Source organism: Neoarius graeffei, chromosome 14 (genome assembly GCF_027579695.1).
Source record: "Neoarius graeffei isolate fNeoGra1 chromosome 14, fNeoGra1.pri, whole genome shotgun sequence".
NCBI classification, from domain to species: domain Eukaryota; kingdom Metazoa; phylum Chordata; class Actinopteri; order Siluriformes; family Ariidae; genus Neoarius; species Neoarius graeffei.
The window spans coordinates 12287460-12523377 of record NC_083582.1 but is presented as its reverse complement, the minus strand read 5'-3'; the positions used below and the strand labels follow the sequence as shown (position 1 = coordinate 12523377).

The 235918-nt window shown below is 42.2% G+C and overlaps 3 protein-coding genes across 6 annotated transcripts; 1 reads left to right on the top strand and 2 right to left on the bottom strand.

Annotated features, from left to right (window-relative positions):
* Positions 1–20707: 20707 nt before the first annotated feature.
* On the bottom strand, positions 20708–29031 carry LOC132897549 (butyrophilin-like protein 8). The gene is made up of 7 exons (XM_060938811.1): positions 29022–29031; positions 24972–25316; positions 24867–24885; positions 24647–24651; positions 22481–22793; positions 21024–21130; positions 20708–20718 (listed from the first exon to the last, which is right to left on the bottom strand). Exons 1-7 carry the CDS (start codon positions 29029–29031, stop codon positions 20708–20710), a joined length of 810 nt encoding a protein of 269 aa, XP_060794794.1.
* Positions 29032–33735: 4704 nt separating this feature from the next.
* LOC132897975 (uncharacterized) lies at positions 33736–160260 on the bottom strand. Of its 2 annotated transcripts, XM_060939290.1 has the most exons (20): positions 160173–160260; positions 151534–151878; positions 151083–151427; positions 150603–150707; positions 150405–150500; positions 128406–128498; positions 127209–127283; positions 121854–121961; positions 110028–110135; positions 98219–98293; positions 84202–84291; positions 72372–72455; positions 48148–48180; positions 47482–47514; positions 47220–47312; positions 46943–47038; positions 35055–35073; positions 34920–34968; positions 34690–34764; positions 33736–34436 (listed from the first exon to the last, which is right to left on the bottom strand). In XM_060939290.1, the coding sequence occupies exons 1-19, from the start codon at positions 160228–160230 to the stop codon at positions 34693–34695; spliced, it is 1977 nt and encodes a 658-aa protein (XP_060795273.1). In that variant the 5' UTR covers positions 160231–160260; the 3' UTR covers positions 33736–34436; positions 34690–34692. The 2 variants fall into 2 exon arrangements, with proteins under 2 accessions (XP_060795273.1, XP_060795274.1); XM_060939291.1 differs by lacking the exon at positions 48148–48180.
* Positions 160261–178805: 18545 nt separating this feature from the next.
* On the top strand, positions 178806–194007 carry LOC132897977 (7-methylguanosine phosphate-specific 5'-nucleotidase-like). 3 transcript variants are annotated; one of them, XR_009656431.1, is made up of 10 exons: positions 178808–178960; positions 182966–183064; positions 183366–183435; positions 183515–183561; positions 184080–184165; positions 184250–184339; positions 184430–184592; positions 184681–184875; positions 192857–193002; positions 193199–193276. XR_009656431.1 is itself a non-coding variant. In XM_060939295.1 (9 exons), exons 1-9 carry the CDS (start codon positions 178958–178960, stop codon positions 193307–193309), a joined length of 864 nt encoding a protein of 287 aa, XP_060795278.1. In that variant the 5' UTR covers positions 178808–178957; the 3' UTR covers positions 193310–194007. The 3 variants fall into 3 exon arrangements, 1 of the variants encoding a protein (XP_060795278.1); XR_009656430.1 differs by having other exon boundaries at positions 178806–178960; positions 184681–193002; XM_060939295.1 differs by lacking the exon at positions 192857–193002 and having other exon boundaries at positions 193199–194007.
* The last annotated feature ends 41911 nt before the right edge of the window (positions 194008–235918 follow it).

The following is a 235918-nucleotide window of genomic DNA, read 5'->3' as shown; positions in this document are numbered from 1 at the left end:
CACTCACTTTGCGAAGTATTGCATTGTTGACACTTTTCCGAGCCTTATTTTCCTGATTGTTCTCCTGGTTTCCTGATCCCTGCTTTCCTGTTTCCTTGTTCTGATCCTGTCTAGTCTATGATAGTCTGTTTGTGCCTCGCTGAACCAACTGCCTGTTTCACCATTCCTCGATTTATGCTCATCGATTTGGATTGTTTCCCTGATTGTCTTTTCCTACAATAAATATCTTCTGCATTTACATCCTTCTCCAACCATCCCCGACACCAAGCCGTAGCTATAGTTACAAATGATGCATAATCAATCAATCATCTAATAATCATAATAAAATTAAACAAGTCCTAAAATTAATCACAATTTACTGCATAATTATAACAAAACAATAAATTATTCTAATACTCCATTTATTAGAAAAAATGTTTTCATATAAATTAATATGTCCAAAACATTAATAATTTTTACATAAATTTTAAGGAAACCTAGATAACATCAGACAATATCTATTTATAACTATATCAAACAAAACTAAGATCAATATAACAATTCAATAGGATAAAAAAGCTAATGTGTATTGAAGAAAATGAGATGTGAGATATTAGTGCGAGCACTGAGGAATAAGCTATGTTATTGAACTCTATCAGGATCAATTAATGTGTGAATTATGTGACCAATAAATACTGTTAAGACATGACCATGAGAATGAAGTGAAAATGACAAAGAACATGATAAAATAATCCTGTTTCAACAACTGTCCTAAATAGAAAGGAAGAAGAAATATATGAAAGAGAAAGATACACTTTATAAGAGAGAAACTGAAATAATCTCTGTAAAAATAATTATAGTGGTAAAAGAGCCGTTCAAAAAATTATCAGAGACTGAACTGGAAAAGGAAAAAATAGTAACGGTGAAGAAGAGTGCTATAAAGGTATGTAAGGAATGTGGGTAAAGGTGAGAAAATAAGAGGAGGTAATGAAAGAGAAAAAAGTCAGAAAATACTTTTCTTGGGGCAAATTTGATCAGATACGACACTTTAACATGTAAACCAAATACACACAATGTGTGTGGTAAAATGGCCACTTGGACACTTCACTCGTCTGTACAGCTTGTATTGGCCAATCAGCTATCCAGATTTTTTGCGCAGAGATCAGTGGTAACCACAAACAGAAGTAGAATATTCAGAACTGGTTGGAAGATGACTTCAAAAAAAAAAACAATCCACTATTGTTTGATTTTTCAAGATGAAAACAGATGGTAAGTCATCGACAATGGGTCTATAGAATCTATCAACAGTGCAACCTACAGTATCGAATTATGTTGATGCACAGAAACTGCTCTGTGTAGCCTGGTTATGTTGAATTTACAGCGTAGGGTCTGTATGATTAGTGTGCAGCCTTGCTGAAAAGTTTGAGTGGTTTAATGAATATCCACAGTGGTGGTCTATTTGCCCTGACTAAGTTTATGTAACAGGTCACCAACAATTTGTGTTCATGTAGACACCAATAGTTGCCCTGACATAATTTAATCATATGTTTTAATGCTACATGTAGCACCAGCCAGCCGACCATCCCATAGCCAGCCTTTGGCATATTAGTCACATATAGGAATAAAATAGTTTATTTGTTTTGCCATGCAATATTAATGTTAACATAAATTTGTGTTGTCCAGATACTACAAATAAACTGCTGCAGTCAACTGAGCCTGGAAGCATTGTAGAAAATGGTATTTGTGTGTGTGTGTGTGTGTGTGTGTGTGTGTGTGTGTGTGTGTGTGTGTGTGTGTGTGTGTGAGAGCGAGAGAGAGAGAAACTTGGAAGACATGTTTATATGATAATCGTCTTGTGAGATGGGATGTTATCTGGGATTTTGAATGTTGGAATATAATAATGTAACTTAGAATTTGGCTTTGTGGTTCTAAAGGAGAGATACATGTGAGTATGTGAGTGAGAAATGATATATTTTTTTATTAAACTGATGATAAATTTTACTAGTGATATTTAAGTCAATTGACACATGGCTCAGTTTTCTGAGACATTATGGGTGTTGATAACTTAATAATAAGGAGACAGAAACTGAAGTGAACTGCATACATTTAAAAAAAGTAGTGCAAAAATCACTAATAAAGATGACAACCTTTGAATGTGTGTGAGTGATAACAGACCAATCAAAAAACATAAACAATGCACCGCTCGTCTGAATTCAACATTGATTTGTCTGTACGTGTGTCAGTCAATCATTGGCTGTTGCTATGACGCTTGTGCAGAGCCGGCCCGTGGCATAGGCAGTATAGGCAAATGCTAAGGGCGCTGCGTCCATGCAGGGGCGCAGAAACGGGGGGAGAAAAATTATGACTTCCACTATTCTGAAAACGAGTCAGCATTATAATGTCTTAGCTTAATTTAATTGTACAGCAAAGCATGTAGTCAGGGTGCGATTTGTCAAAAAAAGCGGGGTGGGGTGGGGTGGTGGTTGTTAATCATGAAACAATAAGCGCTCAACAGTGGTTCGCCTTGTCTATAGTGTGTCTTCGGGCGCGCAAGTGCGCATCCGCGGCTATGCTCTGTTTTGGCCATGTAATCCTAGCCAGCGATTGCTATAGGCGACCTAGGCAATTGCCTAGAGCGCAAAGTGTGCCCAGGGGCACCAAGGGCGACCAAAACCCCACCAAAAAGGAAGGATGGAGTTATTGAATGGAGATGTTACCAAGTGCATCAGTGGTGTACAGTGTTTTCAACCACTGTGCTGCTGAACTCTAGTACCGCGGAACACTAGTGTGCCGTGAGAGATCACCAAGTGTACCGTGGAAAATTATAGAATGACTGTATATTGTAAATATTGGCAACAGCGTTTTAGTTTCAGTCAACATTTTCTATTGGTGATGTGCCTTGAGATTTTTTCATTGAAAAAAGTGCGCCCTGGCTCAAAAAGGTTGAAAAACAAGTGTAGCCTACGCAGTAGTGGTCGGTGATTTCCTTATGCCTACTAAAAATGCACAATGATAGGTTATAAGGGGGGCGGGAGGAGCGGTGTTTATCGGGGAATGAGAATGGCTATCCACTGCAAAAAGTAGCCCAGACTACAAGTGCTTAAATGAAGAAATCCAAACTCTCGGGTGCGCAAGGGCGCAAACGAAGGCTACAGGAAGAAACAAATAGAGCCAAGTATAGAGGTAAGTCTGATCTAATCTCTCATATCAACCATTATAGTGGCAAATTAATATTTTAGACGCCTGAATCAATGTCTGCCTAGCTAACTAGATGCAAACAGCAATAGACTTCAATAACAAAGTACCCATAATAGCACTTTTGTTTGAAAATACAGCCCATTGATGTCCTAACAGGATGCTTAAGTTTGCACAATTTAGAATTGTAAAATTTTTTATTCATTTAATTTGTTAATTCTTCAGAGATGACTTAACTTTTAATAGCAAAAAAGAAACTAAAAATAATTTCTTGTTTATTGTCCATGCACTACACTTTGAACAGGGTGCGGAAGAGTTTTTGCCCATTATATGGAGATATGTATTGAATTTGTGTGGCTATTTTACTTTGTGGCGGCACGGTGGTGTAGTGGTTAGCGCTGTCGCCTCACAGCAAGAAGGTCCTGGGTTCGAGCCCCGGGGCCGGTGAGGGCCTTTCTGTGTGGAGTTTGCATGTTCTCCCCGTGTCCGCGTGGGTTTCCTCCGGGTGCTCCGGTTTCCCCCACAGTCCAAAGACATGCAGGTTAGGTTGACTGGTGACTCTAAATTGACCGTAGGTGTGAATGTGAGTGTGAATGGTTGTCTGTGTCTATGTGTCAGCCCTGTGATGACCTGGCGACTTGTCCAGGGTGTACCCCGCCTTTCGCCTGTAGTCAGCTGGGATAGGCTCCAGCTTGCCTGTGACCCTGTAGAAGGATAAAGCGGCTAGAGATAATGAGATGAGATGAGATTTTACTTTGTGATACTTTATGTTAATAATGATATGGTTGTCTGTGTCTATGTGTCAGCCCTGTGATGACCTGGCGACTTGTCCAGGGTGTACCCCGCCTTTCGCCCGTAGTCAGTTGGGATAGGCTCCAGCTTGCCTGCGACCCTGTAGAACAGGATAAAGAGGCCAGAGATAATGAGATGAGATTATTGTGTTACTTTTCTGCACGCTGTGGAGTATTTCACTCTTCTGTGGATATCTCTTATTGGGACTGTGAGCGCATTGTTTTCCCAACGCAGAAGCGCTTTGAACTTTTAAACTTCTGAACTGTGTTCTTTGAACTGAGAGCTCTTTCCCATTGCGGGGCTGTGTTTCTGGACTTGATCTTGCTTTTTTCAACCCACGATTGGTTGCTCAAGCATTGCACGACCGTCTGCATCTACATGCGTCAACCTGCTATTTACACTAATTGGAAGCAAATCACAGCTGAAATGCCAACAGATCGTGATCCACTTGCGTCAACCTGCCTCTACTAAAGACCCTCTACAACACTCTGCCATTATCTGCATCGTCGTGCATCGACACAAGACCAGTCTTGCGTGTACCAGTACCTGAGATTTTGTTATCGCAGGTAGACGCAAGTAGTTGAAAACTAGTTGCAGCCTGCCGTCTGACCTGGGCATTACAAATAAACCTACTTATGTTTTGAAAGGTATATAAGTATCAATAAATGTTATATTACACCAATGCAATCCTTGTTTTTTGTGTTTACTATAGTGTTATATAGTGCTGTATGCGGTGTGAGTAATGCCTTTTATTGCTTTCCCTCTTTGCTTTTTCAAAGTATTGTGGACAATGACGAGGGTATAGAGAGCGTGCACGTGACGTCACGAGGTCACGTGATATTCATTATCCGTCATTTTGGACGGCAAGGTCGCGCATAGAACTTATGGCTGATTCGCACGGGATAAGTATTACCCATGGACCTCTGGTAATTTGCAATTACCCCCGCACCTCTGTGTTATTGTGTGGCGCATTTGGACGGGATAAGCAAAAGTCTGTAATTCACTGAATTTACAGACATTGTGACCTCCCAGAAGATGTTGCATGCTGTGCTGGTCCCAATGGCAAACAAGTTGGCAACATCGTGGAATTCCACATTACTTGCAAGCCTGTAGATTGTGAGTGCCACCCTCTTCTCAACAGGTATTGGTGCCAGCATGTTGGTGGTTTGGGGCTTAATGTGTGGGCGCAGGTGGTCACACAGCTTCTCAAAGGCCTCTTTGGGCATTCGGAAGTTTTGGTACCAGTCTTTCTCCCGAAAGTTCTCCAGCACCTCCACTTCCCAGAAGGACACGCCTCTCTCCCTGGGTCTTCTATCAGGGTACCAGATATCAGCTATAAACAAGGTTGGGTAGGTGGTTAGAATAAAGGCGCATTTGGCAACAATCAATACAGTTGTAGCATGTTGGAAGTGCCAACATATTACTGTAGTACATTAATGGTGCATTAATAAGGTAGGATGAAAACACAGTAAGCATAAGAATAGCACTGTATCCAAATTAAGAGAGGGGAAACGCATATGATAGGGATGCAGTATGTTTGCTCCACGCTCTCAAAATGAGAAGGCGGGGTCACTGCAAATGAAAACAGTCTCGAGATGACAATGTAAGTGAACAGGCAGTTTATGGCGCTGTTTACACATAGCCGGGTATTTTGCTAAAGGAACATTTGTCTTCCCTCCGTTAACCAAAATATCTTTGTATTGCTGTGTCATGGGGGTTAGCGTGGCTCCTTACCATATGCTGCCACACAAGCCATCCAGGTGAAGATTCTTCATGCTTTCTTCTTGGAGTTCTTCTTGGAGCTGTTTCTGCTTATCTGGTTCAAATATGGGATAGGCCTACTACCACTTGCCCCTGAAATGCTGTTTATCAAAATTTCGCCTGTATCCTCCATTATTCACTCCAGAAAAGTACAACAGACGCGCGTTTAATAATTACAAACACAGACATGCGCATTCACACGGGACTTGTATTACCACTGGACGTCTGTGTTTTGCCGAAACACAGTAGGTAATTCGCGGCGGAATTATTACTTGGCAAATTACGGACATGGCGCACTCGCACGGGACTAAGAACTCAGACATTCTCTGTAATTATTCCGAATTACCAGAGGTCCACAGGTAATACTTATCCCGTGCAAATAGGGCTTTAGACAAACCCGTTCTAATTATCAAGTGTGTGGGAGTAGATCTTTTGAGAATGGTTATATCTTGTTCAGCATTTGGTTGTACCAATAGACAGGGCCAAAAGGAGGGCCTGTCATTTTATAGATTCCCCGCAGACGAGGAGAGACGGACAAAATGGGTGTCCGCTGTGCGAAGAGAAAACTGGTACCCCAGCTCTACCAGCCGAATTTGTAGTGAACACTTCATATCAGGTAGGTGTAATCTTCTAATTCAATACTCCTAGTTAAGTTGATTTTCGGATTGAATGATAGCTGCATACTTAGAAACTAGACAGTCTCTAATGTTTAAAATGGCTATGCCTAGCCCTACTACCCTGGCCTAGTCTATGACAATGTTTTATCTTTTTGGCTCATATATGCCTTTGAAAGGCCAATCCATAGTAGGGATGGCAAAAACTAAAAAAAATCTTGACCGACCACCGAGCCTCATTAGCCGGTTAAAGTCGGTTAACCTATGAGTTTAAACAGGGATGCAAATGGCGGATGCGCCTTTTTCATGGCTGAATCGCGCAGACCCGATTTTTTTTTTTTAGGGGGGGCGTTGGAGTGTCTGAATAATTTCATCAGAGTAAATTCTGTGTTAAAATTACTAAATAAGCAAATGCCGTTACAGTCCATGAAAAATAGGAAGTATGAGAAGAAAACAGTAAATCAGAAAGCTGCCCACATTTTCGCGGAAGCTGCGCAAATGTGCGCAGCTTTTTGATTTACTGTTTTTCAGACAAAAACATACATATTTACAACCCTGTCATTATCTGGAACTGAGTTTAAATTTCGAACATTCTTAAGATAAAACGTCCTGCATAGTCTCTTTATGATAAACGTCTTAATGCCACTTACCCGTGAAGTTATCAAGTAGACATTCTTCTTCGGTATCTTCCAGAGGTGTAGTTGGGATACCCATCCCGCAACAAAATATTTATAAGCTTCCAGGCTCTTGTAAGCTTTGAGGGCTTTGCCAGTGTAACACGATTAACGAGAAAATTGTAAATGTCGTGATCGGGCAAATCGCCGGCACCGCAGCTCCTGATTTTCCCTGAACAAGGATTGCGGCAAGTTGTACGGATCTGCAATCCCCAACCTGGAACACTTTTCCACGTAACGCTGCTTCACGTCACCTTCAAGATGCTGAACAAACTTAGACAAGTTATCGCGCGATGTAGATGGGGTATTTTCTGAATTTTCTTGGGGATTACTGCCTGGATCCATTACACTCACGCAAGGTAAACTATCCTGATGCCATCCAATGTGGCGGAGTGGGCGGAGTACACACGTCCGGGTCACGTGACTGCACATCCTCTATTGGACCTTAAACACCTTTCTGAAAAGTGCAAATGGCATGAAAATAGCCACAGTCATCCTGACAACTGTTTGAAGCTAAGTTTCTTTGGCAGGCTTAGCAGTGCTGAACAGTTAGAAGCAGGAGAGGCTGAATGCATTGACCATGCTATCAATAGAAAAGAGACTGGTTACTGAGATGACTGACTTTAACCAGAAAGTCATTGAGAAATTTGCAAGCCAGAAAAAAGGAGGGCAAAATTTATGTTCAAGTAGTGCTTGTTTTTAAACCTAAATATTGGCAGCTTCTCTGTACTTCCTCTGGGGTGGGTTTCCCGAAAGACTCTTAAGGCCAAGAGTGTCTTTAATTACCTCCTAAGATCCATCGTCAAGCTAACATGGTTTTCCCAAACAAGACTGTAGCCCAAGTAGTCCATTAGTTTGCTCTGAATTTATGAGGGACCCGGACCACTCTTTCAAAACCAAGAGCATCTCCTCACAGCCGAATAGACAGACTGTGCATGCGCCTCGGAGGGACTCTCACAGCTAACGGAGGAAACTGGTGTTGAATCTGCTGCCGGGGTTCAATTATTTTTCTTGTACATTGCAAGTATATCAAGCTAATTATTAAATATACTTATTTAATACTTATAATATTATTTAATATATTAAATGTAATTATTAAATATACGAAAAACATTAGGAATATATTTCAATATGGTATGGAGTTATGTATGGATATCGTAATGTCACATTATCACCACATTTTAATCAAATTTAACTCAATTAGGCAAGTGATTCTCATTTAGTGTCATAAATGAGACACATTTCTGCACCTCTAATATTGTGTGTGTGTGTGTGTAACCTCCTCTTATATATATATATATATATATATATATATATATATATATATATATATATATATATATATAAGATCAAAAACTTTCTTTCTCTCCAAACATTACCAAATTGGCATTCTGGATAACAGTTGAAATAATCCTGACTGCATGCATGTAACAGTGAAATGAGCGGGCACGGGGAACACCTTTACTTAATTATTTCACTTATTTGCTCATTCTTTCATGTGAACATTTGTTCATTTTGTAGGGACAGCCACAGTCCCGTCTAGAACTACAAATTCCATCAACTAACTTCCACGATGACCTACGTCACGTCACGTGACCGACTCTATAAGTGACCTCGTCACACTCAACACTGCCTCTCTCATCGTGGAACGTCGCGTCATACAGACATAAAGAGACACCCACTCACAGAACATCCAAAATCAAGACGTCTGCCTTGCAAGAAAAAAAAGACTCAGCACGCTTTCGTATATACCACTGGCCACAGTAAAAGTACCTAAGTTGCGCCGTCTCACTCAATTGAGTTACAACCGGTTTATTTGTTTATTATAAGTAACGTTACTACTGCAGCCCAAGCAGTTAATTAAAAGTTAGAAGTGACCGGATTCCTTCTGACTTAATCACTGTGCACATTGTTTGATCAGAGACTTTTCCTCACGAACGACGAAGTTCAGATCAAGGAATTCTCTGTGCCTCCACAGGAGCGACCCACCCCGCGAAACTTCGGGACATCTTTGCATCCCTACATAGGAGCAAAATACTGGAAGTAAGACTGGCATTTGGGCAAACTAGTCTTAGGAATTAGCTTTATGAAGTAGTGTGAATTTAAACTCAGAAACTGTTTAATTGTGCACACTGTAGATACTTAGAGTGTCTAGTTGATCATTATTGTTCTACATTGTTCTCTCCATTGGTTTTAATAGATAGGTTGTTGCATGCTCTTCTCTATTCTTTCTAACACCCTTTAATTTCATTATTACACACTTTGACCTCATCAAGATTTCAGTGGATTTGGTAATGTTATAAGTTAGTGGGCTTAGCAACCACGACATATTCCTTTGTCTCAAGAGACCACAAGGTGATTCTCCCTTCCCCCCAACACCTCAGATAACATTCCAAACTTTACAGCCCCCCCCACACACAGTACTACCTCACCGTTTATGCTTGTATATATATATATATATATATATATATATATATATATATATATATATATATCACGGGCGATTGCTCTAAGACAATGAGGGAGGCCCAGCCTCCTCTAAAAATGACAAACATCGTGTAGGATGAATTGCGCTAGGCTTATGTTATAGCCGACCTTATAACATTGCTATTTCAGATCCAGAATCATAGAAATATATGTGCTCAACCCACTACAGTGCGAAACCATTCCATTATAACTTTCCCCAGTTCGCCTAATGTGTGCGTGAGTTTTTCCCCCTCGTGACAGCGCGATGCAGCCCAGCCTCAGTGGATTGGGAGCTATGTGCTTGTCAATCTCAAAATGCAAGACGATTATTGGACAAATACTGCGAAAATGCCCGCCCATGGAGTCTCATGGACTCCCAGCCTCAGTGGACTTCAATGGCATTTGGGAGCTATGCGCTTTTCAATATCAAAATGCAAGACAGTTATTGGACAAATACTGCGAAAACGCCCGCCCACCAGACTCCGAGCCTCACATGGGAGGGACATGGCAGTTTCCGCGAGGAGACTGGTGATTGGTGAAAGCGGCCGGATATTTTCTTTGATTGACAGCTCGTTTCAACCAGGGACGTCACTAGGTTTGAGAGACAGGGGTAGCTTAGCACCCAGAGGAGAAAAGGTATTGTGCGCGCGCAGCGCGCGCCGAACATTTTTCAGAGCACCTACTAAGGCTGTCAATCAATTCATTATTTCAAGAGCATCACACCTTGGGGACACACTTCCCACCATTTCTATTCTATTTTAAAATTGCTTTCATCATTTAATTGCTTGCTGAAGCAACTTCACCAGACTCCCTTTCTTAAAAAATCTTCGTATATCCATCTAGCCAAAGGATAGACAGACAGATGATCTTTTCCCATGCCAAAACTAATGCTAGTAGGCTACAACCCACACAGCTTAGTAAGTTTGTTCACCATGCTAACGTGCCAGATTTACAGTTGAAAGAGAAAAGCTACAATATCATCTTTCCTCACTACCCATTGCTCAATATAGCCTAGGTAAAGTTAAGCAAATGCGAACCACTGACATCAAATTACAATCTCACCGTGTGTGTCTGCAAATGAAAGCATAGAATTCTGACTCTCTGCAAACCCAACTCAATGGAAGCCCGCACCGCGCCTGCTGCAGAATGCCCGCGTAGTTTTTTAAGTCCTACTAGCCTACCACTCGACGTGACGCTTGACACAGAGCCAATGAGGAGGAATCATAATGATATTAATAATATTGCATTAAACAATAAATAAGCAAGCAGAAACTGTTGTTCAGATTAACTTGCGTTCTTGATGGCTCATGTTCAGTGCTTTACTGCCTTTGCTTTTTTTGGGGGGGGAAAAAAATAAAAATAATTTAAAAAAGGGCAAAAAAAATATAGGGTGGCTTTGCCATAAGATAGGGTGGCTGGAGCTACCCTAAAATGGGTCTGGCGACGTCTATGGTTTCAACTATAGACAGGCAGCGGTACAGTGTTGCCAGATTGGGCGGTTTTAAGTGCATTTTGGCGGGTTTTGAACATATTTTGGGCTAGATAACGTCAGCAGTATCTGGCAACATCAGTTCAGTCCCATGCAGATTCACAAGTGGTGTGCTGTATTGTAAGAGATCGGCTTACATTTCGATTTCATTCATTACATACGGTTTCTACCAGCTTTTTTAGTTTGTATATATTTTCATTGTAAATAAAGTGTAAATATAGTGTTGTCAAGTTTGCTATCTTAGTTCCAGAAATTTCGTTTGAGTGACTGAAGTTGAACTTGAGGGGGCTAGTCAGCTAGCAAGAAAGCTGTGCACAGATGCCAAGCATTGCTGATTTAATTTTGGCGAAGCCATTTGCCAGTCTTCCTTTCAAGGAAAAAATTAAAATTAAAGAGCAGGGTAGACCAACGCCTCAAATTGACTTGGTGAAAAAGGTAGGGAATAATACTTGTTCCTTTCAGCTCTCCTGGTACAAGAAAGTGAATTGGCTAACAGCAAGTGACCCACATCAACAACAGTAAATAGGCTACTTTAGTAATATGTCATGGATGGACCAAAAATATAGAATCTATTTAAAATGTTTATGCTGAGTATATTATATTGGAATATATGTTTTTCTGGATATGAATTAAACACAGCTACAATTTGGAAAACATTTTTAAACAAAAACACAGCTGAGGTCAATTTTTAAACAACATGCCACAATTTTAACATATAAAATGTTAAAATATACCCCCCCTCAACACCACCATCATGTATATTGGACAGTAGGCTAATGGGCCAAAAGAACCTGTTATTTCACAGTTTGTGACCCTGCCAACAATCAGCCAGATCAGAGGCAAGAGTATGGGCAAAATTGATGTGTTTTTTCTTTTAAAATCCGGAAATATCATAACCGACCAGCCTCCCCTGTTTGAAAGACTTCCAGCCGCCACTGATATATATATATATATATATATATATATATATATATATATATATATATATATATATATATATATATATATATCACTGATGACCATATTGAATGTATTCAACTGCTATTACTCATTTAGTATCGTTGTTATAATAAATTCATTTATTCTGTTAAGCTGTGCTTGTCTGTTTTTTGTTGCTGCTGTATCCTTGAAGTCACACAATCTCAAAGAACTCCAAATTGCCTTCACCCAAGTGTATATGAATGCTATTGGCTGTAGTGTCTATGTAATACGGTAAGTAATACATTATTGCTGCATCGGTAGTGATCATAATAATTTGGAATATACCATAATTTAGCTGTTTGGTAATCTATTATTAAACACCAAAATTAATGGTATTATTAATGAGACTGATTTAATGAGACTGATCACTTAAGACCAATTGCACCCACAATTTAATTAAAAAGACACTTGGAATAAAAAATAGTGCCCAAACATGTAAAATAGTTTCAATTATTAATTACCATATTATATATGTAATGCTTAATTAAGATACTATATATTAACCTATTTTAAACACTTTATATTTCCATTGTTTTTTAGTAAAAAATGAACACCATGTGACCTCATCGACTGGATTTAGCAGCTACTAATGCCTATATCGGGGATGCGCATTGCAAAGAAGCTCTTCGCAATGTTGCTCTTAAGGCTCCTTCTTACAAGTGAGTTTGGAAAAACCACCTACAGAGACAACGTTCGTTGCTTCAGGCCCTGTCCACACGGCAACGGATTTAGGTGAATCTGATAAAATTGTTTATCATTTCGGCCTGGCGTCCACACGGCACCAGCGTTTTGGGTGCCCCAAAATGAAATCTTTTGAGAACGGGTTCCAGAGTGGAAAAATCTGGCAACGGCGCCGTTGCGAAGTCATCTGGATGAGTAGAACGGATTTGTTTATGATGACGTCACAACCACATGACTGTGAGTGCTTCACGCCGGGTAGAAGTGTAATGAACTCGATGCGAGTTGTCAACAAATAAAAAGGAAAAAAAGGGAAAAAAAGGAGCGATCTCACCTCTTCAGATGTTGGTTTAAGTCCGACAATACATTCCTCAAAAAGGGTGTAGAAGAACAAAGTAATCCATCAACGTGTAGCATTCAATTTATTCCAGACCATTAAAGAATTCTGGAGGATATCAGAATGTTGGCAGCTTCCATCTATCCCCATTCATTCCTCTCTCTCTCCATCCACCCCCATTCATTCTTCTTTCAGCGTCTCCATTCAAAAAACGAGCAGAAGGTGTGTGTGTGTGTGTGTGTGTGTGTGTGTGTGTGTGTGTGTGTGTGTGTGTGAGACAGTGACAGGGTGAGTGACACGGAAGAAGCTAGGCTCATGCTCGCCCTGAATTTCTCTTAAAGTGAAGGCAGAAGAACGTTCAGCGCCTGGCCAGGCTTTCTATGTATTAATTTACATAGCCGTTTTAATATGAAATATAAATAAGTGTATTAGACAATAGATACTATTTTACGCTACTGATTAATAATCAAAACTTTATGTGGCTGATGCTACAGAAGAAGGGGTTTATGCGCATGCGTAAACCCCTTCTTCAATTGTTCTGGTGTCTCCGACGGGACCGTCTTACAGCGCACCTAGAGGTGTGGCATGTGTATTGCATCGTTTTCAGCAAGCGTTGCGTTGCCATATGTACCTGAAAGTTTAGTGATCCGTTGCCCATGTGGACGCGATATTTAAAAAAAAAAATCTCGTTGCCGTTGTCGTGTGGATGTAGCCTCAGAGAGTCTCTCAACTCGCTCTTTAGCCCTAAAGGGCAACGTTATTGGGGAAACCTATCCCTGATCAGTAAGCAGTACTCAAACAAGAATTTACTTGGACGATGTTCTCAACACTTCACTCTTTGTTACTTTAATTTGTGCGTTTACACTTAACGTCTTTCACACTGTTAACTGCTTGTTTGCTGTAGAATGGGACTCTATGCATTCTGTATGCTGCTGCTGCAGTGTTTCTAGACAGTGCTTGCGCAACATTAGTGTCTTGTTTTTTGATTGGTTTGAAGGTGTATAATATGGGACCTTTTAATAAACACTGTTTTTTAGATCATATATAATGCCATGCACTCTTTCATCCTCCCTTTTTTGGTTTCTTTAAATAAAGGCTTTCCTCATGATGTGAATATCTCTTAACACAAACTAAATAAAAACTCAACTAAAACTAGCTCTTCATTCCTCAAAAATAAAAACCACACTAAAACTACTTATGCACTCAAACTAGACTCAGTTAAAAAAAAACTAATTGAAAGACTCAGTAATAAAAACTAATCAAGATTCCAAAACTTCAATAACTCTGCGCCCTGCGCCTCCACCCCCAATTTTTTTTTTTTACCATCAGCCGCCACTGTTTAAACCATGTAATAACATTTTTGGAATGCATCAGTGGATCTGTTCTATAATTTATTATGAAGAATCACAGAAGGTTTTCTAAAAGTAATATTATGTTAGAAGTAAACAATCTCAAACATGCAGTCTCCTCTGGCAGATCGTAATTAACTAGTTTATTTATTAGTTTCTCATGGTTGACTGTATTGAAAGCCTTGCAAAGATCAAGGAAGACTGCTCCCACCACCCCTCCTTGATCAAGATAATTTTTTATTTTCTCAATGAAATAGCAACAGGCAGTTTCTGTGGAGTGCTTTTTCCTGAAGCCAAATTGCATTGGATGTAAAAGGCTATTATAATCAAGATGGTCTGTTAATTGTTCAACAACTACCCTTTCAAATATTTTTGAAAGGGCTGGGAGAATACTAATAGGTCGATAGTTGCATACTTCTTGTGCATTACCTGCTTTAAACACAGGTGTCACTATGGCATTTTTAAATACACTAGGGACACTACAGTGGTGTGTTCTCTATTATAATGCTGATGGTGATGGGGGAGACAACAACGGGTTGAATATCTTTAGGTTACAACCATAACCCCAGTTCTCTGGGGGCACAAGTGAGGCATCTTCAGATTGTCGCTCAGAAGCACTATTTCATTACACCAGCCAGGACTGATTGGCAGATGTGTGCATCCCAGATGCTGAATTTATTCCTGCTTTAGAATCCTTGGTGCAATGTCACCTAGACTGTCTACATACAGTATACACAGACTACAGAATGCACCAGAGTGGGTTTAATTAAAATTATGTCAAATCTATGAAACCTCAAGTCCAGGATGTGGCCATTCCCCTAGTAGAGTGGGCGTGCAAGCCTGTGGGAGGCTGTAGCTTCTATGATCCAGTGTGAGAAGTTGTGTTTCGTGATCAGTCTGACCAACTGACGCCCATGGCACACACAGCTTGTCAGATTTCCTGATCCCCACTTTCATGTCAACAAAAGGCCACAGCATGTGGAATGGGCAAAGAGCATTTGAATGTTCTTGCCTTTGAGAAACAAATAGAGGGAGATAGAAGGCCAATAATATAATCACCTGGCATGTAAATGATATGATGTTAACTTTGGGGATGAATATAGGATTAGGTTCCAGTAAGACTTGAATCTCACTCTGTAGAAACTGCAAACAAGATGGATTTACTAAGATAGTTACAAGCATGGATTTTACCAATGCACTTTGCTCAAGCCAGTGTCAGCAACATCACCATTTTCAAAGAAAGTGTGTGTAGTGATTTCCCTGTGGGTGGATGGAGCACAGAGGACGGCAGGACAGAGATCAGGTGAAAACACGGCTTTTATTGCCACACTTTTCAGCGTACTAATCATGCGCACTTTTCAGACACACACGTCAGTGTCCCGTCCAGGGATGAGCTCCTCTGCTCTCGCTCTCCCTCCTGATATAGGGCGCGGTCACTGGGAAGACACACAAACACAGGTTAATTGCTCTCAGGTGTAGTGATTTTGCCACTTACCTTCCCTGACTCCGCCCTCCTGTCACAGACCGGCGCTTGACCACGCCCCCGCTGCCACATACCCCCACCGCCCGACTCAGGCCGGGCGGCCATCCGGCCTGCAGCCGACTCCCCCCCCCCCCTTGACGGGAGAGGAAGTCCGCCACGACCATCTGCGCCCCCAGCCTGTGGACCACCTTGAAATTAAAGGGTTGGAGTGCCAGATACCAACGGGTGATCCGCGCATTGGCATCTTTCATGCGGTGGAGCCACTGGAGGGGCGCGTGGTCTGAACAGAGGGTGAAAGGGCGCCCCAGCAGGTAGTACCGGAGGGCGAGAACCGCCCACTTGATGGCCAGACACTCTTTCTCTATGGTGCTGTAGCGCCCCTCACGCACTGACAGCTTCCTGCTGATATACAGGACAGGGTGGTCCTCCCCCTCCACCTCCTGGGACAAAACCGCCCCCAGCCCTCTGTCTGACACATCGGTCTGCAACATAAAGGGGAGAGAAAAGTCAGGGGAGTGTAGAAGTGGCCCCCCACACAGTGCAGCCTTTACCTCTGAGAAAGCCCGCTGGCACTGCTCCGTCCACTGGACTGGATCTGGTGCCCCCTTTTTAGTGAGATCAGTCAGCGGGCTGGTGACGTCCGAATAATTAGGTATAAACCTACGATAATAGCCAGCCAGCCCCAGGAACTGTCTCACCCCCTTTTTGGTCTTGGGCCTCGGGCAGGCCGCAATTGCTGCCGTCTTATTAATTTGGGGACGCACCTGCCCGTTGCCCAAGTGGAAGCCCAGATACCGTACTTCCACCCACCCAATCGCACACTTCTTTGGGTTGGCCGTGAGCCCCGCTCGCCTCAGCGACCTAAGGACAGCCCTCAGATGTTCGAGGTGCCACTGCCAGTCATTGCTATAGATGATTATGTCATCTAAATACGCCGCCGCATACGTGGCGTGACTGCGGAGGACTCTGTCCATCAGCCGCTGAAACGTCGCGGGTGCCCCAAACAGCCCAAATGGAAGGGTGACGAATTGGTGTAAACCAAACGGTGTGGAAAAGGCCGTTTTTTCTCGGGATAGTGGAGTCAAGGGGATCTGCCAATATCCCTTCGTCAAATCCAGTGTCGAATAAAAGCGAGCGGTGCCGAGTCGATCGAGCAACTCATCAATATGAGGCATTGGGTACACGTCGAATTTAGACACTGCGTTGACTTTTCTATAGTCCACACAGAACCGGACCGACCCGTCGGCCTTGGGTACCAAGACCACCGGGCTGCTCCAGTCACTGTGGGACTCCTCGACGATGCCCATTTCGAGCATGGCCTGAAGTTCTTCCCGAACCACCTTTTTTTTGTGTTTGGGTAGCCTGTAAGGGCGGCTACGCACTACCACCCCCGGGGGCGTCTCTATGTGGTGCTCTATGAGGTTAGTGCGACCGGGCAGGGGCGAGAACACATCCAAAAACTCGGTCTGCAACTGGGCAACCTCCATGAGTTGGGTCGGGGAGAGGTGGTCTCCACAGGGGACCGGAGAGGTACGTGATGCCAATGTTCCTTTTTGAACCTCCGGCCCCAGCTCCTCCTTCTCCGGAACTACCGACACCAACGCCACGGGGACCTCCTCGTTCCAGAGTTTAAGTAGATTGAGGTGGTAAATCTGTAGCGCCCCACCCCTGTCCGTTCGCCTCACCTCATAGTCGACATCCCCAACTTGCCGTGTGACCTCAAAGGGTCCTTGCCACTTGGCGATCAATTTGGAGCTCAACGTGGGCAACAGTACGAGTACCTTATCTCCCGGAGTGAACTCTCTAAGGCGCATACCCTTGTTGTACAGGCGGGCTTGCCGTTCCTGGGCCTGCCGCAAATTCTCCTGAGTTAGGTGGGTGAGCGTGTGGAGTTTTGCGCGCAGGTCCATAACGTACTGAATTTCATTCTTACTTTGTGAAGGTCCCTCCTCCCAATTTTCCTGCAGCACGTCCAGGATGCCGCGCAGCTTACGCCCATATAATAATTAGAACGGGGAGAACCCCGTGGAGGCTTGGGGGACCTCTCGCACTGAGAACAGCAAGGGTTCGAGTCACTTATCCCAATTACGTGAGTCCTCACTTATGAATTTCTTAATAATATTTTTGAGGGTGCGGTTGAATCGTTCTACTAAACCATCCGTTTGTGGGTGATACACGCTGGTGCGGATCGGCTTAATCCCCAATAACCCATACAGTTAGCGCAGTGTTCGTGACATAAATGTAGTGCCTTGATCAGTCAGAATCTCTTTCGGGATTCCAACTCGGGAGATGATGCAGAAGAGTGCCTCTGCAATACTGCGTGCTGAGATATTGCGCAGAGGCACTGCTTCCGGGTATCGCGTTGCATAGTCCACCAGAACTAATATAAAGCGGTACCCTCGTGCTGACCGATCTAATGGCCCGACGAGATCCATCCCAATTCTCTCAAATGGGGTCTCGATTAACGGTAGAGGGCGCAAAGGCGCTTTTGGAATGGCCGCTGGGTTTACTAACTGGCATTCGCGGCATGCCGTACACCACCTACGGACATCGCCGCGAATCCCTGGCCAATAGAATCGGGCCATTATTCGGGCTAGTGTTTTATCCTGCCCCAAGTGTCCAGCCATGGGATTAAAGTGAGCTGCCTGGAATACCAATTCCCGGCGGCTTTTCGGAATTAAAAGCTGCGTGACTCGCTCTTTAGTCTGAGTGTCCTGCGTCACTCGGTATAATCTATCCTTCATAATCGCGAAGTAGGGGAAGGACGGGGTGGCGTTCGGCTGGAGCGTTTGACCATCGACTACTCTCACTTGGTCAAACACATGCCGCAGAGTCTCGTCTCGCGACTGCTCTAATGGGAAATCCGCGAGGGATTCCCCAATAGAGAGAGGAGGAGCCGGCGGCTCCTCACTCTGACGCGGAGATGACGTAGGCGGCTCTGTGACAGCTGCTCCTGCCAAAGCGACACCGGAACCTCCCCCTGTCAAATGGCAGGACCCACTCTCTACTAGGCGTGTCATTAAACCCCGAAATCCTGGCCAATCAGTCCCCAAAATTAACGAGTGGGTAAGGCGAGGATTAACCGCCGCCTTCACTATAAATTTTTCCCCTCTGAAAATAATGTGGACCGACACCAAAGGGTAGCGGTGAACATCCCCGTGCACACACAACACCTTGACCCCTTGTGCTCCCCCCAATGCCTCGTTTTGAACCAGGCTTTGGTGAATTGAGGTCTGATTGCAACCAGAATCCACCAATGCCTGATATGTAGCCCCTTGGATACTCACCGGTATGCGATACGCTCCGGCCCAATCGAGGGCGGCCTCTGGCGCGTCGGGGATCCGAACCACCGCGCCCACTTCCATTGCTGTGCACTGCTGCTGAAGGTGGCCCGGCTCCCCGCAGCGCCAGCAAACCGGCCCGTGCTTTCCCTCTGCACCGGTGATCTGGGGCTCACTCACCTGAGGTGGGGGAGAGACAGACACAGAAGGGAGAAACAGGAGGGCACCGCGGGTGCGGCGGGCCGGCTGGGGTGGTGCCGGCTCCCGCCTCCGTGGTGGGGGAATGGGGCGAGGACGGGACACAGGAGGAAGGGGAGAGAGAGAGAGAGAGAGAGAGAGAGAGAGAGAAGAGGAGAGAAGAGACGATGCCATCTGCTGTCCTGCCACCGGGACAGCCGCCAGATGATCCTCCGCCAGCTCGACTGCCTGATCCAGCGACGCCGGGCGGTGGCACTGGACCCACTCCGCGGTTCCGGCTGGTAAGCGGGCGATGAACTGTTCCAGTACCACCTGGTCGACGATTCCCTAGGCGTCACGATTGTTGGCCCTCAGCCACCGCCAGCAGGCGTCCCGGAGCTGCTGGCCGAACGCGAACGGCTGGCCGACTTCCTCCAGTCACAGCGCACGGAAGCGCTGGCGCTGTTGCTCCGGTGTGCGCCCCACGCGCTGGAGGACGGCCCGGCGGAGGTCCGCGTAGGCCAGCCGGCGGTCGGCGGGGAGCTGTAGCGCGGCCAGCTGTGCCTCTCCCGTGAGCAGGGGGAGGAGGCGCGCCGCGCGCTGCTCCATCGGCCACCCCGAGGCTTCGGCGACCTGTTCAAACAACGTGATGAATGCCTCGGGGTCGTCCTGCGGGCCCATCTTGGTCACGGTGAGGGGAGACGGGCCCGCGGCCGGAGCGCTGGTGGACCCCGCCGACGCGAGGAGATGCCGGAACGCCTCGCGATCTTCCTGCTGGGCCAGCACCAGGGCTTCGAAGCGCCGCTCCTGCTCCTTTTGGAGCGTGACGAGCGCCTGGTGCTGGCTTTGCTGAGCCGTGGCGAGGGCGTGGACCAGATCGGCGAACGGGGAGGATTCCATGGGGCTGCTGGTTTGGTGCTCCACTTTCCCGGGTTTCGGCACCACTGTAGTGATTTCCCTGTGGGTGGGTGGAGCACAGAGGACGGCAGGACAGAGATCAGGTGAAAACACGGCTTTTATTGCCACACTTTTCAGCGTACTAATCATGCGCACTTTTCAGACACACACGTCAGCGTCCCGTCCAGGGATGAGCTCCTCTGCTCTCGCTCTCCCTCCTGATATAGGGCGCGGTCACTGGGAAGACACACAAACACAGGTTAATTGCTCTCATGTGTAGTGATTTTGCCACTTACCTTTCCTGACTCCGCCCTCCTGTCACAGACCGGCGCTTGACCACGCCCCCGCTGCCACAGTGTGTTAAGATCTAACTGATCCAGAGGCTCGAAAAAAGGTTCTGATAATACTTCCAGCACCACAGCCAAATTCTTTGTAGTGATCAAAGGTGGGGTAGGGTCAAGGAGCCCTTTTCATGAATCAGCAAATAAGAGGCATTTTCAGACCTGCGCACTTTGGCACTTGCACCTGAAGGACTACGCGCACCGAACAAACTCTCACATGCGTGCTGTTAATGAGGCTTACATGCACATAATCAAGACACATCAGCGTTCCTATATAAAGACTGAAAACACACACTCGTGGGAAATATTGAGTTCGTTGTGACACTTTACCAAGTCTTGTTTCCGTAGTAGATTTCCTGGTTTTCTGATTCCTGTGCCTGTTCTTCGTTTCCGTTTTTCTCTGTGCCTGTGTTAGTCTGTTTGTGCCTCGCCTGACCTTTTGCTCATTTCCTGTTCATGTGATTGCCTACCGGTGTGGATTGTTTGCCTGTTTGTCACTCATTATTAATTAAAAAAATTCTGTACTTACATCCGTCTGCTACCAATCTCTGACAGGCCACTGTTGCATTCCCAAAACCTACATGACAAGCTGAAATGGCAGCGAGATATACCTTAATGGAAGAGAAGACTTTGCCCCTATCTAGCAGTTCCTGTAGGAATGGAACACTGGAAGATAACTGACCGTGAAGCCATGCACCCCTTTTCAAAAAGGTTTCATTTGCAATTATAGACTGATCTCATAGATGGTGCTCTTGCAATGATAACGCTATCAGGTAGTCAGCCTGTGGTCAGATTGAACATCTCACAGAGCAGGCCCAGAGTGCCAGGCCTTCCAGATAAGGGTGAAATAGTCCCCACAAGCCTGAGATAGTAGAGCTCAGCACATAGGGAGGGGGCACTGGCAGCCACAAAGCAGTTGAAGAATGTCAGCCAGCCAGTGTTTCCCTGGACAGCAAGGGGGACTACCAAGAATTGACAGCATAAATATTGACCTAACTTGTAAACTTGTCAAGTCTGAATATGACCTTTGCTGATTAACTGATGAATGCATTTTTACAATTAAAAAAATACTCGGACAATTCCAGTCCACTCCAGAATTATTGGCACCCTTCAGGAGAGACATGCTTTTATTAAACCTATATATAAGGAATAAACATGACACACAGTAACATTTTGGAAGACAAATATTTAGATTGCTGTCAGTTTTTAAGTGCTCTTTAAGTGCTCAAGGGTGTAGTTCTGGGGTTTACTGAGATATAGTTGTAAACATTGTCACTGGAAAGCAATACTTACCCTCAGTAACACCCCAGAGGATGAAGACTATGAACATAGTAATATTAGGACAAAGGACATGTGCACACTCTATAGCAAGGGCTCTTCTGCTGTCATCTACAAATGAACAAAAAAGAATGTTTGTATTAAGTTTACTTTTTATTAAGTTGAAATGTAACCTTACCAAACTCCTGAAGTGATAAAATGAAGAGCAGACTTACCATTGTTTTTAAAATATGTATAAGATCGGTAGCCTAGGATAAGTGATCCAATTACAAATCCAAGTATACATAAAAGAAAAATTCCAATATGCATAGAGGAAAAACCTGCATGGCACAAACACCAGAGTTATTAAATATTATAACACTGTAATATTTTTGATGAAGTAAAAAGCAACTGGTGATATTTTGAAATAGTTCATCACATCAGCTTCTAAATGGACATGCGTCCATAATAAATGCAATTTCATTTGACAATTAAAATGCTTTCAAGAAAAAAAAAAGCCTTGGCGAATATGTTGTATGCTGTGACTGACAAGGAACAGAGAGTATGCCCTCCTACCCAATGAGCATGGCCAATTTTGCTCTCTTAAGGGCTGCACACCCCACATGGTTTTAGCCCAGATAATCCACTTCTGACTTATTTAAGCACCCATTTCTACTACATGTTTATATATTTTGTTCATTAAAAAACAGTGACTTCCCCAGCGTCTGCACTTCCACTGTTGTGTTATCTGACAATTCCCCAGAGAATGCTAAACACATATACCGCCCTTTGTCCTCAGTTCGGACATCCTTCAGTCTCAATGAGAAGTTTCCTTTGTTTCTTTTTTCAGCAAATTCTACTCTGTCTTTGTATCTCTCATGGGACGAATCTATCAGGACCTCACCCTCTTGATAGAGCAGCACTAAGATATCTTCATCCATTTTCTTCCATGACACTTCTTCTATATTTTCTAGTGGGATATGTGAGTCTACAGAGCAATTCAGAGTGATATCTTCACCCACATACGCAGATATAACGTGGGCTCCAGACCAGAGGTGGAAAGTAACGAATTACATTTACTCACGTTACTGTAATTAAGTAGATTTTTGTGTAATTTGTAATTTTTTAAGTAGTTTTTGAAATGGGTAATTTTACTTTTACTGAAGTACATTTTGAACCAAGTATTTTACTTCGCTACATTCGAAAACCACCCATTACTGAGTAAAAAAATTAAATGCAGGGAAAAAAAACAATTGGCCTGAACTGAAAGGAAACTGGCACAGGCGCACGCACGGAATATCCATATTAGCCTACATGTATGGTTGGATGATGGCTGGTGCCGAGGGAGCCAAGCAAGAGACAGAGGAGGTCATGGAGGAGGTTGAGGATTGCCAAGAAGAGAATTCCCGTGGAACAGATGTGCCGGACAGCGAGGGAAATCCTTGGCCATATCTCAGCCAGTACTTTGCATTCAAACGCAAATGAGGCAATAACATAATAATGCAACGCAAAATGTGCCTGCCCTGCCGTATAGAGCTATCAGTCTACAAAACTTCCACATCAAATCTGCGGAAGCATGTGGTGGTAAGTAGATATGTGCATTTACCGTACCTGTGTATCCCAAACGTTATATTTACTGTTTGGTTAAATCCTTCCACTGTTGAGTAAAATGTGCCTTCATTATCAATTCTTTTGGCCGCCTAGCATCCATACTGATCACTAACGTTTCAAGTGAAGTAGGCTAAATGAAATGAATCAGCTCACGTTTACAAATTTGTTTTATCAGAACGACAGTCAGAAATAATACGAGTGCATGGTTTTAGTTGCAATTGGTCTCTTATGAAAAAATCCTAATTCATGTATAGACTAGCTCCTGGGTTGTTAGCTGTAGCCTAGACTAGAGCTTTGGGAGGTCACTGATAGGCCATCAAAACATTTTCACTGTCTTGGATACTTTATTTGATTTTGGTTTTCTTTTCTTTTTTTATTGTGGTGTTTGAGTTGGACCATACAATTCAGAGTTTGGCACTTTGCTTAAAAATGTTTTATGGGGTGGTCTCAAAATAGTTTGCACATTACCTCTCGACAGGTTGTAAACATTATGCAGTTAATTTGTCAATTATATTTTCTATATAAGGAAGAGCACAGTGTTACTAAGGAATTGCTTAGCTGTCTTTAAATCGTGAGAGCCCTAGACACTTTGAGTTTGGTTGGTTTACGTTTCATATGTGTCATTTAGTAAGTCTGCTTTAGTGGCTTTAATAGATTAGATTAGATTAGATTAGATTAGATTAGATTAGATTAGATTAGATTAGATTAGATTAGATTCACTTTATTCATCCCACATCGGGGAAATTCATGTGTTACAGTAGCAAGAAAATGTCAAACAGATAAATAAAACTGAAATACAAATTAGACAAACGAAGGATTAAATACAGAGGGCTATTTGCATTATCTACCATGAAAAAGAAAGATTGCCTTATTGAGAGGCTCGGAAAAATTGCACATTACAGGTAGACTCTGTATATACACACATATATACATATATATATATATATATATATATATATATATATATATATATATATATATATATATACATATATACGTATATATATATATATATATATATATATATATATATATATACATAAATTATATATATATATATATATATATATATATATATATATATATATATATATATATATATATATGCATAAAAATAGCAGGCGTTTGTCAGTAAAGAAAAAAATGGATCATAGAATTTACAAGTTATGCCACTTGTACTTGAAAATGTTTTATGGGGTAGTCCAAACAAAGCTTTATACATTATACTGCCTGAAAGGTTATTATGTGGACTAAAAGTTCATTAAAAACAATTTGATTTATGACTTGTACTTTCTTTTTTTACATCAAATAATTGAAAGTAACTAAGTAACTTTTGCTCAAAGTACATTTTAAATTGAGTACTTTTTTTACTTTTACTCGAGTAGATTTTTAGATTTGTACTTTTACTTTTACTTGAGTAGAATTTAAGCAAAGTAAAGATACTTTTACTTAATTACAAATTTTCAGTACTTTTTCCACCTCTGCTCCAGACACAATCAAGCACTCTGAAATGAGAATTGTTTCTTAAAGTAAAAGACTTCAACTATTCCTTTTTAAATCAAGTATTTTTACAGAACATTATTTCAATTAAGTGAAAAAAAATACCCACCAATCTCCTTGATTTCAATCAGAATTTCACTGGAGTCCATGTTTGTGTAAACAACACACTTATAAACTCCTACATCTTCCCGGGTCAAACTTGTAAGGAAGAGAGAGAAGTTTCCATGAATGATCTCCTCAGTGAAGAAATGAGCTCTTTCCTGATAACGCTGGTTCTGAGACTCTGGTTGACTCTCTCCATCCTGCCACAAGTGCACTAGAGTTTCATAGTCATTTCTTTTCGACTCTACTTCCAGTCCTTCCATTGGTAGAGGAGTGTCTACAAAGCACGGCAGCATCACTGAGCCTCCCATCTGGACAGTGAAAGGATCAGACGGACCATGGACACTGAACCCTAAATTAAATAGAAAACACTGTTAAAAGATGTTGAAAACACATTTGTGTAGGTTTCCTCCATGGAGGTTACACCAGTTTCCTTTAAGGTTCCTTTATCAAACTACACAATATTTTTGTCTTTCACAATGGTCACCATGTCGGATTAGGAAATCATCTAGTACCATAAATTCTTGCCGTGACTTGCTTGAAAGACTGGCAATCCTACAAGTTGGACCCTGACTAATAATCAGGGTTAGGACCGATAATCAAGGCTTTTATTTCTGTTCGCCATATTTGTGTCTGTACGCCAGAGAGTATGGCATTGTTTTTGTGCCTCATTCCGGGGTGCACAGTGGGACATCCCCAGGCATGTAAATTTCACAGTGTCTTGCAAAAGTTTTCATCCCCCTTGATGTTTGTCCTGTTTTCTCGCATTACAAGCTGAAATTAAAATGGATTTTTGGGGGGTTAGCACCATTTGACTTAGACAACATGCCTACAGCTTTAAAGGTGAAAATTGTTGTTTTATTGTGACAAACAATAATTAAGATGAAAAACAGAAATCTGGAGTGTGCATAGGTACTCACTCCCTCAAAGTCAATACTTTGTAGAGCCACCTTTTGCTGCAATTACAGCTTCAAGTCTATTGGGGTATGTCTCTATTATCTTAACGCATCTAGCCACTGGGATATTTACCCATTCCTTAAGGCAAAACTGCTCCAACTCCTTCAAGTTAGATGGGTTGCGTTGGTGTACAGCAATCTTCAAATTATGCCACAGATTTTCAATTGGATTGAGGTCTGGGTTTTGATTAGGCCATTCCAGGACATTTAAATGTTTCCCTTTAAAACACTCCGGTGTAGCTTTAGCAGTATATTTAGGGTCATTGTCCTGCTGGAATGTGAACCTTCGTTCCAGTCTCAAACCTCTGGCTGACTCAAACAGGTTTTCCTCCAGAATTGCCCTGCATTTGGTGCAATCCATCTTTCCTTCAGTTCTGACCAGCTTTCCTGTCCTTGCAGATGAAAAATATCCTCACAGCATGATGCTGCCACCACCATGCTTCACTGTAGGAATGGCATTCTCAGGATGTTGGGTTTTCGGTTGAGAGTACGTCGTGCGCATTCTGGCTGCCACTTCTCACCGGAGATTTTTATTTTTATTTTATTTCTCTCCTTTTTTTTCTTTTTGTGTGTGTTTGTGTAGTTTGATGTTTGTTTGAGTGTTTTATCCGCCGGTTGTAGTGTAACTCCGGACCCAGTTTTGGGCGTCGGTTCCCTCCAGGCCTTGGTTCGCTGTGGGTGATGCCTGCGCTCCCAGCTGTGGACTGCAGTGAGCTCACTGCACATTTTATATCATGGTTGTCCAGCGCTCTGCGCTTTAACGCTTGGCGTGATGTTCCGAGCGATGTTGCTCGGTGGTGTCACGGCGGCTGTGCAGGCGATTTGGGACACACCAGCGCTCTGTGTGGCGGAGCTTCTTTGCTCGCTTTGTGGATCCATGGTGTGGTGTTCGAGCGATGTTGCTGATGGCGTCACGGCGGCGGTGCTGGAGATGTGGGACTTGTTTTCGTGCACCTATTGGTGGGACTGTGGCTGCTACACCACGGGAATTACATCCTGACCCTTACTTGGTGGACTTTTTATTATTCATTCATTTTTTTTTTTTAAATTTGGTTAGTTTTTCTTTCCTTGTCTATAATTATCCGTTACCTGTGTGTGTGTGTTTGAACCTTCTGTAAAGCGTCTTTGAGTATCATGAAAAGTGCTATATAAAACTGATGTATTATTATTATTATTATTATTATTTGTGCCACACATGGCATTTCCCATGATGGCCAAAAAGATCAATTTTAGTCTCATTTGACCAGAGAATATTCTTCCATATGTTTTGGGAGTCTGCCACATGCTGTTGGGCAAACTCCAAACATGTTTTCTTAAGCAGTTGCTTTTTTCTGGCCACTCTTCCATAAAGTGCCACTCTGTGGAGTGTATGGCTGAAAGTGGTATGATGGACAGATACTCCCATCTCCGCTGTGGATCTTTGCAGCTCCTTCAGTGTTATCTTTGGTGTCTTTGTTGCATCTCTGATTAATGCCCTCCTTGCCTGGTCTGTGAGTTTTGATGGGCGGCCTTCTCTTGTCAGGTTTGTAGTGGTGCCATATTCTTTCTATTTTGCTATAATGGATTTAATGGTGCTCCCTGGGATATTCAAAGTTTGGGATATTGTTGTATAACCCAACACTGATCTATACTTCTCCACAACTTTGTCTCTGATCTATCTCGAGTGCTCCTTGGGTTTCATGTTGCTTGCTTAGTAGTGTTGCAGAGTCAGGGTCCTTCCAGAACAGGTTAATTTATACAGACATCATGTGACAGATCATGTGACACTTTGATTGCACACAGGTGGATCTAATTCCAATAATTATCTGACTTATGAACTGAATTGGTTGGAGCAGCTCTCATTTAGGGGTTTTATATGAAAGGGGGTGAATACCTATGCACACTCCAGAGTTCTGTTTTCATCTTAATTATTGTTTGTGTCACAGTAAAAAACAATTTGCTCCTTTAACATGGTAGGCATGTTGAGTATATCAAATGGTGGTAACCCTCCAAAAATCCTTTTATTCCATCCTGTAATGGAAGAAAACAGGACAAACACCAAGGGGGATGAATACTTTTTGCAAGACACTGTATTTGGGGAGAGAATGTTTTTCTGGGTAGGTGTGTATCTTCAAATATCACAAAAATGTTTTTATGCTCACCTGAGGTGGCATTTCAGACAATTCAATCAAGAAATATTTCCCAAAAGTAAAATGGAAATACATTTTTTCAAATTTAAATCACATGACATTGCATGAAGAGCAAATGGAAAAGCTACCTTTCTGAAAAAAAGAGTGCTCTATAAGAGTGGTGCTTAAAAGTTTGTGAATTCTTTAGAGTCTTCTATTTACTATTTCTATCTACTTTTGCCACTCATTCATGTGTAATATTAGATAATTTCTTCAATAAATAAATGAACAAGTATAATATTTTGTGTCATTTGTTTAATTGGGTTCTCTTTATCTATTTTTAGGACTTGTGTGAAAATCTGTTTTAAGTCATAGTGATGCAGAAATATAGAAAGTTCTAAAGCATTCACAATCAGGCAGAGTTGAGTGTATGCAGAGCAGAGATTGCGCAAGAGTACAGACAGGGTTGAGCAGGCATGTTTGCTCAGATTGGTATTTTGTCTTTGGAATGTGGTTTGCGTGCTTGGTTAGAAATAAGGCATAAAAGAATGTCATAAGAACATTCTGTGATTCCTTTTGGTCAAAGTCAAGGAACGCCTCGTACGAGTTGTCAAATTTGGTGAGAAAATACAAAAATTCAGGGGTGTTGTGGACATCACATCACTGTTTTTCAATTATGTCACCCTACTACACTGTTCTTTCTCTGACATAAACATAGTCCACATATTTTAATAGGGTTGAGGTCAAGACCTCTGGAAGGCCATTCCAAAAGCTTAATGTTAACCTGCTTTATCCTCCACAACCAGCTTTGATGTGTGTTTGGGATCATTGTCCTGTTGGAACACCCAATTGTGTCTAAACTTCAACCGTTTAACTGATGATTTGAAATTATACTGAAAAATTCTGAGGTAGTCCGCCTTCTTCATTATTCCATCCACTTTGTTTAACCATGCTTAACAGTTGCTAAACAATAGGAACAGTGTTCCTCTGTACCTCTGGTCATTGTGGCCAAACAATTCAATCTTTGTTTTATATGATTATAAAACTTTCCTTCAGAAGGCTTTTTCTTTGTTCATGTGGTCAGTTTTAGTCAAGCTTGAAGGTTTGGATTTTGAAGCAGGAGCTTCTTTTTTGAGCAGCAGACTCTGTCCATGGAGATATAAAATTCACTTGATGTACACAGTAACACTGGTGTTCCAGCAACTTCCAGTTCATGGCAGGCCTGTGCCTTAGTGGTTTTTGGGTTATTCTGAACTATCCAAACCAATTTCCTCCCAGGTGAGGAGGGCAGTTTGGGTCTTCTTCAAAGTGGCTACACTTCACAATAACTTGTACTTGTCAAACAAACCCTTCTTATGCCGTCACAGAGAAGCTACCAGCTATAGTCAATAATTATCACTAACAGCAAATTAAGAGGTCTTGGACAGTGAGATATTTTGGAACGTTCAGCACCACTGAATTAATAATCTAAGTGGGTGTATGTATATTGTTGACTTTGTATTGATTTAAAAAAAAAAAAACAATGACCAATCACTTATCACCATTATTCCTAAAGACAATTTACTGACCATCAATGTTTATTGAAAACAAATCACTGATCACATTTTCCCAAAAACCAGTTACTCATACTTTGTGGTACAATCCCGATTCCAAAAAAGTTGGGACAAAGTACAAATTGTAAATAAAAACGGAATGCAATGATGTGGAAGTTTCAAAATTTCATATTTTATTCAGAATAGAACATAGATGACATAGCAAATGTTTAAACTGAGAAAATGTATCATTTAAAGAGAAAAATTAGGTGATTTTAAATTTCATGACAACAACACATCTCAAAAAAGTTGGGACAAGGCCACTGAGAGACATCCCCTTTTCTCTTTACAACAGTCTGTAAACATCTGGGGACTGAGGAGACAAGTTGCTCAAGTTTAGGGATAGGAATGTTAACCCATTCTTGTCTAATGTAGGATTCTAGTTGCTCAACTGTCTTAGGTCTTTTTTGTCGTATCTTCCATTTTATGATGCGCCAAATGTTTTCTATGGGTGAAAGATCTGGACTACAGGCTGGCCAGTTCAGTACCCGGACGGGAGTATGTGCGCCTTGAAACTAATGGATGCGACAAAGACGAACAGATACACACTGTTTTAAAACACAAAAAAAACCACGAAAACACCGTTCTGTCGGGACAGAGAGGAGCCGCTGCGTGTGCGCGCCGCCATCTTGGAAGTCTCAATACTCATACTCATCTCAATACTCATACTCTCCATACTCATTTGTGATGTGTCTAGTTCATAATTTTCCTTGTAAAAGGCCGTGATGATCAACCTTTTGAGTTTACACAGAGCTGTTTTTTAAAGACCAGCACTTCTACAAATCCAGTATCGCAGTACAGTATGCAAAACCAGCTCATTTCATAATGAATGATGAGCTCAGAAGCAATGGTGGGCTTTTTTTTCTTGCAGAATTTGCAGAAATGCCAGCTGTGTGTGATTTATTACATTTTTGAACATTGATGTTTATAACATTGCTGTACTTTGCTTTGGCCTCAAACTCCATGTCCTCATTCGCTTGTTCTAGTAAATCACGGCTTTGGTATAACTACCTTGTTTCCACAATATAATTATCTCCAATGAATTAAGTCATGGCTACGCATTAGCAACTTATGTGCCTTAATAAGTTTTATTGTTGTTTATTAAGAACCAGGGATTAGAAATAATACAGGGAATGAGAACAAAAACTGAAAACCAGAAAACAAATTTTGATGCAAATAAAATCGCTCAAAATTATTCAAGTAAATTTTTTAAAGGTTCTCAAGTGTTTAATAACATTATTTTTCCTTTCCAGTGTGATTTCAAGAAAGTATCACCTAAACCAAAATATTTTCCCAACAGGCCAAACTTCCAAAACTAATTACTTCTGGCATGTCTTGCTACAGGAAGACATGAAGTTAGATATCCATTATAACCATTTTTTAAGACAGAAGGAAGATCTGTGTAGAAAGTGTTTTTTCTGTGAGCAACAAATCACACTGTAAAGCAGAACAATGCTCTGATGTTAAAAATAAATAGATAGATTTCTTTTAAAATGCAGTGTTTGGTTTTATTTATGCTCAAGGCTTCCGATGAGCCGAGTCAGCTCTCATACATAAAGATTATTAAGCTTTCTTTTATTTTGTTTGAACTGGTTTCTGAATAAAGAGGGGCATCATGGAATGCTGGAGCAAGAATATAAAAATATCCTTTCTGTTCAGAACAAAGCAAAATGAACATGGTTTTTTGAATCCCTGTTCAGAACAGACATCACTGATTCAAGATGGCGTTCATGTGGAGTTTACATGGTTTTATTCAGATAAATTGTAAAACAACAATCAACACCAACATGTGTTCAGAAATAATAATAATAATAATAATAATAATAATAATAATAATAATAATAATAATAAAACAGAGATAAAGCAGAATAATCATGAATTTTATATTCAAATGCAAAAAAACCTAAAAAAAAACCATATATACAGAAACTGTCCTGCTGATATCAATGTATTTTACACACACACACACACACACACACACACACACACACACACACCTACTTTTAAAGGTATACAAAATGATTTTTATACACACTAACTTTTCCTGTGTAACTTTTTCTGTATTGTTTTACAGAACAATATACACAAATACAGGAATATTTTTTTACTTATAGTACCTTTCAAATGAAATACTTATTATGTAATAATAATGTCATCATACTAATACTTAATATTTTAATATGTACCTAATTTATGTGTACTGTATATAGATGCAATAAATGAAGACAACTTTGTTATCCCTGGATAATAATAATAATAATAATAATAATAATAATAATAATAACAACATATTATTGCATCATAAATTCAGGTGACATTTGCAGATGATTAAACAATAAAATACATATCAAACTTTAATATCAGAGAGAGTTTAAATCCTAATTAGGATGCAGTGCTGCAGCACAGCAACCTATGGGCTCCCCTAGGGGAGCCCATAGGTTGCAGTGCAAAGCACTGCAACTATTGTTCTTCTACGTATTTCTCTTCTTCTACGTATTTCTCTTCTTCTTCTTCTTCTTCCTCCTACGCAAATTTTGATTTCGAATAACTCAATAACCGTACGTCGCACACAGACAAACAATATATCAAAATGTGCGGCTCGATCGGACTCGCTATGCTATTACTTTTCTCTACAGAATACGATTTTTTCGCGACGTAGTCGCGAAAAAATCGTCCAAAAAAACCCCATTCATTTCTATGGAATTAATTGGAAAAAAAGCACTTTTTCAACGTTTTTCAAACGTCCGCTGCTCTGGCATGCTTTAACCTAGAGACGTGATTCAAACTCTAAAACGTAGGAAAACTTCTCCTCTGTGGTTCTGACATTCAACTTTTCTGCTAGGTTCTACACTTTCGGATCAGTCCCGGCTCAACCGACATGTGGGTTCTGGGAGAAAATCCGGCTTTTGAATGGGTGTCTATTGCGTTACACACCAGTGAAGGTCGTTAACTCAGAGTGTAGGCGGCTTCAAAAAAAAGCTCAAACTTTCTCGCTTAAACTGTGTTTTCAGCCACAAATTTCACTCTACAGACATGATTTTCTCAAAAGTAGTAGGAAAACTTGTCCTGATTCACACAATGTGTCTACCTAAACGATAGGATTTACGGTTTTTGAATGACAAGCGTCAAACTGAGGACAGGGCAGCTGACACGGCCTCATTGACACACATTATAAACGTGAGAGAAAAGTCACTCGTTTTTAAATCGCTCTAGTGTCGTTATTTTTAAGACGACAGACAAAAAAATACATCATTTAATTCAGGAGACCCTTCTAGCGCTCACTGTGAAAGAATTTTGTGAATAGCTGCTTCCGTTGTCGAGTTATTTGTCATTGTTCGAGGCCTGCCCCTTCATAAAAAACAGTAGAAAACTCCAGCCCTTGTGTGTCTTAGCTCATTGACACGCATTATAAACGTGAGAGAAAAGTCACTCGTTTTTAAATCGCTCTAGTGTCGTTATTTTTAAGACTACAGACAAAAAAATACATCATTTTATTCAGGAGACCCTTCTAGCGCTCACTGTGAAAGAATTTTGTGAATAGCTGCTTCCGTTGTCGAGTTATTTGTCATTGTTCGAGGCCTGCTCCTTCATAAAAATCAGTAGAAAACTCCAGCCCTTGTGTGTCTTAGCTCATTGACACGCATTATATACGTGAGAGAAAAGTCACTCGTTTTTAAATCGCTCTAGTGTCGTTATTTTTAAGAGTACAGACAAAAAAATACATCATTTTATTCAGGAGACCCTTCTAGCACTCACTGTGAAAGAATTTTGTGAATAGCTGCTTCCGTTGTCGAGTTATTTGTCATTGTTCGAGGCCTGGTCCTTCGTAAAACACAGCACAAAATTCAAGACCTTGTGTGTCTTAGCTCATTGACACGCATTATAAACGTGAGAGAAAAGTCACTCGTTTTTAAATCGCTCTAGTGTCGTTATTTTTAAGACTACAGACAAAAAAATACATCATTTTATTCAGGAGACCCTTCTAGCACTCACTGTGAAAGAATTTTGTGAATTTCTTTTTACTGTGAAAAAAAAAAACAGCCTCGGTCGGCATGACACTTCACCTTAGCCGTCCACTTTATTAGGAACACTTCTGTTCGTACATACAAACACTCTTCTTAGAGTTTAGAGTTTATTTTATTTTTAAAAGGGACAGTGCACAAATTAAACATTATCCTTGTGGTAAGGACAGATGTCTGTCCCAGCTTATAGCAGTACATGCTAATTTCCACCTGTAGTCACTTTGGTTATACTCTTGAAAAGCTCTTCTTCATGATGGCTGCTGTCTCAAGCACACACACAATCATTGCATTGAAACATCATTGCAGGTCACACATTCACGGCCAGCGAACATGCGTGACCGAATTGCTTCGCGCACTGCGTCCTCACACAATTTCCCCCGGGGAATTGTCCGGTCTAGTCTGTATTTATTCTGCAATTTGTCTCAAAATAGGTAATGAATTAATAAATCCAGTCAGAATACCAGGCAGTTGGATAATAAAACTATTCTACAGGAAGGGCATCACACAAAGAATTATATAAATAAATAAACAAATGTAAAAATATAACACATTTCAAGTATCTTTACAACAAATCTTAAGGTGATCTAACCCTATTCAGTCTATTCAGGTTGAAGCTGGTGTTTTCTCTTCTTAGCATGATATAGACACACACCTGAATGATCCAGGACACCAAGCTGCCAAAAGTTCTGCTATTATTGAGGCAGTCACACTTCCTGATGATTAACTTTCCAAATCTTGTGCATTTCATTACTCACATCTGGCACAATCTTGTGGGTATTTGTTGTTGTTGTCACCTGAGGTTTGTTTGTAGACATTGGAGAGAACAACACAATTATTATTTAGTTGCTGATTTAAGAAAAAAAAAAGGCTGAAGGTGGGTGCACTTTGTTTTTCCCCCCATCACTCTCTATCACAGCCAGAAGTCAGATTTTTTTATGCTCGGGGTTGTATTAACTAATCAACTAATAACTAACTTTATTTGTAGACATTAAAAGTAGTTATATAAATAATTATTGTAAAATGAAAGACCATGGGGTACCATCTTACCTGCTAAGACCCTGAGGGCTGAGATTCAGGAGCCAGATCCTCGAGTTCACATTCATGATTGTGTGAAGGTGAGTTCTGTGTTTAGAGTGAGATGTTACTTTAGGAATTGTTCTGCACGTTCGTGTCATGATGTACAATGTAAAAATTGCACAAAAGTTAATGATGTTAATCAGTTTTTGATGAAAGCCTGTATTTATTCCATGTTTAATATCACACAGTGATATACTCACCCTCTGTGTCTGTTTACACCCACACAGCCTGTCTATGTCTTTTCTAAATCTGCAACAACGAGAGCAAAAATGATCATGTCTCCTGTCCAAACAAAATCTTTCTATATATTTGCATCCTCAACAATACACACGTACCTTTCTCTGTTCTCCTTCCCTGTGTAATGAGGGGAAAAACATAGTATTTTAGAATAGAGACTGATCGTGTTTAGAGCATGCACAAGTATTAAACAGATCCAGCTAAAAAAGTGAGTGTAGTGTTTCACATAAGCATATTTACATGGTAAACATTAGTATTTTTATTCTTATAGGAATCCCATATATCAGTGCATGAATAGTCCAAGTCTACAGTAACTTATAATCAAATAATAAATGTATTGTAAAGAGATCTGTAAAAGGGTTACAGTGAAAATGTACTGTTGTATACTTGTGGGTTGTTTTTTTTTTCACAAGACTCATTTTCATATTGATTTATTCTACTAACACCATTTCCAAAAAAGTTGCCATATTTTCCAAAATGCATTAAAAACAAAAATCTGTGATTTGTTAATTCATGTGAACCTTTATTTAACTGCAAAAGTGCAAAGAAAAGATTTTCAATAGTTTTACTTAGGGCTGAACGATCTATCGTTTTCGACCGAAAATCGCGATCTCGGCCAACATGATTTTGGGATCGTCAAAGCCGCGTTTTTTCTCAGTGCTCCTAAACTGACCCATGTTTTGTTTCGTCAATAATTTCACACATGTATGCTCTGCGTATTGCCCCAGCATGGTGTAAAAACACTCTGTGTCAGCTACCAATCAAGAAGCTGCATGCTGCGCGTGGACAGGTCACGTGTTATCCACTCCAATCAGTGTAGCTGGTCATTCAATTTCAGACATGGCTGAAGCGGGAGCTGAAGCAGAGTCAGGGGATTTGATCCCAAAGAAAAGCAGCACGTCGGCCATTTGGCAGTATTTTGGATTTGAAGCCTCAGACGAACATCAGAAACAGGTGCTGTGCAAAACATGTCGTGCAAAAGTGGCTACATCTGGTGGAAACGCTACTGATTTATACCGCCACTTGAAAGTTCACCACGCGAATTTGCATGAAGAGTGCATGACGAAAAAGACCTATGAGACGTCTAGTAGTAGTGAAAGTACTTCGGCCAAACAGACAACAATTACAACTCCTTTTGCCAGTGTAACTCCGTATGACAGAAGTAACCGAAGACACAAGGAGATAACTGCTGCAGTAACAAACTACATTACGAAGGACATGGTGCCTGTAAACATGGTCACCAAAGACTCATTTAAAAGTTTACTCCGCACAATGGATAAGAGGTATGTTCTGCCCTCCCGCACATACTTCAATCAGGTTGCCATCCCACAGCTCTACGCCAATTTTAAATGTTTGACATCTTTTGTAGATGGGGAAAATGCAGGGTCATTTGTACGTTTTTTTATTATTATGTTTTATTTTTACTACCATTACATTTCATTTCCTCTTGCCACTTTGTGTGAAAAAGAATCACAGGATTCTGAGTACAGGGGTTGCATTTCTGTAACTGCTGCTGATGTTGTTAATGTTCATAAGCTAGCTCCCTTGAGCCATTCTTGCACTACTTTTAAGGTAAGACTTTTTTGCTATACTTTGTTGTTTATTATAATTTATAATGCTTATGTACATTCTTTTACAAAAGTGCAATATTTTGATGCTGCTGAGCCATTGATCAACCTTTTTTTATGTCTGATATGTTGTAGCAGCGGTCTCAAAAGTAGCCGGTCACCGGCGGCAAATCGCCGTCTGTGGCTTGTTATGCCGCCGGCTATTGTCAGTCAAGTCACAAAATTTAATATTAAATATTTCTGACGGCAAAAAAAGTTGTGAACGTAAATTACATCCACTATGTCATGTATGTCCGTTGCCGCGTCAGCTTTGTTTACATCCTCAACATGAGTGCAGCCATTACTGCCTGTGTTGCTAGATTGGGCGGTTTTAAGTGCATTTTGGCGGGTTTTGAACATATTTTGGGCTGTAAAACGTCAGCAGTATCTGGCAACATATTTTTTTACTTAATACAAGAAATTAATGGATGCCAACGTTTTTGCCAAAATGGTATTTTATTTTACATTGTTTAGGCAGCTTCAGCATCATACTGTGAGATTCTGTTCAAATTGGTTTTTTTTTTCTTCTATGAAGCCTGAGCCATTTATTTTATTAGTTTATAATTATTGTTTAATTTAATCTTCAGGAGAGACAGTACTAGTATTAATAGTTTTTTTTCTTACATGAAAGTTGAGGCATTTATATTATATTTTAAGGTAACTTCATGTTGTGCTGTGAGGTTCTATGCACTTTAACTTTTGAACCAACAGGTGCATTTGGATAAGTAAAGCCTATTTTTCTGCATTTTTGTAGTCCTGGTAATCTTTTATATTGGTAAAGTTGTTTATAGGACCATTTCTCTTTGTTTTTTTAATCAATAGTTTTTCAGTAATAACTTAATATTTAACATATCACTCAATTTTAAACAACCCCGCGCCCCATGGGCTGCCCCCATAGTTTCCAAAATTTCTGTGGGAAACACTGGCATGCGTAACAATGCTAATCAAGCTTAAGCTAGACGACCCGCCTCAAATACCTGTCCCGGGTAAATGTTATCCCAATTTTAGATGACCTGTTCCAAACCATCCCGCCCCATGAAAAATTCGTACTTGCATCTCTCTCTCTCTCTCTCTCTCTCTCTCTCTCATATATATATATATATATATATATATATCCCTGCACGCTTTGCGTGCATTATGTCTGCCACTGGCAGACATTTTGCCATTTTGCACCCTGCTGTAAATTATTTGTACCCTGCTATTCTCCCAAACTTTGAAGCCCCTGTTGTAGATGGGAAAAATACAAGAAGCAAAAGTTTACTTAAGAAAGATGGCTTTCTTTTTATTTTAAGTTATTATAACTTGTTCCTCAGGATGTTGTTCCTCAGGATTAATTTGCACTGAAACTCGATTTAAAGAAAAAAAAAATCGTGGTTGAAATCGAAATCGCAATATCTGCCAGAAAAATCGCAATTCATTGTTTTCTTAAAATCGTTCAGCCCTAGTTTTACTGACCAACTTCACTGTATTTTGTAAATATAAACAAAGTTAGAAATTGATGCTTGCAACACACTAAAAAAAAAAGTTGGGACAGAGACAAAATAAGACTGAAAAGTTTATAGGATATTCAAATAACACCATTTTGGAAGATTCCACAATAAGCAGGTTCCTTGGTATCATGATTGGGTATTAAAAGGAGCCACACCAAAAGCTCAGACTTTACAAGCAAGGATGGGGCATGGCTCACTGCTTTGTGCCAAAATTCATGAGAGAATTGTTTGTCAATTCAAAAAGAACATTTCTCAATGCAAGATTTTAGGTCTTTCAAAATCTGCAGTACATAATATTGTGAAAAGATTCAGGGAATTCGAAGACATCTCAGTGTGCAAAGGGTGAGGTCAGAAACTACTGTTGAATATGTGTGACCTTCGAACCCTCAGGCAGCACTGCCTGAGAAACCATCATGCTAATGTGACAAATGGGCTCAGGAGTACTTCGGAAAACTGTTGTCACTTAACACAGTCTGCCACTGCATCCAGAAATGCAACCTGAAACTGTATTATGCAAGGAGGAAGCCATTCATCAATTCTATGCAGAAATGCTCCCGATTTCTCTGGGCCCGAACTTATCTCGGATGGACAGAAAGAGAGTAGAAGCGTGTGCTGTGATCAGATGAGTCCACATTTCAGCTTGTTTTCAGGAAAACTGGACGTCAAGTTCTCAGTGACCATCCAGTTTGTTATCAGGAAAGGTGTAAGAGCCAGCATTTGTGATGGTATGGGGGGCACCAGTGCCCACGGCATGGGGGAGTTGCATGTGTGTGAAGGTACCATTGATGTGGAGGTGTATATTTGGATTTTAGAGCGCCGTATTCATCAAGGCGACGCCAATTCCTAGGAAGTCCATGTTTATTTGAGCAGGGCAATGCCAGGCCTCATTGTGCATGGGCTACAACAGCATGGCTTTGTAGACACAGAGTGCATGTGCTTGACTGGCCTGCTGCCAGTCCAGATCTGTCTCCTATTGAGAATGTATGGCACATCATGAAGAGGAGAATCAGACAACGGCGACCACGGACTGTTGAGCAGCTGAAGTCTTGTATCAAGCAAAATGGACAAAAATTCCAAATGCAAAACTGCAACAATTAGTATGCTCAGATCCCATATGATTAAAAAGTATTATTAAAGGAAAGGTGATGTAATACAATGATAATAATGGATCTGTCCCAACTTTTTTTTTTGAGTGTGTTGCAGGCATCAAATTCTAACTTGGTTTATATTTACAAAATACAATTATGTTGGTCAGTAAAACTACTGAAAATATTTCTTTGTCCTTTTGTCAGTTAAATAAAGGTTCATGTGAATTAACAAATCACAGAGTTTTGTTTTTATTTCATTTTGGAAAATATCCCAACTTTTTTGGAAATGGGGTTAGTAATTTTTAATTGCCAATAAAATTTATACCACATGATTGTCACAAGGAAAAATATTTTTGTTAAGGAGTATTAGAAGATTTTGTGCATGTGGTTTAAATCATCTCAACATTGCACATATATAGAGGCATTATCTCCAATCATTTTGTCCAACTTGGTTTTAAATGTGAGCAAAACAAAAGAAATCATCTTTGACCCCAGATCCATAGCTAACCATAATTTGGTGACACTACATGGAGGGGCAGTGGAGCAGGTATCCACATATAAATATTTAGGTGTTTTATTTGATTCTCAATTAAAATGGTGCCAGCATGTTGACTTTTTATGTTCAAGGATCAGTCAGCATCTTCATTTTCTGAGGAGGTTGAGAGTGTTTGGCGTTGAGAAAGATAATATGATGGCCTTCTATAGGGCTTCCATTGAATCCATCATTAGATACGGCATCATAAAATGGTTTGGGAACCTGTCTGTTAAACTGAAAGCTCAATTGCATACCCTTATTAAGAGAGCTGGGAAAATAATAAGCATGCCCCCTCCTACATTATTGCAAGCTTTATTTGATGAAGCAGTAAGGAGACAGGGACTGAAAATCTCAGGGGATGAGGAACATATTTTGCATGGCGAATATGAAATGCTACCCTCAGGAAGGAGATATAGGCTACCAAACTGTAAAAAAAATAGGTTCAAACTCTCAATGGTTCCTTGGTCAATTAAATTACTTAATAGTAGGCTTTAGTGTGGTGTGGGTGATATTGTGTGTGTGTGTGGGGGGGATTGATTGGGGGGGGTAGTATTTTTAGGTTGTGGTGTAATTTTATGCAATCATTTTGTTTTATGTGTAATATTTATTATTATAATATCTTTCTGAGCAATGTCTGTGCTAAATAGCTCAGGGAAATGGCTGTGTGCAATACCTATGGACTGCAATTGAGATTTTTCACCCACGTGACCAAGTCATGTGATGCATCGTTAGGCTGCCATTTTGGACATCACGGCTCGAATCAGTTTGAACGCGAGGAAGGCGACAAACGAAAAACATAAAAGAAAAAGGAGCGAGATGCAGAAAACACCTTCACTATCCAGCAACGTAGGGCATTTACAGGGCGAGCAGAGGGAGAGGTATTTGCAAAAATTGAGGTTAGCAGGCTTAGAGAACGACGTTTACCTGCTTCCACCAGGATTGTTCACTGACGTACAGAAGTACACGAAGCCCTCGTCTTTATCTGACTTCGGCCCACATGATCTGTACACCTATGTCGTTAAAAACCCATCGCCATACACAGGTATTGATCTGAAAGCGTATAAGAGTTTGGATGCCTACAAATATTTTGTGTCAGGCTGGGTAACATGCCTACATCAGTGGGTCGTCCCTGGAGCCGGTGGTCGCCATCTTATTACAGCTAAGGTTTGTTCACATTTTCATTTACTTTCGGTCCTCAGGATAAACAAAATGTTATTAAATGTCATTGAAATAACTTCTTAGTCTGTTGAGACATGGCCCGTTATAAATTTGCTGTTACCAGGCAATGACCAAGAACTGTATTATTAGGGTCGGTGTCTGTGTTGTAGCAGTGTACTAGCAGCTAGCTGTTAGCACTAGCTAATGTCAACAACATAGTAGCTAGTATGTTACTGTAGCAATGTTTACGTTCAGTCATTTGGATGACTGTTAAAACCTTTCAGTCTCAAGTTTTTCCTTTACTGTATTTACTAGTTTACTGTAATTATGATCCGGCAGCTATTTACACCAGATCCAGTGTAAATAGCTGCCGGAGCGCGCTCCGGAACCTCGGCCGGAGCACTCCGGGAGTAAGCCGGAGCGTGCTGCTTAATTTGAGGGGGAGCAAGCCGGTGCGCGCTCCGGAAGCTCGGCCGGAGCACTCCGGGAGCAAGCCGGAGCGCGCTGCTTAATTTGAGGGGGAGCAAGCCGGAGTGCGCTCCGGCAGCTATTTACACTGGATCCGGTGTAAATAGCTGCCGGATCATAATTACAGTAAACTAGTAAATACAGTAAAGGAAAAACTTGAGACTGAAAGGTTTTAACGGTCATCCAAATGACTGAACGTAAACATTGCTACAGTAACATACTAGCTACTATGTTGTTGACATTAGCTAGCTTGACCTTCAAAATGGCAGACACCGGGGCATCACGTGACCCTGTGACGTCAGGTGAAATACCTCAATACAAGGGGCTGTCTGTTTGGGGGGGTGTGGAGGCAGATGAACTAGGCTGTATCTATGTTTGCATGTTACTTGTTTAGTATGCTACATTTACACGGATTAAAGTTTTCTGTCGCTACGACGGATTTCCGTCAACTGGGAGCGCTAAAGGTCAATAATGAGATTGATGCAGATCCGAAGGGAAAAAAATGGAGTGGGGGGTTGGCCCATAGGTCTGAGACCGATGTGATTTAGAACTTCACCAAGCTGCTATGATTGCCTGTTGCTGAACCCTTTCTTGTGCTATGTTTGAGTATATGTAAAGGAATAAGTTGTTGCGATAGATAGGCATAAATAAATAAATACAGCCTCCGCTACTGTCTAGTCCCGGGGAGGCTCGGCATGGGCCACTGATGAAACTATTTGGCTGTCCTACTACTAGGCAACTAGGTTACTTGTCTACTACTAATACTAGGCCTTTTGTAGTAGTAGTAATAATGATATTTGCCTACTGAAAGGTGATCAGGTGAAAAAGTTGAAGCCGCAGCAAGACCTTTGCCATTAAGCCTTTTGTAGGTTAAACAGGCTTCGGCAGACAATGCTCTGGAAAGGCTGTATTTTTCTTTGGTTTGATTAGCCTACGATTTAATCTTTAAACATTATGGTTTCAGCAGTTCGCTTAAACATTGGAGGCTGCAGAGTCGGGCTGCAAGATTTCCCGACACTTGTTTAAGATGACAAACTTCATAGTAAGGAGAAAATAATTCCACAGTATTTAGTGCCTCGTCAGTCTCAAAAATTAATAGTGAAGGACCAACGCGAATTAAGTGCCAAAAAAACATCTCGTAGGCCTATATTTTACATTTTCAAAAAAGTCCGGAATTGGAAGTCGGTCAGTGGAGTGTAATGAAGTGTCTCATTCACTAAGCACAAAAGGTCAAACAGTGGAGAAAACAGCTATTGCTTAAATAGGCTACTAATGTTTTACATTAGTAATTTAATGTATGTGACAAATAAATTCATTGATTAAATAGATAAAGAAGCCAATACTCCGAAGCTCAAAATTCAGGAAAGTGGCTCCGGTGTCGCAAGTGCACAAGAACAGTTATTTGAAAGTTAACCTAATGAATTTGTGCGCGCACGTGCGATTTCATGAAGAACCGGGACAATTGGCATTCGGTGAAAGATTCACACCTCTGACTCATTATATTCACGCGCGCCCTCTCGCCCACTGTTGCTTCGTTTTCCCGATTTACACGAGTGTCTGAAGATGGAGTTTTCAGAAATCTCCACTCTGCCCAGTTTGCGAAAGTAGCTGTTTTCAGTGACTGAAACCTCTGTATAGGTGTGAATGAGAGGTGCAACCGAATAAATAAATATGCGTCTTTTTTATCCGGCTACATGTAGGCTATCACTGTGCAAAGCCTCTAATGTTGAAATGGTAGTAATATTTGTTAAAATAATCGTAGGCTAATTTCCACATTAATTGGTAAAATGGCACAAGGGATGTGATGGGGGGATGGCCGTTTTATAAGGGGGATGATTTGAGATTTTTGTTTCAGAAGGGGGATGCCTCCCCCCACATCCCCCCCTCAACTCGAGTACTGCGTATAAGGCCATATTTCACCGGATATAGGCCCTTCGATTTCCATCACTAGAGCGCGTCAAATTACTTTCGGTTTTGCCAGCATGGACGCGCTTCTTTTAAATGAAGGCACAGATGTGTCAGACATCGGCAAAACGGTAAAGAATAAGTGGAGATGGGCTTGGCTAAATGAAATGGGTGATAATGGCAAGCCATTTAGTTCATGGTGCAAAAAGATGAAAATGGCAGGTGTGTGCTTTTGTGTAGTTTGCCATAAAAAAAAGTCTATGGAAGCAATGGCAAAAAACTAGATGCCTTTGGCTTCACTGCAAAGAAGCAGAAAAAGCGAACTTTCACTTTACTTTTCTTGTTTCCTGGTTTTATGTCAACAGATTTTCTTATTTTTCTTTCTGTTCCACTCTTTTGAAAGCATGGTTCAAGTTCGACTGCACTTGCACTTTTCTCTTAACCACTGCTGTGCATTACTAAAGTATTGTTGAAATAAATTTGCACTTTGCGCTGAAAACTTGATGTTTCATCATTTATAGACAGTAATGACAATGGTAAAGTCATGCCTTAGCTTTAGTCATTGTTAAAATTATGTAAATGTACTATAAGTAGGGGCCGAGGGGATAATGGACAACACGGCGTTTAAAATTTGACGCATCGCTGATGTGGTAGGGGCCAACGACATGGAGCTTTTTTTTTCAGTCAGATGATTTTTTTTTGCTTTAATCCATGCATTTATATGTTTCTGTAAAATCACACTCTCTCGTTTGCCCAAAACAAATTTCTCTCAAGTAGAGATAATAAAGGCTCATCATCATCATATTTCCCGACACGCCTATAGTTATTTTTTGAGGTTCCAAAGCTGTATCTAAAGCTAGTTAAGGAGGCATACTGGCCAGGCATGACTTAATGATTTCCAGTCCCATCAACAACCATAAAAGTTTTTAAATAAATAAATAAACAAACAAGTCATTTTTGTGTGTTAGTTCATTTACCACATTCGACCTAATTAGTGCACCTGCCCCTATAAGCATACCCCACTTTTCTGACAGCACAAACTGAGTCAAGTCACTGACGTAAAAAAACAAGGTACTGTATCTTACCTGATTGACCATTAAATACGTTTTTCAGCCTTTTTACAAGTAGTTCTTTGCCAATAAATCATAAGAAGCATTTTACTTCTAATCCACCAACTAATGTTGAGTGGTTATATTTGTCAGAAGTAATGACATAATTTTCTCACTGTTTTTCAGAAAGAAATATGCAATATTGCTCAGTTCTCTTGGAATGTGGCCTATGGTTATATCATTGTTCACAACAGCCACTGCATATTTATCATGAGGGTTATTATATTCAATATATATCTCCAAATTCTAGCCAATTTCTGGGGTCCAAACACTTCTATAGACATGATAGCCACTTTGAAAATCTCCATTGCAAGACTGGCTCCCACTTGACATCATGTGACCAGCTTCCCTGTTGCTAGTGATTTAGCCATTCCAAGTTGTAAAACGGGGGAAAAGGCCTCATGAATGTTATATGTTTCCATCAGAAATAATAGGAATAGTTTTCTTGAAATTATTGCAATTATACACTGAATTGTCTGAAGACCTCCACCTATCAATTTTTTGAAGAGAAAAAGTGTTAAAAGAAAAACTTTCAAATGACGCACTCCCTCTCAACTTCTGACATGGAATAATCCAATCAGACTGATTCTGCATCTCTCCTTATCCTTTGCCTCATGACAACTGAAGATGGTCAATCCTTGTTCCATAAAGGCCAGAAGATTCGATCCGATGAAATATCTTTCAAATTGAAAGTAGTTACATATGCGGAAGAACATGGCAATCGGGCTGCTACCAGATGTTACGATATTGACAGAAAGTGAGTGATCAAATGAGGAAAAAAGAATGAATTGAATTCAACAAAATGTAAGAGTTGGTGAAAGCAGTGTGGAAGGGCTGGAAGGAAGATCAGATTTGTTGAGATAGAGGAGAAATTGCTGGAGTGGCGACAGAGCCATTGTGAAAAGTGGGTTCAAGTGACACAAATGCAAATCAAATGAGAAGCACTTCGTTTGCACAAGCTCCAAGGGAATCAATCATTCAAACTGAGTTGTGGTTGGTTACGCAGATTTATGAAGTGGCATAACATTTCCTTCAGAAAAGGCAAATGTTGTACAAAAAATGAGGATGTTTTGAATGACAAAGCTCAGAATTTTCTGAAATATGTTATCCACATGCAGAAGTGCAAAGGATACAACTTATCCATGATTGGCAAAATGGATGAAACGGCCATGTGGCTTGATATGCCAGGTGAATATAGCCTTGAAACAGTGGGAAATAAAACTGTGACTATGAACACCACAGGCCATGAGAAGATGAGGGTTAGGGTTTGTCTGACGGCTATGGCAAACAGCACAAAGCTACCCCGTCTTGTTTTACTCAAAGGTGTAAAACCACCCAAAGACATCCCAACTGGACTCCATGGCAAAATGACTCCTGGTGCATGGGCAAATGGAGAAGTCATCAGGTTCCGGATCAAAATGATATGGAGAAAAGTTTGTAAAGCAAATCGTAGACTGCTAGTCTGGGACTCATTTTCTGGCCACAGAACCGCAGAGGTAAAGAAAATGTTATGTAAATACAGCACTGACTTTGCTGTGATTCCAGGATGGTATACTTCAAAACACCAACCATGTGATGTTAATTTGAACAAATATTGAGAACTGCATGATGACTGGCTATTCAACGGTTTTGTGTCATTGACAAAAGCGGGAAACTGCAGACCACCAGAAAAAAAAAACCCTTATTAAAATGGATAAAGGAATGGTGGGCAGCTGTAACCCCAGAGATAATCCATCAGTCCTTCCTAAAAACTGGGATAGTAATTGCACTGGATGGAACCCAAGATGATTTGCTATTTGCCGAGAGTGACAATCAAGATCCATTTGAAGGGTTTGACAAAGCTTCAGTGGGGGAAATAGAAGCAAATCACCAACTTTGGAGAACATCGCGATGGAGTTGGAGACAGTCAATGAATGGAGTGAACCAGATGAGGAATCCAACTCATCTTCTGACTCTGACTATGATTGCCCTGATTTGCCTGGTCACTAAACTTTTAATAACCATTGAGATTCATAGACTCATATGAGGGTGCCTAGTCATAAGCTTCCTTTGACTACCAAATGTGACTGGATCTTTGAATTTGAGATTTCTAACTTTGAATGTATTCCCTGAAATTTAAATGTTTTGTTCACTGCAAATTTGAATAATATTTCTAGTTTGGATAGTGATTTACATATTAGGGAAACAGAACACATCTACAACATGATGGATCTCAAGGTTTGTGGTTTTCATTTATTCATAAGCTGGTAGTGCTGCAGTTTGTAATCACAGATTCAGAATTTAAACAGATCTAGATCTCCAATACACATATTAGTATCAATGAATAATAAGATATTATCAATACTATTTGTAAGTTTGAATGCCTAAAGCAGTTCTCTCAGAGTCCCTATTTAGCACATCCATATGATGGCCATATGATGTTTTCTAGGCGCCCCGTACGCTAATTAGATCGAATATGGTACAGTTTTTTTTTATTTACAAAGAAGGAACAAAATAAACACGTCTTAAATGTTGTTTCTGCCATTTCTGCCTTTCTGTTACTGATACAATAACAGAATGACCAAAAGTACACAGACCAGCTCTGCATCAGATCATATAGCGTGTTGGGCTTGTAGATTATACTTACAGAAAACAGAAATTTGTAAAGCAAGGCAGCACATGGCAAAGACACATTCAGCTGGTAGGAGAATAACTCGCAGATCCACTGTACGCTGACCATTTCCTATTTATAAATGAAAAAGAAATTGTAGTTTCATATGTATATGTTCAGTGGACTGATTTTAATAAAAAATTGTCACTAGTCTAATATTTATGTCAGTAAAATTTCACGCTCACATTTTTAGAGTTTCATTTTGTAATATTGTTATTTTTATTAAAATCACAATAATATAGAGCTCACTCACGTGCTTTTAGGATCAGCTCTACTAATAACGCAACAACGTTTACAAAAACAACCAACGCTGTACCAAAAATGTACACAACCAAATAGGATAAAGCTGGAAAACAAAGACATGACAATTAGAGAAAACATGAACTTTTCCCTTTCAACTGAGCTTGTTGTTTTGTAAATATAGAATAAAGGCATTTCATGGCCTGATTTTAACTCAGATATGTCTTGATTGAGACATGGCAGTGTACTTCGACAGAAAATAATTTTGTACTTACGTCGCTGTGTACTCGTGTTTGTGGAGTTGGATTCTGGAAATGTAAAGGCAAAATCAGTGAATTTATATGGTGGTAACAAGCCTGTTCATTGTTTTTTTAGGTAAAAATGAATGCTATGTGAGCTCATCAACTAGATTTAGCAACTATTAATGCCTTTAGTGAGGGTACACATTGCAAAGATGCTCTTAGTAAAGTTGCTCTTAAGAGTCCTTCTTATGAAAGCCACGACCAGAGACAAGGTTCATTGGTTAAGAGCATCTTTAAACTCATTCTTTAGCCCTAAAGTGCAATGTTATCAGGAGACCCACCCCTGACCTTTGACTGAATTTGTTAGGATGCCAACTCCTGGGAAGGCCGCTCCATTTTTAAACAGTCCTTCTCACTATAGAATGGTGAACTTCAAATTGTTTGGAGATGGCCTTATAACCCTTCTCAGATTAATGACCAACAATAATTGCTCCTCTGAGGTCATGGTTAATGTCTTATATTTTGGCATGATATAGACACACACCTGAGTGTTCCAGAACACCCAAACTACCAAATGTTCTTTAAAAATATTCTATTTGTAAATATAAAATAAAGGTATTTATGGCCCGATTTTACTTCTGATATATTTTTGATTGAGACATGGCTGTGTACTTCAACAGAAAATAATTTTGTATTTACGTCGTTGTGTCCTAGTGTTTCTGGAGCCCGATTCTGGAAGTGTAAAAGCAAAATCAGTGAATTTATATCAATGGTAAGAAGTCTGCGATAATAGAAAAAAAATCTGCTCCCTTCTATACAATCCATTGCACATTTTCCAATTTTATATAAATAATAATACGCTAGTGCCACCTCCAAACCTGCACACCAATAATAATCTGATTGCATTCATGACATATATGAAAGATTTTTGAGCCAATTGATACTGGTCAAAATCAGACCCTGTCAGCATGACATTCACACCAGTGCACATGGACACCAAATTTCTAGCTGTCTAACCCATTAAAGTTCTCAAAACTACTCATGAATGATAAAACCACTCTAAATGATTAGATACAAGCAGTGCAATGAACATTCAAGATGCAAATGTTTGGCCAAAGAAAGCAGCATTTTACAGAACGGAAACTCTATGTACAACCCCGATTCCAAAAAAGTTGGGACAAAGTACAAATTGTAAATAAAAACGGAATGCAATAATTTACAAATCTTAAAAACTGATATTGTATTTACAATAGAACATAGACAACATATCAAATGCCGAAAGTGAGACATTTTGAAATTTCATGCCAAATATTGGCTCATTTGAAATTTCATGACAGCAACACATCTCTAAAAAGTTGGGACAGGGGCAATAAGAGGCTGGAAAAGTTAAAGGTACAAAAAAGGAACAGCTGGAGGACCAAATTGCAACTCATTAGATCAATTGGCAATAGGTCATTAACATGACTTGGTATAAAAAGAGCATCTTGGAGTGGCAGCGGCTCTCAGAAGTAAAGATGGGAAGAGGATCACCAATCCCCCTAATTCTGCGCCGACAAATAGTGGAGCAATATCAGAAAGGAGTTCGACAGTGTAAAATTGCAAAGAGTTTGAACATATCATCATCTACAGTGCATAATATCATCAAACAATTCAGACAATCTGGAAGAACCTCTGTGCATAAGGGTCAAGGCCGGAAAACCATACTGGGTGCCCGTGATCTTCGGGCCCTTAGACGGCACTGCATCACATACAGGCATGCTTCTGTATTGGAAATCACAAAATGGGCTCAGGAATATTTCCAGAGAACATTATCTGTGAACACAATTCACCATGCCATCCGCCGTTGCCAGCTAAAACTCTATAGTTCAAAGAAGAAGCCGTATCTAAACATGATCCAGAAGCGCAGATGTCTTCTCTGGGCCAAGGCTCATTTAAAATGGACTGTGGCAAAGTGGAAAACTGTTCTGTGGTCAGACGAATCAAAATTTGAAGTTCTTTATGGAAATCAGGGATGCCGTGTCATTCGGACTAAAGAGGAGAAGGACGACCCAAGTTGTTATCAGCGCTCAGTTCAGAAGCCTGCATCTCTGATGGTATGGGGTTGCATTAGTGCGTGTGGCATTGGCAGCTTACACATCTGGAAAGACACCATCAATGCTGAAAGGTATATCCAGGTTCTAGAGCAACATATGCTCCCATCCAGACGACGTCTCTTTCAGGGAAGACCTTGCATTTTCCAACATGACAATGCCAAACCACATACTGCATCAATTACAGCATCATGGCTGCGTAGAAGAAGGGTCCGGGTACTGAACTGGCCAGCCTGCAGTCCAGATCTCTCACCCATAGAAAACATTTGGCGCATCATAAAATGGAAGATACGACAAAAAAGACCTAAGACAGTTGAGCAACTAGAATCCTACATTAGACAAGAATGGGTTAACATTCCTATCCCTAAACTTGAGCAACTTGTCTCCTCAGTCCCCAGACGTTTACAGACTGTTGTAAAGAGAAAAGGGGATGTCTCACAGTGGTAAACATGGCCTTGTCCCAACTTTTTTGAGATGTGTTGTTGCCATGAAATTTAAAATCACCTAATTTTTCTCTTTAAATTATACATTTTCTCAGTTTAAACATTTGATATGTCATCTATGTTCTATTCTGAATAAAATATGGAATTTTGAAACTTCCACATCATTGCATTCCGTTTTTATTTACAATTTGTACTTTGTCCCAACTTTTTTGGAATTGGGGTTGTAGAACATAAATAATTCTAACTGTTATCATGTCAGTGTAGGAGAAGAGGCATTTGTAACCACAACACACTGTCTTGTCCGGCACCTGTAATGAATATTCAGATGTTCAAGCTCCCCTCACCAGTATGCCAAGCTTGCTGGACTTTCCTTACTGAGATATCAATCACATTGTTTAGGCTTGTGAGTCTTTCACTAGACAGCCTTGAATTTTGACTTTTCCTGCCTCGTGTATGACGCATACTCAGACCTGTAATTATCTTTCAATATTTCCAGATCATAAAATAAGTGTGTCCTGTCACAAATTATAATGCTCAATATTAAAATTAAAGACTTACAAGGTCAAATTAATTAATACTTTCTTTAGAAGTCTGGGTTTGATTCTGAGTCCAGTTGGATGGATAATTCTCACACCATGTCATACGCAAGTGTGAAACTAGCGTGTTATTACATATGTATAATAGAAAAAGATCTTGATATTCAAATTGATATTAAGGAGCACATCACTTGAGCAAACCATCCTAATATGCTCAAAAATTCTGGAATTCTGTTCACTCCAAGAGAGGTTTTTCAGTAGAGTCTAGTGTTTAGACCACTTCCTTTAAACACAAACATTTACCTTAAAAAACAAAGAATGTAGACTAAAGAAATGTGAATAAATACATCTTTAATATGTCAGTAAAATGATGTCAGTAAATATGATTTTAAAGTTGAATAAGGAAAACATCTAGAAAAATGTTTTAAAATGTTATATTTGTTGTATTATAATCTCATTATGAGAATTTCAGGTATTGGATATAGAGGTTCCTTGAGAACTTCTAAGGGGACAGAGATGCTTTTGCAAGCCAGTCAATCTCTCCAGCGTGTCCTGGGTCTGCCACAGTGCCTCCTCCTGTTTGGATAAGCCCAGAGCACCTCACCTAGGAGGTATTCAAGAGGCATCCTAGACAGATGCCTGAATCACCTCAGCTGGTTCCTTTTGATGTGGAAGAGCAGCGACACTACTCTGAGCCCCTTCTGAATGTCCGAGTTCCTCACCTTGTCTCTAAGGCCCAGACACTCTTCAGAGAAAGCTCATTTCTGTCACTTATGTCCGCGATCTTGTTATTTTGGTCATTACCCACAGTTTGTTGCCACAGGTGAGGACAGGATTTAGGAATACCTTTTGACTCTGTTCTCTCTTCACCAAAACAGACAGTTACAGCTTCTGCGTCACTTCAGAAATTGCACTGATTCATCTGTCGATCTCTCACTCCATTCTGCATTGAGTGTTCCTCAACCCTAAACTACCAAATGTTATGCTTTTTATAGAGGTATTTACACTTCTTGATGATTAACTAATCTTGTGAATTTCATTAATAACTCCTGGCTGCTAATTACTCTCTTACTGATTGTGGAAGTAGAAAGGGTATACTTATTTTTTTCTACCTGTATGGTTTCTATCTGGACCACTGGTCACCACGTGGTGCTCAAGTCCCATCAGTGCCTCCTAGTAGCTACTTGGGCACAGCAGCGGGCACACCCCGGGCAACGGCCTTGGCTGGCCAGCTAAACCTGGTGGGGCGGACTGGCTGGCGGATGCCTCTGGCTGGGGGACACCTACCCCCGGGGGACGCCTACCCCCTGTCGCAGATTGCCCGAAGAGGAGACGACTTGTGGTTCAGCTCACAACTTGTGGGGCGGCTACCTCTCTTTTGTGTCCCTGGGCCGAGCAGCGGAGGCTCAGTAGAGGAGTGCGGCGAGGATGGCGCGTCTCTATCGGTGCGGTTTCTCATGACGATTGGGCGCAGTAGCTCAACTATGAGTGAACCGGCTAACCGTCACCCTCCACAGTTAGAGTGGAACCGCGGCAGCGGAAAGGAAGTTGGGATCCCTACCGCTTGCTATACTTTCCCAGACAACTCTTCGCACAATATGGTTACAACCCAAGGAAACAACACTATGGCGGTGGCTGGTGAGTCCCCCAGGCTGGTTCCCATCGTCCGAATTGCAACTGGGGAAGAGGCAAGTAGCCCGGGCCAAAGGAGTGCCATCCATGACACAGCTGGGCCAAACCCACCTACACGTGGAAGCCCTCCTGTCGAAGCCGCCTCTCAAGGCCGGGGTGTGAGCCTGCGGAAACGGCTTTTCATGGAAACTTGGAACTTGCGCAGTTTGTATGTAGCGGGGAAACTAGCTACAGTGTGTTCTGAGATGGACCGGCTTGGTATCAACATTCTCGGGCTGTCGGAGACACGATGGAGAGGCAGTGGAAGTTTCGACCATGATGGTATGAAGGTGATCTACAGTGGTAAAGACGCTGGAAGAGAATACAATCATGGTCTCGGCTTTGTGCTCGATCCTGTCACGCGGAAGTCCCTGCTTGGATACAACCCTATTAACGATCGGCTGGTCAGTGTTCGTTTAAAAGCGCACCCATACAACATAACGGTGATCCAGTTCTATGCTCCTACAAGCAATAATGGAAAGGCCGATGAGGAAGCCCATGACAACTCCTATGATGCTCTGCAAGACGCCATCGAGAAAGTCCCTCAGCGCGATGTACTGACCCTGATGGGCGATGCAAACGGTTGGAAAGCTTTCCTTAACATCCGCGGTGCATGGAAAATTTGGACTCGGGGAGCCGAATGAGGCTGGCAAACGGCTTGTAGACTTCTGCGATTCAAATGCGCTGGCAATTACCAACACCATGTTTGAACAACCACCCAGAAGGCTGTACACCTGGACTTCGCCGGACGGCTCTACGTGCAATCAGATCGATTTCATTCTGGTACAGCAGCGTTGGCGCAGTAGCATGGTCCAGACACGGACGTACCCAGGCGCCGACTGTGGGACGGATCACGAGATGTTGACCATGAAATTCAAGCTGCGATTGAAGTGGATCACACAACCGCCTCCACCGAAACGCTTTGACCTGTCTGACCTGGGAAGGTACTCTGTCGAGGTATCCAACGGGTTTGTGGCACTTGGAGAGCATCCTCCAGACCAAACTCCCGAGGAACTGTGGACGGACATGCGGGACACCATTCTTGACGTGGCCAAGAGGACCATTCCTACAGCGTGTCGCAAGAAAAATTACTGGATTTCCATGGAGATGCCGAATAAGATCGAGGAGAGACGAAACATCAAGGCGGCAGGTCTGACCACTGATGTACAATGAGAACGGTATCAGGATCGTCATTGTGAGGTCCGACGGCTCATGCGACGGGACAAAAAGCGAAATATCAAGGCCCAGTGTGCAGCGATCGAAAACCACGCTACCACTGCAGCCTCGCACGACATGTACAAGGGAGTGAAGAATATCACAAAGAAATTCAGACCCCGAGTGGATGCTGTGAAGGACCAAAGTGGATGTGTCATTTCTGAGGGACAAGGCATCAAGGACCGTTGGGCTGAATACTGTTTCAACCTGTACAAAAAGACTGACGACCCTACTGTCACGGAGGTCCCGGATCAACCCGATGAGCCGCCTCCACTCCTCAGCGAGGTCGAACAGGCGTTGAAGCACCTAAAGTCTGGCAAACGCCCCGGAATAGATGACATACCCGCCGTATTGCTGAAAGCTGGTGGAGATAGCGTTGCCCACGCCATGCATGAGCTGTGCGTGCGCATCTGGAACACACAGACATGGCCAGAAGACTGGACCAAGTCAGTGTTCGTGGTGCTGCCAAAAAAGGGCGACATGCTGAAGTGTGAAAACAACAGGACAATTGTCTTGATACCACATGCAAGTAAGGTTCTGCTGAGGATAGTGGTGGCGCGACTGATGCAGAAGATGGAAAGCGAGATGTCCAAAGAACAAGTGGGCTTTAGACCTGGGAGGGGCATGCGGGATCAAATAGCGAGTCTAAAGTTATTGATCGAGAAACATCGTGAGCGTCGACGAAAGCTCTACATCTGTTACAGTGTAGTTTCTGTTTGGGAAAGTCTGGACGCCCTAGGTGGAGTTAGTAATCCCCCAACTCCGGTATTAGAGCTCTTACAGTGGGGCGAATGGGTGACGGCTCGGCGGCATAAGCGTAGAGCCAAAGCTACCGCTGAGACTCGCCCACGGGAGCACCACTCCTCTCCGCGTCACGTGTCGAGCAGGTTTGCTCTCCTTAGTGGTGCACCCACTGAGAAACCTGAAAGAGCTCTGGTTATAGGGGACTCTATCATACGGCACGTGAAATTAGCTCAGCCATTAGGGGCACCAGCAGCTTTAGTCAGGTGTATACCGGGAGCCAGGGCGCCGGACATAGCAGGTAATCTTAGGGTCCTAGGCAAGCACAGGTTCTCAAAGATAGTTATCCATGCAGGAGCTAATGATATACGCCTTCATCAGTCTGAGGTTACTAAGAGTAACTTTGTAGAGGTGTTTAAATTAGCGAAGGCGATGTCCGATGCTGTAGTATGCTCTGGCCCCATCCCAATGCGGTGTGGCGATGTAGCTTACAGCAGGTTATGGTCGCTAAACTGCTGGCTGTCCAGGTGGTGCTCTGAAAACAGTGTGGGCTTTATAGATAATTGGGCTAATTTTGAGGGCACTGCTGGCCTGTTAGGGCGGGACGGTATCCATCCCACTCGGGAAGGTGCTGCTCTCATTTCCTGCAGCATAGGTCATAGTCTCAGAACAGGCCTAGTTAATTTATGACAATCCAGAGCCAAGGCCAGGGAGCAGACGAACAGGCTAAACCGACTGTCTGCTAGCTGCACAGAGTCGTCACTCAGGGTCCACTACATCGAGACTGTGTCTGTTCCCCGAGCTCAACAAAAAGGTAGAAATTTTCAGAGAGTTTGTTCCAGTAACCTAATCAATATAAAATTAGATCATACTGACTGTACAGCTGCTGCCAGCACCTTTGATCTAAAGGTGGGGCTATTAAATATTAGATCTCTTACATCTAAAGCGCTAATGGTTAATGAACTCATTACTGATCAGGAGTTTAATGTACTGTGTTTAACAGAAACATGGATTAAGCCAAATGAATATATAGCATTAAATGAAGCGAGTCCTCCTGGATACAGTTATATACACCAGCCTCGTCTAACTGGCAGAGGAGGAGGCGTCGCGGTTATTTATAACGATTATCTAGGTGTAACACCAAAACCTGGTTATAAATTTAATACATTTGAAGTTCTTCATACTCATATAATGTATGTAGCCTCGAAAAATAAGTCTACCCAGTTAATTCCATTGCTTATTATTTACAGGCCCCCGGGGCCATATTCTGAGTTTCTTTCTGAATTTGCAGATTTTATCTCAGATCTGGTTATTTCCTTAGACAAAGCTTTAGTTGTCGGAGATTTTAATATTCACTTCGATAACCCAGAAGACCCTTTAAAAACAGCGTTTGTGTCCATCTTAGATTCAGTCGGGATTAAGCAGAATGTCATAGGACCGACCCATAGTGGTGGTCACACCCTTGATCTAATACTAACATTCAGATTAAACGTAGACAATATAGTCATACTTCCACAGTCTGAAGTTATCTCAGATCATTGTCTCATCTCATTCAAAATATGTCTGAGTAATAATATATGCACCTCACCACGCTACTGTATTAAACATACTTTCACGTCAACTACTGCACAGAGCTTTATAAATGATCTCCCAGAGCTGTCAACTTTGATTGGGTCACTGTCAGCCCCTGCAGAACTTGATCAGGAAAATGGTCAGAGACAAAAAATTAGCACCCTGGTATAATGATGACACTCGCACATTAAAACAGACCACTCGAAAATTGGAACGTAAATGGCGTCAAACAAAATTGGTAGTGTTCAAATTAGCTTGGAAGGAGAGCTTCCTGAAGTATAGAAAAGCTCTTAGTGCTGCGAGATCAACATATTTCTCCTCCCTAATAGAAGATAACAAAAATAATCCTAGATTCCTATTTAATACTGTAGCAAAATTAACCAGGAATAAGTCCACTATCAACATATGCACACCTGCAGTATGTAGTAGCAACGACTTCATGAATTTTTTTTAATGACAAAATTGAGAATATCTGACAAAAAATTCAAACTACTAATTTAAGGTTAGACAATGAAAGTGACCTTGTAGTTAACAATATAACTGTATCAGATCATCAGTTAGAATGTTTTATTCCCCTAAAAGAAACTGAATTACTTTCATTAATCTCTACATCAAAAGCCTCAACTTGCGTACTAGATCCCTTACCGACACATCTATTCAAACAGATAATGCCTAGAGTAATTGAACCGCTTCTAAAAATAATAAATTCTTCTCTTATGATTGGCTATGTACCCAAATCCTTTAAACTAGCAGTTATCAAACCCCGATTAAAAAACCTGACCTTGATCCCTGTCAGCTGTCCAATTATCGGCCAATATCAAACCTCCCCTTTATCTCCAAGATCCTTGAAAAAGCTGTGGCACAGCAGTTATGCTCATATTTACATAGGAATAACATCCATGAAATGTATCAGTCAGGATTTAGACCTCATAATAGCACAGAGACAGCACTGGTTAAAGTAGTAAACGACCTACTGTTGGGGTCTGATCAGGGCTGTGTCTCGCTATTTGTGTTGCTTGACCTTAGTGCAGCATTTGATACCATTGATCATTCCATTCTTCTGGATAGACTAGAAAATGTTGTGGGAGTTAAGGGAATGGCCCTCTCCTGGCTCAGGTCTTATCTAACTGATCGTTATCAGTATGTTGATATAAATGGTGATATTTCTAGACGTACTGAGGTAAAGTTTGGTGTTCCACAAGGTTCTGTCTTGGGTCCACTGCTTTTTTCTCTCTATATGTTACCTCTGGGCGATATTATTCATAAACATTGTATTAGTTTCCACTGTTATGCTGATGACACACAGTTGTATGTCTCTGCAAAACCTGATGAGAGACACCAGCTTAATAGAATTGAGGAATGTGTTAAGGACATTAGACACTGGATGCTTATTAATTTCCTTCTGCTTAACTCTGACAAGACTGAAGTACTTGTGCTAGGACCACATACAGCTAGAAGTAAGTTTTCTGATTACACAGTGACTCTGGATGGCCTTTCTGTTTCTTCACGTGCAGCAGTAAAAGACCTCGGAGTGATTATTGACCCCAGTCTTTCATTCGAAACTCACATTGATAACATCACCCAGATAGCTTTCTTTCATCTCAGAAATATTGCAAAGATAAGACATTTAATGTCATTGCATGATGCAGAAAAACTAGTCCATGCTTTCGTTACCTCCAGGTTGGATTATTGTAATGCCTTACTGTCTGGATGTTCCAATAAGTGCATAAACAAGCTCCAGTTAGTTCAAAATGCAGCAGCAAGAGTCCTTACTAGAACTAGAAAATATGACCACATCACCCCTGTCTTATCCACACTGCATTGGCTCCCAATCAAATTTCGTATTGATTATAAAATACTACTATTGACCTTTAAAGCACTAAATGGTCTCGTGCCACAGTACCTGAGTGAACTTCTGCTCCTCTATGACCCGCCACGCCTACTTAGATCAAAAGGTGCAGGCTATCTGCTGGTACCTCATATAGTGAAGGCTACATCAGGGGGCAGAGCCTTTTCTTACAAAGCCCCACAGTTATGGAACAGCCTTCCAAGTAATGTTCAGGAATCAGACACAGTCTCAGCATTTAAGTCTAGGCTGAAAACATATCTGTTTAGTCAAGCCTTTTGTTAATGGTGTTTATGAGGTAAAGGAGTAGATCTGGAGGGTCCTCAGACATAGACTGTTTTGGTAAACTGGGATGTATGGATGCTGTCAGTCCCCACTCGCTTGCTCACTCGAGTTTGTTGACGGTGTAGTGGCTGGCTGCTTTATGTCCCGGGGCTCCCTCATGCCTGTGTTACCTTCTGGCTCTCTCCTTTTAGTTATGCTGTCATAGTTAGTTGCCGGAGTCCCTGCTTGTACTCAGTGCAATATGTATACTGCTCCTACTTATTCAGGTGACATTGGGCATACCTAACAACCTGTGTTTTCTTTCCCTCCCACCCACCCCAAATCTGTCCCTCTGAGTTACATGGAGTCAACAGGAAATCTTTTGGTGGAGAGGGTGGAGACCTCGACTGGCTATCGTAGCCTGCAGGGAATCGGCCGTCAGACATTCTGTCGCATGTCCCAGACCCGGTGAAATGTAACTGAATTGTCTTGGCCAGCCCTAAGGGTCCCATCTGCATCTCATCATTGCTGAGGAGTGTGCTCCCATCACCCAATCAAGCATCCAGCCAGAGCAGGTCATGATATTTTTTACCATATTAACATGCCATTGTTGTGTGTTATGCCTCATGTAAAGACTCATCTCTGCGAGCCTACCACACAGATTTAATACTTGTCATTTTTAGGGCATACCTAACAACCTGTGTTTTCTTTCTCTCTCTCTTCCCCCCCCAATCTGTTCCTCTGAGTTACATGTTGATCCTGGGATTGAGATGCTGGCCTCTTCTGCCCCTCGGACCTGCTTGATCCATCCTGGTGCCCTGTGTCTGGTCGAGTTTTATCGCACCGCTCCTGTGAAGGACGGCCCCATGAGGACAGTTGAGGGTTATACCTGTTAAAACTGTTAATATTATAGTCAGGCTGTCTGTTGTTGCCCAAATGAGGATGGGTTCCCTTTTGAGTCTGGTTCCTCTCGAGGTTTCTTCCTCATGTCGTCTGAGGGAGTTTTTCCTTGCCACCATCGCCACAGGCTTGCTCATTGGGGATAGATTAGGGATAAAATTAGCTCATGTTTTAAGTCGTTCAAATTCTGTAAAGCTGCTTTGTGACAATGTTTATTGTTAAAAGTGCTATACAAATAAACTTGATTTGATTTGTTTTATTGACTACAAAAAAGGCGTTCGATATGGTCGAACACGAGCGGCTATGGGCCGGAATGTGTGAGATGGGATTCCCTAGCCATGTGATACAATTGCTACACTCACTGTACAAAAACCAGCTGGCTGCAGTTCGGACGAGCTATGGTCTCTCAGACTGGTTCTCCATAGGAAAGGGCGTTCGACAAGGCTGTGTGGCGTTGCCCGGCCTTTTTAACCTGTACTCAGAGCAACTCATGCGCGAAGCATTGCAGGATTTCACCGGCGAGATCTATGTGGGAGGCAGGTGTATCACCAACTTACGCTATGCGGATGACGTGGCTCTGGTGGCGAACTCTATGCGCGAACTGGAACAACTACTGGGACGTGTAAAGGAAGCCAGTGAAAAAGCTGGTCTGTTCTTGAACGTGCAGAAGATGAAATTGATGGTGGTCGGCAAGGATGTGAGCACTGACGATGATGACAGTTTTGTACTGGAGACACTGGTGGTTGATGGCGAGGTAGTGGAAGAGATCAAGGCTTTTAACTACCTAGGAGCGATGATCAACCCAGACAGCAATGAGACAACCGAGATACGGCAGCGACTTGCGATTGCGAAGACGGCAGTTATCAGCCTGGCCCCTGTATGGACGGATAGGAACATCCATCAACGCACAAAGCTACGCCTCCTCCGGTCACTGGTGTTTCCGATTGCCACCTATGGGGCCGAGTCTTGGGCGCTGAAAAAGTCTGATCGGAAGAGAATCGAAGCGTTCGAGAACTGGTCTTACCACAGAATGTTAAGGATTAGCTGGACTGAGAACATCTACATGAGGCAACAGATTGGAGGCAGCTGGAATCTGATGAAGTATTGTGACAAGCTGAAGTTGCGGTATTTTGGCCATGTTATAAGAGCGGAGGGAACAGTGGCCGATTTCATCACTGGCATGGTCTTCGGAACGCGACAAAGAGGCCGGCAAAAGACGCGTGTGATGGACGGAGTAGTGGCCTTGACCGGGATGGGGCTTTCGACTGCTGCCCGCGCGACGAAAGACAGAGAGGGCTGGAGGGATATTGTGTGACAGGCCATGGACGCTCAGCCCCAGAGTCATCCCGCACCACGATGACGACGACGATGGTTTCTGAATGTTGCTTTACATTTAGGGGGAAAAATTACTACAAAATGAAATCTATTGTGCTTTTCTGTTGTCACCTGAGGTTATTTATTTGCTTATAGAAGTTGGTGAAGACCACACAATTTGTATATAAATTAAAACATAGAATTGGTTGAGGGTGTGCTCACTTTTTCACATGACTGTGGTTAAAGTCACTGTTATGAAAAATTCATGAGAATCATCTCCAGAATAGAGGAGTTTCCAATTTCTGGCGGGGGGGGGGGGGGGGGGGGGGGGGGGGGGGGGGGTCTTCTCTTTTTTTCCCTTTTTTACATTACTTTTTTTTTCCTCATCAATTTCAAGGTAGGAGAAAAGAAACTGGTAAGGGAATGACTATGTATAGCTCATATAGCATTATGTTTGCCTCCTATATCATTACTGAAAATTTAGTGACCGTTACAAAGCACCTACTCGAGTCTCCTTCCATGAATATTAAAGAAATGTCTCCTCACAGAAAACCATATCGACAAATGATATGCTTTTCTTTGTTAAATGACACTGGAGCTTCCACTTCTGAATGAGCTGTTACTATAGAAAAAATAACTTTCAGTATTACAATGAGTGCATCAATATAAACATTTATATTACAGCCATAAATACTCAGGTCTGTACTGAAATAGAAAATCAATCAACATCATCTGATTTGAGAATTTACTTGAGCAGTGGTGAAATTATTGTAATTTCTGATAAAAAATAAAATTATTTTACAATTATTCAGGACTGATGTCATATACAGCATGCCATCTATATGCTGCTTAATATTCCAGCATCTCACAAGTACTTCAAATAGTTCTTGGCCTCACCCAGAAATAAGGGGCATAACTCCCATTTTAGGGCATAACTGTATACTGTAAACCCTTATCTCACTGTCCACAAAAACTCAAATGAAAGACGCAATCAAAAAGAAAAGGAGTGTGTCGGTGCAATTTGTGATTAAGTGATCAATCTCATTAAATTAGTCTCATTAAATATTAAATCAGTCTCATTAAATAATACCATTAATTTTGGTGCTTAATAATAAATTACCAAACAGCCAAATTATGGTATATTCCAAATTATTATGATCACTTACCGTATTACACAACTCATATGCACCTTGGAATTCTTTGAGGTTGGGTACTTCAAAAATATTGGTACAAACAATAAATACACAGTTTCAACAATAATTGAATTTATTATAACAAAGAAAAAATGAATAATGGCAGTTCAAATCTTCAAATAGTCAGCAGCAAACAGTGAGATGTGTGTGTCCATAGGATGTGTGTGTGTGTGTGTGTGTGTGTGTGTGAGTGTGTGTGTGTGTGTGAGTGATAAAAAATTAAATATTAGCAATTGAAATACATTCAAATGGTCATCCATGATATATGTGGATTTGAATGTGGGCACGGGGGAATGCGCTATAAAGGTTGAATTGAATCAGGGCTTGGAATATTATCTAAAGTTGAGACAAAGGACCTCGTGATAAAGAACGGAGGGGGGAAGGGTCACCACGTGTTCCTTTATAGAACAAGAGTTAGCTTCGGTTTGCTAGCTAAGGTGTGTTGTGAGGCCTATGGCCTAACCAAAAGGGCTAGCGTGAGATGCTAACTGAGGTGTTTTTTTTTTTTTTTTGTGTGTGTGTGTGTGTGTGTGTGTGTGTGTGTGTGTGTGTGTGTGTGTGTGACCACGTGGTGAGGCCTTATAGTCCCTGGAGACAATACAATTAGCCCTGGATGCTAATGAAACAAAAGAATTAGCCGTAGCAGCTAATTCCACTGAAATCTTGATGAGGTCAAAATATGTGTAAGAATGAAATTAAGAGTGTTAGGAAGGGATAGTAGAAGCATGCAAAACCTATCTATTAAACACAACTGAGAGATCAAACAGAACAATGATTAATTCAATGGAGCACTTGCATGTGACGTCACATCCGCTCCAGATTGTAGACAAATGCCATCTTGTCGGTTAAACGCCATATTTCCGCTGTCTTTCCGACACTGACTTTCATTATTTTTCGCCAAAATATTCAAATATTACCATGCCACAATGCCGGAGAGTTGCATGGCATATAAACAGGGCTTTGAACCGGAATTTTTTTCCTATTGGTTCGTTCCGAACAGAAACGGAATTTTAACGTTTCCGGTTTTGGGTTCCACCATTAAATAGACGTTCCCGAACCGGTTAGAACAAAAAAATTTCGTTCCCGGAACGGTTAATTACGTTCCCTGTTAGCGGTTTAACAAATGGCTATAAAATTATGTCTCTGTCTCATCCAGCTTAAGCCAAATGTAGGCTAATTCTATTACAACCTTCATTAAATAAGACAAGAAATAATTCAAAACAATTATTATTTCAAATGTTGGCGATTTGGATTCTCAGTATGTCTTCCCATCTACACAAACAGAAAAAGTGCCAAAAATGAAAGATAATTCGTTTAGTGTGTTACCAAAGGCTAGTCAGGCCCTATAGAGGGCTACCGCATGACGTCACTGCGCCGCGCGATTTTGTTAGGCGCCATATTGGAAGTACACATCTATGCAAGTACATACATTCATAAACTACAGCTGAAATGTAGCCAGGGCCGGTTCTGCCCTAATCTGGACCCGGGTGCAACATCGTGCACCCCCCCCAAAAAAAAACCAAAAAAAAAAACAGTCTAAATCAGGACAACCATCACATAACTATAACTATAAACATTTTATATCAACTATTTTAACTAAATGGGCTATAATAAATAAGCCTGCAGGCAGCCACGGCGGGCTGCCTCAGAAAAGTAACCATTCAATGACACAACTGAAAGCCTGCAGCCACGGCGGGCTGCCTCAGAAAAGTAACCATTTGTCCTACCTTAAAACTCGTTTTGCATTTTCTGCCTCCTTTTTTGTATTTTCAACCCTCCGTTTATTTTCTTTCCTTTTCTGAAAACCCGATTTGTGTCCAGACATTTTGTTCTGCTACCAACGAACTAACTCGTCAGGTCTCGTCTCTCGAGCCCGCGATGATTCCCGTGGGAAGGGCAACAATTGATACATTTTTACAAACAACCAATAGGGAGGTTGCATCGTTCAGGCTCTTCTTTGCTCAGACACTCAGTAATGCACTTACTCACTAGCAGTCCACCTTCCCGCTCTCTCCATTCAATCAGCGAACGTCACACAGGAAGTGAACCCCAGCGGGTCATAGAAACTTGCGCAGGAGAAGAATGACTATTTGTAGGCTACATAAACTTTGAGGAACGAAATAAAAACCAGTATTAACCGGTTACCATTATTTTTAATAAGCGTTTCTGTTCCGGAACATAAAAAATAATAAAGTTTCTGGTTTCGTTTCTGTTCCATGTGAAATAAAAAAAGTTCCCGGTTTTCGTTTTCGTTCCTTGAACCGGTTCAAAGCCCTGCATATAAATGCCACAACAGGAGAGGTCAGAAAACGGGAAGTTATGGCCCTTTTCCACTACCCTTTTTCAGCTCACTTCAGCTCGCTTCAGCTCACTTCAGCCCGACACGGCTCGCGTTTCGACTACCAAAAACCAGCATGACTCAGCTCGTTTCAGCCCTGCTTAGCCCCTAAAACTCGCACCGTTTTGGAGTGGGGCTGAAGCGAGCCAAGCCGTGCCGACTGAGGTTGGGGGCGTGAGCAGACACTCCCCTGTGCACTGATTGGTGAGGAGGAGTGTCCTCACATGCCCACACACGCCCCGCGAGCGCGCTGGGATCTGTAAACACCGCAAACCCGGAAGAAGAAGAATTACGAATTACGAGAATTTCTGAAGCCTTATGCGCCTCGCCTCATCTATACGCTCTTGCCAGTATCTGTCCGCGTTGTCGGTGACAACAAGCCACAGCACCAAGACCAGCAACACTAACGACTCCATGTCCTCCATGTTTATTGTTTACTATTCGGGTCGTGAGACTACCGCTTAAAAGCTCACTGAATCAGTGACATACAGAGCATCGTGGACGAGTTCGCGGAGCGCAAGGCTCGTCGTATGCCCTTCAAATAATGCGCGCAGTAGGCTATTGATGTTTTATTATGAGCCATGTACAGTATGTCGCCTAATGTTTTTTTGTTTGAGTTACATGTTCGTTTGAAGGACTTAATGTACAAAATAACATAGTTGCACCCCGGAGTGTTGAAATTGGTAAACACAGTGCATTCAGTGAGGTTTGCACCGCCCTCCTTTTATTTCTGACTCTTCCTGTCACCGTTGCAACCTCTGCGCGCTCATTCGTATGCCCTTCAAATAATGTGCGCAGTATAGGCTATTGATGTTTTATTATGAGCCATGTACAGTATCCTAATGTTTTTTGTTTCTGAGTTACATGTTCGTTTGAAGGACTTGATGTACTAAATAACATAGTTGCACCCGGTAGTGTTGAAATTGGTAAACACCGCAGTTGCGGACATTTTGTAGCCTAAAATGATGTTATGATAAGCTTTAATAAAGGGCCCGGTCATTTGCCCCGCCCCCGGCCCGGCTCTGACTTGTTCCGCCACTGTCACTGATGTCACTGTTTGCGCTGCTTAACGACATCACGTGACGTCCACCCACTTTCGCTAACTCCACCCAATGTGTCCACCCACTTCCAGCCAGCACGGTTCAGCGCGGTTGTAGTCGAAATGCAACTTCAATAGCCCCGCTCAGCTCGACTCAGCACGGCACGGCTCAGCCGCGTTTGTAGTGGAAAAGCGGCATTAGTTTCATAGGCTGCCACGGGACCCTGACAGGCGCGCAAAATGGATTGCTGCTATCGGCCGGGCTGATCCAAACAACAAGAACAAGGCATGGGTACCGACTGGAAGGAACGATCACTGGCGCCTGTGCAGTAACCATTTCATCTCAGGTTTGTCATGTATTTATTTCAGTATATCCATGTGGTTATTTGCAGCATAAGTTTATGACTTGCTCTAATAAAAAATTCCGGGAAGTGGGAGCCTGAGAAAAGGGTTGGGGCAAGGTGGATTGGGTCTTTAGCGGTGTGGTACGAAAAAAAACAGTAAAGAACTTATAAGAATTTACCACTGTCTTAGTAGTAAATCCTTATAAATATAAGGATAAATCCTTATAAGGATTTATAAATAAATATATATGCCATGTATGATTCAACCATAATCGGCTGGTCAGTGCTATGCTAGATACTACTGATATATCTAGCATCAGTTCTAGTGCTCAATACTTAAGTGACTTACCCCTCCAATGAGGATTGTTATTTTCTTCTTTCCAAGATGCCACATCTTAGGGGGGCTGACAAATCCTGAATTTCTGTAGAGATAACTGTCCAAAGATTTATAAGCACGCAGTGCTTCACCACTGAACAGCGAGGGAAAGTTGATGAGGTAATTATACACGTCCGGGTATTCCACCTCTGGCAGTTCAATATCCACTGACACGGTTGTGAAAACTACATCCGGTAAGCCATAAGGGTCAGTAATCTGTAGATCGTTTATTTTAGACATATATCTAGTTATCTGTTCATTAGAAAAATGAGCCGTGTAATCCATCGGTTGAAATTGATCCATTCTGTACACGAATGCAGCAGTGTTCAGCTGTGTTGTTTGCTGACAAGATGGTGGCTGTTAACTTTCCGGTCATGTGACTGCAAGATCTCTATACCCTGAGGGTCTACAGTGTACACATTTAAACCGTTCCTGAGTTTAAATTCACACTTCTTCATAAAAGCTAATTCCTAAGACTAGTTTTTGCCCAAAAATGCCAATCTTACTTCAGTATCTCGCCTCTACGCGAGATTATGAGTAGATGTTCCAAGACTTTTGGAGTTTCACCGTTGTGGAGCACGTGAGTCACTTCCGTGGAAAGCAGAGGATTTCTTGGTCCAACGCGTGGTTGCTCGTGATGAAAAGAAAGTCTCTGATCAAAATAATGTGCATAGCACTTTAATTAGGAGGAATCTGATCGCTCCTAACTTTAAATTAAACTGTTTTGGGCGGCAGTTCGGTAACGTTACTGATAGACAAACAAAACCGGCTGTAGCTCAACCGAGAGAGAGATAGCACGATTTAAGTAGTTCTAACGTGGCCAAGGGTAAACAAAAACCATGTTGAATCATTTTTCTCGGGAGAAAAGACGTCTTTATCTTTGGTGCTCGGTAGAGCAAATCTCTTTGTGTCCATGTGATGAACTCACGAGGCGCCGAAAGAGAAAGAAGGAAGCATTGTTCAGTTACTTATGGCTTCCTGGAGGATGTGACGTAGGTGATCCCGCCCAGGCGTGACGTGCGTCAACGCGGAAGTTGGCTGATGGGAAATGTAGTTTCTTAAAGGGACTGTACCTACAAGAGGAACGCTTTGAACTGGCATGCCATTGCTCAAGGACAATGCGCCTGTCCACACAGCACAGGTAGCAGGGGCAGAAGCAGCCAAATGTGGCTTTGCTTGTTGCCCCATGCACCTTGCTCACCCGACCTGGCACTGTCTGAATTCTATCTGTTTCCCAAACTGAAATCGTAATTGTGGGGTCACCATTTTCAGAGCGATGATGAAGTTATCCATGCTGTTGAAGAGGCTCTGGAGGCTCAAGATGTGACCTTCTTCCATGAAGGGATAGCGAAGCTTGAACACTGGTGGACCAAGTGCATTGAAGTAAAAGGACACTGTTCTTGCATTGCATTTCAACATAATCTTCTTCTGTTTTCTGGGTGAGGCCAAGAACTTTTTGAAGTACCCTAGTGTGGCAGTGGGGGCATGGTCAAGCGTCGGTCTGTGACTGGAGGGCAGAGTCAGGGAAGGTAAGTGGCAGAGTCACTACACCTGATGTGAATTAACCTGTGTTTGTGTGTCTTCCCAGCAACCATGCCCTATACAAGGACAGAGAGAGAGCAGAGGAAGTGAGCTTTCTCCCGCACCAGATGACTTGTGTGTGTGTGGCTGGGAGAGTGAATGTTAGTACTGAAAAGTGCAAATAAAAAGAGAGTTTTTGGAACTCAGTTCTGGCCTGCTGTCCTTCTGTGCTCCACCCACCCGCTCTGACTTCTACAGTGGTGCCGAAACCCGGGATCGAGCACAGAAGAGAACAGCCCCATGGAGTCCTCCCCCTTCACAGACCTGATCCACGCCCTCATCACGGCCCAACAGAGCCAGCACCAGGTGCTGCTCGCCCTCCGAAAGGAGCAAGAACAATGGTTCGAGGCCCTGGTAACAGCGCAACAGGAAGATCATCAGGCATTCCGGCACCTCCTCGCGTCGGCGGGGTCAACCATCTCCACCGCTGCGGGGTCAACCATCTCCACCTCACCCCAACGAAGATGGGCCCGCACGACGACCCCCAGGCCTTCCTCACGCTATTTGAACAAGCAGCAGAGGCCTCGGGGTGGCCGGTGGAACAGCGCGTGGTGCGCCTCCTCCCTCTGCTAACGGGCGAGGTGCAGCTGGCCACACTACAGCTCCCCACTGACAGCTGGCTGGTCTACGCGGACTGGCGCCGGGCCGTCCTCCAGCGTGTGGGGCGCACCCCCGAACAACATCATCAGTGCTTCCGCGCTCTGCGCCTAGAGGAGGTCGGCTGCCCGTTCGCGTTTGGCCAGCAACTCCGGGACGCCTGCAGGCGATGGCTGAGGGCTGACAACCGCGACGCCAAGGGAGTCGTCGACCCGGTGGCACTGGAGCAGTTCATCGCGCAACTTCCCCAAGGAACGGCGGAGTGGGTCCAGTGCCATCGCCCGGCGTCGCTGGATCAGGCCATTGAGTTGGCAGAGGATCATTTGGCGGCTGTTCCGGCAGCAGGATCACAGATCCCCTCTTCGCTTCTCTCCTCTATCTCTCTCCCCCCTCCCCTTCTCTGTCTCATCCTCGCCCCGTTCCCCCACCGCAGAGGCGGGGGCCGGTTCCCCCACCGCAGAGGCGGGGGCCGGCTCCCTCACAGCCGGTCTTCCACACCCGAGGTGTCCTCCCGTTTCCCACTTCCGTGTCTGTCTCTCCCCCCCTCAGCTGAGTGAGCCCCAGAGTACCGGTGCAGAGAGAAAGCCCGGGCCGGTTTGCTGGCACTGCGGGGAGCCGGGGCATCTTCAGCATCAATGCTCGGCAAAGGAGGTGGGTGCGGTGGTCAGGATCCCCGACGCGCCAGGAGCCGCCCTCGATCGGGCTGGAGTGTATCGCATACCGGTGAGTATCCAAGGGGATACATATCAGGCGTTGGTGGACTCTGGCTGTAATCAGACCTCAATCCACCAAAGCCTGGTGCAAGACGAGGCATTGGGGGGAGCACAGGGGGTGAAGGTGTTGTGTGTGCACGGGGATGTTCACAGCTACCCTTTAGTGTCGGTCCACATTTTTTTCAGAGGGGAAAAATTTAAAGGCGGCAGTTAATCCTTGCCTCACCCACTCGATAATTTTGGGGACTGATTGGCCAGGATTCGGGGAATTAATGAGTCATTTAGTAAAGAGTGGGTCCTGCCGTATTTCAGCAAGTGGAGGTCCCGGTGTCGCATTGGCGGGAGCAGCTGTCACAGAGCCAGCGTCAGAGTGAGGAGCCGCCAGCTCCTCCTCCCTCTCTCGGGGAATCCTTTGCGGATTTCCCATTACAGCAGTCGTGAGACAAGACTCTGCAGCATGCATTTGACCAAGTAAGAGTAATCGATGGTCAAACGCTCCAGCCAAACGCCACCCTGTCCTTCCCCTATTTTTCTATTATGAAGGATAGATTATACCGAGTGACGCAGGACACTCAAACTAAAGAACAAATCACGCAGCTCTTGATTCCAAAAAGCCGCCGGGAATTGGTATTCCAGGCGGCTCACTTTAATCCCATGGCTGGACACTTAGGGCAGGATAAAACACTAGCCCGAATAATGGCCCGGTTCTATTGGCCAGGGATTCGCGGCGATGTCCGTAGGTGGTGTACGGCATGCCGCGAATGCCAGTTAGTAAATCCAGTGGCCATTCCAAAAGTGCCTTTGCGCCCTCTCCCATTAATCGAAACCCCGTTCGAAAGAATTGGGATGGATCTCGTCGGGCCATTAGATCGGTCAACACGAGGGTACCACTTTATATTAGTTCTAGTGGACTATGCAACGCGATACCCGGAAGCAGTGCCTCTGCGCAATATCTCAGCACACAGTATTGCGGAAGTGCTCTTCCGCATTATCTCCCAAGTTGGAATCCTGAAAGAGATTCTGACTGATCAAGGCACCTCATTTATGTCACGAACACTGAACGAACTTTATGGGTTATTAGGTATTAAGCCGATCCGCACCAGCATGTATCACCCACAAACATACGGTTTAGTCGAAAGATTCAATCGCACCCTCAAAAATATAATTAAGAAATTCGTAAGCGAGGACGTACGTAATTGGGATAAATGGCTCGAACCCTTGTTGTTTGCAGTGCGAGAGGTCCCACAAGCCTGCACGGGGTTCTCCCCATTCGAATTGTTATATGGGCGTAAGCTGCGCGGTATGCTGCGAGAAAATTGGGAGGAGGGACCTTCACCAAGTAAAAATGAAATTCAATACGTTATTGACTCCACACACTCACACACCTAACCCAGGAGAATTTGCGGCAGGCCCAAGAACAGCAAACCCGCCTGTACGACAAGGGTATGCACCTTAGGGAGTTCACACCGGGAGATAAAGTACTCATACTGTTGCCAACATCGAGCTCCAAATTAATCGCCAAGTGGCAAGGACCCTTTGAGGTCACACGGTGAGTCGGGGACGTCGACTACGAGGTGAGGCGAATGGACAGGGGTAGGGCGCTACAGATTTACCACCTCAATCTGCTCAAACTCTGGAACGAGGAGGGCCCCGTGGCATTGGTGTCGGTGGTTCCGGAGAAGGCGGAGCTGGGGCCGGAGGTTCAAAAGGGAGCATTGGCATCGCGTACCTCTCCGGTCCCCTGTGGAGACCACCTCTCCCCGACACAACTCGCGGAGGTTGCCCAGTTGCAGACCGAATTTTTGGACGTGTTCTCGCCCCTGCCTGGCCGCACCGACCTCATAGAGCACCACACTGAGACGCCCCCGGGGGTGGTAGTGCGTAGCCGTCCTTACAGGCTACCAGAACACAAGAAAAAAGTGGTTCGGGAAGAACTTGAGGCCATGCTCGAAATGGGCATCGTCGAGGAGTCCCACAGTGACCGGAGCAGCCCGGTGGTCTTGGTACCCAAGGCCGACGGGTCGGTCCGGTTCTGTGTAGACTATAGAAAAAAGTCAACGCGGTGTCTAAATTTGACGCATACCCAATACCTCGTATTGATGAGTTGCTCAATCGACTAGGCACGGCTCGCTTTTACTCGACACTGGATTTGACAAAGGGTTTTTGGCAGATCCCCTTGACTCCATTATCCCGAGAAAAAACGGCCTTTTCCACACCGTTTGGCTTACACCAGTTTGTCACACTTCCTTTTGGGCTGTTTGGGGTGCCCGCTACGTTTCAGCGGCTGATGGATAGGGTCCTCCGCCCCCACGCCACCTATGCGGCCCCATACCTTGACGACATCATTATTTATAATAATGACTGGCCGCGGCACCTACAACACCTGGGGGCCGTCCTTAGGTCACTGAGGCAGGCAGGTCTCACAGCCAACCCAAAGAAGTGTGCGATTGGGCGGGTGGAAGTACGGTATCTGGGCTTCCACTTGGGCAATGGGCAGGTGTGTCCCCAAATTAACAAGACAGCAGCGATTGCGGCCTGCCCAAGGCCCAAGACCAAAAAGGGGGTGAGACAGTTCCTGGGGCTGGCTGGCTATTATCGTAGGTTTATACCTAATTATTCGGATGTCACCAGCCCGCTGACTGATGTCACTAAAAAGGGGGCACCAGATCCGGTCCAGTGGACGGAGCAATGCCAGCGGGCTTTTTCTGAGGTAAAGGCTGCACTGTGTGGGGGGCCACTGTTACACTCCCCTGACTTTTCTCTCCCTTTTATATTGCAGACGGACGCGTCGGACAGAGGGCTGGGGGCTGTTTTGTCCCAGGAGGTGGAGGGGAAGGATCGCCCAGTGCTGTACATAAGTCGGAAGCTGTCAGTGCGTGAGGGGCGCTACAGCACCATAGAGAAGGAGTGCCTGGCCATCAAGTGGGCGGTCCTCGCCCTCCATTACTACCTGCTGGGATGCCCTTTCACCCTCTGTTCGGACCACGTGCCCCTCCAGTGGCTCCACCGCATGAAGGATGCCAACGTGCGGATCACCCATTGGTATCTGGCACTCCAACCCTTTAACTTCAAGGTGGTCCACAGGCCGGGGGCGCAGATGGTTGTGGTGGGCTTCCTCTCCCGTTGGGGGGGGTGGGGTGGGGGGGGAGTCGGCTGCAGGCCGGACGGCTGCCCAGCCTGAGTCGGGCAGTGGGGGTATGTGGCAGTGGGGGCGTGGTCAAGCACCGGTCTGTGACCGGAGAGCGGAGTCAGGGAAGGTAAGTGGCAGAATCACTACACCTGATGTGAATTAACCTGTGTTTGTGTGTCTTCCCAGCAACCACGCCCTATATAAGGAGAGAGAGAGCAGAGAAAGTGAGCTCTCTCCCGCACCAGATGACTTGTGTGTACGTGTGTGGCTGGGAGAGTGAATGTTAGTACTGAAAAGTGCAAATAAAAAGAGTTTTTGGAACTCAGTTCTGGCCTGCCGTCCTTCTGTGCTCCACCCACCCGCTCTGACTTCTACACCTAGTAAAACGCTTTTCTGCATTCGTGCTACAAACGGTTCTGGATCCTTCTGTGTAATTGACAAAATCAGACGCTTCACAACACCATATTCTTTCAGCTTAAATTGTACTACGAGGAAGCAAATGCTAATTATATTTGACCTGTTACAGAGGGGAGATGCCCTGGAGGATTTACAATTTAATATATTGCAAAGTAGTGAATATACATATATTTTTGTGCATGTTAATTAAGAGCACTGCTGAGTGAAATTCATTCGCTGTCACATTGAGGCTGTGTGTTTAAACAGGAAAATTGGAACTTGTCAAATGAATATGAAATTCTGTTTTGTTTTTTTGAAATCTGCAATCAGATGTTCCCCATTAACCAAGGACATACTGTACATTTATTTACATAACACTGATTTTGTTGACGATCATTGGAAACAGATACCAACAGTGATGTTTATGAATGTGTTTACAGTTACCTTTTAAAAGCATCTGTGAAAATCCGGTGATATAAACTACTGTAACTCATTTTCTTATGTTGTAAAACATATTAAAACATTTTAATTTGGCTTTAACCATTTCCTTTCAATGGATTTGATTTTTAAATCATGCTGTCAAAATAAAAAAGATGTGAAAAAGATCAGAAATGTCATGAATACCTGTTAGACCCTTTAGACTCGCAAACAGTGTCATCACAGTCAAGATGTGGAGGAATGCAATCACACACGTCAATGCGTCATGTTCTAAAAAATGAGAAAAACACACAAACATTTTTACACAAGTGTAATCATGACACTGCTGTTACCTGAAATTTCAGTGAACAAATAATTCACCACAAAACTACAGTAAAAACACATTTAATGCTAAAACACATGGTCATGCTTTTGTACTGTCTGATTGTTTGCTTCTTCCTCTGAGCTTGCTGATCAACTATGTTACATTCAGCTTTAAATAAAACAATTATAGCGGAGCTCCATACTAAAGAAAATCTGGAAACCCATTGAGTTGATTCTTCATGGACACACAGGGATCCGTCCCCGCCCCTCACGATTCTGATTGGCTGTTTGATTTTGGCCGGAACAAGAAGGCAAGGCAAGTTTATTTATATAGCGCATTTCATACACAGTGGCAGTTGAAAGTGCTTTACAGAGGTAAAGGCAAAACAGTAAACAATAGAAAATAAAATTACATAAAATAAAGGGGGAAGAAGAGAGAAAAAATAAGAATTAAACAATAGTAGAAATAAAATAATAAAATGAAGTAAAAGTTCAGTAAAAAACAGCAGAATAAAATAGAATAAAAGTTAAGTAAAGTTTAAAACATGCAAAGACTGTAAAAGTTAAGTAAAGTTTAAAACATGTAAAGATGATGATATTTATCAGTTAGCAGAAAGCATCTGAAAACAGCTTGGTCTTTAGTCTAGATTTGAAGCTGCCAACAGCAGGAGCATTTTTGATGTCCTCTGGGAGTTTGTTCCATAGCTGTACTGCATAGTAGCTAAAAGCTGCTTCACCACACTTTGTTTTAACAACAGGTTTTACCAGTAAATTTTACTGCTGCGATCTGGTAGATCTGATTGGGTTAGGCCGCTGCAACATATCGGAGAGGTAATTGGGCCTTGTACCATTTAGAGATTTGTACACCAGCAGCAATGCTTTAAAGTCAATTCTGTAGTTTACTGGAAGCCAGTGAAGGGACCTTAGAATTGGAGTAATGTGCTCTGTTCTTTTTGTTCGTGTGAGAACCCTAGCCGCTGCATTTTGAACCAGCCGAAGTCGTTTGATGGTCTTTTTTGGCAGGCCTGTGAAAAGCCCATTGCAGTAATCAACCCTACTAGAGATGAAGGCATGTATTTTTTCCAGATCATTTTTTGACATAATTCCTCTTAGTTTGGAAATGTTTTTTAGGTGATAAAATGCCGATTTAGTGATTGCTTTTATGTGACTGTCAAAGCGCACCTACATAACTTATTTTTATCTCCAGATAATTTCATATTTATTGGGTTTTTCCACCGAGAACAACTCAAACAGTGCAACACAATAATCATCACTTTACACACTTTAATACAAACTTTAAAAAGATGTCAGAACAAGTGAACCAAGGAGAGAAAGATGAAGTGAAACCCAGGAAGAGAAAGAGAGTTTTGCCAGAGGAAGAAAAGGAAAGAAGCGGTGAAAGAGCGAGAGAAAGGCCAAGAAATCTTTCACAAGAAAAGCCACAAGCTGAAAGAGAAAGAAAACGGGTAAAAAAATGAATTAATAGAAATGAGTTGTAGGAATTTAATTCTAAAGAGTGATGTTGATTTTGAAATCACTGCGAAATCCTTCGGGATCTGACAAGTTGACCTGAATCCACTCAGTGTTTTCATGAATCCTCTATCTTTTGTTTTCAAAACATTTTGCTATAAATCCCACCCCTGTCAAAATGGTTCAACCCACCATCCACCCACGAAACCCCTCTATCTGACCCAAGTGGTACAGTCTTTCGGGTCCCCACGGAAACCCGGAAGTAGCGGAGTTTGAATGCCGGTGAGTAAAGTGAATACGGAATTGTCATCACAAAGTTTTACCCAATAAATGAGTGTTTTTCACAGCCTGTGTGTACATTTGCATTTCTTGATATTAGACAAAGTTAACACAGATGAGAGATGTAAATGACAATGAGCATTTTGAACGAGACATGATAAACATTTGGTATCCAAAAATGGCGCTGGGCCTTTCCCCGCTCTCCCCACAGCACAGTTAAATGCATGATGATGATAGATTATTTCGAACATGTAAACAAACAATGAATAAATAAGCAGATAAGAAAAGCAATACAGCATTTGCGACAAGAACACGTAAAAAGCCACTAAATTAGAAAATAAACCTTAAATAATATAGGTAATAATATCAAAAGAAAACAAGACAAAAATACAAACAATGACACACTAAGCAGTTTTGAGTTTGCATGTCCGAAAAGGAGTGGGCTGAAGTAAAAACTTAGATAATCCCACCCCTCTACTAAATGCTATATAAAATGCATGAAATGCTATATAAATGCATGAAAATGAAGTGATGGCAAACAGTGATTAATGCCGAGCATGGCTTATGAAACCAGTTATACTGATCAATTCAAACGGTCTGGACAAGGAAAGAAAACAGCAATACACTAGCGACAGGGCAGCTGATGATCAAGTGGTGGCAAAAGGCTGCCTGTGCACTGCGCATGCTCCGTTAGCTTAGCTTTAATATTGCCTGCACGGTTTGGCTCCTGTTGCAACTTGGCCCACGAGGGTAAAAAATTTCAACCAAAGACCTTGAAATCTTTATATATTTCCCTTATTTTTCGGCGAAATTTGCCATTCTGTGTTCAAAATAAGAAAGTATGTCCCCTATGATTTTGGTGTGTGGGGGAGGGGCGGTTTCTGTCCCGCTCAATCCACAGAAATGACGTCAGAGAGCAAATGATCTCGCGAGCGCAGTGAGTTTCTAAGATAGAACCAGAGCCGAAGATTAAAATGACAAACTCCCGATGTGTCGTGTTCTGGGCCAAACGGCTGACTAGCTGTATTGGAGCTGTTAGAGAGCAGCAACTGCAAGTCGTGCGGATTCGTCATTCTAGATGAGCTGCTTTAGAACATCCCCACACCAAAACGAGCTCTATCAGTATTTACTCACCACGGAAACCAGTTTAACCTTTAACTGAACCACATTCCGATCTGTAATTCAATTTTAAATCTTCATATTAGTGGGGCCCCATAGGCACAGAGTGTGGAGACATAAAGAAACCCATCGAGTTGTTTTCTGATGGTTTCGGTCCTGTGTGCACGTGCCTGCCACCACAGGAAACCCAGCACCAGTAGAGTAGTAGTCGGGACAGTATAGTACAGGCAGGGGTGTAGTGGTAAAAAAAAGAGGTGGGTAAACTATAAATTTTGGGATCGGGGGACCACGACGTTGTAAGGGCCAATTCATAGTCGACGCAAGCATGACGCAAGGATGCTACGATGCGTATTGTATGAAACAACTTTTCTGACACATAGGAGTGTGTGTGTGCGTGCGTGCATGACAGTGCATGTGTGTGTGTGTATATGACAGAGTGTTTGTGAATGTGCATGTGTGTGTACTTGTGTGAGTGCATGTATGTATGTGTGTGACAAGGGTTCCCTGGTCTCTACTCTATATCATTCATAAAACAAGATACACAATAAGTATGTTTGAGGTTTATTAAATCTTAATAAAGAGAAATATAATGTCAGTGTGGGCGGCACGGTGGTGTAGTGGTTAGCGCTGTCGCCTCACAGCAAGAAGGTCCTGGGTTCGAACCCCGGGTCCGGCGAGGGCCTTTCTGTGTGGAGTTTGCATGTTCTCCCCGTGTCCGCGTGGGTTTCCTCCGGGTGCTCCGGTTTCCCCCACAGTCCAAAGACATGCAGGTTAGGTTAACTGGTGGCTCTAAATTGACCGTAGGTGTGAATGTGAGTGCGAATGGTTGTCTGTGTCTATGTGTCAGCCCTGTGATGACCTGGCGACTTGTCCAGGGTGTACCCCGCCTTTCGCCCGTAGTCAGCTGGGATAGGCTCCAGCTTGCCTGCGACCCTGTAGAAGGATAAAGCGGCTACAGATAATGAGATGAGATGAGATGAGATAATGTCAGTGTGAAAGAATGGCAAATTACACATACCAACAGTAGGCCATATGAAATCCATAAGCTGACAGATATATCACAGCAGCAGACCTTGCACTAGAAGAATGTTAACTTTTGTGTGTGTATGAAAGTGTGTGTGTGTGTGTGTGTGAGAGAGAGTGAATGTGCATGTGTGTTTACTTGTGTGCATGTGTGTTTACTTGTGTGCATGTGTGAGTGAGTCCAAGCATTTGTGTGTGTGCGCGCGTGTGTGACACACCAAGTAGAGTGGTGTTTATGAAATCTAAATAATCAATAAAGAGAGAAAAATAAAGACTGTGTGTAAGAATGGCAAATTACACATACTTTCAGTCCAGATGTGTGGATGGCATCTGATGCTTTCTGATACTATCTCAGTTTCCTCTGCCTCCATTTCGTCTGTCTCTGCATCTTCTCTGTCTGATTCTCCTCCCTCATTTTCTCTTCCTTCTGTTCCGTCTATTTCTGTTTTTCTTCCCTCATTTTCTCCTCTCTCTGTTTCTCCCTCAGTTTCCTCTATCAAAGTTTCTCTTAAAGGCCTATCTGATTCTCCATCCATTTGCCTTCTCTCTTTTCCTCCCTTTTCTCCTCTTGTAGTTGATCCTGTTTCATCCTCTCTTTGCCCTATTTTCCTCCTCTCACTCTCTCCTCCTTCTGTCTCTCCTCCTGCTGTTTCTCCTGGCCCCGCAACACTTTCTGTCTCTCCACCACTATCTGTAAAATTAAATTAAAACGGCTAAGTACACCAATCATGTGGACAAGTATTTCTGCCCAATCTGAATGCTATAGCCTTCTTTAAAAAATAAACACACACACCCACACACCGAGAAGGGCGGGGAGGAGTGACTTGCCTAACGTTACTTTAGGCTGTTCTCTATATTATGTCCGTGACATGAAGCTAGCATGCTGTCATCATGACTTCGAGATTAACATGAAATGACAACTATTTGTCTTACAATGCGCTACAAATACTGAATTTATGTTGATATAATAATTACCAAAAACTTTAGACTGCACTAACAACATCATTTGTCTGCCAGAAAGGTAGGCTAATTTGTTGCCACAAGTTAACAACCTAACGTTAGTTAGTGGCATGGTTCACAAACCAAAACGATGGGGAGTTTATCCTAAAAACGTGAAGTTCAGGATTCTTTTTGGACTCACTGTGTCGAGACGTTTTGCTGGTATCAGCTGGAAGGGTGATGCTCCGACGCTTCAGAAATCGCCTAATACCCATTTCTTCACACACGTAATCAGTGACTAATGAATCTCGCAGTCTGCTGGCTCCCGCAAGAGGGTGAGCGGTAGACAGACAATTACTACGCGTAGGCTACGCAGTGTTGATAAAACCCACAAGAACTTGTGCAGGATCTACTAGGTGTAGGCAATTGAAAAATAACGGAAAAACTGTTTTAATATCTGTATAAAACAAGAGACATACGTGCGTAAACTGTATTTAGAGGTGGGTAAACTATGCTTGGACGTGCGTAAACTATATTTAGAGGTTCATAAACGCTATTTCCTAAAATCTGGAGGTGGGTAAACGGCGTTTATGTGCATTTACGCACCACTACATCCCAGAGGGGTTCCCAAACTTTTCCATGCCAAGGCCCCCAGAGTGCGAATTACCCCACCATAATTGGGGGGTACCATCATGGTCCACTATCATATCAATCCCCCCCCGCGGTCCTGTCCCGTCTCATCTGTGGAAGTCGGTGTCAGTAACTCAACACAATAACTCTGAACAATAATTTTTAATGTCATTAAGAAGCATGACAAACCATACAGTACTACCACAGAAGAAAAACAGCAGTACAACCTGATAACCTTCTTTGTCAGAACAAACTGGGTATCAACACTACAAGTGAGTCACATACACACATGCAGAACAGTCCTGCTGAATGTCTTGCTCTCTTTCGTCCTGCTGTGCCTCTCCTGTCTGCTGGGAACCCATTTTCTTTATTCACATGAACAGTGTATAAAACCTAACTGCACCTACACTTGTACTGTAATTGTCTGTAGATCTTAGTGCTAATATTTACTACTTACTCTTTTAGCACCAAAAAAATGCCTGATGTCTGGCCCTTTTCTTTTCCTCATGTTTGGCCTACTGTCTCTGTGAATAAACTCAAACAGGGTACTCAGATGAAACTATGAATATCTTAAAAATAATACAAAAGGAATGTAAGTAAAAACAATAGAAAACATCCATGTACTAGGCTATTTTGCCTAGGCTAGCCTACTACCTGGCTCTTTTTATGTTGCCTCCAGAGGTTCTGATTGTAATTTTACATAGGCTTAGCTAGGCCTACATCAGAACTTCTTGTGCCTAATCACACACACAGGATGGGCCTACAGTATGTGCCAAATGAATTTCAGAAGGGCACAATTTATTCATGATAAAATGAGAATGGAAACATATGGAGTTCTTCTCCTTTGAAATGAGAATCGTTTCTATATCACACTGTAATAAGCTTGATTTAAATAGAGACTTAGCTTATCTTGCTAACTAACGTTGGTAACTAACATTAACGTCCGTCCACTGTAGCCTTCTGGCCTCAGTGGGTAAGTAATTCAACATATAAAGATGTGACATGAGCTGAAAGAACAAATCACTTTAATAAATGAAAGTTGTAAAATAACACATTTTCAACAGGCTAAAAACTGGTTAGCAACTAACATTACCAATGCACGTCTTCTGCTGCAAACCACAGACTGTATAAATTGCTGCAAACCCATGGACTGTATCTGATGAATCAACTGAATACGGTGTGGACTAGAAGCTATTGCTTCTAGCGCAGGGCTTTTCAAAGTGTGGGGCGCGTCTCCCCTAGGGGGCGCCAGAGTTCTTCAGGGGGGGCACAACGTGAGGAAAAATAAACCAGAATAAGTTACTATTGCGGACATTTAGCGAACTTCAGCTAGCCTTTGCCAGAGACAAAATGGATCGATTTTTAGTACCTAAAGCTACAGTGAGTGAGGAGACAGAGTCTGGGCCAAGCAAAAAAAGAAGGAAGTATGACCACGATTATTTAAAGTTTGGATTTTCATGGACTGGATCTGAAGATGCTCCACTGCCACAGTGTGTTGTCTGCCAAGAGGTGCTAGCTAACGATGCTATGAGATGTTTAAAATGTGTAAAACAAGATGTTTAAAATGTGTAAAAAAAAAAAGAGGTTTTCAAAAAGCACAGATGTTTAAAATGTGTAAAAAAAAAAAGATGTTTTAATAAAGCTCATATGTTTTAAATGTGTAAAAAAAAAGATGCTTTCAAAAAGCACAGATGTTTAAAATGTGTAAAATAAAAATGTGTACAACAACCATTTTTTTTTTAAATACGAATGGAACATTAAGTATAGCAACAACAAAAATTGTGTGTGTGTGTGTGGGGGGGGGGGGGGGGGGGGGTTGTTTATTTGCTCTCTGCGGGGGGGGCTGGCTCTCCCACACTTTGAGAACCCCTGTTCTAGCGCGTTCGAGCACTGCGGTCACTAAAAATGGTACGGTCCACAATATGGGTGTCTGTCTGAAATCGATTTACATTAAAATGTTCCTACAATAAGAATGCCGAATGGGAGTTGGTTTGAATTATATATTCCTTTTCACAATATCAGAAAAAATATCGGACCCCCCAAAAACTTATATTTTTGTCTCTTTGGGGGGTACTGGGTCTTCATTGGGGGGTATAGTACCCCTCAGTACCCCCCGTAATTCGAACTATGAAGGCCCCCCAAACAGCATTAGCTTCTGGCCGGGGACCCCTTTGCAAACCCACAGGCAATGCTAAAAAATATGTAAAGAAACATCAACTTTTAGAATGTTTTCTCTTTTATTCAATATTTGTTTAGCATAAGAATATTATTAACTAACATGTTTTCAACACAAATATTTTCGCACTGAACAATAAACTTTTCAACAAACTGTTGATAAGAACAGCACAAAAGAAATCAAACCACTCTCAATTGTGTTTGTGTGTGTGCCTGGGAGTGACAGACGGTTTACACTAGTGGGAGGGATGGGCTTGGTGGCTCCTACATAGTTTGTCAACCCTGGGCTTAATCTCCGTCAGTGCCATACGCATGTCATTGTCCACATGTAGACGTGCTCTATGTTTGGTTTTGAGTACCTTTAAAGTTGAAAAGCCAGACTCACACAAGTAGGTTGTTGCAAAAGGGAGAAGGCATTTCAATGCCCTGTCAGCCAAGCTGGGATAGTCCTTTCTTACATGTAGCCAGTAATTAGACGGGGAAGAGCCTCAAAGTCCATTTTTAAATCCCCCGAGTTTGTCATCTCAATCAGCTCCTCCTGTGACTTTAAGTCCAGACTAGAACCGACACTGGGGGCAAAGGGGTTCCTAACCCAGTTTAAATGTGTGTTTTTGAGGTCAGGGAAATAGTCTTTGAAATATCCTTGGAGCTGCTCCAGGTGAGACTGGATCAATGGAGAGACGGAGTCCAAATCATCACATGACAGCAGCTCCTGGTGAAGTAGTGGGAACATTTCTGTAACTCCCTCCTGGAGCTTGTTTGACCACAGCATGATCTTTTTGGAAAAAACACGCACTTTGTCTTGCACCTGGAGTATGTACGTGTCACATCCTTGCATGCTTTGATTCAGTACATTTAGATGCTGGAAAATGTCTGACATGTATGCAAGTTTGCGGATCCAGGTTGCATCGGTGAACCGATCTGCCAGCTGATGCTTTTCAGATGAGAGGAACTCTGCAACCTCCCTCCACAGCTCATAGACATGGTTCAAAACTGCGCCCTGTGACAGCCAGCGCACGTTCGAATGAAGCAGCAGCCCCTCAAAATGAGCACCCATCTCATTACAAAGCAGAGTAAACAGTCTGTGTTTCATGGGACGGGCTTTAATAAAATTCACTACTTGTATAACCTCCTGTAGTACCTGATTCAACTAATTATCCATCCTTTTTGCGACCAGTGCCTCGCGATGGAGCATGCAGCGTGTGGCCACTACATGCGGAGCCTTCTGCTTAATGAGCGAGGTCACTCCACTGATCTTCCCGGTCATTGCCGCGGCTCCGTCCGAACACACCCCCACACAACGGGTCCAGTCCAATCCGTTAGACTCGATGTAATCATCCAAAACTTGAAAAATGTCTTTCCCAGTAGTTCTTCTTTCAAGTGCTTTACAAAATAGTATTTCCTCCACAAATCTTTCCTGTGAAATAAATCTGATGTACACAAGCAGTTGGGCCTCATTAGATAAATCTGTGCTCTCATCCAGCTGAAGTGCGAAGTATTCGCTGGCTCTCACCTGCTCCAACAGCTGAGCAGATACGTCTTGAGCCATGTCACCAATCTGTCGGCTCACGGTGTTCTCAGAGAATGGGACAGCATCGATTTTTTTTTGACAGCATCCTCACCAAGCAATTCTCGGACAATGTCTTTGGTGGCTGGTAAAATCAAATCTTCTCCAACTGAATGAGTTTTTTTAGCACGAGCAATGTGGTACGAGGCTAAAAATGATGCCTTCAGGGCCTGCTCGGGGACAGTAGCTTGCTGGGTGAATGCAGCAGATTGCCTGACCAAATGCTCTTCTTTGCGTCTGAAGAAATCTACTGGGTTTTTTTCGGCATCTGTCGGATGTTTTTGTACCAAGTGGCGCTGAAGTTTCGAAGGTTTTAAGCACTCGTTTGACAGGGTCTCCAGACATAGGACGCATTTTGGGCAATCACGGCCATTTTTCTGTATGGCTGTAAAGCCATACTTAATGTATGCTGCCTCATATTTTCGGATTTTAGTTAGCCAGGACTTCTTGGTTTTTTTTGCAGCAGTGTCCTCCACAGCAGGGCTGTTGGTTTGTTCCTTCGGTCTCTTCTTCAAAAACCTGTCCATTTTGCGCTAGCAATACGCTAGTTTGAGGAGCAAAGCAGCTTGATAAATGGCGCATACCGCAATGTCACAGGCAATCGGAGAGATGAGCATGGCAAACAATGTTTCGATATGATGTATTATTATTAATAATTATATTTTATAATAATGATTAAAAAACTAATTGCAATATATTTAATAATAATTATTTTTTTAAAAATTCGCAATTTTTTTATCATCCCTCCAACTTTCTGAGGCCCCCCTAGCACCCCCTGACGGCCCCCCAGGGGGCCGCGGCCCCCACTTTGAAAACCACTGGTATAGACCCTTTTCAGTCACGTGACCTTCGTAAACACGACCACCATTTTGGACATGTAGCGGACTTCGGCTCGAATTGGTTTGAATGCGAGGAAGGCGACAAACAGAGAACATACAAGAAAAAGGAGCGAGATGCAGAAAACACCTTCGCTATCCAGCGACGTAGGGCATTTACAGGGCGAGCAGAGGGAGAAATAACAACAGTAACGACACATTAGCAACGCCGTACAGAAATAACGGTTTATGGCACAGACCCTTTCGGTTCTCGCTCATCTAGCTGCTACAATGACTGCTTAGACTGCAACAATAATACCTAACACACATTTAAGTATCCGTCGTAAAGACGTGAAACTCGTCGAGTGACGAGTGTGTTCATTGATAAGCTAACACAATCTAAAAGTAGGCATACCATCACTCTGCCCTGGCGCTGTGTACAGTTTACCTTCTATGGTTTGTGCACTCACTATTTGCCATTACTTTCTCCAACCATTGTTACAGATTACAGGGAACGGCCTGGATTTAAGAGACAAATACATGTTCCTTTTGTTTTGAACACTTATTTGTAGGCAGTGCTTAATTTGTAAAGTGGGAGGTCCCGGAGCGCAGAGGATGAGCGGCTCCGGTGCGGAAAAAAAGAGGGGGGGGCGCGGCGCTGTGCTTCTGGGCATGTTTTGTAATAACACAGCAAATTAAGTTCATCTGCAGATATTTTGTGGATGTCGTTTCATGAGAGAAATCACCAACAAGACAGATATCAAAATCAGACATTAACACTAAATAAACTTGCATTTTTTTATTTAATTATTTGGGTTTTTTTTTTTTTTGGTTACATAGTCAAAAGAGGTGTCGGATTACCGGATCCAGTGTAAATAGCTGCCGGAGCCAACGCCCGAGGTTCCGGAGCGCGCTCCAGCTTGCTCCCCCTCAAATTAAGCGCTGTTTGTAGGACACTGCCTCTGATCTGTCCTACAGTCTACCAACAGCAAAGGAACACAACGTTAGCTAATGTTGTTAGCTAATAGCTACTACAGAAGAACAAAGAGGTTACAATGGGTTATTTTAGCCTATTTGGTTACACACTCGCCGCCACAGAATGTTAACAGCAATGTAATGCCTTTTCTGGCTAATTTTATTCATCTTACCTCCAACAAAGTGGTCACTGCACAAGCGTTGGTATGCCGCTATCCATCTTCTCCGTCGGTCAGCATCTACCGGGATCCGATAAAATGATAACCCTTGCCTTGTTTGTTGATGGTTACTACATCCAGGTGCACAACAATATAGTGGCATGATGGAAGTCTTGCTGAAAATAAACACTTTCTTTGCTGCTGTTCCTCAATGCTGGCTGTGGTAAACTACTGGTAGTACATGTCCAAAATGGCGGCCGCGTTTGTCGTGACGTCACGTGAAAAGGGTCCATAGTAGTGAGTAACTTCTCACTGTTGTCGCTCGACATTTTGTGCAACATAAGGAAACAGTATAGTAACTATAATGGTAGAAAAATAAAACAAAAGAGGCTGGCTATGATGTAAGAAAATTCTACAACTCAGAAACAGATGGGAGCTCCGCTTTTAGGCAGGGCCTCAATCTATATATTAAATTCTTTCCTATGTGAAACCATGTGAGGGTCATCCAGTGGAAAAGCATCTCCATTACCAATAAAAAGTAATAAAGCAGTACTGGTACTTACCTTTCATATTATTCAAGTTATAATGGATGTAGATCGACCCTGATGCACTTAGAACCTCCAGGATCATCAGCACTGATATACAGATTAAAACTGCAAAAACAAACAAATGTTTTTACACACTTCACCTGACACACATTTCACTGGTCTTACTGAGGTTGTTAAATCTACTGCACTCTCCGTACCTGAATCTATGACACTTGGGACGTTCTTATCAAAATTATAAATACAGCCAACTCCAGAATTATTGAACTCCTTCATTTAAAAAAATAAAATAAAATAAGGGGTTTGGTCTAAAGTATCCTGGCCCAAGATATCATTCATCTGAAAGTAATCCATGATCCACCTCCATGTTTTGCAGTGGGATTGGGGGCTAACATGCCAATAGTGTTCATGGGCAACATTTTTATCTCATCTGACCACCAGTGAGATTCCAATCAGGTCTGACATTCAGAAGCTTTTGTCTTTTATATAATAGGATATGAATGAATGAATGAATGAATGAATGAACCCTTTATTATCACTAGTGACAAGTATCAGCGAAATTCACCATCAACCTGTCCTTACATACACACACACACACAATTGACAGAGGTGGAGCAGACAGGATAGGAAGACGAATGAAAAGAAAAAATACAGAGTAACATTAGGAGAGGGGAGGAGAAAAAAGCAACCCCCACACTATGCTCCTATGAGGAGTACAGTGTGGGAACATTAAAAAAAACACCTCAGCACATAAGCACAAAATAACACAAGTAGCTACACTTTACAACATGAAAACTTGGGACTTGAGGAGAGGAGGAGGTAGAGGTAACCCAGTGCAAGCAAGCAGCCGTCCGCTCCTGCAGCCATGATGGCGCTGGTCACGCACCCGCTTGTCACACTGGGGGTAAAATCGGTGACCGCGGGAACTGGGGGAAGGAATACGAGAGCATCTCACATCAGTGACCTTCATGGGGAGATGTTGTCCCAGCAATGGCTTTGGCCGAGGCCAGTGCTGTCTGAGGGAGCCAAAAGCAGATAAGATTGGGATTGTTTGGCCTTGGGGCGAGCAGCCGCATTCTTTTACACGACCACTCTGTCCATTCTGTCCATTCTGGTCTCCGAATTAATCCATTTCCTTTGCAAAGCCGAAAGCTTCTCCATGATGTCATCCATGTTGCGATATGGTTTGGAACATAGCTGACACCAAAGGGTGTAATTATCTACTGCTTTTCAGTCTTACTGAAATATTATAAGAATAAAATAACTCTTTTTTTGCATATCAGTGTGACTGCCACTCCCACTCCACTCTTTGCAGTGCTTCGGGTATCTCCAAGGCTGATGGTAGCTAGCCTGGGCCCACCCATCCTAAGTGTGCCGCAACACGGGGGGCTGTTGCGAACTTAGTCTGGCAAGGCAAGCTATCTCCAGCTCTTCCAAGCTCCCGAAAAATCGGGAGCCAATCAAGTTTGAGCATCTCCAACGGCCCTGGGTAGAGGCGTGTTCAAGGCAGTGACATAGTAGAACTGCGACCAGAAGCCATAGATTGTTTACAGAATCTATGCCGGAAGCGCTTCATTCACTAGAAACATTACGAACATGGAGCAGCGGCAAGCCTTTGACACAGCGGTAGATGCTGTATTGAAAGCATTCAACGGGAAGTTCTCATTGAAAACGGAGCAAAGAGCAGCCCTGTTACTCAAGCAGTTTCCGTCGCGTCACATACGTCAGAGGAAAGAGTGATGTGAATGGTTTAAGCTTCGTCACAGCCTTTTCTGGCTTCAACCAGTAGCAAACTGAGGTATTTCAGGGAGGCGGGTCAACCACGCGCTTTGAGAAATGGTTGGGCTTAATATCTTTGCCAGACCAATGCTTGCAGAGCTTTGAAGTTGCGTTAGCCAGACTAGATGGTATCATGCTAGCTTGTCTAAATGAGCTTTTCATAAAAGATGAAAAGATTTGCTCAGAACTGCCTGCAGTCTGAACTTACTTGGAGTTGGAGTTTGGGGGCAAGGCTTTAACTACTATTATAAGGTTGTTAGTTCAGGATACATCATATTTTACAGGATTTCCCCTTGACTACAAAATAATATTTTAAAGATTTTCAACAACAACAAAAAATCCTATACTGCCTTTCCCTTTGGTTATATTTGGTTTCTTCTTTATCTCTCTCATCATGTCACTCTCAACATTTTTATTATGACTGTGTTTAATAATATTTGTAATTGTCTGAGTATTTTATATTAATGCCTGAGTTATACTGCTATTCTAAACCAGATCAGGCTTTTATTCAATAATTAATTAATAAATGAATGAATCTGATTTGTTTTTCCAAGTATATTCGATGACAAAAAGAACCTCCTATGTGCAACTTCATATTCATACTTAAAGAGGTACTGCACATTTAAAGGTCCACTATGGAGGATTCAGTTGATTGCAACCAACTGAAAGCTTCTACCTCACCCCTCCCTTTCCACATGTGTATTAGAATGACAGGTGGCTGTCAGATGTGGTGTACTTCGAATACATGCACACTCCCTTGCTTTTTCTTCTGCTAAATTCTAATTATGATCATCCATTATTCAAAATTTGGGTTCTCAAACTTGTTAGCCAGCACCAACAAAAACTTCTTTCTTCTTCTTCATCTTCCTTCTGGCCCTTCCTTCTGGATTCATGCTGCCACTTGTAAAAACAGAGAATGCAGAAGGCACTCTCTATAGGTTTGTCCATTCTGGCTACTGTAGCACCACAACATGGTGGCTCTGTCAAAGTGAACCCACTGCCTATGTAGATATAAAGGTTGATTCTAAGCTTACAAAAACACAGGGAGTCGTAGTTGCAGGTAATTATACACTAATGACATAACATACTTATGAATTCTGTGAACTTTGCCTTTAATGGCATTTTGTGGGCGTTACAAAATGCAAATTAGTTGTAGAGTGCATGCACATTGTAATATTCATGGTTGATTGAAATCATCAATATGAATACAAAGAAAATCCACATTTCTCTCCTGTACTGTAAGTAATGTTAGCGTAATGCTAACAAGCTAGTGAACTGTTAGTAAAATACCCAAATTCAGTGGAATTTACCAAATCAACTTTGATTTTGTTCATCATGAACCTTATCTGGAGAAGTGAGAGATGTGAACCGTTTACACCACATTTTGAGTTTAGGCATATTTTAAAGTATTTCAATTAAAGGAAAGGAAAGCACATGGTTAAAATACATTTATGAAGATAGATTATGATATAAACTGATGATTTAATAATTGAAAATAAGGAGCTCACACAACTAAGATATCCATCTCTGAAAGTTAGTTTCTATGCAGAATTCCCCCATCATGGACAATTTCATGGATGCTGCCATTGAAAATATTTTAACCAGAAACATCCCCCCCCCGATCATTTCCGGCAATGCTCTGACATAATTTGGGCACAAGGCATGGAAGCTCTGCATAGCGAGTAAGACTTGAAGTTGCCCCTGGCTGGAGATTATTTCATTAAAAGTTTATATGAAGAAAATTCCATTTCTCTAACAAAAAAGTGGAGGGGGAAAGATAATATTGATGTCACTGATAAACAGCAAGGGAAGAGTGAACAGCTGTTGTACTCCTATATGACTGAATGGTGTGAGGCAACTTTTCATATTTATATCCCCGATACAAGTAGTGCTGCTGTGACAGCCTCATTCTGCGATCTGTAACCTTGCTAGACTACGTACAAACAGATCTGCATACAATCTGACTTCCTTACAGTGGTGCTTGAAAGTTTGTGAACCCTTTAGAACTTTCTGCATAAATATGACCTAAAACATCATCAGATTTTCACACAAGTCCTAAAAGTAGATAAAGAGAATCCAGTTAAACAAATGAGACAAAAATATTATACTTGGTCATTTATTTATTGAGGAAAATGATCCAATATTACATTTCTGTGAGTGGCAAAAGTATGTGAACCTCTAGGATTAGCAGTTAATTTGAAGGTGAAATTAGAGTCAGGTGTTTTCAATCAATAGCATGACAATCAGGTGTGAGTGGGCACCCTGCTTTATTTAAAGAACAAGGATCTATCAAAGTCTGATCTTCACAACACATGTTTGTGGAAGTGTATCATGGCACAAACAAAGGAGATTTCTGAGGACCTCAGAATAATGTCAATAATCAATAATGGCAAGCTGTCCTGGCCCAGATGCAGCAAAACAGGCCCAAACCATGACACTACCACCACCAGGTTTCACAGATGAGATAAGGTACTTATGCTGGAATGCAGTGTTTTCCTTTCTCCAAACATAATGCTTCTCATTTAAACCAAAAAGTTCTATTTTGGTCTCATCTGTCCACAAAACATTTTTCCAATAGCCTTCTGGCTTGTCCACGTGATCTTTAGCAAACTGAAGATGAGCAGCAATGTTCTTTTTGGAGAGCAGTGGCTTTCTCCTTGCAACCCTGCCATGCACAGCATTGTTGTTCAGTGTTCTCCTGATGGTGGACTCATGAACATTAAAGGAGATACACAGAACCATGGCCTCACTTTCATTTATAAATGCCTTGAGACCTCAAGAATGGCATAGGAATAGTTTTAAGCATTAACAATAAATCTAATATAGTAATTTTTACGATTAAAATGATTCATATAGGTAGTGATCTGAGTGAATGACCTCGATGTCTGTAACATCACAGTAGGAAGTCTATTGGTCTCATCACCATTTCTGCTATACTAAAGCACAGAGCTGACTGCAACTCCGATCCTCCATTTTGAGCTAATTTATCGCCATGCCACCTAGATGTGTTGCTCGCCAGTGCAGCAACATGACAGAAGATGGATTTATGTTGCATTCATGGTCCAAGAATGTTCAAACTGCAAAGATTTGCATGCGTTTTGCGAGAAGTTCATGGGCATATTGGGCACCTACTAAGTGGTCTTTCCTCTGCTCTGCACATTTTACTGAAGATTCGTACGAGACCTCTGATCTGTTGAAGAGCGTTGGCTGTAAGGCCGTATTGAAAGAGGGTGCAGTACCAACAATTAAAGAAAAAGAAAACTACAAGAAAAGTATTTATTTTATTTTTTTTAAAAAAAGGAAAGTAAGTTCAGTTGCACCAGTTCTCCCAGAGTGTGAGCTGAGGGTTGTTGGTAAAACCCAGGACAGAATAGGGCGTGACATATTATCACTCGGGCAGTAACCTCCCCGCGGTTGTTGCTAAAACCAGTGATGTCCTGTCCCGGGTTTTAGTAATTGCCTGAGCCGAGCAGTAATGGCGGAGTACTCAGTATGGAGAAAATGGAGAATGAGTGGACTAGCCGTCTGATTTCTCCACTGGATATTGCTGCCATCTTGCCCTTTCGTGAAAGAAGCAAATGAACGGAGAACTGAATGAACAACTGAAAGTCAGACTGTTTCAAAACAATCGGCCACAAGATCGGCCTTCAAGAAGCGAGAACACAGACGGGTAAGCTCCGACTCTCATTTGGATATAAAACAACACGTTGTTTACCTGCATTTAGATTAATACATGTAACTTGTATTGTGTATTTAAGTTACCGGTATAAGATTATTTAATTTGCATCAGAATGTGATTGTCTCAGTTCATCTGATTATTTAATTAGCCTTTTATGTATGTTTTATCAGTGAAAATGCATGAATGTACATGTATGTTGCATAAGTTATAACACCTATCCTGTTTTAATGAGAGTCAACCCACAATCAATGAAGTCAAATCAGTCTTAGTTGACCAAGTCGGTAATGGTATTTCTTACTTTCACCATAAATTTTTATTGATATGACTTTGGTCTATAGCTGTCAAAGGCCTCGGCCTTAAAATTGGTTCCTGCTGTGACGTCATGCACTCAGGGCTGGCTGGGTCAGCGGGGCACCTCGAATGCCAACTTTGCGGTCAATTTTAACTCTCAAAAATATATATATCTTTTATTCCCATTTATGCAGCATACAAGAGTCAAGGATGGAGATACTATCCACTCAGAAATGTATTTAAAACTAAAGGTTCTGCATATATCCTTTAACATTAGCCAATGTGAGAGAGGCCTTCAGTTGCTTAGACGTTACCCTGGGGTCCTTTGTGACCTCGCCAACTACTACATGCCTTGCTCTTGGAGTGATCTTTGTTGGTTGACCACTTCTGGGGAGGGTAACAATGGTCTTGAATTTCCTCCATTTGTACACAATCTGTCTGACTATGGATTGGTGGAGTCCAAACTCTTTAGAGATGGTTTTGTAACCTTTTCCAGCCTGATGAGCATCAACAACGCTTTTTCTGAGGTCCTCAGAAATCTCCTTTGTTTGTGCCATGATACACTTCCTCAAACATGTGTTGTGAAGATCAGACTTTGATAGATCCTTGTTCTTTAAATAAAACAGGGTGCCCACTCACACCTGATTGTCATCCTATTGATTGAAAACACCTCACTCTAATTTCATCTTCAAATTAACTGCTAATCCTAAAGGTTCACATACTTTTGCCACTCACAGAAATGTAATATTGGATCATTTTCCTCAATAAATAAATGACCAAGTATAATATTTTTGTCTCATTTGTTTAACTGGGTTCTCTTTATCTACTTTTAGGACTTGTGTGAAAATCTGATGATGTTTTAGGTCATATTTATACAGAGATATAGAAAATTCTAAAGGATTCACAAATTTTCAAGCACCACTGTAAATCTGTCAAAGAGGCAAATGCATGAGTTTTTACACGTTCCTGGCAGCATAAGCACTCGTTAGCATGCTCTCGACTCATTCATAAAAAACTTCCTCATCAAGATGTCACTAGGCTAGCCTTCCGTAATTACAGTGGTAGACAGTCCAATCCCTACAGCAACACAGAAAGAGGGTAAACAAACACTGCTTTGCTATACAGGATTAGGAGGATGCAAGAATGGCAGAATTGAAAAAACTAGTCTGCATCAATTCCCAAAGGACAAAAAGGTAAGAAGATAATGGATAAATGCCATTTGCTGCACAGGGACAGACCTCTCACGGGCTGACTGGAATGGTCCTTCGGGTGCAAAAACAGCACATTCGCAGCTTGTGTTCTTGGAACATTTTGAAGAAAATTGTTTCACTCAAACAACTCAGATGCACCTGGCATTAGGAATACCGTACAAGCCAGTGCTGAATCCAGATGCAGTTCCCACAATCCTCGGCCAAAAAGCAGACAAGACAAACGAGACGACACAGTCAGTAGTCCGCAAAAGAGAAGTTCAAAGAGTAAGAAAACATTTTATGGCTTCCCTAACTTTTTAAGTGTGATACGTTATTTTGAGTTCCTTTGGGCATAAACATAATAATTGCTGATGCAGCTAAGCAGCTTGATGTTTGTTGTATGATGGGTGCTTTGCTTTGATTTAGTGTTGTCAAAAAAACATCGGTAATGACTAACCAAAACAACTCTATGAATATTGTTCACTTGTGTGTAACCAATCGATATGGTAATGCTTGTTTATCATGATCATCATTGTTATTCGTGTCATTGTCCGAAATACTTGAGGAAATCAGTGAAGAAATGTCACTGACACTATGGTCCTGTGACGCCTGCGAGCGTTTCGGGGGCGGTGCCTCTGTTGACAGCGGGGAGCTGGAAGTTGATTGTGCTGAATGTCGCCAGCTGCGAAGCCTTCACCTGGGCCTATTAATAGGACTTTGTTTGTGTGTGAGGGGCCGTGAGCGTTAGGCTTCACGTTGGCCATGGGTTTGGTAATTTGTATTTGTTAAAATTGTATGAATTCCAGTAAAGAGCATGATTTTCTGTTTTTGAGTGCCTTATTTTGGGTTTGGGGTTATTTGTTTGAGTCAGAATGTAACATAATGGGGGCTCGTCCGGGAGACCATATTTTCTGACCCTTTTATGTGCCTAATATCCAAACAGTATGACTGCAAATATAAAGACCAACGCACTAAGCGCTGGTTTGGACACTTCAGCGAATTTAAAAAAACTAAAGGATTCTGGTCAGCGACACTTGGGAATCGCATCTGCAGAGGCTCAAATCGGTGTTTGAACGTTTGACTGAGGCGCAGCTGACTGTGAACCTCGCAAAATGCGAATTTGCTAGGGGTACAGTGACTTATCTTGGTAGAGTTGTCGGTAATGGGGAAGTGCATCCGATTGATGCGAAAATTTCGGTTGTCCAGCAATATCCACCTCCCAAAAGATCTGCGGCGATTTTTGGGCTTAGTGGGTTTCTACAGATGTTTTTGTAGGAATTTTGCCACCGTGGTAGCCCCATTGACAAATCTTTTGAGGGATGGGGAGAAATATGTGTGGGGTGCTGACTGCCAAACGGCGTTCGAAAATGTTAAGTTATTACTTTGTTCTGCGCCTGTTCTGTCTGCTCCATGCTTTGATAAGCCCTTTGTATTACAAGTTGATGCCAGCAACGTCGGAGCGGGTGCTGTTCTGATGCAGGCTGATACGCACAATATTTACCATCCTGTGTGTTTCTTTTCAAAAAAATTTTGTTCGTACCAACGCCACTATTCTGTGGTGGAGAAAGAGACATTGGCCTTAATATGGGCTTTGCAGTACTTTTCGGTCTACATCAGTTCTGCCGTGTCCTTGACTGTTTTTTCTGACCACAACCCTTTAGTTTTTTTAAATTCACTGAAGTGTCCAAACCAGCGCTTAGTGCGTTGGTCTTTATATTTGCAGTCATACTGTTTGGATATTAGGCACATAAAAGGGTCAGAAAATATTGTGGCCGATGCGTTATCCCGTGTCTGATCATTTGCCGTTTTTGTATTTCTTGTTCCCCTGTCTCTCTTTTGCTCTCTCTATAGGAATCTGTGGAGGACTGCGAGTTTAGGCTCTGCGTTTTCAAAAAAAAAAAAGGGGGGGGGGCGTGTGACGCCTGCGAGCGTTTCGGGGGCGGTGCCTCTGTTGACAGCGGGGAGCTGGAAGTTGATTGTGCTGAATGTCGCCAGCTGCGAAGCCTTCACCTGGGCCTATTAATAGGACTTTGTTTGTGTGTGAGGGGCCGTGAGCGTTAGGCTTCACGTTGGCCATGGGTTTGGTAATTTGTATTTGTTAAAATTGTATGAATTCCAGTAAAGAGCATGATTTTCTGTTTTTGAGTGCCTTATTTTGGGTTTGGGGTTATTTGTTTGAGTCAGAATGTAACAGGTCCATTTTGTTGAATATAGCCGTGTACTTTAAGTGACATCACACTTTACAGAAACCATTCGGAAAGCAGCTCTGTGTTTCTGGCAATATTTCTGCCTTTTTCTGTACAAGTGTGATTTAACACATAGTTTCAGCCTCGTTTTACAGGTAAGAGTTCAGGTTTGTCCATAAGTCAGGGTTGCATCTCATTAATACACTATTTCAGATGTACAGTGGCTTGCAAAAGTATTCATACCCCTTGAACTTTTTCACATTTTTCCACCTTACAACCACAAACTTAAGTTTTTTATTGAGATTTTATGTGATAGACCAACACAGAGTAGCACATAATTGTGAAGTGAAACGAAAATGATAAATGGTCTTCAAAATTTTAAACAAATAAAAATCTGAAAAATGTGATGTGCATTAGTATTCAGCCCCCCTGTGTCAATATTTTGTAGAGCCACCTTTTGCTGCAATTACAGCTGCAAGTCTTTTGTGGTATGTCTCTACCAGCTTTGCACATCTAGACACTGAACTTTTTGCCCATTCTTCTTTGCAAAATAGCTCAAGCTCAGCCAGATTGGATGGAGAGCGTCTGTGAACAGCAATTTTCAAGTCTTGTCACAGATGCTCAATGGGATTTAGGTCTGGACTTTGACTGGGCCATTCTAACACATGAATATTCTTTGAGCTAAACCATTCCATTGTAGCTCTGGCTGTATGTTTAGGGTCATTGTCTTGCTGAAAGGTGAATCTCCTTCCCAGTCTCAAGTCTTTTGCAGCTTCCAACAGGTTTTCTTCCAGGATTGCCCTGTATTTAGCTCCATCCATCTTCCCATCAACTCTGACCAGCTTCCCTGTCCCTGCTGAAGAAAAGCATCCCTGTAGCATGATTCTGCCACCACCATGTTTCACAGTGGGGATGGTGTGTGCAGGGTGATGAGCAGTGTTAGTTTTCCGCCACACATAGCGCTTTGCATTTAGGCCAAAAAGTTCAACTTTGGTCTCATCTGACCAAAGGACCTTCTTCCACATGTTGGCTGTGTCCCCTACATGGCTTCTGGCAAACTGCAAACGGGACTTCTTATGCCTGTCTTTCAACAATGGCTTTCTTCTTGCCACTCTTCCAAAAAGGCCGGATTTGTGGAGTGTACGACTTATAGTTGTCCTGTGTACAGATTCTCCCACCTGAGCTGTGGATTTCTGCAGCTCCTCCAGAGTGATCATGGGCCTCTTGGCTGCTTCTCTGACCAGTGCTCTCCTTGCTCGCTCTGTCAGTTTAGGTGGACGGCCATGTCTTGGTAGGTTTGCAGTTGTGCCATACTTTTTCCATTTTTGAATGATGGATTGAACAGTGCTTCTTGAGATGTTCAGAGCTTGGGATATTTTTTTATAACCTAACCCTGCTTTAAACTTCTCCAGAACTTTATCCCTGACCTGTCTGGTGAGTTCTTTGGTCTTCATGTTGCTGTTTGTTCTTCAGTGTTCTCTAACAAGCCACTGAGGCCTTCACAGAACAAGTGTATTTATGCTGAGAGTAAATTACACACAGTAGGACTCTATTAACTAATTAGATGACTTCTGAAGGCAATTGATTGCACTGCATTGTATTTAGAGGTATCAGAGTACAGTGGATACTAACACACACCACATTTTTCAGATTTTTATTTGTTTAAAATTTTGAAGACCATTTATCATTTTCGTTTCACTTCACAATTACGTGCTACTCTGTGTTGGTCTATCACATAAAATCTCAATAAAAAACTTAAGTTTGTGGTTGTAAGGTGGAAAAATGTGAAAAAGTTCAAGGGGTATGAATACTTTTGCAAGGCACTGTATAGTGAAAAAATCAACATTGTCACCTTAGTAGACTTTTCACTTTGCCCCTTCAGTACTGAAGAGCGACACTCAGCCTTGTACCCAAATGATGTCACGCATCGCCCTTCCAACAGGCAACATGTAAGCCTACTGGTGGCATTAGAGCAGCGATACAAAAATGCTCACAACTTTCTCATAAATGGTCAAACATGCCTGAAACTTTTCTTACAGGTTCTCAATATTACAAGCTACCAACCCATGCATGTATTTACATTACATTTTCCATTCCTTTAAAACTACACTACCGTTCAAAAGTTTGGGGTCACTTTGAAATGTCCTTATTTTTGAAAGAAAAGCACTGTTTTTTTCAATGAAGATCACTTTAAACTAATCAGAAATACACTCTATACGTTGCTAATGACATTGTAAATGACTATTCTAGCTGCAAATGTATGGTTTTTGGTGCAATATCTACATAGGTGTATAGAGGCCCATTTCCAGCAACTATCACTCCAGTGTTCTAATGGTACAATGTGTTTGCTCATTGCCTCAGAAGGCTAATGGATGATTAGAAAACCCTTGTACAATCATGTTAGCACAGCTGAAAACAGTTTAGCTCTTTAGAGAAGCTATAAAACTGACCTTCCTTTGAGCAGATTGAGGCTACATCCACACGACAACGGCAACGAGATGTTATTTAAAAATATATCGCGTCCAAATGGGCAACAATCAGTAAAATATCAGGTCCATATAGCAACGCAACGCTTGCTGAAAACGATGCAATACACATGCCACACCTCTAGGGGCGCTGTAAGACAGTCCCTTCGGAGACACCAGAACAATAGAAGAAGTAAGGACGCATGCGCATAATGCGCGAGACTTCATATTAGCCACAAAGTCAGGAAAATCTGTTTGTAAAATTACATTATAATGACCAAATACAATGAAAAGTATTTTTCCAGTCTCACCTGTGAAAAGTAATCCCATGTGATCTCGTTTGGACGACAAACCTGTTGGTACAGTTAAACGCAGCTAATCTTTATTCTCCGCTTTGACCTCTCCAATATGGCGGCGAGGATGACGTATGATTCTACGCGGAAGGCGGCGTCTTTAATGGTCCGGAATAAATTGAATACTACACGTTGATGGATTAATTTGTTTCTCACCTGTGAAAGGTAATCCCATGTGATCTCGTTTGGATGGTAAACCTGTTGGTACAGTTAAAGGCAGCACATGAATCTTTATTCTCCGCTTTGACCTATCCAACATGGCGGCGAGGATGACGTATGATTCTACGCGGAAGGCGGCGTCTTTAATGGTCCGGAATAAATTGGATTAATTTGCTCCTCTACGCCCTTTTTGAGGAATGTATTGTCGGACTTAAATCAACATCTGAAGAGGTGAGATCGCTCCTTTTTTTCCCTATTTTTGCTGGCGGGATTGCACCATTACACAATAAATATTCACAGTGAAAATATTTTGTAAGCGCGTTTCATGAACCAAGTTATAGGATTTGTTGACAACTCGCATCGCAATGAGAAGATCATTGGCACTACTGGTGTTAAGAATCAGACCATTTCATAAATGAATATTTTGCTGTAGAGCTGCAGTGTTTGTACAATTGCATGTTTTTTCTTCACTATTACTGTCACTATTCTGCTTCTTGCATTACTACTGTGAACTAACACTGAACATAATAATAATAATAATAATAATAATAATATCCAAGCTCGTGTTTCACTCTCACTAGTGCTCTGTAAGGCTTTTTCCTGGTGATATTCGTTACACTTCTACCCGGCGTGAAGCACTCACAGTCATGTGGTCGTGACGTCATCAAATCCGTTCTACTCATCCAGACGACTTCACAACGGCAACATTGCCAGATCTTTCCACTCTGGAACCCATTCTCAAAAAGATTGCGTTTTGGGCACCCAAAACGCCGGTGCCGTGTGGACGCCAGGCCTAAACGATAAGCAATTATATCGGAGTCACCTGAATCCGTTGCCGTGTGGACAGGGCCTGAGTTTCTGGAGCATCACATTTGTGGGGTCGATTAAATGCTCAAAATGGCCAGAAAAATGTCTTGACTATATTTTCTATTCATTTTACAACTTATGGTGGTAAATAAAAGTGTGACTTTTCATGGAAAACACAAAATTGTCTGGGTGACCCCAAACTTTTGAACAGTAGTGTAAACCTATAATCAATTTAAAACTCAGTATGCCATGCATGTCATACGAACACAATCAAAAGGGAAATGTGCTTACAATAATGTAACTTTGTGAAAACTTGTAAATTCAACAAAATGTCTACTTAGTGACTGTTGTACTCAACAGCTTAAATAAATAAAAAGTCTGGAAATAAAATGCAGATAATTTCCTGATCAAAAATTAATGTATAATTTTAGAGGACACTTTTTTTGTTTCCATTCAGTACAGCCTTAATTTTATCATTTTAACTCACTGTATTCCTGGCCAACACAAACAATTTGTTCATAAAATGGTTAGGAATTTGTGTTTCAGAACTGGAGTTGTGTAATCAGTTAAGTATCATCTCAGTGTATAGATATTTAAACAATGTAATGTCTGTGGAGTCAAGGTAAAATAATATGGTGATGAATGCATATCATGTCAAATGGAATGTAAAGTTTGTAATGTTTGATTGGCAAAAAATTCTCATCTCATCTCATTATCTCTAGCCGCTTTATCCTGTTCTACAGGGTCGCAGTCAAGCTGGAGCCTATCCCAGCTGACTACGGGCGAAAGGCGGGGTACACCCTGGACAAGTCACCAGGTCATCACAGGGCTGACACATAGGCGCAGACAACCATTCACATTCACACCTACGGTCAATTTAGAGTCACCAGTTAACCTAACCTGCATGTCTTTGGACTGTGGGGAAACTGGAGCACCCGGAGGAAACCCACGTGGACACGGGGAGAACATGCAAACTCCGCACAGAAAGGCCCTTTTCAGCCACAGGGCTCGAATCTGGACCTTCTTGCTGTGAGGCGACAGCGCTAACCACTACACCACCGTGCCGCCTTGGCAAAAAATGAATTATGTAAAATAGGTAAAATAAAGTATTACATGATGTACTTACACTGACGTTTCCACAAAGCAAGAAACAAAAAACAAACAACTGCCAAAATTGGAAATCCAGCCACAATAAAATTGCCTGTAAAACAGAGAATGTTAATTCCATTAATATATCACTTTTGCTTGAGAAAGTTCAGTTTTAAACTGAAATTATTATTTGTGCTTGTAATCATGCTGATGAAGCTAATATGCTTCACTGAATACATTCAGACTCACCACATACACAACTAAAACTGAAATCATGTATGATTCAACCAATTTTAGGGGACGTTAGTACGTCTGAATAATGAAAACACAATATCTGAGAATATGTTTAAATATTTAAAATATCTAGAATTTAAAAAGTTTGAATGTGTGTAAAATCAATTTCAGTCTATACCTGCCTTATATACAGTTGTGGTCAGAAGTTTACATACAGTGACATGAATGTCATCTTGGATATGAATGCCATGGCAATATTTGGGCTTTCAGTAATTTCTTTGAACTGTTCTTTTTCTGTGGCAGAATGATTATACAGCATACATCTTTAATTTAAAAAAAACCACTAGAATTTGGTGCACAAGTTTTAATTTTCTTTGGGTTTTCTGAACTCAACACAGGGTCAAAATTATCCATACAGGGTCAAAAAGTTACATACGCTCACTTAGATTATTAATTCAGAGGTGCTGAAACTTCCAAAATGTCTTTTATCTTCCCAAGGCCGAGGTCTCTTAACTTCCTGTTAATGATCATGATTGATTACAGCTGGTAGCTTCTCTATGCCTTCATAAAAAGTGTTTGTTTACAGCACTCATTGGATTGACCAACACACAATACAATGGGAAAGTCCAAGGAGCTCAGTGCAGATCTGAGAAAGAGGATCGTAGATATACACAACTTCAGAATGTCTCTTGGAGCCATTTCTAAACAACTGCAAATTCCAAGATCAGATCAAACAATTGAATCCAAGTTATTGTGAGGTGTAGTCACTTTGCCAAGCCACTTTGCTTCAAGAAAACCCAAACTGTCACCCTCAGCTGAAAGGAAATTGGTTTGGATGGTCAGGAACAACCCAGGAACCACCATGGCACAGCCCTGCCATGAACTGGAAGCTGTCTACAGTTCAGTGAGTTTTACATCACCATGGACTAAGAGGCTGCTATCCACAGGGTTTCTGCAGGCTTCAACAAGTTCAATTTAAGACTTTTTAAGACCATAACAGGTTAAATTTAAGACTTACTGTATGCCGCACAAAAAAAATAAAGAAAATTGGGAGAGTCTGAATTACTTTCAAAATAACAAAATTTACTATCATTCACCAATGAACTCATTACATCCCTAGGGTGCACTCTTGCATTAATGAGGAACTAAGTTGCAGTGGAGCCAAAAGCCCTATTCGCACGGGATAAGTATTATCTGTGGACCTCTGGTAATTCGGAATAATTACAGAGAATGTCTGAGTTCTTAGTCCCGTGCGAATGCGCCATGTCCGTAATTTGCCAAGTAATAATTCCGCCGCGAATTACCTACTGTGTTTCGGCAAAACACAGATGTCCAGTGGTAATACAAGTCCCGTGTGAATGCGCATGTCTGTGTTTGTAATTATTAAACGCACGTCTCTTGTACTTTTCTGGAGTGAATAATGGAGGATACGGGCGAAATTTTGATAAACAGCATTTCAGGGGCAAATGGTAGTAGGCCTATCCCGTATTTGAACCAGATAAGCAGAAACAGCTCCAAGAAGAACTCCAAGAAGTAAGCACAAAGAATCTTCAACTGGATGGCTTGTGTGGCAGCATATGGTAAGGAGCCACGCTAACCCCCATGACACAGCAATACGAAGATATTTTGGTTAACGGAGGGAAGACAAATGTTCGTTTAGCAAAATACCCGGCTATGTGTAAACAGCGCTATAAACTGCCTGTTCACTTACATTGTCATCTCGAGACTGTTTTCATTTGCAGTGACCCCGCCTTCTCATTTTGAGAGCGTGGAGCAAACATACTGCATCCCTATCATATGCGTTTCCCCTCTCTTAATTTGGATACAGTGCTATTCTTATGCCTACTGTGTTTTCATCCTACCTTATTAATGCACCATTAATGTACTACAGTAATATGTTGGCACTTCCAACATGCTACAACTGTACTGATTGTCACAATCCAGTCACAATATCTGTAAATTCAGTGAATTACAAACTTTTGCTTATCCCGTCCGAATGCGCCACACAATAACACAGAGGTAATTGCGAATTACCAGAGGTCCATAGGTAATACTTATCCCGTGCGAATTGTACATTAGTCTTGTGGACGAAATGCTTATTAGTTTTAGTCACATTTTAGTCAATTCCATCCTTGATAGTTTTGGTCTCGTTTTAGTCGACGAAAACTAAAAGGGTTTTAGCCCAGTTTTAGTCATTCATTTTAGTCGAAAAATAATTACTTTAAAACATTAAATTAGGCCAATACAGAGATAGAAAATTGTAATCGAGGTTGACAGGTTGTGCATAACATACTCTCAAAACAGTGTCTCAAAACAAACTTGTATCACTTGAACGTAAAACGCATGTCAAATATTTGGGTTTAATAATCGATGACAATCTTTCTTGGAAGCCTCATATAGATTTTATTTGCAACAAAATAAGCAAGGTTGTCGGCCTTTTGGCCAAGCTTAGACATTTTATTCCACTACATACCCTTATGGCATTATATCGCTCTCTGATTCAACCTTATTTAACATATGGTCTTAGTTCTTGGGGACAGGCTTGTAAAACTCAAAAATAAGGTATTAATCCTACAAAAACGAGCTTTAAGATTAATCCATTTTGTTGATAATAGAGAAAGTGCCCTTCCATTGTTTTCCAAAACCAATATTTTACTAGTAAATCTTTTCTATGAATGTATTTCTAAATTAATGTATGACGTTGTTAATCAAAGTGCACCCTCAAACATTTGTAAATTATTTTCTTCTATTTCTAGTATCCATTCTTATAACACTAGGTCATCTTACTCCAAGAACTTATATACTCAGTATTCTTGTACAAATCTACAAAAGAACTCATTTTCCCATGTTGGTGTTAGGGTATGGAACCAGATTCCAACTTCTATAAGATCTTCATCTAAATTGTCGTTCAAGAAAAAAGTCAGACACCACCTTTTTTCTGATTTAAGTAGATATGGATATGATGTTGACATCTCCAAACTCTTTCTTTCTACATAACTTTATCAGTATGACAAGTATACCTCTCTCTCTCTCTCTCTCTCTCCATATTTTTTTTCAATGTTATTGAATGATATATTACTGTACCTTTATATCGAATGACAAGTATTGTCTCCTCTTTTTCTTTTTATTACCAAATAGCTGTTAATTTGTCAAGTATGTTTTATCTTTTTCATACATAAAGTATTATACTAATTCATATAAAATATTTTTTCTTTGTAAACATGAGTCTGCTTTGATTAGCAGTGTGCTATTTGCAGACTCGTGTAGTCTATTATATGTTTATATGTAATTGAAATAAAAGATTGATTGATTGATTGATTGATTGATTGATTGATTGATTGATTGAAGTGTGTATGCGCTCTACATAAACACTGTCCAGTGCGCATGCTCTCTACATAAACACTGTCCAGTGCGCATGCTCTCTACATAAACACTGTCTAGTGCAGACATCCCAAGTCTCCCGGAAGTTCCCGGGAGTCTCCCGCATATTGATAGTGGCTCCCTGAGGCCCGCAAATTGGATAATATCTCCTGGAATCTTGAGCAAAAGCGTGTACACAAAACATTAATGTCTGCATCGAGCATATGACAGAGTGCGTGAGGGAGAGCGAGAGAGAGTCTGCGTGTGTGCCTGTTCATGTAGCGCATGCTAGACAAAGAGCATCCTGATCGGTTTACAGACATCCAAACTCATTTCAGGGAGGTGTCATGACACCCCCCTCGCCATAGACATGTAAACATAGACGCCGCCTTCTGCATAGAATCATACGTCATCCTCGCCGCCATATTGGATGTGGCAAAGTGGAGATTCTTCAACCGTCTCTGGTATAGCATCTAGACAGTAGCCGAGAATAAAGATGCCTCATTCATGTGCTGCGTTTAACTGTACCAACAGGTTTACTGTCGAAACGAGATCACATGGGATTACCTTTCACAGGTGAGACTGGAAAAATACTTTTCATTGTATTTGGTCATTATAACGTAATTCTACGAACAGATTTTTCTGACTTTGTGGCTAATATGAAGTCTCGCGCATAATAGCCGCTCGGTGAAACCTGTCTCCAAACAACGAAGTATTTCCTTCGTAACTACGCTGATTGTTGTTAGTTGCTTAGCTAACTTTTCACATACTATGTAGGTTTCCCAAAAATAAAGACATGAAAAAGCAGTGGGAGACAGCTGTGCGACGAGAAGGGTTTTCTGCTACTCTGTCATCCATGCTCTGCAGTGAACACTTCAGAACGGAGGATTTGGACAGAACAGGTCAGACAGTCAGGATCAGAGAGGGAGCTGTTCCTTCAGTCTTCAGTTTCCCAGCTCATCTCCACTGGGTAGGTGTATAGTTATAAGCAGTGAGAATTAGATAATACAGTGCCACACTATGATGAACGTTTTTGAACGTATGATGAATGTTTTTAACCTTTCTGAATGTGAAGGAATCAGTGATGTATTTTGTTTTGGTATGACGTTAGAACCTGGCCGAACTCAGTTTGGCGGTCATTCAGCTCACTTTATTCAACGAGAGTAGGTCTGTGTGGTGACTCATCTCATCTCATTATCTGTAGCCGCTTTATCCTGTTCTACAGGGTCGCAGGCAAGCTGGAGCCTATCCCAGCTGACTACGGGCGAAAGGCGGGGTACACCCTGGACAAGTCGCCAGGTCATCACAGGGCTGACACAGACACAGACAACCATTCACACTCACATTCACACCTACGGTCAATTTAGAGTCAGTGTGGTGACTCAATAAATAAAACAGTAAATTTTTATTTTCATTCACTATTTCCAGTTTTTCCACTATTTCCATCATTTATCATATTCAGTCTTGTAGGTTGGTTATTGTGGCCTCAGGTTTTGGGAGCTTGCTACAGTATGCTGACTGATTAGCTTACCTGAGCTATCTATCGCGTATCTGTCGTTAGTTTGCAGTGTACAGGGTATTTCGCACACTATTTATAACCATCACATTAAAAGTTATATATGTTGTTTTGATGCCTGTTTGTTTCCCAAATATATACGTGTGTGTCTTAATGAGTGAATAAAAGGCATCGAGTTAAATATTATTGTAGAAAGGGGCTTTATGAAATTCAGTCCATTTACTTGCATTGGTTTATGGGGAAGATTTGCCACATCCAATATGGCGGACACTCTGACGTATCCCAGCAACGGGGCCACCAGCTCAATGCGGCGTCTATGTTTATATGTCTATGCCCCTCGCTGATGGGAAAAAAGTCATGCGTCACAACACCTTCCTGAAATGAGTTTGGATGTCTGTAAACCAATCAGGATGCTCTTTGTCTAGCATGCGCTACATGAACAGGCACACACACAGACTCTCGCTCTCCCTCGCGCACTACGTCATATGCGCGATGCAGACATTAATGTTTCGCGTGCACGATCTTGCTCGCGCACGCGCCATTGCACGCACCATTGGAGGAAACGCCATGCATTGTGATAGTCCTATAGACATAGACATAGACATATAAACATAGACGCCGCATTGAGCTGGTGGCCCATTGTTGGGATACGTCAGAGTGTCCGCCATATTGGATGTGGCAAATCTTCCCCGTAAACCAATGCAAGTAAATGGACTGAACTTCATAAAGCCCCTTTCTACAATAATATTTAACTCGATGCCTTTTATTCACCCATTAAGACACACACGTATATATTTGGGAAACAAACAGGCATCAAAACAACACATATAACTTTTAATGTGATGGTTATAAATAGTGTGCGAAATACCCGTCAATATTCTGAATGACTGCCAAACTGAGTTCGGCCAGGTTCTAATGTCATACCAAAACAAAATACATTACTGATTCCTTCACATTCAGAAAGGTTAAAAACATTCATCATACGTTCAAAAACGTTCATCATAGTGTGGCACTGTATTATCTAATTCTCACTGCTTATAACTATACACCTACCCGGTGGAGATGAGCTGGGAAACTGAAGACTGAAGGAACAGCTCCCTCTCTGATACTGACTGTCTGACCTGTTCTGTCCAAATCCTCCGTTCTGAAGTGTTCACTGCAGAGTATGGATGACGGAGTAGCAGAAAACCCTTCCCGTCGCACAGCTGTCTCCCACTGCTTTTTCATGTCTTTATTTTTTGGGAAACCTACATAGTATGTGAAAAGTTAGCTAAGCAACTAACAACAATCAGCGTAGTTACGAAGGAAATACTTCGTTGTTTGGAGACAGGTTTCACCGAGCGGCTATTATGCGCGAGACTTCATATTAGCCACAAAGTCAGAAAAATCTCTTCGTAAAATTACGTTATAATGACCAAATACAATGAAAAGTATTTTTCCAGTCTCACCTGTGAAAGGTAATCCCATGTGATATCATTTGGACAGTAAACCTGTTGGTACAGTTAAACGCAGCACATGAATGAGGCATCTTTATTCTCGGCTACTGTCTAGACGCTATACCAGAGACGGTTGAAGAATCTCCACTTTGCCACATCCAATATGGCGGCGAGGATGACGTAGCTCGTCACTGTCTCGTTTTAGTCATGAAAAAAAGGTATGTTAATGAAATCATTTCATCATTGTCATTGTTAACAGAAACAACACTGCTTCAAGCTTAACTAAAGTTTGAAGCTGACCACACGGACAAAGAAAAAAGCCTTCTGGAGGAACGCTGTATGGTCAGATGAGACAAAGATTGAGTTGTTTGCCCAGAATGACCACCATGTACAGAGGGACACTGTACTAGCTGTTGGTGGTGGTAGGGCCATCATGCTCTGGGGCTGTTTTACTGCCAGTGGAACTGGTTCATTGCACAAAGTGGATGGAATAATGAAGAAGGAGGACTACCTCAGAATTCTTCAGCATAAACCATCAGAAACTTGAACACGACTTGGGACTTACAACAGGACAATGAACCCAAACATGCATCAGAGCTGGTTGTGGAGAATAAAGCAGGCTAACATTAAGCTTAAAACAAGTCCTGATTTCAATCCCATTGAAAATATATGGACCGTGCTTATAAGTCAAGTCCATGCCAAGAAAAAAAAAATTAATTGAACTCTACCAATTCTACCATGAAGAGTCATGAACTATCCAACCAGAATTCTGCCAGAAGCTTGTTCATGGTGAACAAAAATGTTTGGTTAAGGTGAATCTTGCGAAGAGACATCTTACCCAAATATTAGATGTGCTGTATGTATATTTTTGACCCTGTATGTATAATTTTGACCCTGTGTTGATTTCAGAAAACCCAAAGAAAATTAAAACTTGTGCACCAAATTCTAGTGTTTTTTTTTAATTAAAGCTGTATGCTGTACAGTCATTCTGCCACAGAAAAAGAACAGTTCAAAGAAATTACTGAAAGCCCAAATATTGCCATGACATTCACAACACTGTATGTAAACTTCTGACCACAACTCTGTGTGTGTGTGTGTGTGTGTGTGTGTGGCAGCGGGGGCGTGGTCAAGCATCGGTCTGTGACAGGAGGGTGGAGCCGGGGAAGGTGAGTGGCAGATTCGCTACACCTGACGGTAATTAACCTGTGTTTTGTGTGTGTTTTCCCAGTAAACCGCTCCCTATTTTAAGAGGCTGAGAGAGAGCAGAGGGAGCGCGACCCGGGAGTGGAGGCTGAGAGTGTGTCTGTGTGCTGCGAGTTCTTTTTAAACTGAAAAGTTTATTAATAAAATAAGCTGTTACTACCTCCAAACGTTGTCCTGCCGTCCTCTGTGCTCCACCCACGCATTGTCCGCGCTACAGTGTGTGTGTGTGTGTGTGTGTAAGCATATTACGTAAGAGACCACAAGAGTGTCATAGGATTTCTTTTTTTAAATTAAAAAAGAAAACATAATGGAGGCTACTGGGTTTTGGTGCAAAATTTGGTGCAGAACTATCGCTAGTTTTGCAAGATGCTCAGTAAAACCTACAGCTCATTGCCTTATAAAACTGCACTCATTGTACCTGAAACTACTTTTTTTTTTTTTTTTAGCAAAGGGTCATCTCACACCAAATATTGACTTTGTTTCATTTATTATGGCTTAGTGCCATAATATTCACTGGTCTTGCTGAGGTTATGGCATGTGTTATGTTGAAACATTATTTCAATACTTCATTATTTTCAAGCCATTTTTATTCTCCAGCATTTCTTTACATGTGCCTAAGACTTTTGCACAGTACTGTGCATGTGTGTGTGTCCATACAATAAATACAATATCAGTTTTTGCGATTTGTAAATTATTGCATTCCGTTTTTATTTACAATTTGTACTTTGTCCCAACTTTTTTGGAATCAGGGCTGTGTGTATATTAGTGTGTGTGTGTGTGTGTGTGTATATATATATATATATATATATATATATATATATATATATATCTTAGTGCTGTCAAGCGATTAAAATATTTAATCGCGATTAATGTCACGACTGTCATAGTTAACTCGCGATTAATCGCAATTTAATCGCACATTTTTGTCACATGAAAAGCCATTGTAATTCTCTTATCAGCATAAAAAAGTGAATGGGCTTGCTCACCGTTCGAACTACGGGGGTACTCGGGGGATCCGAGATCCCCTGAAACAGACATGAGATCCCTTGAAAACATGATTTGGGAAATGTTGGGGGGTCTCTAAAATATTGGCAAAATGATGTTTATTGACATAGCAATCGTGTGTAATGGGAAGCATTTGCATATCCGAAGTGAGCACGCGATGGAGAGCCGCGCTCTGAGACAAGCGCAAGCACCCCCCCAAGGGAAAAAAAGGGACCCCCCCCCCCGAAAATATCGGCATAGTTCGAACACTGGTTGTACCAATGTTTTTTTTTATTGCAGAGCATAACACGTCTTGTCACAGCCACTGCAAAGTCGGGCTGGAGCCGCCGATGGGAAAACGAAACCTAAGCCGAGCACCGTGGCTCTTCGGGGGAGGGCAGAGGACTCTGGCTGTGCGGGGCGTGGCATTACAGTCTAGCTGCTATCGTTTTTCTAAGCAAAGTCTCTGTTCCAAGTTCCTGGCAGTTTCAAAAGCTTATGAAAACCTACATCATGTCACAGAGCGTTAATCTCGCGATAAAAAAATTATCGCCGTTAAAATTGAGTCAAGTTAACGCGTTAATAACGCGACATTTTTGACAGCACTAATATATATATATATATATATATATATATATATATATATATATATATATAAAATATGTGTGTGTGTGTATATATATATATATATATATATATATATATATATATATATATATATATATATATCCAGGGGTGAAAGTAGACCGGTGCGAGGCGGTGCTGCGCACCGTCAAAAGATTTAGGGCCAGTGCGTCGCACCTGTAAGAGAGAGGGTTTATGCTGACTAAAAAAAACCCCACATAAAATTAGTAACATTCGCTGTTTGAGAAGAAAACACATCTACCCACAATATGCCATTTTTGACCAGCTCCAATGAAGAGTAGCGTGTTTAAAAAGTCATAGGATGTATGACGTACGTCAGCAGCAGCTTCCTTTTGCAGTGCTGTGCATCAACCGACGCTTTCAAATCCACCCATTCGAGCCGCAAAAATAATAATTAGGAAAATAATGGTACTAAATGCCAGCAAGTATGGTAATCCATTTTCAAAACTTCTGTAAATGTCTCCCATATTTTGGTCTTTCTGTTGGTGCGTTTTTGGAGCTTCAATTCCGTCTCCATCTCATGCAGGGCTCGCACTGCCCGCTCAGCAGTTAGTCAGCCAAGTCTCGTCTTTGATAGAAAATTGTGTCAACGAAATTAATCGGCATTTCAAACATCATGTTTTTAAGTGACTGGGTATCAGATTGAGACATGGCATTCACATCACTGGTGGTTTCACTCGGACAAATAATAAAGGACTCTTCAAATACACCTTTTATAAATCGTTCAGATTTGTTGAATATATAAGGCAAGTGGAGGGAGAAGCATTCCAAGCAACATGAAAAAGTTGTGCATAGCAGTAGACACCCCCTCAACAAGTAATGCAGACTGTGAGAGGGGGTTCAGCACTATGAACAATATCATTACTGAGTACAGGAGCAACCTCACGACCAAAAATACAGCAAACCTCCTCTTCATAAGTACAGTCAGCCCACCAACCAACCAGTGGAATCCTTTGTCATATGTAAAGACTTGGCTGGCCAAAGGGAGAAGAGCAGCACATTCCACATGTGGCATGGCTTGCCAGCACCCTGAAGAGGACAACTACTTCAGCCCTGTTTGGAATTTTTTTTTTATTTTTTGTTCTCATGGAGGGAATCCATCATTTTGCATTTTTCAGTCAAGTTCCAAATTAAATGTACTGACAAGAAAGTTCTCACAGTAAAATATTTACAAACTGAAATATTTTGTAATGTCCTTTTTTGTACATAGGTACAACAAGGTAGGCCCTAGTTAAGAATATTAAGAAGTTATCTATCTCATGAAAAAGGTGTAAAACGCCTGTGGAAAAAAAAACGGGTAAAACGAGTTTTAAGAAAACGATAAAGTGACGCACTGGAGATTGTAGTACCGGTAAGAACTGAAAACTACTTTCACCCCTGTATATATGGGTCATTCCGTGTGAAATCATCAGATTTTCCAAAATCTTCCCGGGTCACCGACTCGGATTCTCATGAATTTTTTTTTTTTACAAGTACCCACATATGTCTGATGAATACATGCAAAATATTTCTGCTTAATTCCAAGTAGTTTTTTAGATATAATTTTTTTTAATCAGGGTACCCACAATCCTATTTTACACTCGCGAATGCATTTTGAAAAATCAAGTGATATATTGCTTTCTGAATATGCAAATACAGGTTCAGAATTGGTTCGTGCCATGTTACGGTACCCTACTTTGCAAATTTTTTTCACTATGAAGGCATTTGAGCTAGATAAAAAAATTTTGACATAAAGTTGGTATATCAATATGCTCTCCACAAAACAATTATGAAGTGGCTGAGCACTTGACCACATGGTCAAATCATAAAGAGACTGGAGGCCTATTTTTGACATTCTACGATCATGTTCGATTTTCAAGAGTCAATAATTCAAAAACCCTTCAAGTTATGACCACAATGTTTTACACACGTATAACTAGTACCCCAGATATGTGTATTCTACAATATGAAGATTATCCATTGAATCCCTTCTTTAGTACAGCTCTTTGAAATTTTGTAATTTTTTGTGAGAATGGACAAACTGCCATTTTTGTGATGCTACAGAATGAAAAATTAGCTCTGTATCCCATTTTTGAAATTTACTGCTGTATCTGGGGTGCCCAAATACGGTGTGTTCCAAATTTGAGCTTTATATCTGCATTTTTAGCTGAGATAATGCCTTTTAAAAATGAAAAAAAGCTCAAAAAGCGTTTGCGAGTAAAAAATAGGATTGTGGGTACCCTTATTAAAAAAATTATATCTAAAAAACTACTTGGAATTAAGCAGAAATATTTTGCATGTGTTCATCAGACATATGTAGGTACTTGCAAAAAAAAATCAGGAGAATCTGAGTCGGTGACCTGGGAGGCACCTGATGATTTCACACGGAATGACCCATATATGTATGTGTGTGCACACTTGGGAAAATATATTGTAACATTTAATGTCACAAATCAAATGTCACATTCCCTGCAAAAAGTGGTACTTACTTAGATGAAGTCTATATATCAATACAATAAATGATATTCTTATGATATTGCTGATTTCTATCACAGAAATGATGCCAGTTTGTTTCTGGTGAGTCGTTCCACAGGATACTGTATTGGAAAATAAAATATTATTAAAAGATTATTACAGAGGTCTGCAAGGCCTTTTTTTTTTCAAAGAACAATGAATAAAAACACATAAATGATATTTATATCCCAGGTATTATTACAGTTACTCAAAACAACCCAAAACAAAAGGCAATGTTTTCTGCACCAGTGCCCTTATTCCAGTGTAACTGTGTAACTGTGTTGTATTAATATAGAAATGTAGGTATCATCTCACACTGAAAAAATGAGAAAAATCCAACCTTTAACTGAAATAAATGCATTCATATAAAAACAAATCCCTCATCAAGAAATTATTATTTTCAACAAAAACACATGTGCCACTATTATTGGCACCCCGGAAATGATAGAGAACACAATGTAACTGAAGCATGTTTCCCATTTAAATTGTACATGTTTGAGTTGATTGGAGTATGTAGGAACTTTCAAGCTGTAATCCATGACTTGTTGATTATACAAATTGTTACAAAGGGTGCCAATATTCATGGAGGACGCTGTACGTAAATATTTTAAATGACACATCAGAGAAAATCAATACTGCACAAGCAGAGAAAAAAAGAATAGTCATAATCACTTCAGAATGGACTGCATCCTATATTTCTTTGCAGATTGCCTGATGTACATGTATGCAGTTAAAATCAGTGGCATCTGATCAATAGCCCCCTATTAATCGCTGGGGCACCACTCCCTTCCAATTTTCCAGATGAGAAAGACTATGTGATATTAAGCATAAATTAATTCAGCAAAAACATTTATTAAGTCAAAATTGTTTACTCATCCTACTTCACACTGTATCCATCTAATTCTTTTAAACCCGTTTTTAAACTGTATTTATTTACAACCCCGATTCCAAAAAAGTTGGGACAAAGAACAAATTGGAAATAAAAACAGAATGCAATGATGTGGAAGTTTCAAAATTCCATATTTTATTCAGAATAGAACATAGACGACATATCAAATGTTTAAACTGAGAAAAGGTATCATTTAAAGAGAAAAATTAGGTGATTTTAAATTTCATGACAACAACACATCTCAAAAAAGTTGGGACAAGGCCATGTTTACCACTGTGAGACATCCCCTTTTCTCTTTACAACAGTCTGTAAACGTCTGGGGACTGAGGAGACAAGTTGCTCAAGTTTAGGGATAGGAATGTTAATCCATTCTTGTCTAATGTAGGATTCTAGTTGCTCAACTGTCTTAGGTCTTTTTTGTCGTATCTTCCATTTTATGATGCGCCAAATATTTTCTATGGGTGAAAGATCTGGACTGCAGGCTGGCCAGTTCAGTACCCGGACCCTTCTTCTACGCAGCCATGATGCTGTAATTGATGCAGTATGTGGTTTGTCATTGTCATGTTGGAAAATGCAAGGTCTTCCCTGAAAGAGACGTCGTCTGGATGGGAGCATATGTTGCTCTTGAACCTGGATATACCTTTCAGCATTGATGGTGTCTTTCCAGATGTGTAAGCTGCCCATGCCACACGCACTAATGCAACCCCATACCATCAGAGATGCAGGCTTCTGAACTGAGCACTGATAACAACTTGGGTCGTCCTTCTCCTCTTTAGTCCGAATGACATGGCGTCCCTGATTTCCATAAAGAACTTCAAATTTTGATTCGTCTGACCACAGAACAGTTTTCCACTTTGCCACAGTCCATTTTAAATGAGCCTTGGCCCAGAGAATACGTCTGCGCTTCTGGATCATGTTTAGATATGGCTTCTTCTTTGAACTATATAGTTTTAGCTGGCAACGGCGGATGGCACGGTGAATTGCGTTCACAGATAATGTTCTCTGGAAATATTCCTGAGCCCATTTTGTGATTTCCAATACAGAAGCATGCCTGTATGTGATGCAGTGCCGTCTAAGGGCCCGAAGATCACGGGCACCCAGTATGGTTTTCCGGCCTTGACCCTTACGCACAGAGATTCTTCCAGATTCTCTGAATCTTTTGATGATATTATGCACTGTAGATGATGATATGTTCAAACTCTTTGCAATTTTACACTGTCGAACTCCTTTCTGATATTGCTCCACTATTTGTCGGCACAGAATTAGGGGGATTGGTGATCCTCTTCCCATCTTTACTTCTGAGAGCTGCTGCCACTCCAAGATGCTCTTTTTATACCCAGTCATGTTAATGACCTATTGCCAATTGACCTAATGAGTTGCAATTTGGTCCTCCAGCTGTTCCTTTTTTGTACCTTTAACTTTTCCAGCCTCTTATTGCCCCTTTCCCAACTTTTTTGAGATGTGTTGCTGTCATGAAATTTCAAATGAGCCAATATTTGGCATGCAATTTCAAAATGTCTCACTTTTGACATTTGATATGTTGTCTATGTTCTATTGTGAATACAATATCAGTTTTTGAGATTTGTAAATTATTGCATTCCATTTTTATTTACAATTTGTACTTTGTCCCAACTTTTTTGGAATCGGGGTTGTACATTTTATGTGAACACCTACACATCCTGTATACTTCCACCTGCCGGGCCGCCAGACAAATGAATGTGTTTGTGGCCACCACTGATTTCTATGTAAAATATCTGGATAGCTCATTGGCCAGTCAGAGTGAAGCGATCTGGCCACCATATCGCCACTCACATTGGATTGGTACGGTCCACTGATCTGTACAAAAAATATCTGGAGAGCTCATTGGCCAATCCGCGCTATATAGACAAGTGAAGCGTCCAAGCCACCATATTACCACGCACATCGTGTGTATTTGGTTGATGTGTTAAACCTTCATATCCTATCAAATTTGCATTTATTCAACCAAATAGAAAATACATAGACAATACATGCACAACAGAGAAGAAAATAAAATGTACATTTCAACATAACAGAACAATTCTAGTTTCCACAGAGATGGAGACAGCATGTGGGTCAGGTTCCACAAAAGCAGCGTGATTTCCTGTTGCCCTGAGGTATGTGAACCCCCATACACTGTTCTAGATCAGCAATAAAAAAATAAACAAATGCATTCTATTGCACAAAATGAAAAATGAAATGAAACTATTCGTTCAAATAATGGATGGAACAGAGAGTTACATGAAGATATTATACATTAACTATTTAGAAACAGATTGATACCAATTGTCACATCTGCACGCCTTGGCGCGTGCAACAGACAGACTCTCAGGTGCGCTCCAGACAGTGCGCGCTCCAACTGGACTCTTGTGCACACATGCCATTAATCCTGTGCAGGCTCACACCTGCGCGGGATTAAGGCACAATCAGCACGCCTATATAAGGACTGTGAAAGCACTCACTTTGAGAAGTATTGCATTGTTGACACTTTACCGAGCCTTATTTTCCTGATTGTTCTCCTGGTTTCCTGAGCCCTGCTTTCTTGTTTCCTTGTTCTGATCCTGTCTAGTCTATGATAGTCTGTTTGTGCCTCGCTGGACCAATTGCCTGTTTCACCATTCCTCGATTTATGCTCATTGATTTGGATTGTTTGCCTGATTGTCTTTTCCTACAATAAATATCTTCTGCACTTACATCCTTCTCCAACCATCCCTGACACCAAGCCGTAGCTATAGTTACAAATGATGCATAATCAATCAATCAATCAATCAATCAATCAATCAATCAACAGTGATGGGAATAACGGCGTTAGAATAAACGGCGTTACTAACGGCGTTACTTTTTTTAGTAACGAGTAATCTAACTAATTACTTTTTACATCGTTATAACGCCGTTCCCGTTACTTACAATAAAATAAAATGCGTTACTTTATTAAAGCTGTTCTCATCTGGCACGCTGCTCGTTCAGCCTTTCTTTATTACTCTGCTTTCGTGTGGGGCGGGGAGACGCGAGACAACGGCACAGTAAGCCAATCAGAGTAGATTTGGACAACATATGTAGGTAGGCCACGCCTACTGCACTACTGCGCACGCTTTCAATCAGAAGACCCAGCGATGGCGAGCGGTCAGCCCAGCACTGCGCTTTCACACTGGAAATACAGCCAGGACTTTTCATTACTTGAAATAAAAGGCAAGAGTGTTTACGTGCAATGCACATTATGTCGAGGAACAAAGCGTTTGTCCTCGTCAGTGGCCAGTAATTAGTAACATAATTTTAATAACTGCAAAAATATATTACATTTGATAGATGTCTTATCTCATATTGTCCCATAAAAATATTAATATAGTGTAGATAATGTTACTAACTGGTTCTGTTAAGTGTCCATTTCAGTCATTAAACACATTTAACATTCACTTTTATTATGATTACACTAATTTAATTTGATTTTTTTTTTTGGGGGGGGGGGACAAAATGTAACGGAATAATTACTTTCCCTGGTAATTAGTTACTTTTATGACAAAGTAACTCCGTTACTAACTCAGTTACTTTTTGGGAAAAGTAACTAGTAACTATAACTAATTACTTTTTGAAAGTAACGTGCCCAACACTGTCAATCAATCAATCAATCAATCAATCAATCAATCAATCAATCAATCAATCAATCAATCATCTAATAATCATAATAAAATTAAACAAGTCCTAAAATTAATCACAATTTACTGCATAATTATAACAAAACAATAAATTATTCTAGTACTCCATGTATTAGAAAAAATGTTTTCATATAAATTAATATTTCCAAGAGATTAATAATTTTTACATAAATTTTAAGGAAACCTAGATAACATCAGACAATATCTGTTTATAACTATATCAAACAAAACTAAGATCAATATAACAATTCAATAAGATAAAAAAAGCTAATGTGTATTGAAGAAAATGAGATGTGAGATATTAGTGCGAGCACTGAGAAATAAGCTATAAGTTATTGAACTCTATCAGGATCAATTAATGTGTGAATTATGTGACCAATAAATACTGTTAAGACATGACCATGAGAATGAAGTGAAAATGACAAAGAACATGATAAAATAATCCTGTTTCAACAACTCTCCTAAATAGAAAGGAAGAAGAAATATATGAAAGAGAAAGATACACTGTATAAGAGAGAAACTGAAATAATCTCTGTAAAAATAATTATAGTGGTAAAAGAGCCGTTCAAAAAATTATCAGAGACTGAACTGGAAAAGGAAAAAATAGTAACGGTGAAGAAGAGTGCTATAAAGGTATGTAAGGAATGTGGGTAAAGGTGAGAAAATAAGAGGAGGTAATGAAAGAGAAAAAAGTCAGAAAATACTTTTCTTGGGGCAAATTTGATCAGATACGACACTTTAACATGTAAACCAAATACACACAATGTGTGTGGTAAAATGGCCCCTTGGACACTTCACTCGTCTGTACAGCTTGTATTGGCCAATCAGCTATCCAGATTTTTTGCACAGAGATCAGTGGTAACCACAAACAGAAGTAAAATATTCAGAACTGGTTGGAAGATGACTTCAAAAAAAACAATCCACTATTGTTTGATTTTTCAAGATGAAAACAGATGGTAAGTCATCGACAATGGGTATACAGAATCTATCAACAGTGCAACCTATCGAATTATATTGATGCACAGAAACTGCTCTGTGTAGCCTGGTTATGTTGAATTTTACAGCGTAGGGTCTGTATGATTAGTGTGCAGCCTTGCTGAAAAGTTTGAGTGGTTTAATGAATATCCACAGTGGTGGTCTATTTGCCCTGACTAAGTTTATGTAACAGGTCACCAACAATTTGTGTTCATGTAGACACCAATAGTTGCCCTGACATAATTTAATCATGTGTTTTAATGTTACATGTAGCACCAGCCAGCCGACCATCCCATAGCCAGCCTTTGGCATATTAGTCACATATAGGAATAAAATAGTTTATTTGTTTTGCCATGCAATATTAATGTTAACATAAATTTGTGTTGTCCAGATACTACAAATGAACTGCTGCAGTCAACTGAGCTTGGAAGCATTGTAGAAAATGGTATTTGTGTGTGTGTGTGTGTGTGTGTGTGTGTGTGTGTGTGTGTGTGTGTGTGTGAGAGAGAGAGAGAGAGAGAGAGAGAAAGAAACTTGGAAGACATGTTTATATAATAATCGTCTTGTGAGATGGGATGTCATCTGGGATTTTGAATGTTGGAATATAATAATGTAACTTAGAATTTGGCTTTGTGGTTCTAAAGGAGAGATACATGTGAGTATGTGAGTGAGAAATTATATATTTTTTATTAAACTGATGATAAATTTTACTAGTGATATTTAAGTCAATTGACACATGCCTCAGTTTTCTGAGACATTATGGGTGTTGATAATGACTTAATAATAAGGAGACAGAAACTGAAGTGAACTGCATGCATTTAAAAAGAGTAGTGCAAAAATCACTAATAAAGATGACAACCTTTGAATATGTGTGAGTGATAATAGACCAATCAAAAAGCATAAACAATGCACCACGCATCTGAATTCAACACTCAGTGCGTTTACATGCACATCCAAATCGAGCTACTGTCGGTAATCGAGCTAAGGGTCCCAGCAGGGGTGCCAGAGAAATCCAATCCTACATGCACACAAGGAAATCGAGCTATTGTGTGAGGTACATTGTGCACCCGAGCCACAGGTGGCGCTACATGCCCCATCGTGTTGGTACACTTCCAGTTGTCGTCATGAAGAAGAGCTATTCAAGAGTATAAACAAAGTTATCAGCTCCGTGTTCACAAGAAGAGTGTTTGTATGTACGAACAGAAGTGTTCCTAATAAAATGGCCACTAAGTTGAAGTTGATCTGTAATGGTGAACATATTAACTGTTAGTCTGCTAACATGCTAATAACTTACCAACTAATTGGAAATGGGTGCGTACATGCCCAGACACAAGTGTTCCTAATAAAGTGGCGGCTAAGGTGAAGTGTCATGCCGACCGAGGCTGTTGTGTTTCCCGCTTGTGGTCTCGTCACTCGTCACTTCCGGAAGGGGCAGTGCTGAAGTAAGTAGCTCGACTACGTAGCTCGGTAGGGTTTACATGCACTAAGTAGCTCGGCTACAATCGCATAATCTAGGTCGCGTAGCTCGATTACGAGAAATCCAGTTCGATTCGATTTCAGCCGAGCTAAGGTGTTTCCATGGCATTTAGAACTTCGATTTCAGTCGAGCTACGGCAGAAATTCAATTTTCTCTATGTGCATGTAAACGCACTGACTGATTTGTCTGTATGTGTGTCAGTCAATCAGTGGCTGTTGCTATGACGCTTGTGGCTTGGTCTGATAGAATCTGTCAGTAATGGTTTGCTATCATGCTGAAGAGAAAGTCAGTGTTTTCTAAAGACCTCCAGAAGACCAACCTATTTCTTCGTGAAGTAGTCGGCTACGAAAGTGCTGTGTTCTGCATACACTGCAAGTGCACATTTTCAGTCTCGCATGGTGGAAAAGCTGACATAAAAGATCACAATAAGATGGACAAACATAAGCAGTGGCTTCAAGCGGAAAGTAGCACTGCTGTGGCAACTTCAGCGGGTAAACTCCAGGGACAGTGAACTGATACGGGCTGCTCAGGAGGGACCTTTGTCGACCATCTGGTGTTCTTCTTAAAGATATCTTTCTTTAAACGCCCTTTTGTGGTTTGTTGTTAACAAGGTGCAATTACTGGTTTAATGTTTTGATGTTTTAATTTTTGTAAACTGGCCATTTTTAAGTTAATTCTGTGATTAAGGTGACTCTGTGAAACTTATGGAGCTGAGAGAAGCAATAAGACTCACTGTGACCAGCTGGTGACACTGTTGTGAGGATGAAAGTTAAAGTTATTTTATGGTATAAAAATTGTGAGGGGAAAAAACCTGTTTGTTATTTATAGGCTTTTCTAAGATATTTGTTTGTTGTTTTGCTGGGGGAGAAAAAGCTGGCAGCCAGCATTTGTGCACACTTATGCCAAGGTCAGACAGCAGAAAGAAGCATGCTGCGACCTGAGATCGGTTGGGTGGCGACCGACTGCAGGTGGACGCAGGTGTTTTGCGTCAAATCCTTTGTTGTGATTAGACGTATTGCAAAACGCAGAGTTTTTAAGCTGAATTTTGTCACGAGCCAGCAGGGAACATCTAGGTCCTGATGCGATCTTTCACCTCATTCCCCAGTTTTCCTCAAGCGTACTGCAGCCAGCACACCTGTCTTTCATCAGCTCATCCACAACTCTATGTTATCCTGCTCGGATATTCATTCGGCATGGGATTGTCTTCGCCTCAGGATATGGTTTTTCGCCCCTTTTCCCCCCTGGTTTTTGTATTCTATTATTTTGTTACTTTGCTGCGCGTTGTGGAGTATTTTGCTCTTCTGTGGATATCTTTTATTGGGACTGTGAGTGCGTTGTTTTCCTGACGCGGAAGCGCTTTGAACTTTTAAACTTCTGAACTTTGTTCTTTGAACTGAGAGCTCTTTCCCATTGCAGGGCTGCGTTTCTGGACTCGATCTTGCTTTTTTCAACCCATGATTGGTTGCTCAAGCGTTGCATGACTGCCTGCCTCTACATGTGTCAACCTGCTACTTGCACTGATTGGAAGCAAATCGCAGCTGAAATGCGAACAGATTATGATCCACTTGCATCAACCTGCCTCTCCTAAAGACCCTCTACAACACTCTGCCATTATCTGCATTGTCGTGCGTCGATGTAAGGCCAGTCTTGCGTGTACCTGAGATTTTGTTATCGCAGGTAGACGCAAGTAGTTGAAAACTAGTTGCAGCCTGCTGTCTGACCTGAACATTACAAATACACCTGGACACACAAATACAAATATACTACTTATGTTTTGAAAGGTATATACGTATCAATAAATGTTATATTACACCGATGCAATCCTTGTTTTTTTGTGTTTACTATAGTGCTATATAGTGATGTATGCAGTGTGAGTAATGCCTTTTATTGCTTTCCCTCTTTGCTTTTTCAAAGTATTGTGGACAACGATGAGGGTATAGGACCTTAAACACCTTTCTGACAAGTGCAAATGGCATGAAAATAGTCACAGTCATCCTGACAACTGTTTGAAGCTAAGTTTCTTTGGCAGGCTTAGCAGTGCTGAACAGTTAGAAGCAGGAGAGGCTGAATGCATTGACCATGCTATCAATAGAAAAGAGACTGGTTACTGAGATGACTGACTTTAACCAGAAAGTCATTGAGAAATTTGCAAGCCAGAAAAAAAGGAGGGCAAAATTTATGTTCAAGTAGTGCTTGTTTTTAAACCTAAATATTGGCAGCTTCTCTGTACTTCCTCTGGGGTGGGTTTCCCGAAAGACTCTTAAGGCCAAGAGTGTCTTTAATTACCTCGTAAGACCCATCGTCAAGCTAACATGGTTTTCTCGAACAACACTATAGCCCAAGTAGTCCTTTAGGCTACGTTTACATTACGTCGAATCAGCGGATCATCAGATTAATGTTCTTAAAACGATTCGTGTTTACACTAAAACCGTTAGCCGTGCACACAGCAACACCAATACGCGGATACGCTCGGCTCCGCAGGCATCCTGCGCTCCAAATCACTCCGCCCTGAACAGTGAGTGCCCTCTGGAGGGTGCGCACTCCGGCCCTGCGCAGCTCACACAGCGCGCGAGTGAAGTGCACAAGCCACGATTCGGGACTGAGCCGCTGTGTGTGTGATCCCAGCGCAGATCACTTACCACTTGCAAGTGGAAGGATGGCAAGCCTAAAGACAATCATAACTACACAATGGGCAGTATTTGCATCAGTATTTGCAGTATTTTCATACTTTTATACTCTTTAATGAAAGGTGATACAAGGCGGAAGTCCGCGCCGTTTTTCAGCAGTCGCGTCACATGACCAACGCCAGCGAATCAGGAAGGTGGATGTCACAGTGACGTTGTCCAATGAGATGCCAGCTAGAGCTCAGCACAGCGTATTCGCGTATTCTGAATGTTTACACAGCACCGGAGCTGATACGATCTGGATTGAATACGTGGACGCTGGCGGATTCCCGTTTCCTGGCTTTTCCAGGGGGTTTAATGTAAACGGACAGTGCGTCCGCGAAGAAAACGAGACAGATACGGTCTAATGTAAATGTAGCCTAAGTTTGCTCTGAATTTATGAGGGACCCGGACCACTCTTTCAAAACCAAGAGCATCTCCTCACAGCCGAATATACAGACTGTGCATGCGCCTCCGAGGGACTCTCACAGCCAACGGGGGAAACTGGTGTTGAATCTGCTGCCGGGGTTCAATAATTTTTCTTGTACATTGCAAGTATATCAAGCTAATTATTAAATAAATATACGAAAATCATTAGGAATATATTTCAATATGATATGGAATTATGTATGGATATCGTAATGTCACATTATCACCACATTTTAATCAAATTTAACTCAATTAGGCAAGTGATTCTCATTTAGTGTCATAAATGAGACACATTTCTGCACCTCTAATATTGTGTGTGTGTGTGTGCGTGCGTGCGTGTGTGTGTGTGTGAAACCTCCTCTTATATAAAAGATCAAAAACTTTCTCTTTCTCCAAACATTACCAAATTGGCATGTTGAAATAATCCTGACTGCATGCATGTAACAGTGAAATGAGCGGGCACGGGGAACACCTTTACTTAATTATTTAACTTATTTGCTCATTCTTTCATGTGAACATTTGTTCATTTAATTAAAAAGACACTTGGAATAAAAAATAGTGCCCAAACATGTAAAATAGTTTCAATTGTTAATTACCACATTATATCTGTAATGCTTAATGAAGATACTATATATTAATATATTTTAAACACTTTATATTTCCATTGTTTTTTGGTAAAAAATTAACGCCATGTGACCTCATCAACTGGATTCAGCAGCTACTAATGCCTATATCGGGGATGTGCATTGCAACGAAGCTCTTCGTAATGTTGCTCTTAAGGCTCCTTCTTACAAGTGAGTTGGGAAAAACCACCTACAGAGACGTTCGTTGCTTCAGAGAGTCTCTCAACTCGCTCTTTAGCCCTAAAGGGCAACGTTATCGGGGAAACCTATCCCTGATCAGTAAGCAGTACTTGAACAAGAATTTACTTGGACGATGTTCTCAACACTTCACTCTTTGTTACTTTAATTTGTGTGTTTACACTTAACGTCTTTCACACTGTTAACTGCTTGTTGGCTGTAGAATGGGACTCTATGCATTCTGCTGCTGCTGCAGTGTTTCTAGACAGTGCTCGCGCAACATCAGTGTCTTGTTTTTGATTGGTTTGAAGGTGTATAATATGGGACCTTTTAATAAACACTGTTTTTTTAGATCATATATAATGCCATGCATTCTTTCATCCTCCCTTTTTTTGGCTCCTTTAAATAAAGGCTTTCCTCATGATGTGAATATCTCTTAACACAAACTAAATAAAAACTCAACTAAAACTAGCTCTTCATTCCTCAAAAATAAAAACCACACCAAAACTACTTATGCACTCAAACTAGACTCAAGTAAAAAATCAAATTGAAAGACTCAGTAATAAAAACGAATAAAGATTCCAAAACTTCAATAACTCTGCATCCTGTGCCCCCAATTTTTTTTTTTTTTTACCCATCAGCCGCCACTGTTTAAACCATGTAATAACAGTTTTGGAATGCATCAGTGGATCTGTTCTATAATTTATTATGAAAAATCACAGAAGGTTTTCTAAAAGTAATATTATGTTCGAAGTAAACAATCTCAAACATGCACTCTCCTCTGGCTTCTATATACTCATGTCCCCACACCATCTCTCTCTCTCTCTCTCTCTCTCTCTCTCTCTCACTCACTAGAAGAGTTATTTACAATAAAACAATAAATGGTTGAACACCTACCTATAATAATAACACCAAGAAGAATCAGAAGTAGCTCCAGTACCGAAAGCACCAGAATCCATATTTTCCTATTAGTGTTTCTTTTATACCAGACATCCACAATAATAACTAGACAATAACAAAAACAAAAAATTTAGATTATATTACACAAATGCATACAGTAAACATATATGATGTATATAAACATATATTATGCAAATACATACAGTAAACAAAAATATCAAAAGCTTTGTTTAGAGAAATACAAAGTAAAAATCTGTTGAAGAATTAAATAATGTATTAAGATCAAATATTATAATTTTGGCTTTGGGGAGCATTCCAGCAGTTGACGTTATTGGATTCCTTTCAGTAAACAACCTTAATAATTAATTCAACTGATTTGATGTGTTTTACTCCAATGAACCAAACTGCACTGGAGGAGAGCTGGTAGAATTGTAATATAGCACAATTGTCACATGCTTGCTTTCTTTGCATGTTACTGTAACATCATTACAAACACATACAAGTCCATCACTTCTCCATTTCCAATCGTCCACTCTTGCTGGAGACATGTACATGTAAGTTCTTTGAGTGGTGTAGTTATACTCGACCCTGGTGACGTTACAGTTGTGCTGCTTTGCTGGTAAAAGTGTAAAATGGAACTCCTTTTAGTTTTAGTGAAAATGTACAGCACTCGTTGCTAACCACTGCACCACAGAGCTGCCCCCATTGATGGAATGAACCAGCTATATGAATTTTTTACAAGCAAGAGAACACAATAAGAACCCTGTGCTGTCTTTGAAACTGACTGGAAGTATAAGCCAGAGATAGACAAAGTATCCAACTTCATGACTTAAGTCAAAGTACGGATCCCACTGTTCAAATGTTACTCTGATACAAGTGAAAGTTGTACAGTCAAATTTTTACTTAAGTTAAAGTACTGAATTATTGCTTTTAAAAATACTTAAGTATTAAAAGTACATTTTCTGTTAACGCATTGTTATATTAGTGCCACAACACTTACAAAACCTAATGCCTTGGAAGCAACCGACTGGATTTACTGACTAACTTGTAGAACCTGTAGCACTGAACCTCCACCTGACATGCTAGCAAACGCTTTTCAAATTCAAACTCATACTGGGTAGTTAACATTACTAATTTCTAGAAAAGAAAGATTTCTACATTCTGTTTATGTGGCAAGATTATGCTATTGTAAAACATATTTCTGAAAGGACTTCAGATAAGTTAACGTTATTCATGTTAGTGTAACTCCGTTTTTACATGCTAACTAACAGTATCAACGTTAGCCGTGGACAAGGTGATGGCAATTTGGCGGTCAAATCCACAGAAAGTCATTTGACTAACCAGACTGCATAGTTATTGCAGCGTTATTGCTAGCTCTAAAAGCACAGACAGCTTCATTGCAAGCTTTCTCTTGGAATAAAACATTTACGTCCCTCAATATGCTTCCGCAGGTTGGATAGTGAGTTTTTGTAGGCTGTGATGTGGTTCGTTTTTGGCAAACAAAGCAAATATTTAAAACAAAATAAATCTTTAATCCTTTCAGAAAACTGAAACATGGGTTCTAGGTATGGCCCTGTGTGCGTGTATCCCCCAGAAGAACCACCTCTTTCCATTCTGCCATCAACTGAACAATCGTGTTAAATAATGCTGCGGAGAAATCACTGAACTTGATTTTATCCAGTCTATGGACGTGATGTGACCCTAGTGATTACTGATCGGCTGTCTCAGTGTCACCTGCAGAAGAACCAATCATGTTTTAGAAAAGAAAAGAAAAAACATCCACTTTCAAAGTTTTTTCATAGTAATGAGCAGGGCCGTTGACAGCTTTGGCTGGGCCCGGGACAAAATAATCTGAGTGGGCCCCCCCCCCCAAATAATCTGAGTGCCCCCCCCACACACACACACACACATACGCGCACACACATCGCCACACAGCAACCACCTACACCCAACCCCTCTTTTCACAGTCTCCATTCACTCCAACCCTTAAATAACAGATGTTCCAAGCCCATTATAACAGTCAACCATTTTATTTCAACATTTCAACATATTTACAGTTTGAACATTTCCTTAGTCTGCAACTATTCAGGTGCGAAATGCAATGCGCCGGACTTTTGCTGTGGCAAAGTCGTCAATAAGGTCATTGAAGTCCAGCTTCTTTGCAAGTTCGCGCTCTATAGAGAGCATAGCCAGCCCATTGAGCCTCTCCTGTGACATGTTTGAGCGCAGGTAGTTGATAAACCAAAATGATTGTTTACGGGATGGAACTGGGCCTCAATGAGAACGGAGTTATGGCTTTCCCAAAATCTGAACATAGAAGCATCACCACTAGTCACACACGGACTGGCCATTGGGAGTAGCGGGAGTTTTCCCGGTGGGCCGGTGGTTCAGCGTGGGCCGGCGGAGAAAAAAAAATACAGTTGCGCGCTGGTCTTTAATATGATAAGCAATGTTAACAGTTTCTTTAAGAAACTGTTAACATTGCTTATCATATTAAAGGCCAGCGCGCAACTGTAATAAGCAATGTTAACAGTTTCTTAAAGAAACTGTTAACATTGCTTATCATATTAAAGGCCAGCGCGCGCAACTGTTTTTTTTTTTCTCCACCGGCCCACACTGAACCACCGGCCCACCGGGAAAACTCCCGCTACTCCCAATGGCCAGTCCGTGTGTGCCAGTGATGTGTACAGTGAGTTTTTCAGTGTATTTTTTTTGTCTTGTTTTTCATAAACGTCCTTTCCGTACTCGATTTAGAATGTTACAAAAAAAATTGACACCCTCCCAACCACGTAACATTAGCCTATCTGACCTGGGGGCTGACACGTTTATTACGGATAAACCAAAAGGATTACAACGTTCCCTGGATATAGAACTGGACCGAGAAGATTTCAAAATCTTAATGTGTAAGCAACAACAATAAAACAGAGGTTGTTTTATTCATTTAGGGCTTATTAGGCTACTTTCATTAATTGCGCTTTTCATACAGGCCTATCATTTTTCACTTGAGCAAGGGAATTGTTTGAAGAGTATCCAGTCTAAGCGAAAGTTTAATGTTTTGCAATAGACTAACCTCAAAACACCCCATTTATAGCCCATTAGTTACATTAAACTCTATCTAGCTGGCAATTTCACATGCCGTCGTATCTACACGGGATGATTTCCAACAAAATAAGGTTTAATTAACAAGAGGCAGCGTTCCACGGGCTTTCAGCTAACCGGAGTCCAGCTCAGCGCAGCTCAGCAAGCGTGCCTAAAACATTTGGATATGATTGCGGGCCAATGTGCTATTCTTTGCTTCATTGAGATATATGCAACACAGTGTTATTAAACCGATATGTTTATGAAATAATTCAATGCCCTGTGCATTTCAGTGTTCACTCAGTGTACCCTGCTATCCCCTACTTTATAATTATGAATGGCGCGTCGCGCGTGCTGGGGTTACATTACGGGGCTGGAAAAAAGTTATCTGTGTCTTACCTGGCTCAGCTGCCCCACTGCCTTCACCACCTGCTGCATCATCTAAATCTTTTCTAAAATATCGATGCAGTGAGCCCCTGAGGCTCTTGGCTTCTTCATCTCTTTTTCTCTTTTCTTTTCTTTGCTCCTGACTTGTGCATGTTGGCAAACGGGCTCGCACGCTTATTGTCGAAGCGTTATGATGGAATAGTGCCGTGTTATTTGGCGCCTTAATCAAAGACCAAACCATTTCTGCATTAGGGGTGGTAGGTAAGTTCTTGAATCTATTTTCGAAGACAATAAAGGCAAAAGAACCAGAAATCATTCATTGAATCCAAATATAGCACATTTTTCTCCCCCAAATCAACACATTTTGAAATGAAACAGAATGATTAATGGCATCTTCATGAGGGACCAGTTCTGGGCCCCCCCTCATGCCTGGGCCCGGGACAAAATACCCGGTTGTCCCCCCCTGTCAACGGCCCTGGTAATGAGTAACCAGGACCTTGATAAAATGTAGTGGAGTGAAAAGTACGATATTTGCCTTTCAAATGTAGTGAAGTTAAAGTCATAAGTTTCCAACAAAAATAATAAAGTACAGATACTCAAAAAGTGTACTTAAGTACAGTACTCAAGTAAATGTACTTCGTTACTGTCCACCTCTGGTATAAGGGCATTGTATCCAGTGGCCGTGCCAAGTAATTCTCACCTCTCAAAGTGCTGATTCTCCCTGCTATGCAGATCTCAACAAGGTATTTAGTAAGGTGGGGTTTACATTAGACCGTATCAGCGGATCATCAGATTAACGTTTTTAAAATTATTAGCGTGCACACAGCAACGCCAATACATGATTCGCGTGCACACAGCAACGCCAATACATGGATACTCTCGGCTCCGCAGGCATCCTGCGCTCCAAATCACTCTGCCCTGAACAGCGAGTGCCCTCTGGAGGGTGCGCACTCCGGCCCTGCACAGCTCACAGAGCGCGCGAGTGAAGCGCACAAGCAGTGATTCGGGACTGAGCTGCTGTGTGTGTGATCCCAGTGCATATCGGGCATGCGCGTCACTTACCACTTGCAAGTGGAAGGATGGCAAGCCTAAAGACAATCATAACTACACAATGGGCAGTATTTGCATCAGTATTTGCAGTATTTTCATACTTTTATACTCTTTAATGAAAGGTGATACAAGGCGGAAGTCCGCGCCGTTTTTCAGCAGTCACGTCACATGACCAACGCTAGTGAATCAGGAAGGTGGATGTCACAGTGACGTTGTCCAATGACGACGCCAGCTAGAGCTCAGCACAGCGTATCCGCGTATTCTCAATGTTTACACAGCACCGGACCAGACACGATCTGGATTGAATACGTGGAGCCTGGCGGATTCCCGTTTCCCGGCGTTTCCAGGCGTTTTAATGTAAACGGACAGTGCATCCGCGAAGAAAACAAGACAGATACGGTCTAATGTAAACTTGGCCTAAGAGTAAAGAAACCAAACAATTTTCCCATGAGAGACAGTAAAACTCTTACATCATGCCTCCTCAGAATCTTCTGTTTTATGAGGAAACTAAGGCTATGGAGGAGTATATTTCAGAAACTCTATAACAGGGGTTCATCTGTCCATCAACATCTCCTGTGTCAGCCCAAAACCTTTGGCTACACTTGCCTTGTAGCAAACTGAGCCCCAGATTTGTGGAATCATTTAAAATAGTGTTGTAAGATCAACCAGGGAACGTTCTGTTTGCAAATATCCAGACCATTGTTCCATGGAGTGAAAACACATGATTTTAAAATTATTTTATTCTTTAATTGGTTTCTATCTTAATGTTTCACTTTCTACAAGTATGAAATAATATCTTGCAGATGGTAATGGTGTAATGGTTTCATGGATACTCACGTGAATACACAACAACAGTGATCACAGTATATTGTAGTAGAATTGCCAAGCTTTTGATTAATAGGTGAAGACGATCTGCAATATAAAAAGGACACAATATGTCCTGATTAGGCCAGAGTTTCCTAGATCCCACATATAGTTAAATTTTTTTTTTACTAATTTCCAGCTCCAAAAAGCATAACGCTGCTGTCAGTTCAAAACCTGCTATGTGACAATTTAGGTCAAATTGTGTTCTCTTTTGCAATTTACACTAATATAATGCTGCAATTAGCTATTTTGATGGATATTTAACTGACCAAGCTAATAACAGAACAAGTAAACTTTTACTGGCTTCTCAGCTTGTTATTTCAGAGTTTTATTCAGTTATTTACGTCTCCTGTAAAAAAGGAAAAATGTCACATAGCAGGTTTTGACCTGACAGCGACGATAAATAAAGTAATCAAAAACACTGCTGAAGTGGTGCAGGTGATTTTGGAGTGAGCAGAAAGCAAAAGGTGAGCCAATCAACATACAGTACTGTGCAAGTCTTTTTTTTCTTCTTACACCTCTGCCATCAAGTGATGGAGACAATATTTTTCAAGTTGTCTGGGCCTCCCTTTGAGATTGTTTTGCCAAAGACTTTTGCACAGTACTGTATGAGTCTGAAATGACTGATGGTCTCTTCCCCTTTCTCCATCTTATGTCAGTAATCCTTCGACAGGTTCTCTTGTCTCTACTGATTTCACCACTTAAAAAGACGATGCAGTTCCCTCACTCTCTGTCACAGTAAATGATAATGTGAAATAAAATTTATTAATGTATGGTTGACGTCCTTGTTCACATAAGACTTCAGTAAATGTATTTTTTAGAGACGTACTGAAAAATTTTTCCCCAAAAAGAAAGAGAGAAATGTCACATTGAATAGGCTCCAACAAAGTGTCAACTAAAACTTTACAATTAATTGTAAGGGTAGTGATATTTAAAAAGTAACTGTTTCCTGCATTGTTATGTAACCTTACACAGTTTCTATAAAGAAAACTAGACAAAAGATTTGTTAAAGGATTATATTGAAAATGTGTTCTGTTTACTGCATTCAAACACACACTGTTCTGTGCGCCATAAATTTTTTAATCTGCCTTTTTTTTTTTGGCTTTATTGCTTAAATAAAACTGCATAATGCATAAAGTCCTCATAGGATCACTGATCATCAGCTCATACCTTGAAATCTTTTGAAATGGACAGCAATCCAAAGCAGGAAAAAGATCCTAGCAAAATTAAGTGCTGAACAAGTTGCTGCTTCAGTAAAGGACCCTGGAGGAAAGATCAAATAATGAATTAATTAATGTGTTGGAGCCAGTAAAGAAATTGTTAGATCAACAACCCACTGACTATAAAAAGACACAATACTGTGTCTTTACTCCAGAACCAAACCAAACAAGTAAGAAAGACTATTACTGTCAATTAATATTAATAAACTTCAGTTAGAAAAATTTTTCTTTAAATACTTAGGATTTTAAATGTTAGTGGCACCTCTGAGTTTATTTCTGTCATGTATCCTCCTTGACACTACAGTGGTGTGTTCTCTATTATAATGCTGTTGGTGATGAGGCAGACAACAACGGGTTGAATATCTTTACGTTACAACCATAACCCCAGTTCTCTGGGGTGTGAGGGAAATTTAATGGAGGAACATTATTATTCTCTGTGTTTCTGTATGTTGAGCTAAAGTGGCTTAGTTACTGAGAAGAGTTGTTTTTCCAATGCTGTAATCGCCTTTCTGTGGCCTTGGCTGGTGATAAGCAGGGTGCCTGAGTTCTCCATAACTATGCATCCACCTGCACATACCAGAGCACGCCAGGTGCACGCTTTAACAAAGCTTCATAGAAAATCTTGAGCCAATCACGTGAAGATGCAAGCAGTAAGCGAATGCCTTTAGAGTATAATAGATAACAGCCACTAAAACACAACTCAGAGTGTGCGTACTCTTGGCATCACTGGAGTGGTGTCTTCTACTCTTCTTCTATTCTTCTCTTTCCTTTCCTATTTTATATATCTGATCTACTATAATAAATAACTGAAAAGACGACTGCTAAGCGTTCTGAAGTGTTTATTAGAAATTTCCATTACAATTTGGCGTCCCCTGGGTGGGCCCTATGCATCTGATCCTCGGACGACGGAACAGTCCCAAGGCTACGGTGTGGAGCTGAGAACTCGGATGAGAGACCAGGCCATCAGGGCTCACCGAACCAGTAAGTGATAACTTTGCATTCTTGTGTAAAGAAATTAGTGGAAACAGTATTTAAAGAATGATATAAGAGATGGACAGAGACTGTCCCAGTAGAGGAAGACTGATATAAGAGACGGACAGAAGTTTGTCCGAGCCCAGGAGGACTGCTAAGCTGTGGTACCATCAATATGTTTGCAGACAACAGATAAAACACAATTTTGAGACAATAAACCGCGAGTAGTTTATTGGGTTGTGTAAGAGAATTTTCCGCCTAAGTGACAACTGGGTAATCGCTCGCCTACTTGAGGAGGGGAAGTACGGGTGCGTGTTTCGACGGATTCACGTTCAGCAATTCGTAGGAATTGAATCTTGCTCCCTTTGTTCTGTGTGAACAACTGGCCCATCGGAGGAACGGGATAGAGAGGTTTGACTGCGAAAACGCAAAGACACACCGGTGTGCATGCAAAATATTGATGAATTAAAAGAGTACTGTCCTCCTCCAAATTCTGAAACAGAGAAATAGATTTTGTACACATGCGTGAGTTGTCTTTGAGGTTGTTGTGCTAAATGATACCTACTTTAGTTTAAGGCAAATGTCAGATAAATTGTTTACTAATAAGAACATACCTAAAGGATTATTGTGTCGCATTTTTGGACATAGTCCAACTTGTTCTTCTTGTGATCCTAATAAAAATACTCAGCCATTGTTGTCATAACCTATTGATATAACAGTGTATAATGAGGAACAGAAACGGTAAGTTAGGGAAAGAAAAGAAAAAGCAAGTAAGTGTGAGGCTACATGTGCTATAATAAGAAGTGGGTGTTCCTATGACAACCCAAACATCCAGTTTATGAAAACGTTGTATGGCGAGGATTGTTTGGCACAGTTTGATATATGGGTAAAGGACTTAGGATTCCCTGAAAAGGGTAGTTTTAGTCCCAGGCAGATAGAACAGTTAGAAGAAAAGTTGAAACAGAAGGAAAAAGAAGAGCCTGCAGATAATGTTAAGTTCTTAGGGGACTGGAGGGCATTTTCTGCATGGAAAGAAGAAACACTTGAGAGAGAGTACAAAAGAGATAAACGACAGGCAGGGCTCTCACCCTCTTCTCAGTGTTTGAAATTTCAGATGGACCCTGACCTGGAGTCTGCCCCACCACCCTGACACACTGCCTCCTCAGCAAGGCGGAGCATCACTCCCACAAGCGCTTCACCCACAGAAAGGGGGAGAAGTCGAGACAAAGAAAAAACAAAAAACAAAACTGAGCCTCTGGAATCTCTCCCAGCCTACCAGCTGCCTCTAGCATCAGCGTTTCTCAGCGCTTCTCCATCACATATGAGATCCGGTCTTGCATATGGCAATGGAAGAGACACCCTCCTGGACCTGACCACGTGCTCACCAGTGGGTCCACAAGGCCATAATCTAAAGTCTGAAGTCCTTCATCTTCCAATGATGGAAGTGGCTGGAGCTAACAGCGTGCTTCTAGTCCACAGACCCTGGATGACAGCTGATATGAAGGAAAGCATGGCTTCTCTTCCTAATGTGAGAGAGGTAGGAGGAAAGACATTTGGTAATGAGCTGTTGATATGTTGCAGAGAATTCCGACCAACCACCCATGAGCTTCGCCGCCTACTCATGATCAAGATGGGTATAGATTGGAACAAGGTTTCCAAAGAGTGGCCAGAAGCTGACCAGCAGATGGTAATCGTGAGTACAGAAATACCCTCACTGCTCTCTGTGCTCATCTGGACAGTGCTTTTCCCTTGAACATAGACATTATTAAGATCAGTATGTGCAAGCAAGAAGATGGAGAAGGTGTGTCAGCGTTTCTCGCCCATCTCACCGCCGCGCACAAGAAACACAGTGGCCTGACCAGGTCTGTGACCCTAGCTGCAGTGGAGGGCACTCCTGAGCCTCACCAAGATCGAGCAGTATACTGTGCATGCAGAAAAGCAGAAGACAAAGTCAACAAAAAGAGACCAAGACCTACATGCCGCCACTCTCACTCTTCTCCAGACTGTTCAGCCTGGACAGAGAGGAAGAGGCCCCGTGAGGAGTACAGCAAAGCAGGCTGACAGGCGGACTCCGGGAACGGGCCCCACACAGAGAACAGGGGAGATAACACACACACACACACCTGATGATACACATACACATAGACAGGAGCATTCACATAACGTTAAACACATTAGTAGCAGCACCTGCATGCAACAGCAAGACTACACGGAAATGCCCGATACACCAGTCCAAATTGATACACCTGAAGTTGCCTTAAGTTTGTTAAAATACACAACTACTCCCTTTTCTAAACTCCCTTGTATGCCCCTCACTGTGTATGGGCATGTGTTAACCTTTTTTAGTAGATTCTGGAGCAGGACACTCAGTGATACAACATGGGGTACTTCCAGTAGACCCACCGCTCAGCTCAAATTCTATTCAGACAATGGGCATCTCAGGATGACCTGTAACCGAAACTTTCTCAGTCAACCTCCCGTGTGAAAGCGAGGGAGGAATAGTTACATCCCACTCATTTCTCATCTCACATACATGTCCAGTAAATTTGTTAGCACGTGATTTAATGTGCAAATTAGGAGTAAATCTCACATCCACTCCAGATGGGCTAACTATTGAAGTAAGTGAAATGTGCGGTGTGCAGTATGGGTTTGGAAGCCCCCTGTATGTGTATGTCTGGCGGCTCTGCTCAGATCAACTCACACAAACTCCAAAACACCTTGTACAGCTCGCATACTTGAACACCTCATCAGTTGACACAGATTATATGAAAGAGGAAGATTTGCATTGTACAGCACATGTTCACCAAGGGCAAGGTGTGGAGTTTGAAAAGACTTGGTTTGCAGACCCCCATGTACGTGAAAGATTGACCCTCAAAACTACATATTAGTCTAAACATTATTGCGCTGTGCAGGTCCATTTTACTCGTTGTCCAAACAGCTGCATCACTGTTCATCGCAGTGTTCTCAAACTTGTTATACACAGCCTCGTGTTAGAGGACTTTGAGGTCGGCTGCTGCCAACATGATTTCTTTGACATCGTTAATTCTATACCCCATGTCTCATTAGCAAAACCGCGAGCCACCCATTGGAAAAACATGGGGAAGTGGGTCAGGAAGTGTGCAGCCAATAACAATGAATGGTCCCGAACAGAGGACCCTAGTGTGTTGTTTTGTCAAAGGCTTGGGGTCTACAAGCAAAGTCAGGCTGTGTGTGTGCATGTTAAGTGCAGTGTAATATTAGCCACTGATGACCGGGATCCTGGGGACCCCGGCCATAGTGGCCTGTTTGTCTCTGTTTCCACAGGCATAACTCCAGCAGAGGTGCACCCCAAATTGGCAGGAGTTCCAAATTCCATTTGGGCGAAGGGTAAAAATGATGTAGGCCTAATAAAGAATGCTGACCCAGTGGTGATCACCCCAAATCAGATTTCAGGCCTAGACAGACCCAGTACCCACTCAAACCAGAAGCAATTGCAGGTATAAAACCGGTCTTTGATTCGTTGCTGATGGCAGATGTAATTGTCCCTTGCCAGGACTCTCCAGTGCGCCCTCCTATTTTTTCCAGTTAAGAAGGCAAGAAAACCGTCCTAGCCCGATGAGTGGAGGTTTGTCCAAGATCTGCAAGCAGTCAATGCTGTGGCTGTCCCACGCGCCTGACGTCCCTAAAGACCGCTCTGCAGATCACACCCACACTGGGACTGCCTGACCCCAATAAACCATTTGTTCAAAGTGTAGATGAAAAGAAGGGTTTTTATGACCTCTGTTCTTTTGCAGAAACACGGGGATAGATTGAGACCTGTAGCCTACTTCTCCAGCAGGCTGGATCCAGTGGTGGCTGGACTTCCTGTTTGCCTGCGTGCAGTTGCTGCAGCTGAAAAGGCAATAACTGCCTCCAGAAATATTGTGGGGTATTCTAACCTTACCCTTTTGGTCCCATATGCTGTCTCCCTGCTTCTGTTGGAGAAAAAGACGTCACATTTGTCAGCACAGAGATGGTTGAAGTATAACACTGTCATACTTGATATGCCTAATATCATTGTGAAACGTTGTACTGTTCTGAATCCTGCCTCTCCTCTCCCTACAGAGGACGATGGAGAGCCACATGACTGTGTTGCTCTCACTAATGATTTTTGTTCCCCCAGGGCAGACTTAAAGAGCGACCCTTTGGAAAATCCAGACATGATCCTCTATGTGGATGGTTCAGCCTCCAGAGACCCAGAGATGGGAAAGAACAAAGTAGGTTTTGCCGTAGTCTCAGATCACGAGGTTCTCAAGGCGTCGCATCTACCCTCGAACCTGTCGGCGCAGGCCGCAGAGCTCTGGGCCCTCACTGAGGCATGCAAATTGGCGGCAGGGCAATCTGTCAATATTTTTACAGATAGCAGGTACACATTTGGCATTGGTTCACCAAAACCCTTATGGAGAAACAATCAAGGACTGTGACGTCGCACGGTATGGTGTAGCCGGGGCCCCACCCTGGAGCCAGGCCCGGGGTTGGGGCTCGTATGCGAGCGCTTGGTGGCCGGGCCTTTGCCCATGGGGCCCGGCCGGGCTCAGCCTGAAGAGGTGACGTGGGCCTGACCTCCTGTGGGTTCACCACCCACAGAGGTAGCAGTAGGGGACTGGTGCAGTGTGGATTGGGTGGCAGTTGAAGGCAGGGGCCTCGACGACCTGATCCCCGGACACAGCAGCTAGCTGTTGGGACATGGAATGTCACTTCGCTGGGGGGGAAAGAGCCTGAGCTTGTGCGGGAGGTTGAGAGGTACCGGCTAGAGATAGTCGGGCTCACCTCCACGCACAGCTTGGGCTCTGGAACCCAGCTCCTTGAGAGGGGCTGGACTCTCCACTTCTCTGGAGTCGCCCATAGTGAGCGGTGGCGGGCTGGTGTGGGCTTGCTTATAGCTCCCCAGCTCAGCCACCATGTGTTGGAGTTTACCCCAGTGAACGAGAGGGTCGCCTCTCTGCGCCTTCGGATTGGGGAGAGAGCTCTTGTTGTTGTTTGTGCCTACGGGCCAAATAGCAGTATAAAGTATCTGGCCTTCTTGGAGTCTCTGGGAGAGGTACTGAGGGGTGCTCAGACTAGGGACTCCATTGTGCTACTGGGGGACTTCAATGCTCACATGGGCAATGACAGTGACACCTGGAGGGGCATGGTTGGGAGGAATGGCCTCCCCGATCTGAACCCAAGTGGTGTTTTGTTATTGGACTTCTGTGCTAGTCATGGTTTGTCCATAACGAACACCATGTTCGAGCATAGGGGTGTCCATAAGTGCACGTGGCACCAGGACACCTTAGGTCGGAGGTCGATGATAGACTTTGTTGTCGTTTCATCTGATCTCCGGCCCTATGTCTTGGACACTTGGGTGAAGAGAGGGGCTGAGCTGTCAACTGATCACCACCTGGTGGTGAGTTGGATCCGCTGGCGGAGGAGGAAGCTGGACAGACCTGGCAGGCCCAAACGTATGGTGAGGGTCTGCTGGGAACATCTGGCTGAGCACTCTGTTGGGGAGGTCTTTAACTCCCACCTCCAGGAGAGCTTTTCCCAGCTTCGGAGGGAGGCGGGGGACATTGAGTCTGAGTGGACCATGTTCTCTACCTCCATTGTGGACGCAGCTGTTTGGAGCTGTGGCCGCAAGGTCTCCGGTGCCTGTCATGGCGGCAGTCCCCGAACCCGGTGGTGGACACCAGAAGTAAGGGATGCTGTCAAGCTGAAGAAGGAGTCCTATCAGGCCATGTTGACCTCCGGGACTCCTGAGGCAGCTGACTGGTATCGGCAGGCTAGGCGTGCTGCAGCTCGGGTAGTTGCGGAGGCAAAAACTCGGAACTGGGAGGAGCTCGGGGAGGCCATGGAGAAGGACTATCGGTCGGCCTTGAAGAAATTCTGGCAAACCGTCCAGCGCCTCAGGAGGGGGAAGCAGTACTCTGCCAACACTGTTTACAGTGCGGGTGGGGAGCTGTTGACCTCGACTGGGGACATTGTCTCCTCAATCCCACCATCATGTCTTCCATTGAGGAGACTGAGGCTGATGACTCAGAGGTGGACTCGTCCATTACCCAAGCCGAAGTCACTGAGGTGGTTTGCAAGCTCCTCGGTGGCAAGGCACCGGGGGTGGATGAGATCCGCCCTGAGTATCTCAAGTCTCTGGATGTTGTGGGGCTGTCTTGGTTGACACGCCTCTGCAACATCACGTGGCGGTCGGGGACAGTGCCTCTGGAGTGGCAGACTGGGGTGGTGGTCCCTCTTTTTAAGAAAGGGGACCGGAAAGTGTGCTCCAATTATAGGGGAATCACACTTCTCAGCCTCCCAGGGAAGGTTTACTCCAGGGTACTGGAGAGGAGAATTCGACCAATAGTCAAACCTAGGATCCAGGAGGAACAATGCGGTTTTCATCCTGGTTGCGGAACACTGGACCAGCTCTATACCCTTCATAGGGTGCTCGAGGGTTCATGGGAGTTTGCCCAACCAGTCCACATGTGCTTTGTGGATCTGGAAAAGGCATTTGACCGTGTCCCCCGTGGTCTTCTGTGGGCGGTGCTTCGGGAGTATGGGGTCCGGGGCTCTTTGCTAAGGGCTGTCTGGTCCCTGTACGAACGGAGCAAGAGTCTGGTTCGCATTGCCGGCAGTAAGTCAGACCTGTTCCCAGTGCATGTTGGACTCCGGCAGGGCTGCCCTTTGTCACCGGTTCTGTTCATAATTTTTATGGACAGAATTTCTAGGCGCAGCCAGGGGCCGGAAGGAATCCTGTTTGGGGACCACAGGATTTCATCTTTGCTTTTTGCGGATGATGTTGTCCTTTTGGCTTCTTCAAACCAGGACCTTCAGCATGCACTGGGGTGGTTTGCAGTCGAGTGTGAAGCGGCTGGGATGAGAATCAGCACCTCCAAGTCCGAGGCCATGGTTCTCAACCGGAAAAGGGTGGCTTGCCCTCTCCAGGTTGGTGGAGAAGTCCTGCCTCAAGTGGAGGAGTTTAAGTATCTCGGGATCTTGTTCACGAGTGAGGGAAGGATGGAGCATGAGATCGACAGGCGGATCGGTGCAGCCTCCGCAGTGATGCGGTCGCTTTACCAGTCCGTCGTGGTGAAGAAGGAGCTGAGCCAAAAGGCGAAGCTCTCAATTTACCGGTCGATCTACGTTCCGACTCTCACCTATGGTCATGAGCTTTGGATAATGACCGAAAGAACAAGATCGCAGATACAAGCGGCCGAAATGAGCTTCCTTCGCAGGGTGGCTGGGCGCTCGCTTAGAGATAGGGTGAGAAGCACAGTCACTCGGGAGGAGCTCGGAGTAGAGCCGCTGCTCCTCCACATCGAGAGGAATCAGCTGAGGTGGCTCGGGCATCTTTTTCGGATGCCTCCTGGACGCCTCCCTGGGGAGGTGTTCCAGGCATGTCCCCCCGGGAGGAGGCCCCGGGGAAGACCCAGGACACGCTGGAGGGACTATGTCTCTCGGCTGGCCTGGGAACGCCTCGGTGTTCTTCCCGAGGAGCTGGCCGAGGTGTCTGGGAAAAGGGAAGTTTGGGCTTCCATGCTTAGACTGCTGCCTCCGCGACCCGGTCCCGGATAAAGCAGAAGAAGATGAGATGAGACGAGATGAGATAGCAGGTACACATTTGGCATTGTGCACAATTTTGGCACCATTTGGAAACACAGAAATTTTCTCACTAGCACAGGATCTCCCATTGCACATCATAAACTGGTCTCTGAGTTGTTGGATGCTATTCTACTCCCTAGAGCCATTGCTGTGTGTAAGTGTGCTGCCCATACTAACAATACTGAATCTTGTGTCTCAAGGAAATGCCAGGGCAGATGCGGCAGCTAAGTGTGCAGCCTCAGCTTCCAGTTCACCCTCTAACCTTGCTTTTCCTCAGGTTTCTACCCCCTGTTTACAGCTAGCGGACCTTCAGAGCACTGCCACCCAGGACAAGAGACGAGTCTGGAAACAGGCAGGAGGTATCTTAGGGAGGAGAGATCAACGTATCTCTCCTCCCTAATAGAAGATAACAAAAATAATCCTAGATTCCTATTTAATACTGTAGCAAAATTAACCAGGAATAAGTCCACTATCAACACATGCACACCTGCAGTATGTAGTAGCAACGACTTCATGAATTTTTTTAATGACAAAATTGAGAATATCCGACAAAAAATTCAAACTACTAATTTAAGGTTAGACAATGAAAGTGACCTTGTAGTTAACAATATAACTGTATCAGATCATCAGTTAGAATGTTTTACTCCCCTAAAAGAAACTGAATTCATCTCATCTCATCTCATTATCTCTAGCCGCTTTATCCTTCTACAGGGTCGCAGGCAAGCTGGAGCCTATCCCAGCTGACTACGGGCGAAAGGCGGGGTACACCCTGGACAAGTCGCCAGGTCATCACAGGGCTGACACATAGACACAGACAACCATTCACACTCACATTCACACCTACGGTCAATTTTAGAGTCACCAGTCAACCTAACCTGCATGTCTTTGGACTGTGGGGGAAACCGGAGCACCCGGAGGAAACCCACACGGACACGGGGAGAACATGCAAACTCCACACAGAAAGGCCCTCGCCGGCCCCGGGGCTCGAACCCAGGACCTTCTTGCTGTGAGGCGACAGCGCTAACCACTACACCACCGTGCCGCCCAGAAACTGAATTACTTTCATTAATCTCTACATCAAAAGCCTCAACTTGCGTACTAGATCCCTTACCGACACATCTATTCAAACAGATAATGCCTGGAGTAATTGAACCGCTTCTAAAAATAATAAATTCTTCTCTTATGATTGGCTATGTACCCAAATCCTTTAAACTAGCAGTTATCAAACCCCTGATTAAAAAACCTGACCTTGATCCCTGTCAGCTGTCCAATTATCGGCCAATATCAAACCTCCCCTTTATCTCCAAGATCCTTGAAAAAGCTGTGGTACAGCAGTTATGCTCATATTTACATAGGAATAACATCCATGAAATGTATCAGTCAGGATTTAGACCTCATCATAGCACAGAGACAGCACTGGTTAAAGTAGTAAACGACCTACTGTTGGCGTCTGATCAGGGCTGTGTCTCGCTACTTGTGTTGCTTGACCTTAGTGCAGCATTTGATACCATTGATCATTCCATTCTTCTGGATAGACTAGAAAATGTTGTGGGAGTTAAGGGAATGCCCCTCTCCTGGCTCAGGTCTTATCTAACTGATCGTTATCAGTATGTTGATATAAATGGTGATATTTCTAGACGTACCGAGGTAAAGTTTGGTGTTCCACAAGGTTCTGTCTTGGGTCCACTGCTTTTTTCTCTATATATGTTACCTCTGGGCGATATTATTCGTAAACATTGTATTAGTTTCCACTGTTATGCTGATGACACACAGTTGTATGTCTCTGCAAAACCTGATGAGAGACACCAGCTTAATAAAACTGAGGAATGTGTTAAGGACATTAGACACTGGATGCTTATAAATTTCCTTCTGCTTAACTCTGACAAGACTGAAGTACTTGTGCTAGGACCACATACAGCTAGAAGTAAGTTTTCTGATTACACAGTAACTCTGGATGGCCTTTCTGTTTCTTCACGTGCAGCAGTAAAAGACCTCGGAGTGATTATTGACCCCAGTCTTTCATTCAAAACTCACATTGATAACATCACCCGTATAGCTTTCTTTCATCTCAGAAATATTGCAAAGATAAGAAATTTAATGTCATTGCATGATGCAGAAAAACTAGTCCATGCTTTCGTTACCTCCAGGTTGGATTATTGTAATGCCTTACTGTCTGGATGTTCCAATAAGTGCATAAACAAGCTCCAGTTAGTTCAAAATGCCGCAGCAAGAGTCCTTACTAGAACTAGAAAATATGACCACATCACGCCTGTCTTATCCACACTGCATTGGCTCCCAATCAAATTTCATATTGATTATAAAATACTACTATTGACCTTTAAAGCACTAAATGGTCTCGCACCACAGTACCTGAGTGAACTTCTGCTCCTCTATGACCCGCCACGCCTACTTAGATCAAAAGGTGCAGGCTATCTGCTGGTACCTCGTATAGTGAAGGCTACATCAGGGGGCAGAGCCTTTTCTTACAAAGCCCCACTGTTATGGAACAGCCTTCCAAGTAATGTTCGGGAATCAGACACAGTCTCAGCATTTAAGTCTAGGCTGAAAACATATCTGTTTAGTCAAGCCTTTTGTTAATGGTGTTTATGAGGTAAAGGAGTAGGTCTGGAGGGTCCTCAGACATAGAGTGTTTTGGTAAACTGGGATGTATGGATGCTGTCAGTCCCCACTCGCTTGCTCACTCGAGTTTGTTGACGGTGCAGTGGCTGGCTGCTTTATGTCCCGGGGCTCCCTCATGCCTGTGTTACCTTCTGGCTCTCTCCTTTTAGTTATGCTGTCATAGTTAGTTGCCGGAGTCCCTGCTTGTACTCGGTGCAATATGTATACTGTTCCTACTTATTCAGGTGACATTGGGCATACCTAACCACCTGTGTTTTCTTTCTCTCCCCCCCCCCCACTCCAAATCTGTCCCTCTGAGTTACATGGAGTCAACAGGAAATCTTTTGGTGGAGACGGTGGGGACCTCGACTGGCTATCGTAGCCTGCAGGGAATCGGCCGTCAGACATTCTGTCGCATGTCCCAGACCCGGTGAAATGTAACTGAATTGTCTTGGCCAGGCCTAAGGGTCCCATCTGCATCTCATCATTGCTGAGGAGTGTGCTCCCATCACCCAATCTAGCATCCAGCCAGAGCAGGTCATGATATATTTTTTACCATATTAACATGCCATTGTGTGTCATGCCTGATGTAAAGACTCTTGTCTCTGCGAGCCTACCACACAGATTTAATACTTGTCATTTTTAGGGCATACCTAACAACGTGTTTTCTCCCCCCCAATCTGTCCCTCTGAGTTACATGTTGATCCTGGGATTGAGATGCTGGCCTCTTCTGCCCCTCGGACCTGCTTGATCCATCCTGGTGCCCTGTGTCTGGTCGGAGTTTTATCGCCCCACTCCTGTGAAGGACGGCCCCATGAGGACAGTTGAGGGTTATACCTGTTAAAACTGTTAATATTATAGTCAGGCTGTCTGTTGTTGCCCAAATGAGGATGGGTTCCCTTTTGAGTCTGGTTCCTCTCGAGGTTTCTTCCTCATGTCGTCTGAGGGAGTTTTTCCTTGCCACCGTCGCCACAGGCTTGCTCATTGGGGATAGATTAGGGATAAAATTAGCTCATGTTTTAAGTCGTTCAAATTCTGTAAAGCTGCTTTGCGACAATGTTTATTGTTAAAAGCGCTGTACAAATAAACTTGATTGATTGATTGATCTTTGCAAACTTGGTCTGGGTTTGTCCCTCGGGCAGTCCCTGTCTACCAAAATACATGTTCCCTTTCTATGCAAAATTGGCACATGGGCTCACCCATGTGTCAAAAGGGGGGATGGTAGCAGAAGTAACAAAGAGATGGTTCACAAAGGGGTTTTCAAATTATGCTGCGAAATTTTGCAAGCAATGCTTGATATGTGCACAACATAATGCAGGTCAAGGTATCAAACTAACTCAAGCAGCGCACCCAATACCAGACAAACCATTTGATCACCTCCAAATGGACTTTATTGAACTGACACCTAGTGAAGGGAAAAGGTATTGCCTGGTAATAGTTGACATGTTTTCAAAATGGGTTGAAGTATTCCCCACAGCTAAACAAGACTCAGAGGTGGTAGTCAAAGCACTCCTCAGAGATATAATTCCTAGGTGGGGTATACTGTACCTAGCAAAATCTCAAGTGACAATGGAACACCCTTTGTTAATGCAGCCCTAAAGAAAATAGGAGTATTCCTAGGGATAGACCTGAAACAACATTGTGCCTATCATCCTGCCAGTGCGGGAGCAGTAGAGAGGGAAAATGGGTCACTTAAAAATAAACTAAGCAAAGCTTGTGCAGAAACAGGGCTAGGATGGACAAAGGTCCTCCCTGTAGTACTCACACAAATGAGGATGCAAACTAGGCCTAAACATGGGTTAAGCCCATTTAAAATTCTGTTTGGATGAGTACCCAACATGGGGATAGGGCCAGCCCAAGGAACACTGCCGAACAGCAGACTGTGTGATAATGCAATGTTGAATTACTGTGCAACATTGTCCTCTGCTTTGAAATTTATCCACAAACAGGTAAAAGAAGCACTTCCCAAACCCACTGAGGGATCTACAACCAGGGGATTGGATAGTAGTGAAGGACTTCCGACGAACCAAGTGGAACAAGCCACGGTGGAATGGCCCATTCCAGGTCCTGCTCGCAACCCCAACGGCAGTGAAGGTCACAGGCAGAGTGATGTGGATCCACGCTAGCCACTACAGGAGGGTTCCTGAACCAGCTGAGCAGGAGGAAGAGGAAGGCCTAAGTGACCAGACACTGACTAAAGCTCGTGAGGAAGAAAGGCATCACTGCATGGAACAGTGCAAGTATCACATCAATCACACACGCACCCTCAATAGGGAAGAGTATTTCAGTGTCTAGCCGATAGATAAGTCTTAGGGTTTCGAGTTTCCTCCAAGTCCCGGTGAGGTGGGATGAGGGCTGATAGGGCGTGCCCGCCCTCTGAGCATCAATACACGTCAAGAAGGGCAAGGGTTAACTCGGTAACATCATTGAGGCACTGAACAAGATGTGCAAGGTTGCTAAACAATTACAAGCAGATGAACATGGAGGAGTTGAAGACAGCTGATCGTGTTAGTTCAGTGGATGGAAGACTCTGATTCTATCCACCATACTGGTCCTAGCTTTAGTGATTGTGATGCTATGTTTGCTCCCTGTTTTCTGTCAATGTTGTATATCTGTGTTTCAGAGGCAGCTGACAAATATTGGTTACCAGATGGTGAAAATAGACTCAGACGACTTGCCTGACTGGCCTCCAAACCCACACGAAGACGATAACCCACCGTTCGATGACATCAGCATAGTTGACATGAAACTAGTCCTGATTTAAAACACTTTCATTATGATTGTTTCCTGTTCTACTATTCCTGATCTATGTATATGGCTTGCTAGCATTAACTTAAGACCTCTATATCTTATAAAAAACAGCCTTAGCATTATCCCTGTACACTCAATGATGTGTTAAGTCGAATCTCTCTGGGAACTCTTATCACTGAAACTGTGTACAGTTCTTTCCTTTTAGCAATTATTATCCTATAGGATAAAAAGGGGGGAAATGTGAGGGAAATTTAATGGACGAACATTATTATTCTCTGTGTTTCTGTATGTTGAGCTCAAGTGACTTAATGGACGAACATTATTGTTCTCTGTGTTTCTGTATGTTGAGCTAAAGTGGCTTAGTTACTGAGAAGAGTTGTTTTTCCAATGCTGTAATCGCCTTTCTGTGGCCTTGGCTGGTGATAAGCAGGGTGCCTGAGTTCTCCATAACTACGCATCTGCCTGCACATACCAGAGCACTCCAGGTGCACGCTTTAACAAAGCTTCATAGAAAATCTTGAGCCAATCACGTGAAGATGCAAGCAGTAAGCGAATGCCTTTAGAGTATAATAGATAACAGCCACTAAAACACAACTCAGAGTGCGCGTACTCTCGGCATCACTGGAGTGGTGTCTTCTACTCTTCTTCTATTCTTCTCTTTCCTTTCCTATTTTATATATCTTTATATGATCTACTATAATAAATAACTGAAAAGACGACTGCTAAGCGTTCTGAAGTGTTTATTAGAAATTTCCATTACAGGGGGCACGAGTGAGGCATCTTCAGATTGTCGCTCAGAAGCACTATTCCATTACACCAGCCAGGACTGATTGGCAGATGTGATGTGTGCATCCCAGAGGCTGAATTTACTCCTGCTTTAGAATCCCCAGTGCAATGTCACCGAGACTGTCTACATACACTATACACAGACTACAGAATGCACCAGAGTGGGTTTAATTAAAATTATGTCAAATCTATGCAACCTCAAGTCCAGGATGTGGCCATTCCCCTAGTAGAGTGGGTGTGCAAGCCTGTGGGAGGCTGTAGCTTCTATGATCCAGTGTGAGAAGTTGTGTTTCGTGATCAGTCTGACCAACTGAGGCCCATGGCACACACAGCTTGTCAGATTTCCTGATCCCCATTGTCATGTCAACAAAAGGCCACAGTGTGTGGAATGGGCAGAGAGCATTTGAATGTTCTTGCCTTTGAGAAACAAATAGAGGGAGATAGAAGGCCAATAATATAATCACCTGGCATGTAAATGATGTGATGTTAACTTTGGGGATGAATATAGGATTAGGTTCCAGTAAGACTTGAATCTCACTCTGTAGAAACTGCAAACAAGATGATCTGTGGTTGGTAGAAGAGAGCAACTGGACTTGCTTGAAGATTCTTGAAAATGTTTCACCTCCTCTCATGGATCATCATAGAATCAGAATTCTGATGGCTGCATTGTAGGTGGCTGATAAAAGATGTCTTAAGCCCTATTCGCACGGGATAAGTATTACCTATGGACCTCTGGTAATTCTCAATTACCCCCGCACCTCTGTGTTATTGTGTGGCGCATTCGGACGGGATAAGCAAAAGTCTGTAATTCACTGAATTACTGTAGATTGTGAGTGCCACCCTCTTCTCAACAGGTATTGGTGCCAGCATGTTGGTGGTTTGGGGCTTAATGTGTGGGCGCAGGTGGTCACACAGCTCTCAAAGGCCTCTTTGGGCATTCAGAAGTTTTGGTACCAGTCTTTCTCCCGAAAGTTCTCCAGCACCTCCACTTCCCAGAAGGACAGGCCTCTCTCCCTGGGTCTTCTATCAGGGTACCAGATATCAGCTATAAACAAGGTTGGGTAGGTGGTTAGAATAAAGGCGCGTTTGGCAACAATCAATACAGTTGTAGCATGTTGGAAGTGCCAACATATTACTGTAGTACATTAATGGTGCATTAATAAGGTAGGATGAAAACACAGTAGGCATAAGAATAGCACTGTATCCAAATTAAGAGAGGGGAAACGCATATGATAGGGATGCAGTATGTTTGCTCCACGCTCTCAAAATGAGAAGGCGGGGTCACTGCAAATGAAAACAGTCTCGAGATGACAATGTAAGTGAACAGGCAGTTTATGGCGCTGTTTACACATAGCCGGGTATTTTGCTAAACGAACATTTGTCTTCCCTCCGTTAACCAAAATATCTTCATATTGCTGTGTCATGGGGGTTAGCGTGGCTCCTTACCATATGCTGCCACACAAGCCATCCAGTTGAAGATTCTTCGTGCTTTCTTCTTGGAGCTGTTTCTGCTTATCTGGTTCAAATATGGGATAGGCCTACTACCACTTGCCCCTGAAATGCTGTTTATCAAAATTTCGCCTGTATCCTCCATTATTCACTCCAGAAAAGTACAAGAGACGCGCATTTAATAATTACAAACACAGACATGCGCATTCACACGGGACTTGTATTACCACTGGACATCTGTGTTTTGCCGAAACACAGTAGGTAATTCGCGGCGGAATTATTACTTGGCAAATTACAGACATGGCGCATTCACACGGGTCTAAGAACTCAGACATTCTCTGTAATTATTCTGAATTACCAGAGGTCCACAGGTAATACTTATCCTGTGCGAATAGGGCTTTAGACACCCACCTCTGTTCAGTGATGGCCGTTCCAGGTTGACAAAAATGAACGATCCTCAAGGCTCTAATAGGGAGTATCAGGTATTTATCCTTGAGGATAAATACCTGATACTCCCTATTAGTCAGACAGAACTGAGGAAGCCTTTCAGATGAGAGGTGAAACGTTTTCAAGAATCTTCAAGCAAGTCCAGTTGCTCTCTTCTACCAACCACAGATTACTACGTACCTGGATGACTGAGAATCTTCACAGACATGCAAACAAGATGGATTTACTAAAATAGCTACAAGCATGGATTTCACCAATGCACTTTGCTAAAGCCAGTGTCAGCAACATTACCATTTTCAAAGAAAGTGTGTTAAGATCTAACTGATCCAGAGGCTCGAAAAAAGGTTCTGATAATACTTCCAGCACCACAGCCAAGTTCTTTGTAGTGATCAAAGGTGGGGTGGGGTCAAGGAGCCCTTTTCATGAATCAGCAAATAAGAGGAATTTTCAGACCTGCACACTTTGGTGTGTGCACCTAAAGAACTCTCGGGCGTTCTCCGGACTGCGCATGCACCGAGCAAACTCTCACACGTGTGCTGTTAACGAGGCTTACTCACATGCACATAATCAAGACGCATCAGCATTCCTATATAAAAAGACTGAAAACGCACACTTAGTGCGAAATATTGAGTTTGTTGTGCCACTTTACCAAGTCGTGTTTCCGTAGTAGATTTCCTGGTTTTCTGATTCCTGTGCCTGTTCCTCATTTCCATTTTTCTCTGTGCCTGTGTTAGTCTGTTTGTGCCTCGCCTGACCTTTTGCTCATTTCCCGTTCATGAGATTGCCTGCCGATGTGGATTGTTTGCCTGTTTGTCACTCATCTCATCTCATTATCTCTAGCCGCTTTATCCTGTTCTACAGGGTTGCAGGCAAGCTGGAGCCTATCCCAGCTGACTTTGGGCGAAAGGCGGGGTACACCCTGGACAAGTCGCCAGGTCATCACAGGGCTGACACATAGACACAGACAACCATTCACACCTACGGTCAATTTAGAGTCACCAGTTAACCTAACCTGCATGTCTTTGGACTGTGGGGGAAACCGGAGCACCCGGAGGAAACCCACGCGGACACGGGGAGAACATGCAAACTCCGCACAGAAAGGCCCTCCGTCTGCTATCAATCCTTGACAGGCCACTGTTGCATTCCCAAAACCTACATGACAAGCTGAAATGGCAGCGAGATAATGGTAGAGAAGACTTTGCCCCTATCTAGCTGTTCCTGTAGGAATGGAACACTGGAAGGTAACTGACCATGAGGCCATGCACCCCTTCTCAAAAAGGTTCCAAGGTTCCCCACAAGCCTGAGATAGTAGAGCTCAGCACATAGGAAGGGGGCACTGGCAGCCACAAAGCAGTTGAAGAATGTCAGCCAGCCAGTGTTTCCCTGGACAGCAAGGGGGACTACCAAAAAGGCGCAACTTTCCGTTCTATTACCCTGGTTAGTGTTTTGGCACAAACAAGTGGGTTGACAGCCACTCGTGTACAAGTGCAATATCCCCATTGGGGTATCCTGATTGTTTTGGGAATAAAACAGAGGGCACTGCATGTTCTCTTTTGAGGTAAAGAAACTTATTTCTTCATGTCAGTAAACTGCCCATAGGTGAACTGTTACTTTATTGCAGAGCTACCAATCTCCATAACTTTGATTACCTTTGAACAATAAATCTGTGGCCAGAATCATCACACCAGGGACATGAGTGGCTCTCAGTGACAGGAACCATGAGCTGAAGCAGAGTCAGTTTGTGTGCCAACATGTGCAGACGGCCTTATTCAACACACCTTTCAAGTTGATGTATGTGAACGAATCGCTTGGGTGCAACATAGTGGATAAGGTCTGCACGTGTTAGCATTCTGAACTTGTACTTTCTCTGGTATTGTTCAGTGCAAGAAGGCCCCCTCCCTTCTGGGAGGTTAGAAAACCCCAAGAGAATAGAAGCCAGTATTGCTTACCTCATGAGGTATCGACCATATCAGCTCGGCTTCTTTGTGTCACACTGGGGTTATAGGACTTTGTAATCTATGTGTCTCTAGGCTCTGAAAGATTGTTTGGGCACTGAGTGGAGGCTTCAGATAGTAGCTGTTGTTTTTGGATCCAGTAGGCCTATGCATGGGCTATGACCTGAGCATACATCTGCCAAGGTATCTGGGAGGGAGTCATTTGCTTCCTGGGGAGGTACAATTTAAGCGCTATGAATTGTGGCCACTATAACTCTATTGACAGGGTCTTTGGAGGTCCACAGGTGCACCTGGCAACTGTGTGTTATCTCTGTGGGAGAGACTTGACAGGGTGAGTCATGGTGCTCTGTCCTGAGAGACCACCAGACACTTGAAGAACAGCACATCTGTGAAAGCACAGGTAGAGTTCTGTGACCACACACTTCATCCCTCCGTGCTGGAATCAGTGATGTGGTCATTTCTTCCTCCAGTTCTGTCTGATAGGCTATGAGCAATGATGAGTCATTCAAACTTCTGACTGAAATGGCCACTGCATTGTAACATTTCTTAGTCATGGAGGACTGAAAAGAATTGATCTTGGATGGAAGGCCCGGACCCCCACACACACACCCCACCCCCAGTCATGGTGGACTTTTGGGTGGAATGGAGGTGGAATGCCACAAGGAATTCCACTGCAAGTACAGCAAGTGGGTGAATACACTGCTTTCCATGTCAATTCAGTCAAACGCTGATCCTCTCTCAGTGGAATTTTTTTTTTTTTGTGGAAGACAGAGTGCTTCATGAGCGAATGGCTTCCATTAGGCAGTCCATGAAGCCTTGCAGAGCATTTTGCTTTTGGCAGCTGTTTTTCCTGATGCTATGAACTTTGGGGCCTGTGCAGAGCAGGGCCGTAACCAGGATTTTTCAAATACCGAGGTCAAGCATGGCTGACAGCACCGAAGGGCCCCCCGGCACAACTTAAATAAATAAATAACAAACCAAGGATAAATTTGGTGGTGGACACATTTATTTTAAAAATTCTACAACTGTGGCACCATAACTGTGGTGTTTTATCTGACATAAAAGTAGAAAGGTAGTGAACTCTTGAACTGAGTATACATACCTAAAGTACCAGTTACCTAAAGTATTGGCATTATTTACATTGCAGCATACACATGACAGAAAGGGTTTGAACTGCTGAATTGTAAGCTTTTGTATTACACCTTATAATAATAGTGTGTGTGTGTGTGTGTGTGAGAGAGAGAGAGAGAGAGAGAGAGAGAGAGAGAGAGAGAGAGAGACTGAGAGTTTGTGTGTTATTTGTGGGTGTCTGTATGTGTAGAGACATTCTGAGCAGTAATGTAAAGGCATCAGTCTATCTGTCTGTCTTGAATTGAGATCCATTTGCATGCATTCTCTGAAACAGAGTGTAATGTAAGTTTGGCTCATAACACATTTACTTCAACAATTCTAAAACTGTGCCATCATAACTGTGGAGTTTTGTCTGACATAAAAGTCAAAACTGAACTGAACTGAGTGTATTGCTCAGCTACGCTGAAGTATTGGCATTATTTACATTTCATTATCTTAAATTACATTAGAATGTAGGGCTATTAGTTCTGTGTGAAGATTATGTATTAGAGAGAGTGTGTGAGAGTGTATTATTTGTGTGTGTGTGTGTGTGTGTGTGTGTGTGAGAGAGTGAGTGAGAGAGAAAGAGAGAGTTATGAGAGAAAGAGAGAGAGTTACTCAAACAAGCCCGTTTAGTCAGCCCTGCACAGGGCTGCCTGTGACAATGTAGTTTTGAATGTTTCTCGAAATGCTAACTAAAATGTAATAGGCAATGACAATGAAACGTTTCCCCTTGGAAAGTTGGCATGACACCGCTGAAGGGTCTGCCACTGCACTGATAATATTTTCTCACCTTCCCTCCTTCTCTTTCCCTGCTCTTCTGTTGGCTGTCCAAACCTTAATTTAGTTTGTTGCAACGTTTTCATTTTGCACTCAGGTAAAGCTCTATAATGCGATGTGACTATTAGCCTACGTTAGGTTAGGTAGGCATATGTGATAGAGCGTAGACTACACCCTGCCTGTTTTATCCAAAACCCAACTTCCCCAGCCGACACTAGTATAGGCTACGTCGCATGACGCTGTGTTAGACACGGCAACGATAGAGATAGAGGCTGAGAGATTTCAGATGACATTAGACAAATGTGAATTTTATTGGGGGGAAATACAGATGACATGTGGATGTGGACGCTGCGTTTTACATTGATCACTGCTCGAATTCAGCGTAGACCAATTTTAAATTTCTGAAAAAAATACAGAAGACATGACCTCGGTGTCCTCAATGGTAGTTACGGCCATGGTGCAGAGGGAGTAAAAGGCTCTCTGTTGACTTTGTCCTTTTAAGAACTGAGGTCAATAGACTCATCCACTCAGTCAAACCCATATTCTGCAGTGACAATCTGAACGGCCCAGAAGCTATCACAGTGTCAGGGCCACATTCAGATTCAATGCATCATATTCAGATCTCAGAAATAACTACATGTAGGCTCTATTCAGAGGTTAGATCAGAATTATGCATGTGAAGGTGGAGTTTGCCTATAACAGAAGTGTGTTTCACTCACTTCTAATATTAAACTTAAGTCCATTGTTCTTGTGTAATATCAGTTTGAGTGAGGAGTAGTATTAAGGTAAGGGCCACTGTCTGACAGTTTGGCCTAACACAATTTTGTCATTTGCTGGAATTCAGGACAGTTGATACAGCATTTTCACCCTAAGATACACACTTTGTGCCACTGTACTTGTAGTTCTTCGTGCAAAATAACAGGAAGTGCTGGATGAAGTGCTGTTCTGTGTGCTGATGAACAATGAGTATGGAAGCCAGATGTATTTTAAAGTCATTGTCTTCTTATTCATATAAGTCTTTTAATTTTTTATTTTATTTTAATGATCTGAAGGTGGATCTCAGAAATCAGTTTACAGTAAGTACCTGTGTAACTGGACTCTAAATACAAGGAAAATTCCCTGCATAAATATTGGCCTAACTTATAAACTTGTCAAGTCTGAATATGACCTTTGCTGATTAACTGATGAATACATTTTTACAATTTAAAAAAATACTAGGACAATTCCAATCCATTCCAGAATTACTGGCACCCTTCAGGATAGATATGCTTTTTTTTAACCTGGGGAAGCTATATATATATAAAGGAATAAACATGACACAGTGACATTTTGGAAGACAAATTGATGTCTCTACATTTTTATTTTGGTTGTTTTTTATGTTTAGATTGCTGTCAGTTTTTGTGTGCTCTTTAAGTGCTCAAGGGTGTAGTTCTGGGGTTTACTGTGATATACAGTAGTTGTAAACATTGTCACTGGAAAGCAATACTTACCCTCAGTAACACCCCAAAGGATGAAGACTATGAACATAGTAATATTAGGACAAAGGACATGTGCACACTCTATAGCGAGGGCTCTTTTGCTGTCATCTACAAATAAACAAAAAAGAATGTTTGTATTAAGTTTACTTTATTAAGTTGAAATGTAACCTTACCAAACTCTTGAAGTGATCAAATGAAGCGCAGACTTACCATTGTTTTTAAAATGTGCATAAGATTGGTAGCCTAGGATAAGTGATCCAATTACAAATCCAAATATACATAAAAGAAAAATTCCAATATGCATAGAGGAAAAACCTGCATGGCACAAACACCAGAGTTATTAAATCATTATAACACTAATATTTGTGATGAAGTAAAGAACAACTGCTGATATTTTGAAATAGTTCATCACAACAGCTTCTAAATGGACATGCGTCCATAATAAATGCAATTTCATTTGACAGTTAAAATGCTTTAAAGAAAAAAAAAGCCTTGGTGAATATGTTGTATGCTGTGACTGACAAGGAACAGAGAGTATGCCCTCCTACCCAATGGGCATGGCCAATTTTGGTCTCTTAAGGGCTGCACAGCCCACATGATTTTAGCTCGGATAATCCACTTCTGACTTATTTAGGCACACATCTCAACTATAGGTTTATATATTTTGTTCATAAAAAAATAGTGACTTACCCAGCGGCTGCACTTCCACTGTTGTGTTATCTGACAATTCCCCAGAGAATGCTAAACACATATACCGCCCTTTGTCCTCAGTTCGGACATCCTTCAGTCTCAATGAGAAGTTTCCTTTGTTTATTTCTTCAGTAAATTCTACTCTGTCTTTGTATCTCTCATGGGACGAATCTACCAGGACCTCACCCTCTTGATAGAGCAACACTAAGATATGTTCATCCATTTTCTTCCATGACACTTCTTCTATATTTTCTGGTGGGATATGTGAGTCTACAGAGCAATTCAGATTGATATCTTCACCTGCATACGCCGATATAACGTGGGCTCCAGACACAACCAAGCGCCCTGAAATGAGAATTGTTTCTTAAAGTAAAAGACTTAAAATATTCCTTTTTAAATCAAGTGTTTTATACAGAACATTATTTGAATTAAGTGAAAAAAAATTACCCACCAATGTTCTTTATTTCAATCAGAGTTTCAGTAGAGTCCACTTTTGTGTAAACGACACACTTATAAACTCCTACATCTTCCCGGGTCACATTTGTAAGGAAGAGAGAGAAGTTTCCATTCACAATCTCCTCAATGAAGAAATGAGCTCTTTCCTGATAACGCTGGTTTTGAGACTCTGGCCGACTCTCTCCATCCTGCCACAAGTGCACTAGAGTTTCAGAGTCATTTCTTTTCCACTCCACTTCCAGTTCTTCCATTGGTAGAGGAGTGTCTACAAAGCAGGGCAGCATCACTGAGCCTCCCAGCTGGACATTGAGAGGATCAGATGGACCATGGACATTGAACCCTAAATTAAATAGAAAACACTGTTAAAAGATGTTGAAAACACATTGTATGGGTTGCCTTCATGTAGGGTTATGCCAGTTTCCTTTATGCCGGGATCAAACTATACAATATTTTTGTCCTTCACAATGGTCATCATGTCAGATTAGGAAATCATCTAGTGCCATAAATTATTGCTGTGACTTGCTTGGAAGACTGGCAACACTACAAGTTTGACCCTGAACAATAATCAGAGTCAGGACCAATAATCATGGCTTTTATTTATCTTTGCCATGTTTGTGTATGTGCACCAGAGAGTATGGCCTTGTTTTTGTGCCTCATTCCTGGGTGTACAGTGGAACTTTCCCAGGCACATAGATTATATCTGGGGAGAGAATGTTGGTCTGGGCGGGTGTGCATGCTCAAATATCACAAAAATGTTTTTATACTCATGAGGTCACATTTCAAACAATTCAATAAAGAAATATTTCCCAAAATTAAACTGGAAATACATTTTTCATATTTAAATCACGACATGACATGAAGAGCAAGTGGAAACACTACCTTTCTGAAAAAAGAGTGCTCTGTAAGAGCTACAGTGGTGCTTAAAAGTTTGTGAACTCTTTAGAATTTTCTATTTACTATTTCTATCTAATTTTGCCACTCATTCATGTGTAATATTAGATCATTTACTCAATAAATAAATGACCAAGTATAATATTTTGTGTCATTTGTTTAATTGGGTTCTCTTTATCTATTTTTAAGACTTGTGTGAAAATATGTTTTAAGTCATACTTATGCAGAAATATAGAAAGTTCTAAAGCATTCACAAACAAGCAGAGTTGAGTGCATGCAGAGCAGAGATTGCTCAAGAGTACGGACAGGGTTGGGTGGGCATGTTTGCTCAGATTGGTATTTTCTCTTTGGAATGTGGTTTGTGTGCTTGGTTGAAAATGAGACATAAAACAATGCCATAAGAACATTCTGTCACCCTTTTGGTCAGTGTCAAAGAACGCCTCATACGAGTTGTCAAATTAGGTGAGAAAATACAAAAATTTAGGGGTGTTGTGGGGCAAGCCAGACATCACATCACTGTTCTTCAATTATGTGACACTACTGCACTGTTCTTTCTTTGGGGAAGAATGATTGTACAGCATACACCATTAATAGAAAAAAATGAAATTTGGTGCACAAGTTTTGGATTTTCTGAAATCAACACAGGGTCAAAATTATACATACAACACACCTAATATTTGTTGAAATGTCCCTTAGCAGGTTTCACCTTAACCAGATGCTTTTGGTAGCCATCAACAAGTTTCTGGCAGAATTCTGTTTAGATATCTCTTCTTGGTCGAAGTAGCAAAGTGCAATTAAAGTTGTGTGTTTACTGGCACAGACCAAATTTTTAAGCACAGTCCACATCTTTTTGATAGGGTTGAGGTCAGGACTTCTGGAAGGGCATTCCAAAAGCTTAATGTTATCCTGCTTTATCCTCCACAACCAGTTTTGATGTGTATTTAGGTCATTGTCCTGTTGGAACACCCAATTGACTCCAAGATTCAACTTTCTAACTGATGGTTTGAGGTTATGCTAAAAAATTCTGAGGTAGTCTGCCTTGTTTATTCCATCCACTTTGTTTAACCATGCTTAACAGTCGCTTCACAATTGGTGCAGTGTTCCTTTGTACATCTGGTAATTGTGGACAAACAACTCAATCTTTGTTTATTTAACAATAAAACTTTCCTCCAGAAGGCTTTTTCTTTTTCCATGTGATCAGCGACAAACTTTAGTCAAGCTTGAAGGTGTAGATTTTGGAGCAGGGGCTTCTTTTTTGAACAGCAGTCTATCAGTCCATGTAAAATTTGCTTGACTGTAGATAGTGCCTGATCCTGGGTTGTTTCTAACCATCCAAACCAATTTCCTCCCATCTGAGGGGTCTTCATTACATTGCATTACATTAATGGCATTTAGCAGATGCTCTTACCCAGAGCAACGTACAACATACCCAGAGCAGCCTGGGGAGCAGTTGGGAGTTAGGTGCCTTGCTCAAGGGCACTTCAGCTATTCTTGCTAGTCCAGAATCGAACTGGCAACCTTTTGGTGCCAAAGCTGCTTCTCTCACTATTAGGCCATGGCTTCCCCACATTCCCCATATTCCACATTCTCTGTCTTGGCTCTACATCCAGAACTTGGCAAAGTGGCTACATTTCCCAATAACTTGTACTTGTCAAACAAACCCTTCTTATATTGTGCACAATGAATCAATGGGATGACAATCAGGTGTGAGTGGGCACCCTGTTTTATTTAAAGAACAGGGATCTATCAAAGTCTGATCCTCACAACACATGTTTGTGGAAGTGTATCATGGCATGAACAAAGGAGATTTCTGAGGACCTCAGAAAAAGTGTTGTTGATGCTCATCAGGCTGGAAAAGGTTACAAAACCATCTCTAAAGAGTTTGGACTCCACCAATCCACAGTCAGACAGATTGTATACAAATGGAGGAAATTCAAGACCATTGTTACACTCCCCAGGAGTGGTCAACCAACAAAGATCACTCCAAGAGCAAGGGTGTAATAGTCAGTGAGGTCACAAAGGACCCCAGGATAACTTCTAAGCAGCTGAAGGCCTCTCTCACATCGAATGGTCTCGTGCCACAGTATCTAAGCGAACTTCTGGTCCTTTATAACCCGCCACACCTACTTAGATCAAAAGGTGCAGGCTATCTGATAGTACCTCATATAGTGAAGGCTACAGTGGTACTTGAAAGTTTGTGAACCCTTTAGAATTTTCTATATTACTGCATAAATACAAGTATGACCTAAAACATCATCAGATTTTCACACAAGTCCTAAAAGTAGATAAAGAGAACCCAGTTAAACAAATGAGACAAAAATATTATACTTGGTCATTTATTTATTGAGGAAAATGATCCAATATTACATATCTGTGAGTGGCAAAAGTATGTGAACCTTTGATTTCAGTATCTGGTATGACCCCCTTGTGCAGCAATAACTGCAACTAAATGTTTCCAGTAACTGCTGATCAGTCCTGCACACCGGCTTGGAGGAATTTTAGCCCATTCCTCCATACAGAACAGCTTCAACTCTGGGATGTTGGTGGGTTTCCTCACATGAACTGCTCACTTCAGGTCCTTCCACAACATTTCGATTGGATTAAGGTCAGGACTTTGACTTGGCCATTTCAAAACATTAACTTTATTCTTCTTTAACCATTCTTTGGTAGAACGACTTGTGTGCTTAGGGTCATTGTCTTGCTGCATGACCCATCTTCTCCTGAGATTCAGTTCATAGACAAATGTCCTGATATTTTCCTTTAGAACTCGCTTGTATAATTCAGAATTCATTGTTCCATCAATGATGGCAAGCCGTCCTGGCTCAGATGCAGCAAAACAGGCCCAAACCATGATACTACCACCACTGTGTTTCACAGATGGAATAAGGTTCTTATGCTGGAATGCAGTGTTTTCCTTTCTCCAAACATAACACTTCTCATTGAAACCAAAAAGTTCTATTTTGGTCTCATCCATCCACAAAACATTTTTTCAGTAGCCTTCAGGCTTGTCCATATGATCTTTAGCAAACTGCAGATGACCAGCAATGTTCTTTTTGGAGAGCAGTGGCATTCTCCTTGCAACCCTACCGTGCACACCATTGTTGTTCAATGTTCTCCTGATGGTGGACTCATGAATATTAACATTAGCCAATGTGAGAGAGGCCTTCAGTTGCTTAGAAGTTATCCTGGGGTCCTTTGTGACATCGCTGAATATTACACATCTTGCTCTTGGAGTGATTTTTATTGGTCAACCACTCCTGGAGAGGGTAACAATGGTCTTGAATTTCCTCCATTTGTACACAATCTGTCTGACTGTGGATTGGTGGAGTCCAAACTCTTTAGAGATGGTTTTGTAACCTTTTTCAGCCTGATGAGCATCAACAACGCTTTTTTTGAGGTCCTCAGAAATCTCCTTTGTTTGTGCCATGATACACTTCCACAAACATGTGTTGTGAAGATCAGACTTTGATAGATCCCTGTTCTTTAAATAAAACAGGGTGCCCACTCACACCTGATTATCACCCCATTGATTAAAAACACCTGACTCTAATTTCACCTTCAAATTAACTGCTCATCCTAGAGGTTCACATACTTTTGCCACTCACAGATATGTAATATTGGATCATTTTCCTCAATAAATAAATGACCAAGTATAATATTTTCTTTCATTTGTTTAACTGGGTTCTTTTTATCTATTTTTAGGACTTGTGTGAAAATCTGATGTTTTTGCTCATATTTATGCAGAAATATAGAACATTCTAAAGGGTTTGCAAACTTTCAAGCACCACTGTCCATCAGGGGGCACAGCCTTTTCTTACAAAGCCCCACAGTTATGGAACAGCCTTCCATAAGTCTTCCATAAGCCTTCTAAGTCTTTTTCCGTTTTTTTTCCCATTTTTTTTTCTCTTTCTTTTTTCGGAAGAACGTCGAGACCGGAAGCTTTCTTTTTCTCTCCTCCTGTGTAAAGACCACAAGCAGAGGCCATCCACATCGGATCTGCTTTAATATCAACAGATCTTCATTTAAGGTACGTGAATCTTTTCATCATGGCACACCTTCAGCTTGCTCAGTGTGCTGAGTGCAGGATGTTTAGTCATTCTTCCTCCGTCACTAGCGATAGCTTTATTAGCTTTATTTGTGATAAGTGCAGATTAGTTAGCTCTCTGACGGAGAAGATTTCAGTGCTAGAAGCGCGTGTCCAGGCTTTAGAGAAGGTCAGTGAGCGTGAGAACAGTGTAGTTTCTGTAGGGGAAAGTCTGGATGCCCTAGGTGGAGTTAGTAATCCCCCAACTCCGGCATTAGAGCCCTTACAGCGGGACGAATGGGTGACGTCTCGGCGGCATAAGCGTAGAGCCAAAGCTACCGCTGAGGCTCGCCCACGGGAGCACCACTCCTCTCCGCGTCACGTGCCAAACAGGTTTGCTCTCCTTAGTGATGCACCCACTGAGAAACCTGAAAGAGCTATGGTTATAGGGGACTCTATCATACAGCATGTGAAATTAGCTCAGCCTTTAGGGGCACCAGCAGCTTTAGTCAGGTGTATACCGGGAGCCAGGGTGCCGGACATAGCAGGTAATCTTAGGGTCCTAGGCAAGCACAGGTTCTCAAAGATAGTTATCCATGCAGGAGCTAATGATATACACCTTTGACAATCTGAGGTTACTAAGAGTAACTTTGTAGAGGTGTTTAAATTAGCGAAGGCGATGTCCGATGCTGTAGTATGCTCTGGCCCCATCCCAATGCAGCGTGGCGATGTAGCTTACAGCAGGTTATGGTCGCTGAACTGCTGGCTGTCCAGGTGGTGCTCTGAAAACAGTGTGGGCTTTATAGATAATTGGGCTAATTTTGAGGGCACTGCTAGCCTGTTAGGGCGGGACGGTATCCATCCCACTCGGGAAGGTGCTGCTCTCATTTCCTGCAGCATAGGTCATAGTCTCAGAACAGGCCTAGTTAATTTCTGACAATCCAGAGCCAAGGCCAGGGAGCAGACGAACAGGCTAAACCGACTGTCTGCTAGCTGCACAGAGTCGTCACTCAGGGTCCACTACATCGAGACTGTGTCTGTTCCCCGAGCTCAACAAAAAGGTAGAAATTTTCAGAGAGTTTGTTCCAGTAACCTATTCAATATAAAATTAGATCATACTGACTGTACAGCTGCTGCCAGCACCTTTGATCTAAAGGTGGGGCTATTAAATATTAGATCTCTTACATCTAAAGCGCTAATGGTTAATGAACTCATTACTGATCAGGAGTTTAATGTACTGTGTTTAACAGAAACATGGATTAAGCCAAATGAATATATAGCATTAAATGAAGCGAGTCCTCCTGGATACAGTTATATACACCCAGGGCCGTTGACAGCTTTGGCTGGGCCCGGGACAAAATAATCTGAGTGGGCCCCCCCCCAAATAATCTGAGTGCCCCCCCCACACACACACACACATACGCGCACGCACATCGCCACACAGCAACCACCCACACCCAACCCCTCTTTTCACAGTCTCCATTCACTCCAACCCTTAAATAACAGGTGTTCCAAGCCCATTATAACAGTCAACCATTTTATTTCAACATTTCAACATATTTACAGTTTGAACATTTCCTTAGTCTGCAACTATTCAGGTGCGAAATGCAATGCGCCGGACTTTTGCTGTTGCAAAGTCGTCAATAAGGTCATTGAAGTCCAGCTTCTTTGCAAGTTCGCGCTCTATAGAGAGCATAGCCAGCCCATTGAGCCTCTCCTGTGACATGTTTGAGCGCAGGTAGTTGATAAACCAAAATGATTGTTTACGGGATGGAACTGGGCCTCAATGAGAACGGAGTTATGGCTTTCCCAAAATCTGAACATAGAAGCATCACCACTAGTCACACACGGACTGGCCATTGGGAGTAGCGGGAGTTTTCCCGGTGGGCCGGTGGTTCAGCGTGGGCCGGCGGAGAAAAAAAAAAACAGTTGCGCGCTGGCCTTTAATATGATAAGCAATGTTAACAGTTTCTTTAAGAAACTGTTAACATTGCTTATCATATTAAAGGCCAGCGCGCAACTGTAATAAGCAATGTTAACAGTTTCTTAAAGAAACTGTTAACATTGCTTATCATATTAAAGGCCAGCGCACGCAACTGTTTTTTTTTTTCTCCGCCGGCCCACACTGAACCACCGGCCCACCGGGAAAACTCCCGCTACTCCCAATGGCCAGTCCGTGTGTGCCAGTGATGTGTACAGTGAGTTTTTCAGTGTATTTTTTTTGTCTTGTTTTTCATAAACGTCCTTTCCGTACTTGATTTAGAATGTTACAAAAAAAATTGACACCCTCCCAACCACGTAACATTAGCCTATCTGACCTGGGGGCTGACACGTTTATTACGGATAAACCAAAAGGATTACAACGTTCCCTGGATATAGAACTGGACCGAGAAGATTTCAAAATCTTAACGTGTAAGCAACAACAATAAAACAGAGGTTGTTTTATTCATTTAGGGCTTATTAGGCTACTTTCATTAATTGCGCTTTTCATACAGGCCTATCATTTTTCACTTGAGCAAGGGAATTGTTTGAAGAGTATCCAGTCTAAGCGAAAGTTTAATGTTTTGCAATAGACTAACCTCAAAATACCCCATTTATAGCCCATTAGTTACATTAAACTCTATCTAGCTGGCAATTTCACATGATTTCCAACAAAATAAGGTTTAATTAACAAGAGGCAGCGTTCCACGGGCTTTCAGCTAACCGGAGTCCAGCTCAGCGCAGCTCAGCAAGCGTGCCTAAAACATTTGGATATGATTGCGGGCCAGTGTGCTATTCTTTGCTTCATTGAGATATATGCAACACAGTGTTATTAAACCGATATGTTTATGAAATAATTCAATGCCCTGTGCATTTCAGTGTTCACTCAGTGTACCCTGCTATCCCCTACTTTATAATTATGAATGGCGCGTCGCGCATGCTGGGGTTACATTACGGGGCTGGAAAAAAGTTATCTGTGTCTTACCTGGCTCAGCTGCCCCACTGCCTTCACCACCTGCTGCATCATCTAAATCTTTTCTAAAATATCGATGCAGTGAGCCCCTGAGGCTCTTGGCTTCTTCATCTCTTTTTCTCTTTTCTTTGCTCCTGACTTGTGCATGTTGGCAAACGGGCTCGCACGCTTATTGTCGAAGCGTTATGATGGAATAGTGCCGTGTTATTTGGCGCCTTAATCAAAGACCAAACCATTTCTGCATTAGGGGTGGTAGGTAAGTTCTTGAATCTATTTTCGAAGACAATAAAGGCAAAAGAACCAGAAATCATTCATTGAATCCAAATATAGCACATTTTTCTCCCCCAAATCAACACATTTTGAAATGAAACAGAATGATTAATGGCATCTTCATGAGGGACCAGTTCTGGGCCCCCCCTCATGCCTGGGCCCGGGACAAAATACCCGGTTGTCCCCCCCTGTCGACGGCCCTACCCATGTCTCTTTTTTTTGTTTGTTTTTTAACGAATGTCACAGTACATTTGTGTTGGATTTATTGATTTAGCAATTAGAAATGTATTTTCTTCATGATTCTGCTTGACTGGCAGTTTTACAGCCAAACTATTATTTCTAGATCCTCAATTCTGTATTTTGTTTTCAGAGTTGAAGCAGACGTGGGGGGAAAACATTCTCACTTCGATAAAAATCCCATACTGCATTTCAGCTCCATATACAGTAACTCAAAGTGAATTCACACACTGACAAGCAGAATAATGTTTTACATTACCCTTACAGATGACCACCGACAGCAACAGATAAAAATAACTCAGTAGAGCGGTCTCCATGTCTGCGAAGGTGAAACCTGCTGTTCTACTTTCACTTTCACTTTTCAGATCATGTGAGTATGACTAGCTCTGTGGGAATGAGCTCATCTGCATGTTTTACAATACAAATGTTTGTATTGTTCATAATCTTTTATAATTTTTTGTAAACTCACTGAATTTAAAATCATCTTAAAATCCATATTTAACTCTGTGAAATGGGACTTTCCTTACTATGCTCTGACTTATGGTTAGCATATGGTTATATAACTGTATTATAGACCTGATGTGTACGATCTAAAATTTAAATTTATATTTCAATTAAGTTCTATTTCAATTCAATTCAGTGAAATATGAATTTGAAAAAAAGTTTGACAGGCGTAAAAAGACATGTGCCTTTTGATCAGGATAAATTCATAAATATCTAAAGGGTTCTGCAAATATGGATTAACCAGAGCAGTAGGAAAAAACTAAACAAAACTACAGTACAGTACAGTACACCCGGCTGCAGCCTAGAGAATAAGGCAGGGCACATGTACAGTGCCTTGCAAAAGCATTCATCCCCCTTGGTGTTTGTCCTGTTTTGTCGCATTATAAGCTGGAATTAAAATGGATTTTTGGAGGGTTAGCACCATTTGATTTATACAACATGCCTACCACTTTAAAGGTGCACACTGTTTTATTGTGACACAAACAATAATTAAAGGACATACACAGAACCTTTATTTTTAAATACATTTCTGAATGGATAGTATCTCCATCCTTGACTCTTTTATGCTGCATAAGTGGGAATAAAAACTATATATTTTTTGAGAGTTAAAATCAACCGCAAAGTTGGCATTCGAGCTGCCCCGCTGAGGCAGCCAGCCCTGAGCGCGTAACGTCACAGCAGGAATCGGTTTTAAGGCCGAGGCCTTTGACAGTTACAGACCAAAGTCATATAAATAATTTATGGTGAAAATAAGAAATACCGTTACCAACTTGCTCAACTAAGACTGATTTGACTTCATTGATTGTGGGTTGACCCTGATTAAAACAGGATAGGTATTATAACTTATGCAGCATACATGTACATGCATGCATTTTCACTGTTAAAATGTAAAAGGCTAATTAAATAATCAGATGAACTGAGACAATCACATTCTGAAGCAAATTAAATAATCTTATACTGGTAACTTAAATACACAATACAAGTTACATGTATTAATCTAAATGCAGGTAAACAACCAGTGTTGTTGTTTTTGTTGTTTTGTCTCCAAATGAGTCGCAGCTTACCCGTCTGTGTTCTCACTTCTTGAAGACCGACCTTGTGGCTGATTGTTTTGAAACAATCTGACTTTCAGTTGTTTTTTTAGTTCTCCATTTATTCACTTCTTCCACGTAAGGGCAAGATATTGCTACTGAGGCAAGCATATCCAGTCGAGAAATCAGATGGCTGGTCCACTCATTCTCCATTTTCTTCATACTGCTAACTACTCCTCCACACTCCACCATTACTACTCAGCTCAGGCAATTACTAAAACCCAGGATGGGACGGGACATCTCCGGTTTTAGGAACAACCGCAAGGAGGTCACTGCCCGAGTGATATGTCACGCCACATCACGTCACGTCACGTTCCGTCCCAGGTTTTAGCAACAACCCTCAGCTCACACTCTGGGAGAACTGGTGCAACTGAATTTACTTTCCTTTTCTTGGAGTTTTCTTTTCCTGTAATTGTTGGTACTGCACCCTTTTTCAATACGGGCTTACAGCCAATGCTCCTCAACAGATCAGAGGTTTCATACAAGTCTTCAGTAAAATGTGCAGAGCAGAGGAGAGACCACTTCATAGGCGCCCAATGTGCCCGTGAACTTCCTGCAAAATGCGTCCAAATCTTTGCAGTTTGAATATTCTTGGGCCAAGAATGCAATGTAAATCCACCTTCTGTCATGTTGCTGCACCTGCCACCAACACATCTACGTGGCCTGGCAATAAATTACCTCAAAATTGAAGCTTGAAGTTGCAGTTAGCTCTGTGTTTTAGTATAGCAAAAATGGCGACAAGACCAATAGCCTTCCTGTGGTGACGTCACAGATGTCAAGGTCATTCACTCAGACCGCTACCTATATGAATCACTTTAATCATAAAAATTACTATATTAGATTTATTGTTAATGCTTAAAACTATTTCTATGCCATTCTTGAGGTCTCAAGCCATCCATCCATTATCTGTAGCCGCTTATCCTGTCCTACAGGGTCACAGGCAAGCTGGAGCCTATTCCAGCTAACTATGGGTGAGAGGCGGGGTACACCCTGGACAAGTCACCAGGTCATTGCAGGGCTGACACGTATGGCCCTTTTCCACTACCCTTTTTCAGCTCACTTCAGCTCACTTTGGCCCAACACGGCTCGCGTTTCGACTACCTCAGAGCAGCACGACTCAGCTCACTTCAGCCTTACTCAGCACCCAAAACTCGCACCATGTTGCAGTGGGGCTGAGGCGAGCCAAACCGCGCTGAGTAGGGCTAGGGGCGCGAGGAGACAATCCCCTGTGCACTGATTGGTGAGGAGGAGTGTCCTCACATGCCCACACACGCCCCGCGAGCACGCTGGGAACCACCATCTGTAAACACCGTAAACCAGGAAGAAGAAGAATTACGACAAATTATGCACCTCGCCTCATCTATACGCTCTTGCCAGTATCTGTTGGCGTTGTCGGTGACAACAAGCCACAGCACCAAGACCAGCAACACTAACGACTCCATGTCCTCCATGTTTATTGTTTACTATCCGGGTCGTGAGACTACCACTTAAAAGGTCACTGATGTCACTGTTTGCGCCGCCTAACGACATCACGTGATGTCCACCCACTTTCGCTAACTCCACCCAATGTGTCCACCCACTTCCAGCCAGCACGGTTCAGCGCGGTTGTAGTTGAAATGCAACGCCAATAGCCCCACTCAGCTCGACTCAGCCGCGTTGGTAGTGGAAAAGGGCCTATAGACACCGACAACCATTCACACTCACATTCACACCTACGGTCAATTTAGAGCCACCAATTAACGTAACCTGCATGCCTTTAGACTGTGGGGGAAACCAGAGCACCCAGAGGAAACCCATGCAGACATGGGGAGAGCATGGAAACTCCACAGAGAAAGGCCCTTGTCAGCCACTGGGCTTGAACCCAGGACCTTCTTGCTGTGAGACGACAGTGCTAACCACTACACCACCATGCCGCCCAGTCTCAAGGCATGTATGAACAAAAAGTGAGGCCATGGTTCTGCGTATCTCCTTTAAGATGGAAAAAAAAACAGAAATCTGGAGTGTGCATAAGTATTCACCCCCTTTCGTATGAAACCCCTAAATAAGAGCTGCTCCGACCAATTCACTTCATAAGTTATATAATTAGTTGATTAAGATTGACCTGCATGCAATCAAAGTGTTACATGATCTGTCACATGATGTCTGTATAAATCAACCTATTCTGGAAGAACCCTGACTCTGCAACACTACTAAGCAAGCAACATGAAACCAAGGAACACTCCAAACAGGTCAGAGACAAAGTAGTGGAGAAGTATAGATCAGGGTTGGGTCATAAAAAATATCCCAAACTTTGAATATCCCAGGGAGCACTATTAAATCCATTATAGCAAAATGGAAAGAATATGACACCACTACAAACCTGACAAGAGAAGGCTGTCCACCAAGACTCAGACCAGGCAAGGAGGGCATTAATCAGAGATGCAAAAAAGACACCAAAGATAACACTGAAGGAGCTGCAAAGATCCACAGTGGAGATGGGAGTATCTGTTCATAGGACCACTTTAAGCCATACACTCCACAGAGCAGGGCTTTATGGAAAAGTGGCCAGAAAAAAGTCATTGCTTAAAAAAAAAAATCACCTTTGGAGGTTGTCCAACAGCATGTGGCAGACTCCCCAAACATATGGAAGAAGATTCTCTGGTCAAATTAGACAAAAATTAAACTTTTTGGCCATCATGGGAAATGCCATGTATGGCGCAAACCCAACGCCCTGAGAACACCATTCCTACAGTGAAGCATGGTGGTGGCAGCATCATGCTGTAGGGATGTTTTTCATCTGCAGGGACAAGAAAGCTGGTGAGGACTGAAGGAAAGTTGGATGGCACTAAATGCAGGGCAATTCTGGAGGAAAATCTGTTTGAGTCAGCCAGAGGTTTGAGACTGGGACAAAGATTCACGGTCCAACAGGACAATGACCCTAAACATACTGCTAAAGCTACACTGGAGTGGTTTAAAGAGAAACATTTAAAATGTCTTGGAATGGCCTAGTCAAAGCCCAGACCTTAATCCAGTTGAGAATCTGTGACATAACTTGATTGCTGTACACCAACACAACCCATCTAACTTGAAGGAGTTGAAGCAGTTTTGCCTTGAGGAATGGGCAAAAATCCCAGTGGCTAGATGTGCTAAGCTAATAGAGACATGCCCCAAGAGACTTGCAGCTGTAATTGTAGCAAAAGGTGGCTTTATAAAGTATTGACTTTGGGGGGTGAATACCTATGCACACTCCAGATTTCTGTTTTTTCATCTTAATTATTGTTTGTGTCACAATAAAAAAAACAATGTACACCTTTAAAGTTGTAGGTATATTGTGTAAATCAAATGGTGCTAACCCCCCAAAAATCCATTTTATTTCCAGCTTGTAATGCAACAAAACAGGACAAACGCCAAGGGGGATGAATACTTTTGCAAGGCACTGTAGCCCCACCAAAGGGTTAGGGTTAGGGGTGGGGCTACATGACACACACCCTGAGAGGACTGGTTAAGGTCATGGCTACATCCAGAAGTACTGCTGGAAGTTTGAAACCCAAAGCCTAATCCGAACCCTAACCTGAACTAGAGGTCTAATAAGGCTGTGTCATGCAAAGTGGGCATGTCATGTAATAGGTATGTCATGCAAGTACTGCGTGTCCACAGATGGACCTACTTGGAAAAAAATGGCTCTCTCAATGGCTCTGGGATTAGCTAGGTAGGGTCTGGATGCAGATTGGAGTTCCACTCCAGACAGGAAACATGTGACCTCCCTAACCCTAACCCTATTTCCTATTGATTGTTCCTTAAACCTTCCAGCTATTTCTTCATTATTCTGAGTGTGGACATGTTCACATTAGCACACAAAGAGATATGTGTTACATGTAACAGCCATCAATCTCTCAAGCTATCTCTCATTTTATCACAGACATCATTAGACTCATGGCACACTGAGTGAATTCAGTCTATTCAGTGACATATCTCAGCTATGGGAATTTTCCTTTTATGCTAGAGCTTACGTAGACTAATAGTCAAAGGCCTGGTTTAAACTCCTGGGTTTTTCTTAATTTGTGTCATATAATGTACAAGAAATGCAAAATGTAATAGAAAATATTGTGTTGTTTGTATTTAATGAGCAGTAAAGAAACTTTGGATTATATTTGTGAGTTTTTTATTAATGGCTCTCTGTACAAGATTTTTTGTTAATTGAATTAAAACTGCATCAATGTGACTGGAGTAACAGATGATTTGACACCCATCTGAAGTAACTCCTGTTTTTTTTTCCAAATATTACACCAGTTTTAAATAAACATCTTATACTTTAAAAACTGACATGTTTAAAAAATGACTTCATTTATAATGAAGGCAACACAGTACAACTAGTAGCATGAGAGTCAGAAAAGTTTGACCTACTGTATTAGCCCTATATGATCCACATGAGCGTGGCTACCAGTTAAATTTTGTATTGATTTCATACATTATGCTCCTTGGAGCCTATCCAGCACTGAATGGTCTTGCTTCTCAGTACCTAACCTGAATATTTGTGTTACAATTTAGAAAAACTGGGATGTTGTGTGGTTAATGAGGGTGTTTGTTGTGGTGAGATACTGTAATTGTGTTCACTGTGTATAACAGTATCTGGGTTTACTGGAAAATGCGGTGGAAATTGCAGTCTATTTTTTATAAGAACTAATCAATGTTTTTCACTTTTCCTCAGTTTTTGCTTGTTTTTCCAAATAAACTTAAATATCCGGGCGGCACGGTGGTGTAGTGGTTAGCGCTGTCGCCTCACAACAAGAAGGTCTGGGTTCGAGCCCCGTGGCCAAAGAGGGCCTTTCTGTGCGGAGTTTGCATGTTGTCCGCGTGGGTTTCCTCCGGGCGCTCCGGTTTCCCCCACAGTCCAAAGACATGCAGGTTAGGTTAACTGGTGACTCTAAATTGACCATGAGTGTGAATGTCAAGTTTATTTGTATAGTGCTTTTAACAATAAACATTGTCGCAAAGCAGCTTTACAGAATTTGAATGATTTAAAACATAAGCTAATTTTATCCCTAATCTATCCCAATGAGCAAGCCTGCAGTAATGGTGACAAGGAGAAACTCCCTCAGACGACATGAGGAAGAAACCTCGAGAGGAACCAGACTCAAAAGGGAACCCATCCTCATTTGGGCAACAACAGACAGCATGACTATAACATTAAGAGTTTTAACATGAAGACAGTTTCGTTGATGTTGTAACTCTTCATTGATGGAAACTTGAGTGCAAAACTGTTCATGACAACTGCAGTCCTAAAGTTAGCAAGTCAACTGTAGTCCTCAGCCATAAAAGCATTACTGTAAGAGTCCAGAGCGTCCTCCAGGTGTAACTTTCAACTGTCCTCATGGGGCCATCCTCCACAGGAGCGATGCGATAAGACTCCAACCAGACACAGGGCACCAGGATGGATCAAGCAGGTCCGAGGGGCAGAAGAGGTCAGCATCTCGATCCCAGGACCGACATGTAACTCATGCCCCTTTTCCACCAAAGCAGTTCCAGGACTGGTTCAGGGCCAGTGCTTAGTTTGGAACCGGGTTTTCTGTTTCCACTGACAAAGAACTGGCTCTGGGGCCAGAAAAACCGGTTCCAGGCTAGCACCAACTCTCTGCTGGGCCAGAGGAAAGAACCACTTACGTCAGCAGGGGGGCGGAGTTGTTAAGACCAACAACAATAACAAGACCGTGAAAGATCGCCATTTTTAAGCAACGAGAAGCCGCAGCTGTACAAACGCGAAGTTATCCATTATTATTATTGTTGTTGCTGCTGCTGCTTCTTCAGTGTTGTTTTTGCTTCGATATTCGTGCCAAGGTTTATGCAAACATAGCAATCCCAGATAGCAAAAATCAGTTGATTCAACATTGAAATAGCGTTTGGCAGAAAACATTGAAATAATGTTGAAATGATATTGAAAGTGTCCCCTTGAATTTGGGTTGAATCAACATTGAATTTTCAACCCTATCAGCATTGAATCAATAGTGATTCAACCATCATCTAAATAGAAACTTACATTTAAATTTCTGTTGATTTCATGTTGAAATAATATACTGAATCAATGGTGATTCAACCATCATCTAAATAGAAACTTACATTTAAATTTCTGTTGATTTCATGTTGAAATAATATACTGAATCAATGGTGATTCAACCATCATCTAAATAGAAACTTACATTTAAATTTCTGTTGATTTCATGTTGAAATAATATACTGAATCAATGGTGATTCAACCATCATCTAAATGGAAGTCGACATGTCATGACACTGAATCGATATCTGTTTGACCATTATCTAAAAAGGTACATATGCTAATAGAGTATAATTACTTTTATTATTCATTCAGAGTTACTTCATGGGTGTCTATCAGCCTACACAGACAGATCAAACACTGCATACAACCACATACATTCATACATACATATTTGTCAATTACTGAATGAAATAACAGAAGAGGGATTGTTTGTTATTGTTGTTTTATTGTGTCAGTAACAACAGAAAAAAAAGACTTCAATCCTGAAGTGGAGGCTGTGGGAGAAGCAGAGGCAACATTTATGTCAGTGCTCATGATAGAACGTTTTGCAGACAGCAAATACTACAAATCACCTCTTACTTTTACAAAACAGCAATTTAGGAATATCAAGTTCACTTACATCTAGTTCCTTTTCTTTCCCCCAACACGCCAAGGGGCGTACCGAAGCCAATTTTTCACCAATTCGCTGCTACCATTTCACTACTACGAAGCACTTAACCACTATTTTTAACCACACTTACCACAAAGAGGAGAACTGGCCAGTGTTGTTGAAGCAAATTTCTTCAGTCGCAAGCACGGACAGTCTATGGTCGCAAGTCTCGTCGTCAACGGAGCTCGAGCTCTTCTGAAAGTTCTTCTGAGAGACGGTTATTTGGACCATTCCAAATAGCGGCCGGTACGGTAGAAAACGGAGATGTTTGTATTTCTGTTCATTTTTTCCTTACATGTTGCACACACAAGATTTGCACATAACCAAATAAAAAATCTATTCTTCATAGTTCCTTGTGCTCTATTAAAATTCTAAATTAAATAAATGAAATTCAATGAAATATAGGAAACCCCCCTCCCACAAAATGGTCTCACCCAGAGTGCACCCCAGTGCTTCGTAGTAGTGAAATGGTAGCAGCGAATTGGTGAAAAATTGGCTTCGGTACGCCCCTTGGCGTGTCGGAGGAAAGAAAAGGAACTAGATGTAAGTGAACTTGATATTCCTAAATTGCTGTTTTGTAAAAGTAAGAGGTGATTTGTAGTATTTGCTGTCTGCAAAATGTTCTATCATGAGCACTGGCATAAATGTTGCCTCTGCTTCTCCCACAGCCTCCACTTCAGGATTGAAGTCTTTTTTTTCTGTTGTTACTGACACAATAAAACAACAATAACAAACAATCCCTCTTCTGTTATTTCATTCAGTAATTGACAAATATGTATGTATGAATGTATGTGGTTGTATGCAGTGTTTGATCTGTCTGTGTAGGCTGATAGACACCCATGAAGTAACTCTGAATGAATAATAAAAGTAATTATACTCTATTAGCATATGTACCTTTTAGATAATGGTCAAACAGATATCGATTCAGTGTCATGACATGTCGATTTCCATTTAGATGATGGTTGAATCACCATTGATTCAGTATATTATTTCAACATGAAATCAACAGAAATTTAAATGTAAGTTTCTATTTAGATGATGGTTGAATCACTATTGATTCAATGCTGATAGAGTTGAAAATTCAATGTTGATTCAACCCAAATTCAAGGGGACACTTTCAATATCATTTCAACATTATTTCAATGTTTTCTGCCAAACGCTATTTCAATGTTGAATCAACTGATTTTTGCTATCTGGGTCCCGTCCAGTGGTGCAGTGTATGATGACAACAAAATCAACATATATTCAACATTGATCAAATGTTTCCTTCAACCAATACATTGATTCGAACACATTTTTTCAACTTTTTATCAGTGGTTGATTAATGGTTGATCCACCATCAGTGTTCAACTATAACTGTAAATCAACCATCTTGACCAAATATCAACATTGAAATAACATCATTTGCTATCTGGGAACGTAACTGACGTATACAGCGATGTAACAACATATACAGCGATGTAACTGACGTATATAGCGACGTAATGACGTGGCTCCGCTTAGCACCGCGAGCTATGGAAAAGCAAACTGGTTCTCAGCTGGCTCGCAAGTTGAACGAGTTGTGAACCAGCACCAGCACTGGCCCCGAACCAGCCCTGGAACTGATTTAGTGGAAAAGAGGCATCAGAGGGACAGATTGGGGGGGGGATTGGAGAAAAAACACAGGTTGTTAGGTATGCCCTAAAAATGACACAAGTAGTAAGTCTGTGTGGTAGGCTCGCAGAGATGAGAGTCTTGACATCAGGCATAATACACAACAATGGCATGTTAATATAGTTAAAAAATATCATGACCTGCTCTGGCTGGATGCTTGATTGGGTGATGGGAGCACACTCCTCAGCAATGATGGGATACAGATGGGACCCTTAGGGCTGGCCAAGACAATTCAGTTACATTTCACTGGGTCTGGGACATGCGACAGAATGTCTGACGGCCGATTCCCTGCAGGCTACGAAAGTCAAGTCAAGTCAAGTTTATTTGTATAATGCTTTTAATAATAAACATTGTCACAAAGCAGCTTTACAGAATTTGAACGACTTAAAACATGAGCTAATTTTGTCCCTAATCTATCCCCAATGAACAAGCCTGTGACGACGGTGGCAAGGAAAATCTCCCTCAGACGACATGAGGAAGAAAACTCGAGAGGAACCAGACTCAAAAGGGAACCCATCCTCATTTGGGCAACAACAGACAGCATGACTATAACATTAACAGTTTTAACATGAAGACAGTTTCGTTGATGTTATAACTCTTCATTGGTGGAAACTTGAGTGCAAAACTGTTCATGACAACTGCAGTCCTAAAGTTAGTAAGGCCCAATCCCAATTCTAATTTCTACCCCTACCCCTCCGCCTTCCCCTCCCCGTTCCCCTTGGTCCTTCCCCTTGAAACTGAGCTACAAGGGATAGGGCTTGAAATTCAACCCTTACGTATTGGGATAGCCCTTCAATGATCACATACGTCATCGTGTACCTCCGTCAGCGTTTACGTTAGCAAAACGCGACCAAATGCGTCATTGGCTGCGACCAGACGCTACAGTCAGAGCCAGAACCAGAAATCTCTGCTGGCAGGGTGTGATTTGTTAACTAACACCACTGATTGGGATATCTTTGGCGCTTCGTGCACCACATCCGACAGAATGAGGTGTCAGAACACTCATGTAAACAATAAAAGCGAGAATAACAGAACAAAACGTACGCAGTCAAGCAACCGAAAACAATACTCACTCCCAAAGCTTTTTAGCAGCAGCTTGGATTTCAGAAATCGCTGCTCATTCTCAGCTCGAAAGCGAATCAAGCGGCGTGTTTCCTCTGGATAACAACTTAAAACACGTAAATAATGGAGAAAATACATTTATGACAATCTTTCGCCGCGGGAACCGCCATCTTTCTGAAATCCGCATGAAATCTCGCTGAAATCCGCATGGCATTGTGGGAAATCACTCAAACCCCTTCGTTCGGAGTCAGCTCCAGGAAAATCTCCATTTGGAGGGGTACAGAAGCCCTACCCCTTCCCCTACCTCTCCGCGTTAACTGGGATTGGGATACCCCTACCCCTTCACGTGAACGCGCAAAATGGAGGGGAAGGGCCAAGGGGTTGGTCCAAGGGGTGAAATGGGATTCGGCCTAAGTCAACTGTAGTCCTCAGCCATAAAAGCATTACTGTAAAAGTCCAGAGCATCCCCCAGGTATAACCCTCAACTGTCCTCATGGGGCCGTCCTTCACAGGAGCGATGCGATAAAACTCCGACCAGACACAGGGCACCAGGATGGATTAAGCAGGTCTGAGGGGCAGAAGAGGCTAGCATCTCAATCCCAGGACCAACATGTAACTCAGAGGGACAGATGGGGGTGGGGGAGAGAGAGATTAAACACAGGTTGTTAGGTATGCCCTAAAAATGACAAGTATTAAATCTGTTTGGTAGGCTCGCAGAGACGAGAGTCTTGACATCAGGCTGTGGCAGCGGGGGCGTGGTCAAGCATTGGTCTGTGACAGGAGGGCGGAGTCAGGGAAGGTAAGTGGCAGAATCACTACACCTGTCATTAATTAATGTGTTTGTGTGTCTTCCCAGTGACCACGCCCTATTTAAGGAGAGAGAGCGAGAGCAGAGGGAGCTCGCTCCTGAACCAGATGACTGATGTGTGTGCGTGTGTCTGAGCGTGTGTGAGAGTGTATATGAAAGCTGAAAAGCTGAATAAAAGAGAGTTTTGTGAACTCAGTTCTGGCCTGCCATCCTTCTGTGCTCCACCCACCTACATGAACTGTCACACAGGCATAATACACAACAATGGCATGTTAATATGGTTAAAAAATATCATGACCTGCTCTGGCTGGATGCTTGATTGGGTGATGGGAGCACACTCCTCAGCAATGATGAGATGCAGATGGGACACTTAGGGCTGCCCAAGACAATTCAGTTACATTTCACCAGGTCTGGGACATGCAACAGAATGTCTGACAGTCGATTCCCGGCAGGCTATGATAGCCAGTCAAGGTCTCCACCCTCTCCACCAAAAGATTTCCTGTTGACTCCATGTAACTCAGAGGGACAGATTTGGGGGGGAGGGAAAGAAAACACAGGTTGTTAGGTATGCCCAATGTCACCTGACTAAGTAGGAACAGTATACATATTGCACTGAGTACAAGCAGGGACTCCGGCAACTAACTATGACAGCATAACTAAAAGGGGAGAGCCAGAAGGTAACACAGGCATGAGGGAGCCCTGGGACATAAAGCAGCCAGCCACTACACCGTCAACAAACTCGAGTGAGCAAGCGAGTGGGGACTGACAGCATCCGTACATCCCAGTTTGCCAAAACACTCTATGTCTGAGGCAGTGGCGGCTGGTAGTCTTTCAAACAGGGGAGGCTGGTCGGTTACGATATTTCCAGATTTTAAAAGAAAAAACACATCAATTTTGCCCATACTCTTGCCTCTGATCTGGCTGATTGTTGGCAGCGTCACAAACTGTGAAATAACAGGTTCTTTTGGCCCATTAGCCTACTGTCCAATATACATGAAGGTGGTGTTGGGGGGGGATATATTTTAACATTTTATATTTTAAAATTGTGGCATGTTGTTTAAAAATTGACCTCGGCTGTGTTTTTGTTTAAAAATGTTTTCCAAATTGTAGCGGTGTTTAATTCATATCCAGAAAAACATATATTCTAATATAATATACTCAGCATAAACATTTTAAATAGATTCTATATTTTTGGTCCATCCATGACATATTACTAAAGTAGCCTATTTACTGTTGTTGATGTGGGTCATTTGCTGTTAGCCAATTCACTTTCTCGTACCAGGAGAGCTGAAAGGAACGAGTATTATTCCCTACCTTTTTCACCAAGTCAATTTGAGGCGTTGGTCTACCCTGCTCTTTAATTTTAATTTTTTCCTTGAAAGGAAGACTGGCAAATGCACGGGCGCAGATAGAGGGGGGGACGGGGGGGATTCATCCCACCCAGATTTAAATTCACCTTGTTCGGTCCCCCCCACTTATAGGGAGGAAAAAACGTCTATGCTGTCTTTCTTTGCATAAGGCAAACCTCACGGAAAAATCAAAAGACTAATTACCATTCGGTTTATTGAGGTGCACAGCAGTACAAACTTAGTTGCAACTGCGCAGACTGCACAGGTTGCGAGCTCGAGCTTGGTTGCTATGGTTACCCACAACGAGTTTGACAGGCATATCGGGGACAGCGCCTCCTAGTTCAGGACCCCAACACGGCATGATGAAGGGTGCCAAAAGGCAGAAAACGACTGCATCGTTTAAAAAAAAAAAAAACGACTGTAAGTAAACTGTGCCTTACTTTATCATATCACCTTGCAATTTTTTGATAGTCTGTTCAAAGTAATGTCGTAGTGAAAGTAAAATCGTACGGAGTAGAGATGCCTTTCTGGTAGCCTCCTTCTTTCGGTGGTAGCCTGTAGATACAGTGCTCAGAAGGCAGTTTTAATGTTTAATCTGGCGTTCCCTGCCATAATTTCAGCGAGCATATTGTTTCATAAGGAAACTTTGCGAAGAGTTGTTGACTGACTGCCGCTCACGCAACACACAGGCATAGTTAGAAAGTCAGGATGCACTGGTTTACACTTTACACACACACACACGTAGCCCAGCCTCTCGCTATGTTTAACAGTTGGAATTTAGCGGTTTTAAAACTAGTTTTGCAATTTCTGTGCGTGATGATAATGTGTAAACTTTGGATTTCCATAGGCTATGTTAAAATGTTATCATTGTCCTGGCCTGCAGGTAGTTCCTGGTGATGGCAGTGAGGGAGGTGAAATAACATGTATACACACTACCGTTCAAAAGTTTGGGGTCACCCAGACAATTTTGTGTTTTCCATGAAAAGTCACACTTTTATTTACCACCATAAGTTGTAAAATGAATAGAAAATATAGTCAAGACAGTTTTCTGGCCATTTTGAGCATTTAATCGACCCCACAAATGTGATGCTCCAGAAACTCAATCTGCTCAGAGGAAGGTCAGTTTTATAGCTTCTCTAAAGAGCTAAACTGTTTTCAGCTGTGCTAACATGATTGTACAAGGGTTTTCTAATCATCCATTAGCCTTCTGAGGCAATGAGCAAACACATTGTACCATTAGAACACTGGAGTGAGAGTTGCTGGAAATGGGCCTCTATACACCTATGAAGATATTGCACCAAAAACCAGACATTTGCAGCTAGAATAGTCATTTACCACATTAGCAATGTATAGCGTGGATTTCTGATTAGTTTAAAGTGATCTTCATTGAAAAGAACAGTGCTTTTCTTTCAAAAATAAGGACATTTCAAAGTGACCCCAAACTTTTGAACGGTAGTATATATATACACACACACATATACACACACGCACACATACATGCATACACAAAATGGAATAATTTGCTGACAGCTCAGTCCCCCCCAGTTCAAAAATCCTATCTGCGCCCCTGGGCAAATGGCTTTGCCAAAATTAAATCAGCAATGCTTGGCATCCGTGCGCAGCTTTCTTGCTAGCTGACTAGCCCCCTCAAGTTCAAGTTCAGTCACTCAAATAAACGAAATTTCTGGAACTAAGATAGCAAACTTGACAACACTATATTTACACTTTATTTACAATGAAAATATATACAAACTAAAAAAGCTGGTAGAAACCGTATGTAATGAATGAAATCGAAATGTAAGCCAATCTCTTACAATACACCACAGCACTTGTGAATCCGCATGGGACTGAACTGATGTTGCCAGATACTGCTGACGTTATCCAGCCCAAAATATGTTCAAAACCCGCCCAATCTGGCAACACTGTACCGCTGCCTGTCTATAGTTGAAACGAGCTGTCAATCAAAGAAAATATCCGGCCTCTTTCACCAATCACCAGTCTCCTCGCGGAAACTGCCATGTCCCTCCCATGTGAGGCTCGGAGTCCATGGGCGGGCATTTTCACAGTATTTGTCCAATAACCGTCTTGCATTTTGAGATTGAAAAGCGCATAGCTCCCAAATGCTGTTGAAGTCCATTGAGGCTGGGAGTCCGTGAGAGTCCGTGGGCGGGCGTTTTCGCAGTATTTGTCCAATAATTGTCTTGCATTTTGAGATTGACAAGCACATAGCTCCCAATCCACTGAGGATGCGCTGCATCGCGCTGTCACAAGGGGGAAAAACTCACGCACACATTAGGCGAACTGGGGAAAGTTATAACGGAATGATTTCGCACTGTAGTTGGGTTGAGCACATATATTTCTATGATTCTGGATCTGAAATAGCAATGTTATAAGGTCGGCTATAACATAAGCCTAGCACAATTCATCCTACACGATGTTCGTCATTTTTAGAGGAGGCTGAGCCTCCCTCGTTGTCTTAGAGCAATCGCCCATGGTCTGAGGACCCTCCAGATCTACACCTTTACCTCATAAACACCATTAACAAAAGGCTTGACTAAACAGATATGTTTTCAGCCTAGACTTAAATGCTGAGACTGTGTCTGATTCCCGAACATTACTTGGAAGGTTGTTCCATAACTGTGGAGCTTTGTAAGAAAAGGCTCTGCCCCCTGATGTAGCCTTCACTATACAAGGTACCAGCAGATAGCCTGCACCTTTTGATCTAAGTAGGCGTGGCGGGTCATAAAGGACCAGAAGTTCACTCAGGTACTGTGGTGCTAGACCACTCAGCGCTTTAAAGGTCAATAGTAGTATTTTATAATCAATACGAAATTTGATTGGGAGCCAATGCAGTGTGGATAAGACAGGGGTGATGTGGTCATATTTTCTAGTTCTAGTAAGGACTCTTGCTGCTGCATTTTGAACTAACTGGAGCTTGTTTATGCACTTATTGGAACATCCAGACAGTAAGGCATTACAATAATCCAACCTGGAGGTAACGAAAGCATGAACTAGTTTTTCCGTGTCATGTAGTGACATTAAATTTCTTATCTTAGCAATATTTCTGAGATGAAAGAAAGCTATCTGGGTAATGTTATCTATGTGAGTTTCAAATGAAAGCCTGGGGTCAATAATCACGCCGAGATCTTTTACTGCTGCACATGAAGAAACAGAAAGGCCATCCAGAGTCACTGTGTAATCAGAAAACTTACTTCTAGCTGTATGTGGTCCTAGTACAAGTACTTCAGTCTTGTCAGAGTTAAGCAGAAGGAAATTAATAAGCATCCAGTGTCTAACGGCCTTAACACATTCCTCAATTCTATAAAGCTGGTGTCTCTCATCAGGTTTTGCAGAAACATACAACTGTGTGTCATCAGCATAACAGTGGAAACTAATACAATGTTTACGAATAATATCACCAAGAGGTAACATATATAGAGAAAAAAGCAGTGGCCCCAAGACAGAACCTTGTGGAGCACCAAACTTTACCTCAGTACATCTAGAAATATCACCATTTACATCAACATACTGATAACGATCAGTTAGATAAGACCTGAGCCAGGAGAGGGCCGTTCCCTTAACTCCCACAACATTTTCTAGTCTATCCAGAAGAATGGATTGATCAATGGTATCAAATGCTGCACTAAGGTCAAGCAACACAAGCAGCGAAACACAGCCCTGATCAGATGCCAACAGTAGGTCATTTACTACTTTAACCAAAGCTGTCTCTGTGCTATGATGAGGTCTAAATCCTGACTGATACATTTCATGGATGTTATTCCTATGTAAATATGAGCATAACTGCTGTGCCACAGCTTTTTCAAGGAACTTGGAGATAAAGGGGAGATTTGATATTGGCCTATAATTGGACAGCTGACAGGGCTCAAGGTCAGGTTTTTTAATCAGGGGTTTGATAACTGCTAGTTTAAAGGATTTGGGTACATAGCCAATCGTGAGAGAAGAATTTATTATTTTTAGAAGCGGTTCAATTACTTCAGGTATTATCTGTTTGAATAGATGTGTAGGTAAGGGATCTAGTACGCAAGTTGAGGCTTTTGATGCCGAGATTAATGAAAGTAATTCAGTTTCTTTAAGGGGAGTAAAACATTCTAATTGATGATCTGATAGAGTTATATGGTTAACTACAAGGTCACTTTCATTGTCTGACCTTAAATTAGTAGTTTGAATTTTTGTCGGATATTCTCAATTTTGTCATTAAAAAAATTAATGAAATCGTTACTATTATATACTGCAGGTGTGCATGTGTCTATAGTGGACTTATTCCTGGTTAATTTTGCTACAGTATTAAATAGGAATCTAGGATTATTTTTGTTATCTTCTATTAGGGAGGAGAGATATGTTGATCTCGCAGCACTAAGAGCTTTTCTATACTTCAGGAAGCTCTCCTTCCAAGCTAATTTGAACACTACCAATTTTGTTTGACGCCATTTACGTTCCAATTTTCGAGTGGTCTGTTTTAATGTGCTAGTGTCATCATTATACCAGGGTGCTAATTTTTTGTCTCTGACCATTTTCCTTTTAAGAGGAGCTACATTATCTAAGGTATGGCGGAACGTTGACTCTAAGCATTCAGTTGCCTGATCAAGTTCTGCAGGGTCTGACAGTGACCCAATCAAAGTTGATAGCTCTGGGAGATCATTTATAAAGCTCTGTGCAGTAGTTGACGTGAATGTACGTTTAATACAGTAGCATGGTGAGGTGCATATATTATTAATCAGACGTAGTTTGAATGAGATGAGATAATGATCTGAGATAACTTCAGACTGTGGAAGTATGACTATTTTGTCTATGTTTAACCTGAATGTTAGTATTAGATCGAGGGTGTGACCACCATTATGGGTCGGTCCTATGACATTCTGATTAATCCCTACTGAATCTAAAATGGACACAAATGCTGTTTTTAAAGGGTCTTCTGGGTTATCAAAGTGAATATTAAAATCTCCAACAACTAAAGCTTTGTCTAAGGAAATAACCAGGTCTGAGATAAAATCTGCAAATTCAGAAAGAAACTCAGAATATGGCCCCAGGGGCCTGTAAATAATAAGCAATGGAATTAACTGGGTAGACCTATTTTTTGAGGCTACATACATTATATGAGTATGAAGAACTTCAAATGTATTAAATTTATAACCAGGTTTTTGTGTTACACCTAGATAATCATTATAAATAACCGCAATGCCTCCTCCTCTGCCAGTTTGACGAGGCTGGTGTATATAACTGTATCCAGGAGGACTCGCTTCATTTAATGCTATATATTCATTTGGCTTAATCCATGTTTCAGATTCACAGAATGGTTGTCTGTGCTGTGTCAGCCCTGTGATGACCTGGCGACTTGTCCAGGGTGTACCCCACCTTTCGCCCGTAGTCAGCTGGGATAGGCTCCAGCTTGCCTGCGACCCTGTAGAACAGGATAAAGCGGCTAGAGATAATGAGATGAGAAATACGAAACGGTGAGAAGGGAACTGAGACTGAACCTTGAAAAACTTAAGTTAAATTTGGATTTGCAGGACCTTTTACAAAGAAGCTCTTGAGAGAAAAGTTATTTATTTTTGGTTCAGTATTTCAGAAGAGTGAAATTGATGGAGAAAATGTATTATTATTATTTTTATTTTTTAAAGACAAGCTATAGCCCATCTACACTCCATACCAGTTGGTGGCGATATTGCACCAAAACGTTGTTTGCCAACAGCCATAAAACCCCAAGAAGAAGCTACCTATAAAGTGCTTTGAATCCGGATTCACTCGCTTTAGTTACTGTATGCATCAGCTTCCTTGTTAAAGTCTCAACTCTTTTCTTTTTCCTTTCTTCTCTCGTGTGGGAGAAAAAGTGATTTTCATCATTACAGACGAGGATAGTTCTGAATATTCTGTTGAAAATGGTAAGAGTTGTTGTTAGCAGTTTGATTAAATCTGCGCTAATTTAGTTTTTCCTCAATAATTCATCCGCATTTTCCCACCTGTATTCCGCGACTGGCGAGGAGGATAGTGGGCGGGGCTTGGTGGGGAAAAAAAAAAGATGCCTTCTATGAATTTAGGGAAAAACCTCCATTTTCATTGTGTGATTATTATTATTTCAGGGTTTTTTATTTTACATTTATTTTTTTAATATTGGCTTATTTTGATTTCCATTCGTGGGTTCTGGTTTGTTAAAGTCACAATCTAAATTAAGCTACTGATGTGATTTGAACTGAATTGTGCTTTATTGTAGTTTGTTGTGGTTATTAGTGATGGAAGCTCGATTTTGGGGTCAGTGTGTGAACGCTGGTGAACAGAAACACACTCAGGCTGGTTAATAATTCTCTTTTGGTGTTTATACACACCCTGTGTGTGTGTGTGTGTGCAGGTTTTTAACGTCCCCTGGATCTTTTCTTCTGTTCGCAGTGTCCTAACAGTCTTCCTCCGATGATAAAGTGTGAGGGCAGCTCTGCGTTCTGATTGGTCAGAAAGTGTTGATTAGTTCTTTGTAATAGCAGCTCTGACAGTAGTGCAGGTTTGTAGTAATGCGCTGGGGCTGATCTGTTTAAAAACAAGTGTGTGTGTGGGCTGGAGTTTTCTGTGAGGAGACATGATGCAAATATTTTAGTCCAGCTCTGATTGGTGAGTCGATCAGCCAATCACGTTCTTTCTCATGTTACACTTTTACCCCTTTTCCACCAAATCAGTTCCAGGGCTGGTTCGGAGCCGGTGCTGGTTCACAACTCGTTCAACTTGCGAGCCAGCTGAGAACCAGTTTGCTTTTCCATAGCTCGCGGTGCTAAGAGGAGACACGTCATTACGTCGCTGTATACGTCAGTTACATCGCTACATTTGCATAAACCTTGGCGCGAATATCAAAGCAACAACAATCAGGCCCGTAGCCAGCATTGTGGAGGGGGGGGATCTTTTTTCCCCAAAAGTGGACTTCATTTGGCCCCCTACTCCCGTACCCCCCAAATACACGAGCACACTTCAAATCTTCTAATTTAGACATTTTTTTATTCGTTATAAGTTCTCTGTTGTCTAACTTATTATTGTTATCTTCCTACAACTGTGCTGTGACTTCATTGTCTGTCTCTGTTGCTCATCTCAGTTGTCTGTTGTTGCTCTCCTTCATTGTCTGTCTCTGTTGTTGCTCTCCTTCATTGTCTGTCTGTTGTTGTCTGTCTCTGTTGCTCACTTCAGTTGTTGTTTATGGCATCAGAACACTCCTGATCTGCCCATGCTTTAGCATAAAAAACAACAATTTCTAATTGAGATAAATGTTTCAAGTAATCCTGAGATTGAAATAATATCGCACAGCCCTATAAGGACAATTGATTTAAAAATGCCCAAATGCAGCAACAGTGGGTGTTTTCACACACACTGGTCTGAACATTTTCATTTTTCAGCTAGGGCACACGTTTCTTTTCACTCTGATCCAAATGCCAAACCACTGACAGGGCGTCATGTTACCATGATGCCATGTTACCATGACGACTGAAAAACACGTGCTCTTAAAGTCTTGCATTTTACTGTCTTCACACCACACCACAGCTCCAATTTCCCAAGCTGAAAAAAAAAATAAAAGCAGCCCCAGGTCCGACGCTACTAGTACCTAGCCATCGAGCCACCTAACTCATCCCTGTGTGTGCGTGTCACTGACGGACGGGCTGACGCTACCCCCCACCCCCACTGATCACTCTGACAGATCGATCTACCACTACTGTTGTAAACAAAAGAAAAACAAAGTCCTGCACTCAGCAAAATATTGGCGCCATGTTCCAAAAAAGGACCAAAATGGGTACATTTTGGCCCTTTTTTGGAACATGGCGCCAATATTTTGGGACAAAGTAGCAGCAGATTTCTTGCGTTTTCTGTCTTTATCTTCTTTTATAGAGGGCTACTGCGTGACGTCACCGTACCACGAGATTGTGCTAGGGCGCCATATTGGAAGACCAAGTACATGCATACATACATACTCACAATATAAAACAAAGTACGAGCAAGAGTAAAGTGACACGATGGCTGATAATTCTGGTTATGTGAGCACATTACCAGCTGCAGAAAGAGCACGGTATGTGGAGAAACTGGCTGTGATTGATGGGTTTGACCCATATGATAAGACTCGGGGCAAGGGAGAGTGGATTTTTTTTTTTTTTTCATAATTTATTTTTAATTTACTACTTATCTGTTTTTATTTATATATATTTGAATTATTTGGACATGGGGAAAAACTATATTTAAAATCCAAAGAGGGATGGAGGGAGGAAAATTAAAACAAAAGAAAGAAATGAAATATAGAGTAGAGTATATTTGATAAAATTAAGGATGTTTTTATTCAGTAAACATTTAAAAAAATGTTCTACAACACTCTAGCCTAGTGACTTACCAGTAACAAAATAGACTTGAAGTATTCAGATCCGCTCTGCATAAAGCAGCTAAATCCTCTCTCTGTCTCCTGGCAGAAAGCTCCTTGGTTTGCTTGTGTCTCAATCACAGCTGGTATTCTGAAGAAAGACTTCTTTTCACCTTTCCCATCAGCTTTGTTGGAACACCCTAACACAACACAAGTTTACCATTGTAGGTTTTTGATGAACCAAGTGCCTCGTGGGTTTAAATTCCGCACGCTGCCGTTATTTCCCCCTAATCACGAGTTTGTTGGTCTTCCAATATGGCGCAGGGTTTGTTTACTTCCAGTTTCGGGTGACGTCAGTGAAAGGGGTCTAATGGGGGCATTACCGCCACCCACTGGATTGGGGTGTAAAGCAGTCTGAACAAATCGTGTAAACATAAACATAGGAGAAATGAACCCGTTTTTCTAACTCGTCCTCACTTAGTCTACTTTTCTTTTTTGATTAGTCTGGATTTGATATTGTAAATTTAAATGTGGCACGGTGGTGTAGTGGTTAGCGCTGTCGCCTCACAGCAAGAAGGTCCTGGGTTCGAGCCCCAGGGCCGGCGAGGGCCTTTCTGTGCAGAGTTTGCATGTTCTCCCCGTGTCCGTGTGGGTTTCCTCCGGGTGCTCCGGTTTCCCCACAGTCCAAAGACATGCAGGTTAGGTTAACTGGTGACTCTAAATTGACCCTAGGTGTGAATGTGAGTGTGAATGGTTGTCTGTGTCAGCCCTGTGATGACCTGGCGACTTGTCCAGGGTGTACCCCGCATTTCGCCCGTAGTCAGCTGGGATAGGCTCCAGCTCGCCTGCGACCCTGTAGAAGGATAAAGCGGCTAGAGATAATGAGATGAGAAATTTAAATGTGAATCAATGTATATTCATCGGACATGAACAAATGAATGAATCTTGAGTAATCTTGAGGGGCTTGTGTGTCGGGGGGGGATCGAACGATCCCTCCGATCCCCCCTGGCTACGGGCCAGGCAATAATAATGGATGACTTCGCGTTTGTACAGCTGCTGCTTCTCGTCGCTTAAAAATGGCGATCTTTCGCGGTCTTGTTATTGTTGTTGGTCTTAACAACTCCCCCCCCCCCCCCCCCCCCCCCCCGCTGACGTAAGCGGTTCTTTCCTCTGGCCCAGCAGAGAGTTGGTGCTAGCCTGGAACCGGTTTTTCTGGCCCCAGAGCCAGTTCTTTGTCAGTGGAAACAGAAAACCCGGTTCCAAACTAAGCACTGGCCCCGAACCAGCCCTGGAACTGCTTTGGTGGAAAAGGGGCGTTTGTCTCAAATTACAGACTACAGTTAGAACCTAATCAGGGTCATCCAGCTCACTTTCATTCCTGTTGTACATCGTGTATGTCCCGTCAGCACTGTGTCTGTCTACCGGTGTGTTACTCCTTGGGTCCAGGAGAAATCTTATTTCCTCTCACTGTTTACTGCACACTGTGTATAGTTGTGAGGACGAATAAGATTTGCTTGACTCATTAAAATAAGTTTAATAAAAGAGTTAAATATTTTTTTTTCTTTTTCAGATTCCGGAGCTGAAGAAAGCCTCAGTGTGTGTGAGATACAGAGGACAAGTGGAAACCATCATCAACAACATGCAGAGAGCAGGACCTGATGCCCTGCAGGTACACACACACGCGCACACACACACACACACACACGATCTGATGCATTCCTGATCTCAGGTCTGTGTGGGTTTCCTGTCTAGTTTCCTCCCAAAAATATGCATCTAGGAGGATTGGCTGTGCTAAATTACTCCTAGATGTGAAAGGGAGTGTGAATCTCATTCTCATCTCATTATCTCTAGCCGCTTTATCCTGTTCTACAGGGTCGCAGGCAAGCTGGAGCCTATCCCAGCTGACTACGGGCGAAAGGAGGGAGTGTGAATGTGTGTGATAATTTTAAGGGGTGTGTGTGTCTATGTAGGTGATCTCTGACTTCGACATGACACTCACCAGGTTTGCTCACAATGGGATACGCTGCCCTACTACACACAGTGAGTATACACACACACAGAACAGCATGAGAGTTGCTGATATATAACTTTTTAAATTTATTTATTTACCCCTCCACAGGTGTTCTTTTCAGGAGCACACTTGTTAGTGAGGACTGTAAATCGAAGGTAAACCACCATCAGTGTTCATGAGGATAAAATTTGACATACAAAATGTTTAAAAAGTTAAACGAGAAAAGCAGATTGAAGTGGAATCGGACACGCTGTATGTAGTGCTGTTCAAGGAAATTAATCCCTGATGTTCAGTTACTTTTATTCAGCAGTGCTGTAGTGTAATGGAATATAGTCATTATAGTGATGAGTCTGATTAATCACTTGATCATGTAACTGGATCATGCAGAATGTTTTCAGATCTACAGAGGATGGGTTTGGGGTTAAAAGTAAAAAAAATAAAGTTTCACTAAAACAATGATGAAATGTGTTTGATGTGATTTATTAGAATTGGTGGATTGGGGGGAAAAAATATTGTGCCACAATTGTAAAGGAACTGGACGTATTTTTGTATTTGTTTATTTGTTTGATTATTTAATCAATTTAATATTTTATCCCTGACCTCATAATGTTTGATACCCATTTCCCATTACTGTACGATATACTTCTACCCCCCCACCTAATGTTTTATCCAGCTATCGGATTTGGTGGCTCATTATTATCGTATTGAGATCGACAGCTCAATGTCGGTGGAGGAGAAAATTCCCCACATGGTGGAATGGTCAGTGATCACACCAACATTAACACACTAATTCATTCTAATTCTGCTTTTAGCATTATTTTATGCTTTATTCCATTACGTCAGGTGGACACGAGTTCATGATTTGATCATCCAACAACGAATCAGGAAAGACCAGCTGGCTCAGGCTGTGAAGGAATCGGGTGCCATGTTGAGGTGATTTCCCACAATGCATCATGCTTCATATACTTCTGTTAGTACACTTCTCTGTGTGTTCTTGTGCGGACTGTGTGTGTGTCCTGTTAGAGAGGGGTATGGGTCTTTCTTTGACATGCTGAACCAGAACTCGGTCCCTCTGCTGATCTTCTCAGCCGGAGTTGGAGATACTTTAGAGGGAGTGATCACTGAACATGGCGTCTTCCACCCGAACGTGCAAATCTTTTCCAACTACATGGACTACGACCAACACGTAATCTTCCTTCAGCTCTTATTTATGACTGAAACTAATATTTAAAGGCATGATTTCTGTCTTTATTAAACGTGTGTGTGTGTGTCAGGGTGTGGTGTGTGCATTTAAAGGCGAGTTGATCCACGTATTTAATAAAAAAGAGGGAGCATTACAGAACACACACCAGTTCGCACATGATCGCACCAATGTGCTGCTGCTAGGGGATTCACTGGGAGACCTGAACATGGCTGATGGAGTGCAGGACCTCCACAACATCCTTCGCATCGGCTACCTCAACGACAAGGTGACCCCTCCACAAGACGCCCACAGATCCACCCCAAAAAACACACAATTATATCAGAGTTTATTTCTCAAAACCCATAATATCATGAATAGTATTATCATGCTTTTTAACTGTTCATATACAGTTGGGAAAAAGAAATGGCACCCTCCTTTCTATTCAAGTCTCTTTTTATTTATCGCCTCAGCAATTGTGTGGTCCTCATCAATTTCTATAAACAAATAACCTCGGCTTATCTGACAAAAAAAAAACACGCACACAACAGATATGTAGTAACTTTTTTTTTTTTTTTTTCCCACAAAAATTAAACCAACATTCAGAAACCAGATATGAAAAAATAAGTACACCCTTCCAACTTCTACAATCATTAAGAGAGTAATTAGCAGTCAGGTGTTACTAATGAAATTCACACAGTTTAGTTAATCAGGAAGAGCTGACAAAAAGACAGGAGGCTGAACTGGAGGTAGCAGAGTTGAAGATGTTCAGATTTTCACTGGGTGTGACAAAGTTGAATAAGATTAGAAATGAGTATATTAGAGGGACAGGACATGTAGAATGGCTTGGAGACCAAGTGAGTTTGAGATGGTTTGGACATGTACAGAGGAGAGATCCAGGGTATACTGGGAAAAGAATGCTGGAGATGGAGTTGCCAGGTAGAAGGAAAAGAGGAAGAGTAAAGATGAGATGTATGGATGTGGTGAAGGAGGACATGAGGATGGTTGGTCTGTCAGAAGACGGTACAGAGGACAAGAGGAGATGGAGGGACGTTATCCGCTGTGGTGACCCCTAAAGGCCTGGTCCCATAATATCAATAACTATAAATAAATCAGTCCCCTGCAGTTTGTGGTTGTTGGTCATACCAGACCAATAATTATACCTATAGCCCAGGCCTGGGTTTATCTGTATTGCTGAGATTGCTTCTGGAGCGATTTTTCCAGGCCTGGACCTGATCCGATAAAACATCTGACCAATCAGGTAATTGTTTACATTTGACGTTGTCTGACCATTTGCTATCTTCCCCAGGCATCTTTGTACATCCTTGTTGCATCATGAAGTCATTGAACACGGATTCACAGAAAATAAAAATTAATACAAAGCACGAATCTTTTATTCATGGATGTGGTTTTCCATGAAATATCAGTAGTAAATTAATAAACATATAAAATCAGAAGATATTTAAATTGTGAACTTCAGCAGTCCAAACATTTGTTTTAGACTACTTAATTTTTTATCCATGATACATCTTCCGTATGAAATCCATAACCAATCTGTAATATACTGAAATGTCCATGACCAATCTGTAAATTATTAGCATCCATGATGCATCTGTATTAAAATCTGTAACCATTCCGTACTTTATCCTTTTTTTTTTTTTATTATATTTCTGTAGTCCGTTATCTATCTATATTTTGTCAACCATCGGAGTATGTGCATGGGTTGTTTGTTTTTTGAAGTCCAAGCTATACAGTATGACCTGGAATAATGTGCTTCCATGACTATTCCTAAGTTGCATGCATTTATTTACCTGAGTGGCAGGACCAACCAGTATTGTAGTCGGAATTATAATTGTGGTGTGACTGCTTCAGACTGGAACTAGATTCAGGCAGAGGTATAGCCATAGTTGTAGTTATAGGCAGAGGTGGGACAAAGTCACTAATGTGCAAGTCACAAGTAAGTCTCAAGTCCTACCACTCAAGTCCGAGTCAAGTCACAAGTCAAGGCACTTTTGACCAAGTCAAGTCCAAGTCCTACCCAAGCCAAGTCGAGTCCAAGTCTCATTTTTTTCCAAGTCCCTAACAAGTCACCATTTATTCTACAGGCAATCAACACATTTTTGATCACAAATGTATTACCTCTCTACACTGCAGTGTATGTCCTCCTTTGCCAGTCACCTTGGATAAAAATGTCTGCTAAATGTAATGTAATGTCAATGATTCATAGAGGCAGCACAAGTAACTACAGTACACCCATTCTTTTCCATTTTAAAATGTTTGAGCTTGTGCCCCAAGACAATCAAAGAATCTCAGAGGAGACAATGATTAGTTAGTTAACGTTAGTAAAGCATCCTAAATTTTCAGTGAGTTTAGTTTGAGTGAGTCAGTGTACATCTGAGGCTAAGGGTGTGAGAATGAGTGAAGGTATGACCATTTCCTTAAATTTTTTATTGGAAAATTAGTGAGAAATTAAAACAAAATTCTAAACAAAACTAGTACTGGTACTGTGTAACAAATCATTTTCTTTTCATTTCATTCATGTCATTTTTCACATAAAAATGCTTTTCATGTGCATTTTAAGACATGAAACTCAAAGTCCAAGCTAACAGATGATCTGTGTACTTTTAGAATCAAAGAATGGTTTTCCTTCTGAAGTTAGGCACTGTCCCAACATACAACATGACATGCCTTTAACACAATACAATGTGACTTGAGTACGTTTGTGTGTGTGAGAGAGACCAACTAACTGACAAAAAATTCCGGAAATATCTGTTCTCCACTACTGAGAGAGGGATGTTGCATCCAATGACCAAATCTGTTAGTACTGAATTTGTGATGGCTTTTTGTTGTGGGTGGGTAGCATTGTACTGTCTATGTTTTGCAGTAAGGAATCCAGAAATGGACGGCTGCTCTGTCTCACTTGGGATGATCTTGTTCTTCAGATATTCTGCAAATCTAAACAAGGAAAAAAAAATGTAAAATTAGTAGGCCTACTTGTTTTCTGTTTTTAATCATGTAGACATTAACATGTTTTTATCATTTTCAATATCAAAGTCTGAGTTCATTTAATCTGAACATATTTGTTTATACACAGTATAATGTTTAATACAAGCCAGCCAGGATGTTCCCTTAAGCAGTTTAGCTAGACCACAATGCATTCACTAAACACTCGCTAAAATACCGGTAGCCTCAGTAAACACAGAACGTTGTGACGATGTAGCCAGAATCAGAGTCCTCTAGGGCTCTGGCCAGAATGTGAGAATGAAGCCCTGGCAACATTCTAGAGAGCCGTATAATAAAGTAGAATAAACAGTTGTTGTGAATTTCAGAATGTTCAGCGGAATCCTCCAGATCCAAGTTGCGTGCTTTTGGCGAATTTGGTTTCTCGCCAGAGACTAATAAATGCACTGGTAAAGCCACGCTATGCAGAGGCATTGTGTGCCCTGTCGTTTGGGTAAAAGACTGTGGGATAATGCCTCGCGTCGGAGTAGGCTACACTCCAATCTGTCGGGATGTACTGCGCTATAAAACGTCAGCTGAGCTTACATTTTACATAGCCCAAATGGCCCATTATTCACATTGCCTACATGACACCAGAGAGAGGAAGAGAATAGAATTGAATGTCTCTGATGACGCGTAATCCCAGCACTAATAACACACATCGCACAGCGTCCACGACTTGGTGCAGTACGTAGCAAACAGTTAAACGCCTGGTTTAACTTGCATTGCTAGTCATCTCGTCTCAGTGGTTTAAATGCCTTCATGACAAGCACTGACTTTCCCATTGCAAAGAGCGAACTTCTGTTTTACATACTTAGTTTGCAGCCTGGGTAACTGTTTATTTGATTTAAGTTTTATCCTTTGCTGTCCGGTTCTTATCATAAGTCTGTGTCGTTCTGACCAGAGCCTTTATAACAATCTTGTAAATGTTCTCTGCTCTGACCAAATCACCACCTTCTGGCTATGCCTTCCCAATGTGTGTTAACTGGTAGCCTAGCCCACATAATCTAACACTAGACTGAACACAAAAGCAATCCAATAAAAAAATCTACTTCACTATTTTATATTCAGCAAAGCAAAACAAATCCTTGACAGCGTTAATACATTAACACATTCCACTTCTAGCCACCAACTAGCCTGTACAGATTCTTGCTAGCTGGCTTTGTTACTTACTTGTCCTTATGCAGCCTCAGGTGACGAGCGAAGTTTGATGTGGTTGACTGGCTGTCCGAAATTGTGGCTCCACATGTTCTGCACGTAGCAATGCGTTTGCCATCTGTATTGGAGTATTCTTTAAATCCAAAGGAAATTACGCGGGGAATCATGTTTTTATCTGTCCGTTCATCATTCAGCGTCCTCGTTGCCCATCACCGTTTGGTTTTTCATTTGAACCAGTTGAAGTGCTTGAGCAGGGCTGGAGTGGGCCCTGTTTTCACTCCGGGAGTTTAATTCACATTCAGGCCACTTTGAAATGGAGGAAGAATTTGAGTACATTAAAAAAGATAAAACAAATAACTGTTCTTTCACAATGCTTTTTATTTGGTTTAAATTCAGGTAGTGACAATGTATGTTGTTCGTCGTTCTCTGCATTACTTTAGGGTTAATAAAACTTCCATTACGCGGTAGTTTAATGACCACAAACGTAATGCAGAGACCGACGAACGATTTCATCTAGTATGAGACGGGGCTCCACTTAAAATCGGATGGTGTGTGGCCGCGTGTCTAATCCGCATATACATTTATCTGTGTCACCAACATGTCCCAAAGTTCCTTAGTGAAAATATTTGAAAACACATCCAAAGGACATGCATCTTCAGAAATCGGCATCTTCGGCCTGGGTATGGGAATGAACTTTTCTGTCGGGGGCGAAATCCAGCTGACCGCCACTCCAAATAGCAAAGCAGCGAGTATGGCTGATTGTTTCGCGTTATTTAAGACGAATTACACAACACATTTTTAGTCACATAGTCTTAAAATAACGAAAGCACCCATCTCGCGTGCATTTGAACCAATGCTTGTGCATTACATGCCGCATACGCCTCGAAAATAATGGCAAATCAACAATGCTGGGTACTCAGCAACTGGCAGATAAAGCGTGAGGGCGCATTAGGCAACTCAAAAATGGTTAAATGAAATGTAGGCTAAAGCAAGTGTTCAATTCTGCTTAGAATATTGGCATACGCCTCTTCTAAGTTATATATTTAACAACAATTATTTAACATCAAATATGACTTCTAGGCCTATGTGTTCATAACCACAATGTGCGCGCGCCTGTGGAAATGCACGGTGTGACAGCGAGATGAAATAGGCTGGATGAGGAAATAACGCGCAACAGCACATTTGGGACCTGTTCATCTAAAACTGTTAATAACTGGGATGTAAAGCAATGTCCGGTTCTTCTTAGAATTAAGACATGCACCACATCTATACCGTGTAAATTGCGAGATTTCACATGACCTCAAAAAGCTGAATTGACATCGCAAACTATCGACACATTATAGGCCTAGCATAGACTGATAAAATCGACAAACAGGGTTATCATACTCCATATCTTTCGTAACCTACCAGCTGGTCTTGAGAACATATCTGTCAATTTGGCACATTTTGCTGCCACCTTTTTTAAGCTTCGCGCTTTCGGTTCCACCTGGCCTCTTCCTGCCCTCCATCACTGACGCGCGCTGTTTCGCGCCAATGTTGTTTAAGTTCCCCGCAATACAGAGGAGGAGTCTTGGACCAAACCAACTGCAATAGAGGGGAGGGGAGAATTTCCTTATTTGGTAGCGCCTATTTAATCTGCTGCGATGCTGTCGGCGTCTGGGCTGCCATGTGAAAATGCAGAGTGCAGTTGAATTGATGATTAATGCAAGAGTAAGATCAGTGACCAAAATTAGTGAAAATTATTTTCCCCATGCTCCAAGCAGGCCACCATTGATGGTTTGGGCTGGGGATGGTCCCGGCTAAATATAGGGCCACCCCGGCATTGTGCTTGAGTGACACCTAGTGCTAGTGGATTGAGCTGCCGTAGCCTAGGACAAGGAGCTACACCGCATTCAAATAATAACGAGTGTACTTGGATTCAAAATCGGGGGGGGGGGGGAAGAATATTTATACCTGATACGCCAAGTCATTGCAAGCTAAAACTGTCAAGTCCAAGTCAAGTCTCGAGTCAACAGCGTGCAAGTCCGAGTCGAGTTGCAAGTCATTCCTCATCTAGGGATTTCAAGTCTCAAGTCATCAAAATGATGACTCGAGTCTGACTCGAGTCCAAGTCACATGACTCGAGTCCACATGTCTGGTTATAGGTATAGTTATTGGTATTGTAGGACTTGGTCTTAATGGTAACAGCCAAAAGTTGTTGTTAATCGTCAAGAAATGTGACCGCACTCAGGTGTGTCTCTACATCATGCCAAGAAGAAAGGACACCAGTCTTGACTTCAGCGAAGTAGTTGTTGCTACTCTTCAATCTGGGAAGGGTCATAAGGCCATCTCCAAATAAAAGGCATCCCAGCAAATTCAGTCCAAGGTCAGACCATTTAATGCTTGGAGATATAAAGAAAGACACGAGCTACATCATGTGACCTGCAGGCCACTTAAGCCAGCGTTGTAGTCAAGTCACTAAACCTAGAGTCCGAGTCCAGTCTCAAATCCCCAGTGTTCAAGTCCAAGTCATTAAAGAAAATTTCGAGTGGAGTCCAAGTCCATTATTGATCCGAGTCAAGTCCAAGAACAAGACTCCAACCGCACCATTTGATGGTGGCAGTTGCCTTTAGGTGAAAGCATCTCTGCTAGTGTGTTGGACTAACGTTGCTGCTTGACTGCCCCATTTTAGTTATTAGGCTAAAGATAAAAAGCTTCATCACTCAGCAAGCCCTGCCCACTATCGACAGGGCAAATAACAGAGAGGGTTAACACTAGCTAGGTCATTGATCAGCAAGCCCTGCCCACTATCAACAAGGCAATGAACATAGTGTCGCTTATCTGGGTGGAGTCTTGCCAAATGATGATTAAAGTTCGAGGTTGTCCCTATCGTCTCCTCGATAGTTCTTCTACATATGGAACACATAGCAGTGTATTCCCCACCCCATGCACGAGAAGTCTGTATAAGCAAAGTGGACAATCCTAGGGGTGTTCTGTCCAGGCATTTAGCACCATTAACGTTAAGTTTGTTCCTGAGCATGACACATGAACAGATGAATGTGCATTCTCTTTGTCAGGGAATGTGAAGTATTCTGTCAGAGGTGGTTTGGAGATGGATGTACAGTACATGCAGAAGATGTTTATTAATACAAGTGAAGAGAGGTAAACAATCCAGAATGGCAGGCAAAATCGTAAAACGGTGTAATAGGTTGAGCGAGGCACAAACGGGCTATTGTGGGCTAGGCAGAATCAAAGTTGCAAAACAGGAAAATAAATAAGGCTCGGTAATGTCAGCAATGCAGCTCAATACTTTGCAACACAAGTGTGCTTTCACAGTCTTTATATAGGCACGCTGATTGCACCTTAATTCTGTATAGGTGCGAGTTGTTTACGGCATGTGAGAGTTCACTTGGCGTGCGCACTGTCCAGAACACACCTGAGAGTCCATCTAATGCATGCTCCAAGGCACGCAGGTTTGACATTCTTGCAATGAAATTAGTACAAAAATTAATGTAGATATAAGTATCTTGTGCTGAATTATTATGGCATATTACAAAAAATAGACACAAATCAGAGTCCTCGTCTCCAATTTATGAGTCCGAATGCAGTTAATGTACGAGTTTGAGTCCAATTCATCAATGCTCGAGTCCAAGTCCAGTCACAAGCCCTTAAAATTAGGGTACAAGTTGGACTCGAGTACTACAAGTCTGCTATAAGCACATTAAATGTTAACGTTCATGATGGCACAGTCAGAAAAACACTGAACAAGTATGACTTTCACAGAAAGATGGTTAGGAAAACGTCCCTTCTCTCCAAAAAGAATATATAGCGTGACTTAGGTTTGTAAAATTGCATCTGAAGGGAAAAAGGGGGGGAAACAAGATCTGGAACAATATCCTTTGGATTGATGAGAATAAGTTGGAGATGTTTGGTCATCATGCACAGCACCATATTTGGAGGAAAACCAAACACAGGATATCACCCCAAACGTCTCAAACTCTGAAGGGGTGATGTTTATGGTTTTGGGTTGTGCAGTCACAAGACCAAAGAATCATGCAGTCACTGAGACAATGATAAACTTTTCTTTATAGCAGAATATTCTTGAAACAAATCTGAGGTCCTCTGTCCAGCAGCTTTAGGTCATACAACTGGACAATGATCCTAGGTACACTAGCAAATTAGCATCTGTGGCTAAAGAAGACAAACAATGAAGGTGTTGGAATGGCCAAATCAATATTCACACCTCAAGCCCATTGTGATGCTGCAGCAGGATTTTCAGGTGTGTATGAACAAATGCATACAAACATCAATCAGCTGAAGCAAAGAAGGAGAGTGGGCCAAAATTCTCCAAAATGATGCGAGAGATTGATAAACTCCTACAGAAAATATTTTACTTCAAGTTGTTATAGATCGTTTTACTTTGTTTTATACAGTATATAACATTTACCATATTGCTTTTATTATGACATTTACAGGTCGAGGAGAGGAGAGAGGCGTTCGTCAGCTCTTATGACATCGTGCTGGAGAAGGACGAGACGCTAGACATCCCAAACGCAATTCTTAAATACATCACAGCGGGGAAATGAGGCCTCGTGACTGTCGGAATGGTCACCCAGCCAATCAGGATTAAGCTGAGGGTCAAAGATCAGCAGAAAAAAGGGACCGTGATTTCGATCAGCTCATTTTTCATACGATTTATCAGAGTGGGTTCATAATTTTCACATTTTGAAATGACTTCATGCACCAACTCCTGATTTTAAAATGTTTTTTTAATCAAAACCTCTGTAATAATTTGCCTTTTCTTAGATTTAAAATTTTTATGAAATGTTGTCAGTTTCTCTCAAATACTGAGGTTTTAATATCTTAATTTTAGATATTTTAGGTCCGACATTAAAACGCCCATCTGTAGTTTAACAGCATAACGTACAGAATATAAAAATCCTTTCAGCATCTTCAGTGTTCATCGGTTATAATTTTAGTGGGTTTTTCCTCCCTTTGTAATCTTTTAAAAAGATTTAAATATTTAAACTGTCCAAACGGCATTTTACCTCCTTGAACAGTTACACTTTACACGTATAAGCTCAAAATTTTCCTAAATGAAAACATTTAGGAAATATTGCTGTTTTCATTAAAACAGCAATTGCATATTGCTGTTTTAATGAAAATTCAATCTTAATGTTGAAAAAGGGACCACCTGAATATTTTGTGCACAAAAACCCCAAGAATTCTGTAAATTATGTTCTTTTATATTTAAAAAAAAAAAAACTTGCATATTGTCAAGAGTGTAAAAGATGTTCTCCATCTCCGTATGTTCCTGTACTGTACAAATGTTATAACGCTATCAGAATGAGTAAATAAGAATTCCCCCCCTTTCAATTTTGACTAAAGCCCAAGTCCTCTGTGTTTATGACCTCAGTTATATTGCCATTTTATTTATTTGTTCCAGTGTGAATGGATGGATGTGGCATTAACACGCTTTAGCTTGTTCTGTGCCCTCTGCTGGCTGACCGGTGAACTGCAACTACAGTAACATCTCAGATTTTAGATACCAGATTTACAACAAAGGTAATTTTAATTTAAAAAAAAAAAAAAACTCTGCATGGTTTATACTATGAACATTTTTCAGTTCACACAACACTTAATACAAAATGAAAAAATGAATGTCTTAAGTCTTTTCATGTGTATGGAATGAAGACAGAAGGCCAACATTTTCTTGTGTAAAAATAAAACATTAAAAACAGTGCAAGTACACTCTCGTTGCTGATGTTTGTTTGTTTTTTAAAAGACAAAATCCTGAGTGGTTTTCATCTCTGAAGGGCATTGTTTAGTGTGTGCACATGTGAGAATAAAATTTCAGGCTGTATTTCTTGTCGAGATTCTCTCACAGTTCTTCATGTGGAATCTTTTCTTTCTCACGGTCTTCCTCTACTTTGAGTTTCAGTTCATCGGCTGTAATTCGTCCGTCTCCGTTCCGGTCCTGGTTCTTAAACATGTCTCCAATGACGCTTTCGGGATCCCGGGCTGGTTTCAGACGACCTTTGCCCTCTGCCACTTGCCGCTTAATGAACTCTGAGAACTGGAGAGGGGAAAAAAAGAAATTGTTAAATGTGGAGATTTTCAGGGCTTAGCATGTTCTACTTCAGACTTCTTGAGCACAAAGTCATTTTGGAAGTAAAAGTCTGAACTGAGATTTACCTCATCAGGTAGCTGACTAACAGAATGAAGCCTCAATAGCGGCTTTAGCACGCTCAGTAGGTTTTGTAAAAAGTGATTGCTGGGATCCTAAATTTTAACTTTTTTTTTTTTTTTTTTTAACCTCTCTTGTCTTTGATACTTGTTAGAATGAAACCTTGAATTTGGTGTGATGGTGCTCCGGATTACTCCTTTTTGACAACGCTAAACCCTGATGGCTCAAGCGGAGAGTCTTCTCTTTGACCAGTGTAAATGTTAACTGGTTTTCATGTTACCCTTAGAAAAGCAAAATGTTGGCAGCAAACAAATTTTTAGTTTTAGATTTGAGTGTGAGAGATGACTGGTTTAAATGATGCTAATCCTCCTTTAACAGCTAATGCAAACCAACAAAATTTAGAACTTGGAGCAGCAGCTGCAATTATATAATTACTCAACAGTTACTCAAATTTTATCCCTAGTCTATGCCCAGTGAGCAAGCCTGGGCATACACCTGGGAAATCTCTTTTTGTGAAGACTTCATTAATATGCTGCATTTGCCATTCTTTGATACATTTCTTCCATGATGCTTTCATTGGAGAAAACAATCCAATATTGCAAACCTGCAAGATGTGAGTGGCATTGGGCAGGAGACAGAGAATTACTCTGTTTGCAGTGCAAAATTCTACTGTCGCAAGGGAGATGTGGGTGGAATGTCCATCAACAAACAGAGTGACAGGAAACTGAATGTGTTTCTCCTTCGCAAATGTAACAAAATGCTTCAGAAATTCAAAGAACAAATCATTGTCAGTATGACCATAAATGGCTTCTGGGAAATCTGACAAACCTATATTCCTGAATCTCCAGGCAGGGAAGACAATTAAAGGAGCCAAGTAATCCCCTAAGATGTTGAAGGCATGCTGATTTGACACTTTGTGTTGGAAACAACTTGGTAGACATGTCATGAGGATACAGATGTTAACACCAAATTACTTGTAAATGACAGTTTATTCCACAGGGTGTCAATAATGGTGGACACTGGCAGGGACGTGCACAGGATTATAGAGGGGCAGGGGCTCAAAGTCAGAAAAAGGGCAGCAAGTGCATGATTTTTTTTTCCCCCGGTCCTTTCCAAAATATGGAAATGGGGAAATAAAATTAGCGTACTAATAGGAAGGTAAGTACTTAGCTACTATGTGTCCTGTGTTGGTGAAGGTGATATGCAATTGCCATTTCTTTTGTGTCAGCAAAATTGTCACTCACATTATCATAGGCTTGGAAGACATGCAAAGCAATAAAACACTGGTGCATTATTAGGCTAGGAAAGAATGAATGGGGCCATGTATCGTGAGATTTTGAGTGAAAACCTCCTTCCATCAGCAAGGGCATTGAAGATGAAATGTGGCTGGGTCTATTCAGCATGACAATGATCCCAAACACACCTCCCGGGCAACGAAGGAGTGGCTTCGTAAGAAGCATTTCAAGGTCCTGGAGTGGCCTAGCCAGTCTCCAGATCTCAACCCCATAGAAAATCTTTGGAGGGAGTTGAAAGTCTGTGTTGCCCAGCGACAGCCCCAAAACATCACTGCTCTAGAGGAGATCTGCATGGAGGAATGGGCCAAAATACCAGCAACAGTGTGTGAAAACCTTGTGAAGACTTACAGAAAACGTTTGACCTCTGTCATTGCCAACAAAGGGTATATAACAAAGTATTGAGATGAACTTTTGTTATTGACCAAATACTTATTTTCCACCATAATTTGCAAATAAATTCTTTAAAAATCAGACAATGTGATTTTCTGGATTTTTTTTTTCTCATTTTGTCACTCATAGTTGAAGTGTACCTATGATGAAAATTACAGGCCTCTCTCATCTTTTTAAGTGGGAGAACTTGCACAATTGGTGACTGACTAAATACTTTTTTGCCCCACTGTACGTGAAATAACCTGGAAAATGAATGCAGGTCGTTTTTGACCCATGTTGTGCATTAGAAGGGTAGTGATACAAAAAGGGTTTTTATTCAAAAAGTAAGAAAGGAAAAAATTAAATAAGGATGTATGATGATCAAAAACAAGTTAATTGAGGAATACCTTGAATACTGAATGATGGAATTAATTTATTGCAAAGATATAGAAGATAAAATCTCAGCTGGGTCACTTTTGACCCATGTTTTGCATCAAAGGGTTAATAATAAATATTTTTATCTGTTTCCTCCGGGTGCTCCAGTTTCCCCCACAGTCCAAAGACATGCAGGTTAGGTTAACTGGTGACTCTAAATTGACCGTAGGTGTGAATGTGAGCTGTGAATGGTTGTCTGTGTCTATGTGTCAGCCCTGTGATGACCTGGCGACTTGTCCAGGGTGTACCCCGCCTTTCGCCCATAGTCAGCTGGGATAGGCTCCAGCTTGCCTGCGACCCTGTAGAACAGGATAAAGCGGCTAGAGATAATGAGATGTCCATGATCTTTCCACCATGCTTACCTGCGATGATGTCCGGGTTTTTATGAAATTGCTGATCGTGCTTAAAAAAAAAAATTCCATCTCGGGTAACGAGCTGTGTCATCAGACAATAAAATCGGGGGGTCTTCTGGTTGATTGATTAACCAATAATAACTGCTGTAACTGAAATTCATCTTTATAAAATTGTTTATTGGTAAATTTGAAAAGGTGTCGATAATTGTAGCTGCCGTTCTAGTACATTATTCTGTCAATTTGTTTTATTCAACAAAGCAATGTAATCGATTATATATATTTCAGTAAAATTAAGTGATTTTTAGAAAACGTTTAATCTTTTTAGGTGCAAAATACCTCATGTACCTGGACAAGACTATGTTCAGATGCAAAGTCACTTTTTCCAGATTGTTCACTCATTCAGTGTTTTTACTTTGAGGTTGTGACTGTGTTGTCTTGAACACATACCATCTGAACATTTCTGAATCCTGTTGTGTTTTATTAAATGTATCTGTATATGCATTATTGTCATTACTTGGCCTTTAATGTATTATGTAATTAGCATTTTAATGTATTTTAGTAAGAAATAGGTTCACTGCAGAGGAACATGTTAACGCTGGTGGCTCACTGCCTGTTGCTTACTGTAATTTCACGGGGAAATTCATTAGTGTGTTTTATTGTAGTTGATTCAGCTGTACCTATTAAGTCAACAGTGTTGTGTTTTAATCAACAGTATTTTTTTTTAAAGTTTAAACTTACAGAAATATTTGCCAGAAACAAAAAATATGAATGTGTCAAACAGTAACCATTTTAGCAAACCTGCAGCAAAAAAATAGAATTTAGATTGTTATTTGCCATAAGTTTTCTACAAAGTTAGCCAGAAGTCCACCAGAAGTTTGCCACAAAACTAATTTGCATGAGACCTTAACGCAAATTTGCTGCAACACTACTAAAGGTTATCCACAACTGTCTGCCAGAAACCTACAAGTTTTGTAAGCATAGGCATAGAAATGGACTTTTCACCCTCCTTTGTTGCATGGTTTTCTGAACAGAATTCGCTCACTGACAATACACGTGTACAGTAGTTAAACTGTATACAGGCACTGCCTAAAAGCAGAGCTCCTGATGAGTGTAAAATGTTAGTAAATAATCCCATACTATTTTTTAAGAGTGAATTAAAAATAAGCATTGGATTAAAAGAAAATTGTTTTATGCAAATAAAGATACAAATTTCATTGTCAAGTGTTTGAGATACACTACCTTGCACTTATGATTGGGTTCCCTGTGGTGGTACACATACGTCATGCGGTTGCAAAAGCCATCAAAAATCAGTTCGAATGCTTTACCATATTCTCTTAAGTATGGAGCATCACTCTGTGCGCTTCGTTAACATGACGCAGACAGAAACAGTCATCTGTAAAGGTAACCTGACTTCACAACTGTAATTGGTCAGAATTAATATTTTTCTTGGGCTAATCCCCGCCCATACAGCTGCATACCACCAATTAAATATGTAGCAGAATTCAAATTTTGCCAAAAAGTGGATTTTTTTTTTTCTTTAAACCATTGCATGTTTGTTGTGAGCAGTGAGAGTATATGGGCGATTGTGATCTACTAAAAATTCCTCAGCAATTGACCGGTCGATTGTGATCAACAGGCTAATGACCACATGCACCTAATCATGCCCCTCAACTCTGCAACTCTAGCCTTGCACCTAACTCCACCCTATTGAGGTATTTCACCTGACGTCACAGGGTCACGTGACGCCCCGGTGTCCGCCATTTTGGACGGCAAGCTAGCTAATGTCAACAACAGTAGCTGGTATGTTACTGTAGCAATGTTTACGTTCAGTCATTTGGATGACTGTTAAAACCTTTCAGTCTCAAGTTTTTCCTTGACTGGATTTACTAGTTTACTGGGCCAGCCGGCCCCGGAGCGCTAGCTAGCCAGCCAGCCGGCCCCGGAGCGCTAGCTAGCCAGCCAGCCAGCCCGCCCCAGAGCACGCTCAGTAAGCTAGTAAATACAGTAAAGGAAAAACTTATAACGGGCCATGTCTCAACAGACTAAGAAGTTATTTCAATGACATTTAATAACATTTTGTTTATCCTGAGGACCGAAAGTAAATGAAAATGTGAACAAATCTTAGCTGTCAGTGAACAATCCTGGTGGAAGCAGGTAAACATTGTTCTCTAAGCCTGCTAACCTCAATTTTTGCAAATACCTCTCCCTCTGCTCGCCCTGTAAATGCCCTACGTCGCTGGATAGTGAAGGTGTTTTCTGCATCTCGCTCCTTTTTCTTTTATGTTTTTCGTTTGTCGCCTTCCTCGCATTCAAACTGATTCGAGCCGTGACGTCCAAAATGGCAGCGTCACATGACTTGGTCACGTGAGTGAAATACCTCAATACTCTCCACTGCTATGCACATAGCCCTGCCCCTTTTACTGTCTTTTAACTCTTTGAAAGTATTACTGTAATCAGTCCTCAAAAAAAAAAATCTCCCAGCCTTACTTGCCCAATGGGCAAGCAGCACCCAAAACATACTTGCCCGAAAAACAATTCCACTTGCCCAGAGCTTTATTTTATTTTGGAGAGGACAGAATGCAGTTGGGTTTTTTGTTTGTTTTGGGTTTTTTTGTTGTTGTTTAATAGGTGAAGCAGCATAATTATCATAAATCCACAAAACCATAACACCAATACAGTATATGTAGACACATTCAGAAAGAAAGAAGTTCTAGTAGCAGAGGAATGAATAATTTAGGGTATATTAAGCTGTGGAGAGTTTTGAATGAGTATAATAATAATAATAATAATAATAATAATGCTGGACTTTGTTTCTGTTATCAGAGGAACACAGTCCTGTGCAAAATGTCACCGTGGAACCAGAGTGTAGAAATGAACCTACAGTTCAAGAGGGTTCTTCACAAACACGCTGAACTTTACAACAGCTGCACACATGTGAAATGGAAATAAATCAACTAAGGCAGGAAAAACTATTTTGGATAAAATTGTTGTCTGTTACAGACTTATTTTCTCATTCTCTAAAATGCCGAAGGAATGGAAAAAGGGTGTGCTAGTCCCAATATACAAGAATAAGGGAGATGTAAAGAGCTGCAGTAATTACAGAGTGATAAAATTGATGAGCCACACTATGAAGTTATGGGACAGGGTATTGGAGGCGAGATTGAGAAGAGAGGTAGCAATCTGTGAAAAGCAGTATGGGTTTATGCCAAGGAAGAGCACATCGGATGCAATTTTTGCTGTAAGAATGTTAATGGAGAAGTACAGAGAAGGCCAGAGAAAGTTACATTGTGTGTTTGTAGACCTGGAGAAGGCATACAATAGAGTGCTGAGACATGAGTTATGGTATTGTATGAGAAAGAGTGGAGTGAATAAGTATATTAGAGTGGTGCAAGACATGTATGAGAACAGTGAAACAGCAGTGAGGTGTGCAGTTGGAACGACTGAATGGTTCAAGGTGAAGGTGGGACTTCATCAAGGATCTGCTTTGAGTCCTTTCTTGTTTGCCATAGTGATGGATAGCTTAACGGACAAAGTGAAGCAAGAGTCACCATGGAACATGTTTGCGGATGATCTTGTGATATGTGGTGAAAGTAGAAAGGAGGTTAAGCTGGGTTTGGAGAGATTAAGGTATGCATTAGAACGAAGAGGAATGAAGGTGAGAAGTAGCAAAACAGAATGCATGTGTATCAATGAGAGTGTAGTGAAGATGCAAGGAGTAGACATAAAGAAAGTTGGTGAATTCAAGTACCTGGGGTCAACTGTGCAGGAAAATGGGGGCTGCGATAGTGAGGTGAGAAAGAGAGTACAGGCAGGGTGGAGTAGTTGGAGAAGGATTTCGGGAGTCATTTGTGATCGGAAAGTCCCAGCAAAAGTGAAAGGTAAGATGTATAAGACAGTAGTGAGTCCAGGTATGATGTATGGATTGGAGACAGTACCTTTAACAAAGAGACAGGAGGCAAAGTTGGAGGTGGCGGAGTTGAGGATGTTAAGGTTTGTGATGGGAGTGACAAGGTTGGACTGGATAAGGAACGAGCACATCAGAGAGACAGCACATGTGGAGAGCTTGGGAATTTAAGCTAAGAGAGATGAGACTGAGATGCAGAGCATGTTGAAAGGAGAATGTTGAGGATGGAGCTGCCAGGGACACGAAAACGAGGAAGGCCAAAGAGGAGATGCATGGATGTGGTGAGAGAGGACATGAAAGTGGCAGGTGTGGTAGAGAAGGATGCGGAAAACAGGGAGCAATGGAGACGAAAGATCCGCTGTGGCGATCCCAAATCGGGAGCAGCCAAAAGAAGAGACACTTATCAACCTTTGTGATTTCAGCTGTGCCTTTGAATCGAGAATTAATGAAAAGGGAACTGAAGATTAACCGTTTATTGAAATTATTCTGGGCGGCATGGTAGTGTAGTGGTTAGCGCTGTCACCTCACAGCAAGAAGGTCCGGGTTCAAGCCCCGTAGCCAGCGAGGGCCTTTCTGTGCGGAGTTTGCATGTTCTCCCCGTGTCTGCGTGGGTTTCCTCCGGGTGCTCCAGTTTCCCCCACAGTCCAAAGACATGCAGGTTAGGTTAACTGGTGACTCTAAATTGACCGTGAGTATGAATGGTTGTCTGTGTCTATGTTTCAGCCCTGTGATGACCTGGCGACTTATCCAGGGTGTACCTCGCCTTTCGCCCGTAGTCAGCTGGGATAGGCTCCAGCTTGCCTGCAACCCTGTAGAACAGGATAAAGTGGCTAGAGATGATGAAATGATGAGATGAAATTATTCTTAAAAGGGTGATTATAGTTACTATATGACTACAGCTACAACTGAAATGTGCTGATTCTGTTAGCGTTTGTAATTATTGTACCATCCACTATTAGATAAAATTAAAATCTTACAATATTGTTTGAAAGTCTAGAGAAAGATATTTTACAAGTAATAACACTTCAGATATTGTTTAAACAATAATAAGCATCACTGTATAAATGACAGAATGCAGATACAGTAGGTGTGTAACTAGATATCCTTGGGATTGATGAGACATGGAGGGGTGGGGATACCACCTAGCCCAGTTTAGGTCAGAGCCCTTTGAGAGGAAATGCTTTGGCTTTCGCAACATTCTGTTCCCAAAAGCTGATGTCAGGAAAAAGTCTTTACACACAGGTTTTCTTGCTTCTGTAGTTTTTTTTTAAACTGTTCTTCCGTGTCGGGACTTTTCAGGAAAAAGAATGTATATTCCAACATGTAGCTAATGCTAGGCCACAAATCTGCACCGTCACTCCAGTCGTTTCAAGGAATTTTGTACGGATCATAACCACTAATAAACTCATTTCCGTGTATATCTATCCTTTGCTTCTTCCTGACTAAGACTGTCCAAGTAATCTGGTAGTAGAGCTTTTTTAGCTGTAGTTTTCTTTGGACAACAGCAACAGACGCCAGACATCTCCGCTTGGCTTCAGTATGTGAACAGCCAATCAGCGGGTCCCATATGTGTTTACGATTTTTATTTCATGATTTACAACCAATGGGAGACACCCTTTGTCAGCTGTCCACCAATTACAGGCTCCCGTGTCACAATGGCGGTATATTGATAAATATTTCTCATCTCATTATCTCTAGCCGCTTTATCCTTCTACAGGGTCGCAGGCAAGCTGGAGCCTATCCCAGCTGACTACGGGCGAAAGGCGGGGTACACCCTGGACAAGTCGCCAGGTCATCACAGGGCTGATAAATATTTAGAAAATAAAAATTATATCATTACAAAATATATGAAAACATCAAAAACAATTTTAAAAATTTATATATACACACACAGTGGTGCTTTAAAGTTTGTGAACCCTTTATAATTTTCTATATTTCTGCATAAATATGACCTAAAACATCAGATTTTCACTCAAGTCCTAAAAGTAGATAAAGAGAACCCAGTTAAACAAATGAGACAAAAATATTATACTTGGTCATTTCTTTATTAAGGAAAATGATCCAATATTACATATCTGTGAGTGGCAAAAGTATGTGAACTTCTAGGATTAGCAGTTAATTTGAAGGTGAAATTAGAGTCAGGTGTTTTCAATCAATGGGATGACAATCAGGTGTGAGTGGGCACCGTTTTATTTAAAGAACAGGGATCTATCAAAGTCTGATCTTCACAACACATGTTTGTGGAAGTGTATCATGGCACGAACAAAGGAGATTTCTGAGGACCTCAGAAAAAGCGTTGTTGATGCTCATCAGGCTGGAAAAGGTTACAAAACCATCTCTAAAGAGTTTGGACTCTGCCAATCCACAGTCAGACAGATTGTGTACAAATGGAGGAAATTCAAGACCATTGTTGCCCTCCCCAGGAGTGGTCGACCAACAAAGATCATTCCAAGAGCAAGGCGTGTAATAGTCGGCGAGGTCACAAAGGACCCCAGGGTAGCTTCTAAGCAACTGAAGGCCTCTCTCACATTGGCTAATGTTAATGTTCATGAGTCCACCATCAGGAGAACACTGAACAACAATGGTGTGCATGGCAGGGTTGCAAGGAGAATGCCACTGCTCTCCAAAAAGAACATTGCTGCTCATCTGCAGTTTGCTAAAGATCACATGGACAATCCAGAAGGCTAATGGAAAAATGTTTTGTGGACAGATGAGACCAAAATAGAACTTTTTGGTTTAAATGAGAAGCGTTCTGTTTGGAGAAAGGAAAACCCTGCATTCCAGCATAAGAACCTTATCCCAAAGCAGGGCAGCATCACTGAGCCTCCCAGTTGGACAATGAAAGGATCAGACGGATCATGGACATTGAACCCTAAATTAAATAGAAAACACTGTTAAAAGATGTTGAAAACATATTTGTGGAGGTTTCTGTTACGTTTGAAAACGTGTAGTGAATAAAATGAAGCACACGGAACACAGCGGGTGAAGTTTAACTCCTCGTGTTTACTTACTAGAACCGCGAACCCTGGGCAAGACCCAAGCAACGGAACACAACATACTCAGACATAACACAATGCTTTAAGCATAATCGAACTGGCCTGAACTGGACATAACATTTCCCCCCCTCCTACTGAATTTCAAGCATGAAATGTAGATTCAAAGTTCAAAGTCCTCCAAGTATGCAGGACGGGCTCGAGTGCGGACGGGCCGCGGGGAGGCACGAAACTGTGAGTGGGTGGTCTCAGATGGGCTAGTACTAGTACCCATTGTCGGTGGCAGGTTGATAGGTGTATCTGTGATTTCCTCAGGGGCTATCTGAGGTGCCTGCTCAGGGGCTGAAGTATAGTGGCTAGCTGGGGGAATAACATGTGGTGTCACAGGTGGTGTGAGGTGCCACTCTGCGGAGATGACTTGCATGCCAACGGCTGCCATCACTGAGCAGGAAAGTGGCTGGGCCTAGCTGGCGAGTAACTTGGAGAGGGGCTGACCAATATGAGGCCAGTTTGTTGCCCCTGTGGGGCCTGCAGACCCTAACCCACTCCATGGGCTTGATGTCAGGGGCCTTGGCACGTGCTGAGTGGTCAAATGCCTGCTTCATGTGGCTCTGCTGGTGAATGACAGAGGCCTTGACCCTGGGTGGCGGCCTCTGGGGCGATTCAGGGCTCAGTCTGTCCAGGGGGAGGCGAAGCTCACGGCCGAGCATGAGGAGTGCTGGGGAGACCCCTGTTGTAGAGTGTTGGGTGGCCCTGTAATGGAGTAGTGTGTGACGTAGGGCCTGTGGAAAGGCCCAGCCCTGGACCAGGTGTGCCCTGATGCTGTTCTTCAGTGATTGGTGAAAGCGTTCAACCCCCCCGTTAGCTTGGGGGTGGTAGTACGCTGTGCGGATGTGGCGGATACCCTTAGCTTTGAGGTATGTGGTGAACTCGGATGAGGTCAACTGTGGGCCATTGTCAGTTGTAATAGTGTTTGGTAGACCCCAGCGGGCAAAGAGAGAGTCCAGGAAGTCGATTATAACTTGCGAGGTCACTGAGCCAGTGGTGATGAGCTCGGGCCATTTTGAGTGAAGGTCATATGCAACGACCAGGAAGCGTTGGTGGTGGGGTACACCCTGTATTTCTCCACAAATGTCCAGCTGTAGATGATCCCAGGGCTGAGTTGGCCAGGCTAGTGGTTGCAGGGGTGGGGGCGGATGGTGACCTGTCTTGCCACTTAGAAGGCAGGCTGAGCAGTCCTTTACTAGGGCCTCGATTTCTTTGTCTATCCCAGGCCACCAGACCAGATCTCTGCAGCGCTGCTTCAGCTTTACAATGCCCAGGTGGCCCTCATGAGCCATGGTTAGAACACGTGCACGCAGGGCAGTAGGGATGACGGTGCAGAGGCCACGTGCCACACAAGTCTCATTCCAACAGGACAGCTCCTGCTTTACCCTGGAGAATGGAGCCAGCTCGTCGGGCACCTTGTGAGGCCAGCCATTCTGGATGTAGTCGCGAAGCTGGGAGAGGACAGGGTCAAGCTCGGATGCCTCTTTTAGCTCTTGCAGCGATACTGTGGTCTGTAATGGGGTGTGTAACATCTGGACCATGTCCTGTTCAGCATGCTCTGAGTCAGTATGCGTGTGTGTGACAGGGTGTGGTGAGACGGAGCGCGACAGCAGGTCAGCCACCACATTATCTCGGCCAGGGGTGAACTTCAGGTCGAAGTTATATTGGTGCAGGCGGTCGGCCCAGCGGTGTAGCCTTAGTGGTCTGTGGCCTGTCCCAGACGTAGAGAGTAAAGCAGTTAAAGCTTGATGGTCCGTTCTCAGGGTGAAAGCACGGCCGTAGAGGTACAGGTGCCACCTCTCGCAGGCCCAGATGCAGGCTAATGCTTCGCGCTCACCTACGGAGTACCGCTGCTCAGTAGGGCTAAGTGCCCGTGAGGCAAAGGCGATCGGCTTCTCCACACCTGCTTGCACCTGTGACAGTACTGCTCCGATGGCTGTAGCCGACGCATCACATGTGACAAAGGTTGGGCTGGCAATGTCGAAGTGGGCTAGCACTGGAGTTGTTGTGAGCTGAGTTTTGAGTGTGTGCATGGCATCAGAGCACTCCGGTGACCACACCCACGGCTCCTCCCTACGCAGCAGTTGTCGCAGTGGAGCAGTAATAGCAGAGTAGTGAGGGAGAAACTTCAAGTAGTAGCCCGTCATCCCAAAAAAGGAGGCAAGCTGCGCAGCTGAGGTGGGCTCTGGGATGGCCAGAATCGCTTCCACGTTCGAGTGAAGTGGGGAGATGCCTTTTGCTGACACCTGAAAACCCACATACTCAATAACTGGTGCAGAGAAGACGCACTTTTCAGTGTTGAGGGTAAGTGTGTGTTTGCTGAGGGCTGCAAAGACTCGGTGGAGGCGGTCGTCATGGCTCTCAGGGGTGGCCCCATGAACCACAACATCATCTAGGTAAATGGCCACGCCTGGTATGCCAGCCAAGACAGTTGCCATGATCTTTTGGAAACAGCTGGGGGCGGAGCTCATCCCGAAGGGCATGCGGGTGTAGCGGAACACCCCAACATGAGACACAAAGGTTGTCAGGTTCCTGCTGCTGGGGTGGAGGGGCACCTGCAGGTAGCTTTGCTTGAGGTCAAGTTTGGAGAACACTGTTGAGCCATGAAACTGAGCAGTGAGCTCCTCTGCAGTTGGAAGGGGAAACTTATCTGGGATAATTGCCTTGTTCACTGCACGCAGATCGACACACACACGTAGGCCCCCAGACTTCTTCTTTGCCACCGCCAGGTTTGAGATCCAGGGCGATGCATTCACAGCTTCGATGACGCCATCGTCCAGCATCTGCTTGAGCTCAGTGGTGACATCATCACGGAGAGCCAGAGGGATGCGGCGGAGGGGTTGTATGACTGGTTTGATGTCGGGGTTCAACAGAGGCTGGTGGGCAAACGTGGTGAGGCAGCCCAAGCCCTCAAACAGTAGTGGCCACTTTTGCTGCCATGAAGTGGTGACAGCCAGAATTGCAGTTCCCTTTGTGTCCACCAGGGAAAATCCCAGCGCTGAGAAGAGGTCCAGACCCATCAGGTTGGCTCCACGACGGGAAACTTGGAAGAGGAAACTGGATACGACCTTATTGCCATACCCCACAGCCAGTTTAATGGACCCCACTAGATCGATTTTTGCATCCCCATAAGCTGACAGGGAGGTAGTTGGTGCAGACAGGGGCAGTGCACTAAAGAAAGAGTTGTATGTGTGCATGTTCAGGAGAGACACGCTTGCACCAGTGTCCACGAGCAGTGGGATACACACATCATTTAACTGCACAGAGCATGTTTTGAATGAAGTTGGCTGTGAGTTGACATTGTGAATGACAGTGGGGGCACGTGACGTGGCTTGGTCTGACACTGGAGCAGAGCGGCACACAGTGGCAAAGTGATTACGTTTACCACAATTTCGGCAGATTTGGCCACGAGCGGGACAATTTTGGGCTCTAGACTGGTGAGAGGACGAGCCACAGTTATTACACGGCTGTGGAGGAGGAGGAGGTTGTGGAGGCGGCTGTGGGCGTGGCCGCGGGTGAGATTGACGTCGAAGCATTTGGATTGCAGGAGAGTCGGCTGCCTCCTGGCTAGCCTCCAGTGACGGAACGGGCATGGGTGAAGGAGCGGGGGCGTCTGCGATTGCTTGTGGGTTTGACAAAGCTGATGTGTATGCGGCTGCACTCTCTATTTGTAAGGCAATAGTCATGGCTTTCGTAAGTGTTAATTCATCAGCTTCCAGCAGGAGAGTTTCACGCACTTTTGCATTGTTTGTATGCTCAATTAGCTGATCGCGGATCATCTCATCCTGCAGTGCACCGAATTTGCATGAGCTGGCCAATGCACGCAAGTTTGCTACATACTGATGCACAGGCTCACCAGACAACTGATGGCTTTGACGGAACAGAAATCGACGCAAAAGGGCGCTCTGTGGGGCAGCATAGTGGGCATTCAGAAGTTCCAGTGCTTTTTTGTAATCACTAACGGTACCTGACTCGAGTGCTCCAAGCACACGCTGACCTTCGGCTCCCAGGCAATGCTGCAGCAGCGCTTTCTTACGTGCGGCAGGCACATCGGTCAGTCCCACTGCTAGGAGGAAGGTTTCAAATGACTGAATCCAGCGGGTCCAAGGAATTGGTGGCTCACCCGGCAGTGCGAGGAACGGTGCGGGTGGTGGTAGGTTTATGTCAGCCATCCTCGTCGCCAATGTTACGTTTGAAAACGTGTAGTGAATAAAATGAAGCACACGGAACACAGCGGGTGAAGTTTAACTCCTCGTGTTTACTTACTAGAACCGCGAACCCTGGGCAAGACCCAAGCAACGGAACACAACATACTCAGACATAACACAATGCTTTAAGCATAATCGAACTGGCCTGAACTGGACATAACAGTTTCCTCCATGGATGTTACACCAGTTTCCTTTAAGGTTCCTTTATCAAACTACACAATATTTTTGTCTTTCACCAATGGTCACCATGTCGGATTAGGAAATCATCTAGTACCATAAATTCTTGCCATGACTTGCTTGAAAGACTGGCAATCCTACAAGTTGGACCCTGACTAATAATCAGGGTCAGGACCAATAATCATGGCTTTTATTTCTGTTCGCCATATTTGTGTCTGTACGCCAGAGAGTGTGGCATTGTTTTTGTGCCTCATTCCGGGGTGCACAGTGGGACATTCCCAGGCATGTAGATTGCACAGTGTCGTGCAAAAGTTTTCATCCCCCTTGATGTTTGTCCTGTTTTGTCGCATTACAAGCTAAAATTAAAATGGATTTTTGGGGGGTTAGCACCATTTGATTTACACAACATGCCTACAGCTTTAAAGGTGAAAATTGTTGTTTTATTGTGACAAACAATAATTAAGATGAAAAAAACAGAAATCTGGAGTGTGCATATGTAACCGGTATCCTTCGGTAGGTTGTCCTCCTGCAGCCACCGTAGGTCTGCACCTAGCTGACACACCCCCAGGTAGCAGGTGTAGCTATTCATTTATGATTAGCATTACATCTATAAAACTGCATTCATTGGCAGGTCACACACAAGCACCGGTTTTTTGCTCTGGCTCTTGCTGCTTTTATTGGATGTGATCTGCAGTAGACCGTTCAATGCTTCCGGGTAGTGTTGAACTACCGAAGATTTGGTCCAGAGGACGCTGGGAGCATTCTGCCGCTTGTGGTCTTGACAAAAGTTCCGGTAGTACACTGTGAACATTGTGACTGCTTGGGATGTCATTGTTTGTGCCTGAGTCTGATGTATGGAGGTAAATTGGAATGTTTGTTTACATCCAGTTCATATGTGCTGGGTGTGTGAACATTCTTATTGTTGTGTGATTACTTTTATCTGGGTGATAAACATTGTGTGATTCTTAATTACATGATAATATTGTGAGTATTCTTGGTAATGTGAACCTTTTTAACTTGTAAGCACACTTGTGACCATGCAGCTAACTGTTGCTTGTTCCTTCAGAGGGATGCCACTGCTGCTTTGCCTAGCCTAACTTTGTGAGTTTAGTTATTGCCCTTTAGTATCTGACTTTTTTTGTATTACTTTGGATTTTCTTTATTGTTTTTGATTCCATTCCAGCCTATGCTTAGGTTTTTTTTGTGTGTGTGTTTGCTGCTGTGATGTGTTGGTCTAATATTTGTTGGCTGTGAGGGAAGTACTGGCTGCCACCATTAGTAACTGATTTGGCTATTGTCAGCTGCTGTTTGATTTGAACTGTTGGTTTTACCTTACTCCTTTTGATCTTTCTATAGCCTGGGCGGTTCCACGGGGCAGGTCGCCGGATCTGAGTTTTCCTTTTTGTGTAATTCACCCATTGGTAGTGGTAATGAGCACCTCACTGTTTTGCTGTGATCATCTTTTTGCAATATCTGTTGTGTGTGTGTGTGTGTGTGTGCGGTTGAGTATCTTCCCAGGTGTGTGTAGGTAGGCACAGGAAACCCAGAGCACGTTTGGTGTTAGCCTCACCTTTCCAGGGCAGGTAACCAACCTTTGAAGCTGCTTTAGTCTAAATTGCTGATGTATAGTATTGTTAATCTAGGTGGCAGCCCTTACTTTCCCTTCGTGTGTCTTTTTTTTTTTTTTTTTTTACTGCTGTCATAATTGGCCTTGTCTGTTTTATTTAAAGTGCATTTTAATATTTTATTGTCAGTTTGTCAAATATTGACATTTAGACTGAAACCTCACATCTCTGTATTCACTACTTACCGGTGTGGGAGAGCCCTCTTGTCTAAAACCTGGTCTGGGGAAATACTGTGGTACAATTATCTCTTGTGGTGCAAGGCCACAGGTGGCGTAGCCAAACATTTTAGCCAAGACCCTTTGATCCACCTTCCGGGGGTCACACATAGGTATTCACTCCCTCAAAGTCAATACTTTGTAGAGCCACCTTTTGCTGCAATTACAGCTTTAAGTCTATCGGGGTATGTCTCTTATCTTAACGCATCTAGCCACTGGGATATTTACCCGTTCCTTAAGGCAAAACTGCTCCAACTCCTTCAAGTTAGATGGGTTGCGTTGGTGTACAGCAATCTTCAAATTATGCCACAGATTCTCAATTGGATTGAGGTCTGGGTTTTGATTAGGCCATTCCAGGACATTTAAATGTTTCCCTTTAAAACACTCCAGTGTAGCTTTAGCAGTATATTTAGGGTCATTGTCCTGCTGGAATGTGAATCTTCATCCCAGTCTCAAACCTCTGGCTGACTCAAACAGGTTTTCTCCAGAATTGCCCTGCATTTGGTGTGATCCATCTTTCCTTCAGTCCTGACCAGCTTTCCTGTCCTTGCAGATGAAAAATATCCTCACAGCATTATGCTGCCACCACCATGCTTCACTGTAGGAATGGCATTCTCAGGATGTTGGGTTTGTGCCACACATGGCATTTCCCATGATGGCCGAAAAGATCAATTTTAGTCTCATTTGACCAGAGAATATTCCATGTGTTTTGGGAGTCTGCCACATGCTGTTGGGCAAACTCCAAACATGTTTTCTTAAGCAATTGCTTTTTTTCTGGCCACTCTTCCATAAAGTGCCACTCTGTGGCGTGTATGGCTGAAAGTGGTATGATGGACAGGTACTCCCATCTCCACTGTGGATCTTTGCAGCTCCTTCAGTGTTATCTTTGGTGTCTTTGTTGCATCTCTGATTAATGCCCTCCTTGCCTGGTCTGTGAGTTTTGATGGGTGGCCTTCTCTTGTCAGGTTTGTAGGGGTGCCATATTCTTTCCATTTTGCTATAATGGATTTAATGGTGCTCCCTGGGATATTGTTGTATAACCCAACACTGATCTATACTTCTCCACAACTTTGTCTCTGATCTATCTGGAGTGCTCCTTGGGTTTCATGTTGCTTGCTTAGTCATGTTGCAGAGTCAGGGTCCCTCCAGAACAGGTTAATTTATACAGACATGTGACAGATCATGTGACACTTTGATTGCACACAGGTGGATCTAATTCCAATAATTATCTGCAAGGGTGTAATTTTGGGTCTTCCACTGGGGGGGTTAAACTTTTTTATTTATTTTTATTTATTTTATTTATTTTATTGAATCATTTACTTGCGTAAAAGGAATCATGCTAATTTCTAATTCCTGTATTAGAGATGCATTGTGATACTTACTCTGATTTACTTAACGTAGTTGCAGCTGTGCACTTGACTATTTATACCACAATGACACAGTAGTTAATCCATAGTGTTTAAGCACTAGCTAGCAAGACTGGCAGCTTCCACTCAACTGATTGTGTTCACCATCTATGAAAAAAAAACCCAAGAACTTGGATTAATCAATTGCATCACTGTATTGACACCAATAAACTACACACAGCAAATGTCTTATGCACAATTCATGACAACACTCAATACCTCACACAATACAGGGTTGCACACTGGAGTGCAGCTTGCATCTCTATTCTGAACATGGCAAACTAATTTTACATATTGGTAGGCATCACCAGTTCAAACTAACAAAATCCAAACAAAAGCATGAAAATGCAAAAGCAGGCCTATCTGTGAATCACATAATGTATGTTACAACATATTAGGCTGCAACTTAACACACATACCATGCCAAGTCTTTGACTAAAATAAACAGGATGCCATACTGACGTCTATTCTGCCAGCAACTATACTCCTACTACTAGCAGACTATAGATATTGTTGGGCAATTCAGATAAAAGCACCAAATACCTGTTTGCGTCTCGGTGTAGAAGAAATGAACTGTGTACACAGACTTCTTAGTTAAGAGGTCCAATTTGTCCTGATGTATGTGACACACTGCAACATGGTTCAGCCTCTGCTGTGTCATAGTTGTGCGTAACCAAGTCTTTAATCGTCTAAGAGCACTAAAGCTCCTCTCTGCCTCAGAGGACGAGACTGGTAGCACAAGGAGTAACCATCAGAGTTTCAATTTCAGTGAATTAGCCTTGCACCTCTAATGGCAAACCTTTTGAGAATGTTTGTAGCCTTTCTACAGGAACTGTACATGTAATTGTTTGAACATGGGTAGCTGGATTTCCAGCAGCTGGGCATTAATTTCTGGATAGCCATGAACCACTGGGTCAATATTTCCAGAAAGGTGTTCTCCAGCTTTTGCAGGGTAAGAAGACCACCCTGCTGGAAATGTTCTGTGAACTGTGTGTGAATGGTGTCAAGTAGCTTATAAAACAACTCTGTAGTATTCCATAGGAGTTTTAGGACTGAAGCCACTTGATTCTCCACTATAGCGGTGGTTGTCAAACTCTTGGCATTGTTATAGGTTCTAAGTCTAAAGAAGTCACAACTGTAGATGCCGTCTCAAAAAGGCTTTGGAAGGCCTCATCACTTCTCTTGCCATTGAGTAGACTGAACCTTAAAAACAGCAGCCTGCATACCAGAAACAGTCCGTGTCCTTCTCTGAAGAGAACTGTTGAGACACTCTAGCTCTCCAATAACTGCTTGTGCCATCACAAGACCAAGTACAGTACTGTGTCTCATAAACTGCTGAAACAGACCATTTGCAGTGGGATAGTCAGTCCCTGCCATTTCTTCTAAGGCAGTGAGGATAGAATCACTGTTAAAATGGAATGGATGGCACCATGTTTAACAGTCCACCTAGTTTCACACAGTGGTTTGAGGGCACTTGGGGTTCCATGGTCAGATATTGCTATCTGATGAAACATCTGTTTGAATTTGCTGGACTGTCCGCACAACTCCTAATTGATGAACCCAATCAAGGGCATCTCGCACAACTCTAGAAGCTGTGCATGCCTTCTGTGCTATCAAATTCAGTGTGCTCCACAGTGCACATATAAAGCTAGTGGCTGTTTCTCCCTAATAAGAGCCTGTGTACCAGAATATTTGCCAGACATATTCGCTGCGCCATTGTATGTCTGCCCACGTAGTGCTGACAATGGCAAATTTGGTCTGCAAAGTACATCTAATGCTACTTTTGCAAGATACTCTCCTGTTTCGGGCACTGAATACATCCCAATAAATTCCTCATGAGGATTTAAGTCATGATCCACATAACGAAGACATACAGATTCTTGTTCTTGGCCTGATATGTCTTGTGTCCCATCAACAATCAAGGCAAACTGTGTGACTGGGAGGCATCGAATAGTCAGCTATTCCTCTTATGTCATTGCTCATTATGCCTAGTATTTCATTCTGAATGACAGGACTTGTGTAATCCTGCTTGTGTGTCTCTAACCACTTCTGAAAAGCTGGGTCATCTTCTGCCTTGTCTTTAAGATGTTGGGGTAGATTACCCTTCTCTTCCACATGACCTCGTAGAGCTAAACCTTGCCAAGCTAAGTATTTGATGGAGCCTACAATCTTCAACAATCCATACCTTGCTTCCTCCTGTTGTCTGGCAACAGCTGAAGAAAGCTGTGAAGCTACAGTGTTCCCTTTTTGTGCATAGATGTTCATGGCATAGATATGCAACTGACTTTTTGCATGTTCTGAGAACCTCGGCATAGCCTTTTTCCCAATTTCTAAAGCCTACACTCACAAAGGCAGGGTCACACTTGCTTGCAAATGTTGACTGATTCAAAAAAACTTTGGCACAGTGAAAACACATGACCCCTTGTAAGGTGGCACTGTAATGCAACCAAGGAAAAGTTGTGAACCATTTCTGTTGAAAAGACAACACCCATTTAGCTCGCTTCTGCACAACTATAAACTTAGGATCAGGTTGCACAGGCTTTGTGCAGGTGGTGATGTCTGAAACATCAAATCCTTCCCTGTTGCCGGTGTTCGACTGGTCCCTGACATGGGGCTCACGATCCTGTGATAAACATGACAAGTTGTCACTCTCTGAAATAACAATCCTATTAAATGAATGTATTGTACATATCAATAACACTACTCGCAGCTAAATTGTTTCCTTGCATTCTCACCTGCTCATTTGCCTGACTGCTGCCCTCATCATGTGTCCCTCTGTGGAAACCACACAGACCAAATACAAATCAGTTCAGTGTCCTGACAGTGTGCTTGCATGCACAATTTCGGTTTTTAAGGTCTTAACTGGTCATCTGTGCCTCTTGCACTGCCTGTCTCTGTGCTCTCCCTCCCTCTCTTTGGTCACCTGACCCTCCGCTGCCTCCTATTTTCTCTCTCTCTTCAACTGCTGCAATTCCGTCACCTCCTCTCTCTTGCTCAACTGCCACTCTCTCTGGCCACCTGTCTCTCTCATCACCTGTACCTCCTTGGCCATTTCCCTCTCATTCCCTCTTCTCCTGGTGTGTGTGTGTATAAAAAAAATCTGTTAATGTTCAAATGGCTTGAGAGGGGGTATATCCGCATCAGTTTTGGAGAATGCATGTTCCCTCTCAAAGTTGGAAAGCATTTTAAATACCTTTTGCTGTCTTACTAGCAAATAAAGATTGCTACAAAAAAAATTTAAATGTTTCAGTGTTTCCCACAATTTTACTGCCATACTGTAATATTCAGCCTACATTCTTTTTGCAATGTTATACTTTAGGTATTTCATTTTCCTGGTTATAATGCTCACATGAATTTACCTGGGTTTGAAATTTGTCTAACCCATGAGGAAAATATTACTCATTTTATTATTTCAAGATTTTGTGTCAAGAGGAGTTTTCTTAGTGACCACTTTAATGCTGTGATTGTAGATAATTAACAAGCTAAATGTCAGACATGCTAGTTAACATCAAAGTTTGCAGTGACTTGGGGTGGAAGGCACCAGTAAATAGGGCAAACATTTCCTTTCCCTTACCTTAGATTTTTTTTTTTTTTTATGCCCATTGTTTTACATTAAATCTTTCGGGTTTTTTGCATAAACTATTGAACAACTAACCAGATGTTTCTGGTAATCCCCAACACACCGTTTCATAGACTGCATCCTTGTCTTTTGTACCTTGGAGCTAGCCTACTCACATGCACCGTCATTCACCGTGTTTGTGTGTGTTACACAGGCGCATGCGCTCAAAATGAGTGGAGTAATCTCTGAACTAGCCCTCAGCAGCAACGAACGGATGGCATCTATAAGTAAATTATGCCAGCTCCCCAAAACATGACTATATTGGAGCAAACAGCAACTTGAATTACAATTCAAAACTGACATTGGTCCAGTAGCAGTAGATCCCCTGGCACCCTCTGTCTTTACCTCACAGGACACTGGCAATCGAACAACTAGCTAGCCAACTCCAGTCAACAAATCAGCTAGCTTAACATGGGTATTTACCTCCTTTTGGTCAGGATTTTTTCTTTTATTTGGGGTTGGTGTCGAGCAACAATGAAATTGTCTGGCCGTCTTTTAGTGGTCTTTTCATCTTACTATATTCAGTTAGCATGAGCCTGCCACTACTTTCTCCAACAATTCATACAGGACTGCGCAAAATGGTGAATCAGTAGAGAAAGCGGGTTGGGTAATACCAAGTATTCGGTGGGGGGGAGGGTTACATTACCAGATGATTAAACATGCTACTATTTTGCTGGCAAATGAAATAGAGAAGTTATTCATGCAAGATATTTCATATTTTTATTAATCTGAATGATGTGACTATGGGGGGGGTATATTGGCTGGATCTGATTTTTGCAGGGGTCATGACCCCTGCAACCCCCATGCAAATTACACACCAGATTATCTGACTTATGAAGTGAATTGGTTGGAGCAGCTCTCATTTAGGGGTTTCATATGAAAGGGGGTGAATACCTATGCACACTCCAGGTTTCTGTTTTCATCTTAAGTGTCACAGTAAAAAAACAACTTGCTCCTTTAACGTGGTAGGCATGTTGAGTATATCAAATGGTGGTAAACCTCCAAAAATCCATTTATTCCATCCTGTGATGTAACAAAACAGGACAAACACCAAGGGGGATGAATACTTTTGCAAGACACTGTATTTGGGGAGAAAATGTTTGTCTGGGTAGGTGTGCATCTTCAAATATCAGTGTTTATGCTCACCTGAGGTGGCATTTCAGACAATTCAATCAAGAAATATTTCCCAAAAGTAAAATGGAAATATTTTTTCAAACTTAAAATCACATGCCATTACATGAAGAGCAAATGGAAAAGCTACCTTTCTGAAAGAGTGCTCAATAAGAGTGGTGCTTAAAAGTCTGTGAATTCTTTAGAATTTACTATATCTACTTTTGCCACTCATTCATGTGTAATAGATTGTTTCTTCAATAAATAAATGACCAAGTATAATTTGTCATTTGTTTAATTGGGTTCTCTTTATTTTTAGGACTTGTGTGAATCTGTTTTGTCATAGTTATGCAGAAATATAGAAAGTTCTAAAGCATTCACAATCAGGCAGAGTTGAGTGTATGCAAAGCAGAGATTGCACAAGAGTACAGACAGGGTTGAGCAGGCATGTTTGCTCAGATTGGTATTTTCTCTTTGGAATGTGGTTTGCGTGCTTGTTTTATGTCTTATTTCTAACCAATGTCATAACATTCTGTGATCCCTTTTGGTCAAAGTCAAGGAACGCCTCGTACGAGTTGTCAAATTTGGTGAGAAAATACAAAAATTCAGGGGTGTTGTGGACATCACTGTTTTTCAATTATGTCACCCTACTACACTGTTCTTTCTCTGGGGAAGAATGATGGTACAACATACACCATTAATAGAAAAAATGGAATTTGGTGCACAAGCTTTGGGTTATCTGAAATCAACAGTCAAAATTATACATACAATACACCTAATATTTGGTTGAATGTCCCTTAGCAAGTTTCACCTGAACCAGATACTTTTTGTTGCTATCAACAAGCTCCTGTCAGAATTCTGTATGGATAGTTATCCATTCTTCTTGGTAGAAGTAGCAGAGTTCAATTAAAATTGTGTGGTTCCTAGCACAGACCTGACATTTAAACATCATCTCATCTCATTATCTCTAGCTGCTTTATCCTTCTACAGGGTGGCAGGCAAGCTGGAGCCTATCCCAGCTGACTATGGGCGAAAGGCGGGGTACACCCTGGACAAGTCACCAGGTCATCACAGGGCTGACACATAGACACAGACAACCATTCACACTCTCATTCACACCTACGGTCAATTTAGAGTCACCAGTTAACCTAACCTGCATGTCTTTGGACTGTGGGGGAAACCGGAGCACCCGGAGGAAACCCACGCGGACACGGGGAGAACATGCAAACTCCACACAGAAAGGCCCTTGCCGGCCCCGGGGCTCGAACCCAGGACCTTCTTGCTGTGAGGCGACAGCGCTAACCACTACACCACCGTGCTGCCCACATTTAAACATGGTCCACATATTTTAATAGGGTTGAGGTCAAGACCTCTGGAAGGCCATTCCAAAAGCTTAATGTTAACCTGCTTTATCCTCCACAACCAGCTTTGTGTGTTTGGGATCATTGTCCTGTTGGAACACCCAATTGTGTCTAAACTTCAACTGTTTAACTGATGATTTTAAATTATGCTGAAAAATTGAGGTAGTGTGCCTTCATTATTCCATCCACTTTGTTTAACCATGCTTAACAGTTGCTACCTCTGGTCATTGTGGCCAAACAATTCAATCTTTGTTTTATATATGATAAAACTTTCCTCCAGAAGGCTTTTTCTTTGTTCATGTGGTCAGTTTTAGTCAAGCTTGAAGGTTTGGATTTTGAAGCAGGAGCTTCTTTTTTGAGCAGCAGACTCAGTCCATGGAGATATAAAATTCACTTGACTGTACACAGTGACACTGCTGTTCCAGCAACTTCCAGTTCATGGCAGGCCTGTGCCTTTAGTGTTTTTGGGGTTATTCTGAACTATCCAAACCAATTTCCTCCCAGCTGAGGAGGACAGTTTGGGTCTTCTTCCAAACCTTAGCAAAGTGGTTACACTTCACAATAACTTGTACTTGTCAAACAAACAAACCCTTCTTATGCTGTCACAGAGAAGCTACCAGCTATAGTCAATCATTATCACTAACAGCAAATTAAGAGGTCTTGGAGAGTGAGATTTTGGAACATTCAGCACCACTGAATTAATAATCTAAGTGGGTGCATGTATATTGTTGACTTTGTATTGATTTAAAAACAAAAACAATGACCAATCACTTATCACCATTATTCCTAAAGACAATTTACTGACATGAATGTTTATTGAAAACAAATCACTGATCACATTTTCCTAAAAACCAGTTACTCATACTTCATGGCACAATCCTGATTCCAAAAAAGTTGGGACAAAGTACAAATTGTAAATAAAAATGGAATGCAATGATGTGGAAGTTTCAAAATTCCATATTTTATTCAGAATAGAACATAGATGACATGTCAAATGTTTAGACTGAGAATGTATCATTTAAAGAAATTGGGTGATTTTAAATTTCATGACAACCTCAAAAGTTGGGACAAGGCCACTGTGAGACATCCCCTTTTCTCTTTACAACAGTCTGTAAACATGTGGGGACTGAGGAGACAAGTTGCTCAATATTAGGGATAGGAATGTTAACCCATTCTTGTCTAATGTAGGATTCTAGTTGCTCAACTGTCTTGGGTCTTTTTTGTTGTATCTTCCGTTTTATGATGCGCCAAATGTTTTCTATGGGTGAAAGATCTGGACTGCAGGCTGGCCAGTTCAGTACCCGGACGCTTCTACACAGCCATGATGCTGTAATTGATGCAGTATGTGGTTTGTCATTGTCATGTTGGAAAATCCAAGGTCTTCCCTGAAAGAGACGTCGTCTGGATGGGAGCATATGTTGCTCTAGAACCTGGATATATGTACCTTTTCATCATTGATTGTGTCTTTCCAGATGTGTAAGCTGCCCATGCCACATGCACTAATGTAACCCCATACCATCAAAGATGCAGGCTTCTGAACTGGGTGCTGATAACAACTTGGGTCATCCTTCTCCTTAGTCCGAATGACACGGCATCCCTGATTTCCATAAAGAGCTTCAAATTTTGATTCGTCTGACCACAGAACAGTTTTCCACTTTGCCACAGTCCATTTTAAATTAGTCTTGGCCCAAAGATGTCTGCGCTTCTGGATCATGATTAGATACGGCTGCTTCTTTGAACTAGAGTTTTAGTTGGCAACGGCGGATGGCACGGTGAATGGTGTTCACAGATAATGTTCTCTGGAAATATTCCTGAGCCCATTTTGTGATTTCCAATACAGAAGCATGCCTGTATGTGATGCAGTGCCGTCTAAGGGCCCGAAGATCACGGGTACCCAGTATGGTTTTCTGGCCTTGACCCAAATGCAGAGATTCTTCCAGATTCTCTGAATCTTGATATGCATTGTAGCTGTGTTCAAACTCTTTGCAATTTTACACTGTCGAACTCCTTTCTGATATTGCTCCACTATTTGTCTGCACAGAATTGGGGGGATTGGTGATCCTCTTCCCATCTTTACTTCTGAGAGCTGCTGCCACTCCAAGATGCTCTTTTTATACCCAGTCATGTTAATGACCTATTGCCAATTGACCTAATGAGTTGCAATTTGGTCCTCCAGCTGTTTCTTTTTTGTACCTTTAACTTTTCCAGCCTCTTATTGCCCCGTCCCAACTTTTTTGAGATGTGTTGCTGTCATGAAACTTCAAATGAGCCAATATTTGGCATGAAATTTCAAAATGTCTCACTTTCGACATTTGATATGTTGTCTATGTTCTATTGTGAATACTATCAGTTTGAGATTTGTAAATTACTGCATTCCATTTTTATTTACAATTTGTACTTTGTCCCAAGGTTTTTGGAATCGGGGTTGTATTTACAGTAATAAAAATGAGGATAGTAATTTCATGCATAACCAGTCTTTCTTCATGTCTATTTCCAGTCTTCATTACAACAGCTTAATTTTTCTAGAATCTTAAAAGAAATTGAAAAATTAATAAATACATTTTTTAAATGCTATTCTGTTGCATTTTTATTATCAGAAAATCCTCCTTCATGTCACACATTTTCATATGCAAACAATCATGACCATTAAATGAACATGCAAATTAGTCTAAGACATCCAATGTCTTTTAGAAACCTGATGAAACTTGTACTATGTACAGAGTTGGTGCAGTTATCGTTCCTCCAAAAAAACAAATGCATGAACCACGCCCATGTCTCGATGTTTTTTAAGAAATGCCACAATCCAGTTTTCATTTCGTGATTTAACAATTAGAAATGTATTTTTCATCATGGGTGAATGGCAGCTTTACAGACAAACTATTTCTAGTCCCTCAATTCTGCATTTTATTTTCCAGAGTTGAACCACATGCAGAGGGAAAACGTACTCTGAGAATTATACTGCCTTTCAGTTCCATGAACTGTGGGTGGTAGAAAAGGGCAACTGGACTTGCTTGAAGATTCTTGAAAACGTTTCACCTCTCGTCCAAAAGGCTTCCTCAGTTCTGTCTGACTAATAGGGAGTATCAGATATTTATCCTCTCCTGGCTCAGAATCAGAATTCTGATGACCAGCTCATCTAAGGTGTCACTGAGGCATCATGTTGGTGTGGGTCGCTGGAGGCTGGGTGTGAATGGCGAGTCATTAGGGTGATCAAAGGATTGCCCGTTAGGGTGATCAATGGCAATCTGACTCTCTCTGTCCTCCTGTGAGTCCCCGAAAACAGCTGGGTCCTGGCGTACACCCAGCCGTCTGGGAAGAGTGTCCAAGACCACCTTGTAGATGGTTGACAAATGATGTCTTAGACCCCCACCTCTGTTCAGTGATGGCCGTTCCAGGTTTACAAAAATGGCTTCTTTGACTCCTCGCTCATACCAACGATCCTCTCTGGCTAAAATGCGTACGTCACAATCCCGAAATGAGTGTCCTTCATTGTTAAGATGAATGTAGACAGCCGAGTCCTGGCCTGAGGAGCTGGCTCTCCTGTGTTGGGCCAAGCGCCTGTATAGCGGTTGCTTCGTCTCCCCAATATACGAATTTGTGCAATTCTCACTGCACTGAATTGCATACACTACGTTGTCCTGTTTGTGTCTGGGTATTCTGTCCTTAGGGTGGACCAGTTTCTGCTTCAGGGTGTTATTGGGTCTGAAATGTACTGGAATGTTGTGTTTGTAGAAGATCCTCCTGAGTTTCTCAGATAGACCAGAAATGTAGGGAATGACAATGTTCTTGCGTTTGTTCCTGTTATCATCCTTGTCAGTTATGTTCCTTTTTATGCTCTTTAGGAAAGCCCAGTTGGGATAACCGCAATTCTGAAGTGCTTTCTTGATATGGTTCTGCTCCTTCTCTTTTCCCTCTAATGTTGTAGGAATGTTCTGAGCCCTGTGTTGCAAGGTCCTAATGACCCCCAATTTATGTTCCAGTGGGTGGTGAGAGTCGAAAAGTAGGTACTGGTCTGTGTGTGTGGGTTTCCGGTAGACCTCGATACTAAGGCTTCTGTCTTGTCTAATGTGTACATCACAATCCAAGAAGGCTAGATTATTCCCACTGACATCCTCCCGAGTGAAGTTGATGTTGCTATCCACTGCATTGATGTGTTTCGAGAAAGCTTCCACCTCCTGGATTTTGATTTTAATCCAAGTATCATCCACGTATCTAAACCAATGGCTGGGAGCAACTCCTGCAAAAGTGGTCAAAGCTATATGTTCCACTTCCTCCATGTATAAATTAGCCACAATAGGGGACACTGGTGATCCCATGGCGCATCCATGCTTCTGTCTGTAGAAACTTTCATTAAACTGGAAATAAGTGGTAGTCAGGCAGAGGTCAAGCAGGGTGCAAATCTGATCCGTGGTGAGTTTTGTTCTATCCAGTAAGGAGCTATCCTGAAGGAGTCGTTTTCTTACAGATTCGACTGCTTCTGTGGTGGGAATGCAGGTGAACAGAGAAGTGACATCGTAGGAAACCATGGTTTCATCTGAATCTAGTTTGAGGTCTGCAACTTTAGAAGCAAAATCTTGGGAATTTTTGACATGATATGGTGTATTCCCAACCAGAGGAGCCAAGATTGTGGCTAGGTGTTTAGCAATGTTATATGTGACCGAGTTTATACTGCTGATAATAGGTCTGAGAGGAGCTCCTTCTTTGTGAATCTTGGGGAGTCCGTATATGAGAGGCACGGCTTCCCACACCTAGCCACAATCTTGGCTCCTCTGGTTGGGAATACACCATATCATGTCAAAAATTCCCAAGATTTTGCTTCTAAAGTTGCAGACCTCAAACTAGATTCAGATGAAACCATGGTTTCCTACGATGTCACTTCTCTGTTCACCTGCATTCCCACCACAGAAGCAGTCGAATCTGTAAGAAAACGACTCCTTCAGGATAGCTCCTTACTGGATAGAACAAAACTCACCACGGATCAGATTTGCACCCTGCTTGACCTCTGCCTGACTACCACTTATTTCCAGTTTAATGAAAGTTTCTACAGACAGAAGCATGGATGCGCCATGGGATCACCAGTGTCCCCTATTGTGGCTAATTTATACATGGAGGAAGTGGAACATATAGCTTTGACCACTTTTGCAGGAGTTGCTCCCAGCCATTGGTTTAGATACGTGGATGATACTTGGATTAAAATCAAAATCCAGGAGGTGGAAGCTTTCTCGAAACACATCAATGCAGTGGATAGCAACATCAACTTCACTCGGGAGGATGTCAGTGGGAATAATCTAGCCTTCTTGGATTGTGATGTACACATTAGACAAGACAGAAGCCTTAGTATCGAGGTCTACCGGAAACCCACACACACAGACCAGTACCTACTTTTCGACTCTCACCACCCACTGGAACATAAATTGGGGGTCATTAGGACCTTGCAACACAGGGCTCAGAACATTCCTACAACATTAGAGGGAAAAGAGAAGGAGCAGAACCATATCAAGAAAGCACTTCAGAATTGCGGTTATCCCAACTGGGCTTTCCTAAAGAGCATAAAAAGGAACATAACTGACAAGGATGATAACAGGAACAAACGCAAGAACATTGTCATTCCCTACATTTCTGGTCTATCTGAGAAACTCAGGAGGATCTTCTACAAACACAACATTCCAGTACATTTCAGACCCAATAACACCCTGAAGCAGAAACTGGTCCACCCTAAGGACAGAATACCCAGACACAAACAGGACAACGTAGTGTATGCAATTCAGTGCAGTGAGAATTGCACAAATTCGTATATTGGGGAGACGAAGCAACCGCTATACAGGCGCTTGGCCCAACACAGGAGAGCCAGCTCCTCAGGCCAGGACTCGGCTGTCTACATTCATCTTAACAATGAAGGACACTCATTTCGGGATTGTGACGTACGCATTTTAGCCAGAGAGGATCGTTGGTATGAGCGAGGAGTCAAAGAAGCCATTTTTGTAAACCTGGAACGGCCATCACTGAACAGAGGTGGGGGTCTAAGACATCATTTGTCAACCATCTACAAGGTGGTCTTGGACACTCTTCCCAGACGGCTGGGTGTACGCCAGGACCCAGCTGTTTTCGGGGACTCACAGGAGGACAGAGAGAGTCAGATTGCCATTGATCACCCTAACGGGCAATCCTTTGATCACCCTAATGACTCGCCATTCACACCCAGCCTCCAGCGACCCACACCAACATGATGCCTCAGTGACACCTTAGATGAGCTGGTCATCAGAATTCTGATTCTGATTCTGAGCCAGGAGAGGATAAATATCTGATACTCCCTATTAGTCAGACAGAACTGAGGAAGCCTTTTGGACGAGAGGTGAAACGTTTTCAAGAATCTTCAAGCAAGTCCAGTTGCCCTTTTCTACCACCCACAGTTTACTATGACCTGGATGATTGAGAATCTTCATAGACATCTTTCAGTTCCATATAATTCAAAGTGAATTCACACACTAACAAGCAGAATAATGCCTTACATTACCATTACAGATGAACAGCAACATATAAACACAACTCCGAGAAGTCTTCATGTCGGCGAAGACAAAAACTGCAGAATAATTCTACTTGCATTTTCACTTTGCAGATCATGTGAGTAATGACTAGCTCTGTGGGAACCAGCTCATCTGCATATTTTGCATTACATGGCATTTAGCAGGTCTTATCCAGAGTGACATACAAGTGCAAAAGTCAGGTATAAGTGCTGAACTTCTAGACAAGAAATTTCTAGTGCCAACTGAACAAGTGACAAAATAACACTTCATGTAATAGTCTGTTGAAGTACCAACACTCAGCAAACAGCCAAGGCAAACATTTCAACCATATAAATGAGTTGACAAAGTACAACTAAATAGAGAAAATAAAACTCCAACAGCTAACCCCGGGCTAGAACACACCCTGTGTTGGTCAAGACTGATGTGGTTACACAGTAGGCAGGGAAATAGGAGAGAAGTGCAGCCTGAAGAGGTGAGTCTTCAGTCTGCACTTGAAGGTGGTTAGGGAGTCAGCAGTTTTGACCTCAATGGGAAGGTCATTCCACCAATGGGAGCCAGGCCAGACAACAGTCTTGAGTGGTCTAGGCAGAAGTGGAGAGGAGGAGGGCCCAGGTGACCAGTAGTAGCAGAGGGTAGGGATCTAGCTGGCATGTAGGGGTGGACCAGTCTCTGGAGGTATGTTGGTCCTAACGCCTTGACAGCCTGGTAAGCTAGCACCAATGTCTGAAATTTGAAGCGAGCTGCAATAGCTAGCCAGTGCAGGGCAGCAAGCAGAGGCGTAACAAGGGAGGAATGATGGAGGTTGTAAACCAGGCGGGTTGCAGCATTCTGGATGAGCTGCAGGGGTCTGATGGCAGATGCTGGAACACCAGCAAGGAGAGAGTTGTAGTAGTCCAAGCAAGAGAGGATCAGTGTTTGGACCAGGAGCAAAGTAGAGTAGCTACTCAGAAGGGGTGGATCCTTCCAATGTTGTAGAGAAGTCTACACATCCAGGTCACTGCAGTGATGTTCACTGAGGAGGAGAGTCTGTCATTGAACATTACCCCAGGTTCTTTGTGCTGGGTGAACGTGACACAGAGCTATCCCCCAGGAAGATGATGTTGTCCATGGGTGGAGAGGATGGAGTGGGAATGTAGTAGCCTGGGCCCGCCCATCCTAAGCGTGACGCAACATGAGGGCCTGTTGTGAGCTTAGTCTGGCCAGGCAAGCTATCTACAGCTTTTCCAAGCTCCCGAAAAATCGGGAACCAATCAACTTTGAGCATCTCCAACGGCCCTGGGTAGAGGTGTGTTCAAGGCAGTGACGTAGTAGAACTGTGACCGGAAGCCATAGATTGTTTACAGAATCTATGCCGGAAGTGCTTCATTCACTAGAAACATTACAAACATGGAGCAAGTTCTCATTGAAAATGGAGCAAAGAGCAGCCCTGGAGGTATTTATTGAAAGGAAGGATGTTTTTGCCTTGCTCCCGACCGGCTTTGGTAAGAGTTTAATCTACCAGTTAGCCCCGTCGCGTCACATGCGTCAGAGGAAAGAGTGATGTGATTGGTTTAAGCTTTGTCACAGCCTTTTCTGGCTTCGACCAGTAGCAAACTGAGGCATTTCAGGGAGGCGGGTCAACCACGGGCTCTGGGAAACGGTTGGGCTTAATATCTTGGCCAGACCAATAGCTCGTAGAGCTTTGCAGTCGCGTTAGCCAGACTAGGAATGTAGACTACCTCCATCTTGCCTAGTTTGAGCTTCAGGTGATGGTTGTCCATCCAGTGCTGGCTGTCATGCAGACAAGCAGAAATGTGAGCAGAGGAGTCACACAGAGTGTGTCAAAAGGAGGAAAAGAGAGAAACAATTGGGTGTCATCAGCATAGCAGTGGTAGGATAGACCATGAGCAGAGATAATCAGGCTGAGAGATTGGGTGTAGAGTGAGAAGAGAAGCGGACCAAGGACTGAACCTTGAGGGATGCCAGTGGTAAGTGGGCATGGTGGTGATACAGTACCAGACCGGATAACCTGGAAGGAGTGACCGGGACTGGATAAGTAGGACTTGAACTAGTCTAGGACTGTCCCACAGATCCCTAAAGTTGATAAGGGATGACAGGAGAATGGGGTGATCAACAGTATCAAATGCAGCAGAAAGGTCAAGGAGAATCAGGACAGAGGAGAGGGAGGCAGCACATGCTGCACGAAGTGCCTCACTGACTGAGAGAAGTGCAGTCTCAGTTGAGTGACTGGTTCGGAAGCCAGACTGGTGAGGATCCAGGAGGTTGTTCCATGAGAGAAAAGAGGAGAGTTGGTTACCAACAACACGTTCAAGAATCTTTGATAGGAAGGGGAGGAGAGAAAGTGGGCAGTCGTTCTGGATGACAGAGGGGTCTAAGGTGGGTTTTTTTTCAGCAGAGGGGTGATGTAGGCCCATTGTAAGCTGGAGGGAAAGTGTCCGGAGTACAAGAAGGCATTGACAAGGGAAGTCATAAATGGGAGGATGTCAGAAGTGATAGTCTGGAAGAATGATGAGAGGATAGGGTCAAGGACACAGGAGGGGGACAGTGAGAAAGCAGGAGATGGGAGACATCAGAAGTGGAAAGAGGGGGAAAAAATCAGAGAGCAAGGGGGAAGAGACAGGGAGGGGGTTGGAGGGGGAGGCAGTGGTGTTGAAGGAATTGCGAATGGCCACAATCTTTTCCTCAAAAAAGACCAAAAAGTCCTCTGCAGTGATGGAGGGCTGAGGTACAGCTGGTGGACAGTTGAGGAGAGAAGAGAACAGAAAACAGATGATGTGGGTTGGAGATGGAGGTATGAATTTTGGAGTGATAAAACTTGATCTTAGCTGATTTGAGTGAAGTTGTGAACTTGGCAAGAAGGAACTGGTAGTGAGACAGTTTTGAGTTTTCTCTGAATTTTCTCCACTTCCTCTCTGCTGCTCATCAGCTGCTTCTGTTGGAGCAAAGTGTTTCAGACATCCAGGAACTAGGAGAGAAAGATGTTGCTGGCCTGGAGAAAAGAGGAGATAATGTATCAAGTGATGAGGAGAGCAGAGAAGATGCAGCAGATTCAGTGGGAAGATTGGAGACGGATTCAAGGGTGAGGGGGAAGCAGTGACAGAGGAGGCAAGAGAGGAAGCAGACTGTAACAGAGGGGATAGGATGGGGGATGGGTGGAGAGGAAGAGGGAGGGAGAATGAAATTAAGTGGTGGTCAGACAGATGGGGAGGGGTAACTGTGGAATCTGAGGTGGAGCAGTTTCTGAGGAAGACCAGGTGTAGAAGGTTGCCAGCTTTAGGGGTTGGAGGTGAGTGTGTTACACCCCTGTAAAGGGGAATAATAAATGAGAAACACAAACATGTTGCTTCAGTCACGTCCAGTGTTGTAATGAACTTTTTCACAAATACACAATTTTCTCAACATTATATTGCTGTCAAATCAGCAACTGTTATAACAACTGTTCTCAAAAGATTGCTCAGTTAGAAAAAAAAAAGTATTGTACTGGAAACATAAAATATCTTTACAATGGTTTATATCAGAATTGTCAAACTATACATTTAAATGGACAGCAACTGTATGGTAATATAAACTCACGTTTTCATCTGCTTCAGTTCAAATATAAATGAAAATATACCACATCTGTCATGTATAGTAGTCATAACCAAACTTGTATCTTGCAAAATGGAAGCTATTATCATCACTCTTTTACCCATACAGATAAAAAGAATAACAGTGCTAAACATTTATCATCAAGTATTCTCATTAAATGTCGAACATTGCACACAAACGGCACAACTTCACCCCTGAAACAACGTCGTCGCGCCACACAATGCAGCTAGCAAGGAAGCTACGGCGAGTGTAACATTCAAGTAAAACAAAACTTATTAGCTCTCAAAGTTACTGCAAACTCCAGTATCTTGCTTCCTACTTATCTCTTAAGACACCGTAAACATAGAAACACATAACAAAACCGATTATGTTCACTTTTCTTACCTGTAAAGGGGAATAATAAATGAGAAACACAGACACGATGTTGCTTCAGTCACGTCCAGTGTTGTAATGGACGAGTGAAAACACCGTTTTCCCCTCTACCATCTGAGCTCAGACGTAAGCAATCAAAAACCAAACACCAGAGGTGATTTGAGGATTAGCTTTCAAGAAATAACTTGGAAGAAGAAGTGGCACTTTAGGAAACAATATAAAACATTAATCGGAGCTTTTCTGAAATAACATAAGGAATTAATTATGTTTTAAACACAGATTATCCCTGGTAGCTCACTCTATGCTTGTTAGTCTAGAAGACCAGAGTAGCAGATAACAGATCACTCGATCAGTAGATCACAATGAATTTCACCTTAATCGGCTTTTTTTTTTTAACCTTTATAATTACTTGTGATGTTTTGTTTTTAACCATGTACTTTTCATGAATTAAAACATTCTTTTGCTTACTGTTTTTAAAGCATTTTAGCATTTTTAACAGCTTTTTTTTTTTTTGCTATTACATACCCCCCTCAACAAAGATGTCGTCCTCGACATAAAACGATTAAGGCAGGTGCATAGCATACAATCAAGATATTCTAACAGTTCGTATGTAGACACTTGGCCTACCAAAAGTCCTTGAGTGTGTGCAATATGTGATGTGTATGACAGACCAAGCTGCTTCAACAGTCCATTATGAGTGTTTGTGTGTTTTGACACTCTGCTTTCTCAAAAGTCCATGAGCGTCTGGGATGTGTGTGTGTGTGTGTGTGTGTGTGTGTGTGTGTGTGTTAGCACTCGGCTTCTGCACAGTCCATGAATGTATGTGGTGGCACTCAGCTTTTGCAAAAGTCCATGAGAGTGCGCATATGTGTGTAACAGTCAATGTCTGTGGTTATCCGTGCAGGAGCACAGGTTGGTATGTGGGGTACTGGAAAGAATCTGGCCACATGGTCCCTGGTTGATGGGGTCTGTATTGTTGCATAGGTTTAAACCTATACATGGATATGGCCAGAGGTCCCATACTGTAGCAAACTGGATTACCATGCTCATTATTGGTGAACAACTTTGGTGGTTGCCGTTCTCTCCTTGGCCGTTCTCGTACTTGTTCACTTTCACTGTGATTGTCACATGGTGGGGTTGATAGAGGTGGAGGTACAGGGTTGTCTCCAAGAATTTTCAGTTCCCCTGGAGCCTCGTCCCTGTCCAGCAGCTCAGTCCTGCCTGGATTCTCCCTCAGCTGCATCAATCTTTCCTGTTCCTCCCTTCCCTTGTGATGTGCTCCTGTTGGTTCAGAGCCTGCTGCCTGGCCAATATTTTCCTCTTCATTACATGCCTGTGGATGTGCATCCTGGGGAGGCTGTTGAGGTAGGTAATAGAACCAGTCCTCCTCTGAGTCCTCATCACCATCATCCTCTTGCTGAGTATTGGTTTTTCCTTCATTTGTCTGATTTAACTTTTTCCGCTGTGGCCTGGCAACTTTAAGGGGAACTTCCAAAGGCAGATGGTCACACGGAAGCAAGAGATTGTGATGTAATATCCTGCTATCTCTCCCCTTTCCTTGTTCTGGTACAACCTTGTAAACTGGAGCATCCTTGTTTACTCGTCGAACAACCTTGTGGATAGTTTCTTCCCAATGGCTGCGTAGTTTGCCAGCACCTCCTCTTGGTGTCAAGTTTCTAACCAGAACGCGATCTCCTGGTTCCAACTCTGAACTCCTCACTTTGCGATCATGGTTTCTTTTGCCTCGTTCAGCTGACTTTCTTGCACTGTTCTTTATTTCGTATGCTTCTTGCATCCCTTCTCGCCACTTTCGCATGTACTCTCTGTGGTCAGGCGTCCCCGTTTCTGGTGTCAGGCAGAAGAGTATGTCGACAGGCAGTCTTGGGGTCCGCCCAAAAAGGAGATAAAAGGGAGAAAAGCCAGTGACTTCGCATCTTGTACAGTTGTATGCAAAAATCAACTTGTTCAATGAGTCCTTCCAGTTTGATTTCTCTTTTTCTGTCAGTGTCCTAAGCATCTGTATGAGTGTCCGATTGAAGTGCTCAACTTGGCCGTTTCCTTTGGGGTGATATGGTGTTGTTCGCAACCCAAGCACTCCCGAGGTCTGTTTCAGTTGTGCGAGGAGCTGGTTTTGAAATTCACCTCCCTGATCATGATGGATGCGTTGAGGGAATCCAAATTTCAATGCGTAATCATTGAAAAGTTTGTCTGCTACCGTTTTCGCCGACTTGGAGGTTGTAGCGTAAGCTTGGGCAAATCTTGAAAAATGGTCAATGATAACCAATATGTACTCATACCCGCCAGCACACTTATCAAGATGTAGAAAATCAATGGAGACTAATTCAAAGGGCTGGGTTGTGACAATGTGGGTTAGGGGTGCTCTAAGCTCTCGGCTGGGCTTCTTTTGTTTCAAACATAAACAGCTTCGAGCCACATAATGTTCAATATCCCATTGCATATGAGGCCAAAAGAAGCGTTCTCTTACTAGAGAGGTGGTTCGGTCAACTCCTTGGTGCCCCATATCATCATGTAATTCCTTCAAAACAATTGCCTTGTACTTTTCTGGTAGAACAAGCTGTGTTTGCATGGCAGTTTTTCGATACAAGATGCCATCATCTAAGGTGAGTTTTTCCCATTCACGTATCAGCCTTTTACTCTGTGTACTGAATGATTTAAACTGTTTATCAGGTCTTTCATTTAACTGATGACGCAATCACTGGGCCGATATTTTTATCTTCCTTCTGGGCCTGACAAATCTCTGCAGGCAAGAGAGGCTGGTGTTCTGAATTTTTTATGTCTTTGCACTGAGCAGACAGAGCCATGGACCACACTGGATTAGGACTTGGGTCCTCAACTGACTGTACTATTGCTTGTACTGAACGAGAATTCCTCAGTGCAGTTTTTCAACATGGTGTCGATGTCTACTGGCATCCTCGAGAGACTGCCGGTATCGTATAGTGAGGTGAAAATCTGTTAATTCAGCAACCCACCGGCTTCCAGTTGCATTTAGCTTTGCTGTGGACAAAACATAAGTGAGTGGATTATTATCCGTATACACAGTGCATGATGAGCCAATCAAATAGTCCCTGAATTTTTCACACGTGGCCCATTTAAGGGCAAGGAACTCCAATTTTTCGGAATGTAGATGGTAGTTCTTCTCGGATACAGTGAGGGTCCGGGACGTGTATGCTATTACTTGCATTTTTCCTGCCTGCTCTTGATACAAAACTGCCCCCAGGCCCAGGTTGGAGGCATCAGTGTGCAGGACAAAAGGTTTGCTGAAGTCAGGAAAGGCAAGTATTGGTGGCTCCACTAGATGATCCAAGAGTTCCTCAAGCAAGTGCTGATGTTTTTCTGTCCATGTAATGGGCTGGTTAGATGACACTCCATTGTTTTTCCTTTTCATCTGTCTCATTCTTGTTCCATGTTTGTCACTGTTTTGTACATCGGGGGGGGCTCTCAAGAGGTCGTATAGAGGGGCAGCTATTTGAGAGAAATTCCGAATGTACTGGCGATAATAACTGAGGAGACCCATGATGGCTCTTAATTTTCCTACAGTGGTTGGTTGCTTGTCTTTTAGGGCTCTGACAGCTATGGTGTCTGCAGGGTCAATTTTACTGCCCTCTGATGAAACAACCTGCCCAAGATAGCGAACCTCTCGTCGAAACATCTCGCATTTGGCCGGCTTCAACTTTATGCCATACTCTCTCAATCACTGCAGCACAGTTCTGACATTTTCAACATGACTTTCAAATGACTGACTGAACACAAGTATATCGTCAAGATATGGAATACAAATCTGATCTCGAATCCCTTCCAGACACTCTTCCGTGCATCGCTGGAAGGCAGCTGGTGCATTCATCAGGCCAAAGGGAATTCGGATCCATTCATATAAGCCCCAGGGGGTTACAAAAGCAGTGAGGGGCTGACTCTTTTCCGCCATGAACCCCTGGTGGTAGGCTTTCCCCTGGTCCAACAGCGAAAACCAGGAGTGGCCACCCAGGCCATCCATAATGTCCTGCACCCTGGGAATGGGCTGACGGTCTGGTACAGTTTTGTGATTTAACTCACGGTAATCTATACACAGACGTACGCTTCCATCTTTATTTCGAATGCACACACCTGGGGACGCATAGGGTGAGTTCGATTTGTGCACCCAACCTTGTGCGATGAGGTCATGTAAGTAGTTCTTCCACTCTTGATAGAGTGGTTTTGGCACAGAGATGTAAGTTTTGGCCACAGGCTCAGTGTCTTTCAGTGAGATGGAGAGCCTCAGATTCTCAATACAGCCAATGTCGTCATCAGAAGTAGAGAAAGAGCCTGACTCTTCTCTTAACATTTGTTGAACCATTTCTCTTTCAGATGGGCTGAGATGGCTCACATCAACTGGGGGATCCCACCCACCACAAGAGGTTTGTTCTTTCTTTACTCCCACATTACTCACTGTTATTGGAGGAGAGGCGCAGGATCGTCCGAAGATTGTCAGTGGATAAACTGCATTAACTTGCTGCACTGTCCCAACAACAGTCCTGCCAGTGAGCCCCATGTCATGGTCTGTTGGATTTTGCACATCCACAATTATGAATGGTTTTGCCTCTTTTTTTTCAGTGTCACAAGAGTATCAGTGAATTCAAGGCCCTCTGGCCACTGTGGATCAACATTTGGCTCAAAAATCAGTGTTGTCTCATCGTGTAAAGGTGCTGTCAGAACACGGCAGTCTACTTTTACAGATGTGTGTTTGGGGACATGCACTCGCTCTCTGGTCGTCTTGACTACATATTCATGTGATCGCTGTTCAGCAGTAACTTGCTCTACAAAACCCTTAGCATGATCCATTTCAAAGCCAGGAAAAGCTGCTTGAACAGTTTTAATTAGCTGGTGTTTATCAGTGGCGTTGTTCTACTGTAGCTTAGTATCAACAATCAGTCCAATAACATTTGAGCCAATAATAGGTCATGCAAGACTGGCACCTTTGATCACCAGGGTGGGAACAACAACCTCTGTTGTGAGGACTCCATCTGCACCTAATCTAAATGTCACCTCTATCCATCCGACGTATGGCATGTCTTCCCCATTAGCAGCAATGAGGTTTAAAGTGTCATTAGTGTCAATGATTTCAGAAATGTCCCTCAATGTTACATGTGGTAAGTGCTCTGTTTTCCAGTGTTCACTCACTACAGTCACTTGTGAGCCGGAGTCCCATAAGGCTCTAACCTGATGGTCTTGGATATGGCAGTCAATAAGATATTTCTTTCCAACTAGAGGAGCAACTTTGATTTGTTTTCTCTTTCGTGCTGTGGCTCGGACTGTGTTACATGAGGTTGTTAAACATTGATTCCTGTGGACGACCCAGTGTTCATGTTGACATGCTTTGGAACAGTATAACACACCTTTACATGATGCACATTGTCTCAACTTCACATTACTTCCATGTGCACCACAGTGTACACAAAGTTGGGGCGCTGTTAATGAAGCAGTCACTCCCTGCCCCGCTGGGGTAACCCTTGCCCGTTTAAAGCACTCCCTCTGGATTGACTTGACCTGCCCATTCTGCAACCGGCTGCAAAGTGTTCATGACTGCCGCATCTGAAGCAGTGAATGCAGTCTTCGACATTTTCCTGCTCGCAAGCATAACATCTCCTTCTACGGCGTGGTGCACATGTGGGGAGAGGGCGTTGGTTGGCAAACCTTTGGTTGATTTGAAGATAGCCGTGTTGTGCTGCATGGGCTGGAGCAGACCAGTGTCTCTGTGGTGGGCCGTGGTGGACTGGTGCTGGATGGTGAGGAGTGCAGTCTGGTGGTAACGCTGGGTCTGGGTACTGCCTGGGTGGGTAAGAGGGCTGCTGCATAGACTCTTTGATGGAAGCCACTTCAGCTTTAAGGTCCTTTAAGAGAGACATGTTAGCTTTCAGCTCCTGCAGTTCTGAGAGAATATCAGTTTGATTCTTACCGTGACCCGGCTGGTTCGTTTTCTCCTTTTCAGCAGGAGTGTGGTCAGACTGAGCAGACTGAATGGCTACAGGTCGCTGTGGTGTTGTCATTTTCCTTTTGTCTTGCCGCTCACTTTCATAAGCATACGCTGTATTCAATTTTTCAAACAGGAGTTCATCAGAAACACCAGCTTGTTCCAGATATGGCTGGAGATCTCGTTTGATATTATCATTCTGCAGGCCAGTCATCACTGAGTGAAGAAACATGTTCTATACTAGCACTGGATCATATCTTAGGCCTGACTCTGACTCTTGTGAGGCAAACAGAATCTTCTGCCTTAGTTCTAGAGCACGGATGAGGGAGTTTTTAGGTGTCTCCTTTATGCCCTGAACTTCAGATGACAGCTGTTTATATAATTCTGTGGAGCTCTTTTCTTGATAATGACAACGGAGTATCCTTCTAAGTGTTGGTACCGTAGTTTGAGGCCACTTTTCCCCTCTAAGTAACTGCGTAACTGCATTCCTGGAACAATGGCTCTTATGACATCAACAATCTCAGTCTCAGGAAAGCCCTTAAGGAGGCCATGCTCAATCTGCCGTGCTAAACTGGAAAATGTAAGGCGGTGTTTTTGTCCTGGTTCTCCAATTTGTCCTGATATTTAAAATTCTTTGTGCCAGAGGGGAGGGGTCTGACCTGGACCTGAGACTGGCGTTGTGTGGATGACTGTGGGGACCTGAGCCTTGTCTTGTCCATTTTTCTCTTCATTTGGTGTTGCTTGAAGTTTAGCTGAGTGCTCAATCATAGCTACCTCAACATGGAGCTCAGTTACCTTGTCTTTTATGAGGAGGAGCTCTGATATTCCCCCATCTTCAAGTTCCTGTAACTCATCCCTTTGCAGGTGATTACTTATCATTGTGATTAATGATGCCCTGTTCTTTCCTGCCACATGCTCAGATTTTTCTCCAGCAATAGCGAGGAAGGTACATAACCTTTTCAGATTGTCTGCTGGCAGTGTACACAAAAGTTCAAGTATTTCCAACTGCAATGCCTCTATCACAGTTGACTCCATTGTCCTTGTGGCAACAACTCAGTGCTCTGTAGCAGTTGTAGTTTGTGTGCTTAGCAATAGCGCTCCTGGTACTTGAAGTTCACCTCAGATTGCTTGTGCTCTTTGTTGTAGACATTCAAACCACCACAGTATAAGCCATGGGGTGCTGCCTGCCTGGGTAAGTTGAAGGGGACCGAATGAGAACTGGGGACATCCGTTGCTGGCAGAAGTCAAGCCTCACTCACTCGATCCCAGCGGTGCGTCCAGAAAAATGTTACACGCCTGTAAAGGGGAATAATAAATGAGAAACACAGACACGATGTTGCTTCAGTCACGTCCAGTGTTGTAATGAACTTTTTCACAAATACACAATTTTCTCAACATTGCATTGCTGTCAAATCAGCAACTGTTATAACAACTGTTCTCA

Excerpts from the sequence above, each read along its gene's own strand:
- LOC132897975 (XM_060939290.1), bottom strand. The coding sequence starts at position 160,230 with ATGGAGACCGCTCTACTGAGTTATTTTTATCTGTTGCTGTCGGTGGTC. Across the intron at positions 128,499-150,404 it reads CCTTTGGGGTGTTACTGAGG|GGTCCTTTACTGAAGCAGCA; the intron begins GTAAGTATTGCT and ends TCTTTCCTCCAG. Across the intron at positions 47,039-47,219 it reads AGAGCTGATCCTAAAAGCAC|GAAATGGTCAGCGTACAGTG; the intron begins GTGAGTGAGCTC and ends ATTTATAAATAG.
- LOC132897977 (XM_060939295.1), top strand. Across the intron at positions 184,340-184,429 it reads GAATCGGGTGCCATGTTGAG|AGAGGGGTATGGGTCTTTCT; the intron begins GTGATTTCCCAC and ends GTGTCCTGTTAG. Across the intron at positions 184,593-184,680 it reads ACATGGACTACGACCAACAC|GGTGTGGTGTGTGCATTTAA; the intron begins GTAATCTTCCTT and ends TGTGTGTGTCAG.
- LOC132897549 (XM_060938811.1), bottom strand. Across the intron at positions 21,131-22,480 it reads GATAACACAACAGTGGAAGT|GGGCAAAGTCTTCTCTTCCA; the intron begins GCAGACGCTGGG and ends ACTGCTAGATAG.